Source organism: Oncorhynchus tshawytscha, linkage group LG08 (assembly GCF_018296145.1).
Source record: "Oncorhynchus tshawytscha isolate Ot180627B linkage group LG08, Otsh_v2.0, whole genome shotgun sequence".
NCBI classification, from domain to species: domain Eukaryota; kingdom Metazoa; phylum Chordata; class Actinopteri; order Salmoniformes; family Salmonidae; genus Oncorhynchus; species Oncorhynchus tshawytscha.
The window spans coordinates 41,459,157-41,747,514 of NC_056436.1; the positions used below are offsets into that span (position 1 = coordinate 41,459,157).

The 288,358-nt window shown below is 42.6% G+C and overlaps 3 protein-coding genes across 12 annotated transcripts; 2 read left to right on the plus strand and 1 right to left on the minus strand.

Annotated features, from left to right (window-relative positions):
* Positions 1-30,218: 30,218 nt before the first annotated feature.
* LOC112256467 (lysine-specific histone demethylase 1A) lies at positions 30,219-58,681 on the plus strand. Of its 9 annotated transcripts, none has more exons than XM_024429747.2 (21): positions 30,219-30,331; positions 31,203-31,239; positions 31,812-32,111; positions 32,222-32,396; positions 32,523-32,656; positions 32,756-32,927; positions 36,961-37,067; positions 37,346-37,427; positions 38,555-38,649; positions 39,766-39,783; positions 40,171-40,313; positions 40,479-40,569; positions 40,719-40,853; positions 43,423-43,496; positions 43,747-43,858; positions 48,753-48,885; positions 51,917-52,104; positions 53,214-53,328; positions 53,784-53,911; positions 54,180-54,326; positions 57,583-58,681. In XM_024429747.2, the coding sequence occupies exons 2-21, from the start codon at positions 31,210-31,212 to the stop codon at positions 57,766-57,768; spliced, it is 2,565 nt and encodes an 854-aa protein (XP_024285515.1). In that variant the 5' UTR covers positions 30,219-30,331; positions 31,203-31,209; the 3' UTR covers positions 57,769-58,681. The 9 variants fall into 9 exon arrangements, with proteins under 9 accessions (XP_024285515.1, XP_024285510.1, XP_024285513.1 ...); XM_024429742.2 differs by having other exon boundaries at positions 30,224-30,331; positions 31,203-31,254; XM_024429745.2 differs by having other exon boundaries at positions 30,224-30,331; positions 31,203-31,254; positions 32,222-32,390.
* Positions 58,682-61,245: 2,564 nt separating this feature from the next.
* On the minus strand, positions 61,246-146,241 carry LOC112256466 (leucine zipper protein 1). Of its 2 annotated transcripts, none has more exons than XM_024429740.2 (5): positions 145,964-146,241; positions 118,568-118,662; positions 84,363-87,625; positions 70,441-70,721; positions 61,246-70,038 (listed from the first exon to the last, which is right to left on the minus strand). In XM_024429740.2, exons 3-4 carry the CDS (start codon positions 87,384-87,386, stop codon positions 70,482-70,484), a joined length of 3,264 nt encoding a protein of 1,087 aa, XP_024285508.1. In that variant the 5' UTR covers positions 87,387-87,625; positions 118,568-118,662; positions 145,964-146,241; the 3' UTR covers positions 61,246-70,038; positions 70,441-70,481. The 2 variants fall into 2 exon arrangements, with proteins under 2 accessions (XP_024285508.1, XP_024285509.1); XM_024429741.2 differs by having other exon boundaries at positions 118,557-118,662.
* Positions 146,242-160,989: 14,748 nt separating this feature from the next.
* Positions 160,990-172,800, plus strand: LOC112256465 (platelet-activating factor receptor). Its single transcript, XM_024429739.2, has 3 exons — positions 160,990-161,424; positions 168,917-169,010; positions 169,437-172,800. Exon 3 carries the CDS (start codon positions 169,479-169,481, stop codon positions 170,595-170,597), a length of 1,119 nt encoding a protein of 372 aa, XP_024285507.1. The 5' UTR covers positions 160,990-161,424; positions 168,917-169,010; positions 169,437-169,478; the 3' UTR covers positions 170,598-172,800.
* The last annotated feature ends 115,558 nt before the right edge of the window (positions 172,801-288,358 follow it).

Genomic DNA, 288,358 nt, shown 5'->3' on the forward strand with positions numbered 1-288,358 from the left:
AGGCAGTGACTTTCATCCTCGACCAGGAGATGGTGGGGTTATGAAGTTGGAGGCACGGGAGGCAGAGGATGACTTTATGAGGAAGGGAAGGCTTTCCTGGTGCATGGGTCCCATGGTGAGGGTGAGTGGTGTGATGATGTGCGTTACTGTGCCAGATCCCAATGATTACATATCCAGGGCTTGGACAGGAAAAGGAGAGCAGGTATGAAGATATGTTCAGGGAGGAGGTGAGGGCCTGGTCGATTAAATTCCCAGCAACACCGGAGTCCACTAGAGCTGTCGAGACAACACCCGAGAGACAGCCAGCAGGTGAAATGGGAGCCAGAAAGGGTTTGGCGGAAAACGATGATGGAATACTCACGCCTACCCTGGGTGATGGAAGATCACGGGGCTGCCCCTCTGCTCTTGTGGTGCCCGGGTTGGGATGTACCGGACACCGCTGAAGCCCCTTCTGGCCACAATAGGGACAGAGCCCCAGATGTCTCTGGCGGAGAAGTGTGTGTGGCCCCTACCTCCATGGGTTCAGGCTCTGACTCAGGGCAGCCAAAGGAGGGAGGTGAGTGGCGAGATGGGCACCGGCGCTCCCAATGAAGGTTATCCAGATGGCTGCCCATCGCATCCAAGGATAGGTTGTCATCCCGACACAACAACTTCGTCTGGACCTCTTTGCACGGTCCTCTCTGGAATAGAGTGCAGAGGACCGGCTAATTCCACCTGCTGGAGGCTGTCACAGGCCGAAAGGTGAGGGCGTACCCCACAGCGATTTGGGAACCCTGCAGGAGTTGGAAAAGTCACTCACCACCCTTTATGCACTCTGGAGGATGGTTGAAGACAGCCCTGAACAGAGTTGCTAGAGGGCGATGGGACAAGGAAATCTCAGCCGGCCAAACCCTCACCTTAGCCAAACGACGCTGGGCCAATTGTGCACCGCCTCATGGGTCTCCCTGTCACAGCCAGCTGTGACACAGCCTGGGTCCGAACCCGGGTCTGTAGTGACACCCCACACATTGCGATGCAGTGCCTTAGACTGCTGCACCACTCAGGAGGCCTATTGGGTATTGAATACAGATGTTGAATATTATGTTTTAATCTTGGGGCATTCTCCACCGCTGTGTTCAGTCCACCATGACACCTCACATTCCTGCTCTTTCTCTGTTAACATGAGCCACAAAGTGACATTCCCCCGCCCAGGTGGGTTAAAGAGCAACTGAACATAATAAGCAACTTCTCCTTTTGAAAGCGCGCAACGTGGCATCGATATGAGTCAAACATTTCTGAGTCAAACCCTACATAGTTTTGGTCATAAAGTCAGCCTTGTGCTTCATTCTATAGCTAGAGGACTCCTGATATCTCCAGGAATGATAAGTATAATGTTGTCTTTATTTGTTGTGTCTAGTACTGTCTTTTTGCTAGCTAGGGCCATCTACCTTAAGTGTTGCCTGTTTTCCCAGTGGCCTACTTGGTGTGTGAACTACTGACTTCTCATAATTTGCAGAAAGTTGTTGAAACATCAAGCGGCAGAGCAATTTGTTTTGGTAATCAGTGGCTGTGTATTGGAGGGGGAGTGGTTTCACCTCTCCTAGGCAATCAGCAGTTAGTACAGGGAGTTGTGCTCTCCACCTATGCTAGGAAATTAGTGTTAGTACTTCACTCTCCCCTGGTTTCTCAGCGACAGCTGTAAGCGGTGATCATATCAGTGGCTGTTTTGTCGAAAAAACGAAGACTGTCGCCGAAACAAAGACTGTTCTGCCAGGTTGTTGTTAGAGGAAGGCTCCACACCACTCTCTCACTTGAGCATCTTACCTAGTTCTTTTCAGATCTCATTCTTGCTCTTTTTGTAGCTTTGGCAACTGTGTGTGCTTTCCGAGAGCGTCTGGTCATCGTGGTGGTGGCACAGGTCTAATCATTTCTCCTAAGTGGAAATTCTCACCTGACCATCTCCTCATTTGAATTCCATGCTGCCACTATCACTTGTCCACTCAAAGCTTAACATTTTTATTTTCTTTCCAACTCTCTTTCACCTCCTTGCCTCTTGACCTCACCCTTTCCCAATCCCCAAAACTCACAAGGCAGGCAATATGTTTCGCCTCATCTTTACTAATCTCACTGTAACCCCCCTCCAGGTCTCTGATCACTACTTTGTTGCCTTTTCTGTCTCCCTTTCCTCCAACTCTACGACATCCATAGAGTACAACCATACCTCACACAGTAAGCAGCGCAAGTCCTAATCCAGGCACTTGTCCTCTCCCGTCTGGACTATTGCAACTCACTCTTGGCTGTTTCCCCAATGGTGGAACCAGCTTCCCTCTGAAGTTTGGACGGCAGTCCCTGCCCATCTTCTGAAAACATCTGAAACCCTCCCTCTTCAAACAGTATCTTAAATAATCCCCCCCGCCCCCCAAATTAAAAACTTGAACTGGAACTTTTACTTGAACCCCACCCTCCCTTTCTAGCTCCAACTCTACTGTTGAGGAAAAATGTACTTTCTATGCCTGTGATATGTGGTTGTCCCACCTAGGTATCTTAAAATAAATGCACTAACTAAGTCTAAGTTGCTCTGGATAAGCGTGTCTGCTAAACCGGTGTTTCCCAACCCTGTTCCTCGAGTACCCCCAAGAGCACACATTTTTATTGTAACCCTGGATAATCAGACCTGATTCAACTAGTCAACTAATCATCAAGCCCTCAATGAGTTGAATGAGGAGTGTTTATCAAGGACTGCAAAGAAGCTGTGTAATGTTGGGGGTACTCGAGGACCAGGGTTGGGAAACACTGTGCTAAATTACTGAAATGTAAAAATTTGGGAGATAATTATGAAAAGATTGTATGTCACGGAATGAAGGGTACCATATAAGTTTATCTTGGGTTGGGTTTATTTCAACCCTGCCCACAGCTGGCAGCACCCAAGTAAACATAAATTTGGAACGCAGCTGCACGCCACTCCATCGTAATCCCCACTATACAATTTGGTTTTACAATCGATATCCCTATGGGACCATCAGTAAATTACAACATGTACATGGGACAATATTTTAAAATCTCTGTTTCTCTTTCTTAACCTCAAACCAACTATAAATTGTAGAAGTATTGAAAGCATTTAATGAGACAACTAAAATGTGTGCAACATGAACATATTGTTCCATTTACATTGTGTAATTTATTGACATTCCAGAACAAGCCCCAGACATAACTGTTTGTTCTGAATACAGTCTTAATTGCTTTGTCACATTTTTTGTTGCATTGTTTAGTCATATTTGCAAACAAGATGCATGTTTTGGACTATTTCTATTGTGTACAGGGTTCCTTCTTTTCACTCTGTCAATTAAGTTAGCATTGTGCAGTAACTACAATGTTGTTGATCCATCCGCAGTTTTCTCCTATCACAGCCACTAAACTGTTTTAAAGTCACCACTGGCCTCATGGTAAAATCCCTGAGTGGTTTCCTTCCTCTACGGCAACTGAGTTAGGAAGGGCGCCTGTATCTTTGTAGTGACAGGGTGTGTTGATACACCAACCAAAGTGTAATTAATAACTTCACCATGCTCAAAGGGATATTCAATGTCTGTTTTTTTTTATTTCCGCCCATCTACCAATAGGTGCCCTTCTTTGCAAGGCAATGGAAAACCTACCTGGTCTTTGTGGTCGAATCTGTGTTTGAAATTCACTGCTCGACTGAGGAACCTTACAATTATCTGTATTTGTGGGGTACAGATGAGGTAGTCGTTAAAAAATCTTGTTAAACACTTATTGCCACAGATTGAGTACATGCAACTTATGGCACTTGTTAAGCATATTTTTACTCCTGAACTTATTTAGGCTTGCTATAACAAAGTGGTTGAAAACGTATTAATGTGAGACATGATCACATTTCTAAATACATAATTCTGCTTTCATATTATGGTGCATTGCGTGTAGCTCATTAACAAAAACACCTATTTAATCCATTTCAAATTCTGGCTGTAACGCAACAAAATGTATAAAAAGTAAAGGGGTGTGTGTACCCTCTCAAGGTCAGATAATTACCTTGGTAATTCATATTTGAACACTAATCAATATAAAATTGGTGTATTGGCTTTGTAGTTTTGCTGTTGGCAGGTTCAAATTTGGAATTTGGCGATTAAGCAAGTTGAGGAGACTAAACTGCTTGGTGTAACCCTAGCTAACCAATCACTGCAGCGGTACATAGTACATCTGTAGATAGCCCACCCAATCTATCTACCTCATCCCCATACTGTTTTTATTTTATTTACTTTTCTGCTCTTTTGCACACCAGTATCTCTACCTGCACATGTTCATCTGATCATTTATCACTTCAGTGTTAATCTGCTAAATTGTAACTATTCGCTCCTATGGCCTATTTATTGCCTACCTCGTCATGCCTTTTGCACACACTGTATATAGACTTTCTTTTTTTCTACTGTGTCATTGATTTGTTTATTGTGTTATTGTGTTATTGGCTTGTTTATTGTTTACTCCATGTGTAACTCTGTGTTGTTGTCTGTGTCACACTGCTTTGTTTTATCTTGGCTAGGTTGCAGTTGCAAATGAGAACTTGTTCTCAACTAGCCTACCTGGTTAAATAAAGGTGAAAAAACAACAACAACAAAAAAGATGGCAAGCTTGGTTTACAGTAGGTGGAGGTGGGGGGTACAATATGAACAGAAAATCACTTCCTTCACAACAGCTCTGCTCTGCGAAGTGCAAGAAGTATAAATGCCCTGACTTCTGCAGAGGCCATATCACAGTAAATTATGTACAGCCACTGCATACATTGGATTGACCATGGAGCGCATTTAACATTAAATGTGTGTATGTTAATCCTGTGTTACCATGTAGTTAGCTAGTAAATAAATAATTAAACCGATTTCTGTAGTACTGAATCATTATTAAGGCTCAGGTTTTTGCAGATGGAAGGAGAATACGACTGTTCAGAATGATGATATGATATGAGGTTATGATTTAATAAGTTGACTGTTTTATGGATGTAATTGTAACGGCTCTCGTTGGTGGTAAGAAGAGTGGACCAAAGCGCAGTGTGGAAAGTGTTCATGATTCTTTTATTTTAAAAAACACTCAAACAAAATAACAAATGTGAAAATGAAAGCGCACAGTTCTGTCAGGCAGAAACACTAAACAGAAAACAAGACCCCCCAAAACCCAAAAGGAAAACGACAACTTATATAAGATCCCCAATCAGAGACAACGATAGACAGCTGCCTCTGATTGGGGAACACACAAAGAAATAAAAAACAGACTTTTCCACCCGAGTCACACCCTGACCTAACCAAACATAGAAAATAATAAAGAACTATAAGGTCAGGGTGTGACAGTAATAGGCAAAGACCTTTTTAAAGAGTTAAATTCGGGAGATGGTAACTCTTTAAAGAACCGTGGTGCCCCAGATCCTAATGAGTTAATTGTTACATGATTAATTTAATCGGGTAACAATTTAGTTTAGTTAGTTGATTAGATAAATAACAGTCATCAGATTAATGAAAGTAAAGTCACAACAAAAGGTTTTCCTTTGCTTCAACTTCTCTATCCAGCGAGCTGTACTCCCCAGATTTGTCACACCCTGACCGTAGAGATCTTTTTATTCTCTATGTTTGGTTGGTCAGGGTGTGACCCGGGTGGGAAACTTTATGTTCTTTGTTTTTATGTTTTGGCTGGTTATGGTTCTCAATCAGGGACAGCTGTCTATCGTTGTCTCTGATTGGGAATCATACTTAGGCAGCCTTTTTCCTTTTGTATTTGTGGGTAGTTGTCTTTGTTAGTGGCATTATAGCCTAAGTAAGCTTCACGGTCGTTTCCTTGTTCTTTGTTTTGTTGGCAACATTTATCAAATAAAAGAAATGTACGCTCACCATGCTGCACCTTGGCCTGGTCATTTCCACTACGACAGTGATCGTGAGAAGATTAGGCAAGGCCACAGGTTAATGTGTTAATCTCAATGGTTCACGGGCAGACAGGAACTGAATAAGGGATGAGAATGCTGAATAATTAAATTAACTGTGCAGTGTTTCCAGATTTCTATTAAATAAGACCTATAATTACTTACAATATGAGTGAAATAGTTTTCCTTCAAAATATGTTTTATTAAGTATTTTGAAAAGCTGATTTTCTGTGTTGAAATTGTGTGGGCATACCCCAACAACAGAATGGTGTGTGCGTATACCGGTCATTAAAAATGTTTATCCGAGTAGACCTCTGATTGGAATACTCTATGAGGAAATACAAAGTCTGTTTGAGGTGGGGTTTTTGCAGTGAGTATAGGATGAGTCAACAAAAAATTTTGGGGAATGAGTTAACAGAATATCTGACCAGTTTCAAGAAACTAGGCGTATATCACACATCACTATTTCACAGGAGTGGTATTTGAACGTTTAACTTTAAAAAAATATAATTTCTTCTTTTTTTTTGCAGAAATGCCTTCTGGAACATGTGAACTTTCATGTGCCTTAATAACAAATGTGTATGCTATCTTAAATACAAATAAAATGGTTAAATTGGTTTAGCCATGGAAAAATACAGGAACCTTCCCACTAGCCATCATTGGCTGAGATAATGAGGGGCTGGACATGCCGAGAGATGATTTTCATTGAACCAGGCATTGTAGACTCTACAGGTAACAATGGTGGGGAAGAAATGGTGTCGTTGTCATGGAAGAAGTTGACCAAGTTTTGAAATCAGTGGAATGCCCGGTGGAAGCAGATAAATGGTAGCCAAATGTGGAGAGTACAAAAAGAGAACACAGAAAGAAGGCTGTTTGTTTAAAACACCTGTTTCCGGATTACATCTTCAAATTTAGGGCATACATGACAGAGAGGGAGAAGCGTTCAACCATGTATACGGGTAAGAGTCTAGCTACATTTTCAGATATAATATACATTCCAAATGTTGTCAAGTGATTTTCATTGAAAGCTAAAGCATACTGTTAGCTAGCTAGCTGGCTGTCTCACTAGCTAATGTTACATGTATGATCTGTGTAGTAATATTATTTGTATCTCAGAATGCCATTTGTGATGCTAGTTATAGCCCAATGTTAGCTAGCTTTCTAACAGCTATCTAACATTGCACCTAGTTGGTTAGCTTCAGCTACCAGCAGATTCATTCATGGTAGTATTGCCGCATTCAAAACAACTGAGAACTCTGAAAAATATGAGGTCAAATTATGACGTTAGTGATCTTCAGGTCAGATAGTCGGAGCTCTAGAAAGAGGACAGAGATTCCGAGTTGGATGACCGTTCACATTTTTTCAAATCCAGTTGAAACTTGTTTTTTTCCCCCAGAGTTCCTAGTTCTTTTGAACGCTCGGAAGTCAGAGATTTCCGAGTTCCAAGTTCTTTTGAACGTGGCATTAGAGTTGGGATTATGGTTCATTGTTTAGCTAGATAGCTGGCTACATGTCTAAATAAAAGACTCCGCTATGCAAGTAACCATTTCACTGTACCGTTTACACCTTCTGTTTCCTGTGCATGTGACAAATACCAGTATATATTTTTTATATAGTGTGTGTTTACCAGAGATGTTAATGTGAAGAACAACATGACCTGCACCAAATTCGGATTAGGATAAAGGCCGAGGTCTAGATAAAGTGTATTTTTACTACCATTTTTTGCTACAACTTTCACCACTTTTATTCTTGAAATCTTGGGTTGTTTATTGCACTGTGAATCCATAACGAGATGGGTGGGGCTAAGGCTTAAGAGGGTGTGAACGATGCTGAATGGGTGTAGACAAAGAAGAGCTCTCCAGTAGATGTACCAAAATATTCACGGGCCATTTTCTCAAAAGTGGGGTTACAAGTTTATCAACTTTCAAAGCAGAATTTACCATTGTTCCTCAACTGCAGAGTCTCTACTTGTATCCAATGTTTAAAAAAAATGTTTTAAATGTTGCTACATAGGACTGAATCCAGGTGGTGGATCACATGAACTTTTAAAAGTGAGATTTTCACTGGACATTTACTTTAAAGAGAGAGAGGGAGAGAGAGAGCGCAAGATCAGACAATAAAATGAATGACTAGGTAAGTGTAAACCGAGATAGGAGAAGAGAGGGTATTAGAGGGATCAGAGAACTATGGGAGCCTTGAATTCACAAAGGCATCCTTCGGGCCGGTCTTTCACAGGACTTTATCGCAAATGACGGGGCTTATCAAAGCCTCGGCGAACACTCCAAGGGAAGATTTAAATATTCCTCTAAAGGCAACCGGGATAATATGCTTTTCTCATTTCGCCAATAAACTACAATAATAAAAACATGGAGAGTCTTCAAGCAAGCAAACTCTCTCACTCACGCAGTCAGACATTGATGTAAAACCCAGTCAGAACTACACAGACAGGATAGAGTTGAGTGGACGTATTTTACATCTTCAAATGGAGTGGTAGTCTTTGGAGGTGTCAGTCATGGCTCTTCCAGTTGATGGCTTGGCATAAAGAGGACTACCTCACATCCCTCTCAAGACAGCTGTGACAGACTTTTTAAGCCTTCTCTTCTCCTCTCTTTCCTCCTCAGAAATGGAAAGAGGGTAGTAGAAGGGCTTGGCCCTCTCACGTGGGGATTCAGGCGCCCAGCTAACAGCTCCAGCAGCCTTATTTGAAGGGCTATCCGTTCAGCGCTTCATAGCTGCTGATGAGTGAGTGATCCCCTCCCAGCAAGGAGGGAATAAATCCCACCAGGCACCTGACCTCCTGAACCCAGGAACTCAGTCTGCATCTTTCAAGCACTTGAAAGCACATACCCACTGGGCAAAAACTGGTTAAATCAATCTTGTTTTAACGCAATGTGTCAACGTATTGTGATGTGGAATCTATGTGGAAAATACATTGGATTTGAAAAAAGTTATTAGTGTCAACTGTTGTTTTAAGGGTACAATTTCTACCACAGGATTATGTCATGATAACCAAATGTCAACATAGACAAACCTTATATAAAATATGTTGAATTTGTACCTTTTTAAAACAATGTCAAATCTTCAACCTTAAATCCAGTATAAGAAAATGAAACAATAGGCTGGGCAGTGCCTCCTACTGGAGAATTGTTTTATATACAGCTTTCCTTTTGGGCTCACATCAAGGGTTTTATCCAAAACTAGGCCTGCTTAGCGATTACCAATGTGCTATCATGAGGATGATTGTTGAGCGATCTCCACTTGCAAACTAAATAGTTTCACTGTTGCTATCGAAGTCATTCCAAAGGGTAGATTTAACAGAGATAATGAAATGTGACCATACTTTATCACTCATATCATTTAGGCCTATATATTCACTGAACAAAAATAGAAACGCAATATGCAATAATTTCTAAGATTTTACTGAGTTACAGTTCATATGAGGAAATCTGTAAATGTAATACATTCATTAGGCTTTAATCTATGGCCTTAGTCTATGGATTTCACATGACTGGGAATACAGATATGCATTTGTTGGTCACAGATACCTTAAAATAAATAGGCCTCACACTGGGCCTCAGGATATCAAGTTGCCATCGAATTAATGCAATTGTGTTTGTTGTCCGTAGTCATGAGGCACACTGTTCACAACGTTGATATAAGCAAATCGCTCGCCCACATGACGACATACACGTGCTCTGTGTTTGTGAGGCCGGTTGGACGTACCAAATTCTCTCAAACAATGTTGGAGGCGGCTTATGGTTGAGAAATGAACAAATGTGTGCACAAAATTTGAGCGATAAGCTTTTTGTGCATATGGAACATTTCTGGGATATTTTATTTCAGCTCATGAAACATGAGACCAACACTTTACACAATGCTTTTATATTTATGTTCAGCGTAGCATTTGCAAAGTCATCAGCAGATATTGTTTCAATTCAACCCAGAATTTAACAAAAAATAGACAATACATAAAGGCCTATGGATTCAAGCTCTGGTTGATTTCAAATGTAATGATATGGAGGGATATTGAATTGTGTTTGGTTGTCGACGCAACCATTTGAAGGAGATGTATATTCTGCTTGGATAGTTCCATCTGAGCCAACGGCTTGAGGGCCATCCACACAAAGGATGATGACTACAATGATAAACTATACATAACTATAAAAATTGGCGAGCATTCACACTAGAGGACAGATTGTTGTACAGTAGGCTACACCTGTCAATCAACTGATCAACTCATTCTACTGCACACTGTATACAATGGTTACAGACTATTCAGAGCTATCAGGGTGTAATTAATGTGACCATCAATATACTCACACATGTCCAGTTATTCAAGCAAGCTAACCGGGCGCTCTGCCTACTCTCTTCTCAGAGCAGCCTCGCACACCTAGACTCTAAAACGCGTTTTTGATTGGTTGTGAAAGTTTTTTTTGTCAGAGGGACAAACAAAAAAAACATCTGACAGTGATCCAAAAGATTGCTCTCTTATTGTTCTCCACTCTTTTTGTAGTGTGAATGCTCCTGTTCACTTACATTTTTATTGTAATAGTTATCGTGCTTGATGTAGACAGTGCTTAAGTCTGGCTTTAATTTGTTTGTCAACAAATATATGCTGGATTCACATCTCCATCTCAACCACAAATCTAAGTTAAAGAATAGGACTAAATCAAATCACATTTTATTTAAATTGCATTCAAAGTCTGATTTGACTTGATTTAGCCCTATTCTTTAACTTATCAACGTATCAATTATTAATTCAAATTGGAATTAAAGCCATAATAAATCAGTGACAGATGGAACTCTCCAAGCAGAATATAAATCTCCTTAAAATGTTGGAATTTGGTTGTGTTGACAACCAAACAATTCAATATCACTTTTAAAATGCAATAAATAACCTATTAACTTCTCAACAAGTTAACAAATTATATGTGATTAGGCCAGCTGCTCAGATGGAACTATCCAAGCAGTAGATACATCTCGTCTTGTGATATTTGGTTCCATTGTCAACCAAACACAATATTACTTGTAATACAGTAAATAGCCTAAAGTTAAGGATATCTTACAAATGCATGCAACATTCAACCTTAAAATGAGTAAGACATCAATGGTCACTGTAACTATAAATGTATTTTTCTGTAATCATAGAAAGCATGCATGTTCAAGATAGCATGCATAGGTCATCGCAGGTCTGTGGAGATCCTCACAATTGCTGTTATAATCTGTCCAGAATCTCTAACGGCATTGATCACTTCAATATGTAGGCCTAATCTCAACTGCAATCGAGGTTATTTGGTTCTAGCATCAGATGAAGCACAGTGATAGCACATTTATTTTCATATTCAAGTGTTGTGACTTTACTTTCATTCATCTGATGACTGTTATTTATTGAATCAACTAACTATGTTTAATTGTTACCTGATTTAAATTAATCATGTAACAATTAACTCATTAGGAATTTGAGCAACACGAGAGCGGTTGTTTAAAGAGTTACCATTTCCCAAATTAAACTCTAAAGGTCTTTACCTAATAACATCCATAAAACAGTCAACGTATTAATCATAACCTCTTATCATATCATCATTATGAGCAGTCGTAACCTCCTTGGATCTGCAAAAACCCCAACCTTATTTATGATTCAGTACTACACAAATTGGTTTAATTATTTACTAAATTATGACATAGAATAGATATACACACTTAATACATTAGGAGAAGGTCCCTAGCAGAATGACACAATATGGTGGCTTTTTAAACAACGACACGGAGTGGGAGAGAGAGAGAAACAGAGAAAGAGACACTTATCGTTGATACATTTTAGAAACTATTCTCACAGTAATCATGTACTTTGCACACAAACCGCTGCCGTTTATCTATGTCGGAAGCAGACCTTCTTAGGAAGGTTGTTGGGCCTTTTAGCAGCACGCTTGTAAGGCTCTGATTGTCCGAAAGGGTCCGGACCTGTCTCTTCTACTGTTATTCACTCTGGACGATGCTCCTTTTGAAGATAGGCTAGCCAGCTGTGTCGATGGTTCCCATTGGATGATGAGAGTAGAGTACTACGGTGATTTGAGAAGAGTCGTACAGTGTTCCACTTGAATTCCCTTTTCTAGATACTTTTCCTAGGACAGCTAATCAGCTGTACCAGTGATTGTCTTAGAGGTGAGCTTCTCACCTCTTCTTCGTGTTGATATTCAGAGTTCAAACCACTTTAGACATGGGCTGCAGCTGGGCTGCAGCTCCCCATCTTTCCTGGTCTGGGAGGTGAGTTAATTTTCTTCACCTCGTGTTGAGGTTAAAAGTTCCAACCATTTCAAATGTGTAGCTACCGCTTCATGCTTTTCTGGTCTAATGTTAATTTCTTTACCAATCCTTTTATGCACTCTGGTTTGAGAGGGACTGTTCCGTTAGGCTGACACGCTCTCTGACCTCACTCGGGTGTGGCTACTTACTATGCAGAGTTTATAGGAGACAAATGCTCTCTTATGGCTCCTGAAATCACTCATATCTTAACAAAAATACTTTCATATTTCATTTCACTTTGTACATGTGGTGTATATACTTTTCAAGTTACAGTATTTCCTTTATAACACTTAAGGATCACAAAATAAAAACCAATATGTCATTTATTTTCTATAGATCATCTCTGACCAATCCCCACAGTCTTATGTGAGAAATATTGGTCCAGAATTCGCTTTAGAAACTGTTCGTTTCAGCGGGAAGCGGGAAGACTGTCTTTGTAAACAAAGGAACATTCCTGTGTGGATTTTGGAGAGGGATGCTCTCTGTCCTTTAATTTACGACAGGGTGTGAGCCGTCAACTCCCCAGCAGCTCCCTCCTCCCCTCTGTGGGTGAGAGAGAGTCTGGTTACTGTCATCCATTGCCAAGCTGATCTGACCCATTCGGATCCTCACAGAACAGTTGTGACACAAGGTTTGGTTTGTCATGGTGTAAAACATTGGCAGCTAAGAGCTGGATTTTAGTGTACAATCCATACCCAGATAAACAAATGACTAAATAAACAAATCAAGTGATAAATATCCTTGTGAGGAGGGAGGAGGAGGAAGGAAGCATCTCGGTCATAGTCAGGGAAAAGCCTCGGGAGCTTTGTCAGGGTCAGACAGGTCTCGGAGCAATGGTGGTCCTGTCTCGGAGCTACTCTGCAACCACCACTGATCATATAGAACCCACCTGGGTGATGCCCCAGCAGCCAGAAGGCTTACCACATGTCACCAGTAGTCCAAAGCAGCCTTGTAGTCTTCCAGAGCATTTGTGCACACCTCTGCCATCTCTGTTGTCCTCTTGCTTCTGGCTTTTCCACTCAAACTCCAACATTCAAAGCAAAACATAGCAGGCTAGCTAGCTAGCCAGTTAGCCTGCCAAACCAACCATCTATCTGATTTTGCTTTGCTTGACAGTTTAAAAAAAATGCTATGGTAGTTTTAAATTGTGAAAAATATATACACTGTTAATGAAAAAAATGCTATAAAAATAAAATATATTTACAGGAGCAATTATGCGGTGCTGCCTTTACAGTTCCATTGTACCCACAGGATTGGTGGTTCCAAACAAGAATGACATAGACTGGAAATGTAGCATATGTCAAAACATGTTTAATTGCAGATTAGCCATATGCCTACATCGAGACTACTCTTCTGCGTAAATAACGTTTTTAAAGACCAACTTTTACACTGAACAAACTTGTAAAGTGTTGGTCCCATGTTTCATGATTTGAAAGAAAAGATGCCAGAAATGTTCCATAAACACAAAAAGCTTATTTCTCCAAAAATGTGTGCACAAATTTGTTTACATCCCTGTTAGTGAGCATTTCTCCTTTACCAAGATAATCCATCCACCTGACAGATGTGGCATATCAAGAAGCTGATTAAACAGCATGATCATTACACAGATGCAACTTGTGCAGTGGACAATAAAAGGCCACTCTAAAATGTGCAGTTTTGTCACACAACACAATGCCACAGATGTCTCAAGTTTTGAGGGAGTATGCAATTGGCATGCTGACTGCAGGAATGTCCACCAGTGCTGTTGGCTGAGAATCGGCCACGTGACACACACACACCATGTACCTGTGTTGTCTTTGCCCTGAATATTGTCAGTTCGCAGTAAAGTCTGTAAATAATTAAATATATGGTTATCTGTAGATGCAAAGGTCTTTCTCATTGAGACATAGTCTTAACCATCAGACTGAGCTATGGGGTGGAGGGAAATCGACACAGTAGAGTATCGCAATAACATTTTATAAATTCTAAGACTAAGTCTTGGCCTCAAACTTCTTTTTAAATGGTGAGCCAACATGTTTTCAGGACTTTTATTTCCATGACTGATCAAAACAAATGTTTATTATGGCTCTCTCTTGTTCCTTTGGAGCAGACATAGGGTCAATTGCAACCATCAATAGCCACCAGATTATCGCCAGCTGATCTCTCCTTAAACCATCAATACACATTGAAATCAAATAAAATCAAATAAAATGTATTTATATCGCCCTTCGTACATCAGCTGATATCTCAAAGTGCTGTACAGAAACTCCTAAAACCCCAAACAGCAAGCAATGCAGGTGTAGAAGCACGGTGGCTAGGAAAAAATCCCTAGAAAGGCCAAAACCTAGGAAGAAATCTAGAGAGGAACCAGGCTATGTGGGGTGGCCAGTCCTCTTCTGGCTGTGCCGGGTGGAGATTATAACAGAACATGGCCAAGATGTTCAAATGTTCATAAATGACCAGCATGGTCAAATAATAATAATAATCACAGGCAGAACAGTTGAAACTAGAGCAGCAGCACGGCCAGGTGGACTGTGGACAGCAAGGAGTCATCATGTCAGGTAGTCCTGAGGCATGGTCCTAGGGCTCAGGTCCTCCGCGAGAGAGAAAGAAAGAGAGAAAGAGAGAATTAGAGAGAGCATACTTAAATTCACACAGGACACCGGATAGGACAGGAGAAGTACTCCAGATATAACAAACTGACCCTAGCCCCCCGACACATAAACTACTGCAGCATAAATACTGGAGGCTGAGACAGGAGGGATCAGGAGACACTGTGGCCCCATCCGATGACACCCCGGACAGGGCCAAACAGGAAGGCTATAACCCCACCCACTTTGCCAAAGCACAGCCCCCACACCACTAGAGGGATATCTTCAACCACCAACTTACCATCCTGAGACAAGGCCGAGTATAGCCCACAAAAATCTCCGCCACGGCACAATCCAAGGGGGGGCGCCAACCCAGACAGGAAGATCACATCAGTGACTCAACCCACTCAAGTGACGCACCCTTCCTAGGGACGGTATGAAAGAGCCCTAGTAAGCCAGTGACTCAGCCCCTGTAATAGGGTTAGAGGCAGAGAATCCCAGTGGAAAGAGGGGAACCGGCCAGACAGAGACAGCAAGGGTGGTTCGTTGCTCCAGAGCCTTTCTGCTCACCTTCACACTCCTGGGCCAGACTACACTCTATCATATGACCCACTGAAGAGATGAGTCTTCAGTAAAGACTTAAAGGTTGAGACCGAGTTTGCGTCTCTCACATGGATAGGCAGACCATTCCATAAAAATGGAGCTCTATAGGAGAAAGCCCTGTATAAATATAAATGACCCACACAGCTGATCTCAGCTGATCTCAATTGCAACTACTATTGGCCACCGATTTACCTCTCCCTAAAGCGGATGTCGGGATTTATTTACTCGTAGTCCTGATTGCTGCCAACATTTTACAATACGTTTTTTGCCCTCTGGTGGGTATTATCACTGGAACAATTTAATCCTGCTATTTTACCAGACTGTGGATGATGTATCTATTTTACAATCACTCTATACAACTGAAACAAAGTATTTAATTTCATTGTTTTACCCTACACATGTTATGAATCAAAAAATCATGGCGTAGGATACATTTTTCGTTTCCAGATGTAATCCATTTATGACTTTACTTCTCTAAAATAATATATGGCCATTTTTTATCGGGAGAGGAAAATACAATATTCCTGAATATGCCACACATTTGACATTTGATACTGTTGTAGGCAATTTTTTGGGAAATTATATTGTATTTGGAAATGGTCTTAAATCAAATAAATAGATACAAAGTGCTTTGTTTTGAATTGATATTTAAATTGTCTATCAAAACACTCCTGCAATCAATATCACTTTCATTTTGGTAATTAATTACACCAAACAAATATATAAACACAACATGCAACAATTTAAAAGATTTTACAGAGTGACAGTTTGTACAGTGCATTCGGAAAGTATGAAAAGACCCCTTGACTTTTTCCACATTTTGTTACATTACAGCCTTATTCCAAAATGTATTATTGATCATCAATCTCCACACAATACCCCATAATGACAAAGCAAAAACAGGCTTTTAGAAATTTTAGCAAATGCATTACAAATTTTTTAAATGATATCACATTTACACAAGTATCCAGACCATTTACTCAGTACTTTGTTGAAACACCTTTAACAGCGATTACAGCCTCAAGTCTTCTTGAGTATGATGCTACAAGCTTGGCACACCTATATTGGGAGTTCCTTTGATTCTTCTCTGCAGATCCTCTAAAGCTCGGTCAGGTTGGATGGGGAGTTTCGCTGCACAGCTATTTTCAGGTCTCTCGATATGTTTGATCGGGTTCAAGTCCGGGCTCTGGCTGGGCCACTCAAGGACATTTGGAAACTTGTCCCAAAGCCACTCCTGCGTTGTCTTGGCTGTGTGATTAGGGTCGTTGTGCTGTTTTTTGAGTGTAGTTCAAAGCGTGTGAATGCATCCAACTGATATTTATCAGTTCACAACTGGTAAATTCCCACCTCTGACTTGGTTACAAACGCAGCATTAGTGCTGTTTGTGAAGTTGAGCAATCAATGAAGGCACAACACCTGTTGTGTTCACTCAGTTGTGTGGGGGGAAGAAAACATGCTCTGGCCGCAGTGATGAATCAATCTTGCCAAGCCAGCTCCATTTCTTACTCTATCAAGCATCCACCTGACAAACAACTCAGCCTCACACCTCTTCAATTGCTCCATCCCTAAAAACACCTGTATAAACATCCCTTTCTCCCTCTATTTTTCCCTCTTTCTCCACAACTCCCAATCAATAATACTGTGGGGTACAACCGGGTTACCAGGTAGTGCTGTGTGAACGTGTCCAACAGCAACACAAAGCGCAATGAACCCAGGAAAAAACATGTTGATTGACAAGAAGTCATGTGGGTACAGGCTAACCCAAGAAGGGCCAGTGTTCATGAATATATGGTACAAAGAGGAGCTACTTTTACTCCGATAGTGATGAGCCTGTATCTGTGTGGGGTGTAGGACAAATTGACTTGACCAAATCCTTGACTCATATATTTGTCATTGTTATTCTTCACCATTCTGCTGGCAAGGTCGATCCATTTATTGCATTTATTTTGTAAAGATAGGACATATTGCGCTCTCATTCTGTGTGTGTGTCTGCATGAACTCACTTACTCACACACACACACACACACACACACACACACACACACAGTGAGAGACCAATATGTCTTACAATCCGCTGTGACAGGAGATGGCTTCTGCTCCTTCCCTGCTTACCCTTCCCTTTCAATAACGCTGCCATTCTGCCTTCACACAGCTGGAGAAACAGGAAATTAATGGAGCTGTATCGCAGAGTAATACTAATACCACACCGATGATGAGGATCAGCCCACTGACTGCACATCATGCAGGGAAAATGGACACATGCTGAGTGATATCCCCTTTCACATTGTGACGTATTTCATTACACCGTACGTCATTTTCAAGCAGCAGAACGCAAGACAAGCATTTCGTCAGAGATCGCATTTATTTTGGGAGAATGCAAAAGCGACCTTTTCATTCAAGACAGGAGAAACATATTGTTTCAGGTGATAATAAAACATGTTGCGTTTAGTTACTTTTTCCTTCATTTGTTTCTCCAGCTTTTTTGCAAGTTAAGCTAGCTTACTTCAGACCCGCTAGCTAAAAGCTAGGCGGAAGATGCTTTTGCTAGCGACCTCCACCTCATAATTATCATCAGAAACAAAGTCGCTAGCTATCCCATAAAGCCATCGCATAAAACCACATATTTTCATCTTGTTCTGTGGTTTGTTAACTTTCCGTTCTATTGACGGATTCTGGTTGCACTAAAGACGACACAAAGTTTGAAATTTTTTTAATTATTATGTGGCATCCGTTTCTCAATGGGGACCGTCCACAACAGAGTGTAAAACATCATCAATTTTACACAGGTATAGTTTACCTGTTTTTATAATTAAGTACTGTTGTCCTGCAACAAGGAAAACATATTTGTCTGCTTTTTAAATTATTTATTTAATCTTTATTTAACTAGGCAAGTCAGTTAAGAACAAATTCTTATTTACAATGACGGCCTATCCCGGCCAAACACTGGACGACGCTGGGCCAATTGTGCGCCGCCCTATGGAACTCCCAATCACGGCCAGATGTGATACAGCCTGGATTTGAACCAGGGATTGTAGTCACGCCTCTTGCAGTGCCCTAGACTGCTTATCTTAGATGGAAGGGAAGTAACTCCCCCTTTCTCTTCATTTCTGTGACCTTTACCTGCCTATCACCCACCATATTTTCTGTGCATAATGTTGCCAGTGGTGAACTCAGTTTGACAGAATGGTGTGCAACGTTGAATTCAAAGGAAACAGTACGCCTGTTGTACTGAATGACCAGTTGAAGACTGGACCGGTGTGATCATGGTGACTAAGAGAGCGATTGTGTGTGTATGGTTTGTGCATTTTGCGTTTCAAATGGTCGCAACCATATTGATCACAGCCTCAGTTTTTCACGTTCTTTATGCTGTCAAAAACCAAGGACTTTCAAGGACTTCTACCAAGGACTCCATGTTTGTGTTTCCGGTCCAAACAGTATGTGCACTCGATGAAGCAGAGTTGCCTCTTTAGGGACTTATCTGATCGTTTTCCACGCAGACTACAAACTTCCTTCTTGCAAGTCTACATAATTCTGACTTTCATTGACCTTCACATGTCTCCACTCATCACTGACTACCATACTCTGACACTCCACATGCTTCTTGATGATAGGAACCAGGGTCTCCTTGTTAAGTTGGGCTGTCAGCTGGGGACTCTCTCCATGGGGTAAGTCACAAGATGATATATTAAAAATGCATTGAAATTATATTAAACATTTCAGCAGTATTTTCCATGTCACCAGCACTCTGCTACAATTTTTCACTATGTGCTACTGCTCCTCACATTTAAAAGCGAAGCGGACAACTCATCGGCATGACTTGATGAAGATTGTTGTCTTCTTGGTATTCTATGTACTGACTAGGGCTGTCTCTGACAAAAAAAACATCTTGGTCGACCAAAAGTAGTCTTCTGACCAATAGATTGGTTGAAATCTTAAAAAGTGTATTTTTCCTATATAGGCTCACCCCATGTTTTAATAAAATCAACTATATGTAGGCTACTGAGCCTGTTTGATGCTTTAAGCACACTGTGATGAAACAATTAAGACACACAAATGACTTGAGGGAGCCACAGATCAAGAAAAAAACCTGTTCCCAACCCTCATCCAGCTGCTGCTGCCCTTTGCAGATTCTACCATTAAATATTTTGTCTTGCCCATTCACCCTCTGCATGGCACACATGCACAATCCATGTCTCGATAATGACTCAAGGCTGTCAAGCAACTGTCTCCTCCCCTTCATTTTATTGAAGTGGATTTGGGGCTCCCGAGTGGCACAGCAGTCTCAGTGATTGAAGTGTCACTACAGATACCCTGGTTCGAATCCATGCTGTATCACAACCAGCCGTGATTGGGAGTCCCATAGGACAGTGCACAATTGGCCCAGCATTGTCTGTGTTTGGCCGGTGTAGGCTTTCAATGTAAATAAGAATTTTTCTCAACTGACTTGCCTAGTTAAATGAAGGTTAAATTAAAATTAAATAAAAACATTTAACTGGTGACATCAATAAGGCATCAAGTTTTCACCTGGATTCACCTGGTCAGTCTATGTTATGGAAAGAGCAGGTGTTCCTAATGTTTAGTACACTGAGTGTATGTCACTTAATTTGGAAATCATACTCTCTCACATCTTTGGGAAACACAGCCAAACTCAAACATTTCCTGTTAAACCTCAGTGTCATTAGGCCTATGTGATGTGAGTTATAAATCTTTATTTACCTTATTTCCCATTTCTAAGGTTTTATATCAAGCGTTTCTCCTTGGTTTAGAAGCATAGTCTATGACCTCAAATAAAAGCTCAACAATTGATGCAATTTCACACATTTTATTTTGAAACGCTTTTAAAATGCCTTTTTTTTTAACCAAATGCACTAACGTGTCCATAAAATAGTGTCCATAGAACAGAAATCAAAAATCAGTAACCATTAAAGTGTCCATAAACCAGGTCTTCAGGTGTTGAGGTCAATCGGATATTAGTCGGAGCCATTGGAGAAGCCCAGGGCATCTGTGGTCTTGTCAGCAGCCTCCTGCGTGCCGTTGCCTCTGGAACTCCTCCTCCACATGGACCTGAGGAAACCTTCTAGGGCAGCAATGCGCTGTTCCATGCTGTCCATCTTGAGTAGGACCTGCTCCTGCAGCTCAAATCCGTGGCACAGCTTCTGCATGTCTTTGCACTGCAGAAATCCTTCTTTGCCCTGATAGAAATAGTGACAAACATACATGTTGAGTGTGTCCACCAAAACAATCAAACTTAAAAATACATAGAGCAGTATGATTTTAGAACTATTCACCAACCTGTCCAGAGCTCTGCCAGCAATGTAAGCAATAAAGGATATGTAAATGCAGTGCACATTTTCAATGTAGATAATATGTCAAACTAGGGCAGAGATTTTATTACCACCAAAAATAATCTGATTCACAAATTGACTAACAGTAACTAGTATTCACCAACCTGACCAGGGCTCTTCTTCCTGCTGATCCACAGGCAAATCATGGAGATGACTAGAAAGGCCATGCTGAGGGCCATGATCATGCAGATGACATTGGGCAGGGACATGTCCAAGAAGGAGGTGTCAAACTCCTTGCTCTCAACCACCTTTCTCAGTTCATCGGGTGTGATTTCCATCCCAATCCTTGACCAGGTTGGGTGTTTGCAGTGCTCCACACCAATATCAACGCAGACCATTTTCAGATAATGAAGTTCCTATGAGAAACAGCTCTGGGTCCTTCTCTTTGGCGGCCAGAGATGTGTATCCAATCGTAACTGAGTAACGAATGAGGGCCTGAGCCAGTGCAGCCTCAGACCAACTCAGAAGCCCCATTATTACATCATCTGTGCCATGATTGCATCATGACTGCCAAACAACAGCTATACCAACTCTGAAATGTATCATTTGTGAAAATAGCAACCTTGTGTGGTGCATATTAAAACAAATGTAACAAGCAAACAAGTATCTTAAATCATGTTTTATTTTATTATTATTCTATTAATGAACTCAATAATTTTCAAATTCCCTCTAACACCTTTCTTAAAACAAGCACAGTACAGAGTAGCATCAAAATACACAAGAAGGCTAAATGTAGTTTGGAACTAAGTCATATTTTACTGATTTTTGAAGCATTTATTTAAGGTTCAAGAATAGAACAGGCTCCAATTCCTGACTCAGATTTGGCTGTCAGCACTCCTGAGTGGTTGCCCTTATCTTCACTCTATGGCTGAGTAGCAACACGAGGAAGACTCCACAGCTTCACAGTGGGTTAGTTCCTGGCCCCTGTGTTTTTCGAGTTACTTTTCCCAGTCTCCTCCGCTCCTCGTCGATCGCCTGAAGCTTCTTCTCCAGGGCCAGCAGCCTAACCTCCACACTCTTCAGATGTATGAACTGCTCTGACAGCATGGCGGATGCGTTCAGCATGTCAGACTTCTTCTGCAGGAAAAACACATTTCAGAGATGGCCCCCTTACATTTTTTACCAACATTTTGACAACTGATAAATCCTCTTAGTATTATTAACAATTTTCCTCAAAGTTTTTATGAAAGCAGGTGCAGAATGTTACTTACCAGTGATGCCTTGATCAGCTTCCTCTTGAATATTTTGTGGATATTAAAGGCAAAAAATGCCAAGAAGATCACTGGCAGGTATGGGAGTACAGGTTCTATTGCACTAAAAACTAGGCTAATCCGGCTGGCAGGTTCAGGTCTGAAAAATACAACAAGTTCCTCTGGAGTTATATCTATTCCCACCGTTGCCCATGTGGGTAGGCTGGGGAAAATTAGATTTTTGGGGGGTGGGGGCCTGGAAAAGGGCCATATAGAAAAGGCCATTTTACAAGATTAAACCATACCCAGTGAAGCTGAGACAGGCAATAGAAATTGAGCACAATTTAGAATGTCAATCTGAGCATAGAATCTTTGGCAACATTCCACTCAGAGCTGTAATTGTGACAGTATCATGGAACTGTGAGATCCTTCTCTTACAATCACTTATTATGCAAACTCATAATTCCATACCAACTCAAAGAGATGGCAGAGAGCATCAGTTAAATTCCTCAAGTTGTGGATTTATTTCAGAAAGAACTACTTAAATTTTGAAAATTCACAATCAATGATCATTTTAAAATGCCATTAATAGAAACATACTGCAATAAATACAACATTATCAAAAATACATTTTTTAAGTAATGCTTCATAGTCTGTACAGCCCTGAGACATACACTGAGTGTACAAAACATTAAGGACACCTCTTTCCATGACAGATTGACCAGGTGAATCCAGGTAAAACCTATAATCCCTTACCGATGTCTCTTGTTAAATCCATTTCAAAATCAGTGTAGATGAAGGGGAGGAGACGGGTTAAAGAATATTTTTTAAGCCTTGACACAATTGAGACGTGGATTGTGTATGTGTGCCATTTAGAGGGTTAATGGACAAGATCAAATATTTAAGTTCTTTTGAACAGGGTATGGTACTAGGTGCTGGGCGCACCGGTTTGCGTTTAAAAAAAACGCTGCTGGGTTTTTCATGCTCAACAGTTTCCCGTGTGCATCAAGAATGGTCCACTACCCAAAAGACATTGAGCCATCTTGACACAACTGTGGCAAGCATTGGAGTCAACATGGGACAGCATCCCTGTGAAAGGCTTTCGATACCTTGTAGTGTCCATGCCCCGACAACTTGAGGCTGTTATATCGAATAGCAATACAATTCTATGGCTTGCATGTCGTCTCAAAAAAAGCATGATCATTCCATCCTCGAGTCTGAACAGATTACATTGTAATGGCCTATGATAAAAGTAATTGTTACCAATGTGATTTAACAAAATAACTTCCTTTGAATGGCTTTTTCACCCTATGGTCCAACTATGTAATAACTTACACCAGACATCTGCCAAATGTAGCATTTCCCAGAGTAACAGATTAGAATCAAAGCTTTTAAATGTCCAGCTTGACCTAAATCACTTCTTAAGTGTACCGTTTCTGCCCTAACATTTTAGAGATGAGTCATTAGTCGGGTGAATTCATCACTTAAACGACTTAATTATACTGCTGTGTCAGACCAATAATGCATCTCATTAAGAATTTTTTTTTGAATATGAATATGCATATAATTGGTTTTTAGGGTGGTGCTAAAGTGATCTTCAGAAGTAAACAGCGGCTTTTGAGAGTCATGATAGCTTGCAGTGATGACGCAAGAAATGAAAGCTGAAAAAAGAAAGCTGGGACCCTTTGGATGACAAATAAGAGGAAGATTTTCAAAAAGTAAATTAATATTTCATTGCTATTTGTGAATTTATGAAACCTGTGCCGGTGTAAAAATATTTTGATGTGGGGCGCCGTCCTCAAACAATCGCATGGCATGCTTTCGCTGTAATGGTTCAAAGGGCTTTATTGGGATGGGACACGTATGTTTACATTGCCAAAGTAAGTGATATAGACAAGAAACAAAAGAGAAATAAAAATGTACTGTTAACATTGCACTCACAAAAGTTTTTAAATAATATAGATATTTTAAATGTTATTATTGGCTGTGCTGGGAAATCATAGTCACAAACCACAGTTGGATCACCTGCTTTACTGTCCTCCCTTCGACTTGTGACGGACCCTCCCACTTTGTCTGACAAATTCTTTCTCTTTGCTTTTGTTTTCCTTTATAGGATGTCGGGGGGCGGAGCTGGGAAGGTCGTCAGTGAAATGGGACACACCTGGGCTCGGGTGTGTCCCGGGGATAAATACACTGAGGAGACTCTCCATGCAGACTCACTGTTGGAGTTTGGGTGTGCCATTTTGTGCCTTGTTTGTTTTTGCACCTCGCAACAACCCTGATTATTACCATCTATGCACACAACCACTCACTCACATTACTGATCACACACACACACCATTGTTAATTGTATATAGTTTACTTTAGTTAATAAATATATTTGTGTTATTCCTTGATCTCTGCATTGTCTCCCTTTTTGTTATGGGCTACTAGCTGATTTGTAACAAGTGGGGACCCCGACCGGCATAATAAAGTTGGTTCCTAGACATTTTGGTGTATAGTATTTTGTTGCATTGTGATGGGATAATGATAATTGGGATGTGCTTTGACTGGTATTCATTGCATAGTCTTATACGGGTTCGTATAGTGCCTTAGAGACGTATCAGTGATTTTGGTTGTCCGGTGATGTCATCAAACGATGCGTTGCCTGGAGAAGTATGCCAGTAGGCCTAATACTAGTGTCGTTGAACTAACTGGTAAGTGTATTTTGTTTGGTTGAAAATGTAGAGTTAATGTTTGATAAACTCTGTAGATGTTTTGTTTGCATCTTTTGTTCTCTTTTTTTAGTTGCGCTGTTTGGTAGGCCCGGTGTTGGTTGCCTTTTTTTGTTGTTGTAAACTTGCCACTGTGGCGGTTGGTTGTGTGCTGTGTAACGTTGGTTAGTTTCCAGGCCCCTGCCTAACTCTTGCTCTACTCGCTGTTGGGACATCGGTCCTAGGAGGTGAGTACAATCTGATGTGTACCTCAGTAGGAGATAGGCTTGGCGACGTGTTCCACATTGGAATACGTTGGCCATGGGTTTTTGTTATTTTTGTATTGGTGTCCGTGGACTGAGCGGTTGTCTTGGGGGCACATCTGTGGCTTGGGGGGAATCCGCCAGCATGCTGTGAGGTTTTTCCATGCTAGCGGGCTATAGTGCTTAATTACCCACTGCGAATCTGCACGGAGATTAGGGTTGAGTTATTGTAGGATTTGGGAAAGCTCTTTAATGTATCTCATCTCTCTCCTGTGGTGCCCAGTGTGATTGGTGTTTCTCTTGTTGTGTGTCTGGTGTGCTCAGCAGAGAGGAGTAGTTACTTGTGATGATGGAGTCTAACGTAGACGAGTTCATTCGCATTCCATCAGAGGAACGGTTAGAATTATGTACCAAAGCACGGCTGTTAAAGATCGCTGAACACCACAAGGTTGAAATTAGTGATAAACATCTAAAAAATGATAGGTTGAAATTGAAGGCCAATCTGACGGAGTGGTATACTAGAAGTTACCCCTGGGGCAGCCTCACCTCCCCAGCTGTCTTCCCGTTTCGCTACAATGGCCACTCAGTCTGTTAGCCCTAGTAGTCTTCCATTCGAACAGCAGAAAGAACTGTTACAGCCAGAGCATGAACAAGCAAAACTGGAGCATGATCGTGTTAAGTATGAAAGGGAATTGGAATTTAAACAGGATTTGGAGCGTGCTAACATCAAGCTGCGACAAAAGCGTCTAGAATTGGTTAGGGAAGGAAAGCTCTCGGGAGAGTTGCTTTGGGAAGGTGACCCTGATTTACCTAGAGGTCGCTACCTCACGCTCTTGACCCGGACACGTTTGATATTGTTGGAAACTTACGGCTGTTGACAAAATAGTATGAGAATGACCATGAGACGTTATTTTCGTTGTTTGAGCGTGTTGCTGATGCTAGGGCTTGACCTGATTCTGATCGCACTATAATGTTGCAGTGTGTGTTGACTGGTAAAGCGCAGGAAGCATATTCAGCTCTTGGCGTAGCTGACAGTGTCAGCTATGATAAGGTTAAAATGGCTGTTACAGATTTACGAATAGGTTCCTGAGGCTTCCTGCCAACAATTTAGAATTTAAAAAAGGCTGATAGACTCATGTTGAGTTTGTGCAAGAGTTGTTTATCTTCACAGTTTATTCGCTGATTTTCCGCCTCTGCGGTTATGACTTTCCAGGGGCTGTGTGATCTGATTATGCTAGAGCAATTTAAGGACACAATCCTTGATTGTGTGGCCACGTACATTAACGAACGGTTTTGGCGGATGGGTATGTTTTGACTTACAAAACAAGCTTTTTTCAGATCCCCGTATTCAGAGTGAGTGGGGGGTGTTCAGTGAGATTTGGGAATCGCCCGCTGAGACACTCTGGTTTAGGGGCAGAGCTTCATTGATCTAGGGTTGAGCCTGGCTCCCGTGGTAAAGCTTAGTTCAGTCAAGAGTGTCACTACTGTCATGTTTCAGGTAATTGGAAAAACAAATGTCCTGTTCTCAGGGCTAAGGGTAAATTCAGTACTCACGCTAACATTAACAGTGCCGGTTCTACATCCGTTCTCTCCTGTCACTCCGTTTCATGCCCAGGGGCATGTGAAAGTCCCAATTGACCCAGGTTTCTTACCTTTCGTCACGGAGGGTTTTGTGTCTCTTAAGAAATAACAACCCAGTGCCAGTGAAGATCCTGAGGGACACAGGTGCCTCTGAGTCATTTGTGTTAGTCTGTGTTACCCTTCTCTGCTGAGACTGAGTCTGGGAATAACTTGGTTGGTGAGCGTGTATGGCCTGTCATGTCTCCACCTCTAGTGATTTCCTCTAAGCCTTCGTTCCCAATGAGAGCGTGCAGAGTTTCCCCAGAGGTGTCCTCTGCGTGAGCAGTGATGCGTTCCATGACCCGTGGCGACCTGGTCACTGCGCCTGCTAATGATAATTTTAAAGAAATCTGTCAATACTTTCCCTGTTATCCCGTTATCTGTGCCCCGCTCTGATCTAATCAAGGAGCAGAGGACTGACAACACTTTAGAGTCACATGACTGGTCACTATATTTTGTGTTCTGTGTTGTCATGTAGCTTCTGTTTTCTGTTCCCTGCTGTTCTCATTTTTTTCTTTGCTCTTGAAGATTGCTTCTTGTGTGCAAAGGTTGCTGAGGTCTGGGGAGGACGAGGTTGGCTGGGGCAGTGGTATAGTGCTAACCAGTACAGTATGTTGTACTGAACTCTACCCTGTGTATTGTATGCAACTGTGCTCTGCTGTGATGTCCAAAAACGTGAAACATGAGAATGACATTCATATCCATAGTTTTGCATCTGTGTAGTACAGATCAGGAACCCATGATTTTAATGCGGTTGCTGGGTGTAAATCCAATATACTGTAGTTCAATAACTCACGGTGCCATGTCATAGCTGACACCCCATTCTTTCTGCAGACATCTCTGAATCTTAATTTAGAGCAGATGTTTAATTAAGAGTTTTTGGAAACGTGGCATAAAAACCTTAGGGAGATTTTACAGTAATTCCACTACGAAAGTTTGCATCTGCACATTTGTTCCACTAAATTCATTTTGGTAAATTGTTCAGTGGAAATAGGTCAAATTAGTCCTTGTGCATAGAGTTATGACTTGTTAAACTTTGAAATCAATGGGGTTTGTTTGGCATACATTTTAACATTTAAGAAATGTAGTCAAAGCGTAATTATGTTACGGGGGAATTGCTAAGCAGCTAAAGATGCATAGACTATATCAGGCATAGTTATTGCGCGTCTCTAGGCAACTTGATTGGCAGCTCAAAAATAAACAATTTGTTGCGTTTTTCTTAATTAGTTGAATGCACCGCTTGGTACATAGAACCGTCGTTATTTGTGAATAACCTTATTAGCTGTTGGGACAAATGGAGCGCGGTAAATGCGCATCTTGAAATGTTTTTCTGCATCCGAATTTGTCTCTAGACTGAACTTTGAGCTATTACCGACTATGACCCCATCCCTGAAAGCTAAGACTCTCAGGAACATGTACACGTAATCTGTGTACACCTGCAACCCTAACTATGCAGGACTCTGTAGATGGGAGAGTAATACATATGCATAGAATAACGGAGGGAATTTAGTTGATTTTCCACAAACGATCATACATCAAATACGTTGTAGTTGTCACATGCGCCGAATAAGTAGACCTTACAGTAAAATACTTACAAGCGCTTAACCAACAACGCGATCATGGCCCTGTATAGTACTGTGCATTGCCGTGAATTCGTTTGACTTGGACTGTGAAGAAACCCCTGGTGGCATGTCTTGTGGGGTATGGATGGGTGTGAGCTGTAAGTCATTTGACATACAGACAATCTAGAATTTCACAACTAGAAGAGAAGCAACCCTCAACCAGGCAAATCTGGCATGCATGTGATGTTAGCTCTGTATGTGCAGTCAAGGGTTAAGGCATTCTGCTCTGTTGAGCAAGCTGTAGCTTTGCTAGATCTTAACTCTTGATCAAGACTAAGTTCCATTACACTTAGTTCCATTACACTTAGTGCCGTCAGAAAGTATTCAGACCCCTTGACTTTCCACAATAGTCTTATTCTAAAATGTATTAAACCCCCCCCCCCCATCCCATAATGACAAAGCAAAAACAGGTTTAGAAATGTTTGCTAATTTATTGACATATACATTTACATAAGTATTCAGACCAGTCACTCAGTACTTTGTTGAAGCACCTTTGGTAGCGATTACAGCCTTGAGTATGACGCTACAAGCTTGGCACACCTGTATTTGTGGAGTTCCTCAAGTTCTGGCAGGTTGGAAGGGGAGCTTTGCTGCATAGTGATTTTCAGGTCTCTCCAGAGATGTTTGATAAGGTTCAAGTCCAGGTACTTGCTGTGTCAGTCAAGGACATTCAGAGACTTGTCGCAAAGCCACTCCTGTGTTGTCTTGGCTGTGTGCTTAGGGTCGTTGTCCTGTTTGGAAGCGTACATTTTCCCCAGTCAGGTCCTGAGCGCTCTGGAGCAGGTTTGTCAAGGAGCTCTGTACTTTGCTCCATTCATCATTCACGCAATCCTGACTTGTCTCCCAGTCCCTGCCACTGAAAAATATCCCCACATCATGATGCTGCCAGCACCATGCTTCACCGTAGGGATCTTACCAGGTTTCCTCCAGATGTGACACTTGGCATTCAGGCCAAAGAGTTTAATCTTGGTTTCATCAGACCAGAGAATCTTGTTTCTCATGGTCTGCGAGTCTTTAGCTGCCTTTTGGCAAACTCCAAGCAGGCTGTCATGTGCCTTTTGAGGACATTCAGAGGCTTGTCCCGAAGCCACTCCTGCGTTGTCTTGGCTGTGTGCATCAGGTCATTGTCCTGTTGGAAGGCGTAACCTTAAATTAAGAAAATAGTGGCTTCTGTCTGGCCACTCTACCACAAAGGCCTAATTGGTAGAGTGCTGCAGAGATAGTTGTACTTCTGGAAGGTTCTTCCATCCACACAGAAGAACCCTGAAGCTCCTGAAGAGTGACCATTGGGTTCTTGGTCCCCTCCCTGACCCTTCTCCCCTGATTGCGCAGTTTGGCTGGGCGGCCAGCTCTAGGAAGAGTCTTGCTGGTTCCAAACAGCTTCCATTTAAGAAAAATGGAGGCCACTGTGTTTTTGGGGACCTTCAATGTTGCAGAAATATTTTTGTACCCTTCCCCAAATCTGTGTCTCGGCCCTCTACGGACAACTCCTTCGACCTCATGGCTTGGTTTATGCTCTGAGATGCACTGTCAACTGTGGGACTTTTATATAGACAGGTGTTTACCTTTCCAAATCATGTCCAATCAATTTAATTTACCACAGGTGGACTCCAAGTTGAAGAAACATTTCAAGGATGATCAATGGGAACAGGATGCACCTGAGATCAATTTTGAGTCTCATAGAAAAAGGTCTGAATACTTATGCAAATAAGGTATTCCTGTTTTTTATTTCTAAAAACCAGTTTTCACTTTACCCAGAAGCGGTTATACAGAAATCTGCACAGCTCGGCATCACTGTCAACAAAGCAGCATGATGAGGTGTTCAGAAACATACAACATCCTTTTCCATAAAATATATTCGAATTTTAAAACTAGTTTTCATTGAGAAGGCAGTTAGTGATTTTTATCTAAATCAATAACTTTTGAATGTGAAAACACAGAATCCTATTCTACGTGTTTTACCCTACGTCACTTTGGTTTTAGCCGACTTTGGCTCACGCCCGGGAGGCAGCCCGTTTCGAAAACTAATGCAATCAACGCTAACCAATCAAATGTAGAGCCGGGGCATTAATCGAATCGCCTCCTTGATGATTGACAATATCCATAACCAATCCTCACAATGTCCCAATAGCTGAATATCATGACGGTGAGGGGCGGATCATATAATTCAACGAGAGGAAGGGATGGGATTTGTCTTTGTGTTGACATATTGATTGCGGCGATCTAGAGGTACAGTAGTACTTGTATGCATGTTGTTATGTTTTACTCTTCAACTCACGGCCCCAATATTGGCTGTATAGTGAAATGCGATGTTATAGCGTAGCTACTAACGTGATTGGAGTGCAATGTTTTCACTGGTAGTTGCTAGCCAACACACAGACACTGCTGAGTGAGACTCATTGTTAGCCTGCTAGCTAGCGTTAGCTACCGTAGTCAAATTGATGAGCTCGTGAACCCTGTGTATGCAGTACAACAGGAATAATATACTAGTCAGACAACACCCACGACGCTGATCGTCGTCCTTGTTAAGTTATAGAAGCAAAGTTGGCTAACTAGGTTTTAACGACGTCCAGAGGGTTTTTATAATATAGATAGGTAGTTGGCAGTATGGTTTAGCCAGTCAGATGGCTAGCTTGTTAGCTCCAAGAACTGGCTGACTGTCCGACATGTTTTCTTACGAAACCATCGAAAAGGCTGTTAATACGAACCAAGTAGTTGGCCTAAATACACTAATGGTTATTCTCCACATATTTGAAATACAATAGCAAAAAATAAAGTAACTAGTTTAGACGTCGCTAACTGATAGCTGTGTAGCTAGCTCGTTATTCATTACTCTCCTAGTCACCTACTCCTAGTTGGCCAATAAACCAGGTGCATATTCATTATGCCGATTCTTTTGCAAAACTTGTCTCGAACGAAACGGGGAGCGACCTACCTGAATTTGTCCAATATAAACTCTCGTTTTAGTAGCAAAACATTTAGGTGTTCAACTGTTTCGACTGATTAACGTTACACCCCAGGACTGATTGTCTAGCTGCCTGGCTTGGTGGACTTTGCTGTTGTTCATGACCATATTTCTGATTCTGTCTTTATTTCTTAGTGTTTGAATGGATAATACCAGGTCCACGGAGAAATGGGTAAAGCAAGACAAGGTTATTGTGGAGCCCTCTTACATTTGTCATCTGTCAACGCATCTAGTTGGTGCACTTCTAATGCATCCTCAACTTTAAGTATAGCTTGGTTCATGTATTTAGTTAGCTTTTATGGAGTTGTAAGAACTCATTTCCATATTTTGACATCATGATATATTATCCATATAGAAAGTGAGAGTGCATTAATTGTACAGAAGGTTATGAAACCTTGAATACATAAACTTTCAGTTTTTCTAAATGGTAGTTGAGCTGGTAAACTAGCTACAATATTCTCTCTGTACTATATAACTGGTGTTTCTTAGCTATGTTGATAATATTTTTTTCCTGGCTGTTGAAACTTTTTTTTCTCTTTATGAACAGCAATTCATTGTAATCTTATGTAATATTTGCCAAATACAGACGTTTTGCTAATATTCAATATCATAGCTTTTTATTGTTTTTGACCACAATGGATCAGCATTTTGAAAAAACTAACTCTGGTCATCCTAGATTATCATATCACAGATAACTCTAGAGCAGCGAATGGATTTGGCTGATGTCGGTTTTGGGTTTTCAAGGAGAGGCCTCTGTCTTCCTCCATGATGCTGTCGAGTAAGAAGTCAGACGCAGGTTCATCTTCCTCTGCCGCTTCCACCTCCTTGGCACCAGGGGGAGCTGAGCGGTCCCTTGAGGCCCAGGCTCCTGCCCAGATGGGTGCCCCTCCCTTGGCCCCAGGTGCCGTGGAGATCAAAAAGAAGGAGCGGGCCTCTCCGAGTGGGGAACCTGGTGGGCCCCCGCAGCCCCATCTCCCTGGCCCCGGGGGGGTGGACCTGGACACGGCTGAGGGTCGCAGGACAAGCCGCCGCAAGCGATCAAAAGTAACAACCTATAATGCATGTCCACCCATCTTAGCGAGACATGACCATTTGCTTCATCTTAGGTGAGCCGGAACGTGGTTTTAATGGAGCGTTTATTGTGCCTCTTGTTGCAGGTGGAGTACCGCGAGATGGACGAGAGCCTGGCCAATCTGTCTGAGGACGAATACTACTCTGAGGAGGAGCGCAATGCCAAGGCGGAGAAGGAGCGCAAGCAGGTGATCCCGCCACCGGCGCCGCCCATGGAGGAGGAGGTGGACAGCGAGCCTGAGGAGCCCTCTGGTGAGTGTGAGTTGGACTGTGCGAAAGTGCGTGCCTGCGAGCGCAAATGTAACATTGGGTAGCGAAAGGTGTGTGTGTGTGTGTGTGTGTGTCAGGACGGGTGTTGAGGGTGGCGTGTTTTTGGTTTTCCAGGTGTGGAGGGAGCTGCGTTCCAGAGCCGCCTGCCCCATGATCGCATGACCTCCCAGGAGGCCGCCTGCTTCCCGGACATCATCAGCGGGCCCCAGCAGACGCAGAAAGTGTTCTTGTACATCCGCAACCGCACAGTGAGAACACACCTACTTCATTAACAAGACTTGCTTAGTTCTGGAGACGATTGTACATTTGGATTTGGGTCTGAAATTGTGGCAAATTATTTGTTTCAGCTCCAACTTTGGCTTGATAACCCGAAAATCCAGCTAACCTTCGAAGCCACAACACAACAACTTGAAGCACCATACAACAGTGATACAGTGCTGGTGCACAGGATACACAGTTACCTGGAGAGACACGGCCTCATCAACTTTGGCATCTACAAGAGAGTCAAGCCTTTACCAAGTGAGTACATTAGCCTTTTACTATCTGCCTGATATTCTATAGTAACTGCATGTACAATGCTTATGCTCACATTTTAGATATGGGCATTTCCATGTTAAAAAAAAAAGCCCCAAGAGCTGTTCATAGGAGCACATCAAATTTGGTGTCAAATTAAAGCTGTCTGTTTTTGTTTTTTAAAATTACGGTGTATATACAGAGGAAAGGGAGTCTTACAAAACAACTAGCAGAAAAGTTCTTAAACGCTATTAGTAATACATCAAAACACTGTTGAAGTAAAGACCCCTGTGAACTAATATCAACGTTTCATTTTTGCTGAAATTATTATCCTTCTGTAAGTTTAAGAAATGTTACCTATTGCCTTGTCATTCTGTTACCAAAACCCCACATATCTTTAAACCCCCCCCCCCCTCCACGCAGTCTTTGTAATGCTATTTTAATTTTTTTTTTAAATTATCACTGTCTAATAAATCACAGTGTATTTAATGAAAATAACTTAGAAATATATTTAATCATTTATTTCCTCCAATCTGATTGTGTGGGCGTTAGGGCATACGGTTGAATATTTTAAAACACAGCCCTGATTGGATGATCTAGAGCCCACCTCCTTTCCCATATGAACAGTCATTGGTCTATTATATTCAGGTCACATTGTGATGTCATGATGTGGGACAAAAGTTCCATCCCACCTGAACAGGCTGAAATTGCAGGCATTTGTTTTCAAACAATTTTTACACAAAGTGCGACCTTGTAGTGTCGCAATATCACGAGGGACTATAATGAAAGTTCACAGAAGTAACAAGTGAAGGTAGACCTACCAATTATTTATAGTATTTTTACTGATAAAGATGTGGTTTATGATTTATTAAGTGACCACAACCAAGTTGGTAACATAATGAGTAGTAGAATGACTGCTCGGCTACAATGGGAATTCATAGTAGTCACAAACCACAGTTGGAACACCTGCTACTGTCTTGCCTCCCACTGGCATACTGTTATGTTCAGCTAATAATAGTTTTATTTTTCTTTCTGTCGCATGCTGGTCAAAGCAAGAGTGTTAAAACAGCCTGGACAACCCATCCCCCTCTCTCTCCCTGTCCCTCTCTCTCTCCAGTTAATGTCACCTGTCTCAACCCTTACTGACACTTACCCATGAGCCCCCTCTTTCCATTTACTGTAACCAACCATCTCCCCCACTGAGCACCGGATGTCCATGGACGCTGAAAAGTAGTTGGAATTTGTAGTAGTTGGAAATTGTTCAAATTTAAACCAATTGTAGATGTTTGGTCAGCACATTAAAGAAAAGTTGAGTAGAGTATAGGGCAGTAAAATACAGTACCGAACAGAGTTTAGTACAGCACAATCGAGTACAGTATACTTTACTGTACCTAACTACTGTTCTCATGTGATGTCCAAACTTGTGAAAAATATATAAATAACCTATGATTGGTACTGAGTATTTCCGGACCAACCAAATTTGGTCTTGTTTGGGGGCCATGCTCATTAGAATAATAGCCTAACATGCAAAGGAGGATATTACATTTGTCTACCTCTGTTACCCTATTCAGGATGCATCACAATGAAGGGAATGACATTAATTTATATTTATGCATTTTTGTATAGCACAGATCAGGTACCCATGATGTCATTCTGTTACCGGTTGTTAAGCCACTTCACTTATTGTAGTTCAATAACCAAAATGGATTTGTTGAACCTCGAGGTGTCTTATCATAGCTGACACCCCATTCTTTCTGCAGACATAATTGAATCTTAATTCGGAGTAGATATTTACGAGCTTTTGGAAAACGTGGTCAAACAAAAAATTGGAGGGAGATTTGGACCGTCACTCTGTTACCAAACTTTACGTCTGCACTCTTCGAGTAAAATTTTATTTGGAAATTGTTAAAACTAGTCCTTGTGCGGTTTGTTAAACTTGGAAATGAATGTTTTTGGTTTGGCATACATTTTAAAGTGACAAATCTGAGTCATTCTGTTACTGTGGAATTGCCCATCTGAGCAAGGTTAACACACCACTTGTTTGCGTATACAGGTATTTGCCAAAGCTACCAGTAATATACCAAAGATTCACAAGTCTTTGGTAATTTTGATAATTAACAGGTAATCTATGGCAATCCCTATGGTAACTTTGGTTATATTTTAATAACTAAAAATGTGTTCATTATATAGTAAGTTCAGAAATCTGCTTTTTCAAACTCATTCCTTAATCCATTCTTTTCTTCAATAGAGTGATGGGTGTGCAACAATGGTTCTTTCACATAAAATACATTGGTGTAACACATTAGGCAGAAAATAGTTACATTTTCATCCGGTGACAACAGAAGTTCAATGCTATTTTGTCTGTCAGCCACACAAGTAAATGAACTTACAATCAAAAAGCAAAGTCATTTTTGCAAAATCTATGTAAATGTCCTCTCTCTGTCAACTGCATTTATTTTCAGCAAACTTAACATGTGTAAATATTTGTATGAACATAAGATTCGACAACTTAGACAAACTGAACAAGTTCCACAGACATGTGACTAACAGAAATGGAATAATGTGTCCCTGAACAAAGGGGGGGTCAAAATCAAGTCAGTCAGTATCTGGTGTGGCCACCAGCTGCATTAAGTACTGCAGTGCATCTCCTCCTCATGGACTGCACCAGATTTGCCAGTTCTTTCTGTGAGATGTTACCCCACTATTTCACCAAGGCACCTGTAAGTTCCTTGACATTTCTGGTGGGAATGGCCCTAGCCCTCACCCTCTGATCCAACAGGTCCCAGGCGTGCTCAATGGGATTTAGATCCGGGCTCTTCACTGGCCATGGCAGAACACTGACATTCCTGTCTTGCCGGAAATCACGCACAGAACAAGCTGTATGGTTGGTGGCATTGTCATGCTGGAGGGTCATGTCAGGTCGCTCCAGAGTACAGGCCTCGGTGTAACACTCATTCCTTCGACGATAAACGCGAATCCGACCATCATCCCTGGTGAGACAAAACCGCAACGCGTAAGTGAAGAGCACTTTTTGCCAGTCCTGTCTGGTCCAGCGACGTTGGGTTTGTGCCCATAGGTGACGTTGTTGCCGGTGATGTCTGGTGAGGACCTGCCATACAACAGGCCTACAAGCCCTCAGTCCAGCCTATTGCGGACAGTCTGAGCACTGATGGAGGGATTGTGCGTTTCTGGTGTAACTCGGGCAGTTGTTGCCATCCTGTACCTGTCCCGCAGATGTGATGTTCGGTTGTATTGATCCTGTGCAGGTGTTGTTACACGTGGTCTGCCACTGCGAGGACGATCAACTGTCCGTCCTGTCTCCCTGTAGCGCTGTCTTAGGCGTCTCACAGTACGGACATTGCAATTTATTGCCCTGGCCACATCTGTAGTCCTCATGCCTCCTTGCAGCATGCCTAAGGCACTTTCACGCAGATGAGCAGCGACCCTGGGCATCTTTCTTTTAGTGTTTTTCAGAGTCAGTAAAAAGTCCTCTTTAGGGTTCTAAGTTTTCATAAGTGTCGCTGGATCGAGTCCCCGTGCTAACAAGGTAAAAATCTGTCGTTCTGCCCCTGAACAAGGCAGTTAACCCACAGTTCCCCGTTAAGCCATCATTGTAAATAAGAACAAATTCTTAACTGACTTGCCTAGTTAAAGGTTCAATAACCTACATTCTTTATATCATTTTTTTATCTTGCATTTTACCAGAGAAAAGTAGGCTAAACCGAGAATTTCCAGAGGAAAAGTACCTTCACATCAGTCGGAGCACTGTCTCCCTGATTGAATGCTCCTTCGTGAATTCTCATCTGAGTGGAGAAGTGCAACTGAAGAAAAAAAGCATCTAATCAACAGTGGCATTATTTTCAATTATAAAATGGGTTGTTTGGATCCTGGATGCTGATTGGTTAATAGCAAGGAGTTCTAATAATTTGGGGGTTCAACTCTAAACCTCATGTGACTCAACATAATTTGTTTTTATCGATGTGTCAAAATAGCTGGTTATGTGATTGTTAATCACTCTAGTTCCCCTGTGCCAATGTAGCAAAGAAGACCGGCAAGGTGATCATCATCGGAGGGGGTGTGTCTGGGCTGGCGGCCGCGCGGCAGTTGCAGAGTTTCGGCATGGATGTGACAGTACTGGAGGCCAGGGTGGGTCAATAGCGCATCACACATCGATACAAGCCCAAGTTCATTGGGGCACGCTGTAGCAAAACACTTCACTTGCAATTGAAAACCAACATTTTTCTTATTGGACAAGGTGAGAAATGACATCGGTGTTCTTCCATTTTGTGCCAATTGAACACGACCTATGTCTAACCTTCAGCTAATACAGTGATACTGACCAGTAATGCAACATTTCGGCCTGGTGGAACAGCTAATGGTTAGGGTTTTCCTCTTTTGTGGTCATTTTGTTATTGTTTCCTCAGGACCGTGTTGGGGGGAGAGTGGCCACGTTCCGGAAGGGCAACTATGTAGCTGATCTGGGGGCCATGGTGGTGACAGGACTGGGTAAAGCATTCATTCTTAGACCCACACAATTACACACACGTACAGCCAGTGCCGGTGGTAATGAACATTACACGGAAGTGAAAATAAATTCCTGTGCCATCTTGTCAACCCCCCCCCCCGCAACAGTTCTATAACCCTGATAACTTACCTATCCTGTCCCAATAAAAATCACTTCCATCCCGTGCTCATTTTAACATGCCCAAATCAAAAGTAACTTCCTCCGTTAGCTGCTCGTCTGTCTCTCCCCCGCGCCTTCCCTACGCTCCATGTGCTGTCTGTGTGTGTGTGTCCATAGCAACGGCTCCACTTGGACGAGAGAGAGCAATTTTCCATTGCCTGCTCAGCTGAAGGGCCTATTTTATTTATATATTGTGATTGAAAACAGAAGAACATGTGTTCCTGTTGGGGGGGTAAAATCATGTCCTTCTAAAACTGCTTATAACACACAACTCAGTTTAAAAGGATTCCTGTACTGCCCGTTCCTGCGGGCTGTTAATCCTCTCCCGAACTTGGCTCTAGAATTTCACTCCAGTTCCTGTAGGAATCTCGCTGGACCCACAAGACCCATGGGAGTCCTGTTCCTATGTCAACTATGTACATGATTTGAAAGCCACTTTGAACAGTAATTTCAAATGGGCCTGCTATGACAGCTTCTCACCAGCAGAGGGTGGTGTTGACCATGTAAATGTAGTCTGGGCCCATATGAGCCAAGTGTCTGAGTAGGAGTGCTACTCAGGCCAAACTGATCCTATATCAGCACTCCTGCTAAGACGCCCTGATCAATGTAGTCTGAAGAAATAGGACTGGACAGGCAAGTTACGATTTATCACTTTTCTTCTTTGTTTTATGGAAGACTGTAAAAACGACAATTGTATATGAAACCGTGAGATTCCACACATGTGTTTCATATGATACCAAGTTTGGTCATATTCATATTTTCATCACATTCAATATATGCAAGAAAAAAATCTACACTATCTATCCAGCCAGGCTGTTAAACTATGACATTAGTTGTAGTTCTAACGTTGCTACCTAATATAGCTTATGTGATATTGTGGGCATAGAACTAGTCTATAGATTCTATGGCTGTATGCCTATATCCTGATGTTCTATCTGGTGTGTTCTAGGAGGGAATCCCATGGCGGTGGTCAGCAAGCAGGTTAACATGGAGCTAGCCAAGATCAAACAGAAGTGTCCTCTGTACGAAGCCAACGGTCAAGCTGTGAGTGTTGCATCGCTAGCTATTTGGGCCATTCACTTAGTTTGAGTTATGAGGCTTAGGCCACACACTCCATGTAATGCCAATGCACTGCAGTAGAGTGAAATGCTTGTAGAGCATTATAACAAAATGAATTGTCGTATTACTTTGGTGTCTCGTGCAAGCACGCTCGACTTTGAAGTGTCTGCTAACCACAAATGTAACCTGCAACCATTGTACTGTATGTAGACATTTATTTCGTTTCCCCCAATGTTAACTCTGCGTTTTGTTATTTACCTCTTGTGCTGAAGATGTTTAGATTTCATCCAGCACACCACTATGTGCTGTGTTAGCGGGGCCCTTACTTTGTCCGCAGGGCTGCTTGTTTCCGCGGAACGCGAGCAAAGTGCAGGGTGGATTCAGTTAACCACTTAGCAGGGTGGATTCAGTTAGCCGCTTAGCCTAGCGTGTCATCAACAGCAGCTCTGCCCTCTCTTTGTTGAGGCCAGACTCTCCCAATGTAATACCGTTAGACTGGAAATAACCAGCAGTGTTCTCTTCAAACTATTATTTTCTCCCTCTGTCATGCAGCGGTAGGATGTTTGGGGTTATTTTCAGGCCAGGGTCCTGTTCATTAGGGCCAAACATCGAAAAATGTTTTTCAACGCAAAAATGGAAATGATCTCTTCTTATTGGACAAGTTGATGTAGTCCCTACCGGTCTCAGTCCATTTTGTTTGGTGCCTAATGAAAATGACCCTGTTCAGATGTGGTAGTCAGGGATAGGGCAGCTGGTCACTCTCCACACAGCGCAACTGATTTCCTTTTCTGCAGGGGAAGCTAATTAAGTGTCCTTTTTCAAAGTGTGGTTACATCTGTTTTAACATTTTAAAGGAAAGAGTCACACATTTTGTATCATATGACACAACATACCTGGCTGTATTTCTGCCTGCTAGTGCAGCGAAAAGCTCAAACATATGAAATGACCCCGGGAATCGAGAGAACAACATTGCTCATAGATTCACAAATACACCCATTTAAAAAAAGAAAAAATGTTATATTGTAAGTTTGTTCATTTAAATTGTTAATTCTCTCCCCTCTCGACCCCCTCCCGTGTTTATCATCTGGTGGACTGCTAAAGGGTGAACGATGCACAAGCGTATGTATTGCTTTACTACATGATAACATTGTTCACCTATTGTTAATAATTAATGTTCAATCCGATGTCGGTACACATTGAAGTAGACTGTAATAGAACTGGTTCTGTCCTTGAGTGTCCTGAAAGGCACCTGTCTGTGTTAATTAACTGTCTGTCGAAGCCTTGTAGTCAGCAATAACTTTTTTCCCCCACTTTTTTTTCCCCCCCAAGAGGTATATTTCTCTTGATCGCGTCTCCAATGGTCGAGGAAGCGATTCCTTTCTGAATTGGATCGCTCTTCCTTTATGACTGCATGTTCATGAATAACATGAAATGCTATAATCACATTGTTCATTATTAATATTTCAATTCTATAATCCTAATGTTCATTGTTGACCTAATCATCAGGTGCCCAAGGAGAAGGACGAGATGGTGGAGCAGGAGTTCAACCGTCTGCTGGAGGCCACCTCCTACCTCAGCCACCAGCTGGACTTCAACTTCCTCAACAACAAGCCTGTGTCCTTGGGACAGGCCCTGGAGGTGGTCATTCAGTAAGTGTTTGGCCCTTTGTCCAGGCATATGCAGGGCTTGGAAACTTGCACAAATTTTGTGGCGATGGTTGTATTTCGTTTTTAATTAAAAATATATATATATATTCCTCTCTCAATGGCACATATCAATTCTTAGGTGTTCTTTTGACTGGTAACTTCCAATAGGTTGCAGGAGAAACATGTGAAAGATGAGCAGATAGAGCATTGGAAGAAGATAGTCAAGACCCAAGAGGATCTCAAGGAGCTGTTGAACAAGGTTGACCATGAGTACCACTGTATCTGAGGTCAAAAATAACAACAAAAGTCGCTTTAATGTAGATCCCTGTAGATGTACTCTTTTCCTTCCTCTAATCTGTTTTCTCCTCTTGTCTATCTACCTTTCTCTCTTCCCCCTCATTCTCTCAGATGGTGGGTACCAAGGAGAGGGTCAAGGAGCTTCATCAGCAGCACAAGGAGGCCAGTGAGGTCAAGCCCCCCAGAGACATCACTGCAGAGTTCCTGGTCAAGAGCAAGCACCGCGACCTCGCTGCACTCTGCAAGGTGAGGCTACTCGTGCTCTGTCACACCACCCTACTGTAGAGGCAGAGGATAGGTTTCTTCCATTTTTTCCCCAGACCTCAAGTGGACTCCTGATGTGGTTTAAGCATGGTTGTGGCCTTAGAGCATCTTAAAACAGATTTGATAGGGCCCTACTTGTTCCATACGAATAGCTTCAAGCTGCAAGCAGTTAATGGCACATTACTTTCCCGTTTGCTTATTTGTTTTTCCAAAACAAACTTCATTCTTGTACCGTGTGGTACTTCCTCCAGGCTCACACACAACGTGGTTAAGCCATACATATAACAGCTGGAGTCATTAGCTGGAGCATCACCTATTTCTAGCCTCCAGACACAATTGGATTCAATTAAAGGTGTTCTCAATGTATGTGTTTTCAATTCAACCATTTTTTGGCAATTATCAGAGCGTTTTCCAGGGCCTAAAACGAACACCTGCCAAATGTGGGTAAGATGTTTATTTCAGCTTCCTGGGTGGTTCAGTGGTTTAGGGCACTGCAGCGCTAGCTGTGCCACCAGAGACTCTGGGTTCGCGCCCAGGCTTGGCCTAGCTTCGTCCGGGTTAGGGAGGGTTTGGCCGGTAGGGATATCCTTGTCTCTTCGCGCACCAGTGACTCCTGTGGCAGGCCGGGCGCAGTGCACACTGACCAGGTCTGTTTCCTCCGACACATTGGTGCTGCTGGCCTCCGGGTTGGATGCGCACTGTGTTAAGAAGCAGTGCGGCTTGGTTGGGTTGTGTTTCGGAGGACGCATGCCTTCGTCTCTCCCGAGCCCGTACGGGAGTTGTAGTGATGAGACAAGATAGTAATTACTAACAATTGGATACCACGAAATTGGGGAGAAAAGGGGGTACAAAAATTGGCAGGTTGTCAGGGCTCCACGGTGTGTGCAATTCACTCACATTTGTGAATAGAAATGGTCAAGTAGGATCTGTGTACCGCTGCTGATGGCATTTCAATCAACTAATGAAAGAAATGTTACTCAGATTTCTAAAATAATTGTGGTCGTTATTATATAGCAAGTATCTCCTCCATTCAAGTCTTAACTTCATTTGAGTAAACTTATTAGGGGAAATACAGGGCTTAATGATTATAGCTGACTTTCTGCCACAGTATGAGCTTAGCGCAAACCCTGTTAATATAGTAAATGGGTGGATTGGATTTGGGTCATTTAAAGGGATACTTCGGGATTTTGGCAATGAGACCCTTTGTCTATTTCCCCAAAGTCAGATGGATGTGTTTTAAAATTATTATAATTTTTATCTCTGCTTGCAGTTTGAAGGAAGTTGCTAACTATTGCAATTGCTAACTAGCGGTCCACTAGCATGCTAGTAGATACCCATAGACCTGATAACCGTAGTTAGCATCGGCTCCCAAACTACCTCTAACTTCTTTCCTACTGGACACGGAGACATAAAAATGGTATTCACGAGTTCATCTGACTCTGGGGGAGTAGATTGCCAACATCCCGAAGTGTCCCTTTAAGCCAAGGAGACAGAAGTGTACTTGAGACCATAGGGGCACATCCTAACTTTCACTTAAATCTCATTTTCACCAAGTTTCCCATTGACGTCAATGCACGACTAAGTGAAAATTCGACATAAGTAGAGCTAAGGATGTGCCTCAGACAAAAAAATGGTAAACACAACGGTTTCTGCAGCATGTGTTTGAGTGGTCTAATGCTTTGCCTGTGTGTATATCATTAAAGGCAGTACAGCATCACTTTCAGTGCAGATAAAGCTCCACCTCAAGTGTATTTTTGGGAAGCAAGTTTAAACACAGCTGCTGTCTGAACTCGAGTCGTCTTTTGGTCGACTGCCTCCTGAAAAGGCACTTCTAAGGCTTGACTCAGCCTGGTCTGTCTGGCTGGAAATGGTGTACACACACACACACACACACACACAGAGAGTGTGGCTAGAACAGGGTCGGGGAGGCCTTGGGAAGGTGGGTGTCAATGGCTGCAGGGGTAGGTGATGAAACCTGGACAGGGTGACTCAGTCCATTAAACTGAGTGGGCTGATGTCCTTCTTACTTTACTTTAAACCTTCTTGTGTGCACATATAGATGTACTCCAGTGTTTCCCGTTCTATTGCTCAGGTTGGCCCCCATGTCTGAAACCAGTCGACTTCAAATGGTTTCCTGAATGGTCCATTGGCGGCCTTTGTGTCTTGCCAAGAAAAATAAATGCGCTCTCTCCTCGATTTGTACCTTTACCACTTTTTTCCTCAATTGGTAGTTAGTCTTGTCCCAATTGCTGCAACTCCCGTACTGACTCGGGAGAGGCGAAGGTCGAGAGCCATGCGTCCTCCAAAACACAACCCTGCCAAGCCGCACTGCTTCTTGACACACTACTCGCTTAACACGGAAGCCAGCCGCACCAATGTGTTGGAGGAAACCCTGTACAACTGCTGACCAAAGTCGGCTTGCAGGGGCCCGGCCCGCCTACAAGGAGTCGCTAGAGCGCGATGAGACGACGACATCCCGGCCTTAGACCGCTGTGCCACTTGGGAGGCCCCATGTCTGTGTTAAACTCCTTTCTCTTCCCCTCTCCTGTAGGAGTATGATGAGCTGGTGGAGTCGCAGGTCAAACTGGAGGAGAAGCTTCAGGAACTGGAGGCCAACCCACCCAGGTAACACTTGAACACCTTCGCTCCACTGTAAAGGGCTGCTGTTGTGCTATTCTTTAAGCATGTGGGTGTGCTCTAGCCTGGGTGCCAGTCTGTCTCGGCTCTTTCTTATGGAATTGTCATGGTAATGTTTAGCTTGTCAATGACAATGGAGTAGGCAAAAGTACAAACAGATCTGGGACCAGGCTAGATGTGCTCGCATCCGTCTGTTCTTTTTTTTTTTTTTTTACACCCTCTGCCGATCTCTCCACAGTGACGTGTACTTATCGTCCCGGGACAGGCAGATCCTTGACTGGCACTTTGCCAACTTGGAATTTGCCAATGCCACTCCCCTCTCTACTCTCTCACTCAAGCACTGGGACCAGGTACACTCACTCACTCATTACTCACTTAGGTCCAGTATGTAGCTTTGTAGTTGATCTGACCAAATTCACATAGAAGGTGAGTTCTATATCTATCATCCTCAATGAAAGCCATTCTGATATGTGGTGGATCCATTCTGTGTAATACTTCTATGTTTCTCATCCTTAAGTTTCGCCTTTGCGTCTTGCTTTCGGTTTTGTACACCAGCTTCAAATAGCTGAAAAATATTATTTTTGGTTATTGATAGTACTTAGACCCATTTGACTTTTTACACATTTTATGTTACAGCCTTGTTCTAAAATGGATTAAATTGTGTGTTTTTTTTTTTCCTTTGTCAATCTACACAGAACACCCAATAATGACAAAGCAAAATCAGTTTGTAGAAATTATAGCAAATAAATAAAAAACTGATATCTCATTTGCATAAGTATTCAGACTATTTACTCAGTACTTTGTTGAAGAACGTTTGGCAGTGATTACAGCCTTGAGTCTTCTTGGGTATGACGCTACATTCTTGGCACACCTGTATCAAGGAGTCCGTGGTCCTGAGCATTCTGGAGCAGGTTTTCATCAACGACCGCTCTGTAATTTGCTCTGTTCATCTTTCCCTCGATCCTGACTAGTCTCCCAGTCCCTGCCGCTGAAAAACATCCCCACAGCATGCTGCTGCCACGCTTCACCGTAGGGATGGTGCCAGGTTTCCTCCAGACAGGAAGCTTGGCATTCAGGCCGAAGAGTTCAGTCTTTGTTTCATCAGACCAGGGAATATTGTTTCTCATGGTCTGAGAGTCCTTTACGTGCCTTTTGGCAAACCCCAAGTGGCCTGTCATATGCCTTTTACTGAGGATTGGCTTCCGTCTGGTCACTCTACCATAAAGGCCTTATTGGTGGAGTGCTGCTGAGATGGTTGTCCTTCTGGATGGTTCTCCGATCTCCACAGAGGAACTCTGGAGCTCTGTCAGAGTGACCATCGGGTTCTTGGTCACCTCCCTGACCAAGGCCCTTCTCCCCCGATTGCTCAGTTTGGCTGGGCGGCCAGCTCTCGAAAAAGTCGTTTGGTGGTTCCAAACTTCTTCCATTTAAGAATGATGGAGGCCACTGTGTTCTTGGGGACCTTCAATGGTGCAGAAATGTTTTGGTACCCTTCCCCAGATCTGCGCCTAGGTACAATCCTGTCTTGGAGCTCTACGGACAATTCCTTCAACCTCATGGCTTGGTTTTTGCTTAAACGTGCACTTTCAACTGTGGAACCGTATATAGACTGTATCACAACAGTTTTTGATTGGGATTCCCATAGGGCACAATTTGACCCAGTGTCGTCCGGGTTTGGCCGGTTTAGGCCATTCTTATTGTAAATAAGAATTTGTTCTTAACTGACTTGCTAAGAATCATATTTAACTAGGCAACCAGGTAATGGTAGATTGATTTGTATATATTGCTGTAATGGTCATGGAATTTTGGATAATGGTTGTTTTGTCAGCCAAATGACCACGGTTACCCTAAGAACCATTTGAATAGCAAATGTTGTTTTTTTTTTTTCTTCTCCGCTCCTGACTGCATGTGCAGAAACGTGATGATCTATGTTTACTGTTGTAGCCAAGCTGACAGCTAGCAGAGGGAATAGCTATATCAAGTCAATGATCCCTGTTTTTGGGAAGCGATTTGGGTGCATGCAATTCATGATACTTGTTTGCCACAATAAATTGCTGAAACGAGGGGAAATAAAGTTTCATCACGTTGTGAGGAGTCCATGTTACCGCTGAAACTGACTCGTGCACTTGACTGAAGCCATCCAGGCATTCAAAAAGACATCTGTTTGTTCTACAACACACAATTCTTCAACTGTCTAGTTTTGTCTCTCCTTATATCGGTTGTTAGATGATAGCCAAGGCTTACTTTTATTTTACTGTTTATCAAATCAAAATTGATTTATCACATGGGCTGAATACAACCGGATTTAACCTTACTATGAAATGCTTACGTAGAAGCTCTTAAACAACAGCAGAATTGAAGAAATAGAGTTCATAAAATATATTTACTAAATCAACTAAAGGAAGACACTTAAATGTTGTCAGTAACACAATATAATAACAATAACGAGGCTATATACAGGGGGTACTGAGTCAATGTGCAGGGGTAGAGGTTAGTCGAGGTAATTTGTACATGTAGGTAGGGGTAAAGTGACTATGCATTAAAAATAATATCTTTTACAATTATTTATTACAAAAACCGGAAGCTTGGCCCCAGTGATGTACTGGGCTGTACACACTACCCTCTGTAGCGCCTTACGGTCGGATGCTGAGCAGTTGTCATACCAGGTGGTGATGAAACCGGTCAGCCCTACCACTATTTTGTCATCAGCAAACTTAATGATGGTGTTGGAGTCGTGCTTGGCCATGCAGTCGTGGGTGAACAGGGAGTACAGGAAGGGACTAGGCACGCACCCTTGAAGGGCCCCAGTCTTGAGGATCAGCATGGCAGATGTGTTGTTGCCTACCTTTACCACCTGTAGGTGGTCCGTCAGGAAGTCCAGGATCCAGTTGCAGAGGGAGGTGTTTAGTGGCAGGGTCCTTAGTTTAGTGATGTGCTTTGTGGGCACTATGGTGTTGAACACTGAGCTGTAGTCAATGTATAGCATTCTCACATAGGTGTTCCTTCTGTCCAGCTGGAAAAGGGCAGTGTGGAGTGTGGTTGTGTCATTGGTGGATCTGTTGGGGCAGTATGCAAATTTGAGTCGATCTAGGTTTTCCGGGATGATGGTGTTGATGTGAGCTGTGACCAGCCTTTTCAAAGCACTTCCTGGCAATAGACGTGAGTGCAATGGGCAGTAGTCATTTAGGCAGGTTACCTTCGCTTGGGACTATGGTAGTCTGCTTGAAACATGTTATTACGGACTCTGTCAGGGAGAGGTTAAAAATGTAATTGACGACATTTGCCAGTTGGTCTGCGCATGCTCTGAGTACACGTCCTGGTAATCTGTCTTGCCCCGCGGCCTTGTTAATGTTGGTTGGGTTTCCCTTTGTAGTCTGTAATAGTTTGCAAGCCCTGCCACATCCGATGAGCGTCGCAGCCGGTGTAGTAGGATTAGAACCTAGTCCTTTATTGATACTTTGACTGTTCGTCTGAGGGCATAGCGGGATTTCTTATTAGTGTCCTGCTCCTTGAATGTGGAGCTTTAGCCTTTAGCTTGGTGCGGATGTTGCCTGTAATCCATGGCTTCTGGTTGGGATATGACGTATGGTCATTGTGGGGACGACGTTGTCGATACACTAGTCGGTGACTGAGGTGGTATACTCCTCAATGCCATTGGATGAATCCCGGGACATATTCCAGTCTGTGCGAGCAAGACAGTCCTGTAGTGTACATTCCATGTCATCTGACCACTTCTGTAATGTGCGAGTCACTGGTACTTCCTGCTTTCATAAGCAGGAATCCGGAGGATGGAATCATGGTCAGATTTTCCAAATGGAAGCTGGGGGAGAGCTTTGTATCCATCTCTGTGTGGACTAAAGGTGGTCTAGAGTTTATTTTCCTCTGGTTGCACATGTGACATGCTGGTCGAAAATGAGGTACAACGGATATAAATTGCATTAAAGTCCCCGGCCACTAGGAGTGCCGCCTCTGGATTAGTATTTTCTTGTTTGCTTATGGCCTTATACAGCTTGTTGAGTGTAGTCTTAGTGTCAGCATCGGTTTGTGGTGGTAAATAGACAGCAATGAAAAATATAGTTGACTCTCTGGGTTAATAGTGTATAGCTCGAGACTTCTTTAATATTAGACATCGCGTACCAGCTGTTATTGACAAATATACACACATCCCTCGTCTTACCAGACATAGCTGCTCTGTCCTGCCGATGCATGGAAAACCCAGCCAGCTTTATAATATCCGTGTCGTCGTTCAGCCACGACTCTGAAACATAAGATATTACATAATGTCCTGTTTGGTAAGACTGTCTCGATTGTAGATTATCCAGTGATAACCATCTATTCTGTTGGCCAACGTGCAAAGGCGGATTAATTCTCACAAGGCACTCCGGCCTCCGCCACACCTCTATTTCAGTCTTTTCTTCATGCAAAGGATGGGGATTTAGGCCTGGTCTCGGAAGCAGTATGTCTTTTACGCCAGACTCATTAAATTAAAAAAATCTTTGTCCAGTTCGAGGTGAGTAATCGCTGTTCTGATGTCTAGAAGCTCTTTTCGGTCACGTGAGACAGTAGCAGCAACATTGTGTACAAAATAAGTTAAACAAACCAATAGCACAGCTGGTTAGGAGCCCGTAAAACGGCAGCCATCCCCTCCTGCACCTTTTGTTTTGAGTAAAGTTTGTCGCCTTAATGGATTTATCTATTTTATTTTCATGAGCTTCATCCATAATCGTCGGTTACACGATTTATACAATTACCGTTCTAGCCCTATATATTGCGCCTTCATGATTTCTTCCTGCAGTACATGGACTTTCCCTTCTCTAAACCAATCCATCTTGTCCTGGCAATTCTCTCTCCTAGTATGCACATCCATACTAGATCCGATTTCAAACACTTACTATACACGGCTATTAGACACCAGATCTTGTTGAATTCATTCCTTTCAAACCACCAGGCTATAGTCCCCCGTAAACGGCAAGTACCTTTCTAAGCTCCTGTTAAACCAATCAATCAAATGTCTTTTTATGAACCCCCTTTTTTTCATCAGCAGTTGTCACAAAGAAAGTGCTTTACAGATACCTAGCCTAAAATAATTTTAAAAATGCAGAGGCAGAAACCACAAATAATAATAATAATTGACTTTCTGAGTGTTTAAAATGTATCGATTTGTTGTGCTGTTTTCTCCTTGTCCCCTGTAAACCATATATAACCCACATTTTGTGTTCTCCCTCCCTTTTTTCTCCTGTCCAGGACGACGACTTTGAGTTCACAGGCAGCCACCTGACAGTGAGGAATGGCTACTCCTGTGTCCCCGTGGCTCTGGCCGAGGGCCTGGACATCAAACTGAACACGGCGGTGCGTCAGGTCCGATACACCGCCTCTGGTAAGTTTACAGGATATTTGTGGGTAGCTGCGCTTATGCTTGTTTGTCAATCTGTGTCTTTTTCTTTTGTGTTGTCAGTCTGTGTATTCCTTTGTTCATGTGTTACCTGTTAGTGTGTGTGCGGTGGGAAACCTGTGTGTGCAGGGCCAAATGAATGCAGGGACTTACCAGGGCTGAAGCCCCTGGGCCAAGGTCTGTGGGAGGCCCAAGAGGCAAACTATTATAACATTGAGGAAATACAGTGCATTCGGAAAGTATTCAGACCCCTTCACTTTTTACACATTTTGTTACGTAACAGCCTTATTCTAAAAATGTATTAAGTAGTTTCCCTGATCAATCTACACACAATACCCCATAAATGACAAGTCAAAGTTTTTTTTTTTTTTTTCTCAAGTGGTTAAAAAAGGTTTTAAAAACTGATTTACATTTAAGTAAATATTCAGACCCTTTACTCGGTACTATGTTGAAGCACCTTTTGGCAGCGATTACAGCTTCATGTCTTCTTGGGTATGACCCTACAAGCTCGGCACACCTGTATTTTGGGAGTTTCTCCCCATTCTCCGCCGATCCGCTCAGGCATTGTCATGTTGGATGGGGAGCGTCGCTGCACAGTCAAGGATATTCAGAGACTTGTCCCAAAGCCACTCCTGCATTGTATTAGCTGTGTGCTTAGGGTCGTTGTCCTGTTGGAAGGTGAACCTTCACCCCAGTCTGAGACCCTGAGCACTCTGGAGCAGGTTTTCATCAAGGATCTCACGGTACTTTACTCAATATTTCCTTCGATCCTGACAAGTTTCCCAGTCCCTGCTGCTGTTAAACATCGCCACAGCATGACGCTGCCACCACCATGCTTCACTGTAGGTATGGTTCCTGGTTTCGTCCAGACGTGACACTTGGCAGAGTTCATGCCAGAGTTCAATCTTGGTTTCATCAAACCAAGAATCTTGTTTCTAATGGTCTGAGTCCTTTAGGTGCCTTTTGGCAAACTCCAAGCGGGCTGTCATGTCTTACTGAGTGAGCTCTGTCAGGCCACTCTACCATAAAGGCCTGTTTGGTGGAGTGCTGCAGAGATGCTTGTCCTTCTGCAAGGTTCTCCCAACTCCACAGAGGAACTCTGGAGCTCTGTCAGAGTGACCATCGGGTTCTTGGTCACATCCCTCAGTTCCTGGCGGCCAGCTTTAGGAAGAGTCTTGGTGGTTCTAAACTTCTTTAATTTAAAAATGGAGGCCACAGTGTTCTTGGACCTTTTTTTTTTTTTTTTTTTTTTTAATGCGCTGAAACTTCTTTGTACCCTCCGTCAGATCTGTTTCTTGACACTCCTGTCTCCGAGCTCTACGGACAATTCCTTCGACCTCATTGCTTGATTATTTATTTTTTGCTCTGACATGTACTGTCAACTGTGGGACTTTTTTTTTTTTTTATATAGACAGGTGTGTGCCTGTCCAATCAATTGAATTTACCACAGGCGGACTTCAAGTTGTAGAAACATCTCAAACATGGTCAATGGGATCAGGATGCACCTGAGCTCAATTTTGAGTCTCATAACAAAGGGTCTGAATACTTAAGATATTTCTGCTTTTTATATGATTTTATATTAATGCACACACTGAACAAAAATATATAAATACAACATGTTAAGTGTTGGTCCCATGTTTCATGAGCTGAAATAACAGATAGCATATAACAGATTTAACATCCCTTTTATTGAGAATTTCTCCTTTGCCAAGATAATCCACTGACCTGACAGGTGTGGCATAATCAAGAAACTCATTAAGCGGCATGATCATTACTCAGGTGCAGTTTTGACACAACACACACGAATGTCTCAGGTTGAGGGAGCATGCAACTGGAATGCCTACTCCAGGAATTTCCACCGGAGCTGTTGCCAGATAATTGAATGTTAATTTCTCTATCATAAGCCCCTAACTTCATCTCAGAGAATTTGTCAGTACGTTCAACTGGCCTCACATCCCCAGTCCATTTGTCTGGGGGCGAGCGGTTTGCCTGCCGTTAGTGATGTTGTGAACAGTGCTCCCCGTGGTGGAGTTATGGTATCGGCAGGCATAAGCTACGGACATCGAACACATTTTATTGCATTTTATCGATGACAATTTGAATGCACAGAGATACTGTGACGAGGTCCATTGTCGGCCATTTATACACTGCCATCACCTCATGTTTCATTGGGATAATGCACGGCCCCATGTCGCAAGGACCTGTACACAATTCCTGGAAGCTGAAAATGTCTGTTATTCCATGGCCTGCATACTCACCAGACATGTCACCCATTGAGCCTCTTATTGAGCCTCTTTGGGATACTTGTAGGACAGCGTTTTCCAGTTCCCGCCAATATTCAGCAACTTCGCACCGTCATTGAGTGGGACAACATTCCACAGGCCACAATCAGCGTCCTGATCAACTCTATGCGAAGGAGATGTCGCATTGCATGAGGCAAATGGTGGTCCCACCAGATACTGACTGGTTTTCGAGTCTACACCCTACCTTTTTTCTTTTTAAGGGTATCTGTGACCAACAGATGCATATGTGAAATCCGTAGGTTAGTGCCTAATGATTTTTTTCATTTAAAAAAATTTGATTTTAAAAAATAGGAAATTAGTCAATAATTATTTATCTTTGAAATTGTTGCATTTTTATATTGCCCCCTAATATTGTACAATCTGTTGCTTCTTTGCCCTGGGCTATTTGGTTTGAATTCAATTTGTGTTGTATTAAAAATTATTCAGCTTATGTCTTTTGTCATGTAAATGACATAGTATTGCATGAAATGTGTTTTTAAGTCAGCTTTTTATTTGGACCCTTCAACAACAAAAATCCCATGTGTGGTAACCCTAAAATGCCTCTGCGGAACTGTAGCCTATGCCACATGGCAAATATTATGGCTATATTATAAAGGGCCTTCTTCAACAGGAAATGTACCAAGCATCGAATTGCATCTGGTGCACAGACTTGTTTTGGGGGGGGGTGTGTTGTGTTGTTTGACTAATTGCGTGTATGTCTCTCGGATCTCCAGGCTGTGAGGTGATTGCGGTGAACACACGCTCCACCACTCAGACATTCATTTACAAGTGCGACGCGGTTCTGTGCACCCTACCCCTGGGTGTCATGAAGCAACAGCCCCCTGCCGTACAGTTTGTTCCCCCCCTGCCCGAGTGGAAGACCTCTGCTATCCAGAGGATGGGCTTTGGCAACCTCAACAAGGTACGGAACACCCCTCTTGGCTTTGCCACACTTATTTTAGGTGTTTATCCATGTGGATTGAGATGAATGGAAGACTTGAGTCTTGCTGCTGTACAAAATCGGTGTCAAAAAAAAAAAAAGCCTCTTTGCTCACTTGTTAGTAAACAACTAGGAAGCAAAGTAAAATCAGATATTTCCCGTTGTCAAGACATGTATTTCACTCATTCACTCACCCTGTCAATTCATTAGCATCCTGAGGCACCACTTTGCGTCCAGCATGAATCAGCCCAGGTGTTTTGTATATACACAGTGCAAAAAAAACAAGGTTACCTCTCTCCAAAATAGCATTTTATCCTGGTTTATATCAGCCCTGGGAGGGAGAGTTGGGGAGTGTGTACGGGTGGGTGAGTGAGGGTTTTGTCAATCTGTTAGTAATCGGATCAGAATCCAATCTCCACTTTCTCCCTCCCTCTTTTCTCACTAAGCCCCAATGTGCATCATCTACTGCAGAGTTTCTATCTCCTAATTCGGCTGCAGCAGAAAATGCTGCATCATTATGCAATGTGGGACCTGTTTGTGATGCCTCGTGGCCACCAGAGGGAGCGCTGCCTCTGGATATAATTGAATAGAGCCTAAACTCTACAGCCTTTTTATCAGCAAAACACCCTAATGACAGCATTTTGTAATATGAAAATATTTTGAGGGGAAGTGGGTCTTAAACAAATTAGACAAATATAGAACAGTCGGTTGGAACCATAGAACCGCTATCTAATTCTGTGTTTAGTGTAATGATGAAATGCAGTCGCTCAGGCTTCTCACATTTGGTCAAGTTCCATCTTTCCCTCGGGTGTCTCTTATGAAACCGTTCTCTTCTGATTCGTCCGACTCTTCAGGGTTCTTTCCATATAGTGAGCCGTGCCAGATCACTAGCATCAGAAAGGCCCAGAGCTCAGAATTCCTCCCAGTCTCCATGCTCCAACCTGTTTTTGTTACCTCGCCACAGGCCACCAAACCAGACTTATTGCCCAACTCCAAACTTTGCCTGGGAAACTGCCCTGACTAGATTAGTATATGTTTTTGGTGTGTGTTGAATCACTCATGCTGATATTGTGTGTCCCTCCCGTCACTAGGTGGTGCTGTGCTTTGACCGTGTCTTCTGGGACCCTAGTGTGAACCTGTTTGGCCATGTGGGCAGCACGACAGCCAGCAGGGGAGAACTCTTCCTCTTCTGGAACCTCTACAAAGGTGAGCACAGTGAACCAGGTGATTCTCTCAACACTGTGGCAATTGGGATCTTTCTCAATCAAATGTAGTTTAAAAAGCCCTTTTTACATCAGCAGTTGTTTTAAGTGCTTTACAGATACCTAGCCTGAAACTCCAAAGAGTAAGCAATGAAGAAGCACAGTGGCTTGGGGGAAAAACTCCTGTTTTCTTAGATTTAAATGTTCGTCCTTTCATCTCCTTCATTGCACTGATCTGAAAGAACTGACCAGGTGAAAGGCGGCCTAATGATCTTCTTCCACCATGTAGTTTTCAATTGTCCACAGTGCAGATAAAAGGGAGGACGCAAGGAGAGGCTGGATTTGTAAGCAATTGAGATCGAGACGTGGTGGCATTTTGGATGAAGTCACCCATTTTGACTTGGGCAGTATTTCATTCACCTATGCCTCTGAAGTTCATCAATGTGTCGTCGTCCCCAGCCCCCATACTGCTGGCACTGATGGCAGGAGAGGCGGCTGGCATTATGGAGAACATCAGTGACGATGTCATCGTCGGACGCTGCCTCGCCATCCTCAAAGGCATCTTTGGAAGCAGTGCAGTACCGCAGGCATGTGCGAATTGGCTTTCTTTGGACATAGAATTACACTCAATATGGCTGCTGGTCCACATATCACGGAATGTTGACTTGAATCAGAATTTTTGTTCTAGTTATGTTTCTATGAGTCCTCTCAAACCACCAGTCAAATACGTCATGTAAGCTAATCATATGTAGTTATTCATGTTGATTAGCTTTGGAACTGTTTAGTATTTACCAACCATATTTACTGGAATCTGATATCGGCATGGAAACTCACCGCTGTTTGTTGTCACGGCAGCCCAAGGAAACGGTGGTGACGCGTTGGCGTGCCGACCCCTGGGCGCGGGGCTCCTACTCGTACGTGGCGGCCGGTTCCTCTGGTAACGACTATGACCTCATGGCCCAGCCCATCACCCCTGGCCCCGCCATACCCGGAGCATCACAGGTAACACATCTGACCACTGTGATACATTGAGACAGTTTCCTGGATAGACATTAAACTCCTGGGTCAATAAGCATGCTGTGGAGAATCTCCTTTAAAAGTGCTTTCTGGTCCAGGACTAGTCTTAAGTCTGTGCCTGGGAAACGGTACTCTACACTACATATTAGGGATTAACACCGGTAACCAGGATCCTGCGACCACTTCACATTTCCACAAAAAATGTTATGACAAGACCTGGGGGGAGGGGGGGGAATTCCCCCAATGTCGCACTAATGCAATTCCACAATATACACAACATGTATACACAAAATGTAATGGCACCTTATCCCGAACAGGTTATCCCATGGAAGCCTTTAGCCTAACGTAGTTATTTCACACACAGTTGTCATAAATTCAAAGCACACGCATCATTGACTGCACACGTGACCTGAATGCAGTTTTCATTAGAACTGAAAATTCTATCCTTTTCCAACCCAATCCCAGTGAGCTGAAGTCTGAGCTATAGTCCGACATCACAAAAATTAAATGAACCTGAACATTTTGAGAGAACCTTAGGGTATATACATACGGTGCCTTCAAAGTATTCACACCCCTTTTTCAACATTTTGCTGTGTTACAGCCTGAATTTAAAATGGATTAAACTGCTATGTTTTGTCACTGGCCTACACACAATACCCCATAATGTCAGTGGAATTTGAACTTTAAATTATTATAATTTTTTAAAACCAATTTATTAATGAAATGCTGAAATGTCTGGAGCTCTGTGTGCAATAGAGCTCTGGCTCTGTGTGCAATAAATATGTTTAACATGAATTTTGAATGACCTACCTCATCTCTGTACCCCACACATAAAATGATTATGTAGGTCCCTCAGTCGAGCAGTGAATTTCAAACACAGATTCAACCACAAAGACCAGGGATGTTTTCCATTGCCTTGCAAAGGGCAGACATTGAATATCCCTTTGAGCATGGTGAAGTTATTAATTACACTTTGGATGGTGTATCAATACACCCAGTCACTACAAAGATACAGGCGTCCTTCCTAACTCAGTTGCCGGAGAGGAAAGAAACCGTTCAGGGATTTCACTCTGAAGCCAATGGTGACTTTAAAACAGTTGAATGGCTGTGATAGGAAACAACTAAGGATGGATCAACATTGTAGTTACTTCACAATACTAACCCATTTGACAGAGTGAAAAAAAAGGAACCTGTACAGAATACGAATATTCTGAAACATGCATCCTGTTTGCCACAAGGCACTGAAGTAATACTGCAAAAAATGTGGTAAAGCAATTCACTTTATTTCCTGAATGCAAAGTGTTATGTTTGGGGCAAATCCAATACAACACATTACTCAGTACCACTCTCTCCATCATTTGGGTATGCTTGTAATTGTTAACGACTGAGGAGTTATTCAGGTTTAAAAAAATTTTTTAATGGTGCTAAGCACAGGAAAAATCCAAGAGGAAAACTTGGTTCTGTCAGTTTTCCACCAGACACTGAGAGATGAATTCATGTGTCAGCAGGACAATAACCTAAAACACAAGGCCAAATCTCTACACTGGAGTTGCTTACCAAGAAGACATTGAATGATCCTGAGTGGCCTAGTTACAGTCTGCTTGAATAGCTATGGCAAGACTTGTAAATGGTTGTCTAGCAACGATCAACAACCAATTTGACAGAGCTTGAAGAATTTTTTAAAATATTATGTGCAAAGCTCTTAGACTTTACCCAGAAAGACTGTAATCGCTGCCGAAGGGGATTCTAACATGTATTGACTCAAGTGTAAATAATTTAAAGTAAGTATTCACACATTTCTGTATTTCATTTTCAATACATTTTCTAATATTTCTAAAAGCATGTTTTCACTTTGTCATTATCGGGTGTTGCGTGAGAAATTGAGTGGAGAAAGTCTAGGGCTATGAATGCTTTCTGCAGGCACTATTAATTTAAACTAGTGTGGAGGACAACGTGGCGGATGTGGGCGGCAGCAGAGTGAGGAGACGAAACAGCCTTTGGGCATAGAAAAAGTGCAGAGAGAAACTATTTAGTTATGAACTGAAGGATGAAAATATTGGAGTAAAGTAGGCTAATGCAATTGAAGGCATGTATCATTCTTCCTTATACCGAAATTCCCAAAGTCCTATCCAAATATTTAAAGCAATAGTTGTGTGTGTGTGTGTGTATGGTCTCCTAGATGATCATTTCGGCACCATTTTGATTGGGGCAGTGCCATCGCGCTGCTTTGAGACAATCGTGGGGGACTCTAGATAACTAAACTGACATGGATTGATTTTTCACTGCATCTCTGTTTGGATATTCGGTAACAATTAGGCTAGGGAGGTGAGCGCTAATGATCACATTTTCTAGTTTGATCATATGTTAACTGATCAGAACATTTTGCTATCATGTTGTACAAGTGGATTTTGTTCTTCAGCGTGTCCTACTCATGACCAAAAGCCTGTGACTTACTTCTCTGATAATCAACCAATGTTTATATATATATATATCTACAGACCGATTCAGTGAAACAAAAACAAAAAAAAAATATATATATATATATTTTTTTTGTTTCACTGAATCGGTCTGTAGATGTGGTTAATTGATCTCTGGCTGGACGGGTGGAAGTGGTAGCTTATTTGTTTGCTCATCTATCGTCCCAATCTGACTGAAACCCAAAATCTTGACTCCTGTCTCGCATGAAAAGTCCTTACTTTGTTTTGTATTATCAAAGCACGTCTCGCCTGTGTATGTCAAAAATACTGCTGTAACATTTCACCCGCTTCTCTGCTCTGTCTCATGCTGCTGCCCATAATATGAGCGCTTCGGTAGGGAAGGTTTGATCAACAAATATCAGAACAGAGTTGGTCACCGTTTTTAAGATACGTTACCTTGATATTTAAACAATTTCCTTATAAACAAAGACTATATCCCCCCCATCTGAATCATTAAACGGCCCGTTGCTCTAAGCCAATGAGAATGTTGAATATTACCACACGCTAGAAAGTCGCTCTGCACATTTCATGCATTTTTTTGGCCAATCCCATTCACTAAACCACCAGAGCATGTGTGCAAATCTCATCCTCCTTAGCCAACCCACAATTATTTGACCAAACCGAGTGGTTCCCGACAGATGTTTTAGGGTCGTTCTGATGTTGACACACTAATTGACGGGAACACTCAAATTTATGTTTGGGATGATGAGTTTGTCGTTTTGATGGTTTTGTTTTTTTTCTCTCCCCATTTTTTTTCCCCGCAGCCTGTCCCTCGTCTGTTCTTCGCTGGGGAGCACACTATCCGGAATTACCCGGCCACGGTGCATGGTGCCCTGCTCAGCGGCCTGCGAGAGGCGGGACGCATCGCAGACCAGTTCCTGGGCGCCATGTACACCCTCCCCCGACAGGCCACGCCCACCACCACCCTTCAGCCCTCCCCCAGCGTCTAGACCCCTTTCCCTTTACAATGTCCTTCCATGTTCAAGTGATGTCAGTGACTCCTGTTAACAAAGACTCTTTAGATGTAAAGAATGTGCCTGTGTTTTTGTTTTAACCCCACCAATGCTAATATATGGACAGAACAGTGAAACCCCAATGTACATTCCCAAAGGACGAGCCAGCACCAGCACATTACTTAGCCTGTTCTTGTCCCCTTAATATGACCACATCCACCACCACCTCACTAAGTCAACGCTGTGAGTCCTCATAGCTGATGCAGCTAGGTGGAACCTTCAATGGAAGTCTCAGATGCTTCAGTCTCCCTTCCGGCCCTGTTAGCTAACCTCCGTGCTGCTAGAAGGTGATTAGTCATGGATGAGGGTAGGAATTGGCCTATTTGGATGGACCAGGGTCTACTATGAGCAGGGTAGCCAGTTCCTACCCCAGTAGGATGACACTAGTGTCATAGCTGACCTCGTTCCAGCGATAAAGATGGATGGGCTGAAGAGGCGGAACAACAGAGGGCAGCCGATCAAACGCTGCTCCCTACCTACTGTACTTGTAAAGGGCAGGTGTGCGGCGCTATCTAGCAACACAATTGCACTCACTCCCATTGAAACGCTAGTTGCTGCAATGTTGTAGCCTACAAGTGCATTGTATTGATTATTTTAAGGCTACTGTCGTTAATGTTAGTTGTATGCCATGTAGGGTTGGAGGAAAGAAAAGTTTGTATTGAAATGCAAAAAGATCCATACTATGATTGTTGAGCGAGAAATTCCAGTTGTGAATGTTTCTTAATTATTTTAACAGCTAGTTTTGATATTTTGTTGTCATTACATACTTAAAAAAAACTTTTGTCGTTTGGGTATAAAAATAAATACATCTTGCCAGTCAAGAGAACTAGTTTCTTATTGAACAAGTTCAGATGGTATCTGCAGTGTTTCATTCAGGTTTCATCCCCTAGTTAACACAATCCAGGTGGTTATGAGTGGAGGAGACAATCTCTCCTTTCTCCTGAAGTGTACACTCGTTCACAACCCACAAATCTAAAAGCATTGGATTGTAGGCATGGGCTAGTGGGAGTTTCTGCCATATTTATACCAGTAATTTCCTTTTAAAATCAATATAGGGACGTGAACACGTGCAGACTTTGGGAGGAAGGAGAGATAATCGGGACTCCCCACTAGCCACACATCGCTGACCTGGGTGGCCACAGTGTTTTATGTAGTGTTGACTCCCTGTCCTCTTCCTGACCATTGGCCTGCTCCCTGGAGCGTGTGGTGGCTGTGACAGGCTTTGCCAGCTTACGCCATTGTAGGGGTCTGATGGACCAATGGAAAAATTGCACTGGGAAGTTTGGGAACATAGCTCAATGCCAATATCTCTATATTAGAGGGATTTTTCCTCTGCATAGAACTGTGGACCACAGCGGTTTGACTTAACTATAGTAACTTTGGTTGGAAATGTATTGAAATAGCTCTCAAGGTTGGCACTGGGTTATTTCCATGTGTGGTTTACCATGGGGCTCAGGGTGGCTGGTGGGATTTGTATTATCTATACACACACTGTTTCCATTGGAGTTCAGAACTTTCTTCTCCTATGGGCAGGTGTATGTCTCCCTGCTTGCGAGATATGTCACACAAAGCTTTGAAGGAGGCTGCCTTCAGCGTGTCTGAACAAATCTCCAACACCCGTGTGACTCACACAGCAGCCTGGAAATGTACCCAGACTCTTGTCACGTGACAGTTTCAAGAATCAGCTAGAGGTATCAAACTCATTCCATGGGGGCCTATTTTTTTTTTTTTTCATTTTAATTAAGACCTCAACAACCATGTGAGGGTGGTTCCTTGCTAATTCAGTGACCGTAATTCCAAGTACATAGGAGTGAAAACCCGCAGACATTCGGCCCTCCATGGAATGAGTTTGACACGTGGCCTACACTATTGATACTCAAACCCAAGTCAGGATGATAGTAGAATTGATGGAAAAGCCTTAGGAGATCACATTGTAGTAGATGCCAAAAGGCAGGTACTAACATGTTGCAAGAGTCATGTAAGCTTACGTTCATTTTAGTTCTGGAACCACTTGAAACACCTGCAGTCACATCCGCATAACATAACCTCTTAACAATTTAGCGATATTTACTAAATTAAACTGCTAAGGTTTTCATATTCAAAATTTGGTGGTTGAAATGGAGTTCTCTTTCTCCCTACCAACTTGCATAGTGATTTATTTGCATGCTTGACGTCACACATACTATTTAGGTCACCCATGCCAGTATACTCGTGAATTTCTGAGCAGGTTTTCCTAAGTCCCTCCCTAGGACATGACCTTTTGAGAAATTATGACCTTGAATGAGACCTTTTAACCCCATGGTCCATATCCATAAAGCATATAAGTAGGAGTGATGATCTAGGATCAGGTTGGCCTTTCAGATCCAAATTGATACGATTATATCGACAGGTGGGGTCCTGATCAGCAATCCTACTCAGATATTTTGCGGATACGGGCTCGATTCAATCCGTAGCACTAAAGATCCACGCGACAGCGCAATTGAAATTTAAAGGCAATGTTCCCTCGTTCGCGAAGACTGCATTTACTGTAAACACTTCATATGGGGTCTCAATGGGAATTTACCTTTAAAAATTCAATCGCACCACGGATTGAAACAAGGCCTTAACCTACTCAGTGGTCCCCCGGAACCTTTTTTTTTTTTTGTATTGTGACCCACTTTTCCAGAGTTCAATCAATGGCTTAATTCACACTCAGGTTATACAATGGTTTTGATTTTTTGTTGTTATGTGCAGACAAACTCATAAGAAATATCCATGCTATCACAACTTGTGTCAAATGCACTCATTTGGATAGCCCAGATTGCTCATACTATCAAATTGGTTGATAAGCAACTGCTGGTTAGGGTTAAGTTAATGGTTAGGACACGATTAAAGGTGAGTAGAGAGTTGAAATGTTACTGACAGTCCATCTGTAGATGCGCTGCAGACCATTCAAATAAAGTGCCACCCATTAGTCTGAGCTAGGCCAACCCATCAAGTTTGCAGCCGACGTGACTGAGCCAAGCCACCAGCCCCACTATAACCCTGTCACTAGACCTGCTTGATGCAAGACTGTCGGGGAACAATCCTAGCCTTCTCACAGCCAGGCAGTGCTGTTTAATAGCAAGGTGAGTGTGCTGACTGGGCATTCCACAAGGGTTTGTGGTTTCCACGTCGTCAAAACGTCCTCTCTTTAGCCAAGTCTCAATTGCAGGTGATATAAAAGCAATGGAATTGTTGCTCTCGCCCAAAACACACTCGCGTGCAGTGCACTCACACGTGCTAGGGAGTGGCGCTGTCAAATCCAAGCATGCAGAGGCCTCGAAACAAAAATTAAAAAACCTAAAAACACTGTCGAGTGGACTTTTACACTTTCCCGTAACACAGAGGCATACACAGTACAGGTGCAAAGTATAGTCGACACGGACACAAAAACAAGGTTACAAACAAGTTGCTTTTTTTATTTGATTGGAATACATAGTCCGCTGTACAGTTGGCAGCTTTGAGAGACCTACATGCAGGAGTGCGGGAAGGTTAAACATGCACAAATGTATTATTACTCGAGGACAGAAAAGCATCCCGCACCGTTTTGCTGTGTATTACCGGCACAGAAAAGCTTGGCGCAGCGACACCCAGAATAACCTTTTTGATCTGATTTCATAACGTACATTTCTCTCTTCGTTACAACGTTCAGTCCCCCCCATATTTCAGAAGCATTTCTATCCATCTATAAACACACTGCAATATAAAAACATGACTTCCAACCCCCCCTAGTTGATTGTACAGGCCAAATTCCCCTGTGTGTGTGGGAGTGGGTGTGTGTTGGAGAATCTCCAGTTCTTCACAAGTATGTGTGTGTGTGTGTCTTGAGGCCTAAACATCTTTTTCTTTGGCAGCATTTGCAAACAGCACACAAGATGAACAAACCCTGAATTAATGGGGGGGGGGGAACAGAGTAGCAAAAAACCTGGACCGACTGACTGATTCCTGAACCGCTAATAAAACAGGACGCCACATGGCAAATGACTTAAGACTGTTGACTCCTAGCAGACCCACTCCTGATAAAATGTACATTACTCTCATTCTTCAATGACTATGACACAAGGCTGGCTTCTGACATGTCTCTCTCCTCTTGCCATCTCATAGCTCAAGGTCATGAGACATCTCTCGCACTAAAACAAAAAGGGGAAAGTATTCTCCAGGAATGCATTAATGAGAAAGATGCATACAGTATCTAGCAAAAATGAAATCCTTACAATCAAAGAGGACAAATACTAAATATATTTCAATAAGGCCCACTTTACAAAATTACAAGATTTTCTTAAATAAAATCTATCTGATACAGCTTCCAAAATAAGACATCTTTTGTTTTACAAAACTGACACAAAAATACATGGGCTGAAAAAAAAGAAAAACCCTCAAATTGAATATTTCCCCTTATTTCAGCACAAATAGTCAAAGAGACAGGGTATCCATCTTGGAAAACACTGGCGCTGTCTCACGGACTGTAAAATGGAAACACTGTGGAATGATTTTGGCACAATGTTAGAAGGCAAAGACGGATGTGATCGAGTGCCATGCCTCACGAAATCATCACAATTGTTTAAAAAAAAAATGAAGGACTCCATAATAATTTGTACAATAACAGTCTACAACTCCTCACGCTATCAGACGAGTTGTTGCTTTCAATCAATTTCAATTTGGCCGGTGCAAAAAAAACATGCGCACGCGCACACACACACACACACACACACACACACTTTGATGACCATTACATTCAGCAAAGAAAAATAATCACAAAGAGTGGAATAAAATTGTCAGGGACACACGCAAAAGTGACTTTTGACAAAAGGGGGCTTACTTATGTAGGGTCTTAAGTTAAGTGCTGGTTAAGTGCAGATTACCGTTTCTGATGTCCATTGACACCATGAACCCTCCAGTTACAAAGGAGGCCTTTGAGGACCAATGCCAACTCATTCCAAAGAGCCATTTCCGGTCTCTTAGCCTCCCTCCGTTAAGTACATTCTCCGCTACTTTGTAAGAGAGGAAAAAACAATGACGTGTAAATAACAGATGTTTATACACCAGAAGTTACAGAATGAGGAGAGTTAACCGTTCTGTTCTCATCTCAAAATGGTGGGAGGTTCTTCCTGTCTAAACCTAGTCTTTCTCCTATCATACCTAATCGGACAATCTCCATACAGCAGTAATCTGAGCAGACAAAATATCTGTGATACTCACTATACCCAAACAAAGACATTTGGAGACTTCAGAACCATTGCCCTTTTGAAATCCTGCAATGCCTTATTTCGATTTCCAGCTGCGTGTGGAGCCTGGAAAGACTCCAAAACATCATTCGTTAATACCCAGTTTACACTTGAGGACGTTCTGTGGTAAGGGGTCCTGATGACACATCCTCTTCCCCAAATCAGAGCTCCTCAACGCACATCCACTCCTCTTGCTAACCCTTAGATGGGCATAGCGAGGCCATTCAGCAGTGGAAGTTATGGTAACGTTACAGTGAAGTGTTCATGTACACATGGGCCATGTAGGGGAGAAGTGGATGTGCATTTCTGCTGGGGGAGTTTCAGCCTTATCCTTTAAAAAACGTCTTTCTTTGAAGCCCATCTCCGGGACGACCCTTGGAGAGCACATTAAACCTATGGTTTCCGACAGCTGCTGTCATCCTGGGACCCCCCCCCCCCTCAGAGTGTAGGGGGCAGGGGAGACTGTATGGCGGGGGAAGGGGTGCTGGCCTTGCATCATAGGCTTAATGATATGATGATACCCAACCCATGGCGACGTACGTCTATGACCGTTGAAGTGCACGTGTTCTGGGCTCAACTTTGACACGGAGCTCCGAAATCCGTACCTTCTTAAAAAGGAGCTCAAGCTCAATTTACCTACTATCAAAATATCCCCAGTGAGTGATTCGCATCGAGAGTCTGCACAGACACTTGAATATGAGCATTATACATAAATCCCTTGGCTATGATGGACACAACCACTAGCATGTGGATTTTGGCACATCAGAGCGGGCCAGTTTTGACTGGACACCCATCGACTGCCTCTGTTTCAGGGCTAGTGCTGGACGCTGCCAAATCGTCTCGATTTCCCCCCCAGTATTTATAACCCTCCAAAGTCAAAGGGAAAGACGCGATTAGCTCCAGCCTTGACCTTCGACCTTTCGGTTACCCGGGAGCTGTATATCAGTGTCTGCTGGCAAGCTTTGGCAGCCTGTAAAACGGCTCTCAGAACTAGCATTGCTTATCACGGGCGTTAAAAATCAAGGCATTCTTGAGGTAGGGGAAGGAGGAGAAAAAGGGGGGAAACTGGAACCACTGTACTCTTCCCTTCTCAGAACCACTGTGCAGGACAGAAGTGACAAGGTCGGAAACACAGATTTGGAACGAGTGGCCGGCTGGCGGTCGTCATGCTGGTAACCGAGGAGGACTGGTCGCGGGGCCAAGTCGTCACGTAGCCCTTGGCACATCAGCCCAGGGCTTCTGAACAGCATCAAGCGGTGTGCGTTTGCACTAAACACATGTTCGCAGACGGGCCAGTAGCCGTGTAAGGGACCACATGGCAACACTAATGCTTTATGATGCTGAGCTGAGCCGGAGCCCTTCTAACAGGCGAATCGAAAGGGCAGAACATTTTGGGCAGCGAACATATGTTTATGGGTCCCAAAACAAAACTTTTCAATTCAAAAGATTGGAAGTTCTTGGTATTTTCTGGAAAAGGTTCTTCTATAAAATATTCTCTCCAAGTGTAAAAATCCTTGCAAATGTGTAATGAGCATTCCTTATACTTGTCCACACAATAACCAGTAGACAAACCTTGACTAAAACTTCCTCTCATAATTCTAGACCAGGATTATCACACACACAGCATTGACAGTAAGTGGAGGAATAATTATTTAAAAAGGTAAACACGTAAATTGCTAGATAGCAAGAGGAGGGTAATTGCACCTCCAATTTCCACAGGGTTAGAGGAATACAAGGTGGTGATTTCAGGGTCGGGGGTCATTATTGTTGTATTCTGTGTGATGACTTCTTCCATTTCCCATTCTCAATACGCTATGAAATCTAAAAAGGCCTGTAAATGATAGGTCCCCATCACCAAACTGCAAAGTTCACAATGAAAAATAGGTATATGCATTTTGTAGTAAATAATTAATAAATATGAAAGCTACAGTGAAAATGCTGGTTGGCTGGTACTATACAGGTAAAGCTAAACTACAACAACTGACAGGTATCATGGGGAAACTCCTACCTCTCTGGTCAATCTCGCATAGGAAACTTGATATCTGACTGGTCGAGACCTCTAAGAGAACTAGTGAACAAGCTGGCCGTAGAACGATACGGTTCGTATTAACACCTGTATTACCCCATTCTGGATCCAACGTCCTAGTCATCGCATGGCGTAATAATACACTGACTCTCCAATAGGATCTGAGGGGGGAGGTTAATTAGCTCTTTTGCTTTACAATGACAGCCAAGCCAACAAGCAAAGGTCATTCTCAGGTTCAGCTGCCATTCCTGAAGCGATATGGTACCCCTCCTACCAGAGTTTGTAGTTAGGAGTTTAGAGTTCACAGAGTATTGCCTGTATGAATATTGCAGTGTGTATATGTAAGAGTATATCAGACCTCAAAACTATGCTGGTGGTGTTTCTATGGCACCCCCATGATTTCTAGGTTTCTGGCCAGAGTGACACCAACCCTCCCTTATCCAAGAACAAAAAGTCCAGTTTTAATATTAAAACAAAATACATTTCTATAGAAAAAAAAAAAAAACGAGTTGAGTTGAGACGATTCGCACTGCGAACCCAGTCGCGTACATTTGGACTGATTGTTCCTTGTGGATATTGGACAACACGAGCCCAATGCCTTGCTTCCTGTGCTGGATTGGCTGTTCACAGCAGCGCTGCAGAGTTTACAGCTAGATCCAGGTCAGCAGTTCCAGTCGGAGCCTCCATTCTGTGTCCAGTCCAGGGAGGGAGGTGTGCTGAAGCAAAGCACCCTAGGAATAGTAGTCCTCTTCCAGATGACTAATATTCAGTATATGCCCCCTCCCCAAGCTAAAATACATGCATTCAATTATTCATTGAGTGCAGACAAAAAAGGGGTGGACCTTCTTTTCTGCCATTTGTCCAAACAGACAATCCGCTCTATTCCACAATTCCAGTTGGGGGGGGGGGTGATGGTGAGCAACAGGGAGTGAATGACTGGGAAACAAAATGAAGCACAATTTGAAGGTTTGATCAAAGTCCTTGGCTACCAACTTCCGTAATGCTTAGGTTCTGGTGTTGAAGATGATATGTTGTATGCAGCCTATAAGTAAATAAGAATGTGCATCTATGACAGGGTCCTTATCTTTGTTGTTCTTAAAGCAGAGGGCATGCAGGAGGCACACAACTTCAAAACGCTCCTCTTATACAGTACGTAGAAACATGCAAACTTCCGCAAAGCCCTACATTCAAACCTCTTTCAGGCCGACATTATGCATTCCCTGGGACGATAGTCATGTTTTGTGGGTTAAAAATGGCTTTAGGTGTGCGTGTGTGAGTGTGTGCGCAATGTGCAAAATAAAACCCTGCAAAAATGCTATGGTTGTCGGTAAAGAACGACCAATAGTTGGTCGGGACAATATTTTGTGCCGATATTAGCCTTTCCTATTCTATCGGCTCAGCCGGTTTCCCCTTTAAAGCCTCAGCGCACTTGCCTCTCGTGTGAAACTCCTGCTGGCCGGCACCGCCCATTGCTAGTTAGCCTGTCCTCAAGGAACCTCTGGGATGCTTGCTAGCTACCCACTCATGCTGCATATAAATTTAGCACACTTGAATAGTGCCACATGGAATGTAGAAATGTTTAGTGTTAATTTACTGTTTGGCAAAACAATGTCCATACAGACTGCAGCACTTTACAAAGCAACATACCAATAGCTAGTGTTCATAAAGACAACTTTGCTAACGTCAGTTCTCTACCCTAGAACTTTATTTGTGGTAGCTACCATAAAGCAAAACATGCTCATTTCAAAGCTGATTGTCACCAAAAATTGGGTTAATAATTCACTGCTAAATGACTACATGAGTGGCCAGTGGTTTCTTCTCTCGAACTGCCTGGCTACTTGAGTCCTGAGTGGTGAATTTTCTCTTAAAAAGGTGCTACACCTCGAATTTCTCCCAAGTTGGAAGCTAGGTGAATTGTAACAGCACTCGGCCGCATTCAAAACAAATCTCCCCCTCCCCAGCATCCCATTTCCCCATAACAAGGCGGAGGCTCACGCTTTACTTCTCACACCTTTAACTTTTTGTTTTTGTCCACCAGCTTTTTGTTTTTGAAAAGGTATTTCACAGCGATTTAGATGATACAATGATTCCCTACACCAGTGGTCACCAACCGGTCAATTGCGAGCGACTGGTTGATCTCCAAGCATTTCTAGTCAATCACCAAACATTTCTGTAAAAAACCAATGATAAAGCCTTGCGTTCCTATTTGTATTTTTTTATTGGTTTCTCGCTGTTGACGGTAAGTTTACCTGATTCAGCAGCCCTAGCGATGGGAAGGCAAATTAATCCCATTTTGAACCACTTCATGTGTCTGAAAGTAGAACGCCTACCTATCCGGCAGGCCCAGAAAGCAATTCAAGTGCACCTATAGGCCTACCGATGTCTAATCAGATCACTGCACTGTTTCCCCGAGCAATAGACTGTAAAAAGAAGCAAAGTTGATACTGTGAGATTTCAAAAAAACATTTAAAACCATGAACTAGAGAGACTCAACAAATACATCAAAGAGTTTCTGTTTTTATGAGTAAGTTCATGTCTAAGTTGCTATTCAGCACTGTCAACACACTGTTCAACACCTTTTATAAGCCATAAAATGCACTTTCTCCCCACTTCCACTCACGCTACAACCAGCACTGCTGCAATAAATGAGGACAGCAAAGCTTGCGTTGTTATTATTAGTGGCTTGTCTTTTTTAATATCAAGTATTTAACTTTCTCTGGCAACATGGAATATTGCATGAAGCAGAAATAATGCAGTGCGACTTGAGTTTCGCCATTAGATGGAAGACTGTGTCCCATTTTCACAGCAGAGGGAGGGAGAGCGAAGGGATGGTGAGTCGGGTGAGGGTCAACCTCACCGCTGCTCGCTCCCTCCTCAGACTGACCAATAGATCCAGGCAATCAGTCCAGTAAAAAAAAAAATATATGCTCACTCAGCCTCTCAAGTAATACGACAAATGATCTATTACCAGTGTGATCATATACCTATAATTCCAAAATGAGAAGAACAACATTGGCACGGCAATTCAAGCATAGTCCATATGCAGTGATAATGTATTGGGCCTATAGCCTACTGCACAGACCTCATTGCTACATAACCGTTTTTAATTGGTTAATGTTGCATAGCGTTTATTTTTTTTGCGTTTTTTTTAAGTCATGTTAAAAAAAAGGGCGGTAGATCTCGGCTTGCATTTTTTACTCAAGGTGATCTCGACTCAGAAAAGGTTGGTGACCACTGCCCTACACTGTTAAGTGCTTGTTTTCTCACAAACTGAAATTGAGCGAACAGTGTAGAATTTTAACAACCAGTAAAGGACGGAGCGACTTCTACATTATCCGATTGACCCCTTTTCCACTAGATAACACAGCCAAAGTCAAAACAGCTTTCCCATTTTGACAACAGATGCAGCTCTGGCGGGAGAAATCACTATGCGAATATCACAGCCAATCACAACACTGGCAGATAAGTAACACTGAAACACTATCATTCCACTCTATTATGAACATTTTCTGTAATTACAATGCAACAATTCAGAAAAATCCTATGTGTAGCACCTTTAAAGAGACAGCGCACGTCTTCATAAAAGAAGACAATAGGCTACTCCTATTAACATTTTGTTGATCACTAGGCCTAACAGGGTTTGGTAGACTACTTTCTAAATGGAATGTGTTACAGTTACCTGTCCAAAATTGTAATCAGTAACAATATGATTACTTTCAGTTACTTTTGGATTATATGCGAAGAAGACAAAAAGGATCCATCAAACACATTTGGTGTGTCATCATAGTGGTGTCTGACTTCTGGTCAGACTCCCTCAAGTGGAACAAACTTAACACTTGCGGTATCAATGTATGTTTTTCCCACAAACATAATTTCTGAATTTAAAAGTAATCAAGTTTACTCCCCAACCCTGAGGCTAACATGGTCCCAAATAGAAGGGAAACTTATTGTCATCTGTAGACCCATAGATCATTGAAATGAGCCCAAATTAGCTCAAAAGCTGAATGCATGCAGTCGTATTGGGTATGATTTGACCTGTATTGTGAGTAGGCAAGCCAATGCCATCTTGATTTACCCAGTTTATCAAGAGATTAAGCATTCAAAACAATGATTACCATTATATTATGTAGATAGATTTTTTTTTAAGTACAATTGATTTATGGCTGTCTCTGGGAATTTATCAAAATGCTCAAATTTAATTATATTCATTATCGGCATAAAATATTGTCCATCGGCCTCCTTGACCTCCAAAAATCAGTATCAGTATAGGCCCTTAAACCCATATTGGTCGTTCTCTAGTTGTCAGTATAAAGCAAATGCATGGTCTAAGCGCTCACCAAATTAAGTTTGAATAAGTCAAAGATCAGAGTAGATTTATTTTTAATCCAAGTAATTCGCTCCCCGTTTCTGGTCACATGGGTACACCCTTTGTGCAGCTCCGCTGGGAAGTTCCAAAGTGAGGTCTTGTAACGGTCCACTCCGAAAGACAACAAATCCTTCCTTCCTGTGTCTCTCTTCTTCTCCCCCCCCCCCACACACACACACATGCACACACCTCTAGGCCCAGTCACCCAAGTGATCATCTCTCCCTTGTCGAGTCTGAGGAATACATTATAATACATCTGGTAGGAGAAGATGCGGAAGAGGATACATTCACTGGTGGTGAGGTCCACACCAGAGCGATACTGTATATGGGCATATTATAATACAACTGATGTTGTGTCTGTGCAAATGGAAGGGTGTGGTTGAAGGTTTCAGAGGGCGGCCATCTTGTTTTTGCACTCCGAGAAGCATGGGTAGGTGCTGGACAGGGACTTGAGAGTTGTTATTCTTCTGTATGGCTGTGACTGCTGTTGCTCTGGGATTTAGATATGCTTGATACAGTACATTTCTCCTTGTTGAGGGGCTCCAAGCAGTTTGGGGGCATGGAGAGCTCTGGGAAAAAAAGAGTGCACAAGTCGCATACTAAGAGAGGGCTGGGCGGCGTCATTCGAGTAGGAGTAAAACTTGTACTTCCTTTGATTAAAGTACAAAGTGCAGTCAAGCAGTCACTAGTGGCTCAGTCTGGAGTCACATTTTTATCCTCTGACGGAGTTCTAAAAAGATTCCCACCATAAAAATACAGTAGTTGTAATAGTCATGGCTATTACACAGTTTCAGTGAGATGAGAAGATAATCTCTCATGTTATCGTCAGGTGATAACACTATACAGTATCAACCTGTATACACTATCAGAAACTATATCAAAAATTAAAGATACTCTTGTTAATTAGAAAGCAGGCTCCTCTGACATGTCACTCTGGATAAATTACATAAATGTCAAATGTAATATCCTACCTGGACATTATGAAGCGGAGCTACTAAGACGGTTGGCCGGTTTAGTTGTCGGTCTGACGGTTGCTCCATGGTCGATTGCCGCGCCCGGTCATCCTCTCCGCATGGCCAGCCTGACCCCTACTGGACCACAGCTCTGGTCTGGAAGCCGTGGTTCCCGTTCCTCTGCTGGCCCCTAGGTCAGGCCTGGAGCTCCTCACTCTCTCCCTCTCGTAGGTACCCAGGTCACTGGGCGCCGGCCTCGTCCTCCGTGACCATGAGCTGGAGTTAGTGTTGTCAGCAGCCTAGTCACAGTGAAACAGAAACAACAAACACTTATAGGTCATTAACTCAACGGTCTGTGAGAAGTGAAATCTTGGCAAGCCGCTGCGACTGTGGATTTTGCCACAAAACAGAGGGAGAAAAAAAACCTTAGACCGAAAACAAGACACCCCAGTGAGGAATTTATAATTTATATGGGTCTCGACTAGCAAATGAGCACCCTATAAAACTTGCTTGCATACCTTCACGCAACCTCAATGACCTTGTTCTAGGAAAGTGAGAGATGACAGTGCAGTTAGTAAACGTCTGAAAGCAAAGGCCTATGATTTCAGTTTTAAAAAGGCTGTAGTACTGTAATTAATGACAGGCCGCTGGAATCCCATCCTGCCTACCGCAGCAGAACGTTGCTAATTGCCCTTAATGGCCGCTCTGCGTCTCCTGGGGAAGACGGGCAGGCAGACAAGAAGCCTGTTACAATGCGAAGGGCTGCCAAACGGGCAGGGCAGATCCAAGATGGCAACTTCCTGTTCTATTCATCCCAAAGGGAAGAAATGACCAGAGCACATTCTGCATTGACTACAGCATTACAGCTGAAGAGTTGGGTTATACTGTGTTTTGAGTGTAACCATATGTATATTATGCTTCATGAACACCAAATGTACAATGGTCATGTTCTTTTTGGGGGAATTGTTTTCATCACCAAACCACAGGATTATTTTCTGAGCCATTGAAGCTGCAACTCTTGACATTTTTCCTGTGGATAGTGGAGATAACTCCTTATTCTAGAAAAAGTTTATTAAAAAGGTTCCGGGTTGGATGGGCCTACAAATATAGGTTATTTAAGTATTTCAGCGGAGTGGCTTAAATAAGGCAATGAGTGCAAAAACCCCAGAAGCTACTAGGGACATTTTCCCATAACTACATTTTAATTTCAGAAAATATTTCTGCTTGTGGAATGTCGGAACGTTATAAATGTTGGTTAGGCAATTTGATCTGCCACATGAGCAGAGGAAATGTACTGGGAACGCCAAGTGCTGAAGCCCTCATCACAAACCTGCTTTGTTCCCGCTTCACTCAAATACCTTATGATTGGGGGCTGATATGTTTTTTTAGTAACAAAATAAAAAAACTAGACATCAAATCTGGCCCCACTTTTTGTTTTGAGATAAAAAGGAAAACGTTTTGGGTGGGGTGCATTTCTGGAGTTAAGACAATAGACTTTTGACAAAGACTCAGAAAATCACTCAGTTCTGAAAACACCCCTTCAGGCAGAAGTCATGAAAACATTTTGGCGTATATTACAGCACAGAATCATGGCCAACTACCCAGGTTACCTCGAGGCCAACACACATGGAGTGTTACATGCATTACATGCCTTGCAAAACATGCCATTGCTTTGACATGAAAGCTGTCTAATTCTGGTTGCGTTTCAGAAGTACATCACTTACGTTCCATGTTAGAAGCGAAGTGCGCCAAAAAGCTAGTCTCCAAGCAGACAATGCTCATTACACCCAAGGTAATACATTTCAGAGAAGCCTTAATTCAATCCGCTTATTAAAATTTATGTTTTGAGGTCTTTGTCCAGGGAAGACTTTAATAGCTCTAACATACCTTTTGGAACCCATTTCTCAATCATTTTTCTTACAGGCCATTGGGATCTCCTCTGATGTTTAAACCACCAACCAGCTCTCCTCCGTGGAATCGTCCAAGTTTAACTCCAGCGCAGATTGTTTTTCCAGGCTTTTTAGGTCAAGTCGGGCAAAAACCAACCAGAATGACAGCATGGGCCATGCATTTCACCTTGTTGCAACTGAGTTTGACTGACTCACACAAAGGATGTTTTCGTATCGCAATCAGACAGATCGAGCTATGGTCCACAGCCAACCATAAGTTCACAGCCCATTCACATACCATCTGAGGTTTCTTAGTTTTACAGTGGGCTGCAAAAAACAACACTGACGTTCTGTGCTGTACTTGGAGGTGAGAATGGAGAGTTAGTGAGGCTGTATGCAGTCAGTCGCCATTTTCCCGCTGGCCATTAAAACCACACAGAGACCCTTATAATCTGATGCTATAATGCTGTCACAAATGTGACCTTTCAATGGAATAAGAGATGTCCCCTAGGATCTCTATGATGAGGGGTCAAACAAATGACAACCAAATAAATGATATGAGATAAATAGCCATCTACTGACAGATGGTCACCCTCTGTACTGAAGGACATCAAATTGCTGGGTCTTCTCTTCAGTGGCTATTGATTATGTGGGGTTAGCCTGACAGAGGTCATAACAGGCAGAGGTTAAAACGTCTGGCTCAAGATCAATTTCTATAAAAACAACTGATAGAAAAAGGGACGCTAAAACTATGGCTGATCAATGATCAGAGAAAGAGGCCTCATGATAGGCAGAGCTACTGTGCATTGTTGTTAAACACTAACCGATATAGCAAACCTTGTAAATTAAACATCACCCTGGGACAACAGAGCTGTGTGTAGACTAGGGCCGACTATTTTTGTCAATGGTTTGGTCGATAGGCTGTTGGTCGACCGAGATTTCTTTAGTCGAGCAGTCGCAAGATGCCTAATCTTAAGTCGAGCCCCTACTTTTTCGAACATTCTGTTAAAAATCGCGCAACATTTCGGCGTCCTGCTACTCATGCCAGGAATATAGTATATGCATATGATTCGTATGTGTGGATAGAAAACACTCTCACGTTTCTAAAACTGGTTAAATCACCACTGTGACTATAACAGAGTGTCTGTTTTATCGAAAAGCGCAAGAAAAACTGATCACTGAAAACTGAAAAAAATATCCATGCGCCACTTGCATGTATTGTTCAAGGGGCACGAAATTAAATGGGGCCGAGATTGCAAGTCCTACAGCTTCCACACGATGTCACCAGTCTTGTCAATTGCCTTCTCGTTGTTTCTTGGTCAAACGAGGAAGAGAGACCACTTTCCATCCGGTCTCCGACAGGAAGTTTTGGAAGAGAGATTTCGGAAGATGATTTGAAAGCGTGGAGCTATTGAATACACATCGCCTCGTGATCAATTTGATAGATTATTAACGTTTACTAATACCTAAAGTTGGATTCCAAAAGTATTTCGAAGTGTTTTGTGAAAGTTTGTCGACTTTTTTAATTTTAAAAAATGACGTAGCGTTTTGAAACAGTGTTTTTTTCTGAATCACACAGTTTCCATAGATGGATATTTTGGGTATATATGGACCGATTTAATCGAAAAAAAGACCCAATAGTGATGTTTATGGGACATATAGGAGTGCCAACAAAGAAGCTCGTCCAAGGTAATGAAAGTTTTATATTTTATTTCTGCTATTTGTGTAGCGCCGGCTACGCTAATTCTTTTGTTTACGTCGCCTTCAGGTATTTCGGGGTGTTGCATGCTATCAGATAATAGCTTCTCATGCTTCTCATGCTTTCGCCGAAAAGCATTTTAATAATCTGACTTGTTGGCTAGATTCACAACGAGTGTAGCTTTAATTCAGTGCCCTGCATGTGTGTTTTGATGAACGTTTGAGTTTTAACGAGTGCTATTAGCATTTGGCGTAGCGCATTTGCATTTGCTGATGGCTAGATGAGACGTCTGCGTCTCAGGTCGACGCAAGAGGTTCAGCCCTTTTCTAACGAATACTAACGACACAACTGGAATAAGAGAGGACGACTGCCTTTGGTGAAGTTAACAGAGAGAGAGGCATTTTGGAAACAAGCACTGTTGATTTATAACAATATTCCCTTTGGGAGGGCGCAGAGGCAACAATGAGTGATTGGAACACAACAACAAAAAAATCACAACAAATTAGGTAGTTCATCAGCAGCACACACAGCTGGTTTTGCACTTCAGGAACAAGTCGGTTGCATGGAAAGAGTTCATCCTATCAGGGAGGGCTAATGTGAGTAATGGGAAAGAGGATGGATGGAGGGGATAAGATTAATGAACTGGACCGTGTTAAGTTCACGTGCTGGAATTGACTTGAGTTAATGACCCTGATGGTTCGCTCTCTCGCTCAGTTAAACGAATGGGACTCATTCAGGTAGGGATGAGGGCAGAGAGACCATAGAGGTATGGGATGCTGAAAGGGCCTCTTGGGGGGGGGGGTGATGTTTACGTGTTAGGCTGATTTCATTCAAATGCATCCTCCAGCGATTCTTTAACCGCTCCTGATATAAAGGGGAGATCCCAATTATAAATAAAATAAAGAACACACTCTAAAAGGGTAAAAAAATATATATATGTTTTTAGCAACAGTGGCTTTTTTTTTTAGACAACCCCAAACTTCAAGGTCCCCCTTTGCTTAAGGAGCAATAGAAAACAAAAGAGGAAAGACACCCTCCCCACTGACGGCTAACGAGGGGCTATAGGGGGCATTATAAAAGCAGAGTGTGACAGCAATTATAGATCTAAGGGCCGTGTTGCCGGCATGTTATTTATTTAATGTCTTGCTCGGCGGGAGATGAAAAGGTTGGTGGAGGGCTGGTGACCTTAGCATCGGAGGCCTGTGTTTGTTTTGACTGCGAGGGGAGCTGGGTGAGTCGAGTTGCACACGATCAAACAGAGCCTCGTCGGCCAACCAGCAGATTAGACAATGACACATCCGCAGCTCTGTTAAAGAGGGAGCCCTGACCTCCTTGACCCCTGACCAGACCCCTTATAATTAGCCGGACCCAGAAATGTACAGTTCAGAGGCTACAGCCACAACAAGCATCACTGTTGTGTGACAACCCATAGATCTAGTCATGCCTGCCTAGTGCTTGTATTAAAGAAGCATAACTTGAGCTAGTGTGAGCTATGAAGCAGACACAAAACAGCCCAGACAGACCATTCCAATGACAGCTTTAACAATAAGCTTGTTGTTTCCCCTTTATAAGATATGTGCCATGGAAGATAAATATGAACATGGCTGATGGATGAGGGGGCATGGGGGGGGCAGATGTCATTTTCACCTCATCTATTTGAGGCCCTGTATAACCTTTTGCTGTACAACGTATAGATGTGCCTCCCCACTGCAAGTGGATATGGATAAGATAGGGAGAGGAATAATGAGGTCCTTTTGGCTAGAGCAGAAGTTTTCATGTGATATTTGAGTGACAAATAAAACAACATTTATGGGCTAAAAAACCCAAATAAAACACATTTCTAGAAAGCATCATAGATACGCGAATTGACATTTTATTTATATTGAACGCATGCTTATCTGCGTGCCAGTACATTTCAGATTGACTCACATTCTACCAGTAAATGTGAACAAGCTCGTCTCTCGTGTCCGTTTTAATAAAAGTGCACGTGTCAAACAGTCAGCCTTCTCTCAGACGTAACTGACCAGACTACATGCCATGCTTAATAAGCAGCTAAATATCTGACACCAGTTGTCTGCACCACATTGTGGGAAATGGAGTCAAATGGAGGCCAGCTACACGGAGGTGTGCCTTTGAACAATGCCCATCTTCAATTATGTCAGGAATAGCACACCGGCTGGCAGGTCACAGTTGGTAAGCTCTGGCACAAAAAATACAAGCAAGGGGGGGGACCCTTGAGGTTTTTGTAAAAATAAAAATCCTCCCTGTTGAGGTCTTTTCATTTTCATCCTCCCTCTCTTTTTTGTCCCACCCTTTTCTCTTTGTGCTGACTTCAGCACCAGGAATCAGGCTCAGAGAACTGCTATGCTAAGCTTGAAGTTTTAGGCCCGGCGTCAGTGAAAAAGAGTGTCTGAACACTCATGCAAAGTGGACACACCAGAAAGCTAGAGTTGGTGTTTTCTGGACTATATTTTCCAAATAGCAAAGTAGGTACACACAGTGCTCTAATTGAGGGGGTGTGTGCCATACCCCTTTGTTAGCTTAAAGATGTCCTCCAGTGATTTTGTTAACGTTTCCTGTTGAAAAGCAATATCCCAATTATAAATACAGTAAAGTACAGACACTAAAGGAAAAATATATGCTTTGAGCAAATACTGAATTTTTTTAGACAACTGCAAACTTCAAGGAGTAGGACATTCAAGGAATAATTGGCCTTCACCTTTGCTTGAGGAAAAATAGCAGAGCAATGGAGAACAAGAGAGAGAAAAAAGTCCCACCCCCCCACTTGTGCCATGTCATGAGGATACCTGGACCACCTATTGAGATGGGCCTTTTGTTAGTAAATCAGGTGTTAAATGAGGTGAAAAGGAGAATGAAGTGCCACTAAGATTTAGCACTTTTTAAAATGTATTTCTTTTTTACAGTGAAAATCTCAAAAATCCTTAGCAGAGGCAAAACGACAGCTGGGCCTGATTGAGAAGAGGGAGGAGAAAAGGGTCAATCGTAACAGCAGTAGCCTATCAACATACTGTACAATTCCTCATGTGTGTGACGCATAAAGCCTAGTTTGAGCAGAACTATCGGTCGGGCAGCAAGCATGCGCAGCTCAAACAACTGGTTGTCCCATGGAGCAGCTCACAGACGAATGACTGCGATAAGAGTAATTTAACATTTTTACATTCATTTAACCTTTATTTAACTAGGCAAGTCAGTTAAGAACAGATTCTTATTTACAATGATGGCCTACACCGGCCAAACCCTGGGAAAAATTGTGTGCCGCCCTGTGGACTCTCAATTAGAGGTCGACCAATTATGATTTTCAACGCTGATACCGATTATCGGAGGACCAAAAAAGGGACGATAGCGATTAATCAGCCGTTTATATAATATATATATATATATTATATATATTATATATATTATATATATATATATATATATATATATATATATATATATATATATATATATAATATAAAATATATATATATAAATAAATCAATAAATACATCAATAAAATCAATTTAGTCTCAAATAAATAATGAAACATGTTCAATTTGGTTTAAATAATACAAAAACAAAGTGTTGGAGAAGAAAGTAAAAGTACCATATTTGCCATGTAAAAAAAGCTAACGTTTAAGTTCCTTGCTCAGAACATGAGAACACATGAAAGCTGGTGGTTCCTATAACATGAGTCTTCAATATTCCCAGGTAAGAAGTTTTAGGTTGTAGTTATAGGAGTTATAGGACTATTTCTCTCTATACCATTTGTATTTCATATACCTTTGACTATTGGATGTTCTTATAGGCACTATAGTATTGCCAGCCTAATCTCGGGAGTTGATAGACTTGAAGTCATAAACAGCGCAATGCTTATGGTTAGGTGCAACGACAATGCTTTTTTCACGAATGCGCTTGTTAAATCATTACCCGTTTGGCGAAGTAGGCTGTGATTCGATGATAAAGTAGGCACCGCATAGATTGTATGCAATGCAGAACAAGCTAGATAAACTAGTAATATCATCAACCATTTGTAGTTAACTAGTGATTATGTGAAGATCGTTTTTATAAGATAAGTTTAATGCTAGCTAGCAACTTACCTGGGCTCCTTGTTGCAATCGCATAACAGGTAGTCAGCCTGCCACGCAGTCTCCTCGTGGAGTGCAATGTAATCGGCCATAATCAATGTCTAAAAATGCAGATTACCGACTGTTATGAAAACTTGAAATCGGCCCTAATTAATCGACCATTCCGATTAGTCAGTTGACCTCTACTCCCAATGTAGTCAATTAACCGCATTCCTACATCGGTAATCCTCTTGTCCAGATGGGATACGGTAGTGTGCAGTGCGATGGTGATTGCATCCTATTGGGGCAGTATGCAGTAGGTCTAGGGTGTCAGGTAAGGTGGAGGTGACATAGCTTCAGAACAAAGTTGACTATAATTACAAAGTTGCCAATGTTTTTGCAATTGATACAAATAGCGACATATAACAATGTGGTTCAAATGAAAACCGAGTCGACATAAACATTTAAAACAGTAGGCAATAGTCCTATTCAATCATATTGAAAACCAATTCATGTTCAATCGATTGAGTTCTATTTTGCTACTTGTAGGCTACTGTCTATAATGTCTCAATATACACTGAGTCTACAAAACATTAGGAACACCTGCTCTTTCCATGACAGACTGACTAGGTGAATCAAGGTGAAAGCTATGATCCCTTATTGATAATAAATCCACTTCAATCAGTGTAGATGAAGGGGATGAGACAGGGTTAAAGAAAGATATTTAAGCCTTGAGACTATTGAGACATGGATTGTGTGTGTGTACCATTCAGAGGCTGAATGGGAAAGACAAAAATATTTAAGTGCCTTTGAATAGGGTATGGTAGTAGGTGCAGGCGCACTGATTTGAGTGTGTCAAGAACTGCAACGCTGCTGGGTTTTTCACGCTCAACAGTTTCCTGTGTGCATCAATAATGGTCCACCACCCAAAGGACATTCAGCCAACTTGACAACTACGGAAAGCTTTGGAGTCAACATGGGCCAGCATCCCTGTGGAACTCTTCCGACAACTTGTAGAGTCCATGCCCCGACGAACTTAGGCTGTTCTGACGGCAAAAGGAGGTTCAACTCAATATTATGAAGGTGGTCCTAATGTTTTGTACACTCAGTGTATTTCATGTGCAGTCTAATGTGTGCAATTATGTGCCAAATCAGTGATTTAGTGTATTTTTATTGGGTAAGCTATCGTGAAACCGGGCCCAGACTGTTTTCACAAGAAAGAGAGAGAAAAAAAATGAGGAGCTGAACATAACAGTATGCCAGTGGAAGGTAGGACAGTAGTGGACTACTATGATTTCCCATTGTAGCCAATTAAAATTGCAGAAATTCCATTACTGATTTGGTAAGAGAATGAGTTTTAGTCACTTAATTTCAGAAACACAATTGATATCAGTAAAAACACTAACTAATTGGTAGGTCTACCTTTATTTCTGACTTTTATTATCCTCATTCCTCATGAGGGATAGAAATGAGAAAATATCTTAAAGATATGTGGGTTTTTCGTAACGGAATTACAAGATTCAAGGCAATGTTTCTTAAACTTACAGAAGGCAAAAAAAAAAGTCCAAATATAACTGTTGATATTAGTTGGCAGGGGTCTTCAGCATTGTTGTGTGTTGATGCATTTATAATACCTTTTAAGACTTTTTCTGGTAGACCCTTTTCCATCTGTTCAACCAGAAAATACAAACATTTGCTTACTCCATTTTTGGGATGGAAAAGGGCTGGGGGAAAAAATGGACTCTTTCACTTGACACCCAAAATGCACATGCTTCTATGAACTTCCCGTTGGCGCTTATGGGTCCTTTTAGATGGAAATGCCCATATTCGACCAGACGTTAAAAGGCCTATTTTAACCATGAAAAAGATTTGTTTAAATTGAATTGTCCATGGTACACAAGGATATACCATTCCATTTGAAATGCTTAATTTAATAAAAACAACACACTTTGTTGTATTTATGTATGGCGCATTGAGCTACTGCTCCTTCAGACATCACGTGGCATTGACAGTAGCCTACATTGTTTACAGCGCGGACTGTAAATGTAACCTAGAGTTCTGAGGATGCGCAAAGAGATTGTTTAATTTTGTTTAATTTTCAAGGTAATTTTCACTCATCAGTAATGCGTTTTACATGAAAAGGCATTTTACTATTATTGCACTCCACGAGGAGACTGCATGGCAGGCTGACTACCTGTTATGCGAGTGCAGCAAGGAGCCAAGGTACGGTGCTAGCTAGCATTAAACATATCTTATGAAAATCAATCAATCTTAATGTAAAAGTTTAGCTTCCGTCCCTCTCCTCACCCCTACCTGGGCTCGAACCAGGGACCCTCTGCACACATCGACAACAGCCACCCTCAAAGCATCGTTACCCATTGCGCCACGAAAGCCGCGGCTCTTGCAGAGCAAGGGGAACAACTACTTAAAGGTCTCAGAGCGAGTGACGTCACCGCTTGAAACGCTATTAGCGCAAACCCCGCTAACTAGCTAGCCATTTCACATCGGTTACATTAACATAATCACTAGTTAACTACACATGGTTGATGATATTACTAGTTTATCTAGCTTGTCCTGCGTTGCATATAATCGGTGTGGTGCCTGTTAATTTATCATTGAATCACAGCCTACTTCGCCAAACGGGTGATTTAACAAGCGCATTTGCGAAAAAAAGCACTGTCGTTGCATCAATGTGTACCTAACCATAAACATCAAAGCCTTTCTTAAAATCAATACACAAGTATATATTTTTAAACCTGCATATTTAGTTAATATTGCCTGCTAACATGAATGTCTTTTAACTAGGGAAATTGTGTCATTTCTCTTGCAATCTGTGCAACAGAGTACGGGTATATGCAGCAGTTTGGGCCACCTGGCTCGTTGCAAATTGTGTGAAGACTATTTATTCCTAACAAAGACAGGCAACTTCGCCAAACGGGGGATGATTTCACAAAAGTGCATTTGCGAAAAAAGCACAATCGTTGCACGAATGTTTCCTAACCATAAACATCAATGCTTTCTTAAAATCAATACACAGAAGTATTATTTTTTTTAAACCTGCGTATTTAGTTAAAAGAAATTCATGTTAGCAGGCCATATTAAACTAGGGAAATTGTGTCACTTCTCTTGCGTTCATTGCACGCAGAGTCAGGGTATATGCAACAGTTTGGGCCGCCTGGCTCGTTGCGAACTAATATGCCAGAATTTTACGCAATTATGACATAACATTGAAGGTTGTGCAATGTACCAGGAATATTTAGACTTATGGATGCCACCCGTTAGATAAAATACAGAACGGTTCTGTATTTCACTGATGTTTTGTCTTCAAAATGATAGTTTCCGTATCAATATTAATGACCTAAGGCTTGTATTTCTGTGTGTTATTATATTATAATTAAGTCCATGATTTGATAGCGCAGTCTGAGCGAGCGGTGGTAGGCAGCAGCAGGCTCATAAGCATTCATTCAAACAGCACTTTCCTGTATTTGCCAGCAGCTCTTCACTGTGCTTCAAGCATTGCGCTGTTTATGACTTCAAGCCTATCAACTCCCGAGATTAGGCTGGCAATACTATAGTGCCTATAAGAACATCCAATGGTCAAAGGTATATGAAATACAAATGGTATAGAGAGAAATAGTCCTATAATTCCTATAATAACTACAACCTAAAACTTCTTACCTGAGAATATTGAAGACTCATGTTAAAAGGAACCACCAGCTTTCATATGTTCTCATGTTCTGAGCAAAGAATTTAAACGTTAGCTTTTTTTACATGGCACATATTGCACTTTTACTTTCTTCTCCAACACTTTGTTTTTGCATTATTTAAACCAAATTGAACATGTTTCATTATTTATTTGAGACTAAATTGATTTTATTGATGTATTATATTAAGTTAAAATAAAAGTGTTAATTGTTCATTCAGTATTGTTGTAAATTGTCATTATTACAAATATATATATCTATATATATATAAATATATAAATAGGCAGATTAAAAGGTATCAGCTTTTTTTGGTCCTCTAATAATTGGTATCGGTGTTGAAAAATCATAAACTGTCGACCTCTACTCTGAACAGTTGATGTTGTTGATGTTGAGATGTGTCTGTTACTTGAACTCTGTGAAGCATTTATTTGGTCTGCAATTTCTGAGCCTGGGAACTCAAATGACCTTATCCTCTGCAGCAGAGGTAACTCTGGGTCTTCCATTCCTGTGGTGGTCCTCATGAGAGCCAATTTCATCATAGTGCTTGATGGTTTTTGCAACTGCACTTTAACTTTAAATTCTTTAAATTTTCCGTATTGACTGACCTTCATGTCTTAAAGATATGATGGGCTGTCATTCCTCTGCTTATTTGAGCTGTTCTTTCCATAATATGGACTTGGTCTTTTACCAAATAGAGCTATCTTCTGTATACCACCCCTACCTTGTCACAACACAACTGATTGGTTCAAACGCATTACGGAGGAAAGAAATGCCACAAATGAACTTTTAAGAAGGCATACCTCTTAATTGAAATGTATTCCAGGTGACTACCTCATGGAGCTGGTTGAGAGAATGGCAAGAGTGTGCAAAGCTGTTATCAAGGGAAATGGTGGCTATTTGAAGAATCTCAAATATAAAATATATTTGGATTTGTTTAAACACTTTTTTGGTTATTACATGATTCCATATGCGTTATTTCATAGTTTCGATGTCTTAGTTTCCTATTATTCTACAATGTAGAAAAGAGTCAAAATAAAGAAAAACCCTTGAATGAGTATGTGTTCTAAAACTTTTGACCGATAGTGTATATATATTATTCAATTAACATTTAAAATGCCCTTTCCATCCGTATTATGGGGTTATTTTCTGTTTATGGATCCATATTTAATGGAAAACCCACCACTGGTGTGCATGGCCAAAGAGCTCTATTTTCATGTCATCTAACCATAGCACCGGTTCCAACCCAAGTGCCAATGCCATTTCAAACTCCAGGCTTTTACATTTGTTGGATTATATGAAAATGGCAGGATAGTCGAAAACAGACGCCGATTTTTTCTCAGTTCATCACCATCAGGCTCAACCCTTTAGAAGTTCCCCCTACATTGTGGACTTCAAAGCGCAAGCAAAGCAGCGATAGTAATTTAAAAAAGGAAGTACGCATCTTAGAAATAGTTTTCACATATAAACTTTATATGCCTGAACTCCGAATCAATTTGGCTTCGCAAAAATAATATGGTTAGGGTGATTGGCGATATTCGCAATCTAATACAACTGTCACAGGCTCGCTCCCACATGGTTTCGACTAGCTTTCCACAGATTCCAGAGGCACAAAGTTTAAAAAATTAAGAACAAAACGCTTTTTGGTCTTAGTTTAAGGTTAGGCATAAGTTGTTAGGTTTAAAATCAGGTTTAAAATCAGATTTTAAGAAGAGATATTGTAGAAATACACACGGTTTATGACTTTGTGGCTGTGTTAACTAGTGACCACCCTCTCCCGCCTTGATTTAGAGCCACAATTTATTTGTTTGATTCACTCAGAATTTGAATTGATTAGCATGCCACTCAGTAAATCCACAACCCCTAACTTCCAAATAGTCCCAAACTGTTACTAGGCTCTATCTACCTGCAATTCAATCCCGGGGACGAGGTTAAGATCCCTCCCAACGTGTTCTCCAATCTCATAAAACATTTTAGAAAAAAGATCAATGCCTTTCCCTTGCAAGGTGAAGTATTGAAAGGTATTGAAAACAGGGGTGCCACATTTTTTGGGGGGAAAAAATGCATTACTTGTAAAACAAAATATTTCTCTGAGCAATTGAATTATTTCACTATTCGAATATCATTTAGAAAAAATGTTGAGCATATAAATATAGCTCAGTATTTGTAATATTTACTTCATACTGAGCACCACTTCAAGGACATTTTTATCATATTAATAGAGCCAAATACAGTATCCCTGTACATTTCCTTGTCAAGACTCAATGACCAGATATGCAACAGGCTTAAGAACTATTGTAAGCAGATGGTATAAGAACAGTAGCTTCTGTTGAGTATTTTTTCTATTCTTCAAAAGACTAAACATCCTGAGTATGTATTATTTGCCAAATGCTGGCAACAATCTGCTGTTCACCTTTAATCTGAAATTAAACAAATGGTGTTTTGTTTGAGTCAGATTAGTGAAGTGACAGAAATCTAAAAACACTGAGCATAATTATTTCCTCATGTTTGATAGTAAATTGTGGGGCCTCCACAAGGTCTGCTAATACTTCTCAAAGACAGTTTGTACAGAAGTTAAACTCACCATGGGTTGTGTCTGCCGGGGCGTGAGCTCCTGAGAACTGACAGGCTCGTGGGGGATACTCCTCTGCATAACTCCCTCAGTTGGTGACAGAGAGCTCTTGCTCCGGCGCACCGGCTCTGCAATGTCCCTGGTGGTCACCACACTGTTCTTAATCCTGCGCATGTACAGCTCTGCTGGCGATGGCCTGGCTGCCCGTGATGTAGAGGCCCCTGTGGCATTAACCTTCTCCTCCTTGTCCAGGACAGTGGTGGCTCGGTACGCCCTCCACGTGGTGACCGACTCTAACTCATCTTCAGAACCCACCCCTTCCAGCCTGGCTCCCTGGCCAGGCTCGTCCACAGATGCCGCCCCCCTGTTCCTCCAGGTGCTCCGCACAGTCAGGTTTCTCATCTCTGGGAGACCGTCGTCCTGGGAGGTGTGGTGGCCGTGGTGTCTCCTCCAGCTGGTGACGGTGGTAGTGCTGCTACTGCTGCTCTCGAAACCTGACTCTGTGTCGTTGTTGAAGTCTGAGATGGTCTCCGGTGACTGGAGGCTGAAGCTGCTTCGGGGGCGTAGGTGCGTCTCCGCACGGGCCATCCCTAGCACCCCTGGTTGATCTGTTTCGTCCAGGCCATCTATGGATGGCCGGAGGGTGATCTCACTCTTGGGAATGGAGATCTCATAGGGGATGGAGATGTTCCCCCTGTGCTCACTGGGCCCGATGACAATGTTGCTAGTGGACGTGTGGCGTTCCTTGACTGGTGGCTCGCTGGATACACTGCTGCTGCGGCTGCTGGTCCTGGAAGAGCTGGGATCGTTGGGGTAGATAGTGATGCTGCTGGTCATCTTGTTGGTGGTCAGGACAGGTTTCGTGGAGATTTTGGGCTTGCCATTGGAGGTCAAGAACTCTGCCCCGACTCCGGATATCATAACTTCCTTCCTATCAATCTCCACAATGGCCGGCTTGATGACTGCCTTTGACCTCAGGGCTTCCCGTGGACTGCAGACCCTGCGGACCTCCATCCCTGCTGGGGTGTGAGTGGGCTCCAGATATCCTCCTTCAGCCATCAACAGCCTGTTCTGCTCCTCATCAATCGAGCTCCTGGTGGAGGAGCCCTCTGACTGGGAGTCTTGTAGGCGAGAGTATCTAGAGTACTTCGGAGGGTTGGAGGTTCTGCTACTCAGTGCTGCCACCTCAGACACAGGCTCTGGTTCTGAGGGCCTGGACCCAGTGGATTCAGTCTCAGAGGCTGAAGAGTGACCCTCAGAGCCATGATCACTGACCAGCGGGGACACATGGGACTTGTAGGCAGTGTACGACCCATTGGCCTGTGAGAGGTTTGACACTGGAGGAGCCTCTTGAACCAGGTCCACAGACACCAGGTCAGACGCAGAAGCATCCTTTTCAGGAGGGGAGACTGTGTTGGTCTTGCTTGAGCTTTCAGGCACCACAACAGAATTGTTTGACTCACTGTCACAACAAACATTCAATCTAGAAAACTTATCCACTTGGCTCTTTTTGCTTTCACTCTCACTTGGCTTCTGAGATGTCTTCCATGGCTTCTGGTCATTAGCTGCTGGAGGGTAGCGATTAAGAACCGAGACCTTCTTGCTGTCACTCAAAGACGTGCTAACAGGAGCATGGGCTCCTCCCCTTGTTGTTTTGTCCTCCACCCTTCTACCTATTTCTTTCACTACATTGTCAGAGGCAGTTGAGGATCCAGTCTTTGGTGTCCTCCTGCTCTTGTGTGAAGGACTGAGTGCCCTCCTGACAGACTTCGGAGAAATTTCCTCAGAGTTGCTCAGCTCTTTGCTCCTCAGCTTGGTCTCCCTCTTGTGCTGCGGGGACAGCTCTCTGCTCTTGTACTTGGGGGCGGCTGGCTCTGCAGCTGCAGCACTCCTGTACTTAGGCTTGTCCTTCCTGAACCCACCCCGGACATTGATCTCTTCATTTTCTGCCTTGCCATTCTCAAGGACCTTTGCTGGACTGCTAAGCCCTCCATTGCCGTGACTGCACAGCTGCATTCTAAGCTGCTCCACCTGATCGTTGAGGGCTCGGCTGCGGGACCTCTCCTGTTGGAACTTCTCCTGCAGCTCTCCGCTCTTTGACTCTGTGTTCTTGAGATCCTCCTCCACTAGTTCAAGTTGCTTCAGCCGGTTCTTCAGCCTCTCAACTTCCTGGGTGAGTTCCTTGACTTTGTTGTCTTCCTGGCCATCAAGGCTGTTCTTCTCGTTTTCTGACTTATTCCTTAGCCCAACGTCATCGCCCAGTTTCAGGTAGTCCACGCTCTTCTTGCGCCCCAGCTTGCTAGTCAGGCCAGATGAGAGGTCATCTTCAATGCGGAGGTCCCTCAAGTCTGTGCGGCTGGGATCTGCTCGGCCGATCCTGTTCTTCTGACAATCCAGCTTTTCTGTCAGTTTTAGTATAAGCTTCTCATCCTCCCTTTGCTTCTCCAGGAGCCTCTTCCTCTCACTCACAAAAGTCTGAGTGAGGCCCTTGAGCTGCTCCAGCTCCCCTGCCAGAAACTTCTCAGCCCGGTCCAGCCTTACCTCTGATGCATCCACTTCCATCACACGGGCCTTGAGGGCCTCAAGCTCAGAGGAGAGCTTCCGGGTCAGGTTCTTCTCTTCATTGAGATTGAGGCAGAGCTGGCTGCAGTCTGACTTGCTCTTGCCGAAGGCCTCTTCCAACTTCTCCAACTCAGCCATCCTCCTCTGCAGGCGCTCAATCTCAGACTTTAGGTCCTTGGTCAAGCTCTCCTCCTCCTCCAGTTTTTCCCTCACTGTGCGGCAGAGATCCTCTGCCTTACACACCTCCTCGTCTTTTCCTTCAATCCTCAGTAGCCGCTTGCGCAGCGCCTCTACATCGCCCAGCATGGAGGAGTTGCTGCCCTCTGCCTGGATGATCTTGTCCTGCAGATCCAGCAGCTCATCTTCGGACTTCTGGAGCTTGTTGGTGGCCTCCTCAAGCTCATCCAGCCGTCGTCCCAGGCTTTGCAGCTTGTGCCGCAAGTGGCGATTCGTTATGTCTTTGTTTTCAGACATCACAGATATTATTGCTGTTGTCTTCTATATGGAAAGGCGAAATTATTTTACTACTTTTTGGGAGGTCCACATTTGTGTGGCAGTCCTTCTCTGGTTAAAATGATGAGTCACAAGTCTGTAATGTTGAGTTATGTTCAGTCCCTTTCTCCTCTCCACACAATGTCTTCTCCCTTTTTCTTTGGTTGGTTCTTATTCCTTCAACTCCCCCCAGCTTGATGGTCAACATGGGTGTCTATCACCTGAAAGAAAAAAATAACAGAGTTGCAACAAAATTAGAAATTATTACTGACTGACCTCAAAGTGATTCTGAGGATCAGCAAACATTTCAGTAACTGTTGAGAACACATAAGGACCGAGAAGATGGTGAAAGAGTGTAGTCCACAGAGAGTGAGAAATGGTTTGACTGTACTTGATTGCACCGTGTAGCAGACCTGCACACTCAGCATATGATTTCACAGTTCCGCCTGATTACTGCAACACAAACCATGAGAAGAGCTGGGCCGGCCCAAACACACCCAGTAATGCAAAGGGCTGGGGCAAATGGGTGGGGAAAAAAAGAGGACCAGCGTAATTCAGCACGTACACACATACGCAAGTGCTCATACATAGTAAATGCACACTGTAACCTAGACAGATGATTAAGATCACTACAACCAAAATGACATGCTATGACAGCAATTCTACGAAGATACCTTTTCCCTTGCCTTGTCGTATGGCCACTGGAGACTGGAGGGTAGCATTCAAAAGAACGCTACTCCCCCCTTCTTGCCTCCTGCAGCCTCTGCCAATGTCCCAGCATTGATTTCTCTGCCGTTCTGCTGACAGCAGTATATCAAAATGACAAGCTTCCACTCACATGGCTGTCACCATGGCAACAAGCATAGGGCATTGCTAAACACCACTCATGATCAGGACCATGGAGAGATACACTGAGTGTACAAAACATTAGGAACATGCCCCCTCCGTGACAGATTGACCAGGTAAAAACTGTGATCACTTATTGATGACACCTGTTAAATCCACTTCAATAAGTGTAGATAAAGGGGAGGAGACATGTTAAATAAGGATATGTAAGCCCTGAGACATGAGTTGTGTATGTGTGCCATTCAGAGGGTGAATGGGCAAGACAAAATATTTAAGTGCCTTTGAACAGGGTATGGTGTTAGGTGCCAGGCACTCTGGTTTGAGTGTGTTAAAAATTGCAGCTGCTGGGGTTTTCACGCTCAACAGTTTTGCCATATTATCCATAATATTCCATCACCCAACGAGACAACAGTGGGAAGCATTGGAGTCAACACGGGCCAGCATAATTTGAACGCTTTCGTCACCTTGAGTCCATGCCCTGACGAATTGAACTGTTCTGAAGGCAAAAGGGGGTGCAACTCAATATTAGGAAGGTGTTCCTAATGTTTTGTGCACTTAGTGTATACAGTGCCTTCAGAACGTATTCACACCTAGGGTTGTGCCGGTCATGAAATTTGGTCAGCCAGTGATAATAATAACTTCCGGTCTCACAGTAATTTACCATTAATTAACATAAACACATTTAGCATCTCCTGGCTATCACACACAGCCTGATGCAGAACTTTGGAACATTTTCATGTTAAAAAGTCTAATAAATCCATGCAATATAGCCTACACCAGTGTTGGTCGACTAGGTTTGGCCTTTGTCCCAACAATTTCATCAGCTAATAGTCGGCGGGCCAGATCATAATTATTATATAATATTACCACAATTAATTGGCCTACTAAACTACAAATTGAACAACATTTAACACATATGATTAGTACATAATACATTCAGTGACAATAACATAATAATTTCGATCTGATTAAGCTCATAAAATCACCATGTCTCTATTCAATTATTATTTTTGTCTATTTCTAAGTGCGTTGATTGGTGGGGAAAAACAGGTCTACGTAGCCTACAGTAGGCTACACTACTTTTTCTAACGTCAACATTCTTTCAAAACAATTAGCTGGATAGCAAGGGAAAATGTCGCTCTCAAAAAGTATCAAGAGAAAGGCGGAAAATGAAAATGGAAGTTTCCGGGAAGAGCGTACAGAGAGATATGCGTTTATCTTACCATATTTTCCCAATGCCAAGCAAGTGTGTCGTACTTGCAATGATTATGTTGCCGTCAGCAAATTATTAAATCTCAGACGTCATTCTGAGTCGAAGCATGGAATTTCAAAGTGGCCTTCCCGTCCCAGACAGAGGCCCAACACAGAAACATTGAAGCCTTAACTGCAAGCTACACACACACACCTTTTTGGGCTGACATATTCTGTCACTTAAACAGGTTAAATATGTAGTTACAAGGAAGAGGGAAAACTGTTGTGGACATGGTGGAAAAACTTGAGGCCTTTACTAGGAATAAAAAAAAAAAAAATTGATTTGGAAACGACAGGCGGAGGGTCCAGGCCGCAGCATTGTCACGGAGGTGGAAGATTTTCATCAAGCAGCTGACAACTTCTCCACCAGATTTGAAGACGACATCATGCCAAAAGATATTGTTTGTATGTGATCCTCTCAGTCCACCCAGGTGGAGAATTCTCCTCCCTTGCTAAGAAAACGATACCCTCGCCGAATGAGGCAGCAAATCAAACTGAAATGATTTAATTCCAGACATTGAGCCAAATCATGGAATGCACTCAGGAGTGCTTGTGTGTGTTTTGGGTGGCATGCTCAGAGGAATACAGCACAGTAAAGAAATGTGCATTTTATGTGCTAATGTTTGGATTGACTTACATCTCTGCGAGTCCACATTTTCCTCTATGAACACAATATAGACTCACAACAGGAACCGGCTTTCACAAGTCAATCGAGGTCAAAATCATATCCATCTTACCCGACATCCACAAGATCCACAAGATCGTGGAAATGCAACTTCCCATTGAGTGAGTAAGTAACTTAGCGGCCTATATGGCTGTATTTAGTCAATACTAACAACATTATTGTGAGTGCTTATCTAGGAATATTTAGATCTCAATCTGACAGTATTTTCTGTTTATTATATATGCTACAGTTTTGGCCAGTTACAAATTGTAAGTAGGCCTATTTAAAAAAAAGCCCACTTCTATTAGGCTATATCTTTTTGTGAAAGATTCTGTTAAGCCTCATATTCTAAGCCTACCTCAGCCAGTTAAGTTATTTTATATAGGCATAAGCCCTCTTGTTGTTTGTAAAGTCAAATTACAATGAAGATTGTTGAAATGAATTACTTGACTGGTGTAGTTTTTCCTCCATATGTTGCTGGGCAACACTGATATAACAAGTCAGCTATATTTTCAGCACCAGGCGCTGTTCACCTATTGATTGCGCCGCGGTTCCAGCTTTACGTTTCAGCAGCACCACAAAATGTTCCGCTGCCTGCTTTATTAGTTGACTCCTGCAATCTTTCTCCTCATGAAGCAAGTTCAAATGTAACCTTTGCATTGTTTAGGTACTTCCTTCTTGGGACAATGCATTTGGGGTCGAAAAAACAATATTCATAATTAATTTGGGGGGCTGTCAGGAGCCAAATAATATTTCTGGCCTACAGCATCACAATAAATCCATTAGTTATTTAAACAGGTCTAAGGAAACATGATATGAAGAAAATGTAACCTATTTCAGAAGAACAGAAGAGCATACTCAGTTGTCCTGATGTTAGGCCCTGATCTGGCTATGCCATACGGCTGTGGTATTCACTAGTTAATTTAGAAGGTAAGACTGGCTTAGAATTCCGTGGCATTATTTTATAGCATGAAGAATATAATTGAACATAGCTCAATAAAATATGAAAGGATATTTTCTCCAAACTATTTGAGGAAGTGCGCACATGCGGCTATTCTGTGTTGAGCGGTTAACAAAGAAACAAGTACTCCTATATGCTTCATTTAGTTACAGTGCATTCGGAAATTATTCAGACCCCTTGAGTTTTTCCACAACTTGCTACGTTACAGCCTTATTCTAAAATGGATTAAATCATTTTTTTCGTCATCAATCTACACACAATACCCCATAATGACAAAGCAAAAACAGGTTTAGAATGTTTTGCAATTTTTTTCTTTTTTAAAACAACACAGATTACATTTACATAAGCATTCAGACCCTTTACTCATTAATTTGTTGAAGCACCTTTGGCAGCGATTACAGTCTCGGGTCTTCTTGGGTATGACGCTACAAGCTTGGCATGCCTGTATTTGGGGAGTTTCTCCCATCCTTCTCTGCAGATCCTCTCAAGCTCTGTCAGGTTGGTTGGGGAGCGTCACTGCACAGCTATTTTCAATGTGTCCCCAGAGATGATCGAACGGGTTCAAGTCCAGGCTCTGGCTGGGCCACTCAAGGACATTGAGACTTATCTGGAAGCCACTACTGCGTTGTCTTGGCTGTATGCTTAGGTTTGTTGTCCTGTTGGAAGATGAACATTTGTCCTAGTCTGAGGTCCCGAGTGTTCTGGAGCAGGTTTTCATCTAGGATCTCTCTGTACTTTGCTCTGTTCATCTTTCCCTCGATACTGACTAGTTTCCCAGTCCCTGCCGCTGAAAAACATCCCCACAGCATGTTGCTGTCACCATGCTTCACCATAGGGATGGTGCCAGGTTTCCTCCAGACGTGACAGTTGGTATTCAGGCCAAAGAGTTCAATCTTGGTTTCTTCAGACCAGAGAATGTTTCTCATGGTCAGGGGCCTTTAGGTGCCTTTTAGCAAACTCCAAGCAGGCTGTCTCCAAGCAGGCTCTTTTACTGAAGAGTGGCTTCCGTCTGGCCACTCTACCATAAAGGCCTGATTGGTGGAGAGCTTCAGAGATGGTTGTCCCTCTGGAGCTCTGTCAGAGTGACCATTGGGTTCTTGGTCACCTCGCTGACCAAGGCCCTTCCCCCCCGATTGCTCAGTTTGGCCTGGCGACCAGCTCTAGGAAGAGTATTGGTGGCTCCAAACTTCTTCCATTTAAGAATGATGGAGGCCATTGTGTTGGTGGGGACCTTCAATGCTGCAGATTTTCTTTAGGTACCTTTCTCCAGATCTGTGCCTTGACAAAATCCTGTCTCGGAGCTCTACGGACAACTCCTGCGACCTCATGGCTTGGTTTTTGCTCTGATATGCACTATCAACTGTGGGACCTTATATAGACAAGTGTTTGCCTTTCCAAATCATGTTTCATCAATTGAATTTACCACAAATGGACTCCAATCAGTTGTACAAACATCAAGGATAATCAATGGAAACAGGATGCACCTGAGCGCAATTTCGAGTCTCATAGCAGGTATCCGTTTATTTAATTTTTAAAGTGGACATTTAAAAAAAAAAAAAACTGGTGATTGTGGGGTATTGTGTGTAGATTGATGAGGGAATTTTTTTTAGATTAAGGCTGTAATGTAACAAAATGTGGAAAAAGTGAAGGGGTCTGAATACTTTCCAAAAGCACTGTATGCAACTTTAGTTGTGATGCAAAGTTTGAGCTATATGTTTTGATTTTTAAAACATTCTAAGTCTGCATGATGTGACTAATGTGGATTTGAAAAAATTTTATGATAAGGCATGAGCTCTGCTTAGTTTTTGTTGCGCAAGCTGTACACAATTCATCAGTCTCTCATTCACAATTTGACATGCACTTAATGCCTCTAATTTCCTGGCTGCATTCCCTTTGGGTTCCGTAATGCACCCTAAAAAAAATCCATGCCCTTTTACAGCAGTGCTCGTTGTGCCCTTGGTCTGAATATAATAATTAGAATTCCCTTCTCCCAGTTGCGTGTCAAAGCACCTCTCACTCACGCGGCTCTCAATCACGTGATTGGGTATTTCTCACAGGCTACAAGTGAAGACAGACACATCGGGAATGCAACTGCGCACGTCCTTATCCAATTCCGAGGCATGTATTGAAGATTTTGGAAGAACTGTCCACATTTACTTTGTCAGACAAGAACATGAGTAGGGCTAACGAACAGCAAAAGCATTAGCCTATGTCCATCTACTATCCCCCATAGAACAAACATTGACCTATTATATTCTGAACAATAAATAAATATTCCAAAATAGTCTGGGACAGTTATGGGACCCCAAATGAATACAACCCCTAGCATAAAAAAAAACAGTTTTAAGCAATGAGTCTGACGCAACAGATCAGAACGTTTAGCTAAAAATGTTAACTATTAAAGCTATTTCTTCACATTATTAGCACAGCAATGCACACACGACAGTAGGCTATAAGCGTGAATGTTCAATTAGCAGGAAAACACCATTCTCAAAAGTGACCGCAAATGTAATTATGCATGTAATGCATTTATTGTAAAGTTGCATTTTTATGGTGAGAATTATCTTCCTCAAACTGGAAACTCACACAATATGCATGTATTCCAGTTAGGCTCTACACCCGTTGTAAAGCGGATTAAAATGTGCTGAGTACCAGGTAGTTAGCGAGTTTGGTAGGCTACTAATGACTATTAGCAGCATCAGAGCTTGAAGAAGCCTAATAACCGTGACAAAACGCTCAAGTGGAATTTGACTGTTGTCATGACTAGTGACTGCCGGTGTGGCGGTAATATGGTCACCTTAACAGCCCTATTCACACCCCTTGACCGTTTCCACATTTTGTTGTGTTAAGACATCATTTTCAATTGAGATTTATGGTCAGCTTAAATATGTTCCAGAGTAAAAATGTGCATATGAAGACACATAAGTTGCATGGACTCTGTGTGCAATATTAGTGTTTAACAGGGCCCAAAATGTAATTTTTGCCCCACCAGCCAATCTGTTTTTATCACCAGCCAAAATATTTGTACGCCATAATAACATTTAAAAAAAACATGACCATGCTTTGTAATGTTTCTAAAACAAGAAATGTATTCGTAAGAAGCAAATGTGGTAGATCGCTCAATTTCATTTCAGACCCGAGTCTTAACCAAAATATCAGACAGAATTTTCAGCCGCCCCTTTAAGGGTGGGAGGCTACCGTGGTAACGGAGCCACTTGAGCCATGTCACTGTCTGTGAGATTTGGGATGTGACTAGTAGTAGACCGCGTTTATTCGTTATCAGTTGAAGCAGCAGATTCAAAATAACATTGAAAAACAACAGAGCTTATGTCTGAGTGTTGGAGTGTGCCCCTGGCTATCCGTAAATTAAGAAAATGGTGCCGTCTGATTTGCTTAATAATTATTTATACTTTAGCAATTACATTTTCTTTTGATACTTAAATACATTTAAAACTAAATACTTTTACTCAAGTATTATTTTACTGGGTGACTCACTTTTACTTCAGTCATTTTCTATTAAAAAGGTATCTTTACTTTTACTCAACTATGACAATTGGATACTTTTTCCACCACTGCTTTTGACTCACAAATGCGAATGTAAATGCTTGCACTGTAGAGCCCTACAAATAGACCACCCGCCAATGTGGCTGGTGAAGTAGACATATTTACCCGCCATTAGCTAAATCTACCCGGATTTGGCAGGTGTTCATTCTATCCCCTGGTGTTGAACACAATTTTTGAATAACTACCTCATCTCTGTACCCCACACATACAATTATCTAAGTTCCCCCAGTTGAGCAGTGAATTTCAAACACAGATTCAACCACAAAGACCAGGGAGGTTTTCCAATGCCTCGCAAAGATGGGCACTTGTTGGTAGGTGGGTAAAAATAAAAAGACATTGATTATCCCTTTGAAGCATGGTGGCAAATGTTGCAAAGCAATACACGTTTTGTCCTGAATTTAAAGTGATATGTTTGGGGCAAATCCAATATATTACTGAGTACCACACCCCACATTTTCAAGCATACTGGTGGCTGCATCATGTTATGGGTATGCTTGGACTGATGAGTTTTTCCAGTACAAAAAAAGAAACGGAATAGAGCTAAGCACAGGCAAAATCCTAGAGGAAAACCTGGTTCAGTCTGCTTTCCATCAGACACTGGGAGATGAATTCATCATTCAGCAGGACAATAACATAAGACACAAGGCCAAATCTACACTGGAGTTGCTTAACAAGAAGACAGTTAATGTTCCTGACTGGCCGAGTTACAGTTCTGACTTAAATCTGCTTGAAAATCTATGGCAAGACCAGAAAATGGTTGTCCAGCAATTAACAACAACGAATTTGAACGAGCTTGCAGAATTTTGCAAAACATAAATTGGCAAATGTTGCAGGTGTTGAAAGCTCATAGAGACTTACCCAGTAAGACTCGCCCCAGTAATCACTGCCAAAGGTGATTCTAACATGTACTGACTAAATACTTATGTAATCAAGAGCCAGTTTTATTTTTCATATACAGTACCAGTCAAAAGTTTGGACACCTACTCTTTCCAGGGATTTTCTTTGTTTTCTACATTATAGAATAATAGTGACGACATCAAAACTATGAAATAACACATATGAAATCATGTAGTAAGCAAAAAATGCATGATTCTTCAAAGTAGCCACCCTTTGCCTTGATAACAGCTTTGCACACTCTTGGCATTCTGTCAACCAGCTTCATGAGGTAGTCACCTGGAATACATTTCAATTAACAGGTGTGCCTTCTTAAAAGTTAATTTGTGGAATTTCTTTCCTTCCTCATGTTTGAGCCATTTAGTGGTGTTGTCACAAGCCATAGTTGGTAAAAGACCAAGTCCAAGAAGATTTCAAATAAGCAAAGAGAAACAGTCCATCATTACTTTAAAGACATAAAAGGTCAGTCAATCTGGAAACTTTCAAGAATTTATAAAGTTTCTTCAAGTGCAGTTGCAAAAACCATCAAGGGCTACGGAGAAACTGGCTCTCATGAGGACCCCCAAAGGAAAGGAAGACCCAGAGTTAACTCTAATGAACTTGTCCTCTGCAGCAGAGGTATCAACACCAGAAAACAGGCAATAAACTGCACCTCAGATTGCAGCCCAAATACATGCTTCAGAGTTCAAGTAACAGACAACTCAACATCAACTGTTCAGAGGAGACTGAAGACCTGATTCACGCATGGTCGATTCCAACCCCCGTGTCTTTGTGAGACGCAGAGTAGGTGAACAGATTACCTCTGCATGTGTGGATCCCACTGTGAATCATGGATGTGGTGGTGTAATGGTGCTTTGCTGGTGACATTGTGATTTATTTAGAATTCAAGGCACTCTTAACCAGCTTGGCTACCACAGCATTCTGCAACGATACGTCATCCCATGTGGTTTGCGCTTAGTGGTACATAATTTGTTTTGCAACATGACAATGACCCAACACACCTCCAGGCTGTGTAAGTGCTATTTGACCAAGTAGGAGAGTGATGGAGTGCTGCATCAGATGACCTTGCCTCCACAATCACCCGACCTCAACCCAATTGAGATGGTTTGGGATGAGTTGAACCGCAGAGTGAAGGAAAAGCAGCCAATAAATGCTTAGCATATGTGGGAACTCCTTCAAGACTGTTGGAAAAGTATTCCAGGTGACTACCTCATGAAGCTGGTTGAGAGAATGCCAAGAGTGTGCAACACTTTTCTGGTTACAACATGATTCCATGTGTTATTTCATTGTTTTGATGTCTTCACTATTATTATACAATGTAGAAAATAGTAAACAAAATTAAGAGTAGTATGTCCAAACTTGACTGTTAGTGTTTTTTATTATTATTATTTTTTTTAAATGTTTTTATTTTTGTATTTTTTTTTTTTTTACAAATGTTTGAATTCTTCTACTATCACAGTGTTTTTTGTAAACCGTTGATAGAAAATAATTAAATCCATTTTAATCCCACTTAGTAACAACAAAATGTGGGAAAAGTCCAGGGGTGGGAATACTTCCTGAAGGCACCGTACAAGCTGTATAACTGCACGTCATGAATGCCTAGCGGGAAAAGGCAGTCCATATTTCGGTCAGACCAGGAATATCAGCAGGCTTTTGTATTGCATGTTAAAACTTTAAAAATGGGGAGATTAGTCCTCAACCTATTACCACAACACTGTTTTTATTAAATAATCCACGTGACACCTATACAAAGCTACTAAACAGGTATCTTGCAACCCCCTGGTGGGCTGCAGGCCTCTCTGATGATGAGAACATGGGACATTAACACAGAGAGTCAGCCTGTCAGCATGTTTCCTATGAAATTGTTGGTGCTTTCCTCTCATGCATGATTCAGGTCCTGGTCTACAACCATCTCCACCCTCACCCCACCCTCCTCCATACCTTTCCTTCTGGCCCCCCTCCTCCACATTCAATGATCGTCACTTCTAAAAGCACTGCAGTTTCTAGCAGTGAGATACCCAGAAGAAGGAAAGGGGCCGAACTTGGGAGTACAGAAAAATGACTACTAAAGGGATTGATTTTCTGAATCACCAACGTCAATGACCAACAAACTAGGCATCAAAGTATAATAATCCTAAATCTTGTGTCTGTGTGTATGAGTAACACACTTAAGCCTACTTGAATCCTTCCATCTGTCTTTTGAATGTTGGTCTATTGTATTCCAATGGGTAAAACTGTTAAACTGTTATTAGGGCCTGTTTCAACAGAGCCCATTTTTTTTTTTTAAACATTTTTAATCTCTTCTCATTTTGTGTATTGCCCCAACCACTCTGCCCACAATTCATTAAAATGCCTTGTTCAACATGAATCAAGTGAATTTCTAGGGAGCGTAAACATGGCAGTGATTATTTCATAAAACATCACATTTTAAAATCAAAGAGTTTTGCTAAAGCAGTTGAATTATTCTCCTCTTTCATGAGGTCTGGTGGTTTTGTAATCTTTTAGGGATTGTTGGGAGTCTATTATTGTCAATTGAAAATAATGCGGAATGTATTTGCCGTGGTTCCCAGAACTGCCTGTCCAGTCCTAGACCAAAACACCTTTCGATTTTTTATTTTTTTACTCTTTCGTGTAACATCATTCAGATGTTGCCTGTTTAGTCTGGTATTCACGTATGCCATTCCCTCTTGAGTGTGTCTCATAAAGTCAAGTCTCTTGGGTCAGAACAGCTGAAAGTGCTCTGATCTCGGGCCAGGCCTGGTCCAAATGGCCCCAGTGGGCTGGACTCCCGTCTTGGCAGTCGCCCCCATATTGCTGTGCCAGGTCGGTCCCAGCCTCCCCACTCTCAGACACGCACGCCAACCGCGCCAGCTAAACGCTTTTAAGAACCAGCAGTGCGTGCAAAGCGACTCTGGCAAGGCAGCATCTGCCAAGGCAATCAACATACCTGCGCTTATCGGAGCTATGGCCTCATTAGCTGCATTCATGCCAGCCTAACGGAGGGGCAAAGGAATGAGAGTCTGGCACACAATGTGAAGCGACAAGACTGCACACTTGGGTGCCCACGAGGAACGAGAGGAGCTACACCCTTTCATTTTTTTGGCTTCTCTAGACGCCCAACCTGCCACACCGTGCCGAATGCCAAACATTTTGAATGATTAGGCGATGTGGTCACAAGATTTTGTCTTCATTATTATCGAACAACGGCAAAGGTGTGGAGTTGATTGGGCAAGAACAGGTTTGGAAGCAGTCGGGGGTGGGACGAAGGGGGTGCTGCTGAGGCAATTACACCGGCGACCAAATAGAACACGCTGTTTCATTCCTGAGAGAACATTGCTTTGTTCGTCAATTATGAAAAACCTGAAGGGGGAAGCTACAAATGCCCCTGTTTTCCTGAGCACATTCCTCACAACTAGGTCTGTTCATAACCAGCCATAACACTGCAGTTAGAAAAACAAGAGACTGAGGGATGGACAGAAAGAGAATACTTACCATTGCCCTCGGAGCTATTGATCGACAGACGTTGGTTTAACCGAGATTCCACCATCTGAAGTCATTCTTACTTCTTAAAAACATGTCCTCACCCCGTGTTGCCTCTGTACTGTACTCAACAACAAGGGAAATATTTAAAACAGAACACCTGAACTTTCAGGCTCCCCCTTTTTTTTTTAAAACTCTAATGTAATTGAGATAAGGGGAAAGGGGGCACTGAGCAACGAAAGGGGTCCAGGTCAGAGGGTTATATGAGGTGGGACTCAGTAAGGATCGGTACCTACAGAGTGGCAGAGGACAAGATTCACTGCAAACTTGACAAGGAAGAGGCAGCAGAGAGGTGAAGACAAGCCGGAGAGGACAAAAGCGAGGAACAGGACAAAGGAGATAAGACAAGTGGAAAATAGAAAACACACACACACAACAACCCCCCCCAAAAACAAAATGGAGGAGCAAGACAGCGTCATAAAGACAAGGAAAAGGACAGAGAGAAAGTGAGGAGTAGAAAGAGAGAAAAGAGTGAGATAGGGGTCAGATCGTGTACTGGTGCCAACAACACCAAAGCGTTTTGGAAGTGAAAGCGCTCCCAGTCACTGGAGAAGCGAAGTGAGCTGCTGTTCTGTGCTGCACCAAGGTTACAATCATGCACCATATCATTAGGGCCTTAGCCACTCTCTTCCTGCCTGCAGCTCCCAGTACATTCTGTTCCCTCCATGAAAGAGGGAGGGAGAGAAATAAAATAAAAATTGAGAACTTTCCCTTGCACTTGACTTTACTTTGGAAGTCTAGCCTCGGGTTCATGTTCCTCAAACATTTGTTAATAACCGACGGCTCGGTGCCCGTAGCCAATGACAATGGCCTCAACCTCATCTTCACATGGTCGGTCTGTCTGTGCGTGTCTGTTTGTGGTGTGATAGTAGCTAAGACACCGAGGCCTGGAAGTATGGGACTCTTGGCTGTCCTCAGCTGCGCTGCTGGATACTGGCAGGCCAGTGAAAGCAACAAGATGGTTGAAACCTGATGCCTGTGCTGCATTTTTTTGTTTTTCCAAGAAAGAGAAAACCATCCCATAATGTTCAGTTTGTCGTTTCTTGTGCTGTCATGTCTCTTTCCTTGCAGCTTAAAAAATAAAATAAATAAATAAATAAAAGTTATGAAAATAAGTTTGATGTTTCAATAGAATCGTGGTTCAGGACTAACTGTTCATCAATTACAACTGAAATGGGACAAAAAAAAAATACATTTGATCTTTTCTCGTGAAATGACTGTATACGGTATGAGTAATGAAATGTCCTCATTCATAGACAAATAGAGTTGTTTACGCTCAAGTACATCTGTTTTGACCACAGTGACATGGCGACTAAAGATGATGCCGCTTCTCTGCGAGGACATCAATAACAACTCTTCCGTGTTGTCTGTGCCCTTTCACAAAACAACATACAAACAAAGTAACTACTTTCACATTTTCATAACAGGTCCGTCCGTGCTACAAACCAATGCTTAATAAAATATAAAATAGACAATAGCAAACACACATATTAAACTAATGCCTTCAAGGCTTATTCAATAGTAAATCATTATCCCCCCCACAATCTCTTTCCAAATCTCCCATTCAGTGTGTGCGGCATTCTTGAAACGCAACCATTCAATGTAGTCTGGTTTTGGATTTGGAGTCGTTCGAAGTTGTCTGAATACATTGGGGTTTTCTAAGAAGAACAAGCTGGCCTCTTTACTTCAGGTTTTGCTATTCAGGGAGTGTTTTGTTTTGAGTCACAAAGCCGAAACGGCTGTCCTTCCAAAGAAAAGAGGGAAAGGGAGATTATTGGATAAATATTTGCATGGTACCAGAAGGAGAGAAAGAGGCCAGTCTAATCAGAGTAGTTATGCCCAGCACGTGCACTATAATCTGCCTGGGTGTGGGTGACTGTCTCCATGGACCCAGGTGGCCTGTTTTCAACCATCTAGCTCCCTGTGTGCGCGCGCGCGTCCGAACGTCTGCATTGGTCTCAAAAGTGTTTGTGCACATGCACTAATGTGTGTGTGAGTCTGCATGTTTGACTCAGTGTGTGTGTCTGTGAAGAAGAATTTGTCAAATCAAAAGAGAGGTGAGAGTGGGTGACAGACACATACTGAGACAGGACAACAACGTTCTGCAGTGGTCTTGTGTTGTTTGACTTAGCTCCTTCAATGTTCTATTCACTAGACACAAAAACAGTCTGGATTAACGCCTTACAAGGTTATAATGATCAAACTGTTTGCCATCATTCCCTTCCCATCTCCTCTTCAATACCACCCCAGCAACCCAGACTTTTTCTGGGTCCCCAATCAACCTGGGTATGCAGCCTCCCTGCTGTGGGTGGTAAGTCCCTGGCACAGATACAACCAGGCCCTGCTTCCACCCGCCAACAGCATATCACTCACAGAGATATGGGCAGGGAGGATAGAGAGTACAGGCATTCACATGCTTCCCATCCGAAACAGTTTGTGCACATACAGTATTACGACATTTTGTGATGTTTTTGTTTGTTTCGGCTGTTCGTGCACATGTAACAGTATAACTTTTACCCGGGCGCGAACCAGGGACCCTCTGCACACATCAACAACAGTCACCCACGAAGCATCGTTACCCATCGCTCCACAAAACCGCGGCCCTTGCAGAGCAAGGGGAACCACTACTTCAAGGTCTCAAAGCGAGTGATGTCACCGATTGAAATGCTATTAGCGCGCAGCAATGCTAACTAGCTAGCCATTTCACATCTGTTACACACACAAAAAAAAATTCCTGAGGCAAGGCAAAGTTCGGTAGTCGAAGTCTACGGCCCTTCGTCTGTTTTTGGTCAACCGTAAGGATTCTTCAAATGAAATGTTTGAATGACAGAGACAAATTGTTTTCATGCAAATGTTTTCAATTGACAAATACTGCATCAAACATCTTACATACAATGTGCCTTCGGAAAGTATTCAGACCCCTTGACTTTTCCACATTTTGTTATGTTACAGCCTTAATCTAAAATGGATTAAATAAATCCTCCTCGGCAAAAATGTCAAAATGTATTAAAGATTTGAGTCATCAGATTAATTCTGACTATTGTGAGGAAGTATATACTTGCTTCGGCGCCTCAAGGGGGACAAACAGTACTATTGCCGCTTTTTTCTCGTATTTCCAAGCAAAGGTGTTTTAAGGGAGTACACGAGGGACAGATGTTCACATCACCTAACCGAGTTCTGCTAGGAGCAAAACTAAACTTGCATGCAGAAGCCATAAAAGCAGAGGTAAGAGAGAAAGTATGAAAGGCAAAAGAGTAAGATTTTGCCCAAAAACGTTTTCCTAACAAACTATTGACGATAACGAGACACCCTGAAAGAAAACAAACTATTACAATTATTTATCATTTTAGTTGACAAAAAAAGCAACCAGACGAGAATTCCATGTAAGACTAATGGACAGTCAATTTCACATGAAGTTCCTTTTCATCAATGCTGTCCAATCATAAGCATGCAGAATATTTAATGCAATCCCGTCATTGGCCGATAACATCTTACAGTCGTGTGGGCTGCTCCCACACACACACACACTTCAATCACTCGTGTCTCTTTTGAACTGATGCACAGCCAGGACACTTGTATTTGATAATCTTTGCCTTCATATTTCTAATGCTATTTGCTGAATATTAGGAGTACAGTTATACTTAAGGATTTGTTGGAATGCTCAGATGATGCCCCTTTCAAGAAAATCAATGGTTATTTACCACTTTCCAATGCTTATGATGGGGAGAAAATGGTCTAAAATGGTTAATTAGGACTTACATTGGTTAAAATCTGCCACAATATCAACGATGCCAGCTAAGGTATACACGGGGATAGTCGGTCTAGTTGGACAAGGCTATCTTTGTACACGATGGAAGTTAAAAAGGTAAATATTAATTATTTAACCCCCCCCAAAAAAATGCAATGAATATGACTAAATTAGGGATGTGACAAAGTGACATTTTTCTTAACATTCAAACTAAATTCATAAAATTCCACAACGCAGAATATGGAGGTCCTATTGTGTATGACCGCTAGGGGGCAATGAAGTTCTATCTTCTCCAGTCATAGGCTGAATCGCAAACTGAACACTTGGCTGCTTAGCCCGTTATTGTGTGGCCACTTGCTGTTGATTGACTTAGCTTGTTGTAGAGTGCCTGCTGCTAGCATAGCTTCACTGACAAACACAGAGATGGAATTTTAGCTAGCTAGCTAGCTAGCTGTTAGTGGTAGTTTAGTTTTTTTGGTTAGGGATTTAACGTCCTAATTTTGTTTAAGACAAACCCTCGACTGACAACTAAAACTATCTAATAACTAAAACTAATGGAGGAAATTAATCAAAATGTGAAAACTAAAATATATTTTAAGACAATCTAAAATAGCTGCCAAAATTAACACTGAAAGAGAGAGGGATATAAACAGATCGCAATTTACAACATGAGCCCTGTCAGCTTTCAAGTGAGAGATGGTTCTGGCTCTCCAAAATGTACAACCGGATCAAGGACATGACTTTAAAACAGTACCAATATGACTCCGAGCCCCTAGGAGCCTGGCTGGCAGCCGAACAGCAGCAATATTAGCGCATGTCTCAATCAAAAGAAAGCACCAAAACATGTACCCTTTGCTAGATAGCCCTCTTGCAATAGCAGACCATAGAGGAAGAGATATGGAGATCTGGGGAAGAGTGGGTGGACGTGAGTACCACATGAATAGCACTGACATGACTGGCCGCTCCTCCTTTTGGCACACCAGTTGCAGCAGCTTGTGTGCATCTGAGGGCGACTGCGGTTCTTAAGAGCCTTCGTGGTCGCAGTCTCCAATGGGATGTGTTTACTGCTACCTCACGGGGACAGTGATGCAACAATGGCTGCAGTTTCCCCTCATGGCCTCTCAGCTCCCAATCAAAATATTTGTCCCTCCATACTTTAACCACGTCTGGAATGTCGGCCTAAACGCTCAAAAAACGAACTGTTCGAGGGAACTGGGCAGCAAAACAAACAGAGACTGGTGTGAGTGGAGCGTCGGCCCTTAAGTGTCATAAACATTGTAAACAGTTAAATAGTGAGTGGGTTAGGACATAGGTACTTATGAAATAGTGGGTTTCATTTGGGATGCAGCAAGGGTCTGTGATGGTACCCACTTAAATCTAAATACAAGATGAGACTTATTTACAGTGCTCGGAGATGACATGGCGCCAGGGTCTCTTGAGCTATTTCCCAACTCTACAACTCCGTGATACAGTCTGGGGTCGAAAGGCCAGTGAACGACACTCTTTGACACGGAGACTCCACATGCCTCTTAGGCCCTTGTCCCCAGGTCATATTGGAGTCACAGACAGACATGTTGACTAGGCATCAAGACTGTGTGTGTGTGTGTGTGTGTCTTATAGCTTGAGGAACGGCAAGGAGTCGTATACCAGTTAATATTTTAGCTAATTGGTTTCTGGAGCTAACGTTCCCTTATCTGATGTTGAAACATTAATTCAGCAAATTTCACAATGCTAACAATTCTTCTTCCACCACACTTGCTCCCCTCACCTCAAACTTTCCAAATGCCAGTTGTTTTGCGGTTACAGCTCATGAAGTATGCTTCAATCACCTTCTCACCTACCTCTTCGTTGTCAGGGATGCGCTAGTGTTGTAACTGGCAAACTGCCTTTCCACTCTCTGCTGTCTTTCAGAGCGCGCAATGATGCCATAACTAGCAAGTAGGTTGTCTCTTCTATCTTCAGTCGCATGCTGCATTCTGTTATGTGAACGGATCTACACGAATCACGTAGTTGACCTATTTTGGATTAAAAACTGCAAATTTCCCCGAAAGGTGACTAGTTTGCATCCCTGCAGACAGACATTGATCACAAAAAGGTGTGAAGTGTGATGATTATGAATGTTATAGTTATTAAATGATTCATAGGCCCACATTCGAGATGGGCACATTTGTGTGTGTGTAGCTGTTGTAACAAAATGGGGATGATGAACGTGAGTAAGAAAGATAGCTTTTAATTAAGGAAGTGTTGGGAATGTAGGAATGTTGAGCAGAGGGAAGTCATGTTGTGAAACTAGCAGGTAGAGGAAGTGTACCAGCCATTGTGAGTTCAGCACTAAACACCCCCTCCCCTTCAGTAAGTAATGACGTCATCAGAAGCAAGCAGCCTTGGGCAGTTAAAGGAGAGGGAGAGAGAGAGAGGAGCTTACGCAACAGGCAGAATCGTTAAGTGGGAACAGGCGGGAAGAGAGGGAGAGAGAGTATGGTCGTTATTGGGAGGCCTGACCCTGCATCGCTCACATAAGGCTACTTGTCTGAGCACACCGTACAGGTGCTAGGAACATACTGTACATACTTACATGATCGCTCATGAACAGACATGCTAACTGACATGGTCTCTAGCACACACACGGGAGCGCTTAGCGCATGCACACACTCGACAGGTTCAATGAACACATATCGTACATACACAGCCTCAATAACCCTCAATACCACCAACACGTAACTAGGGATCTGCGCTGTTATTCAAATTTTTAAAACGGACATTAGTATACGAATACTTGTGAGCATACATTTTTGGACAGACAAAAATGATAGCCTAATATAGGCCTTTTTAACCAGATTTCAACACAGAAAAAGCTTTTTCAAATTAAGTCAAAATATCCATTTGACATTGTTACATACAAGGATATACCATAACATTTCAAATGATTAATTGAATAAAACAAACGTTTTTATGATGTGCACGGTGCGCCCCATAAAAAGACCGGTAGCCTTCATGTGTGCAGTTTGTTGTTTATGGTGGCCAAACAAAGCGGCAAAGAGCCTCAATGTACAGCAAGTATAGTGAGAGTTCACTAATGCAATGCAATGCAATGCAAGATGGACTTAAAATTTTGTGAAATGAAAAGAAGTAGGCTACAACAAGCTAGCTAGTTGAATGGCTGTAGCCGTGTTGCCTTTGCATCCCTCTCTCTCCCGTTGTCTGATCGCTACACACAGCCGACTACAACCTCTGCAGGCAGCTGCAGCTATAGAGCGAAAGCCTCTCACGCAGCAGTGATCAGGTTAAAACCATATTTTTAAACCGGGACGGAAAAGTTCATTTTCATTCTCCGTTTCAAAACGTTTTGCTACATTGGTGACCAAATAAACAGGGCCCTGGATGTGTTTGCTCAAACAGACTTAATTAGTGTACACTGTTCACATCACAGTTAGGTAAGAGCCTCTCTACTGGAGCTCTAATGGAGACTAATGGCAGATTGGCTGCCTATGACGTGCTCAGGCAGGAATGCAACATGTGTCACCTTGTGTGGTGCTGATAACTGATGTTTGCTGAACATGGCAACATTATGGTGCTTGAACATGCTGTAACTAGGAGGAGCACTTAAATTAGTCGACAAGAGAGGTGGTGATTGGAGACCGTACTCAAGGCCAGAGAGATGGATGAGAAAATGAGAGATAAAAGGAGAAAGTGACACACACACACACACACACACACAGACACACGAGAGAGTCAGCGAGAAAAGAGAGAAATTCCCACTGTGTGCCACTGACTGGCAACCTACTGTTTACTTTGGCCGGCAGCAAATACACGGTTTAAAGGAAGGGACATTGGGAGCTCACTCACTGAAAGAACAATAACTTAGTTTCTACCCCCCACAGACTGTCTGACAAACAACAACCATTGACACGCATAAATACACAGGCTGAATTCCAAACTGTGGTGTACATTCAAACTCGTACCAACACAACCAAGGTCTCTACTCATTTACCATTAGACTAGAGACACACACAGCTTGAAAATGATCCACTTCTCTTACAGCATAAAGCCATTTTAATAAAAATGCGCAATAAGAAATCCACACCAATTAAAAACAAACATATCTCAATATCTAATTAAGACTAAATGGTATTCAGTATCCAGCACATTTAAATTGATGTGAAATGTTGTTGATTAAATGTCCACTACCCTTGTCAAATAAATAAATTCCTAAAAAACGGTGAGCGGTTTTCACTGCTTTTCTATATCCAAGGCAGCGGAATCATCTCTGCTCTCCTCTATTGACTACCATCCACGTTCAAGGACAGAGAGAACAACCTCATTATGATTCTACCTCCGCCTACCATCCCCCAATCTCTTCCCCCTCTCCCACTAGGCCAGAGAAGAGATGAGGGCTAATCAGTTAGGTGACCCACAATGATGGATGTGAGTCTTTACGAACCACCAAGTCTCCTGACACTTGACTGACTGCTTCCATACATTGTCTACGTCGACACACACACGGACACATAAAACATTTTTTTTTTTTTTTTTTTTAAAGAGTTGTGTTGGACTTGAGTGAGCACCAACCACCACGGAAATCTCAACCTCCTCCAAACATCAACACCCCCCCCCCACCACCACCACCACCTCACTATTTCTGCTATCAGCCTCCACTGGCACTACCACCACCAGCCATAATAGATGTGCCTGTCAGCATCAATGGAAGGGGGGGGTTGTTACAGGGAGGGCACACTGGCACTGAGGCTCAAATCGTTATACCAGCTCAAGGTTACAGCACAACAAGGCAGGGACAATACAATACAGCAATATAACCATCAAGGACAGTGAGAGGACATTCTAATACGGGGGCTTTCCACCTTTTCACTCCCAGGCAAACCAGCAAACGCACATGCTGGATACTGAATACCATTTAGTCTTAATTAGATATGGAGTTTTTTGTTTTTAATTGGTGTGGATTTCTTATTGAGCATCTTTTATCATCATCAGGTGAATGATAATGGCATGGAGAAGTAATCAACATTTTAAAATGAATAGATTTGGTAGATACCACTTTTCATTATTTTGACCTCCCCACATTATAATTGGGAGAGGAAGTGTAAACTAAGGCTATTAGCTTGAAAGGAAACTCCAAAACACATTTTCGCTAAGAGCATCTGTTTAGCTGGTTAAAACAAAAGGTTAGCCAAACATGTATGTCCAAGTGAAGAAAGCTTACCAGCGGCACTTGTCGCACTGGTAGCCTATTTGCGGGTGTCAGATACTGTCAGATACATATGTCAGATACACCAGTAAGTTTAATTGGCTCCAATGAGTAGAACTTCCTCAGCATTAGGAGTTGAGAAATGAAGTTGATAACATTAGAAAGAAGATATTATTCACACTCCTTGACTTTTGCCACATTTTTTTGTGTTACAGCCTGACTAGAACATTGATTAAATTGAGATTTTGTGTCACTGTCCTACAGGCAATACCCCATAATGCCAAAGTGGAATTGTGTTTTCTGAAATTAAAAGCTTAAATGTTTTGAGTAAATAAGTATTCAACCCCTATATCTCTACCTTAATTATTTTCCCCTAACTCTACTACCCAACCCCCCTTCTCTTTGCGACTCTGCCTCTTGTCTGTTGACGTTGAGACCGGTGTTTTGCAGGTACTATTTAATGAAGCTGCCAGTTGAGGACTTGCGAGGTGTCTGTTTCTCAAACTAGACACTAATGTACTTGTGCTCTTGCTCATTTGTGCACTGGGGCCTCCCACACCTCTTTCTATTCTGGTTAGAGACAGTTTGCGCTGTTCTGTGAAGGGATTAGTTAAACAATGTTGTACGAGATCTTCAGTTTCTTGGCAATTTCTTGCATGGAATAGCCTTCATTTCTTAGAAAAATAATAGACTAACGAGTTTCAGAAGAAAGTTCTTTGTTTCTGGCCATTTTGAGCCTGTAATCGAACCCACAAATGCTGATGCTCCAGCTACGCAACTAGTCTAAAGGCTAGTTTTATTGCTTCTTTAATCAGAACAACAGTTTTCAGCTGTGCTAACATAATTGCAAAAGGGTTTTCTAATGATCAATTAGCCTTTTAAAATTATAAACTTAGATTAGCTGACCCAACGTGCCATTGGAACACAGGAGTGATGGTTGCTGATAATGGGCCTCTGTACGCCTATGCAGATATCCCATTAAAAATAAATCTGCCGTTTCCAGCTACAATAGTAATTTACAACATTACAATGTCTACACTGAATTTCTGATCAATTTGATGTTATTTTAAATGGATAAACAACGTGTTTTATTTCAAAAACAAGGACATTTCTAAATGACCCTAAACTTTTGAACGGTAGTGTATTTCTAACTGTACTGTTTCACAAAAAGTTCTGAACCTATATAGATTTTATGGACACCGTATACATTAGTTATCTTGTTTTTAGTCCCACCCTTCAGCTCCACTCAACCCCTCCCATCTATCTCTTATTTCTATATGACATGTACAGTGCATGGGGAAAGTATTCAGACCCCTTGACTTTTTCCACATTGTTACGTTACTGTCACGCCCTGGTCTTAGTATTTTGTGTTTATATATTTATTTTGGTCAGGCCAGGGTGTGACATGGGTTTATTTTGTGTTGTGTTTTAGTAGGTATTGGGATTGTGGCTGAGTAGGGGTGTCTAGCATAGTCTATGGCTGCCTGAGGCGGTTCTCAATCAGAGTCAGGTGATTCTCGTTGTCTCTGATTGGGAACCATATTTAGGTAGCCTGGGTTTCACTGTGTGTTTGTGGGTGATTGTTCCTGTCTCAGTGTGTTTGTCTTTCACCAGATAACCTATACAGCCTTTCACGTTCCGTTTCTTGTTTTTGTATTTATCGTGTTTATTTCATTTATTAAACATGTATCGAACTAACCACGCTGCATTTTGGTCCGACTCTCCTTCGACGGAAGAGAACCGTAACAGAATCACCCACCACAAGTGGACCAAGCAGCGTGGTGACAGGCAGCGACAGCAACAGCAGCGAAAAGAGGAATGGACATGGGAAGACGTTTTGGATGGCAAAGGTTGTTACACTTGGGAGGAGATACTGGCTGGAAGAGATCGCCTCCCATGGGAACAGGTGGAGGCACTTAGGAGAGAAGAGGCAGCCGGAGATAGGAGCCGACGATACGAGGGAACACGGTTGGCAAGGAAACCCGAAAGTCAGCCCCAAAAATGTCTTGGGGGGGGGGGGGCTCAGGGAGAGTGTGGCAGAGTCAGGGTTCAGACCTGAGCCAACTCCCCCTGTTTATCGTGAGGAGCAGCGATCAAAGGACTTCTGGACTTGGGAGGAAATATTGGACGGAGAAGGACCCTGGGCACAGCCTGGTGAATATCGACGCCCCAAAGAAGAACTGGAGGCGGCGAAAGCGGAGAGGCGCTGGTATGAAGAGGCAGCACGGCAACGCGGATGGAAGCCCGAGAGTCAGCCCCAAAAATGTATTGGGGGGGGGGCTCACAGGGAGTATGGCTACGCCAGGTAGGAGACCTGCGCTAACTTCCTGTGCCTACCGGGGGGCTAAAGAGAACGGGCAGGTACTGTGTTATGCTGTGGAGCGCACGGTGCCTACAGTGCGGGTGCATAGCCCGGTGCGGTACATACCAGCTCTTCGTATTGGCCGGGCTAGAGTGGGCATCGAGCCAGGTAAGGTTGGGCAGGCTCGGTGCTCAAGAGCTCCAGTGCGCCTGCACGGTCCGGTCTATCCAGTGCCACCTCCACACACCAGTCCTCCGGTGGCAGCGCCCCGCACCAGGCTTCCTGTGCACGTCCTCTACCCAGTGCCAGCACCACGCACCAGGCTTTCAGTGCGCCTCGCCTGTTTAGCGCTGCCGGAGCCTCCCGCCTGTTCAGCGCAGCCAGAGCTTTCCTCCTCTACAGCGCTGCCGGAGTCTTCCGCCTGTTCAGCGCAGCCAGAGCCTTCCTCCTCTACAGCGCTGCCGGAGTCTCCGCCTGTTCAGCGCAGCCAGAGCCTTCCTCCTCTCCTGCGCTGCCGGAGTCTCCCGCCTGTTCAGCGCAGCCAGAGCTGCCAGCCTGCATGGAGCAGCCAGAGCAGCCAGCCTGCATGGAGCAGCCAGAGCTGCCAGCCTGCATGGAGCAGCCAGAGCTGCCAGCCTGCATGGAGCAGCCAGAGCTGCCAGCCTGCATGGAGCAGCCAGAGCTGCCAGCCTGCATGGAGCAGCCAGAGCTGCCAGCCTGCATGGAGCAGCCTGAGCTGCCAGTCTACATGGAGCAGCCAGAGCTGCATGGAGCAGCCAGAGCAGCCAGTCTGCATGGAGCAGCCAGTCTGCATGGAGCAGCCAGTCTGCATGGAGCAGCCAGAGCTGCCAGTCTGCATGGAGCAGCCAGAGCTGCCAGTCTGCATGGAGCAGCCAGAGCTGCCAGTCTGCATGGAGCAGCCAGAGCTGCCAGTCTGCATGGAGCAGCCAGAGCTGCCAGTCTGCATGGAGCAGCCAGAGCTGCCAGTCTGCATGGAGCAGCCAGAGCTGCCAGTCTGCATGAAGCAGCCAGATCTGTCAGTCTGCATGGAGCAGCCAGAGCTGTCAGTCTGCATGGAGCAGCCAGAGCTGTCAGTCTGCATGGAGCAGCTAGAGACGCCAGTCAGCCATGATCTTCCAGATCCGCCAGTCAGCCATGATCTTCCAGATCCGCCAGTCAGCCAGGATCCGCCAGTCAGCCACGATCCTCCAGATCCGCCTACTACCTGCCTGAGTTTCCTCTCAATACTGGGCTTCCTCTCGGTACTAGGCAGTCCTCCCTCAGTGCCGAGCTTCCCCCTCAGTGCCGAGCTTCCACCCAGTCAGTCAGTCCCGAGCTTCTACCTCAGTCCCGAGCTTCTACCTCAGTCCCGAGCTTCTACCTCAGTCCCGAGCTTCTACCTCAGTCCCGAGCTTCTACCTCAGTCCCGAGCTTCTACCTCAGTCCAGTGGGGTCCTTGGTGAGGTTATTAGGCCTAGGTCGGCGGCGAGGGTCGCCAATCAAAGGACGCGTTACAGGGGGACTAAGACTTCGTTGGAGTGGGATCCACGTCCCGAGCCGGAGCCGCCACCGTGGACAGACGCCCACCCGGACCCTCCCCTATGGGTTTTGTGTGCGGCCGGGAGTCCGCACCTTGGGGGCGGGGGGGGTTCTGTCACGCCCTGGTCTTAGTATTTTGTGTTTATATATTTATTTTGGTCAGGCCAGGGTGTGACATGTGTTTATTTTGTGTTGTGTTTTTGTATTGGGGTTTTAGTAGGTATTGGGATTGTGGCTGAGTAGGGGTGTCTAGCATAGTCTATGGCTGCCTGAGGCGGTTCTCAATCAGAGTCAGGTGATTCTCGTTGTCTCTAATTGGGAACCATATTTAGGTAGCCTGGGTTTCACTGTGTGTTTGTGGGTGATTGTTCCTGTCTCAGTGTGTTTGTCTTTCACCAGATAGGCTGTATAGGTTTTCACGTTCTGTTTTTGTATTTATCGTGTTTATTTCATTTATTAAACATGTATCGAACTAACCACGCTGCATTTTGGTCCGACTCTCCTTCGACGGAAGAAAGCCGTAACAGTTACAGCCTTATTACAAAATTGATGAAATTATTCTACACACAATACCCCACAATGACAAAGCGAAAACCGGTTGAGATATCTTTACAAAATGTACATAATTACTCAGAACCTTTGCTATGAGACTCGAATGCTTCCATTGATCATCCTTGAGATGTTTCTACTTGGAGTCCACCTGTGGTAAATTCAATTGATTGGACATGATTTGGAATGGCACACCCCTGTCTATATAAGGTCCCCCAGTTGACAGTACATGTCAGAGCAAAAACAAAGCAAGGAGGTCAAAGAAATTGTCCGTAGAGCTCCATGACAGAATTGTGTCGAGGCATCTGGGGAAGGGTACCAAAGCATTTCTGCACCATTGCAGGTCCCCAAGAACACAGTGGCCTCCATCTTTCTTAAATGGAATAAGTTTGGAACCACCAAAACTCTTCCTAGAACTGGCCTCCTGGGCCAAACTGAGCATTCAGGTGAGAAGGGCATTGGTCAGAGAGGTGACCAAGAACCTGATGATCATTCTGACACAGCTCCAGAGTTCCTCTGTGGAGATGGGAGAACCTTCCAGAAGGACAACCATCTCTGCAGCACTCCGCCAATCAGTCTTTTATGGTAGAGTGGTCTGACGGAAGCCACTCCTCAGTAAAAGGCACGACAGCCTGCTTTGAATTTGCCAAAAGGCACCTAAAGGACTCTCAGACCATGAAAAAACAAAATCAGCTCTACGACCTCTTAACTCAGATATGAGAAGCATGCAACTACCACCCATGATCTCAATGAAGAAACAAATATATACTTAGGCATTACTATATCCCCCTCTAATCACACTACTTGCAGGAAGAACTACTTAGAAACCTTTCAAAATATCCTAAAAGACATAAAAAGATGGTCCGCTATGGCCTCTTCTTTGCATCCTAGAATCTCAATTATTCAAATGAATGTCCTCCCTCGTATCAATTTTATGAGTTCCATGTTACCAATGTCTCCTCCTATAGACAATTGGTCTAAACTTGACTCCGTCATAAAGCAGTTCATTTGGGGGAGACAGAGATCACAGATTAAATATGCAACACCACAGAGAACAAAAGCGTCACGTGGACTAATCTAAACTTTTAATCACCTATCATTCCAGATGAATTTCCTGAAGACCTGGTTAAACCCAGAGGCTTCTGTTCCTGGGCGTGCTATAGAAGAGTCAATCGTTTCATCAATTAGATTACAATATTTATTATTTTCTGGATTGACTCCTAAAAATATTTGCATTATTGTTTGGACCCATTATAGCATACTCAGTAAACGTGTGGAAAACTACTTAAATGGAACTCATACTCTCCAATATGGCCTAAAATAATTCTTAGTGTGTGAAAAACCCGTAATATCAGATTCTTGGTCTAAGAAAGGTATTTATACTTTCAAAGACATATTCAATGTGAATGTGAAATCCGCCAGTGTTTTAATGTCCCAGGTTCATCATTTAGTCTTTACCTTCAACTCTGCCTATCCATGCAAGCCTATGGGTTCCCCCGGGGAGCAGAATAAGTAGTACACCCATTGATCAAACTTATAACGAACAGACGGCCCTCAAAGGGAGTTTATTTTGATATCTACAGTCAATTCTAGCAGCACAAAAACCATTAACTTTATCCACTGTATGGGAAAAGGATTTTACACTTGCTGACAGACAAATAATGGGAGACAGTATCGAAAAAAATATATTAGGATCATCTGGAAACCCCAATAAGTAATTAATTAATTACAACATATGCCATAGAACCCACCTAACACCTCAAAAAAGGCATCACATGGGTATCAGTCCATCGCCATTATGTGAGTTCTGCACCACAGGGGACCTTGGTACTTTTCAGGATGTGCTGCGGAAATGCCAGGAGGTGGTTGGATTCTGGAGGAAAGTCAACAATGTCAACTCTGTACTTATAGATAAAATATTGCCATTAGATCCTATAGTGATGTTGCTTTGTGATGACTGACTTGGGCTTGTCAGAACACACCAACGGAGAGTGTGGTTGTCAAGAACCACAGCAGCTAAGAAAACGATTGTCGGTTCACCATTGCAACAATGGCTGCTCGCATTTAAGGAAATGGTACTTATGGAGCTCTCCACGGGCCAGGATCCCACAGGGCCAAGGTGTCCACTCTGGACACATGGAAAAAAGAAGCAGAGGACATTCCTGAACTCTTAACCAACAGGCCTTTACATCCATGAATGTGTATCAATAATTTGAGCCTATTTCTGAGACTATGATGTATTGTTCAGTAGATTTACTATGTAATAATAAAAACAAATGATCTCATGATTAATTAATTTATTTGACATTTTATGTTATCAGATTGCCGGTGGGGGGGGGATAAAAAAATGGTATCTCCATAAGTGTATTGTATGAAACATATGAATTGAAATAATACAATCTTGATGTAAAAAAAAACTCTCAGACCATGAGAAAGAAGATTCTCTGGTCTGATGAAACTAAGTTTGAACTCTTTGGCCTGAATGCCAAGCATCATGTCTGATGGAAAACTAGCACCATCCCTACGGTGAAGCATGGTGGTGGCAGCATCATCATGGGAGACTAGTTGGGGACTGGGAGACTAGTTAGGATCAAGACAAAGATGAACAGAGCAAAGTAGAGTAAGCTCCTTGATAAAAACCTGCTCCAAAGCGCTCAGACCTCAGACTGGGGCAGACCTCAGACAGCCAAGACAATACTTGAACCTGATCGAACATCTCTGGAGAGACCTGAAAATAGCTGTGCAGCAATGTTCCTCATCCAACCTGACAGAGCTCAAGAGATTCTGCAGAGAAGAAATGGGAGAAACTCCCCAAATAGAGGTGTGCCAAGCTTGAAGTGTCATACCCAAGAAAACACGAGGCAGTAATCGCTGCCAAAGGTGCTTCAACAAAGTACTGAGTAAAGGGGCTGAATACTTATGTAAATGGGTATTTAAATGTTTTACATTTTATAAATGTGCAATTTATTGTGTGTAGATTGATGAGGAAAAACAACGATTTAATCGATTTTAGAATAAGGCTGTAACGTAACAAAATGTGGAAAAAGTCAAGGGGTCTGAATACTTTCCGAATGCACTATACATGTCATATAGAAATAAGAGATAGATGGGAGGGGTTGAGTGGAGCTGAAGGGTGGGACTAAAAACAAGATAACTAATGTATACGGTGTCCATAAAATCTATAGGGGTCAGAGGAAGACCCCCCAAAATTGTCAAAGACTACAGTCCCCCAAGTCATAGACTGTTCGCTCTGCTACCGCACGGCAAGCGGTACTGGAGCCCCACGTCTAGGTCCAAAAGGCTCCTTAACTGCTTCTACCCCCAAGCCATAAGACTGCTGAACAATTAACCAAAGGACAACCAGACTATTTATATTGACACCCCCCCCTTTTTGTTTTTACACTGCTGCTACTTGTTTATTATCTATGCATAGTCACTTTACCCCTACCTACATGTACGACTAACCTGTACCCTCGCACATCGACTGGGTACCAGTACCCCCTCTATATAGCCTCGGTATTGTTATTTTACTGTGTTACTTTTATTTAAATGTTTTACTTTAGTTTATTTAGCAATTCTTTTTTTAACCCTATTTCTTGAACTGCACTGTTGGTTAAGGGCATGTAAGTAAGCATTTCACAGTAAGGTTGTATTCAGCTGTTGTATTCAGCACGTGACAAATAAAATCTTTGTTTTTTTTAAGGTTGATTAACATATACCCTCTTCCTGCCTCTCTCCGTCGCTGTCTTTTGTCAATCTGTCTGGGTGCCAGCCCTCCCCGGTTGGCACAGCCTGGCAGCCAGAGTGTTGGCATCAGATACCCGCTGCGGCTGCAAGGTGGCACTGTGGGCGCATCAGATTCACTGCATCTCTTGTGCGAGAGGCCGAGAGAGAGGGTGAGTAACTAAGTGTGGTGGTGAGGGGGGGAGACAGCATGCGAGACAGCATGTGAGAGAGCGAGTGAGCTACAACGCGGTGGGGAGTTAGCCCACAGAATGCTGAACAGGGCTTTGCCAGACCGGAACACTGCAGCAGGAATGCAGCACTCATCATCATCATCACAGGCTAGAGGAGAGTGAGAAAGAGAGGGGGAGATGGAGAGAAAGAGGAAGATAAGAGTGGGAGGGAGAGAAAGAGAGAGATGGGGAAAGGTAGGCAGAGAGGAAAATGAGAGAAAAAAAGTGCTCGATAGATGCAGTAGAAAGAGCGGGAGGAAGATAAGAAGAGGGAGAGAAACAGAGGCGGAGTAATGTAATGCTGTCGGTGGTGAATGGGGAACAGACGTCACACTGGCTGGCGTAGCTGTGCCGCTGCGACAGAGCAGAGACGGGAGCCTCACCCCCCTCCCCCTCTTGGCCTATAATGCAGCGGTATTTAATGACACATACAGTAATAAACCCATGGAAATAAACTGAGGAAAGGGGTGGAACCATACAGAGAGTGAGGAGGAGAGGACTTAAGGTTTCAGCTTACCTGCTACGAGTCCACAGAGACAGACAGCCTCATAAATGTGTCTGGGATACACACACAGAAACAGCTTGATTGACACATTACTGTCAGAGCCATCTTAAAATATAGCTGATTACAATATATGTTGGGATATAGCCACTTTAACTTCTACCACTAGGAGATATGACACAGCATATCACATTCATAGTCTCTTTACTCAAATACAGTCTATGCCCTTTACCATGGCAACTAGGCTTGGGAGATATACCATATACCGGGGTATTTCGAAATACAGACAGTATGATTTTCAATACCGCAAAAAAATATAATACAAAAATGATGTTGGGGGCACCCCCACCACGCAGGGGCACATGCTACTTCACTGCTTATAACTAAGTAGAAGAAATCTGTGTCAAATAAATTATATCCAGCTCAGAGCTCCAGCTGTGCATTTGGTTTGCTAACATGCTAGCTAAGTGGCTAGATGTCAAGATCAAGCTTCACAAAAGACATTCAATCCCTTCCTGGATCAAGATCTCCGTTGCCTAAATCGTTTTGTGCGGTAAAAAAAGAAATAGTGCCCCTTGTGTGCACATTTGGTAATACTTACACCCCGGTATGGTCCAGCAACGGTATAAAAATCTGGATACCACCCAACCATAACGACAACAACCTCAATCGGAAGACCAATTAATAAAGGCCTCTATGGGATTAAACTGTCTCCTTTGTATACTTCATAATTTCACAACAGGTAGAAAATAGTCAGACACTCCGCACAGTTACTAGCATGCTGAAGACAGTGGCTGTAGCCTGACTAGACTTGACCAGTCAGGCTGCGTTTAGAGAGGCAGCCCCAATTATTTTATTTTTTCCCCCACTAATTGGTATTTTGACCAATCAGATCAGCTAAAAAAAATGTGATTGGTCAAAAGACAAATTAGTGGAAAAAATATCAGAGTTGGGCTGCCTCAGTGATTTTATTTGGCTTCTCCCAGTGCTGAGTAAGTTTGACAGAGAGAGCACATTACTGGGAGGGTGTTACCAAGGGTCTCCAGGTGAGCCGGCACTCTGTGCGTGCACTCTGTATATGTGCGAGTTTGCCATTCCTTGCTGACCTATGGGTACAGGGAAGGAAACGCGGCGCCAGCTTTAGTGCAACACTGACCTGGCCCACCAGGAAACCAGCTCACAAAGGGTTCAGAGGTAAGGAACGGCCTTGGAATCCGGAACCTTCCCCACCACATTTTCTCTGCGTTTCCTCTTTCAACTGAGCAGCTGGACGCAGACTCATTGCCATACACACAGTATGGGAGCGTACGTACGGGCACACACCACACACAAGAGTGTCACTTTTTTTTTTTTTTTTTTTTTTTAGAAAGAAACAGTCAGTCAAAGGCAGACTTTCTCTCAAACTGCGACTGTCAAATAGAGACATTCAGTCACAGTTTGAATGAAACAGTATGTCAAAAAAGACCAGTCAAGGTTAGATAGAGACGGTCCTGAGAGGGTGTTTACAGACGGACAGACAGGCACGCACACACACACACACACACTAATACATGATAATATAAAGACCGAACTGTAGATACTGTAAGCTTATGTGTAAACATGGCCTTGACAAAGATATTCAAAACACACATACCGTAAACTTACTTTCTATGGATCCTCTTGTGTTGGGTGCTAAGCAGCTGGTAAATGCAGCCCGTCGGTCACCAGATGGTTTCACTATGGAGCTCCATCCACAAGCCCTACAACCAGAGGAAGAACACAGAGGGCAAACATTACTATGAGTTTCTCATGATTCTACCATAGTAATGATTCATAGCTTCATTTCACCATTGTTGTGCTTGATATTGACACTTAAGGCATTGTCAGTTGACTGACCTTCAGTGTAAAATTAGCCATTGATATTGATGTATATTGGCTACGAGGTGGTCTGAGAAGTCGGTCAGATGTGTGTCACATTTCGTTGCGCCTTAATTGTCTCATGCATGACCAGACAACTTGTTTTTGGCTGGCCCAACAGTGCTCCATTCATTCCATTCTGGCCCTATGTCTAGAGCTGGGAATCGCCAGGGACCTCACAATACAATATTATCATGATACTTAGGTGCCAATACGATATATATTGCGATTCTCACGATTCTATATGTATTGTGATTCAATACTGTCATGTTATTGCAATTTGATGTTCCAAACATATTGCTCACCATATGGTCTGCTGCAGAGGGACAAGAGAGAGCCATGAGAAAATTTGTTTTGATCAGACAATGAAAGAAAGAAAGAAAAGTGCTGAAAACAAAATTGGCTCCCTATTTAAAAAGGAGAACAAGCTATGAAGGAAAAATACTGGTTTTGGTGCAGGTACAGTCAACTAGCGCAAAAAAATAATGTTGTGATATTGTCTAAACGATATCAAAATCGATACTGGAGTCAAATATTGCTATAATATTGTCAAAAAATTATATATTGCGATACGGAACTCTATACATTTTTTTCCCCCATCACTACACACAACGTTGCCTCAATGTTCGACTCAACATGGAATTTCTACTCAAAAGTGTGGGTTATGCCAAGACAGTGATAACGAGGACCTCAGAGAAGTATACTGTAGTGTTGATACTGTCATGGCTGAAGTACATCATCTTTTTACCTAAATGTAACCACCAATTGACTCTCCTGTTACTACAACGTCAATGTTTCGGATCCCAGTCCGTTGGCAGGTCCTTACAGATATTTCAGACATCCCAAAAGACCTCAAACATTGACCAGGGACAAACCATCCATTTCACAACCAAATAAAGAAGTAAACAGGCTCGCACGACATGACGACTCACCATTATTGTCAAGCCCCAAACACTCTGAAGTGGCCCTTTCCTCGCTCTGTGTGGTTTCCCTTAAATCATTGAAAACCAAATGGTAAACTGAACATCAGCCACATCCTTCTCGAAGGCGGCCTTGGCCCTCATCCTTTACATGCAAAAACATGCATCCCCCCCATCTACGTCAGCTGAATAGTAGGGAGTATTATTACGCCATCTGCCTAACAATTTAAACTACAACCACTAGCAGAAAGACAGCTTGAGAAAGTACATCAAGTTACTTCTGAAATTGTACCTTTCCATGATTACGCCAATGACATGCCTTAAAGCACAAGTAAAATACAGAGAAAGGCTGTACTAAGGGGACGAGAGCAGGGGAGAAAGAAAGTGTGTTGGGGGAGAGATCATGTAGCATTTCCTTAACTCAACATTTCATGGCCTTAAAATACACGCAGGGTTATTTTGTGCTGGGGCTAGTTTGCACGGGAGCCCATTTCCTGCGAGTGATTAGGGGGGGGGGCTGTGGCACACTCAAAGTTCTCGGGTTGTTTTGTCTGCGAGCGAAGTAAAGGAATGCCCAAATTAAACATGCTGAACAGGACGCCCTAAGGGAGGTACGAAGGCGGGAGGGTGGAGTACAACATGAAAAAAAAAATAGAACACCAAATAGATGTCATTTGCAGGCGATTTACAAACCGCAAGTGCATGCCTCCTGCTCGTATATTTGCATTCCATCAGATAGGGAAGTTGGACAGCAATGTTGTACCATATTGATAAAGCTGTCATGTGCCCCGAAGGCAAGCAGCCTGCGAGCTCCTTCATTTCACTCAAAACCTGAAGGGCTTGTTGTAATGTGCTATTATAATATCCCAAGATGAAAAGTAACCCTCAAGTCTTCTTCTCTTTCAAAAGGCTCGGCTTTTGTTTCCGCACTGTACGCCCAAACATAGGGAAGAGAGCGAATCTCAACAAATGAAAGTACAGCACTTTTTTTTTTCTATCGTGATCACCAACAGCAGTAATACTAGCCTACTGCTATTGCTGCTCCAATTCATTTCAAAATGCGTACAGTACATTCCCCAGGCCAATGCACTCAACAGGGTGACTAACTTGGGTAAAAAAAAGGTATTTCTTGGACTTTACCAACAATTCAGAATTGATTGGTATTGCTTTCTTATAAAGGAATGCTGCCCATTCAGGGATTTTGTATTTGGCATGTCTGGGGGACCAGATGTCTCTTAGACCTCCAGCTCGGAGGGAGAGCAGATAAAACAGTACTTTAACTGCATTCTTTCATGGCCGAGAGCTGGGGCCCACCTATCCACACCCATCCTCAGATCAGCATGAGGGGAGGAGAGGGAAATGAAGGGAGAGGAAAAGTGGAGGAGGGAGCGAGAGACGGAGAAAGGGAAAAAAAAATCAAGAAAAAAGGGGAGGATGTGAAAAGGGGATAGTTACAAAAAAGTTGGTCGGTCCAAGTGGGTGGGTGAACAGTCACTGTGCCCTTGTTTGACCAGGGAGGGGAAAAACATGCCTCTGCGTGCCAGATGTGAGTTATCAAAGTAATCAATGGCACCAACACAGTCAAATTAAAATATGTCTGTCACTGAGGGAAAGAACGAGGATGCTGAGTATAGCAGCATGCCACAGTGGGAAAATGAGAATGAGCAAACTGTGGCTCAATTAAGTAACTGAATACAATGTGTAGAACCATGACAGGGCATTGTTCAGTTCACAGCAAAGGGGAGGAGGGCCAGCTTGACAAATAAATCCAGAACCACACACACAAAAAAAGACCAGAATGTTGGATCATAAAAAAGCCTGGTATTCCAGAACACAAATGAGCTAGTCAGGTCTGGGAGTGTTAAGGATTCCTGTGGGGCAGGAGCTAGCTACCGTGGTAGCCAGGCCTTCCTGTAGCCTTATTACTCAGGACAAAGGCAGGCCCATGTCACAGAGGCGGGGAGGGAGAGGCAGGAATGCCAGACGACGAAGTGCCTGACATATCCTAATATGGGTGTATGCAGGTGCAATTAAACAATCATAACGACACACTGTGTAAATCACCTTGTGACATGAAAGTTGGCTACTGTACAGGGAAAGTGGAGATGGTGAGCATTTCATGAAACCTATTAGAAAGATGGTGGAGAAAACACTCAAATGCTCTCACAACACTTTCGGATTCTCTATTTCTTTTCTTTGTAGTGCAGGACAAGGCTTCAATCTGTGTATGGGAAAACAACCCTACAACAGAGATTTCACACTTAACTCTGTCAAGTAGGACGTTTAAGCGTAATATGGAACTTAAACAGCAAATGTGACGTGATGCGAGTGAGCTACCAATGGGCATGGGGGAAAAAAGAAGGGGATGAAGGAGTGGTATAAGAGAGGAAGCATGAGGGCCCTCCAGATGGCGGGAGAGTGATGCCTCACACATGGACCATGTGTTGCCTCAGCAGACCCCTTCGCCAGAACGGGCCAAAGTCAACACAGCACTCCAACCAGAGAAGTTGGAGAGAACGGATCAAACAGTGATGACGGCCCTATTTCTGTCCCCCAACGCCTGGATACAGCAAGACCCTGCGACTTGAAAACAAGCCAGCAGCTTCGAAATATTCATTTAAAACAGAGCTAAAAAAAGTGTGGTTCACCAACCATTCTATTTTTATGGCTATTTAGCTTGCGCTGCGAGACTGCTCGCATGAGGAGTTTCAAAAGCAATGGGCTGGCTGGAAAGAAAGAAACCCAACCCACTTGTTACACGCTGGCCCTTTTCAACGCGCTGATGGAGTTCGAGATGAGTCCTCTTGAAAATAACACTGGGGGGAAGCGACGTATGGGCACGCCATTGACGAAAGCTTCCACCCATACACGTTAGCGCTTATGCTTATGCGTCAGGAGAAAATAGGAGTACCCTCGTTGTTGAGGGGGGAGTTAAAGGTGGTTGGGTAGCCCTAGCGTCTGAAAATTCCTTACCCTGAGAACACGAATATTTTCTGATCACAAGAAATTATCTGGAGAATGAATTTTATTTTGAAAGACGCCTGTTCGATCCCAGGTGGAAGAGAGACGGGTGCAGGGATTGTACATGTAGGCTCTACGTTACAGTGCTGGAGGGAGAACCTCAGAAATACAGGTCCACATCCATTATCCCACAGGATTGCCGTACCACATCAACAAGAGTCATCCCTGTCCAGCCAGCAGCAAACATAATTGACAAGGCTAGTTTTACACAGTTCACATTCAGACTAGAAGAAAGATGTGTCAGTCCGTTCAAACCAACCTGAAACGTCCCAACCCTTTAGAGCTAGTACAAGACCCTTAAAGAGCAAACTTGCCACTTTCCAACCTCATATTCATCATCTCCAGCACCAAACCAGTGGCTACATATGTTTTACCCAATGACATCAACAAAAGTTAAAATGTTTAACAGCGATTTTCAAACCCTACGAGATCTCAGTGAAGTGGGGAGCAAGAAAATACCCTCGCCAAAAAAAAGTGTTAAACAAATCAAAATATATTTCAGATTCTTCAAAGTAAAGTAGCCACTCTTGGCATTCTCTCAACCAGCTTCACTTGGAATGCTTTTCCAACAGCATATGTGGAGTTCACACATGTGCTGAGCACTTGTTGGCTGCTTTTCCGTCACTCTGCGGTCCAACTCATCCCAAACCCTCTCAATTGGGTTGAGGTCGGGTGATTGTGGAGGCCAGGTCATCTGATGCAGCACTCCATCTCTCCTTCTTTGTCAAATAGCCCTTACACAGCCTGGAGGTGTGTTGGGTCATTGTCCTGTTGAAAAACAAATGATAGTGGGACTATGCGCAAACCAGATGGGATGGTGTATCGCTGCAAAATGCTGTGGTAGCCATGCTGGTTACGTGTGCCTTACAATCTAAATAAATCACTGACAGTGTCACCAGCAAAGCACCCCCACATCATCACACCACCTACTCCATGTTTCAGTGTGAGCCACACATCTGGAGATCATCTGTCACCTACTCTGCGTCTTACAAAGACACGGGTTGGAACCAAAAATCACACATTTGGACTCCAGACCAAAAGGACAAATTTCCACCAGTCTAATGGCCATTGCTTGTGTTTCTTGTCCCAAGCAAGTCTCTTCTTCTTCCACCTTTAGTGGTGGTTACTTTGCAGAAATTTAACCATGAAGGCCTGATTCACGCAGTCTCCTCTGAACAGTTGATGTTGAGATGTGTTTGTTACTTGAACCCTGAAGCATTTATTTGTGCTGCAATTTCTGATGCTGGTAAAGCTAATGAACGTATCCTCTGCAGCAGAGGTAACTCTGGGTCTTCCTTTCCTGCGGCGATCCTCATGAGGGCCAGGTTCATCATAGAGCTTGATGGTTTTTGCGACTGCACTATTCCTCATTGATGACCTTCATGTCTTAAAGTAATGGACTGTCATTGATCTTTGCTTATTTGAGCTGCTTTTGCCATAATATGGACTTGGTCTTTTACCAAATAGGGCTATCTTCTGTATACCACCCCTACCTTGTCACAACACAACTGATTGGCTTAAACGCAAGGAAAGAAACTGCACAAATTAACTTGTTAAGGCACACCCGTTAATTGAAATGCATTCCAGGTGACTTCCTCATGAAGCTGGATGAGAGAATCCCAAGAGTGCGCAAAGCTGTCATTAAGACAAAGGGTGGCTACTTTGAATAATCTCAAATATAAAATATATTTTGATTTGTTTAACACTTTTTGGATACTGCACGATTCCATGTGTTATTTCATAGTTTTGATGTCTTCACTTATTCTACAATGTAGAAAATAGTAAAAAGAAAAGAAAAACCCTAGAATGAGTAGGTGTGTCCAAACTTTTGACTGTTACTGTAGGTAGATATTGGTTTGGCGCTGGAGATAATGGATGAGGTAGAAAAGTGGCAGAGTTGCTCTTTCACCTTGCTAGCCTCTGAAGACTTGGATACATGATCTGGAGTAGGAGTATTACAAATGACAAGAATAGGGAAAGCACCATATTTTCTTTGAAGGTACTTTCTCAGTGTTCTGTTACTTCTGCCCCCCCCCCAGGCAACCAGCACAAACCATGGCACTGCCTGCCTGCGAACCAACAGAGGCAGTGGATTTATGAAACCAGTTATGGGGGTGGATGTTGATACAGGTGTCTGTGTCATCCCTCTCCCACCCTCCCTCCCCCCTTTCGTTCCCTCTATCTGCAGGGTCAGGCCAGAAGAGGGATTTCTGTCATTCAGCCAGACTAAGCCGGCTTCCAGAAGCGCTCCCTCGCTTTCTCCCTCTTTCACACGCATGTGTTACAGTGCGACTGACACACACACGGCCTGATAGGGATGTGTAAAACACGCAGGGTGGTTGCCACGGCAATGTGAGCCAACGGGTCATAAACACCCCCTCTTCCTGGATCCCAAGGCTGGACGGAGGCCACGGCTGTTATCTCAGGGGCCGAGTGACATCACTCAATGAGGACTCATTCACATGCAGTCCAGCAGCTCTCCCTCCTTCCTGCTCCCCGTTCGGCTGATAACAGAGAGGACCTGAGGAAGAGTGGGTGTAAGACCAAGACGGTATGTTTACCTGGGGCTTTTGTTGGCTTACAGTGTCTTCAGAAAGTATTCACACCCCTTTACTTTTTACACATTTTGTTGTGTTACAGCCTGAATTTAAAATCAATTAAATTGAGATGTTGCGTTACGGACCCACACACAAAACCCCATGTCAAATTGGAATTCATTTTGACAAATTAATTAACCATGAAAAGCTGAAATGTCTTTCGTCAATAAGTATTCAACACATTTGTTATGGCAATCCTATAAAAGATCAGGAGTAAAAATGTTCTTTACAAGACACATATGTTGCATGGACTCCCTCTATGTGCAACAATAGTGGTTAACATGATCTTTGAATGACTACCTTATCTCTGTACCCCACACATACAGATAATTGTAAGGTCCATCAGTCGAACAATTAATTTCAAACACAGATTCAACCACAAAACCAGGGAGGTTTTTCCAATGCCTTGCAAAGGGCACCTACTGGTAGATGGATAAAAATATATATAACAGACATTGAATATCCTTTTGAGCATGGTGATGTTATGAATTACACTTTGGATGGTGTATCAATACACTCAGTCACTATAAAGATACAGTTGTCCTTCCTAACTCAGTTGCCGGAGAGGAAGGAAACAGTTCAGGGATTTCACCATGAGGCCAATGGTGACTTTAAAACAGTTACAGAGTTTAATGGCTGTGATAGGAGAAAACTGCGGATGGATCAACAAATCAAATTTTATTAGTGACATGCGCCGAATACAACAGGTGTAGGTAGACCTTACAGTGAAAAGCTTACTTTACAAGCCCCAAACCAACATTGCAGATTTAAAAAATCAGAATAAGAACAGTGTAGTTACTCCACAATACTAACCTAAATGACAGAGTGAAAAGAAGGAAGCCTGTTCAGAATAAAAATATTCCAGAACATGCATCCTGTTTGCAATAAGGCACTAAAGTAAAACTGCACAAAATTTGGCTAAGAAATTAACATTTTATCCTCAATACTAAGCGTTATGTTTGGCGCAAATCCAACACATCACTGAATACTACTTCATATTTTCAAGTATGGTGGTGCATGCATCATATGATTGTCATCGGCAAGGACTAGGAAGTTTTTTTCAGAATAAAAATAAATGGATTATCAGTCGAAATCCTGGTTGTCTGCTTTCCAACAGACACTGGGAGACAAATTCACCTTTCAGCAGGACAATAACCTAAAACACAAGGCCAAATATACACCGGAGTTGCTTACCAAGACAACATTGAATGTTCCTGAGTGGACTAGTTACAGTTGACTTAAATCTACTTGAAAATCTATGGCAAGACTTAAATGGCAATGATCGACAACAAACTTGACTGCGCTTGAACATTTTTTTAAATAATAATTTAGTACAATCCAGGTGTGCAAAGCGCTTAGAAACTTACCCAGAATGACTCACAGCTGTAATCACTGCCAAAGGAGATAACGTGTATTAACTCAGGGGGCTAATTTTCATACATTTTTTACAAATGTAAAAATGTTTCCTCCACTTTGACAGAATATTTTGTGTAGATCATTGACAAAAAAATACAATTTTAATCAAATCAAGGGGTGTGAATACTTTCTGAAGGCACTGTACGCCATATAAATAAATGACCAGATTCTATTTATATGGGCTTACTTGGCTATAGCAGGCAGGGCTCTCTCTGTGGCTAAATTATAATGAGGTGGGTTGGTTGATAGTTGCTCCAGGTTGTTAACCAGATGCCCTCTCACTCTCTCAAACACCAAATACACTAATCACAGCCCACTCTCTTCTTCTCTCCAATCCTCCCTCTTTCCCACTGGTGAAGACTAGAATGCAGCTGCCCAAAAAGTAAAAAACTAAACATAGCAGCAAGGCATGGAACGAGTTAAGGAGGAACCACCAAGAATGGAAAATTACACATTTTACCCACGTCTCTCCCTATCCATCACCATCCATCCTCACCTCACATTTTGAAGCGCGAGTACAATCTCGAGGCACCTCTGGCAAAGTCAGTCAACCACACATTTGCTGTCAATGTCTTCTCAGAGTTCCTAAGAAAGCACAGCAGCAGCTAGCTAGCGCTGTAAGAGACCGAACTCCAACACGAGCCCCCAGATGAACTCCTGGCGAGGTTGGACCGACCTGCCCTCTGCCAACAGCAGGCACGGAGAACTAAAAACAGAGGACCATCTCGCCCGAAAAGGCAGCAGAAAGTAAGAGACCAAATATCGTTTTGGAACATTTGCCTAGCTCAAATACCATGGTGCGGGAGTTGAAAGAGACCAATTACAATACTCAAAATGGTATCGTGCTCCGTGTAGAGCTGAGTGATATGGACAAGAATCCATATCGCGATAAATTGCCTGAATTGATGCGATAACAAATAGAACGATAACTTTATAACATTGTGCACCAGTTTTTAAAATGATTATCCTTTAAACTACTAATGGTTGAAGTCATCTATTGTCCTATTAACAGCCACCCATATCAGCAAACGTATATCATTTCAATCTTCACATTTCTCTAGTACAGGCTACTTATCGTAATGAACGTTATCAGCGAAAATGCCTTTGATAAGTGATCAGTATGGTCGGTGTCGATCATTTTCGGTTTATCGTCCCAGCTCTAGGTCAGAGTATAAACTGTAAAATTCTAGTGAGAGGCCCCAAATAATACAAATCTCTTTTCTAATTTTCCTTTCTGGTGGAGTAGCTTCAGCATGGAGCAGGTTTGTGTGTGTGTGTGTCTGTGGCACACAGTCATGGAGCAGTGACTGTTTGATGAGGAACATTATCATAGTGACATCATGGGCTGGATAGAAGTAGTCTACCATCTTCAGAACTAAATAATGGCATTGTCTCATAAAATAGAAAAATAAATAATATTGTTCGTTCTAGGTATTATAAAGCTGTGATTGATAATAGCCTATTCAAATAATATTTTGAATGGAACTTGGCATTTGATCGGGAGAAAGCCATGCATAAAACGATGACGCATAACCTTCATATAGCCTCTCGAATGGAGAGAGAAGGGAATATAGGCTAAGTTATGACATTTTTACAGCCAAACACAAGGTAGTTAAGGAGTGTCCGTTATAATAGGTTTAGACTACTGCCCAAAGCCCATGCATCCGACAGATAGAAACGATATCTGACTGGACATTGGTGGAATTCTCCATTCTTTCTGGCCTACATTCCTCTATTGTGTTCTGTATCACATATTTATTGAAATAGAATATAGCAAATAGGAATAGGCAAATTACTTCGGAGTGTCACTTGTGTGCTGGGAGACGCCGTTCTTTATTGTGGGGCGCCAGCCAAGTTCAAATAGGCTGAACCGTCACATCACGATGTCATCCCCATCGATAGACGATGCCTGTCAATCGTAGTCGATAAATGTCGCCCAACCTTACACACAATGTTAAGGACATTAATAACAAGTTTCTATCCATACATTCCTTTTAAGGATAAACGGTTCAGATTTCTCTTTTCAATAACTTGCAAAAATACTACTGGAACAAGCTGAAAAGGAGGGTGGACTCCACGTGTGAAAAACAGCCGAAAGGGACACGTCGGGAGCCGCAGATAATGGGTGGGAAATGTTTTGGTTTTTATTGCACTTATAAAATGCACCAACACAGAAAAATCTCAAACATAAACAGGTCATCATGTAACTAAGAAGGAAACGTATTCTATTCTGGTGTCGCAGCAAGATCAACAAAATGTGTCTGTTTCAATGATAAAGAAATGGAGGATTGCTAAACAGGCCAAATTAAAGTTTACCCCCTTCTGAACATTCCTTACTTTCTAAATGTCTTCACATGGTTTACAGGTCGGTTCATTTAGGCTATGATGGAGGATAGCAGGCTTTGGAGGTCCATAAATATGAACTACTGGGGCAACGAAACGTGTTGTAAATCTGATGCGTGAGCTTCAATTTTTGGATAATCCATAATGATTTCAGATATAGGTGCCCAAAAAGATGCCTGAGGAACTTCAGTAAAAAAAAATCTGATCCAATATGTTTTAATCACCTCTGTAGCCTCCTTGTACTGACCAAAAAGTAGGCCTTAAAAACTTACACTAAAAACAGTAACAAACAAGTGAGGTGGAGGTAGAGACCAACAGAAAGATCAAGCAGCAGTAGGCCTACAGCTTGTGGATCATATGGGTAAATAATCCAGAAAGGTATGTTTTACAATCTCTGTTCTGACCAATTCCCCACATTCAAACACATCACACCTGTTATGCTAGCCGTTAACGCTCTGTCCGTCAAAAGCTTGTATCGATTCACAATACAAACTTGGAAGCCATGGAGAGAATTTCCCAAGGGCACCTTCTTACGGGAAACGGAAAGGCTACAAAGTGCAGGGTGTGAAAATGAAGTATTTATTGGCTCAAGTGGTTTCTTACCTTCCCCCTCAGAGAGGTAGGTAGGTTTAGGTCAATTTAGCAAAAGCCAGCTAATGCTAACAGTTTAGTCAGACAGACAGCCTGGCATCTACAAAAGCAAGAAATTATTTACTATTACAATTGGGCACACTCAAATAGAGCCTTTTATTTGGGCCATGAGATTGCTCATAATTATAAGGAAGGACAACAGTTATCTGCCAAAGCTTAGTATTAACATACTGGGTTGCTAGCTTGTCACAAGAGTAAGAAAGAGCCACATGTATACTAAGGTTGGGAATTGCTAGGGACCTCACAATACAATATCACTATACTTTAGGTGCTGATATGATATACATTGTGATTCTCACGATTCTATATGTATTGTGATTTGATACTGTGATTTTATTACGATCCAATGTTCCAAATGTATTGCTCACAGTAGGACAAGAGAGCCATGAGAAAACGAGTTTTGATCAGTCATGGAAATAAAAGAGCAGAAAACAAATCATCTCCCTATTTAAAAAAGGAGAAGCAGCTATGAACAGAACAGAGTTTTGGTGCAGGTACAGCTAATTAGCTCAAAAACAATTTTGTGATAGTAAAAACAATGATATATAGTTAAAAAATAATATCCAGAAATGTAACTATCGACCCCCCCATCATCACTAATGTGTACGAGGAACTTGACATGTAGTAGTTCTGATCCAGTTGAATTCCAGGAACAGGCACTTTAAAAAAATATATATATATTTTTTAATTAAACCTTAATTTAACTATGCAAGTCAGTTAAGAACAAATTCTTATTTACAATGATGGCCTAGGAACAGTGGGTTAGCTGCCCTGTTCAGGGGCAGAACAACATATTTGTACCTTGACAGCTCTGGGATTCAATCTAGCAACCTTTCGGTTACTGGCCCAACGCTCTAACTACCAGGCTACCTGCCGCCCCACTTACATTGAGAAAAGAGTTCATTGATCAACTGGTCAGATCAACTTGTTGATTCATCATGATCCTTGTGGTCCCAGTGCTCTGACTATATTGACAGTAACTGAGAAAACGCTGCTCGTCGCTCCTCAAAGAGTCCTTTCCCTCCCTACCCACAATCACCTGCTGCTTGGGTGAGCATCAATCCCCCATCAGTGGGTTGAATGAGATTTGCCAGATCCAATCGGAACGTCCAATAATGAGCAGCCCATGCATGCTTTAACACCAACGAGGCCAAAGTCACCGCAAAAAGGACATGCCAACACAAAGCCACTCACGACTCAATCACGTTGGCCCCTTAGCCGTATTGTACCTTTTATCTTGCCACACACACACCTAGCCGCTTGTGGCATACTCAAACCAAAATGTTTCAGTTCCAAAGGGTTGGATGGTTAAATTAACTTACACCAAATGAAACTCAAGTCCCCACTGGGCCTTACGTCACAGCCCTGTTAAACTTTAAACATGCTACAGCATGACAACAGTGACAGGCGACCTAGATTAAGCCACAACGCAAAGCTACACCACGAGAGGCAATCTATTGTGTCCCTCACAGGAATATTGGGTCGCTCCATTTGATTTCAATGACTTTTTGACCGCAACCGTTTTGATTTGAACAACAAAAAACATTCTATACATATTTGTCCATGGTAGAAGTGGTCAGAAAGTAACTTTTTCTGAATGCCAAAATATTTAGGAGATAGAAGTGCTCAAAGTTGACCCATTTTCATACCCCACCCTACCATGAGGCATCCATGTCTTCATCACTGGAAAAGATACACTTGAGTTTGATGTCATTTAAAAGCTTACAAACAGGGTTGTCAACCTATTTTAATGAAAAAAAAAATGTTTTTAAGCTTTATGAAATAGTCATTTTTAAACATTAAATGTCAATTATCCCCGCATATGTTGTAGCTTAGATCCTATATTAAATCATGAGGTGTGTGTTGTACCCGCCACCAGTTGAGACACAGCATGCTCTTAAATACAGGGTGGGTGTCATGTTTTGGCTGATAAATGTACTAAAATGGGAATACAATTTAAAATGTCAACTTTCAAAAAGGTAGCACAAAGAAGGTTGGAGATCCACACATCAGAGAATGTTGACTTGGATGGGAAGATCAGATCTATACTGTCAACCTTCCATAGGAAACCTACTGAAATATAGAAAATAGAAATTCCCCTTTTAAGTTGACATTTGACAGTGGGTGGACCGGCGGCCATCATTGTGGTAGTAATTAGAAGTAAACATTACTATTCAATTTCCATGTACCAGTTATGTACCAGTAAAATTGCTGTGGTTCTAAGGGATATGTCCATTCTATCAATTATACACTATACAGTTGAAGTCGGAAGTTTTACATACACCTTAGCCAAATATATTTAAACTCAGTTTTTCACAATTTCTGACATTTAATCCTAATAAAGATTCCCTGTTTTAGGTCAGTTAGGATCACCACTTTATTTTAAGAATGTGAAATGTCAGAATAATAGTAGAGAGAATTATTTATTCCAGCTTTTATTTCTTTCATCACATTCTCAGTGGGTCAGAAGTTTGCATACACTCAATTAGTATTTGGTAGCATCAAACGTTTCGGGTAGCCTTCCACAAGCTTCCCACAATAATTTGGGTGAATTTTGTCCCATTCCTCCTGACAGAGCTGGTGTAACTGAGTCAGGTTTGTAGGCCTCCTTGCTCACACACACTTTTTCAGTTCAGCCCACAAATGTTCTATAGGATTGAGGTCAGGGTTTGTGATGGCCACTCCAATACCTTGACTTTGTTGTCCTTAAGCCATTTTGCCACAACTTTGGAAGTATGCTTGGGGTCATTGTCCATTTGGAAGACCCATTTGCGACCAAGCTTTAACTTCCTTACTGATGTCTTGAGATGTTGCTTCAATATATATTGTTCTGGGATTGATTTGCACTTTTCGCACCAAAGTACGTTCATCTCTAGGAGACAGAATGTGTCTCCTTCCTGAGCGGTATGACGGCTGCGTGGTCCCATGGTGTTTATACTTGCATACTATTGTTTGTATAGATGAAAGTCCTACCTTCAGGCGTTTGGAAACTGCTCCCAAGGATGAACCAGACTTGTGGAGGTCTAAAATGTTTTTCCTTGGTCTTGGCTGATTTCTTTTGATTTTCCCATGATGCCAAGCAAAGAGGCACTGAGTTTGAAGGTAGGCATTGAAATACAGCCACATCTCCAGTAGACTCAAATGATGTCAATTAGCCTATCAGAAGCTTCTAGAACCATCATTTTCGGGAATTTCCAAACTGTTTAAAGGCACAGTCAACTTAGTCAATGTGAACTTCTGACCCACTGGATTTGTGATACTGTGAATTATAAGTGAAATAATCTGTCTGGAAACAATTGTTGGAAAAATGATTTAGGACATCTACTTTGTGCATGACACAACAAACTTGCCAAAACTATAGTTTGTTCACAAGAAATTTGTGGAGTGGTTGAAAAACAAGTTAATGACTACAACCTAAGTGTATGTAAACTTTTGACTTCAACTGTATATACAAAAGTATGTGGACACCCCTTCAAATGAGTGGATTCAGTTATTTCAGCCACACCTGTTGCTGACAGGTGTATAACATCGAGCACAGAGCCATGCAATCTCCAAAGAAAAACAATATGATGATTTTCATCAAACATCACAACAACATTTTCAGTCACATCCTTGTATGAAGGACAAGTCGATTGACAGGTAAATGTCAAGCCCTGCATGTTTTTGTTCGAAAGTCTCAAAGAACGTTACCTGCCCCGATACATAGTGCCAACTGTAAAGTTTCAACTATGACAGACAAAATGAGAGGAAAAAAATCACATTGTAGGAGCTTTAATGAATTTATTTGCAAATTATGGTGGAAAATAAGTATTTGGTCACCTAGAAACAAGCAAGATTTCTGGCTCTCACGGACCTGTAACTTATTCTTTAAGAGGCTCCTCTGTCCTCCACTCGTTACCTGTATTAATAGCACCTGTTTGAACTTGTTATCAGTATAAAAGACACCTGTCCACAACCTCAAACAGTCACACTCCAAACTCCACTATGGCCAAGACCAAATAGCTGTCAAAGGACACCAGAAACAAAATTGTAGACCTGCACCAGGCTGGGAAGACTGAATCTGCAATAGGTAAGCAGCTTGATTTGAAGAAATCGACTGTGGGAGCAATTATTAGGAAATGGAAAACATACAAGACCACTGATAATCTCCCTCGATCTGGGGCTCCACGCAAGATCTCACCACGTGGGGTCAAAATGATCACAAGAACGGTGAGCAAAAATCCCAGAACCACACGGGGGGACCTAGTGAATGACCTGCAGAGAGCAGGGACAAAATTAACAAAGCCTACCATCAGTAACACACTACGTGTCCCCCTGCTTAAGCCAGTACATGTCCAGGCCTGTCTGAAGTTTGGTAGAGAGCATTTGGATGATCCAGATGAAGATTGTGAGAATGCCATATGGTCAGATGAAACCAAAATATAACTTTTTGGTAAAAACTCAACTCGTCTTGTTTGGAGGACAAAGAATGCTAAGTTGCATCCAAAGAACACCATACCTACTGTGAAGCATGGGGGTGGAAACATCATGCTTTGGGGCTGTTTTCCTGCAAATGGACCAGGACGACTGATCCGTGTAAAGGAAAGAATGAATGGGGCCATGTATCGTGAGATTTTGAATGAAAACCTCCTTCCATCAGCAAGGGCATTGAAGATGAAACGTGGCTGGGTCTTTCAGCATGACAATGACACACTGCCCGGGCAACGAAGGAGTGGCTTCGTAAGAAGCATTTCAAGGTCCTGGAGTGGCCTAGCCAGTCTCCAGATCTCAACCCCATAGAAAATCTTTGGAGGGAGTTGAAAGTCCGTGTTGCCCAGCAACAGCCCCAAAACATCACTGCTCTAGAGGAGATCTGCATGGAGGAATGGGCCAAAATACCAGCAACAGTGTGTGAAAACCTTGTGAAGACTTACAGAAAACGTTTGACCTCTGTCATTGCCAACAAAGGGTATATAACAAAGTATTGAGATAAACTTTTGTTATTGACCAAATACTTATTTTCCACCATAATTTGCAAATAGATTCATTAAAAATCATACAATGTGATTTTTCTGGAATAGTTTTTCTCATTTTGTCTGTCATAGTTGAAGTGTACCTATGATGAACATTACAGGCCTCTCTCATCTTTTTAAGTGGGAGAACTTGCACAATTGACTAAATACTTTTTTGCCCCACTGTATGTGCTTCCAACTTTCTGGCAACAGTTTGGGGAAGGTCCTTTCCTGTTTCAGCATGACAATGCCCCCACAAAGAGTGGTCTATACCGAAATGGTGTCATGATCATTGTGGAAGAACTTGACTGCCCTGCACAGAACACTGACCTCAACCCCATTGAACACCTTTGGGATGAATTGGAACGCTGACTGCGAGCTAAACCTAATCGCCCAACATCACTGCCCGATCCAACATCTAGTGGATACCCTTCACAGAAGAGTGGGGGCTATTATAGTAGCAAAGGGGGGACCAACTCCATATTAATGCCCATGGTTTTGGAATAAGATGATCGACGAGCAGGTGTCCACATACTTTAGGTAATGTATTGTATTTCTATGACTCCTGTTTGTAAGCTTTTAAATTATATCAAACTCAACCGTTTATAATTTCCAGCGATTAAGACATGGATGTCTGATGATTGGGTGGGGAATGCAAATTGGGACAACTTTGAGCACCTCTATCTCTTAAATGGTTTTGCATTCAAGTCCACAAAGTTACTTTTTGACCAATTCTACCATGGGCAAATATGTATGGTTACGTTTTGTTGAAATCTAAAGGGGTTCGATCCAAAAGTGATTGAAATTAAACGTAACGGCCCTATTCTCATATCATCATGAATAAAGGGGTCTGGGAGGAAAGGAGATAAATACCTGATTAGTCTTTTGCATGACTCTATGGACACAGGCTTGGGTTTCAGTGTCCAGAGGCTAGTTCACTGTGTTGTAGTGGAAATGGAAAGTAACATTAAAATGATATCTGGTTTGTTTGGTAACAACGACGTATAGCAACTTTTAAAAAACTATTCTGAATAAGTCTTGCCAGTGCCAAAGTCACCCTGGCCTATACAGGAATATACTGTAGATTAGTACAGGGTAAATATAACGTAGTTCTGCCCGGGGTGACATCTTTGGAGTGACAACGGATCTGCCCCAGTAGGTCAAAGGGCGTTCTTTAATGAGTGAGTGAACAGCGGTGTGAACTGGGAATGCTTTACTGACACTCTCAATCTCTAGGATCTGAAGACCGATCAGCGGCGCTGCAAGAAAGTACAGACAAGTGGTTTGAACTCCAGCTGAAATCACAGAGACAAGCCCTGTCACCCACCCGCCACTGATAAAAGTGCGGCTGGCAGGAAAAGGGTTAAGGGCCACTAACACTTCCCAGGGTCCTGAACATAGAGGCACCATTGGGGGAAAAACACCAATAAACAGACCCAAAAGGCAAAGCCCAACAGGCGAAGCCAGTGTTAGCAGACTCCATAGAGGCATTTATAACCCTGCTTAACACACACACACACACACACACACGGAATGTCAAAAGCATAAATCCATTCCCCTTGCAGGCGCTAAGTCAGCAGTGTCCAGCTGGCCTGTGTAGCGTCAACACGAGCCCGTCCCGGATACTCAGGCCTTTATTACATTATCACAATACATGTGGGCTGTGTGCTTCATTAAACTCAATATGACTAATCTGTGCTATTTCAGGGAGAACCATAAAAAAAAACATCCTCTGTATCGTTGACTATGCCGTCCCAGGGAGGGGTAGCATTCTAGGAGTGAAAGCACTTCACTAAAATACAATTTTAGACTTATACAATTAAGGGCAGTTCAATAATACCCCAACTCCAGAGCACTTTCTCCTTAATGTGCCAAGTGGTCTGAAAAGCCCAAAAGGCAGAAAACCACCATTTTCAATTTAATCCCCACACTAGTCATTGAGCCACTCCGTAATCCTCAGGCCCGCCTAGTAAGTCTGATAATTACACTTATTGGACACCCATAATGATTAGCCTTTGGTTTCAGTCAAAGGCAGCAGATGCCATTTCATTGCATGCTTCCCTCAAGTGGAAAACGAATCATGTGTAAGCCCAGCTCGTAAAAAGAGAGGGAAATTATTACTTTGCATGGGCGACACACTTGGCCACTGAACAAACTCTGCCCCGTCGCTTGCTTTCACTCCATAGCATAAAAAGTCAATTTTACATAGTAAACTCTAAGGATTCAAATTCTCAGCAATAGTCTTTACACTACGTTATGTACACTAAGGAAAAGTCAACTGAAAGAGTGACAACGCCAAAGGAAAAACACCAGAGACCAAGTGACCAGTCAAAAGGTGAAAGTAAAGTTTGCTAGAGTAGACTGGCACAAAGAGTCCAAATGGGAGGTGGAACAGGACAACACTAGTTTTAGTACTCTACTTGGCCAACATGTTCACTTGGCCAATGTTCACACAGGCAGGATATGAAGGGATTGCAATTCAAGTGTAGAGGTTGCTTTGTTTTGGCATTGTAACCTCAATGGTTTAGCATGAAGACACAAAATGTCCTTTTCCTTGGCTGTAAGGTCTACCAGGTAGGAAGTGGTTTGTATCTACAACATTAATGCCTGTGTACTTCTGAATTCATACTTACGCCAAAAGGGATAGGTCATTGCCCCATATGCACATACAGGGAACCTCCAATGCATGCAGCTGTGCCTATCTCCCAGTCCAAGTTGATTGTACTTGTGTTCCCAACATCAGAAGGGGTGAAAGCAGTAGCAGAGTTGGTAACTGGTTCTGGGACTTACTGGAAAGCGATCAGTGAATTGCCTTCATGTCTGAAACAGGTCAAGGCAGGTCCCCTCTATTTTTCTCCCTCGCTCTCTTTTTACAGGCCCCACCTTCCAGATTACCATTCCACTGCTGCTACTTGTACTGCAGCTGGGGGAGCATTGCTGTTCAGACTCAGCGTTGCACCTCATTCCTTTGACACTCATTATATGTAGCCTACAGTGCATTCGGAAAGTATTCAGACCCCTTACCTTTTCCCACATTTTGTAACGTCACAGCCCTATTCTAAAATTAATTAAATATTTAGTATTTTCCTCAATCTACACACTATGCCCCATTGTGACAAAACGAAAAACAGGTTGACATTTTTGCAAATGTATAAAAAAAATAAAACAAAAGGGAAAACGAGGGAAAGATGAACGGAGCAAAGTATAGAGATCCTTGATAAAAACCTGCTCCAGAGCCCTCAGGACCTCAGATTGGGGAAAGGTGCACCTTCCAATACGACAACAACCCTAAGCACACAGCAAAGACAACGCTGGAGTGGCTTTGGGACAAGTCTCTGAATGTCCTTGAGTGTCCCAGCCAGAGCCAGACTTGAACCCGATCGAACATCTCTGGAGAGACCTGAAAATAGCTGTGAAGCAACACTCCCCATCCAACCTGACAGAGCTTGAGAGGATCTGCAGATAAGAATGGTAGAAACACATATACAGGTGTGACAAGCTTGTAGCATCATACCAAAGAAGACTCGAAGCTGTAATTCCTGCTAAAATGTGCTTCAAAGTACAAAAATGTCAGTATTTCGGGTTGTTGTTGTTAACATTTCTAAAAACCTGTTTTTGCTTTGTTATTATGGGGTATTGAGTGTAGATTGATGAGGGGAAATAACCATTTTAAATACATTTTTGAACAAGGCTGAAACTTAAAATGTGGAAAAAATAAAGGGGTCTGAATACTTTTAACCATCTCTGCAGCATGATTGGTGGAGTGCTGTAGAGATGGTTGTCCTTTTGGAAGGTTCTCCCATCTCCACAGAGGAACTCTGGAGCTGATTCAGAGCGACCACTGGGTTCTTGGTTACCTCCCTGAACAATGCCCTTCTCCCCAGATTGCTTGGTTTGGCCAGGCAGCCAGCTCTTGGAAGAGTCTTGGTGGTTTCAAACTTCTTCCATTTAAAAATGATGGAGGCCACTGTGTTCTAGGGAACCGTTAATGCTACAGATTATTTTGGTGGACTCCAATCCAGTTGTAGAAACATCAAGGATGATCAATGGAAACAGGATGCGCCCGAGCTCAATTACGAGTCTCATTGCAAAGGGTCTGAACACTTAGGTAAATAAGGGATCTGTTTAATACATTTGCAAGATTTTTTAAAACCGGTTTTTGCTTTGTCATTATGGGGTAGTGTGTGTAGATTGAGGAAAAAATGTATTTAATTAATTGTATAATAAGGCTTTAACATAACAAAAATGTGGAAAAAGTCAAGGGGTCTGAATACTTTCCAATTGCACTGTATATACAGTTGAAGTCAGACGTTTACATACACCTTAGCCAAATACATTTAAACTCAGTTTTTCACAATTCCTGACATCAAAGTAAAAATTCCCCATCAGGTCAGTTAGGATCACCACTTTATTTTAAGAATGTGAAATGTCAGAAAAATAGTAGAGAGAATTGTTTCTTTCAGCTTTTATTTCTTTCATCACATTTCCAGTGGGTCAGAAGTTTACATACTCTCAATAAGTATTTGGTAGCATTGCCTTTAAATTGTTTAACTTGGGTCAAACATTTCGGGTAGCCTTCCACAAGCTTCCCACAATAAGTTGGGTGAATTTTGTCCCATTCCTCCTGACAGAGCTGGTGTAACTGAGTCAGGTTTGTAGGCCTCCTTGCTCGCACAGGCTTTTTCAGTTCAGCCCACAAATGTTCTATAGGATTGAGGTCATCACTTTGTGATGGCCACTCCAATACCTTGACTTTGTTGTCCTTAAGCCATTTTGCCACAACTTTGGAAGTATGCTTGGGGTCATTGTCCATTTGGAAGACCCATTTGCGACCAAGCTTTAGCTTCTTGAGATGTTGCTTCAATATAGCCACAATTTTCCTGCCTCATGATGCCATCTATTTTGTGAAGTGCACCAGTCCTTCCTGCAGCAAAGCACCCCCACAACATGATGCTGCCACCCCCATGCTTCATGATTGGGATCGTGTTCTTCGGCTTACAAGCCTCCCCCTTTTTCCTCCAAACATAACGATGATAATTATGGCCAAACAGTTATATTTTTGTTTCATCAGACCAGAGGACATTTCTCCAAAAAGTATCATCTTTGTCCTAATGCGCAGTTGCAAACCATAGTCTGGCCTTTCAGGTTATGTTGATATAGGACTTGTTTTACTGTGGATATATATACTTTTGTACCGGTTTCCTCCAGCATCTTCACAAGGTCCTTTGCTGTTGTTTTGGGATTGATTTACACTTTTCGCACCAAAGTACATTCATCTCTAGGAGACAGAACGCATCTCCTTCCTGAGTGGTATGCCAGCTGTGTGGTCCCATGGTGTTTATACTTGCATACTATTGTTTGTACAGATGAACGTGGTACCTTCAGAAGCGTTTGGAAATTGCTCCCAAGGATGAACCAGACTTGTGGAGGTCTACAATTTTCTTCTGAGGTCTTAGCTGATTTCTTTTGATTTTCCCATGATGTCAAGCAAAGAGGCACTGAGTTTGAAGGTAGGCCTTGAAATACAACCCCAGGTACACCTCCAATTGACTGAAATGATGTCAATTAGCATTTCAGAAGATTCTAAAGCCATCATTTTCTGGAATTTTCCAAGCTGTTTAAAGGCACAGTCAACTCAGTGTATGTAAACTTCTGACCCACTGGATTGTGATACAGTGAATTAAGTGAAATGATCTGTCTGTAAACAATTGTTCGAAAAATGACTTGTGTCATGCACAAAGTATATGTCCTAAACGACTTGCCAAAACTATAGTGTGAACAAGAAATTTAAGTTGAGTTGTGGAGTTGTGGAAAAACAAGTTTTAATGACCCTAAGTATGTAAACTTCCGACTTCAACTGTATGAGTAAAGTAGTATGTAAACATTAATAAAGTGGCCAGTGACTCCATGTCTATGTATATAGGACAGCAGCCTCTAAGGTGCAGGGCTGAGTAACCGGGTGGTAGCCGGTTAGTGATGGCTATTTAACAGTCTAATGGCCTTGAGATAGAAGCTCTTTTTCAGTCTCTCGGTCCCAGCTTTGATTGCCCTGTACTGACCTCGCCTTCTGGATGATAGCGAGGTGAACAGGCCGTGGCTCGGGTGGTTGATGTCCTTAATGATCTTTTTGGCCTTGTGGGTGGACCATTTCAGATTGTCAGTAATGAGTATGCAGAGGAATTGGAAGCTTTCCACATTCTCCACAACAGTCCCGTCGATGTGGATAGGGGCGTGCTCCCTCTGCTGTTTCCTGAAGTCCATGATCAGCGCCTTCATTTTGTTGATGTTCAGGGAGAGGTTATTTCCCTGGCACCACTCTGATAGCCTACAGGGAGGAGGTGAGGGCCCTGTCTTGTCATTGTTGGTAATCAGACTACTGTTGTGTAGTCTGCAAACTTGATGATTGAGTTGAAGGTGTGCGTGGCCACAGAGTCATGGGTGAACAGGGCGTACAGGAGGAGGCTGAGCACGCACTCGTGGGACCACTGTGTTGAGGATCAGCGTAATTGAGGTGTTGTTTCCCTCCTTCCCCACCTGGGGGAGGCCAGTCAGGAAGTCCAGGACCCAGTTGCACAGGGTGGGGTTCAGACCCAGGGCCCCGAGCTTCATGATGAGTTTGGAGGGTTGGGGTTAAGCAAATTGCAGTGGGTCTAGGGTGTCAGGTAAGGTAGAGGTGATATGATCCTTAACTAGCCTCTCAAAGCACTTCATGATGACAGAAGTGCTACGTAGCGATAGTGATTTAGTTCAGTTACCTTTGCTTTCTTGGGTACAGGAACCATTGGGGAGATATCGAAGCAAGTGGGGACAGCAGACTGGGAAAGGGAAAGATTACAGACATTCAAACACTCCAGCCAACTGGTATGCGCATGCTTTGAGACCGTGGCTAGGGATGCCGTCTGGGCCAGTAGCCTTGTGAGGGTTAACACAATTAAATGTCTTACTCATGTCAGCCACAGAGAACGATGGCCCACAGACCTTGGGAGTGGGCCGCGTCAGTGGCACTGTGTTATCATCAAAGCGGGCAAAGGTGTTTAGGTTGTCCTGGAGCAAGAAGTCAGTGTCCGCGACGTGTCTGGTTTTCCCTTTGTAATCCCTGATTGTCTGTAGACCCTGCCACACAACATCCCCTATACACTTCCTGATGAACTCAGTCACCGTGTCCATGTACACGTCAATGTTATTCTCAGAGGCTACACGGAACATATCCCAGTGCGCATAATCAAAACAATCTTGAAGCATAGATTCCAAATTGGTCAGACCAGCGTTGAATAGACCTTAGCACATGTACTTTCCTGTTCTGCCTATTGGAAGGGTGGAGCAAAATGGAGTCGTGATCTGATTTGCTGAAGGGCAGGCGGGGGAGGGCCTTGTAGGCATTTCGAAAGGGGGAGTATCAGTGATCTAGTACTTTACCAGCACGAGTACTACAGTCAATGTGTTGATAGAACTTCGGTAGCGTTTCACTCAACTTTGCTTTGCTTAAATCCTCAGTTACAATAAATGTTGTATCAGGATATGTGGTTTCCAGTTCGCATAAAGTCCAGTGTAGTTCCTTGAGTGCCGTCGTGGTATCGGCTTGAAGGGGAATATACACGGCTGTGACTATAACCAAAGATAATTATCTTGGGAGGTAATATGGTCAGCATTTGATTGGGAGGTACTCTAAACTCAGCACAAAAAGAAACTTCCCTTTTTCAGGACCCTATCTTTCAAAGATAATTCGTAAAAAATCCAAGTAACTTCCCAGATCTTCATTGTAAAGGGTTTAAACACTGTTTCCCACGCTTGTTTAATGAACCATAAACAATAAACGAACATGCACCTGTGGAACGGTCCTTAAAACACTAACAGCTTACAGATGGTAGGCTTTTAAGGTCACAGTTATGAAAACTTAGGACACTAAAGAGGCCTTTCTACTGACTGAAAAACACCAAAAGAAAGATGCCCAGGGTCCCTGTTCATCTGTGTGAACGTGCCTTAGCCATGCTGAAAGGAGGCATGAGGACTGCAGCTGTGGCCAGGGCAATAAATTGCAATGTCCATACTGTGAGAGAGCGCTACAGGGAGACAGGACGGACAGCTGATCGTTCTCGCAGTGGCAGATCACGTGTAAAAACACCTGCACAGGATCGGTACATCACACCTGCGGGACAGGTACAGGATGGCAACAACAACTGCCCAAGTTACATCAGGAACGCACAATCCCTCCATCAGTGCTCAGACTGTCTGCAATAGGCTGGACTGAGGGCTTGTAGGCCTGTTGTAAGGTAGGTCCTCACCAGACATCACCGGCAAACAACGTTGCCTATGGGCACAAACCCACCGTCGCTGGACCAGACAGGACTGGCAAAAAGTGCTCTTCACTGACGAGTCGTGGCTTTGTCTCACCAGGTGTGATGGTCGGATTCGCATTTATCGTCGAAGGAATGAGCGTTACACCGAGGCATGTACTCTGGAGTTGGATCGATTTTGAGGTGGAGGGTCCATCATGGTCTGGGGCGGTGTGTCACAGCATCATCGGACTGAGCTTGGTGTCATTGCATGCAATCTCAACTCTGTGCATTACAGGGAAGACATCCTCCTCCCTCATGTGGTACCCTTCCTGCAGGCTCATCCTGGCATGACCCTCCAGCATGACAATGCCACCAGCCATACTGCTCATTCTGTGCGTGATTTCCTGCAAGACAGGAATGTCAGTATTCTGTCATGGCCAGCGAAGAGCCCGGATCTCATTCCTATTGAGCACGTCTGGGACCTGTTGGATCGGAGGGTGAGTGCTAGGGCCATTCCCCCGCAGAAATGTCCTGGGACTTGCAGGTGCCTTTGTGGAAGAGTGGGGTAACATCTCACAGCAAAAACTGGCAAATCGGGTGCAGTCCATGAGGAGGAGATGCACTGCAGTACTTAATGCAGCTGTGGGCCACACCAGATACTGACTGTTACTTTTGTTTTTGACCCCCCCTTTGTTCAGGGACAATTTTCTATTTCTGTTAGGCACATGTCTGTGGAACTTGTTCAGTTTGTCGAATCTCATGTTCATACAAATATTTACAAATGTTTAAGTTTGTTGAAAATAAACACAGTTGACAGTGAAAGGACATTTCTTTTTTTTGCCGAGTTTAGGTCGGTGAACAAAAGGACTTGAGTTTCTGTATGTTATCACAATCACACCATGAGTAGTTAATCCTGAAACATACACCACCACCCTTCTACTTCCCGGAGAGTTGTTTATTCCTGTCTGCGCGATGTATTGACAGGGACAGTAAATCCCGAGAGAGCCATGATTCCATGAAACAGAGTATGTGACAGTTCCTGAAGTCTCTCGAAGGAGATCCTCGCCCTGAGCTTGGCTACTTTATTGTCTAGAGACTGAACATTAGTGAGTAATATACTCTGAAGTAGTGGATGGTGTGCATGCCTCCTGATTCGGACAAGAAGTTCAATCCGAATACCTCTTCTCCGCCGGTGGCGTCTTGGAGCAGTCTCTGGGATAAGTTCATTTGCCTTGGGGGTACGAACAAAGGATCCAATTTGGGAAAGTCGTAATCCTGGTCATAATGCTGGTGAGTTACTACCGCTCTAATATCCAAAAGTTCTTCCCGGCTGTATGTAATAACACAAAAAAACATTCTGGGCTAATAATGTAAGAAATAACACCCCAAAAAAATACTGCAAAGTTGCTTACGAGCTAGAAGCAGAGCTGCTATGTCTGTCGGCGCCACCTTACTCTCTTAGTGCATCTTACTCTATTGGTAAAGTTAAATCGTAACTGTAGCCAGTTTGTGGAATCTTTGGAACGCTCCCTTTCCATGTGAAGTAGATCTATACAAATAATAATGGACAACGCCTGCCATCAATCAAGGCAATTCGAAGTTGTCTATCATGTTTCAGGCTGATCATTCCCTGCTGTATTCACAATTTGAGCAATGACCTAAATACACTTGATGATTTATCCATAGAGGTCAGGTTTTGAAGATCATTCCAATTATGGCTGTCAACATAGTCTACTTGGGAACTAGCCCTTGATCATGACTCAGTTCCATTACATTACACATAAGTCAATGGACAAAGGCTCTTCTGTAGGGGGGTGACAAGACGCCACAAAAGTGTTTTCACTGAAAAATACTGTTGGCTGCGGTGTGAAAACAGTTTACAGTAAGTGTGTATTTTGCGTTTGTGAAATTTTGATGTGATATGAAAGTAGAGGGATTTCTGTTTCTAGAACCATGCCGCAATTGAGAATTGATTCACGTTTAGATGGAGTATTTCGCTGTTATGGCTTCCAGAGCCAATTCACCCCTTATAAGAGAACATGTAAGGTCCTTGGACTGAGAAGTAATGTTAGGCTCCTTTAGTCCAATACTGGGCTACTTGGGAACCAGCTAAAATATTATCAGTCAAGTGTCAATATAGATAATGGGCTTTTACTGCCATCTTGTTCAGACCAGTTGACCTATAATTTTTTTATTTTACTGTCTACTTTAGGCTATACTGGGAACTAAATCTTCAAAGTGACAGTGGACTGTAGCTGCCTTAAGTGGACTGTTGGATTTTTTGAATTGTGGAAAGGTGACTGGCTACTAGTGTTGCAAATTAATTTCAAGAAATCGCCTGAGCCGGATGATACATTGTTCCGAGGAAAATATTTATGTTCCTGTTCAGAAACCCCAACATTCCACACAGAGAGTGGCACATCCCCACTGAACGTAAGTGTGCTAGCCACTCGTAACAACAATGATAAAAGGCTACATTTAGTTAAGTGATCTACAAACGCTTAAAACGAGAACTTCAAACTCCTACACATTTTTAACCAGCTTGGCTGCTCAGCAGGGCACAACGTTGTAGAAAGTTCAGATAGAAATATTGAAATACATGGATCTGTAAATATGTAACACTGTATAAACATGTTCTCGGACTTGAATAATATGGAATCACATCACTTCTATTCGTGACATTTCATTCTGCAACATTCCACACGTTTGACTACTGAACGTGGCCCACGTTTTTAGCTGCAGTCCGGTGTTTCATGGAGGCTTCGTTTTAGCTGCGGCAGAAGATCAGGGGGAGGAGGGGTAAAAACTTGCCGCAGTTCGGAGTATGCCTGCCCATGTCGAACTCAGGAAGTTGGAGTGCCATCGTTACATTTGTTCATTGATTTAGTAATACAAGTAGTTTTATTTATCAAAACACTAGTTCACCTACCTTGCCATGAAAAAAAAAATCTGCGATAGTCCCCAAATTGATTCGCTTTGTGTCGAAGAGTTCCGACAAGAAGAGTGTAGGTTTGAACCAGACTGAACACAAGTTCTTTCACAGATTTTACTGGTACACCAGCGGGAGAGGGTTTGTTTTCCTCCTTAACTGCCTTCGTTGTTTCTTCCCTCCACTCCCTGCGCTGTAGGATCAAACCATCACATTCCACCGTGTCCCTAACAATGAAAAATGTGGGTTTTCCTTTGCGCCGGTGGACCCACACCCCCTGCATGACTAGTAGGGTCTGACGGTGACAAGAACGCCCTTCCCTGCTGTAGAGTCCCGCCTCTCCTCAAGTCTAACTGAATAAAGCGAAACATGCCGAATTCAAAGGGAAAAGAACATGAGACAGGAGACTCTTTGAATATTAGTGCATAGGTTTCAACACATTGCGTTGCTTTCAAAATGATGACAGAGCAACAGACCTAAGTGGAAGGAATGTAAGGAAGGCATCAGTTTCAGAGAACTTTGCAGAAAAAACGTGTGTATGAATTTGGTCTGTCAATGAACAATATGGGATATCATATCATTTACAAATGAATGAGTCACCTTTCATGAAAGACTCATACATTTCATGCTTTTGGGAATAGGAATAGCCTTTTTTCCATGGGTCTTGCAACTTTTTTTAGCAACCACCTACCTGGTAATTTGGGGGAAATCAAAATGCTGATACCTGGTTGCCCAGCTTGGCAACCACATTTCAAAATAATTGGCTGGCCCTGTATTGGTTGATATCTGTCCTGTCAGCAGCAGTACAGTGCTAATCAATGTGGACCCAGAAAGAGGACCATAACTGTCATCACCACAGACTTATATAATCAACTATCCAGAGAGGCCAAAGTGCATCTGTATCTCACTGTAATGCATGTGACAATAGGGGCCAATCAACACAATGCGCCTACACAGAAAGTGTTATTTGACTCCTCCCGCTGCCCATAGTCTTGGCTCAATCATGGCCCACACACATTTGATTGGCTATTTATTAACCAAAAGCCCCAGATGTTGGATGATTTATCCTACTGTCATAGGCTACACCTTCTCCTATTACGTTTCAGTTGCTGTGACTGAAACTTAACCACTTAATGAAGTATTAGATAAAGTATTTTATCTGTGGAGTGTCTCGCCTCCCGTCTACATTTAGTATCTACGTATTTCAGCAGTACATACTATGTTTTTAGCCAGCAGGAATGAACACATTGATATGTAGACTAGACATGGTGTATAGAATTTGATTTGATTTTGATCATGTCTAGTCTAAAACTAGCCATGAGTTAGTTGGGTGATTCTCACAAAACTGGCACTTGGCAAAAAAGCCTTGAAAAATAAATAAACACATTTCCAACATAATTCCTCTTGGATCAATATGATTAGGATCTGTAGTTAACCATTTTGTAATTATTGTTATGTTTATTGATTAGATATTGTGCATTTAACCACAATTTCCACAACTACCAATGCAAAAATTCTCATTACTGCAATAGTTTTCCAAAAAAGTCATAAACAAATACATTTCTAATATTTTGTTTATATTCCTCACCTAAGGAAAACCATAGCACTGAAAACAAATACATTTAAAATGTAAATATACAAATGTATTCTGAATCTTGTTTTTTTAATCATAATTACTTGTGTGTACATGTTATTTTTTGCCATGGGTCGTGCAACCTTTATGGTAGAGTGGCCAGAGTGTAATATTGGGATGCAAACTCAAAATTGAACACATTTCAACTCTATATCTGACATGGTACAGGTGTCTTCTTTTTTTAAGCCCATAACCATGTGTGTGAGGTGTATACTTTAGTTTCAAAGTAGATTTGTTTAAGACTACCAAGAAACCCTCTGTGTGAACCTGATGTCACAGGGTGGCCCATGTTGGGGGTTGACTGGATGTCCTTTGGGTGGTGGACAATTCTTGATACAAATGGGAAACTGTTCAGTGTGAAAAACCCAGCAGTGTTGCAGTTCTTGACACAAACCGGTGTGCCTGGCACCTTCTGCCATACACCCCACGTAAATCTGGTTTCTTGCCCATTCACAATCCATGTCTCAATTGTCTCAAGGGTCCTTTTGTGTTTTATTCAAATAAGTTCGTTTTTTCTGAAGTAACATTTTATTAAATAACCCGAAAATTTAATAGGGATGCATTTCAGTAATGATAATTTGCAGTGAGAATGTGCAAAATTCAGGCAGAAATGTTAAATGTATTTAAAATAAGACACTATGCCATACACTAGGTATCTTAGTCTTCAGAACAATAGTTGATTGTTGCAGATGCATTATGTTTTTCAAACTCAATTTGTTACTGCCAAAGTTAAAACTGGTTTCATGAGAATCACCCAGCTAGCTTTTGTTTCTTGAGTCGTTGTCATTTACGGGCTTCTAAAAGGGGTTTGTTTATGAGGTTAAAAGCAGAGGAGGAAGAGCACGGAAACAGTTTTCCCTCTAATCGTTGTTCAACTGAACATGAAAAATGAAGTCCTTCATTGCTTAGTGTAATTAAAAATCTGTGGTTGAGCATCATCATGATCGCTGAAACAGTAGGATGAACATATTTCATCTCCAAAGTACCCACGTATCCATGACCTTTTTATGAGGCTGCGGTGACTAAACTGTTCTGTAATAAAAACACACCTTGATGGAATCTCACAGAGAATCCATTGTGTATCCCTCGTTAAAACGAGCTGCATTCAACCCCATTAAATAAAATACTCTTGGCAGATTGTCTAAATGCTGTGATCATATTGTTTTACACAAGGGGAGGCGAATGCAACATTTATACTGCAGCTGTCTGTCATTGCTGAAGACACCAAATAGGTCAAAATAATCAAAGAAATGAAATTAGCTGTATTAGCTGTCACATGCAGGCATGCCCAGACACCAACAAAAACGTGCCAGGAAAGTGAATGACAACCATCCTTAATTAATTTGCATGTCATGTGTGAGTGTGAGTGTGTGTGTGTGTGTACATGTATGGGATATGATTATGAGTCTGTGTATACATATATGTGTGTTTACTTCAAAAAAATCATCAGATTCTACAGGGACTGGTGTGCTCTGTAGTCAGAGAGGGCTATAAATATCCTGGTATACCCTTGAAGGAGAGGCAAAAGGAAGGAGGACAACACACCACTGGAAACGAGACGAGAAATGGAGAGAAGGAAAAGCAGAAAAAGTAATAGAGAGGAAGAGAATGATCGAGAGGAAAAAGGGAGAGAAAGGGAGACAGGGTGAGAGAAAGTAAGACTGGGGAGAGGTAGAAGACACAAGAAAGATAATAAGGTTTTGGAAGAGCTGTGTAAATATCCTTCATCACAAACAGCTATTGGTAACAATACTTAACATCTGCAGGTGTAAAGCTTTCTAACTTGGTAAACGCATTTATAATGTCATGTAATGAGGCTATAATATGTTACATCTCTTTGTATGAAAATTGAAACTGATTGAAAATGACTGCGTGGTAATAATACATGGGTCACACATGTTCAAGTCTTACCATGTAATATACTGTAACTGCATGAGGATGCATTAATACTGCAGGCTAGGTTAAGTGCTATCCAAACATCTAGACTCAACCATGTCATATAGATAGTGATGCGTTGCATAAACCTAAGGCAGTTTGAAGGAGCATGCTTATAGTAATAATTCCCAGAAAATGAGTCAGTGCCTTCTCTCACAACCAGTTTCATAGAAGATGATTCTGTTACTCTGCTCTCTCTCTCTCTCTGTCTGTGTGTCATCGTAGGGGATTCAAATGTACTTTGCAAACAAACCCAGTTTAATATTCAGGATTTAAATATTCTCCTGTATTTAGAATAAATATGTCGAAACGTGCATTTGCGTTATGAATAAAGCAATGGAGTCAAATCACATCTGTGCTTCAAAGCTTTGACCATTCCACATAGTCTAGTCTATGAATTGAAGGCAGGTTGATTAATCATATTTATTTGACATTAAGACGGGTGGAATTCTGCTCTGTTACACAAATTCTCTACAAAATGTAAGCATGTAGCCTCACTACTCCAGAGGTACAGTATGTACAGTAAAGCTCAGTGTCAGCTCCTATCTGGAGGTGAACACGGATCAGTCTTTAACAGTTCACCCTTGCATGCCCCATCACTGTAGGAGCACATTCCATTGCGGTAAATCTGTCTCGGCAACTACAGTATATAGCCTGCCAAAAACGTTTCATCCCAGCCCAGCAGCCCTACCGCAAGGTAAAGCCCTACCCATTTATCTTTTCTTTCCTGCTTCGTCTTAAGTGGGCCTGTGCTTACGGCGAGGCCCGTGGAGATAAAATATCCTTGCAACACTTTCATGTCTGCCAGAAAGGAGAGGCTGGGGATGAAACGGGAGCGACCGTGAAAGGTGTTCACCAGGAGGCGTTCCAGCAGCCTCTCTCTGGAATGCAACCCCAAGCATCTCCCGACCGTCTCCAAGCTATCCCATAAAACCTCTGGGCTCCTGCCAACAGTTTCCTGGTGCTATGCACACCTGGACCCAGTCAGGGAGCCCGACTCATCCAAAGGGTTTGGGAAGTTGGGAGATGGTGAATTCCGTCGGTTGACCTATGCAACAACACATATCATCATCAGACAGAGCTGGCCTCCATGCATCAGTGTTGATAGATATGAAATCAAATCAAATCAAATTTTATTTGTCACATACACATGGTTAGCAGATGTTAATGCGAGTGTAGCGAAATGCTTGTGCTTCTAGTTCCGACAATGCAGTAATAACCAACAAGTAATCTAACTAACAATTCCAAAACTACTGTATCATACACAGTGTAAGGGGATAAAGAATATGTACATAAAGATATATGAATGAGTGATGGTACAGAGCAGCATAGGCAAGATACAGTAGATGAGATGAGTATGTAAACAAAGTGGCATAGTTAAAGTGGCTAGTGATACATGTATTACATAAGGATGCAGTAGATGATATAGAGTACAGTATATACGTATGCATATGAGATTAATAATGTAGGGTATGTAACATTATATTAGGTAGCACTGTTTAAAGTGGCTAGTGATATATTTGACATCATGTCCCATCAATTCCCATTATTAAAGTGGCTGGAGTTGAGTCAGTGTCAGTGTCAGTGTGTTGGCAGCAGCCACTCAATGTAAGTGGTGGCTGTTTAACAGTCTGATGGCCTTGAGATAGAAGCTGTTTTTCAGTCTCTCGGTCCCAGCTTTGATGCACCTGTACTGACCTCGCCTTCTGGATGATAGCGGGGTGGTTGTTGTCCTTGATGATCTTTATGGCCTTCCTGTAACATCGGGTGGTGTAGGTGTCCTGGAGGGCAGGTAGTTTGCCCCCGGTGATGCGTTGTGCAGACCTCACTACCCTCTGGAGAGCCTTACGGTTGTGGGCGGAGCAGTTGCCGTACCAGGCGGTGATGCAGCCCGCCAGGATGCTCTCGATTGTGCATCTGTAGAAGTTTGTGAGTGCTTTTGGTGACAAGCCAAATTTCTTCAGCCTCCTGAGGTTGAAGAGGCGCTGCTGCGCCTTCTTCACGATGCTGTCTGTGTGGGTGGACCAATTCAGTTTGTCTGTGATGTGTATGCCGAGGAACTTAAAACTTGCTACCCTCTCCACTACTGTTCCATCGATGTGGATAGGGGGGTGTTCCCTCTGCTGTTTCCTGAAGTCCACAAAGGTAGCGTAGAGATGGAGAATATAATAAGTGATGGTTGGTGGAGGCTAAAATGTGTACACTTCTATGCTTTTTTGTCTACCATAGCCAATCATGTAGTTCATCTCCCTTCTTAGAAGCCTGCTGTCCTGATGATTTTTCGTTCTTGACTGTAAACTGTAGACTGTAAGAGACTGGCAGACAACCTGGCCAGGCAGGTATGTACACACTCCAACCAACCAGTGTTAATTGATCAATTAAGTACCAGGGAGAAAAGAAAACCAGCAGAACTGGAGAACTCGAAGGACTGAGCTGTACCTCTGCTGTATTATCCTAACTTACACACACACATACACACACACACACACACACACACGGTTAATAGTATCAACTGCTGTACTCCTCCTGTTTGTATGACACTGTAAAGTCTCTTTCAGATGTGTCTTTAATCCAATAAGGTCTTGCCATAACAGCTGTAAGAAACTCTACCCAGGGGTGTGACAGTCTACACTACATTTAATGTACTGAGACTACAGAACCCACTACTCTACCACAGCCTAGACCAGGGTTTCCCAAACTGGAGGTGAACTGTCCTCTGGCCCCAAGGGGTGCACATTTAGTTTTTTTGCCCTAGCACTACACAGCTGATTCAAACAAATCAACTAATCATCAAGTTTATCTCCCTTAAAAAAATGTTGCTCCACACCCAATGTTCACTCTCAAGGCGTAGTAAAAATGGTTATTTTATACCCTCTAGTGGCCGAGTATGTCGGTCTTGATAACCAAAAAGTCTCTATATCGTGTTCTCTGTCAACCTTGATAACAGCAATATGGTTCGAGCTTATGCTTAACCTTAAACCAGGAATTACACTGGTGGCAGTGGCACCAAGATGGTTGCTACATTGGTATATATGGGCATGTGCCTGTATGGACCCATGTATTTAAGCATAGGGGAAAGAAGTGCAAGGAGAATGTCATTAACCACCGAGAGAAATCCAGAAGAAGGCTGCAAAGCCGAAACATCTGTGTACGCTATCCCTGATGCAGTGAAAATAATAAAAACAATGAACAATTAAGTAAATTAAGTATGCAGCATCTTTTTGAGGACAGACCCTGCACCGTTTATCTTTTCAATGTTTGCTGCTATTCACAGGTTTCACGCACCAGCCAAGCTTCTGTGAGAGCATGATGGTCCCCTTTTGATTCGTTTTCAGGGTCGTAAAATAGGACTTCACACAGTGGGACACAGCATGCCTTCATGTCTGTTGTGACTCGGCACTATACATTGTGGGAAGCAGCAGGCACTAGGGCAGGCAATGAACCTACATTCTTACCACTTAGTCTTAGAGTATCTGGTCTGCTCTTATTGTGACCTGGATAGGGAAACAATAACCCCAGTCATAAGCCTGATTCACACTATCGTGCGGAACCGAGCCAATCCAAGCCAAGCTGTACTTGGGCTGGCATGGCATCCGACACAGTTGCTGGAACCGTGCTAAAAAGGACAATGTGAAAAGAAAATATCTGAGCCAGCACAGTATGGTTCCCATCGACCCTATAGTGTGAATCAGGCAATAGTGTAGCAGCAGAAAGTGAGAGCTGTAACAGGGACTCAAAGCGTAGCTCCTAACGTACTATACCAAAAAAGCCCAAGCCTCTGGGTAGAGACAGTACAACGCTCATGTACACGTAGTTACAAGTGTACTCACTGTTAGTACACTTGGTTACAAGTGTATTCACACTCTACCATACACTCAAAAACGTGATTTTTCCTTTGTTTTATATGCAGTATATATCCACACTATGAGGTTGGAATAATACTGTGAAATTGTGAAAATTATGACAATGCCCTTTTAGCGTAATAGCTGTTTGAAAAGACTGCCTGAAATATCAGCCTATTTTGGTGGGATGAAGTTTTGGCCAGCCTGGTGAGATCACCAGGTGGTAAATGAGTTTATAGACCAATAAGAAAGAAACGTTGCAGGCGTAGAAAGCTGCCTTAGCAGAGTTCTTCCGGGGGAATGGAAGTTAGATTGAAAATACTGTGTCCCTGAAAACGTATTTTCAGTCGTAGCAACATTTCTGCTTGAGAAATGGCTCTTTCTGACGACTTTAATTGAAAACAATCACAGTGAAGTACTTAATTGTTATCCAGAATGATTTGATATCCCATAGGGCGACGCACAACAGGCCCAGCGTCGTCCGGGTTTGGCCGTCATTGTAAATAAGATTGTGTTCTTAACTGACTTGCCTAGTTATATTTTTATTTATTCATTTTTAATTCAGAGGAAAACTGCAGCATTGGACCTTTAACAATATCCCCAGTTGGGGAGAGTGACAAAAAGACCAAAGCACAGAGTATGTTTCAGTCTCTTGCACCACCCTGTGGTTATAATATGGGATGGCAGTAGTTCCTGTAAAAGACTAAGTAATTAATTATCATGTGGGTCCAGACAAAGGCAGCTGCAAAGTGCATCTGTAGAGCCCTGAGGGAGTCTTCAAATCCTAGTAATCTTACTCAGGTTGCAAAACAAATATTAAAGGAGCAATCTGGGATATAAAAAAAAACGCATTTACCCAACCTCTTTTTGGTAAACAGCTGAGGGATGGGGCTAGAGAAAAGTAACCACTCTTAAATTCATAGACGGAAAAATAGATACACAGACTGACCGTCTGTGAGATCAAAATGACAGTTTAGACCATGTTTTGAAGCTATACAATGTTTGTTTACAAACAGAGTAATGCAAACTTATTTTGGGGTTCTGATGGGCTAAGACGGTTGAACTATGCTCATGAGGCATTTCTAAGTTATATTCTTCAAGAGTCAAGGGCTATCTATCATTCATTTAAACAATGGATGTACCAATCCCGGATTGCCCCTTTAATGGAACTGAAAGTGGCACTGAGACATTTTTCTCAGGTCTCTTGCTGGATTTTTCCCATCACCATTATTGTAAATGCAATTAAATAATCAGAGATTTCCATACACAGCCTGGGCCTGGTTTCCCAAAAGCATCTTAAGGCTTATTAGAGCATTCATAGGAGCAGAATTAAATCCTTTCCGAGCTGTCTCCCAAAACCATCGCTATTAACGTTACAGTTGAAAACGCTCCCTCAGACCACTCAAGGAACAGCTAAGTGCGTCATTATATGTTTTCTTGCCCACTAAACATAGAACCACATGGTTTATCCGTCTCTCTGTGACCGGAGATATCTTCAGACAGCAAACTCAAAGTTTCCAATGTCTCTGCAATTTATACAAACAAGCAACGTAAATGTTCATGTTCTAAGTGGTTGAGTATAGAAGCCTCGCCCCTACTATAATATATATGGTCTGTTGTAACCAACTGTCACTGTCATCATACCATGCATACAATGAACAAACGCAGAGAGGTGTTGTCTGAAGCTCAAACCGACTTGGTAAAGGGTACACTTCTAGGCCCAGTTCAAAAGCAGGCTAGAGATGGCATATTCCACTGTCATCCACAGTTGCAGGTCACAAAAGATGACACAACTATTGTACCACCATCAGAACCCAAAATACAAGCTTGTTTTGAGGATGTCATGGACTTTCAGTCCTTGTATCTAGAGCTCTGCATATGAATTTGAGAGGAGTTTCTTTTACCTAGCCCCATTCCCCCTCAGCTGTTTACCAAAATAAGTGGCAAATCGCATACTTTAACTTTAAGCCAATGATATTGGTTTTTAGTTTTTTTGAGGCCGATGGTCAGAGGGGGAGAAGAATGACAGGCGTTAATGACTAACAGAACAAGATAGCTATCAGCAATTTGTCATGAATGTTGTCTTAGGGTTAAGATTACACCACAGGGGGTGTGAGAGGAAGCTGCGATCCTGGCATGTCCTGATTAGGCTAAGTAAGAACGTCACTCCTTAAAGCTACAGTCTGTGATTAAAAAACAACAACAACGTGGCCGCCGCCACTTATTTTGGTATGCAGCTAAAGGGATAGGGCGACGGAAAGGTAACCCCACTTAAATCTATAGATAGTGTTCCAAGACTGGATGTACCAATCTCAGACTGTAGCTTTTATCAAGAAAGTCTAATAATACATGTAAGAGTTTTGCTTCAACCAGGGACCCTCTGAACACATCAACAACTGCCTCCCATCGTTACCTATCGCTTCACAAAAGCCATGGCCCTTGCAGAGCATGCCTCAAAATTACTAATGCAAATAGTCTGGGTAGCCATTTGATTAGCTGTTCAGGAGTCTTATGGCTTGGGTGTAGAAGCTGTTTAGAAGCCTCTTGGACCGAGACTTGGCGCTCCGGTACTGCTTGCCGTGCGGTAGCAGAGAGAACAGTCTATGACTAGCGTGGCTGAAGTCTTTGACAATTTTTAGGGCCTTCTTCTGACACCGCCTGGTATAGAGGTCCTGGATAGCTTCACTATCTTGCGTGCGGACTAGCCTATAGCCTATGTTCTGTTCAGTTTGAGAAGGAGAGCACGAATATCCACACTATGAGATCTCATTTAAAGTCCCTCTATTTGACATACCTGCACATTCATTTGTTTCTCCTTTTCCATACAATCCATGATATACAATTGCACTGAATATTATTTGAATAATGCAAGATTTTAAATCCCAGCAGTCTTTAAAATGACATTCAGGAGCAAAAGATTTTCAATAGTTGTTTTTAATTCATTTAAAAAATAATATTGGAATGGAATATAGCTAATAACATTAAATAACATTGGAATATAACATTTAATAACAATAACTTAACTAATTAATTCATTGTAACATTGATGTGGCAACTCTTATGCTCTGCTATTGAACGATTATAATTTGTACATAGGTCACTAATAAAGGTATCCCCAGTAAAATTGGAACATAACTCATGAGTCCACCTCCTGCACTGCTCACACCTAATCCAGTCCCAACCTGTGACTGAAAACAGGGGGAGAGATGCCAACTGAAAAGCTCTCTCTTAAAAATGTAGCCAGCTATCTAGCTATATGAAATAAAATGCTGTGTAAAATAGCTAAAAGGTTATAAAGTAACATTAACTGTGAAGCTATCAGTCACTAGTGGAAACATTTACAACTGAAATTAAGTTACGTTATCTTTTTAATACATTTTACATCAGACGATCTGGTAGTAAGGTTGCTACAGTAGCTAGCACTCCTAACAGTTTATTCTAACTAGCTAGCTGGCTAGAATTTACTGAGAGTGAAGTTGCTAACTAGCAGGTTAGCATAATCTAGCGCTAACTGGGTTAGACATTGTCTAAATGACAGGTAGAAACACATTCATAACCATGAAGGGGTAACCTGCCCCCAGCGGCCAATTACCACCTAGTAAGGGGGGGCAGGGGCGAGTTTCCCCCAACACACTCATCCAAAATATTACTACTTTACTCAAAATGTATCTACATTTTTCTCTCAAAACAAGGGGATTGTTCATTTTAAGGCTTTCCTACTTGGATATTTACAAGACAATTGTAAATCCAACTTAATTGGAATATATCTACAACTTACCACAAAATCATTTTGTTGAAATATCTCCAAAAGTTGTGAGCAAGTAGCAGCCAGGACAAGTGTTGGGCGAAATAATTTGGTGACATCCCCTGGTCTTAATGTGAATTACAATGGAGGTCAGTTACCCTCAAGTACCCTACAGGTGTGTTCTTTTTTTTAAAAAACATAATAATTTCAAAGTGGATTTGCTTAAGACTACTGATAAATACTCTGTGTGACCCTAATGTAGCCCACTGCAGTAAAAGGTAAGATTGAGGAAAATAATTTATATAATTTTTATATAAAGTGATCTATAATAGCGCTTTGGTCCACAATGCTTTATGCTAGAAACAAGCTGTAAAATACCCGGGAAAGACGCGACTCTGATGCATATGGGGATATCTGTGAAGACAGACGCTGGGAGACAAGAAGCAAGTACAGGGAGTGAATGTTTAATAAATAAACGACATGAAACAAAACACGGACAGTGTCTGGACAGGGGGAACAAAATGACATTAATGCTGACACAGGGATGAAACTGAGGAATAGACAGATACAGGGGAGGCAATCAATAAGTGTTGGAGTCCAGGTGAGTCCAATGAAGCGCTGATGCGCGTAACGATGGTGACAGGTGTGCGTAATGATGAGCCTCCTGGCGCCCTCGAGCACCAGAGGGGGGAGCGGGAGCAGGCGTGACAATATCATTGTTTAATTTCCTTGACATTCAGAGACTGAGCTACAACCTTCTATAGTAGAGGAAACAAAATATGGTCTTTGCTTGGGAAGTAATCTAATTCTATCACTGTCAATTGATTAAGCTATTCACTTTCTGTAAAATAGAATATGTTTAAATCCAGACAGCTTTTAAGGAAACTCTTGTGACATTCTCTAAGTTGGGTAAAGCCATGGAAGAAGAGTAGCCAGCAGTTAAAAGCTTACAATTTTCTGTGTTGGTAGGTCTACTCTTTCTGGGTTGGAAAGGTAGGCCTAGCATTTGAAAGTAACATCTCAGATTTAATGACAGTGAGATCCAAAAGTATTGGGACAGTGACACATAGTAAAAAGTTTGGACACACCTACTCATTCAAGGGTTTTTCTTTATTTTTACTATTACATTGTATAATAATAGTGAAGACTTCAAAAGCTATGAAATAACAAATATGGAATCAGGAAATTTCCCCCCCAAATATTTTATATTTAAAAGTCTTTAAAGTAGCCACCCTTTGCCTTGAATAAAGCTTTGCACACTCTTGGCAGCTTCATGAGATGGAAAAGCATGCCAGGTGACTAACAGTCCAGAAGGAGTTCCTACATATGCTGAGCACTTGTTGGCTGCTCCACCTTCACTCTGCAGTCCAACTCATCCCAAACCATCTCAATTGAGTTGAGGTCGGATGATTGTGGACGCCAGGTCATCTGATGCAGCACTCCATCACTCTCCTTCTTGGTCAAATAGCTCTTACACAGACTGGAGGTGTGTTAGGTCATTGAAAATAATATTATAGTCCCATTAAGCACAAACCTGATGTGATGGCGTATTGCTGCAGAATGCTGTGGTAGCCATGCTGGTTAAGTGTCCCTTGAATTTTATAAATCACAGACATCAGCAAAGCACCTTCACACCATCCCACCTCGTCCTCCATGCTTCACGGAGGGAACCACACAAGCAGAGATCTACTCTGCGTCTCACAAAGACACGGCGGTTGGAAACAAAAATCTCAAATTTGGACTCATCAGACCAAAGGACAGATTTCCACTGGTCTAATTTCCATTGCTCATGTTTCTTGGCCCAAGCAAGTCTCTTCTTATTATTGGTGTCCTTTAGTAGTGGTTTCTTTGCAGTGATTCGACCATGAAGGCCTGATTCACACAGTCTCCTCTGAACAGTTGATGTTGAGATGAGTCTGTTACTTGAACTCTCTGAAGCGTTTATTTGAGCTGCAATCTGAGGTGCAGTTAATTGCTGATTTCTGAGGCTGGTAACTCTAATGAACTTATCCTCTGCAGTAGAGATAACTCTGGGTGGCGGTCCTCATGAGAGCCAGTTTCATCATACCGCTTGGTAGTTTTTGTGACTGCACTTGAAGAAACTTTAAAAGTTCTTGAAATGTTCCCTATTGACTGACCTTCATGTCTTAAAGTAATGATGTTGTTTCTCTTTGCTTATTTGAGCTGTTCTTGCCATAATATGGACTTGGTCTTTTACCAAGTAGGGCTATCTTCTGTATACCAACCATACCTTGTCACAACACAACTAATTGGCTCAAATGCATTAAGAAGGAAAGAAATTCCACAAATTTACTTTTTTTTCACCCCCTTTTTCGTGGTATCCAATTGTTGTCTCATCGCTACAACTCCTGTATGGGCTCGGGAGAGACAAAGGTTGAAAGTCATGCGTCCTCTGATACACAACCCAACCAAGCTGCACTGCTTCTTAACGCAGCGCGCATCCAACCCGGAAGCCAGCCGCACCAATGTGTCGGAGGAAACACCGTGCACCTGGCAACCTTGGTTGGCGTGCACTTCGCCCGGCCCGCCACAGGAGTCGCTGGTGCGCGATGGGACACCCAGGAGGCCCCACAAATGAACTTAACAAGGCACACCTGTTAATTGAAATGCATTCCAGCTACCTTACCTTATGAAGCTGGTTGAGAAAATGCCAAGAGTGTGCAAAGCTGTCATCAAGGCAAAGGGTGGCTACTTTGAAGAATTTCAAATATATTTGGATTTGTTTACTACATGATTCCATGTGTTATTTCATAGTTTTGATATCTTCACTATTATTCTACAATGTAGAAAAGAGTAAAAATAAAGAAAAACCCTTGAAAGAGTAGGTGTATCAACTTTTGACTGGTACTATATATATATATGTTGTCTCTCTACTCCAGCGCTTTGGATGTAAATTGATACAATGGCTACGGAGTTAAAGCTTTAATTTTAGGGCATTTTCATCCATATTGGGTGAATTGTTTCGAAATTACAGCACTTTTTGTACATAGTCATTTTAGGGAACCAAAATTAATGGGACAAATTCACTTATGTGTATTAAAGTAGTAAAATTTAACTATTTGGTCCCATATTCCTAGCGTGCAGGTACAAACATGTTGGATGCATTTGCTGTTTGTTTTGGTTGTGTTTGAGATTATTTTGTGCCAATAGGAAATAATGCTAAATAATGGATTGTGTCATTTAGGAGTTACTTTTATTGTAAATAAGAATAGAATATGTTTTTAAAGACTTCTACAGTAATGTGGATGCTAATTATGGATAATCCTGAATTAGTAGTGAATAATGATGAGTGAGAAAGTTACAGACAAATATCATGCCCCCAATACATGCTAAACTCTCACCATTACAATAAAAGGGGAGGTTCGCATTTTGAGAGGTATGACTTTCTCACTCATCATTATTCACGATTAATTCAGGATTACCTGTAGCATCCAAATGATTCATTCTGCTAATATGTAAAATGACTTAGAATTGCATGACATTTTTATAAAAGGCTATTGTTTCTCAGACCTGTAAATACAATGACAGATTCATGCAATGCTTTTACTATAAATAAAAGGAGATCTTTCCACCCCTACTCTTGTCCACGGTGGTCTGCGAAACCACAACCAGACCTTCTGGCCGGCAGCCCTGTGCGCTATCAACATGTCTGTCTTGCCATACAATGCTTACCCAATTTCTAAAACTGCATATCTAAGGCTCTGGTCTGTCCAATAAGTTGGGGTAAATGGTAAACATGCTCTATGCTATCCACGTTATATTTTAATTATTATTTTGGGTATAGGGGTCGCTTTTTTTAAGCGTTAGGGAGGGTTTAGGTAAAATATGTTTTGCTGAAAGGGGAGGACCATCCATTTTCATTTCAGAGAGGTCCAATTTTCAGAGAGGTGTCTTCTTATAAATAACGTCCACAACCCTTCTATGCTCGTTGGCAGGGGTAGGACATGCAGTGCGTCAAACCTCTCAAATAAAACAAAGAAACTGGCTACACAGACGCGCAGACTACGGAGACGCCGGTTGATTGATAACAATTGTGTGTACATTTATTTCGCAGCGCTCGCGCACGCAACCTGGGCGGTCTAGTCACGGAATCAAGCGCTTCCTGGTGGATTCATTCGAGGAGTTTCTCTAGTTTGAAGAAAGTTTATTATAATATGTACATGTTCTAGGCTATAGATACAGTATGTTTACTATTGTAGCCTAAAAAACGCTAGTTTCAATATAATAGTGTGGAACACACACCCTTGGAAAGACTACCACATTGAGAGAGGAGCCACGCACTCAGGTAAGCGCATCTTTCTTACTATTTTCAAATAAAATGTAATTGTTTTGTTACATATGGGAACATCACTTCTTTTTTTTCTTTTTTTTTACAAAGTTGCCAAGTAAATGCTATTATACAAAGATAGGATAGGTGCTAATATTGTACTATTCTGCTTGGGATTTCAAATGTTTTGCACTGATCTTTATTACCTGTGAAAATGTTTGATCATTTATAATTATTTATTGTATAAGGGTTCAAACAAATGTGCACGCACTGCGAACATCTTTCATTGCATTTATAATAAATGTCTAGAGCCATGCAGAGAAACCTAAATGATTTCATACAGTATTAGAAAACATTGTACAAGCAGTTCTTAAAAGGGCAATCTGGGGTATATAGCCATTTCTTTTTGAAGAATTTATAAATACCTCATGAGCTTAGTTGAACTTTCTTAGTTAATCTTGTTATAATCTTGTTTTATCCCATTGTATCCATAGCTCCTTCAATGAATTTGAGTGGTTAAAATGTTTCCAGCAATACTGCTCAGCTGTTTACCAAAAAAGTAATTGTTTGAATCACAGATTGTCCCTTTCAGCAAGACAGGCCTTTCTCTGTGCTGGTTGCTGATAATAAGCAGAATCTACTGAACACCCAAAACCAATTAGGTAAGGTGTTGTATGCAAAATGCAAAACTGGAAAAACAGGTAAATAGGGTCCTGTAGGCTCAGCCCTAATTTGTGTGCTCTCTGACACCCGGAGTTGCATGGTAAATGGCCTATAGATTTTGGTGGCTGTTTTGTTAGACCTCAGCGTGGCTTCAGTGTGGCTTTTGAGATTACTTGTATCTGTACAGGGTGGACTCTGAATTACTCTATGCAAAGTTTTATTGTCTTCTCAGGAATTGTGTCTTATTACTTTGGTCTCATCCCTCACACAATCCTTTAAATGCTGTGACACCCTGTGGAGATTGGGCCTGGGAATGTTTAGGTTACTGTAAGCTTGGTTATTGTTTGATTGGTCAATGGTGGTTGGTTTTGGGTTGAAAGGTTACACCTTCAGATGTTGTAAATTGATTTAAATGTTGTATCCTGGAACTAGTCCATGGAGGAAGGTTGTTTGATCAATTCTTATTTCCTAGGCTTCTGGCCTAATAAGCATCTCTTCTATTCATGCTTTGTCTTCTAATTCTTTGGAACGTAAGCTTTATGCCTTGTATGTGAATCCATTCATTGTTCAATATTAATTAAATATCTGCCTTTAATATAGACAATTCTCAGACCAATTCTTGCTAGTCAACATCAACTCATTGCATCATGCTTGCTTGTATATTTTAATGACCTTTTATGAAGTCAGATAAACATTATAATAGGCTAACTGCTTAGTCCTATTATAAGTCGCATGTGATGTATATACGATAATATACTGTATATGCACATATATAAAGTATTAATGCCCACTAGTCTCACTATTGTTTGTGTAGAAATGCTCTAATGAAGGTTGGCTGACCGAAAGCATAGCTACTATTAAAATACATTTTTATCTCACCGGAAGTGACTGGAAGTGTACAGACTGAAGTGGCAGCAAGTCTTAACCCTTAAGTGGTTGAACATTTTGCCATGTCTTTTTGGTCTGTAGTCACTGCTAGTTTTGAAGCCTTTGTTAAGGCCTCTAGAAGTGCAAGTAATTTAAAACACCAAATATCCACTGATATGCTGTAATGTGTAAACACATTACCTAGCAGCCAACCTGATTGCACTAATTGTAATTACAGTAAAATGCTAGGAAATACAATCTCCTCCCCTTAATGAATTTCATTCATCCATTATTTTTTTCCTATATAAACAGTCAATTTAATGGTATTGTATTGTGTGTTATTAAACAGTACTTGCTACTGTAATATTTATATTACAGTCGGTGTACTATAGAATGAAATGCAGAATTTTGCTTACCACGAGCTGCTTGTAAGCTACTGTCAATTTAACAGTAACCCCTATACAGTGCATGATATTCAGCCCATTGAGAGTCATCCCTACCAAAATACATCTTATCTAACACAACTCAGGATAAGACCCAGATGCAGATATACGAGGCAGACAGTTTGAAAAACGGCAGGTCAAGCCAGGCAGTGGTGGAAACAAGAGACAAAGAGCTGTGAGACAGAGGTTTGATCCTAGATACATGAACAGTGGGATGTATACGGAGGGTGCGGGGCCGATAAAGGGCCGATACAACTGCTAGGGGAACGTTTACGGAACTCCACCCGGAGGGGCAAATCCCGAGTGGACAGCCATACCCTCTGCCCGAGACGATAGCGGGGAGCAGGGTGGCGGTCTTCCAGGTACGGCGACAGCCACGGATGAACATCTGGGTCGATGGTATGCTGACTTCTTGCTCAGGGAAGAGCGGGGGCTGATATCGCATGGAACACTCGAAAGGCGAGAGACTAGTGGCCAAGCAGGGAAGGGTGTTGCAGGTGTATTCCACCCACGTGAGTTGTTGGCTCCAGGTGGTGGGGTTGGTTGAGACGAGGCACCTAAGCATAGTCTCCAGGTCTTGATTGGCACTCTCCGACCAGCCGTTGGACCGGGTATGAAACCTGGAGGACAAGCTGGCTCGATGACCCAATAAGGGTAAAGCCTTCCAGAATCAGGATGAGAATTGACAACCACGATCAGAGACAATGTCGACAGGGAGTCCATGGATTTGGAAGACGTGCTGCACCATGAGCTGCGTCGTCTCTTTCGCTGAATGTATCTTGGGGAGAGGGACGAAATGGGCAGCTTTAGAGAACCTATCCACCACTGTCAGTATAGTGGTGTTGCCATCAGACGGAGGAAGCACAGTGACAAAATCCAGGGATATATGAGACCAGGGGCGATGAAGAACAGGGAGTGGCTGAAGGAGGCCTACCGCAGAGTCTTATTCTGAGCACACACGTGTATGTGGAGACAAAGGCTGAAACATCAGGAACCATAGGGGGGCCACTAGAAGTGTTGTTGGAGGAAGGCCAGGGTTCAACGGGAGCTAGGATGGCAGGTGAGCTTGGAGGAATGAGCACATTCCAGGACCTGAGATAGGGCCGAATCAGGGACAAAAATCCGGCTGGGAACGTTGTGCCTTGCGGACCAGGCTCTTGATACCTCAGACAATTGTAGCTGCAAGACATGAGGTAAGGAGGATGGTCTCAGAGTCAGAAGGTGTGGCAGCGGAACTATACATGCGGGAGAGAGCATCCGGCTTCACATTGAACATGCCACAGAGCACATAGTTGACCAGGGTATGGAACACTATGGGAGTGTTGGTGAGTCCAAACGTCATGACCAGGTACTCAGTATCCACTAGCTGTGTTGAAGGACGTGTTCTACTCGTCTCCTTCGCGTATCCGACCTAGGTGGTAGGCATTCCGAAGGTCCAACTTGGAAAAGATGGCTGCCCCCTGGAGAGGTTCGAAAGCCGAGGAGAGGAGTGGTAGAGGGTAACAATTCTTAACCGTGATGTCATTGAGGCCCCTGTAGTCGATACATGGACGCAGGTTCTTGTCCTTTTTCTCCACAAAGAAGAACCCTGCGCCGGCAGGGGAGGCAGAAGGATGAATGCTCCCAGCAGCCAGAGAGTCCTCAATGTAGTCCTCTATGGCCTTGGTCTCAGGGCCAGTTCATGCTATAGCTATACTATGATCGATAATGTCAAAAGGCCCACTGAAGTCTGACAAAACAGCAGCCACAATATGTTTATCATCAATTTCTCTCAGCCAATCAGTCATTTGTGTAAGTGCTGTAAAAATGGCAATGTATCTGGTCAAACACAATTTTTTCCAAAAGTTACTAAGGGTTGGTAACAGGTTGATTGGCTGACTATTTGAGACAGTAAAGGGGGCTTTACTATTCTTAGGTAGCGGAATGACTTTTGCCTCTCTCCAGGCCTGAGGGCACATACTTTCTAGTAGGCTTAACTTGAAGATATGGCAAATAGGAGTGACAATATCATCTGCTATTATCCTCAGTAATTTTCCATCCAAGTTGTCAAACCCCGGTGGCTTGACTTTGTTGATAGACAACAAAACATTTTTCACCTCTTCCACACTCACTTTATGGAATAAAAAATGACAATACTTCATAATTTGGTCAGATATAGTTGGATGTGTAGTGTCAGCGTTTGTTGCTGGCATGTCATGCCTAAGTTTGCTAATCTTGACAATTTAAAAAATCATTAAAGTAGTTGGACATATCAGTGGGTTTAATGAGTCATCTGATTCAATGAATGATGAAGCTGAGTTTGCCCTTTTTGCCCAAAATTTAATTTAAGGTGCTCCAAAGCTTTTTACTATCATTCTTTATATAATTTATCTTAGTTTTATAGTATAGTTTCAACACCTCCACCACTGGCATTTGTCTTTTCTGTAAATGTTATAACCTTGTATTGCTACCACTGAATCATCAAAGGTATTATCTAAGTGAGTTTCAGAGATGGTCAATACATGAATGTCATCTGTTACTAGCAAGTTATTTACTTCATTAACCTTGTTTCTTAGGCTACATATGATAACGTGGGCTATCTTTGAAAACTTTTCTGGGATGCTTGATTGTTTTCATTGTTTTATTGGGAAGCTTAGCAGAATTAGACATGTTCATGCTGTTTATGTTAGTGCAGGGTGAGCTGCACACATGGGACTTCCAACTATGGCACACCGCCTCAGTGCTAACACTATAACTCATTAGACATTACACACCATTGAACCGCCCAATACAACGGCCGGGGAAGGGAATGGAGAAATCTGACCATTCCTACCTCTCACACAATTCTTTGAACCTTTCACGGATCCACGAGAAGCAGGATAGCGTATGCCCGCTGCTTCCCCCGATAGGTCCAGACCTCCCACAGAAGGCAGTGCCCGTCAGATCCAGAGAGAGGGAAAGGAGCCGAACTCGACAACGAAGCCACTGCTGGAGTCAGCGTATTTGGAGTCAGCACCGCCATCGCAGACACCGGCAGTCCCAGCGACGAAGGCGCAGTTAGATCAGGCACCAGTGCAGCAAAGCTATTCCTTATGTCAATCTGCTCCGAACCTCTCGCAATCACTGCCGTCCGCTTAGCAGCATGCTGCTTCCTTTGGTTTCCACGACTTGTGACATGGGGACCAGAAGCTGATTGGAACAATCTTCTTTGCTGTTCTCTGTCTACTTCATTACAAGATGGAGTAGGAGAAGCAGATGGAGACAACGTTCTTGGCAGGCAAGTTCTAGGTAGCACAGGCCATTCGGATAGGGACAGATGACAGGGCTGGAAAACATCCACCAGGCCCGAGCGGCGTCCAGCCATAGGAGTTGAGAACGAGAAAGTTCCAATTTGCATTTTCCCCGTAAATTAGCGCAGAATTGAGATTTGCTGGCCAATCGTAGTCACCTCATTCCTGTAATCCTCTGCAAGCAAACAATTGCTTCATTTGAACTCTGGATTGTCAATACAGTGGAGTCAACCATGTGTGAATGTTGCAGTTGTATGTTTACAAGGCCAATGCCAAACATTAGGAATGTCTTCCTAATATTGAACCCCCCTCCACACACACACACACAGATTGAAGTGGATTTAACAAGTGACATCATTAAGGGATCATAGCATTCACCTGGTCAATCTATTTCATGGAAAGAGCAAGTGTTCTTAATGTTTTGTACACTGTATATACAGTGCCTTGCGAAAGTATTCGGCCCCCTTGAACTTTGCGACCTTTTGCCACATTTCAGGCTTCAAACATAAAGATATAAAACTGTATTTTTTTGTGAAGAATCAACAACAAGTGGGACACAATCATGAAGTGGAACGACATTTATTGGATATTTCCAAAAAATTTAACAAATCAAAAACTGAAAAATTGGGCGTGCAAAATTATTCAGCCCCTTTACTTTCAGTGCAGCAAACTCTCTCCAGAAGTTCAGTGAGGATCTCTGAATGATCCAATGTTGACCTAAATGACTAATGATGATAAATACAATCCACCTGTGTGTAATCAAGTCTCCGTATAAATGCACCTGCACTGTGATAGTCTCAGAGGTCCATTAAAAGCGCAGAGAGCATCATGAAGAACAAGGAACACACCAGGCAGGTCCGAGATACTGTTGTGAAGAAGTTTAAAGCCGGATTTGGATACAAAAAGATTTCCCAAGCTTTAAACATCCCAAGGAGCACTGTGCAAGCGATAATATTGAAATGGAAGGAGTATCAGACCACTGCAAATCTACCAAGACCTGGCCGTCCCTCTAAACTTTCAGCTCATACAAGGAGAAGACTGATCAGAGATGCAGCCAAGAGGCCCATGATCACTCTGGATGAACTGCAGAGATCTACAGCTGAGGTGGGAGACTGTCCATAGGACAACAATCAGTCGTATATTGCACAAATCTGGCCTTTATGGAAGAGTGGCAAGAAGAAAGCCATTTCTTAAAGATATCCATAAAAAGTGTCGTTTAAAGTTTGCCACAAGCCACCTGGGAGACACACCAAACATGTGGAAGAAGGTGCTCTGGTCAGATGAAACCAAAATTGAACTTTTTGGCAACAATGCAAAACGTTATGTTTGGCGTAAAAGCAACACAGCTCATCACCCTGAACACACCATCCCCACTGTCAAACATGGTGGTGGCAGCATCATGGTTTGGGCCTGCTTTTCTTCAGCAGGGACAGGGAAGATGGTTAAAATTGATGGGAAGATGGATGGAGCCAAATACAGGACCATTCTGGAAGAAAACCTCATGGAGTCTGCAAAAGACCTGAGACTGGGACGGAGATTTGTCTTCCAACAAGACAATGATCCAAAACATAAAGCAAAATCTACAATGGAATGGTTCAAAAATTAACATATCCAGGTGTTAGAATGGCCAAGTCAAAGTCCAGACCTGAATCCAATCGAGAATCTGTGGAAAGAACTGAAAACTCCTGTTCACAAATGCTCTCCATCCAACCTCACTGAGCTCGAGCTGTTTTGCAAGGAGGAATGGGAAAAAATGTCAGTCTCTCGATGTGCAAAACTGATAGAGACATACCCCAAGCGACTTACAGCTGTAATCGCAGCAAAAGGTGGCGCTACAAAGTATTAACTTAAGGGGGCTGAATAATTTTGCACGCCCAATTTTTCAGTTTTTGATTTGTTAAAAAAGTTTGAAATATCCAATAAATGTCGTTCCACTTCATGATTGTGTCCCACTTGTTGTTGATTCTTCACAAAAAAATACAGTTTATATATCTTTATGTTTGAAGCCTGAAATGTGGCAAAAGGTCGCAAAGTTCAAGGGGGCCGAATACTTTCGCAAGGCACTGTATTTAGTGTATAATGTATACTTAGTGTATAATGTATTACTTATCAGATCGGACTTGCCGTAACATAAGTTCCCTAGATTTATTTTCCTACAGGGCTGTTATCTCTTTAATTTCAAGTTTAAGAAAGAAGACAGACAAGTCTTAACGTGAAATATTAACACATTTACACTCAATTTCTTTGTACTTCCTTTCCTTGGAAAAGAGTTTGGGTTTACTGGAACCAGGACATATCCATCCTTAAGGATTTAAGTGACGTAGTTCCTCCGGATTGTGGGAATCCCATTGAACTGACCAGGGTAAGTACAGTCCAACCTTTCCTCTTGCGCTCACTTCCCATCCCTAAGTGAATGTCACTAGGGTGGCCAAACAGTTATGCCACATTAGGCAAAGCATCAGTCCAGATATCATGTCATTACATACAATATCATAACACTTTTTATATACACTTTATTATTTTTCTAATACGTGAGTTGTTAAGCCACTAAGTAGGGCTTATGAAGCCTTTATAGCCACAATTTTTGTAAATATAAAGTAGGACCCCTCTTGTTATTGCCTGTTATACTGATGACAGAGCAGGAAGACATTAGTCTAGATTTGACTGGAAATATGCTCATCATTCACTCATCATCACAAACAGAGAGCACAGTGTTGAAAGTCCACTAAAGTGAATATTGCAGTGAGTCTTGAAATATGACTTCTAATAGGAAGTATTTTTCTCACAGAGGGAGTTACTTGCTTTAGCAAAACCAACAGTGGAGTCGACCATGGGGGATAAAGAGGACTTAGTAGTGACCACAGCTGTGAACTTTGTCGGGAACGGAAACTTCCTGGACTCGGCGTTCCGCTACACTCTCTTCCCAGTGTTCTACGGTGTTGTGTTCATCCTTGGGCTGATATCCAATAGTTACGTGCTGTTCGTGCTGTGGCGCCTGCGCGATGCCAAGGCCTTGAACGAGATCTGCATCTACATGGCCAACCTGACTGTGGCCGACCTCCTCTTCGTGTCCGCCCTCCCCTTCTGGATTGGCTACTACCATCATGGTGGCGTCTGGCTCTACGGCGAATTCCTGTGCCGTGTAACCGGCGTGTTCTTCTTCATCAACACCTACTGCTCCATCCTCTTCCTTGCTGCCATCAGTATCAACCGCTACTGGGCCATCACGCGTCCGCTGGATGCCGCCTCGTCCGACCATTGGTGCCGTGGGGTGGCCGTCACAGCGGTCATCTGGGGGGTCACTCTGTCCATGTCTGTGCCATACCTCGTGAAGACGGGCATTCAGAAGGACAAGAGCAACGTGTCGCGATGCTTCGAGGGCTACCACCATGAGACGGATGGCGAGAAGCGGCTGGTGGCCGCAACCCACCTTATCATTGTGGGGTGCTTCGTCTTGGTCTTCTTCCTCGTCGTAGTGTGTAATCTGCTCATCGCCCGGGCGTTACTAGCCCAGTCCCTTACCCAGGGTCGGGGCTCCAGTTCCTCCAAACCCCGGGGGGTGAAGGGCCGGGCCCTGCAGATGCTGTGTGCTGTGGTGGGGGTGTTCGTGGTGTGCTTCCTCCCCCACCACATGGTCCAGGGCCCCTGGACCCTGGCTGTGCTGGAGATCAGGGAGGGCTGGGGCAGCACGGAATGGAGCCAGAAGACCAAGCAGTGGTTGAACGACGCCCACCAGGTCACCCTGATGCTGATGGGGCTCAACTGCCTCTTCGATCCCGTGGTGTACTGCTTCGCCACCAGGAGGTTCCACATGTATATCAAGGACCATCTGAAAAAGGTGGGGAGGGTCAGAGCCTGCTCAGAAACAGCCACCACACACATCTCTATAGTGGAATGCAAGAATGTGAGCCAGCGGCTCCATAGCGAACAGCAGCAGCTCAATAATTAAAGTCCTTCACTGTAACGGAAAACTGTAATTTATATGGTAAATTTGGGTATTATCAATAGTAAAGTACTCCAAACATTTTACTTCAGCATAGTGTAAATTGTTGTGGGCAGGGAAACAATTGCTTTATTTTGAATGGTACTGTAATTCCACCCCACAGATTACAGTACTGTACCTTGTCTTTGGGGGGCCAAAAACATTTTGACCACTTGTGAGTGCATGTTATTGTTGTTTCTGGCTTATTAACATATTTTGAGCCGTGCCTTGTAAGAGGCTATATTTGTTGCACCCATGAGTGAAAATGCTGTACCAATTTAACTCCTATGTTAAAGGAGACTTTGATTGTACAGGGGACAGATTTTAGTGGCAGCAATTCTTAAACCTTAAATGGTTGAGCATTTTGCCATGTCCTTTTGGTCTGTACCCCTGTAGTCGCTGCCAGTTTGGAAGATTTTGTTAAGGCCTCTACAGGTGCAAATAATATAAAACACCAATTATGCATTAATATGCTGTGGGATGTTTACAACCACATGCATCTGGTTTTCAAGGGAAAAGGAAAGAGAGCCTGTGACGCCTACACGACTTCCGCTTTTGAACATTAACAAGGCGACACTCCATCTTAACTCCTCCTCCACATTTATTGGATTGGTTGAACAGTGCAGAAGAGAACCTCCCCAACCATTTTTTTCTTCTCGTCAGCTACGTTAGGTTACCTAGCAGCCAACCTGCTTGCACCAATCCCTTGTAATTACAGTAAAATACTGTGAAATACAAACCCGTCCGTCCCCTCAAAGAATTTAATTCATCCAGTCATCCATGTGCCGACCTTACAGTGAAGTGCTTACTTTCAAGCCCTTACCTAACAATGCAGTTAAGAAAAATAATTGTTTAGAAAGTATTTACAAAAATAAACTGAAGTAAAAAATAAAAGAAAATAGAAAAATATTTAAAGAACAAAAATAAAATAACAGTAGCGCGGCTATATACAGGGGGTACCAGTATAGAATCGATGTGCGGGGGCACCGGTTAGTTGAGGTAATATGTACATGAAGATAGAGGTAAAGTGACTATGCATAAATAATAAACAGAGAGTAGCAGCGGCGTAAAAATATGGGGGGGGTTCCATTTAAATTTCACCACCTCTTTCTTCCTGTTCTTTTTCTCTTTGAGTGTAAACAGAGTATAAAAGCAGAAGTTTCATAGGGAACTGGAGCTTCTATAAATGATAAATTCACCCCGTATACAATTCCCTCTGCAAGGAGATTAAGGGCTCTATTCAGAAATCCTCATTATTTCGTTGAATGATTTAACATTTGAGCGTCATTATTTCCATATAGCCTATACTTTCTCGTTCTGAACTTCTAACGTGAGTAGGACGGGTCTGGCTTTGTGACAATGATCAAGACCATCTGCTCACCGATATGACAGCCCCAATGCAGTTACACCTCCGACACCGCCAAAACATCAGCTATGTGGGTGTCGGCTATTGCCGGTTAATGCTGATCTGATTGAATCTAGGCCTAAGGGTCCCACTGTTCAGCAAGAGTAGGAGCAGGGCAAGTTTCATTCAGCCATCAGGCTGCTGAACAGTGGGACGGATGGACAGTAGGCCCCAGAGACTTTGAATATGTGAAAATCTAAATGTGTGACTTGTGTACTAGCTTTCCAGTTTTTCCTACGGCATGTAATATATTGTGTTTGTGTATTTGTATGCTGATATCACAAAAGGAATTTACATGTAAATGGACAAAGTATATCGTATCATATCGTATTTGTTTTGCAATTTTGTACGACAAATTTTGCAAAACAAATACTGGGAGCCAAGAAGTACTTTTAAAAATGTGATGCATTGCTATTATTGTTATTGCTATTATTATTATAAAGAATGATGAAGTAACAAGCTTTAAGGTCATTTTATGAGGCTGGTAACCATCCTAGATGTCAATTCAACATCTCTTCCATGTTGGGTCAGCGTAATTTCAATGAAATGACGTGGAAACAATGTTGATTCAACCTGTGTATGCCCAGTGGGATGTGATGAACTTGATGACTTCTCAGCTGCTGAAGTATAAACAGAGACGGTTTATGAAGTAAGTTGACCACTGGTATAAATGTTGCACTTACTGTAACTCTTTGTATGTGATGCAATTGGAACATATTGTGTAACGCTGTACTGCATTATCAAATAAAACAAATATCTAACAGATATATTGTTATTGAAATACCAGTTTTTTTTCACAAATTAAAAGCTACCATTAAAAGATTATGGGAAACAAACAGAAATGTACAATTTCCATTTTCCCATTCATAAACATGGCTCACTTATCAAAATAATACTGACAACACAGAATGCTATAGGAAACTTGAACATTTTATTTACATTTTCCAGGTGTAGCACAGAAAACAAATGAGGGCTTGGCCAATTTGACTTTTCTTGAATAGATTTAACAAAGACTTATATCCAAAACTTTCAAATTCACTTCCCTAGGAGAGGGACGGAAGCAATACTGCAATGCATTCCAGCAAGAGTTGTTCACAATCTAGTCTGGTTGCAGCAAGAACTAGACCTTGTTTCAAATATATCAAGAAATTATGTTATTATGCCTAGCAATCAACAAATGTACATTGTTTAGAACACGTTTACAAGTCTTGTCACAAATGACAGCTCCAATAAGCCCCTATAGTGAACGACGTGAATGAGAAGCTTGTAGAATCATGAATCTTTAAATGTTTCAGTTCATCATTCTCCGGTCCTACCTGCCCTCTATGGTGAATGAGAGGCTTGGAGAATCATGACTCTCTTGAGTTTTCAGTTCACTGTTCTCTGGTAGGGGGTCCTGCGTGCTCTGGGCATTACTGACTCAAGCGAATGAAATTAGTCTAAAGGTTTGTTCTTTTGACTGAACGAGTCAAAGATCAGTCAGTAAAAAGAGCTGAACTTCCCATCATTACCTTAAACAGGACAAATTAAGAGACAGAAACCAGTTGCTTTGTTTTGACTGCAGAAGAGAGGCGAGAGGTCAGTGTTACATCACTTCCAGGTGACAATCCAGCTAAAGCGTTCTTCTGGCTTCTTAGCTATTTTTCTGTTATTAAATGTGCAAAGGTTTGGGTGTTACTAGCACGGCCCCCTAGCCAGGCTCGGCGCTCCAGTTCCTCCAAACCCAGGGGGGTGAAGGGCCGGGCCCTGCAGATGCTGTGTGCTGTTGTGGGGGTTTTCGTGGGGTGCTTCCTCCCCCACCACGTAGTCCAGAGCCCCTGGACCCTGGTTGTGCTGGAGATCAAGGAGGGCTAGGGCAGCACGGACTGAGATCAGAGGACCAGGCAGTGGTTGAACGACGCCCACCAGGTCACCCTGATGCTGATGGAGCTCAACTGCCTCTTGGACCCCGTATTGTACTTCTTCACCAACAGGAGGTTCTACCTGTACGTCAAGGACCATCTGAAAAAGGTGGGGAGGGACGAAGGGTTCTCTGAAACAGCCATCACACACGTCTCTATGGTGGAGAGTAAGAATGTGAGCCAGCGGCTCTATAGTGCACGGCAGCAGGTCAAGGATCAAAGTCCTAGACCATAACGGAAAACTGTAATTGATACAGTAAGTTTGGATATGATCAATAGTAAAATATTCTAAACATTTTATTGCAGCATAGTATAAATTGTTGTGAGCAGAGAAATAATATCTTTATTTTGAATGGTACTGTAATTCCACCCCACAGAATAGAGGACTGTACCATGTCTTTGGAACACCAAAAAATGTTAGCACCCATGAGTGAAAATGCTGTACCAATTGAACTCTTATGTTATATTGTATCTCAGACTGTATCTTACACTTTATTCTTGTGACAGACTTGTGACTTCAATTTCCTCTTTCTACCTCTTTCTCTCTGTTCTTTTTCTCTGAGTGTGATCAGAGTAGAAAAGTAGAAGTTACATAGGGAACTGGAGCTTCTAAAAATGATAGATTCACCCCTTACGCAATTCCAAGAGGTTTGTGTGGTGCGATGTGAAATTGTATATCGTTGTTGTGAGCTGCGGCCATCTGGAATGAGATTAAGAGGTATAGGGGGCAGCATTTTCACTTTTGGATAAATAGCGTGCCCAATTTCAACTTCCTGCTACTCATGCCAAGAATATAAGATATGCAAATTATTAGTAGATTTGGATAGAAAACACTGAAGTTTCTAAAACTGTTTGAATCATGTCTGTGAGTGTAACAGAACTTATGTGGCAGGCAAAACCCCGAGGACAAACCGTTCAGATTGTTTTTTTTAGGTCTCTGTCTGTTCAGTGAGTTCTCATTGGGAAACTACCGTTTCCACTGGATGTCACCAGTCTTTGGAATTTGGTTGAGGTTATTCATTTGTGCAATGAAGAAGTACGGCCATCTAGGAACGGCGTAAGACTGTTGAGAGTTGCGCAAACTTGAAAAGTAGCTTGGTTTGTTGTCTTCCTGTATTGAACACAGATAGACCCGTCTTCAATTTGATCGATTATTAACGTTTAAAAATAACTAAAGTTGTATTTACGGGCAACTTTTGAAATATTTTGTAGTGACATTGCGCAATTTGGAAGCTGTTTTTTTCTGGATCAAACGCGCCAAATAAATGGACATTTTGGATACATATGGACGGAATTAATCGAACAAAGGGACCAATTGTGATGTTTATGGGACATATTGGAGTGCCAACAAAAGAAGGTAAGGGTCAAAGGTAAGGCATGTTTTATATTTTTTCTGTGTTTTGTGTAGCGCCTGCAGGATTGAAATATGCTACCCTCTTTGTTTACTGTTGTGCTATCATCAGATAATAGCTTCTTATGCTTTCGCCGAAAAGCCTTTTTAAAATCTGACATGTTGGCTGGATTCACAACGAGTGTAGCTTTAATTTAGTATCTTACATATGTGATTTAATGAAAGTTTGATTTTTATATCATTTTATTTGAATTTGCCATGCTGCATTTTCCCTGGCTTTTGGCCAAGTGGGACGCAAGCGTCCCCTATACCATAAGAATTAAGGGCTCTACACAATAAGATCCGCAATAGAAGACATCTGCATAGCGGTGGTTTTGGCGGTGTAGGAGGTAGAACTCCATATAAATGTCAAATTCACAAGCAGCTCCTAAAGCGGACATTGCTATTGGCTGCATGTAGTCGCATTAAGATAAATCCCATGTAGCCTTGTTCAACCACCCTACCAAGGTACAGAATGGTCAGGTGGTCAAACAAGGCTTGAATACAGGCCAGATGCTACTCCCAAGTATCTGCATAAACCACTACACCGTCCAGATAAACAGCGCACGCGACCAAACTGGAAACAACCCTATTCAAAAGCTGCTGAAAAGTTGCAGATGCATTATGCAGGCCAAAACTATTACCAAATACGAGTACAGATCTGAGGGTGTAATAAGGGCAGAGATTTTAAGAGCCCTACTCATCAGTGGCACCTGCCAATAGCACTTTAAAACCTGTTGAGTGTAGGGGGCAGTATTTTGATGTTTGGATGAAAAACGTACCCAAATTAAACTGCCTATTTCTCAGGCCCAGAAGCTAGAATATGCATATAATTGTCAGTTTAGGATAGAAAATACTCTAAAGTTTCCAAAACTGTCAAAATATTGTCTGTGACTATAACAGAACTGATATTGCAGGCGAAATCCTGAGGGACATCCAACTAGGAAGTGCCTCTTATTTTGAAACCTCCCTGTTCCATTGCATGTTCCACTCCATTTAAAAGGGATATCAAATCAGATTCCTTTCCCTATGGCTTCCACATGGTGTGAACAGTCTTTAGACATAGTTTCAGCCTTTTATTCTGAAAAATGAGAGAGAATGATCACATCGTGTCAGTGGAAGGCTGGGTGCCAGCAGAGTTTTGCATGCGCCAACAGCTTGGAGCAGGCATTTTCTCTCTCTCTCCTATTGAAAAAGCTACGGTCCGGTTGAAAATGATCGGTTATTTATTGTAAAAACAACCTGAGTATTGATTATAAAAAATGTTTGACATGTTTCTACAAACTTTACAGATACTATTTGAAATGTGTGTCTGCCCCGTCGTGACCGCTTGTGACCACTCGAGCCTGTGGATTTACTGAACATAATGTGCCAAACAAATGGAGGTATTTTGGATATAAAAATCATCTTTATGGAACAAAAGGAACATTTATTGTGTAACTGGGAGTCTCGTGAGTGCAAACATCCGAAGATCAAAGGCAAGCGATTCATTTTATTGCTTTTCTGACTTTTGTGACCAATCTACTTTGCTGCTAGCTGTTTGTTTTGTTTTGTCTGCTGAGAGAGATGTCCTTACATAAACGGTTGGTTTGCTTTCGCTGTAAAGCTTTTTTGAAATCTGACACGCCAGGTGGATTAACAACAAGCTAAGCTGTGTTTTGCTAAATTGCACTTGTGATTTCATAAAAATTTAATATTTTTTGTAATTTAATTTGAATTTGGCGCTCTGCAATTCAGTGGATGTTGACGAAAATGATCCCGCTAACGGGATGGGTGCGCCAAGAAGTTAACAGGTCAAACTTGCTCACAAACTTCGTTACTCTGACCTGATCAACGCAGTCCTCCATCCGAGGAAGAGGAAATTAATCTGGCTTAGTGACACTGTTTACCTTACTGTAGTCCATACAAAATCTGTTTGTCCCATCTAGTTTATGACCAAGACACAGGGAGAAGCCCAGCTGGAGAAAGAAGGCTCTGCATATCACTCTCCACCATGTAGCTGATCTCAGCATCCAGACAACGCCGTTTCTCGGAAGAAACTCTATAGAACCGCTGACGGATGGGGTCAGCATCCCCAACGTCAATACCGTGTTCTATTAAGTTTGTATGTGTAGGCGTATCAGAAAACAAAACTGGAAAACGCTGAATCAGACCGACCAACTCGCCTCTCCTATTAGCAGGTAGATGAGCGAGAATGCTATCCAAAACATCCAGTGATTAAATTTTTCAATCTACCCTGCATTACGCAATCATTGGGACTAGGGACATCCTCCTCACGGACATACCATGACAAAAAGAAGAACCCAGCGATGTAACAGTACCGGCCAAAATAACAGGTTTACCGTCCTCTGAGGACTCCCACTGTTCAGCCCCAGAGGAATGTGTGTAATAGGGTTTAGCAGATTTACATTGCACAGTTGGTATGCTTTCCTCCGTTTCGGAGTGGCAACTAGATAGTTTTGCATAAACGGAGCAGAACCGTTTATGGACCTTGAAACTTGGCTTGAAAAGGAGAACCTACAATTGGCAGCAGAGCAAGAGCAAGAACCTGGTCACCTAGACTAAAGGGATACCAAGGACTGAGGTGGCTTGGGAGACTTCCATTCACCCTGGAGTACTACTACAAGCCCACGCAAACTATGTCCGAACACTAGGTCATTTGGACTGAAACCTGTGCTCTTCTGTGAAACCTCCCAAGTGGCTAACAGTAACTATGGCAACACCTACTCGCAATCCCTCTCCATCTCCGTACAATAAGCTCTCAACAAAGACTTACGTGTTTGATGGAAACGTTCCAGCGCTGCTGGACTCTGTGCGTAATAGGCGCTAGCCAAATCGTGTTTAATATAGAGCTGTTGAAGAACCTGACCAAACAGATTAAAGGTGAAATTAGAACCTTGGTCATTCTGAATAACAGTAGGGATTCCAAACAGCGAGAAACTGAGTCAAAGCTTTTAGCACGGACATAGTCGTGATAAAGCAGATAGGATAGGCAGCAGGAAACCTAGTGGTCTGACACATCACAGTGAACAGGTAACTACTTAGAGTGAGGCTGAGGGCCAAAAGTCAACATACAGGTACTCAAAAGGTTGGTTGACTACGGGAATAGGAAACAGCTGTACCGGCTTAACTTCTCTAGGGTCCAAATTAAACAACCTGTTCCTTGGGCCCAGAAGATATGATATGGATATGGATAGATTTGGATAGAAAACACTAAAGTTTCCAAAACTGTTAAAATAGTGTCTGTGAGTCTAACTGATTTGGCAGGCAAAAACATGAGAAAAAAAAATACTTCCTGAATGGATTTGTTTTGTTTTGTAGTTTTCTATTCAATGCCATTACAGTATCCATTGACTTAGGACTCAAATTGCAGTACCTATGCCTTCCACTAGTCGTCAACAGTCTTTAGAAATTGTTTCAGGCTTGTATTCTTATAAATGAGGGAGTAAGACCAGTCTGAATGAGTGGACCATGACTCGTCACAGAGCTTTTTCATGCGCAATCCCGAGAGAGTGCCTTTCTTGTTTACCTTTTAGCCTTGACAACGTTATTGTCCGGTTGAAATATTATAGATAATTTGGGCTAAAAACAACCTGATGATTGAATATAAACATCGTTTGACATGTTTCTATGAACTTTACGGATACAATTTGGATTTTTTTGTCTGCCTGTTTTGACTGTGTTTGAGCCTGTGGATTACTGAAGAAAACACGTCGAACAAAACAGAGGTTTTTGGATATAAAGAGACTTTATCGAACAAAAGGAAAATGTATTGGAGTAAATGAATGTCTTCTGAGTGCAACCATATGAAGATCATCAAAGGTAAGGGATTAATTTAATCTCTATTTCTGAGTTGTGTAACTCTTCTGCCTGTTTGTAATGATTTGTCTGCTGGGCTATGTTCTCAAATAATCTTAAGGTATGCTTTCGCCGTAAAGCATTTTAAAAATCTGACACCGTGGTCAGATTTACCTATGTAAAATATATGTTTTGTTTTCAGAATTTTTATAATGAGTATTTCTGTATTTTAATTTGGCGCTCTGCAATCTCACTGAATGTTGGCCAGGTGGGACGGCGTCCCACATACCCTAGAGAGGTTTTAGTAGCTTGATTAGGTTTACCCATTAAATGACAGGTGTGACAGGTTTTGATGAATGCAGAAACATCCCTCTCTATCCTACAATAGCTCAACCCTAGTCTTCGTGTGGATTCGTGTGGGTAATTACGCACTGTAGCCCCCTGGCATGAAAAAAATACAGCACGCACTGGCATTCCTTCCAAAATCACTGATAAGTCTCTGAGGCACTATAGCGAACACTTGACAGTGTTGACAGACTTGACAGTGAACATCAACCAAAGCGCATCCCAATTATCATTAACCCATCATAATGCAACAAAAAAAATACTCTACGCAAAAATGTCTAGGAACCAACCTTACATCCCGGACAAGCCCTCACTTGTTACTAACCGTTTCATAGCCCATAACAAAGAGGGAGACAACAACAGAGATAAAGAAATAACAAACATATATTTACTACATAAAGTAATCTATATGCAAGTAACAATGGTGTGTGTTGCCAGTAGTGTAAGTGAGTGGATGCGTGCATAGATGGTGATAATGAGGGGTGTTGAGAGGTGCCAAACCAAACACAAAGAAGCCCAAAAATGCCATAACAAAAACCAACGGTGGGTCTGCTTGGAGAGAGTCTCCTCGATGTATGGGGGAAAGGTCTGTTCCATTTTACTGACGACCCTCCCAGCTCTGCCCACCGACATCCTATTAAGGAAAACAAGAGCAGAGAGAAAGAATAAGGCAGGTGGGAGGGTCATCACGGTACCAGCCCAATTTTCCGGCAACGGTCAGTATAGTTGAATGTCATATTACTCTTTCATAACTCGTTAAAGTTGGTCTATAAACGCACACATGAAGGGTCAATGTATACATTCTATACAGTCAATGTAAAGTCAAATCTATGTATTTCCCATTCATAAAGCACTTCATGGTAAATAGCTGTGCAGTTTGCCACTCTGCTCTACAACACTATTAAAAAGGTCTATATGAATTCTATGCAGTTAATGTAACGTCATTTATATTTTCCCATTCATAAAGCATTTATAAACTTGCCTCACTTATCAAAAGAATACCGACTCAACACAGAATGTTACAGGAAACATTAACATTTTGTTTACATTTTACAGGTATAGCACAGAAAACAATTGAGGACTTAGCCGAAGAATCCTAGCTGCTATAGACATTTTTCAGTTTTACTTTTCTTGAATAGATTTAACAAAGATTTATATTTTAACTATTTAAATTAAATTCCCTAGGAGAGGGACGGAAGCAATACTGCAATGCATTCCGGCAAGAGTTGTTCACAATCTAGTCTGGTTGCAGCAAGAACTAGATCTTGTTTCAAATGTATCAAGAAATTATCTTATTATGCCTAGCAAACAACAAATGTGCATTGTTTAGAACACACTTTTACAAGTCACAGTCACAAATGACAGCTCCAATAAGCCCCTATGGTGAACGACATGCAAATTGAATTGTTCAGTTCATCGTTCTCCGATAGGGGGGTCCTGCCTGCCCTCTATGGTGAATGAGATGTGACTGAGAGACTTGTATAATCATGACTCTTTCGAGTTTTCAGTTCATTCTTCTCCGGTAGAGGGTCCTGCGGGCTCGTCATTACTGACTCAAGTAAATGAAATTCGTCGAAAGCTTTGTTCTTTTGACTGAAAGAGCCAAGATCAGGTGGGACCATTCTAGCCAATGAGAGGGCAGATACGAGTGTAAACAACAGGCACAACAGTTTCCACAAGAAAAAGACACCTGCTGGAGAAGACTGATTTTGGGCCTAGTTATCCCTCTCACTTCACCTGTTCCTTTCCGGTCTAATGAGGGAGAGGTGCATCAGTGACAACCGAAAGTCAGACACTGTAGTGGTTTTCCAACAGCAAGGCTCAGATCAACATGGCAATGAGGGGATTCTATTCAACTGGACCAAAAATAATGCAATGACTTATTTATTTTTATTTAACCTTTATTTAACTAGGCAAGCCAGTTAAGAACAAATTCTTATTTATGGCCTACCCCATACAAACCTGGACGACGCTGGGCAAATTGGACACCCAATAGGCCGGTTAGGACTCCCAATCACGGCCGGTGGTGGTACTATCAGAACTCAAGATAAGACCCAGATGCAGACAGCTAGAATCACAGATGTTCATTGACCCAAACAGGGGGCAGGCAAAAGACAGGTCAAGGGCAGGCAGAGGTCTGTTATCCAGCACAGAGTCAATAAGGTACAGAACAGCAGGCAGGCTCGGGGTCAGGGCAGGCAGAGGTTATAATCAGGTCAGAGTCAGGCAGGTACAGAATGGCGGGCAGGCTTGGGGTCTTACCTAGCAAAGACTTATAGATGACCTGGAGTCAGTGGGTTTGATGACGAATATGTAGCGAGGACCAGCCAACAAGAGCATACAGGTCGCAGTGGTGGGTAGTATATGGGGCATTGGTGACAAAACGGATGGCACTGTGATAGACTGCATCCAATTTGGTGAGTAGAGTGTTGGAGGCTATTTTGTAAATGACATCTCCGAAGTCAAAGATCGGTAGGATAGTCAGTTTTACGAGGGTATGTTTGGCAGCATGAGTGAAGGAGGTTTGTTGAGAAATAGGAAGCCGATTCTAGATGTAACTTTGGATTGTAGATGCTTAATGTGAGTCTGGAAGGAGAGTTTACAGTCTAGCCGGACACCAAGGCATTTATAGTTGTCCACATATTCTAAGTCAGAACCGAGTAGTGATGCTAGTCGGGCGGGCGGGTGCGGGCAGTGATCGGTTGCATGCGTTTTGTTTTACTAGCATTTAAGAGCAGTTGGAGGCCACAGAAGGAGTGTTGCATGGCATTGAAGCTCATTTGGAGGTTAGTTAACACAGTGTCCAAAGAAGGGCCAGATGTATACGGAATGGTGTTGTCTGAGTAGAGGTGGATCAGATAATCACCAGCAGCAAGAGCGACATCAGTGATATATACAGATTGAGTCGTCCCTAGAATTAAACCCTGTGGCACCTCCATAGAGACTGCCAGAGGTCTGGACAACAGGCCCTCCGATTTGACACACTGAACTCTATCGGAGAAGTAGTTAGTGAACCAGGCGAGGCAGTCATTAGAAAAACCAAGGCTGTTGATTCTGCCGATAAGAATACGGTGATTGACAGAGTCGAAAGCCTTGGCCAGGTCGATGAAGACGGCTGCACAGTACTGTCTTTTATCGATGGCGGTTTTGATATTGTTTAGGAACTGGAGCATGGCTGAGGTGCACCCGTGACCAGCTTGGAAACCAGATTGCATAGCTGAGAAGGTACGGTGGGATCCAAAATGGTTGGTGATCTGTTTGTTCACTTGGTTTTCGAAGACATTAGAAAGGCAGGGCAGGATGGATATAGGTCTGTAACAGTTTAGGTCTAGAGTGTCTCCCCCTTTTAAAGAGGGGGGATGACCGTGGCCGCTTTATTGAACACACTGTGTTAACATTCACAGTGCAGTGTGGGAAAAGTATGTGAACCCTTGGAGTTAACTTAATAACTGGTTGACCCTCCTTTGGCAACAATAACCTCAACCAAATGTTTTCTGCAGTTGCGGATCAGACCTGCACAAACGTCAAAAGTAATTTTGGACAATTCCGCTTTACAAAACTGTTTCAGTTCAGCAATATTCTTGGGATGTCTGATGTGAACTGCTCTCTTGAGGTCTTGCCACAGCATCTCAATCGGGTTGAGGTCAGGACTGTGACGGGGCCATTCCAGAAGGCATATTGTCTTCTGTTGAAGCCATTCTGTAGTTGATTTACTTCTGTGTTTTGGGACGTTGTCCTGTTGCATCACCCAACTTCTGTTGAGCTTCATTTGGCAGACAGACAGCCTAACATTCTCCTGCAACATGTCTTGATAAACTTGGGAATTAATTTTTCCATCAGTGATTGCAAGCTGTCCAGGCCCTGAGGCAGCAAAGCAGCCCCAAACCATGATGCTCCCTCCACCATACTTTACAGTTGGGATGAGGATTTGATGTTTGTGTGCTGTTTTTTTCTCCACACATAGTGTTGTGTGTTCCTTCCAAAAAACTCAACTGTAGTTTAATCTTTCCACAGAATATTTTGCCAACCTCTCCAACCTCGTCTCATTGGTTTGACTCCAGGTTAGCTTACTTCTGACTTACTTCTGACAATTAGCATTTGGAGAAGTAATTAGCCTATGCGTTCACATACTTTTTCCAGCCTACACTGTGAATGTTTATATTATGTGTTCAATATAGACAAGAAAAATACAATATTTTGTGTGTTATTAGTTTATTAGTTGTTATTGTCTATTGTTGTGACTTAGATAAAGATCAGATCAAATTTGATGACCAATTTATGCAGAAATCCAGGTAATTCCAAAGGGTTCACATACTTTTTCTTGCCACTGTTTAAGATAGGCTACTCCCAAGGCTAATTTTACTTTGATAGTTTGTCGCTGGCCATTGACTGGCAACAGTAGAGCAGCAACATGGTTGATCCTTGCAATCAATGACATCCCCGCAGCAGCCAAACATTGCAACATGAGCATATTGAACGGCGTGGGCAAGGTTCAAACACAGCTAGCACGCATTTGCAAAGAAAATATTACATCAGAACACAACAGCATAGTGAGAAACAGCTAGTTACAGCAGCAGCGACAATGCACAGAAAGAAGCCAATACATGGTAGCAGCAAGCGGCAGCAGGATGAGTTGTCACGGATCCCCGGTACTGCTGCTCATTCTGTTCACCAGTTCCGGAGGTCTACGTCACCGGCTTTCTAGGCTTCACTGAACGGGATTTATTATCATCAACCCTGGACTGTCTTGTCTGATTACACACACACCTGGTTCCCATTTACCCTAATTAGTATGTTATACGTATATGTGCCCTCTGTTCCCTCTGTCTTTGTCGGTTATTGTTCCCATGTCCGTTGGTGGTGTGAGTACCTACGCGGCGGTGCAGCTGTTATGCTGCGTGCTACATATATTTTGTATTACGGGTATCGTCCCGTGTCGTTCAACAAGGTTTACCCTCGCCCTTTTTTTGGGGTATAGCCCAGTGTAAATTTTTTAACTACCACCCCTCCCCTATTATTGTTATTAATAATATTTAGTTGTCACAGTATTTTAGTTGTCAATGTTTATTTTGATTTTAGTGGCAAAGCAGAATAGAAAAATCAAAATATGAGGTAAACTCCCAGCAGAGCCCCAAGTCCAATGAATATGTCTTCTGGCATGTTGATGTTAATGTGTTAATGTTCTCCATATCCACAGCCAGAATGATTTTGCAGTGCACGGTGATCGAACAGGCTTCCTGTTATATTCAGAGGTGTAGGAGGGTGAAATCTGTGAATCCCCAAAATGTAAGCAAAACATGCACATGACAGTATTTGTACCTTGGTTTTTGTGGTAAATGTGAATGAAAAAAACTTTTGATAATGGTTTTCAAACATATACCTTGTCCATAATGTAAAGGCCTATGGGATTTTCATTGAGAGGTAAGGGCGGAGGATTGTACATGTGATGTGCATAACATACCAATACCAATTAACATAGCGTTGTATGCCTCCTCATCTGTATACCTGTAGACACAGACACCTAAGTTCAGTCATCTGCACCCAATACAGCTAGCCTTCAACATATTCTTATAGCCTACATATTCTTACCTCTTTATTGATTGATACCCATTGAATTGTGTCCATTTTCTGTTTTAGAAAGAGTTGCACAAATTTGAAAAGATAGATGGTATCATCATATAACAATATCAATTTAGATCATACAAGGGACAAACCTTACCTTAACTGAAACATTTTAAGATCTCCTCAATTTAAGTGTCTGCAGCTGCTGTCCTTTCAAATCCAAAATGTTTCAGTTGGGCAGTTAGGTTCCTGCAAGAACCCTCACCAACTAAAGAGGTTTCTCGATTAACCCCACCTCCTATGGCGTTCTTGGAAGAACCTTTTGGGGGCAATTTTCAGTGCCAAAAACTTTGAGGATCTTTAGAAGAGTGTGCACCAAATAATGTCGGTGTGAATGATACTAGCCTCTAATTGGTGCAATCTCAGCTGATGTGTCAACTAAGGCGGGCACTCTGTTATCCTTTCTGAACTGACTGCGCTTAAATGAGGTTGGACTGTCGGACTGAACACTTCATCCATTTTCCATATTTTGTGACAGTATTATTTTTCCCATTTTATCACTGCATTTCTGTAGAATCTGTTTTTTTTATTTCTCTTTCTCTCTCTAAATATGTAGGTAATAGACATGTTTTGTATTTCATTATGTTTGTTTACTGTCGGACTCGGACAGTCAGTCTTTTGTCAGCAACATTGTTGTAAGCGGTTGTGTAGTTGCGCACTTCCGGGTTTGTTTGTCAAGGGAAATTTGGTGTGTTTTTTGGTCGCATTTAACCTGTGTTATGTGTTAACCTCTCTGCGCACAGAACCCGGTAGCGGGCTGAAATTCCACAACATATGGTGATCGCTACATAAATAGTCATATTAAACATTCATGGAAATAGAAGTGTCTCACATGTATCGAAAAAGCCTAGAATCTTGCTAATCCAACTGCGTTGTCAGATTTAAAAAAGGATTTACTGCGAAAGAATACGATGCGATTATCTGAGGATAGAGCCCCATAAAAAAAACTATTTCAACCAGCACAGGCGTAACATAATCGCAAACTGCATTAAAATAAATCGTTTACCTTTGACGATCTTCGTCTGTTTGCAATCCCAATGCTCATTGTTACACAATGAATGATATTTTGTTTGATAAAATCTGTTTTTATAGCCTAACACGAAACATTTTGGGAACCGCTTGTGTCGTGAATTCCGTCACATTCCATTTTCGACGACACATTCGAGGGTAAAAACCCACACAAAACGTGACTTTTCCAGTCATGTTTGGTTTCATTGCAATCAACTGACGTATTGACTGAAAGAAACCGATTTGAAGACGACAAGTAATGACATCACTGTGCACCAATGATATGACCACTATTTCGTTGATTGACTGTATTTTAACCCAATGACCACTGATTGTCTTGAAATCTAGCTGGGTAAATAGCCATGAGCTGAGGTAAACGGCAATATGCAATGGTTATGTGTTGGAAGACCAACCCATGTAGTAAACTCCGGTGTAAAGAGAGTCATTTGCTATTGAAGTTTTATACCGGAAGGAGCTACGCATATTACACACAGCATTGTTTGGTAAACGCGCAGATTCAGCTGTTTATATATCAATCAGTATGGCGACTAAGTCAGGGAAAGCTACATCGAAGTCTAGATATACAGGTGTACACACAATTTTAGAAGAAATTGATCGGAAAAGTGAGACAGATTGTTGTAGGACGATTCATTTAGCGATTCCCAAGTGGAGGAATATTTTTTGAACGGAGAGGACATGTTTTGGACTGGTAAATTCTTCTCGTGCTAATGCCCTTGTTTGAAATTAATCATCTAAATATTATTTGTGATTTTTATTTTAGAAGCAATATATAAAAATGTAATGTAAATTAAATGTGAGATGTGTGTGTCTACCGCCCCACCCCAACCCACATGAAATAGCCTACTTGAGGCTGTTGAGGGGAGGGCAGGCCCACAACAATGGCCAAAGTGAAATGGAGACAGTACTGTAGATACAGCTGATCTGTTGTAATATAATAAAGACGGTAGATCTAACTGGTCTGTCATAATATAATAGAGACAGTAGATCTAGCTGATATGTCATAATATAAAAGAGACAATAGATCTAGCAGGTCTGTAATAATATATTCAACCTTCTGTAATATATAGGCCATCTTCACAGTGGGTGGGGTTATATCCTTCCTGTTTGGCCCTGTCCGGTGGTCTCATCGGATGGGGCCACAGTGTCTCCTTACCCCTCCTGTCTCAGCCTCCAGTATTTATCCTGCAGTAGTTTGTGTCGGGGGGCTAGGGTCAGTTTGTTATATCTGGAGTACTTCTCCTGTCCTATCCGGTGTCCTGTGTAAATTTAAGTATGCTCTCTCTAATTCTCTCTTTCTCTCGCTCTCGGAGGACCTGAGGCCGAGGACCATGCGTCAGGACTACCTGGCATGATGACTCCTTGCTGTCCCCAGTCCACCTGGCCTTGCTGCTGTTCCAGTTTCAACTGTTCTGCCTGCGGCTATGGAACCATAATCTGTTCATATTTACTCTAGAGGTGCTGTCCTGTTGCATCCTCTACAACTACTGTGATTATTATTATTTGACACTGCTGGTCATCTATGAACGTTTGAAAATCTCTGCCATGTTCTGTTATAATCTCCACCCGGCACAGCCAGAAGAGGACTGGCCACCCCTCATAGCTTGGTTCCTCTCCCGAGCCCGTACGGGAGTTGTAGCGATGAGACAAGATAGTAATTACTAACAACAATTGGATACCATGAAATTGGGGAGAAAAAGGGGGTAAAATTAATAAATAAATATATACAAAAATAACTTGGTCACTCTAATAGAGCTCCAGAGTTTCTGTAGAGGTGGGAGAACCTTCCAGAAGGACAACCATCTCTGCAGCACTCCACAAAACAGGCCTTTATGGAGAGTCACGCTTCAGTAAAAGGCACATGACAGCCCACTTGGAGTTTGCCAAAAGGCACCTAAAGGACTCTCAGAGCATGAGAAACAAAATTCTCTTGTCTGAAGAAATCAACTCTTTGGCCTGAATGCCAAGTGTTACATTATCTTTTTGTTTTAGTACTGTCACTCACACCATCATTAGCACCCATCCTGTCCCCATCAGCACAGCTCTCTCCTAATGGAACAAAGGAGGGTGGTGGCAGCATCATGATGTGGGAATGTTTTTCAGTACCAGGGACTGGGAGACTAGTCAGGATCGAGGGAATAGATGAAAGGCGCAAAGTACAGAGAGATCCTTGATGAAAACCTGCTCCAGAGTGCCCAGGACCTCAGACTGGGGCGAAGGTTCACCTTCCAACAGTACAATGACCCTAAGCACACAGCCAAGACAATGTAGGAGTGGCTTCGGGACAAGTCTCCGAATGTCCTAGAGTGGCCCTGAAAAGACCTGAAAATAGCAGTGCAGCAACACACCCGATCCAACCTGATTAGAGCTTGAGAGGATCTGCAGAGAAGAATGGGAGAAACTCCCTAAATACAGGTGTGCCAGCTTGTAGTGTCATACCCAAGAAGAATTGAAGCTGTAATCACTGCCAAAAGGTGCATCAACAAAGTACTGAGTAAAGGGTCTGTATACTTATGTAAATGTTATGTTTTCGTTGAAAACATTTTAGACATTTGCAAACTTTTCTTAAAACCTGTTTTTGCTTTGTCTCTAATGTAAATTGATGAGGGGAAAAAATTCTTAATACATTTTAGAATAAGGCTGTAACGTAACAAAATGTGGAAAAAAAGTCAAATACTTTCAGAATGTACTGTACGTAATTGAGAGTAATTCATGGATACTCTGTGCACCAAATGACTGAGTGAAAAAACGTTTGATCTTTTAGATTTGAATCATTTTCATTTAGATTTTTAGGGTTAACCACATCACCATGATTTTGAAATTCAAAGACAATATTATGAGGTATGTATTTTTTTGTATATGTAGATATTATTTTTCTTCAGGATTTTCAAAATCCTCCCACAACCCCATTCTCCCGAAACCCCATTTTCATATAAGATTAACCCCACATTGGGTTGCGACCCTTAGTTAAACAGCTGGCCTAAGGAAAGAGGAGGAACACTCAGCTGAACTGTATTGACATTGATGTGCCACAGGCTTACACTAAAATCACGAACAATACAAAAAGTATGGTAAAAAGTACTACTTTGAAAATGTGAGGCACCACCACATGACATTATCTTTTTGTTTTTGTACTTTGTCACACCCACACCATCATTAGCACCCATCCTGTCCTCATCAGCACAGCTCTCTCCTAATGGAACAAATCTCATTATCCTCCATCATTTCCTCAAACCGAGCTGCTTTCCAAGTTTAGCTGAGACAAAGCAAAATACATTGGATTCATATGAAACATAAAGTGAATGTTTTGATAAATTAGTAGATTACCAATTATAGGAAAGGAAATGATCTAGACCGTTAGGATGGGGCTTTGTCACTGCATGCCCAAGATGTTGCTGTAAGTGCCCACTCTCACCCGGTGATCACATTTTACAATACACCCTGCTCGACCAACCTGTGGTCAGCTCCAGACGACAGATGGGGTGTTGGAGTATCACGACTCCTACCGAAGGTGGCTCCCCTTCCCGTTCGGGTGGCGCTCGTCGTCACCAGCCGACTAGCTGCCACTGATCCTTTTCCCCCCTCCCTTGTCTGTTTATTAGTTACACCTGTGTTTAGTTAGGTTAATTGGTTGGGCTTTATTATCCAGCCGGCCCGCTTGCTGGGTGTGCGGGATTGTTTTATGTGTACTCTTGTGCACGCCTGTAAGTCACGGTTTTGCGTGTACGTGTGTTGTTCGGGACTGTTTAGTTCCTCTGTGTTTTGGGGCATTTGTTTGAGTGGAGTCGTTTTCACCTGTGTGGTGAATAAAGAAGTATCGCTACTCTGAACTCTGTTTCCTGCGTCTGACTTCTTCCTCCACTACACCCCGGGCATTACATGGAGGTGGCCACACCCCATCTGGTCAACTCCATGGTGACCAGGTCCTTGGGTGTGGCTGACACCCACATATATTAGAGTCTCTCTTTATATTATTTTTTAAAATAGTATATTTTTTATTACGTTTGGCAGGGACAATGCACAACAAAAACATAAGTCTCAACATGGAAACATTATATACAAAACAGACAACATAAAAACAGACATTTCAAAAAATCTGATGTCAGGACATAGAGACATTTTTCAACATAGAAGTCAACACAATGTCTGTTGGATAGAATTGTAATGTATCTATTTTTAAAAAACTAAATATTGAACATAACCCAGTTATTGCACCGATTGAAAATTGCACATGTATGTCCAAATGTGTTTTCCGTTGCATTAAAAGTTGTGTGAATAATCTTAGAAGCTGTTATGTGTTTTCTGAGCAGAGTGTAAGTCATTCCATTTCTTAGCTGCTTTGAAGAAGGCAGATTGTGCAAAGGTGGTGGACCGTCTGGGGATGATACAGTCCCCCTTGGTGGAGGTTTTGTTACCCTGCTATTTTGCTCGGAGCAGAGGTTTAAAAAAACCTTGGCGGTGGAAGTGCTATTTTGTGAGTTTCTAAAACTGTTTGAATGATGTCTGTGAGTATAACAGAACTCATATGGCAGGCTAAAACCTGAGAAAAATCCAACCAGGAAGTGGGACATCTGAGGTTTGTAGTTTTTCAAAGCTTGGCCTACCGAGTACACATTGAGATATGGATGAGGTTGCACTTCCTAGGGCTTCCACTGGATGTCAACCGTCTTTTGAAAGTTGAATGAGGATTCTACAATAAAGAAGGGGCTCATGAGACCTGTTTGAGTCAGTGGTCTGGCACAGTGCCCCGGTCTCATGACGCGCACTCCCGACAGAGTTACCTCTCGTTCCAGTGCTTTTTCTGAAGACAAAGGAATTCTCCGGTTGGAACATTATTGATGTTTTATGTTAAAAACATAACGATTGATTCCATACATCGTTTGACATGTTTCTAAAGGACTGTAACGGAACCTTTTGAGTTTTTGTCTGGATGAAATGCTCGCGCCTCATGAAGACGGATTACTGGGCTGAAAACGCTAACAACAAGTGGCTATTTGGACATAAATGATGGAACTTTATGGAACAAATCAGTCATTTATTGTCGAACTGGGATTCCTGGGAGTGCCTTCTGATGAAGATCAAAGGTAAGTGAATATTTATGGTGTTGTTTCTAACTTTGTTGATTCCAAAATGGCAGCTATTCCTCTGGCTGTTTTGGGTTCTGAGCACCGTTCTCAGATTATGCTTTTTACGTAAAGTTTTTTAGAAATCTGACAGTGGTTGCATTAAGGAGAAGTCCCTTTAATTCTGTGAATAACACTAGTATATTTTATCAATGTTTATTATTAGTATTTCTGCAAAATCACTGGATGTTTTGGAATCAAAACATTACTGCCAGTAAGGCGCCAATGTGTCACGCCCTGGTCAAAGTATTTTGTGTTTATCTTTATGTATTTGGTCAGGCCAGGGTGTGGCATGGGGTTTTTGTATTGTGGTGTGTTTGTCTTGGGGTTTTGGTGGTGGTATTGGGATTGTAGCTTAGTGGGTTGTCTAGCAAGGTCTATGGCTGTCTGGAGTGGTTCTCAATCAGAGGCAGGTGCTTATCGTTGTCTCTGATTGGGAACCATATTTAGGCAGCCATATTCTTTGAGTTTGTCGTGGGTGATTGTCCTTAGTGTCTTACTTGTACTCTCTGTTAGTTTGCACTAGATAGGCTGTTTTCGGTTTTCATTACGTTTATTGTTTTGTAGTGTTTAGTGTTTAGTCGTGTTTAGTGTTTAGTCGTGTTTACGTTTTGTTTAATAAATATGGATCGCAATCGACACGCTGCAGTTTGGTCCGACTCTCCTTCATCACCACTAGAAAACCGTTACAGAATCACCCACCACCAACGGACCAAGCAGCGTGTTAACAGGCAGGAACCACAGGAGAGGCAACAGAGGCAGCAGCAGCAGGAGCAGCAGCAGCTGCAGTGGGAGAGGCTGCACCACCTGGAGAAATGGACATGGGAGGAAGAACTGGACGGTAAAGGACCCTGGGCTCAGCCTGGAGAATATCGCCGCCCCAAGGAAGAACTGGAGGCGGCGAAAGCTGAGAGGCGCAGATATGAGGAGGCAGCACGGCGTAGCGGATGGAAGCCTGAGAATCAGCCCCAAAATTTCTTGGGGGCTCAGGGAGAGTGTGGCAGAGTCAGGAGTCAGACCTGAGCCAACTCTCCCTGTTTATCGTGAGGAGCCAAGGAGGAGACCAGAACCAGAGACTGTGAAGGAGTTAATGGGGAAATTGGAGGAGAGAGAAATGAGGGAGTTGCTGTGTTGGTGCTTTTTGCATGGAATTCGCCCGACGGAACGTGTTGGGGATTTGATGGCACCTGGGTTAGCGCTCCATACTCGTCCTGAGGTGCGTGTTAGTCGGCTGGTGAAGTTGGTGCCAGCCTCACGCACCAGGCCTCCTGTGCACATCCCTAGCCTTGCACATCCTGTGCCAACACTGCTCTCAAGATCTCCAGTACGCCTTCACGGTCTAGCCCATCCTGTGCCACCTCCACACTCCAGTCCTCCGGTAGCAGCTCCCCGCTCCAGGCTTCCTGTGCGTGTCCTCGATCCAGTACCACCAGTTCCAGCACCATGCACCAGGCCTTCAGTGTGCCTCGCCTGTTCAGCGCAGCCAGCGCTTTTCTCCTCTCCTGCGCTGCTGGAGTCTCCCGCCTGTTTAGCGCAGCCAGAGCCTTTCACCTCTACAGCGCTGCCGGATCCTCCCGCCTGTTCAGCGCAGCCAGAGCTGCCAGCCTGCATGGAGCAGCCAGAGCTGTCAGTCCGCATGGAGCAGCCAGAGATGTCAGTCTGCATGGAGCAGCCAGAGCTGTCAGTCTGCATGGAGCAGCCAGAGATGTCAGTCTGCATGGAGCAGCCAGAGATGTCAGTCTGCATGGAGCAGCCAGAGATGTCAGTCTGCATGGAGCAGCCAGAGCTGTCAGTCTGCATGGAGCAGCCAGAGCTGTCAGTCTGCATGGAGCAGCCAGAGCTGCCAGTCTGCATGAAGCAGCCAGTCTGCATGGAGCAGCCAGAGCTGTCAGTCTGCATGGAGCAGCCAGAGCTGCCAGTCTGCATGGAACAGCCAGAGCTGCCAGTCTGCATGAAGCAGCCAGAGCTGTCAGTCTGCATGGAGCAGCCAGAGCTGCCAGTCTGCATGGAGCTGCCAGTCTGCAAGGAGCAGCCAGAGCTGTCAGTCTACATGAAGCAGCCCGAGCTGCCAGTCTGCATGAAGCAGCCAGTCTACATGGAGCAGCCAGAGCTGCCAGTCTGCATGAAGCAGCCAGAGCTGTCAGTCTGCATGGAACAGTCAGAGCTGTCAGTCTGCATGGAGCAGCATGAGCTGTCAGTCTACATGAAGCAGCCCGAGCTGCCAGTCTGCATGAAGCAGTCAGTCTACATGGAGCAGCCAGAGCTGTCAGTCCGCATGGAGCAGCCAGAGCTGTCAGTCTACATGAAGCAGCCCGAGCTGCCAGTCTGCATGAAGCAGCCAGTCTACATGGAGCAGCCAGAGATGTCAGTCTGCATGAAGCAGCCAGAGCTGTCAGTCTGCATAGAGCAGCCAGTCTGCATGGAGCTGCCAGTCTGCATGGAGCTGCCAGTCTGCATGGAGCTGCCAGTCTGCAAGGAGCTGCCAGTCTGCAAGGAGCTGCCAGTCTGCAAGGAGCTGTCAGTCTGCACGGAGCTGTCAGTCTGTAAGGAGCTGTCAGTCTGTAAGGAGCTGCCAGTCTGCAAGGAGCTGCCAGTCAGCACGGAGCCGCCAGAGCGGTCAGTCTGTAAGAAGCCGCCAGAGCTGTCAGCCTATATGGAGCAGCTAGTGCCGCCAGTCTGCCCAGCGCCGCCAGTGCCCCCAGTCTGCCCAGCGTCGCCAGTCTGCCCAGCGCCGTCATTCTGCCCAGCATCGCCAGTCTGCCCAGCATCGCCAGTCTGCCCAGCGTCGTCAGTCTGCCCAGCGTCGTCAGTCTGCCCAGCACCGCCAGTCTGCCCAGCGCCGCCAGTCTGCCCAGCGTCGCCAGTCTGCCCAGCGCCGCCAGTCTGCCCAGCGCCGCCAGATCTGCCAGTCAGCCAGACTCTTCCAGATCTGCCAGTCAGCCAGACTCTTCCAGATCTGCCAGTCAGCCAGACTCTTCCAGATCTGCCAGTCAGCCAGACTCTTCCAGATCTGCCAGTCAGCCAGACTCTTCCAGATCTGCCAGTCAACCAGACTCTTCCAGATCTGCCAGTCAACCAGACTCTTCCAGATCTGCCAGTCAACCAGACTCTTCCAGATCTGCCAGTCAACCAGACTCTTCCAGATCTGCCAGTCAACCAGACTCTTCCAGATCTGCCAGTCAGCCAGGATCTGCCAGTCAGCCAGGATCTGCCAGTCAGCCAGGATCTGCTGAAACCACCAGCCAGCCAGGAGCTGGTAGATCTATCTACCTGCCTGAGCTTCCTCTCACTCCTGAGCTTCCTCTCACTCCTGAGCTTCCTCTCACTCCTGAGCTTCCTCTCACTCCTGAGCTTCCTCTCACTCCTGAGCTTCCTCTCACTCCTGAGCTTTCTCTCACTCCCGAGCTTCCCCTCAGTCCCGAGCTGCCTCGGTCCCGAGCTGTCCTTCAGTCCCGATCTGCTCCTCAGTCCAGTGGGGTTCTGGGTGGGGACTACTAGGCCATGGTCGGCGGCGAGGGTGGACTATCCAGGGACGAAGGGAGAGGGGACTAAGACATTAAAGGAGTGGGGTCCACGCCCCGCGCCGGAGCCGCCACCATGGACAGACGCCCACCCGGACCCTCCCTATTGTTTTGAGGTGCGTTCGGGAGTCCGCACCTTAGGGGGGTTCTGTCACGCCCTGGTCAAAGTATTTTGTGTTTATCTTTATGTATTTGGTCAGGCCAGGGTGTGGCATGGGGTTTTTGTATTGTGGTGTGTTTGTCTTGGGGTTTTGGTGGTGGTATTGGGATTGTAGCTTAGTGGGTTGTCTAGCAAGGTCTATGGCTGTCTGGAGTGGTTCTCAATCAGAGGCAGGTGCTTATCGTTGTCTCTGATTGGGAACCATATTTAGGCAGCCATATTCTTTGAGTTTGTCGTGGGTGATTGTCCTTAGTGTCTTACTTGTACTCTCTGTTAGTTTGCACTAGATAGGCTGTTTTCGGTTTTCATTACGTTTATTGTTTTGTAGTGTTTAGTGTTTAGTCGTGTTTAGTGTTTAGTCGTGTTTACGTTTTGTTTAATAAATATGGATCGCAATCGACACGCTGCAGTTTGGTCCGACTCTCCTTCATCACCACTAGAAAACCGTTACACAATGTAAACAGATTTTTTTTATATAAATATGCACATTATCTAACAAAACATATTCTGCTTTTTGTGACTCCTATCTTTGGCTGGAAAAATGGCTGTGTTTTTTCGACTTGTCGGTGAAAACGAGTCGCTCGTTCCTGTAGATTGTTGATGGGACTCGGGTGCCTTCGGATCCTCTCGGAAATGCAGGCGTCGGGACTTCCGGCATTCTTCGGGGGCTGGCAATCAGCCATTGATGAATGAGTGGAGCTGAAAACAGACCTCTCCCTCCTGTGCTCCTGGCGATGTCCATCGATCCTTATTGTTAAGGCTATGAGTGAGTCGAGGTCCAGGGATACCTCCGGAGCTGCGAGCTCAGCTTTAATCTCCTCAGATAGTCCATGAAGAAAAGTAAAGATAGGTCCTCTCGGCGACCAACATGGCTATTGGATTAACTCTCTTCCTGGAAACTGGAGAATCGAATACCTTCCTCACCTCTGCCATGAAATCCTCCAAACAAAGACAAATGGCAGATTGTTGCTCCCAAACTGCCGTAGCCCAGGAGAGCACCCTACTAGACATTAGCGTTATAAGATACACTATTCTCGAGCGGTCCGAAGGGAATGAAGAGGGCTGCAGCTAAAAGATGAGGGAGCACTGGGAAAGAAACACCTGGCAGGTTCCAGGGTCCCTAACATAGCGTTCAGGGGGAGGTAAGCGGTGTTCTCGGGAAGCCGGGGTGAGCTGTACAAAATCATCGCTGTCAGAGGAATTACTGATCGTCCAGGAGGTCTCCGTTGTGGCATGTTGCCTGATAGTAACGTCTCGAAACCTTGTCATTGCATCCCGACAGCGTTTGAAGACATTCCATAAGGCTCTGAAATAGCTCCTCATGTTTTTCAATGGTTGCTCCCTGCATGGAGACAGCGTGACAGAGCCGGTCCGAGTCTGCTTGGTCTGTCATCGCCAGTTTGTACTATAACGACAAAGGGCGAGACCCAGATGCAGACACAGGAGGCAGATGGTTTGAGTCTCTGATATTTGTTAAAAAGCAAGGGGCAGGCAAGAGGCAGGTCGAGGACTGTCTAAATTAAGGTTGAAATGTAGTTATTAATTTCCCCCATTATTAACTAAATTATTATGGAATTATTATGGTGGATCGAACTGTGAAAATGGCCTACTTTTTGAAGTGATTTGTTTGACAATGAGATTAAAACATTATCACACAGCACCCATGGTATGTGAAACTGAGCCTGCGCATGCCGCAAAAACAACAGTAAACAAGATAAGATGTTTACTTGCCACAGTATCCCGTCTTAGATCACCATATCCCAGGCATCTTATCTGTGTTTCTCATAACCGGGATACAAGCTTTTTTGGGTTATTGTCAACGGTATATGATGTTTATATTTATATTTCTCTTTGCAGATACATTTGTTGTAATGACTGCAGTCATTAACCCTCTTGGGCATGGAGTTCACCAGAGCTTCACAGGTTGCCACTGGAGTCCTCTTCCACTCCTCCATGACGACATCACGGAGCTGGTGGATGTTAGAGACCTTGCACTCCTCCACCTTCCATTTGAGGATGCCCCACAGATGCTCAATAGGGTTTAGGTCTGGAGACATGCTTGGCCAGTCCATCACCTTTACCCTCAGCTTCTTTAGCAAGGCAGTAATCATCTTGGAGGTGTGTTTAGGGTCGTTATCATGTTGGAATACTGCCCTGCGGCCCAGTCTCCAAGGGAGGGGGATCATGCTCTGCTTCAGTATGTCACAGTACATGTTGGCATTCATGGTTCCCTCAATTAACTGTAGCTCCCCAGTGCCGGAAGATCTCATGCAGCCCCAGACCATGACACTCCCACCACCATGCTTGACTGTAGGCAAGACACACTTATCTTTGTACTCCTCACATGGTTGCCGCCACACACGCTTGACACCATCTGAACCAAATAAGTTTCTTGGTCTCATCAGACCACAGGACACGGTTCCAGTCATCCATGTCCTTAGTCTGCTTGTCTTCAGCAAACTGTTTGCAGGCTTTCTTGTGCATCATCTTTAGAAGAGGCTTCCTTCTGGGACGACAGCCATGCAGACCAATTTGATGCAGTGTACGGCGTATGGTCTGAGCACTGACAGGCTGACCCCCCCACCCCTTCAACCTCTGCAGCAATGCTGGCAGCACTCATACGTCTATTTCCCAAAGACAACCTCTGGATATGACGCTGAGCACGTGCACGCAACTTCTTTGGCCGACCATGGCGAGGCCTGTTCTGAGTGGAACCTGTCCAGTTAAACCGCTGTATGGTCTTGGCCACCTTGCTGCAGCTCAGTTCCAGGGTCTTGGCAATCTTCTTATAGCCTAGGCCTTCTTTATGTAGAGCAACAATTCTTTTTTTCAGATCCTCAGAGTACTTTGCCATGACGTGCCATGTTGAACTTCCAGTGACCAGTCAGTATGAGGGAGTGTGAGAGCGATGACACCAAATTTAACACACCTGCTCCCCATTCACACCTGAGACCTTGTAACACTAACGAGTCACATGACACCGTGGAGGAAAAATTGGGCCCAATTTGGACATTTTCACTTAGGGGTGTAGTCACTTTTGTTGCCAGTGGTTTAGACATTAACGGCTGTGTGTTGAGTTATTTTGAGGGGACAGCAAATGTACACTGTTATATAAGCTGTACACTCACTACTTTACATTGTAGCAAAGTGTAATTTCTTCAGTGTTGTCACATGAAAAGATATACTCAAATATTTACAAAAATGTGAGGGGTGTACTCACTTTTGTGATATACTGTATGTGAGAATGCTGTTCACCGACTACAGCTCAGCATTTAACACCATAGTACCCTCTAAACTCATCATCAAGCTCGAGACCCTTGGTCTCGACCCCGCCCTGTACAATTGGGTCCTGGACTTCCTGACGGGCCGCCCCCAGGTGGTGAGGGTAGGTAACATCTCCACCCCGCTGATCCTCAAATCTCGGGGCCCACAAGGGTGCGTTCTCAGCCCTCTCCTGTACTCCCTGTTCACCCACGACTGCGTGGCCATGCACGCCTCCAACTCAATCATCAAGTTTGCGGACGACACTACAGTGGTAGGCTTGATTACCAACAACGATGAGACGGCCTACAGGGAGGAGGTGAGGGCCCTCGGAGTGTGGTGTCAGGATAATAACCTCACACTCAACGTCAACAAAAGGAGATGATCGTGGACTTCAGGAAACAGCAGAGGGAGCACCCCCCTATCCACATCGACGGGACAGTAGTGGAGAGGGTGGAAAGTTTTAAGTTTCTCGGTGTACACATCACGGACAAACTGAAATGGTCCAACCACACAGACAGCGTGGTGAAGAAGGCGCAGCAGCCCCACTTCAACCTCAGGAGGATGAAGAAATTTGGCTTGTCACCAAAAACACTCAAACTTTTACAGATGCACAATCGAGAGCATCCTGTCGGGCTGTATCACCGCCTGGTACAGCAACTGCTCCGCCCATAACCGTAAGGCTCTCCAGAGGGTAGTGAGGTCTGCACAACGCATCTCCGGGGGCAAACTACCTGCCCTCCAGGACACCTACCCCACCCCATGTCACAGGAAGGCCAAAAAGATCATCAAGGACAACAACCACCCGAGCCACTGCCTGCTATCATCCAGATGGCGAGGTCAGTACAGGCGCACCAATGCAGGGACAGAGAGACTGAAAAACAACTTCTATATCAAGGCCATCAGACTGTTAAACAGCCATCACTAACATTGAGTGGCTGCTGCCAACATACTAACTCAACTCCAGCCACTTTAATAATGGAAAAATGTATGTAATAAATGTATCACTAGCCACTTTATTAAACAATGCCACTTCATATAATGTTTACATACCCTACATTACTCATCTCATATGTATATACTGTACTCTATACCATCCACTGCATCTTGCCTATGCCGTTCTGTACCATCACTCATTCATATATGTTTTAATGTACATATTATTATTCATTCCTTTACACTTGTGTGTATAAGGTCATTGTTGTGAAATTGTTAGGTTAGATTACTCGTTGGATATTACTGCATTGTCGGAACTAGAAGCACAAGCATTTCGCTAAACTTGCATTAACATCTGCTAACCATGTGTATGTGACAAATCAAATTTGATTTGATAAAAGCCCCTTAGATATTCTCACAGACCAGATTTGCCCTAATGAAAAATGCCCTTTAGATATTAATTTAGTATCCTCCAATCCTCTAAATTGAATTATAACTACAGTACAGGGACATTTAATTTTATTTCACCTTTATTTCACCTTTATTAAGTTGAGAACAAGTTCTCATTTACAACTGCGACCTTGCTAAGATAAAGCAAAGCAGTGCATCACAAATAAAAACAGAGTTGCACAATAGATAAAGTCTATGTACAGTGTGTGCAAATGAGGTAGGATAAGGGAGGTAAGGCAATAAATAGGCCATAGTGGAGAAATAATTACAATATACCAACTAAACACTGGAGTGATAGTGTTTGTTAAATCTGTCTTGTTTTGCAAGTTTATCGAGAAGCATCCTTTGAACAAACAAAGTACACACGCTTGGCTGCTTGGTATCAATGTATTTTTATCCTCAATTGAGCATTATTTATTTACATGAGATCTCATTATTTACATGGGATGAATGTGCAAGTAGAGATACTGGGGTGCAAAGGAGCAAAATAAATCAAATAAATAACAGTATGGGGATGAGGTACTTGGATGGGCTTTTTACAGATGGGCTATGTACAGGTGCAGTGATCTGTGAGCTACTCTGACAGCTGGTGCTTAAAGTTAGTGAGGGAGATATGAGTCTCCAGCTTCAGTGATTTTTGCAGTTTGTTCCAGTCATTGGCAGCAGAGAACTGTAAGGAAAGGCCGGCCAAAGGAGGAATTGGCTCTGGGGGTGACCAGTGAAATATATACCTGCTGGAGCACGTGCTACGGGTGGGTGCTGCTATGGTGACCAGTGAGCTGAGATAAGGCGGGGCTTTACCTAGCAAAGACTTATAGATGACCTGGAGTCAGTGGGTTTTGCGACGAATATAAATCGAGGGCCAGCCATCGAGAGCATACAGGTCGCAGTGGTAGGTAGTATATGGGGCATTGGTGACAAAACGGATGGCACTGTGATAGACTGCATCCAATTTGCTGAGTAAAGTTTTGAAGGCTATTTTGATAATGACATCGCCAAAGTCAAAGATCTGTAGGATAGTCAGTTTTACCAGGGTATGTTTGGCAGCATGAGTGAAGGATGCTTTGTTGCGAAATAGTTTTGGATTGGAGATGCTTAATGTGAATCTGGAAGGAGAGTTTACAGTCTAACCCGACACCTAGGTATCTGTAGTTGTCCACATATTCAAAGTCAGAACCGTCCAGAGTAATGATGCTGGACGGGCAGGCAGGTGTGGGCAGCGATCTGTTGAAGAGCATGCATTTAGTTTTACTTGCGTTTAAGAGCAGTTGGAGGCCACGGAAGGAGAGTTGTGTGGCATTGAAGCTCATCTGGAGGTTAGTTAAGTGTCCAAAGAAGGGCCAGAAGTATACAGAATGGTGTTGTCTGCGTAGAGGTGGATCAGAGAATCACCAGCAGCAAGAGCAACATCATTGATGTATACAGAGAGGAGTCGGCCCGACAATTGAAACCTGTGGCACCCCCATAGAGACTGCCAGAGGTCCGAACAACAGGTCCTCCGTTTTGACACACTGAACTCTGTTTGAGAAGTAGTTGAGGAACCAGGCGAGGCAGTCATTTGAGACACCAAGGCGGTTGAGTCTTCCGATAAGAATGTGGTGATTGACAGAGTCGAAAACCTTGGCCAGATCGATGAATACGGCTGCACATTGTCTTATCGATGGCGGTTATGATATCATTTAGGACCTTGAGCATGGCTGAGGTGCACCCATGACCAGCTCAGAAACCAGATTGTATAGCGGAGAAGGTACGATGGGAATCGAAATGGTCTGTGTTCTCTTTGTCAACTTGGCTTTCAAAGACCTTTGAAAGGCAGTGTAGGATAGATGTAGGAGTTGGGTCTAGAGTGTCTCCCCCTTTGAAGAGGGGGATGACCGTGGCAGCTTTCCAATCTTTTGGGATCTCAGAACATACAAGAGGTTGGCTAGTAATAGGGGTTGCAACAATTTTGGCGGATAATTTTAGAAAGAGTGGGTCCAGATTGTCTAGCCCTGCTGATTTGTAGGGGTCCAGATTTTGCAGCTCTTTCAGAACATCAGATATCTGGATTTGGGTGAAGGAGAAATGGGGGAGGCTTGGGCAAGTTGCTGTGGGGGGTACAGGGCTGTTGATCAGGGTAAGTGTAGCCAGGTGGAAAGCATGGCTAGCCGTAGAAAAATGTTTATTGATCTTCTGTAACGCTCGTCGTGGAAAGTGTTCAAGATATTTATTTACAAGAAACACTCAAACAAAAATAACAAATCCAAAAACGACCGCGACCAGTTCCGTCAGGCACAGACACTAAACAGAAAATAACACCACACAAAATCCAAATGGAAAATCACAACTTATATATGATCCCCAATCAGAGAGAACGATAGACAGCTGCCTCTGATTGGGAACCACACTCGGGAAAACAACAAAGAAATAGAAAATATAGATTTTCCCACCCGAGTCACACCCTGACCTAACCAAACATAGGGAATAAATAAGGATCTCTAAGGTCAGGGCGTGACATCTGCAAGCATTTTCATTTAGAAGCCAACTCTTAATGAGTTCCAAGAACTGTGTCATATCAATTATTAATGGATTATTCACTCATTAATGGCTTTGGATCTAAATAAATAAGTACCAACATTCTTTCTGATAGTCTTTAATAAGTAAATGTTTTGACTGTTTGACCAAGTTAATCTGCTCATGTTGTGTGTATTCAATTATTTGTGACATTGTGGTTACAATGAAGAATGTAAACCAAATAAATCCTATTCATATTGAATAATCAGATGCATGTTGCAAGCTTTATGTTAACTCATTTATTTTATCTTCAGCTCAATATCACAGACCAGATTTGCACTAACGAAAAATGCATCAAGCATTATGTGAATTTGTTTTATTTTTATCGAATTCAATAGTACCACTTTAGATGCTGTGTTTTTATTTACACTAGTGATGGACAACTGGAGGTGTTCTGAAAACATGTTTTTAAACACTCGTTTTTCACAAGTGTACTGTAGCAGGTGTAGCCCATCATGCAAATAATGTTTACATGATGGGCTATTAGCAGGACAATAGACTCTTCATACATCATTTTTTTTTACAAAATGTTAATTTAATAGCCTGGCTACTGTAGGTGTGAAAATCCTCCCAACTTGCAATGTATTCAATGCTTAATTTTAAGTACTCTAAAGTTTTACATTTCTAACTCAATACCTCATGTAACTGTCAGATAAAGCATACAGTATACTTTACAGTATCCATTCATCAACATCTTTATGCTTTTGTAAATAAAATAATAATAAAATACTTTCAAAATGCACATGTTTATTTCAACTAATGTACTTCTCAGCTACATTTGAGTTGCACTTCCCCCCAGCTCCACAACCATGGGTAAAACCTTGCTGAGATGTATTTGTTGCATTGTTGTATCGTCAGTTTCTCAAGACAAAATGTCTTGATAGCCTTCACTAGTTCATCTTTGCTTGCAGGCTTGGCAGAGTTACGGGTGAATGTTTTCAGTTGATGCCGAACAAGTTTGATCGGGTTTAAATCAGGAGACCTACATGTAGAGACAAGAACATTTTTTAAAGATATACTGTAGACCTACCGTAGGTGACATGAGTGTGTTGACCAAGTTTATGCCCTCATTTGCAATGCAAACCCAGACGGCAGTGGGTTTTGGGTCATTGTCTGCATTTGGAGAAGAAAAAATAAATTTAGCCTAACAGCCAACATTACGTACAATATTAGAAATGTTCATGTAAATAGGCCTAAACATAACAAAATATTGCTATAATCCTACCTTGAAAAAAACGATGTGGTCCCAGAAAAACCTCTCTGACATAGGGTCCAACATAAATCTTGATGATTTCTTCCTAAAAAAAAACTTTGAGCCTGAGAAAGGAGGCCACAGTGAATTATTGTGGAACACATAGCAGTCCGTGAGGTGTAGGCTACAATATTTTATGTACCTTTTGTTTTGTAAATAGCTAAATTTACCATCAAAAATTAAATAGGGGCCTGGTCCCTGGTGAGAAATTGCACTCCACACATGGAGGTTGAGGTGATGCTTGGGGCTCGGTTTGATTGATCTTCTTCCTTTTTCTGTAGCAATTTTGACAAAATTGATCAAGGGCCACAGTTGATTCGTCTGTGAAGATGACGCCATTGAATGTCTCGCCAGCTTTGATCAATGCCTGGGCCTGTAGTACAAAAAGTTGTTTGTTTGTCAGATGAATCATTGGTTCACAACTACAGAACAGCACAAAACAAGAGAACACACATGGTTAATTAACGTTCTGGAAAAAAAAGATATGTACACTACCGTTCAAAAGTTTTGGGTCACTTAGAAATGTCCTTGTTTTTGAAAGAAAAAATGTTGTCCATTTAAATAACATCAAATGAATCGGAAATACAGTGGAGACATTGTTAATGTTGTAAATGAATGTGGTAGCTGGAAACGAGAGATATTTTATGAAATATCTATATAGGCGTGCAGATGCCTTTAATCAGCAATAAAGCTGGCCTTCTTTGGACCAGTTGAGTATCTGGACCATCAGAATTTGTGGGTTCGATTGCAGGCTCAAAGTGGCCAGAAACAAAGACATTTCTTCTGAAACTCGTCAGTCTATTCATGTTCTGAGAAATGAAGGCTATTCCATGCGAGAAATTGCCAAGAAATGGAAGATCTCGTACAACGCTGTGTACTACTCCCTTCACAGAACAGTGCAAACTGGCCCTAACCAGAATAGAAAGAGGAGTGGGAGGCCCCTGTGCACAACTGAGCAATAGGACAAGTACATTAGAGTGTCTAGTTTGAGGAATAGACACCTCACAAGTCCTCAACTGGCAGTTTCATTAAATAGTACCCGTAAAACACCAGTCTCAACTTAAACAGTGAAGAGGCGACTCCGGGATGCTGGACTTCTAGGCAGAGTTGCAAAGAAAAGGCCATATCTCAGACTGGACAGAGCATATCAGACACTGGACAGAGCAACTCCGCCTAGAAGGCCAGCATCCCGGAGTCGCCTCTTCACTGTTGACGTTGAGACTGGTGTTTGCGGGTACAACCATCTGTAGAGATCAATGGACAAAGGGCTGGACAACAGGCCTCACCAAAAAAACGCATGGTTAACAAGAAAGCGGTTTGGCTAGATTCTTAAAATGTGTTTCTGTTCGCAGCATTTGTTTGTTGGAGTCACTTTTAATTCTTAATTTATCGACCATTTCTATCATAGACCACTGTTTTCGATGGGGGCTCGGAGTGGTACCCTTCTGCTCATCTGATGAAGGTGCACATGGATCAGATTCAAACTAAGAAGAATGAGATCGAGCATTGAAGGCAGACCAGCAGAAAATAAATATTTTCTGAGGGCAGAGATACGGGAGACAGCTGATGCATTGGTCCAGAGCCAGACGGTATTGGCGGAGAGTCACTCGTCATTGGCGGAGTGTCAGGCGGAGAATGGCGCGTTGAAGAGGGCGAGGAACGAGGTGGAGTCACAATCCATGCCAGGCACACTTGTGAGCTCTGGAACTCCACCTCCGACAGGCAGAGTCAACATACAGTGTGGGTTCATCAGGTCGTCGGTTCACCCTGACATTTATATTCCTCTTCAGACAACAGAACTTGACGAACTGCTCACCAGGCACAGCAAGGGCCGTTCAAACCGTTATGCTGTTCTGCTATTCCAAGGATGTGTAACCGAATGGAAATACCACGAGTGGACCAGTGAATCTCTGGGTGTTCATCATTAATACTGTGTCTCAGAATTTTCTGTCCATGACTGATGCAACCCGAAAAGCGTTAAAGACAGAGTTAATGAGTATTGGACATGACCTGCTCTCCCTTATGTAAGGAATTGGGCACTTTACCATGTTTACTCTGTACTGTAGGCTATGTCTACTTGTCAGACTGCACAGTAGCTTAATAAACATATACATGTGAAAAAAGTTTAAAGAAAATCAAATCCAATTATATATTTGTACCATTGTAGATGCTGTGTTTTTATTCACAGTAGTTGCTGTGGTCAGACATAGTCCTAAAGGCCAAAATGTGCAAACTTGCAATGTATGCTTAAGTACTCTAAAACCAGATTTGTCCCCACAAAAAAATGCATCAACCCCTACAAACATATGCATTTATTATTAACTCTGCTTTGTAATTGCATAAAAGCCCCTTAGATAGGAATTTAGAATCCTCTAAATTTAATTAGATCCTCTACTGTACAAGGACATTTTATTGATCTGCCACTATTTTCATTTAGAGATTCCGGTAAACTCTTTGATGTTTCCTTTTATGTGTCTTACCAATTATTATTGGATTATTCACCATGGCAACCTACAGGATATATTTCTTAGTTAGTTTGGCTTTTGTGGAGATCAGACCGTTTTCATTTGCAGGGATATTTGTGAGTTTTTGACCAAATGTAAGTCAGAACAAGTACTTATTTCACTTAAATAATATTCCTGTTGCTATTGTTATATGTAAATACAAGAACTGTGTATTGTCGTGGAAAATGACATAATTAGTCATGCTATCCCATGTTTTACTGCTTAAAGAATATTCTATTATATGCTAGTGTTTTCTCTAACCTGATACAAACTTGTCTTGGTGGGACATAGTCATAAGACTGGGCTTACAGCTAAGAGACGTTTGGGTGCAACCGCAGCTTGTGAAATCCTGTGGGTTTTCTATCTACAGAAAGTCATATGTATGGAACCTTGCAGAAAGGTCTTTTCTCTGTAAAAGCATTGAACTGGCACTGTTCGTTGAGCTTTTTAACTATGCACTGTTGAGTGGGTAGTTGATTCTCTATTTTTGAAAATCTTATGATAAAGTGTCGTTTGAAAGAATCTGCAGTGTCTCTTCCCTTTGATTAGATATTCCACGACAAATTGGGGCTCCGTTAGACGTGGCTCAGGGTACCACACACCGACTAAAACGGAGCAGAGGGGGACCCTCCTCGGACCTGCTGGGAGTGTCGGTGAGTGGTTACGTCATTCCGGACAGATAAATTCAGGGTGAGACATCATCGAAAATCCTGTTCATCGAAAATCCTGTTCTAAGAACAGATTGTGTACATTATTTCTTTGTTGTAGCAAAGACACCCTTAGTTACAAATGTTGTTGTAGCAGAGTTATTTCTGAATAGGGAAAGTCCGAGAAGTAATTCTAGGACAAACATCCTGTTGAAGCAGGGGGACCCTGTAGGACTAGGGGACATCTCCGAATGTGATCTTTTTGTTGAATCAGAAGAATCCTGGTTAGAGACAGGCGTTGTGTTTCTCTGTTAAAGCAGAGAAGCAGCCATGGGATGATATGACATGGTTACGAGTTATGTGATTCTAGGGCACAATCCTGAGATAGAAAAAATATTCCTCCAGGGAAAAAAATACAAAACAAATGTAAAGGAAAAAAAAAAAATATATATATATATATATATATATTAACATTGTGAAACAAAAGTAATTAATTGGTGTACTGGTAAACAGTTGGTTATGAATGTGCATAGGAGGAACTACCATGTGGGTACAACATTTAAAACCTGTTTGGGATAGAGGGCAGCATTTTCACGTTCGGATGAAAAGCGTTCCCAGAGTAAACTGCCTGCTACTCAGGCCCAGAAGCTAATATATGCATATTATTAGTAGATTAGTATAGGAAACACTCTGAAGTTTCTAAAACTGTTTGAATGATGTCTGTGAGTATAACAGAACTCTTATGGCAAGCGAAAACCTGATACAAATCTAACCAGGAAGTGGGAAATCTGGGGTTTGTAGTTTTTCAACTCATTGCCTATCAAATGTACAGTGTCTATGGGGTAATATTGCACTTCCTAAGGCTTCCACTAGATGTCAACAGTCGTTAGAACCTTGTTTGAGGCTTCTACTGTGAAGGGGGAGAGAAAGAGAGCTGTTTGAGCCAGTGGTCTGGCAGAATGCCATGAGCTGATCATGCTTTCGCCCGTGAGAGGTAGCTGCATTCCATTGTATTTCTAAAGACAAAGGAATTCTCTGGTTGGAATATTATTGAAGATTTATGTTAAAAACATCCTAAAGATTGATGCTATACATCATTTGACATGTTTCTATGAACTTTAGTATAACTTTTTGAACTTTCGTCTGAACTTTCGTCTGAACTTACCCGCGCCTCATGAGTTTGGATTTGTGAACTAAACGCGCTAATGAAAGGAGGTATTTGGACATAAATGATGGACTTTATCGAACAAAACAACATTTATTGTGGAACTGGGATTCCTGGGAGTGCATTCTAATGAAGATCATCAAAGGTAAGTGAATATATATATAATGCTATTTTTGACTTTTACTCACTCCACGACATGGCGGGTATCTGTATGGCTTGTTTTTGTGTCTGAGCACTGTACTCAGATTATTGCATGGTTTGCTTTTTCCATAAAGCTTTTTTGAAATCTGACACAGCGGTTGCATTAAGGAGAAGTATATCTATAAATCTTTGCATGACACTTCTATCTTTTATCAAAGTTTATGATGAGTATTTCTATAAATTGATGTGGCTCTGAAAATTCGCCGGATGTTTTTGAGGCACAACATTACTGAACATAACGCTCCAATGTAAACTGAGATTTTTGGGTATAAATATGAACTATCGAACAAAACATACATGTATTGTGTAACATGAAGTCCTAAGAGTGCCATCTAATGAAGATCATCAAAGGTTAGTGATTAATTCTATCTCTATTTCTGCTTTTTGTGACTCCTCTCTTTGGCTGGAAAATGGCTGTATGTGTTTTTGTTACTAGGCTCTGACCTAACATAATCATATGGTGTGCTTTCGCTGTAAATCCTTTTTGAAATCGGACACGATGGGTAGATTAACAAGAAGTTAAGCTTTAATTTGGTGTATTGCACTTGTGAATGTATGAGTGTATGAGTTAAATATTTCAAAAGAATATTTTTGTATTTCGCTCTCTGCCTTTTGAGCGGATGTTGTCGAGGGGTACCGCTAGTGGAACCCTAGCCCTAACAAGTTTTAAAATTACATAGAGTAAAAAAATATTTTGATGGAAGAGAAATTGCTCTTTTCAAATTACAAGAAAGGAAGATGTTCCTAACAAAATACTGTTTGTTTTGTGTGCTTTTTTGTGTTTTTTTCCTGAGTGTGTGTATTGACGAGAGATTTATATTATGGACGGACGAGGGACCCTATCAGCCCGACTGGATGCACTGTGTGATCAAATAAAGGAATACATATTCTCCAGTCGTAAATTGGCAGATGTTCCAGTATTGGTTCTAATACAAGGTATCGAAACCGTTACCAATTAAAAGGCGCATACCATAACTAGTATCTAGGGAAGTGGGTATCACTACCTTAGAAAATAGCTAAATTGACATATATTAGAGTGGTGAGTGAGTAAATCTAAACACTTTGGCCACGGTCAGGAAGAGGTCAACTATAGCAAAGCCATAGCGGTACTGAATGAAGAGCAAGAGCATTCTACCAATTCGGCTAAAACATGGGGAGAAGAAATCTAAGTATGGATAAAATTCGGCAGCATTTCCTTGCTGATGGGAAATTCAAATCTAATAAAGAATTCAGATGCTATTGTGAGTTGGCACAATGACAAAAAATGAACTTCAGCATTTTGCATCAGCATTTAGATGTCACCGTTCTATCGGCAGAGGAGAAATACTAGAGAACCAAGATTAGTAAATATACTCAGCATAGCTGCACAGCATAGCAGCATAACCGTACTATTTGTGAAGTGAATTGAGTATGTAGTATGCTTATTGGTCATAAATACCAATTCATTGTTTTAACTAATTATGACAAATGGTAAGAAAATGTTGAGCAATGTTTTAAGGAATGACTTTTCAAATCAAGTTGTGTTGATTTGACAATGTTGGCTGACAAATTTGTTGGTTACGCTAACCTTATGAACCACTTAGCATATCATTGCATCGAACTTGCTAGTATATTCACAACATTTGAAATATATATTTTGAAGCCATCACATCATGTACAGGAACAAACTCCTATTTTTTTCCTTCATAGAATGCATCTAACTGGATTTCAATCAATTTTATTTGATCGTTTGAGATTATATATTTTTTTTTACAGTGACAGTGCACATTAGTCAACGTTTCAGTAAAAGAGTCGGTTTTAGCCAGCCGGCTAATTTTCAATAGCAGTCCTTGGACAGGTTATTAAAAACAATTACAATAACAATACAGGCAATCAATGAGCAGTGAGCACATGCAGAGCAACATAGGACAAGCGACACGTAGCATGCAGACCCGAGCAATAGCACAAAAAGCAACAAAATGAAATAGGTAAAAGCAACAGTGTTTCCACCCCTCACAAGCTACAGACAACAAGGAAAGCGGCAATACATCTAACATATTATTCAAAGGATACTAAAAATAGACATATTTTTGTCTCTAAAAATGTTAATTATTTTTGTAAAATATGGACAAATATTAATTTGAAAATCCCCAATACAAACAACCATTATGTCAGATCTTTCTTCACTCAATGTCACGCCCTGGTCTTAGTATTTTGTGTTTTCTTTATATATTTGGTCAGGCCAGGGTGTGTGACATGGGTTTATTTTGTGGTGTGTTTTTGTATTTGGGGTTTTAGTAGGTATTGGGATTGTGGCTTAGTAGGGTTGTCTAGTAAAGTCTATGGTTGCCTGAGGCGGTTCTCAATCAGAGGCAGGTGATTATCGTTGTCTCTGATTGGGAACCATATTTAAGGCAGCCATATTCTTTGAGTGTTTCGTGGGTGATTGTTCCTGTCTCTGTGTTTGCTGTCACCAGATAGGCTGTATAGGTTTTCACGGTCCGTTTGTTGTTTTTGTATTGTTTGTTTTTTTCATCAGTATTAAACATGTATGAAAATTACCACGCTGCATTTTGGTCCGACTCTCCTTCGACGGAAGAAAACCGTAACACTCAAACATTTGACTAGGTTGATGTTTTACGGAGTTTACAAAAATTGCAATTTTCTTCATTCAAGTGGTATAGAACGTAGCAATTGAGTTTTTCCTCAGTTGCTTTATGACTCTAAAACCGAATTAAAATAAACATATTCAAACCAAAATGAATATCCTCTCAAGAAGATGGAGTTCACCGCTTATGGTTGTGACCATGGTGACTTCAATATTGTCTGTTTAAATCCATCAAAAGTAGAGAACTTTACAGATCATGAGCGGTCTTGTTGCACTACATGTAATTAAGACATGAAGAAGGGGTCCTTATGGAATAGCTGATCCTGCTCATTCTTGTTTAAGTCAGGATTTTAGACAAATCTAACAGAGTTAATCAAATCTCCTGACACATTTTTTAGGAATCACAATTTTGAGACAAATCACAGAGGGCTATTTCAAGAAACTACATAAGATTCCCTTTCAGTTAATATTCATTATTTCCATTATTATTTTTAACACTTTTTTGGAGAGTTTGAAATTGGGACCCTTTGCTCTGGACAAAGGCATTTCAGGGCACAGTGCTGACATGGAAATTAATAATATTGAAAATCCCACAACCAATATTTTCCCTTATATAGTTCATGATGCAATTCTTAAAAGCAACAAATTCATTTTTTTTTACTATAAAAATAACGTTTCCCTGCCGTACAAGGATTGCCCCAACTTATGTTTCATGGTGGGGTACACTAATGTTAAGGGTAAGGTTTGTTATCACACACACAGACTCCTGTAGGGCTACTTTTAGGCCTTGAGTCTCAATCTGCTTAGAAAAGATTTCATGCTGAGCTATCCTGTCCCCCCTCAGATTTTCTAAGAACAAAAGCAGATGTTTCCGCTGTGAGATAGTTGAGAGATGATAATTCTCAGTCCTCTGTATCTACGGTGTTTGGTACATTCATTTTTGGACAATTCAATGAATAATTTATATCTATTGATTCTTCAAGAATGACATATAAATGTCTCATAATAGTTCAGAATTTGAAAGTGTTTCCATTTCTCCAGTCTGATTGCTCAGCTGTTTACCAAAACAAGTGGTGGGATGACCGCTTGGTTGTTTTTCAAATCCCGGATTGCCCATTTAAGGCTAGGCACCACACCATAATAGGTTAATTCATTCCTCTTATTCATATCACAATGAACATTTACCAGTTGAATATACACTCACTGGACAGTTTATGGTACACCCATCTAGTACCACCTCAGAATACCCTTTGCCTCCAAAACAGCCTGAATTCTTTGGGGCATGGATTCTTCATGGTGTCGGAAACACTCGTTGCTCAATTGTTACCTAACGTGTGCCAGGAAAACATTCCCCACACCAGTACCCCACCGCTACCAGCCTGTACCAGGCAGTATGGGTCCATGGACTCATGCTTCTTACGCCAAATCCTGACTCTGCCATCAGCATGACGCAACAGGAACAGGGATTTGTCAGACCAGACAATGTTTTTCCAGTCCACAATTATCCAGTGTTGGTGTTCGCGTGCCTACTGGAGCTGATTCTTCTTGTTTTTAGCTGACAGGAGTGGAACCAGGTGTGGTCGTCTGCTGCAATAGCTCATCGATGACAAAGATCGATAAGTTGTGCATTCCAAGATGCCGTTCTGCACACCAGTGTTGTACTGTGCCATTATTTGTCTGTTTGTGGCCTGCCTGTTAGCTTGCACGATTCTAGCCATTCTCCTTCGACCTCTCTCATCAACGAGCTGTTTTCGCCCACAGGACTGCCACTGACTGGATGTTTTTTGTTTGTCACACCATTCTCGGGAGAATCCGAAAACACTGTCATGTGTGCAAAGCCCAGGAGTTTGACCGATTCTGCGATACTGGATCTGGTGTGCCTGGCACTGACGATCAACGTTGCTTAGGTCACTCGTTTTGCCCATTCTATCATTCAATCGAACGGCAAATGAATACCTCAATGCCACGGCCATGTGCGTGGCTCACTGTCTGTAGGAGTGATCAATACCTAATACCATTTTCCTGCAACTAATAATCTGGCCGTTGAGTGCAGACACCAATATAAAAATATGCAAATGAGGCAGTATCTAATTAAATATGTGCATATACTGCAAAAACGGGATGAAGTCAGCCTTAATATTTTGGTTTCATTTTGTTAAGACACTCCAGGACCGGACTGTGAATATATACTTTTAAAAAACTGTTAGGGAGCATGAATCGCTATCTGGACACCTACGTGAATTTGCAGAGCGCGAAATTCAAAATACAAAAATCGTAATATTAAACATTCAGAAAAATACAAGTGTCATACATCATTTAAAAGCTTAACGTCTTGTTAATCCAACCTCGTTCTCAGATTTCAAAAAGGCTTTATGGCGAAAGCATACCATGTGATTATCTGAGGACAGCGTCCCAAAGCAAAAACTTTTTCAACCAGCACAGGCGTCACAAAATCACAAATAGCGATTTAAATAAATCACTTACCTTTTGAAGATCTTCCTCTGTTTGCAATCCCAAGGGTCCCAGCTACACAATGAATGGACGTTTTGTTCGATAAAGTCCTTCTTTATATCCCAAAAAGTCTGTTTAGTTGCCGCCAATGATCTCAGTGATGCACTCGTTCAACATGGATACAAACGAATCCAAAAAGTTACCGGTAAAGTTCGACCAAACAAGTCAAACGATGTTTCTAATTAATCCTCAGGTACTCTAATATTTAACCTTTTGTAACTAGGGGGCAGTATTTTCATTTTTGGATAAAAAATGTTCCCGTTTTAAACGGGATATTTTGTCACGACAAGATGCTCGACTATGCATATAAAAAACACTAACGTTTCCAAAACTGCAAAAATATTGTCTGTCAGTGCAACAGAACTGATGTTACAGGCGAAACCCAGATATAAATCCAATCAGGAAGTGCCCCATATTTTGAAAGCGCTGCATGCCAATGACTCCTTATATGGTTGTGAATGGGCTACGAATGAGCTTACGTTTTCTACGTATTCCCCAAGGTGTCTACAGCATTGTGACGTCTTTTTACGCATTTATGTTGAAGAATAGCCGTAAGGGTCCACATTGAGGAAGTGGTCACATGATGGCTCCCGCAGAAAATCTTGCGTAAAGTACTGAGGTAGCCATTATTCCAATTGCTTCTAATGAGAAACCAATTGTCCCGACGGATATATTGTCGAATAGATATGTGAAAAACACCTTGAGGATTTATTCTAAACAATGTTTGCCATGTTTCTGTCGATATTATGGAGCTAATTTGGAAAAAAGTTTGGCGTTGTAGTAACCGCATTTTCCGGTCAATTTCTCAGCCAAATGTGAAGAACAAACGGAGCTATTTCGCCTAACTTGCTATCTAACTGGGAGTCTCCTGAGTGAAAACATCCGAAGTTCTTCAAAGGTCAAAAATCAAAATCAAAGGTAAATGATATAATTTGATTGCTTTTCTTATTTTCGTGAAAATGTTGCCTGCTGCTAGCAGAGCCTAGCATAGCATTATGCCATGATAAACTTACACAAATGCTTGTCTAGCGTTGGCTGTAAATCATATTTTGAAAATCTGAGATGACAGTGTGATTAACAAAAGGCTAAACTGTGTCTCAATATATTTTATTTGTGATTTTCATGAATAGGAAAATTTTCAAGGGATATTTATGTCTGCTGCGTTATGCTAATTAGTTTGAGGCGATGATTACACTGCCGCATGCGGGATGGATAGTATCAAGAAGTTTTAAGATGGAGAATAGTATGTTCAATAGAGAAGATAAATAACGAAGAGCATGCACCTCATTCATGCGCCAACAAGACTACTTTTCTAAAGAGAGATACCTTGAAAAAACTACAACTACTTGCTCATTTTTCAAAGAACAGGCCTGAAACCCTTTCTAAACACTGACATCTAGTGGAAGCCATAGGAACTGCAATCTGGGAGGAATTATTTTGTATATCCCATAGGCTAGTATTTGAATGGCCTGTGACCGCAAAAGAAATTCCGGATGGATTTTCCTTGGGTTTTCGCCTGTCATATCAGTTCTGTTATACCCACAGACATTATTGTAACAGTTCTAGAAACGTCAGTGTCTCTATCCAATGCTACCAATTATATGCATATCCTAGCTTCTGGGCCTGAGTAACAGGCAGTTTACTTTGGGCACGTCAGTCATCCAAAATTCAGAACAATAACCAGTATCCTAAAGAAATTAAATATTTCTATCCATAAAATACCAAAGACATTTTTGGGGCATATTTCTAAGGAAAATGTTACAGATCTGATCAGATCCAAAATCTGATAACATATCAACAATTCCCTCTATAGAAGTCTGGGGAATATATCTAAGGATAACCACACTAAATTAGTGAATGAAGATTCATCTGAAGCTGAGAAAAATGTGTTGCCGCGTGGGAAGAGTCTGACTTTCAGGAAATGGCAGTTAAAGACAAGTACACTGAATTTAGCACACTGATCTCCTATTTAGTCCCAATCACAATCTCTTCAAAGTAAGTTTCTACATATAGTCCAGTTTGTAACATTCTCTATGAAATGGGCTTTTAATTGATGTATGATTACAAGTAATAAGCTTTGAAATGACTGATTTATGTCTATTTGAATATGGTTCAAATTCATAATTGTTATGCTGGTAGTGTGATAAACTAAAGAAAATATACATTTGCATAAATTTTTCCAATTTGTATGTTTACTTTTTGAAAGTACTAATATTAAAAGACAAATACCCCGTTGTGAAGTTGCTCTGGGGGTAGGTTTATGACAGTCATAAAAATAGCTCTCCCCCTTTTTTCCTCTCTCTACCCTACTGATGTGACTATTGAAAATCCCTTGGTTAACATAGAGATTCTGGGAACATCAGAAGGTGGAGGGAAATTAACCATATTTTGGTAATCCAACCAGTTGAACATATGCTTTGGTACTTAATGAATATGATGTCAGTTCGGTTGTCATCTGAGATATTCTCATCAATGATAGGATGACATAACTATAATGTGTAGACTTTCCACTGTACAGTTTATCAGATTCACATGGAATTGTTGTGCAATTTAAATGTTTGAATATTAAATTATTTGTGAGGGGATGAAATGTGATTTTAGCTTCTGAAATGTGATTTTAGCTTCTAAAATGTGAGAATTGGGTTTTCATGAGTGAATTAGGCCCGACTCAGTGGCCCGCCCACGTGAAGAGACATTGGTTATAAACTATGAAACACGCCCTCCTCTCCCTTCCTATATAAAGCCTTGACGACAATATAACTTCCTGTTCCGGGTACATTAGGATGACGATCCGATATCAGAAGGATTCAGATAATAACTACAGAACAAAGCCAACCTCAGCGTGAGCTTTGGTTGCGAATGTTATGAACTTTGAACTCTTATTCACTAAAGAAGTGATACCCCCTAGCCATTGAGTTAGCAACAGCAGCTGCAAACGTGGGCTAGGAAAGAACAAACAGAGTATCCCGTCTACCACACAACAACGTTACTACAACGTATCCAATTTACCACCAGATACATTCTACCGAGGACAGGAAGATCTCTGTTGGCCAACACGACCAGCATCTACGACCAATCTACCGAAGCGCAGTTCAGAGTAAATATTTATTGCATTTTCCTTTTCCAAATGGGCGGTAATTTAGAATGCATAAGATTCTGTATTTACGATAGAGTAGCTGCCTACGGCTCGATAGAGACATCGCTTCTCCCTTTGTTCTTCAGTCTTCCCGCTCTTTCACTCAAACCCAGCCCCATTTTCTTTGTGCAACCAGCTGTCATATCTGTTCTGTACGCAAGGGACGTTTTCCTTTATGACATAATTTGTAATCAAGGTATGATTCATTCTGTGTATGTGTAATTCTGTGTGATTAATTAGGTATTTAGTAAATAAATAATTAAACCCAATTTTGTATTGCTGATTCAACTTGTTAGCCAGGGTTTGTGAAGATAACCAAGAATTTACAACTTTCAGATGAGACTGAAATAAGGTGACGATTAATATTGATGTAATATACTGCTATTGATGAGAGTTTATTTGGAAGATAACTGCTCTATAAATATTATTTTGTGGTGCCCCGACTTTCTAGTTAATTACATTTACGTGATTACCTCAATCAGGTAATATTAATTACACAGAAAGGATTTTATAGAATAGCGTGTCATATCACTTAATCTGGCATCGCCAAAGACACGACACCCCAAAGTACATGCAAAAATGTAATTTCAGCTTGTGGTGCCTTGCTTAATGAATACATGCTGTCTGTCTATCTGTGTGTGTGCATGTGCATGCTTGTGTGTGTGACTGTCTTCCCCCAAGGCTTTAATTATACTGTCTGTGACACTTGTTATGCTGGCTGCTTCCTCCCTAACAGCTACCACAGTCCTGGATGTCGCTATGGGGACCATGCTGTCATCCAATACCACAGTTCACCCTGAGGTGTCTGACTGTCATGGTCCTATTGGCCGGTTTTAACTAGTTTTGTTTTCATGTGGATGGTTATCTGTTAATATTTCATTCCTATTGCAGCATGGAATGGTGAAAATGAATCTATTCTCATAAACGTATGGAAACTCACCTAGCTTATTTGTACTGTTTGCACGGCAGCCCAGAAAGTAGAAACAACTCACACGAAAATAGATCCTCTGTAAATGAAAAAGTGATGTCTCTAAACGAATATAACAATAATGAAGATACAGTGCAATTGGAAAGTATTCAGACTCCTTGACATTTTCAAATGTCCCCTACCATCACGTTACTAGGTCAGATCACATAGTTTGGTGGAACCTCTTGACCTGTCTAGTTTAGAAATATATCAAATCAGACTGTGGGTCTCTGTAGTTATGGTGGTGGGAACTATTGAACCCAACTGGGAAGTAGAAATCAACTCAGTGACACTAGTCTCTTACCTGAGACGGGAAGATTGGGGGCTCGATTCCTCGTCGAGTCATAGGCTACCAAAGACTAAAAAATTTGGTCATGATACCACTCTGTTTGTCACTCAGGATTAAGGAGAGTGATTGGAGGTAAGGCCCTGCAATAGACAAGTGCCCACTTAACCCAGCTGCACCGATGTGTCAGAGGACACACTGTACACCTGGCTACTGTGTCAGTGTGCACTGTACCACCACAGGAGTCTCTAGTGCACAAGGATATCACTGCTGGCCAAGCCCTCCCCTAACCCTGATAATGCTGGGCCAATTGTGCACCACCCCACTAGTGCACAATGGGACAAGGATATCCCTGCTGGCCAAGCCCTCCCCTAACCCAGATGACACTGGGCCAATTGTGCACCACCCCATTTGTCTCCCAGTCATGGCTGGCTGCAACAGAGCCTGGACTTGAATCCAGAATCTCTAGTGGCACAGCTAGCACTGTGATGCAGTGCCTTAGACCAGTGTACCACACAGGAGGCCCAGTCTTTCATTACTTAAAGAATCTCAAAGCGTTTTAAAGTGGGAAAAATTCCATGCAATTTTTTTAAAGGAAACAGGAACATGCCATATGGGCCATTCTGGCTCAGACAAAGCGTAGTTGTCTGAGACTAGAATAACTTCTCAATGGCTTAATCTTTCTGTATCGGTTTTAGGTTTCTGACTACCCAGTTTTGGATTTTCTTTCAGGTACATCAATGACTCTAGAGTTTTTCCAAGCTCAGTGAGAGATCCATATCCCCACAGTGGTGTGTTCTACAACGTAAGACAACACAAATGCCCACCCTTACCCTAGTCTAGATGAACCTGCAAGTTTTTTCCCCCCACAATGTAGGGACTTGGCCACTGGGTGCCGCCATATCCCTATGCATTTACTCAGGTTTCCTATCAGAGCTCAGTGGACTGAGAAAGAGCACATAGGGATACACACATCTCCTATAGGCTGAGATTCCTACCTGTCCAATATGGGGACTGGATGTACTCCTGAATGTATTAAAGTTCACCAGGGAGAGGCTGCAAAGGTTAAGAAAGGTCAATTCTCAATTGGGGAAAAGTCAGCCCTCTCCTTCGTTCTCCTCTACTCTGTGACCCAGAACCCAATAAGTGTTTGAGTGATTGAGGACTGTCAACTCGTAAGTAGACGAATGAAGGAGTCTACTCCCACTTGAATCAGCTGTTGTTTTGTCAAAGGATAAAAGCATTGACACATTTAAAAAAAATAAGCTACTTATCCTTATTCTTTTATGTATAAAATATCTTGCATGACTAGTTTAATTCTGGGTTTTTGTCACCTTTAGACATTTATTTTGGGATTCCACCTCATTTGCCTGATGATGCGCGAGTGGAGAAGGAGCGTCTCATTTGATAAAGCGGATTTGTTTCCATGCTACCTCTCTTCTGCTCCTCGATCACCTTTGACCTTTTTAAAAAAGAGGTGAGGAGAGGAAGGCAGGAGGAGTAGAGGAGGCAAGCGAAACCAATTGAGATTCTCCCAAAGGCTCTGTTATGTGTCCCTATAGTATCGTGTCTCTCTGGTGACATGTAGTACTAGAAATATATATCATATCTTTGAGTGAACACATGCATGACTGAACCTTTACAATGTATGAATAAATAATTTGATTTAGATACACTACATACACTACATATACAAAAGTATGTGGACACCCCTTCAAATTAGTGGATTCGGCTATTTCAGCCAAACCTGTTGCTGACATGTGTATAACATTGAGCACAGAGCCATGCAATCTCCATAGACAAACATTGGCAGTAGAATGGCCCACACTGAAGAGCTCAGTGACTTTCAACGTGGCAGCATCATAGGATGCCACCTTTCCAACAAGTCAGTTTGTCAAATTTCTGCCCTGCTAGAGCGGCCCTGGTCAACTGTAAGTGCTGTTCATTGAAGTAGAAACGTCTAGGAGCAACACCGGCTCAGCCACAAAGTGGTAGGCCACACAAGCTCACAGAATGTGACCGCCGAGTGCTGCAGTACGTATCGCGTAAAAATCGCCTGTTCTTGGTTGCAACACTCACTACCGAGTTCCAAACTGCCTCTGGAAGTAATGTCAGTACATGAACTGTTCGACGTTGGCTACATGAAATGGGTTTCCATGGCCAAGCAGCCTAAGACTATGCCAAGTGTCGGCTGGAGTGATGTAAAGCTCGCTCCCATTGGACTCTGGAGCAGTGGAAACCCTTTCTCTAGAGTGGTGAATCACGCTTTACCATTTGGCAGCCAGACGGACGAATCTGTGTTTGGCAGATGCAAGGAGAACGATATCTGCCCGAATGCATAGTGCCAACTGTAACATTTGTTGGAGGAGGAATAATGGTCGGGGGCTGTTTTTCATGGTTAGTCCCAGTGAAGGATAATCATTTTTTGTTGTTGTAGCAAATATATATGCACATACATACATGCACATATAAATACATACATGTACACATACATACATATATACATTTTTTAAATATATTTCCTTTATTACCCTCCAACCTTACCAACCCTCCCCCAATCGGTTACCTTACCAACCCTCCCCCAATCGGTCCATCCGGTTTGATTTCTATTTGTCATATCTTTCAAACTGTGCTCTTTCAAAAAGGTTCTTAACCTATATACATTTTACGGTCACAGTATGTTTTACATTAGTTATCTTGTTGTTATTAGTCCCAACCTTCAGCTCCATTCAACCCCTCCCATCTATCTCTTAACACCATCCATATTGGATTTCTATTTGCCATATATTTTTCAACTGTGCTGTGATGTTTCATAAAGTTCTGAACATTTCCATTCTCATTGTTTATTTTCAATTTACAATCTGTAGAAACATTTTCGCTAAAAGTATTATTATGTTATTGATCGATTGACTGTCTGATTGCCCAGTAGTGCTATCTGCAGGGTTAGTTCCAGGTTAAGTGATATCTTAGTTTTTATTTATCCTTTATTTAACTAGGCAAGTCAGTTAAAAACTTCTTATTGAGTAGCTTGGATGAATAAGGTGCCCAGAGGTGCACAGAGTAAACGGCCTGCTACTCAGTCCCAGTTGCTAATATATGCATATTATTAGTATATTTGGATAGAAAACACTCTGACGTTTCTTAAACTGTTTGAATGATGTCTGTGAGTATAACAGAACTCATAATGGCAGGCAAAAACCTGAGAAAAAAATCTAACCAGGAAGTGTGACAACTGAGGTTGCTCATTTTTCAACTCATTCCCCATTGAAGATACAGTGGGATATTGGTCATGTTGCACTTCCTAAGGCTTCCACTAGATGTCAACCGTCTTTAGAAACTTGTTTGAGGCTTCTACTGAAAAGGAGGGGCTCATAAGGGCTCTTTGAGTCAGTGGTCTGGCAGAGTGCCACAGGCTCGTGACACTCGTTCACGTGAGAGGTAGCTCGCATTCCATTGCTTTTCTACAGACAAAGGAATTCTCTGGTTGGAACATTATTAAATATTTATGGTAAAAACATCCTAAAGATTGATTCTATACATTGTTTGACATGTTTCTACGGACTGTAACGGAACTTTTTACATTTCGTCTGCTCCTAGTGAACACGCTTTGTGACTTTGGATTTGTTTACAAAACTCGCTCACAAAAGTAGCTATTTGGACATAAATGATAGACATTATCGAATAAAACAAACATTTATTGTGGAGCTGGGATTCCTGGGAGTGCATTCTCATGAAGACCATCAAAGGTAAGTGAATATTTATAATGTTATTTCTGACTTCTGTTGACTGCACAATATGGCATATCTTTTTGGCTCGTTTGGGCTCTGAGCGCCATACTCAGATTATTGCATGGTTTGCTTTTTCCGTAAAGCTTTTTGAAATCTGACACAGCGGTTGCATTAAGGAGAAGTGTATCTCATGTTCCATGTATAACACTTGTATTTTCATCAACATTTATGATGAGTATTTCTGTAAATTGTTGTGGCTCTCTGCAAAATCACCGGATGTTTTTGGAACTACTGAACATAACGTGTCAATGTATACTGAGATTTTTACTGACATTCTAGACGATTCTGTGCTTCCAACTTTCTGGCAACAGTTTGGGGAAGTCCCTTTCCTTTTTCAGCATGACAATGCCCCCGAGCACAAAGCGAGGACCGTACAGAAATTGTTTGTCAAGATCGGTGTGGCCTGGCCTGCACAGGGCCTTGAACACCTTTGGGATAAGTTGGATGCCAACTGCGAGCCAGGCCTAATCACCCAACATCAGTGCCTGAACTCACAAATGCTCTTGTGGCTGAATGGAAGCAAGTCCCCGCAGCAATATTCAAACATCTAGTGGAAAGCCTTCCCAGAAGCCTATGATAGCAGCAAAGGGGGGACCAACTCCATATTAATGCCCATGATTTTGGAATGAGATGTTCAATGATCACCCGTGTTAAATACTTTTTTAACCTCAAAAGGTATTTCCTGGTTAAAATGACGGTTGAATAAATAGAAAAGTCTGTAGAGTATGCAACTAGAGGTGGGTATGAGTTTATTTCCATATAATTCATTAATAATTAGTGCACTGTGTTTGCAGCGCATCCAAACACCACCCTCTGGTGCCACTATGACTGTATACACCTTGAGGTTGTCATTATTCTTTTACAGTTGAATAGATAATCTCTTGCGCATTTGCTTTTTAAAATGACGAACATTACACCCATGGGTGTAATAGCTATTAGGTTATTACAAAAATAAAATACATTATGGAGAATTTCTGGGTAAGAGGCACAATGACTACCATACGCAATCCAGAATTAGTACATACATTTTTTTACTTCGAATTGTTTAATAGTTTAATGTATGAATGCCTCCTGGGCTTAGTTTAACTGTTTTACTTTGAATCCCAGATTGCCCTTTTAAAAACTAAGAGTGGGAGGCTGGGAACAGGAACTAAAATCATCTCTGCGTCGCTTTTTGATGGATTCCATTTCCTCTCTCCGGTGTCACGAGTCAGGCATCTCGAGAGATGACGAGAGGCTTCCTTCTGTTTTTCTGTCGGGCCGTGGGAGGCGAGAGGAGTGGGGATGGGCTGCCAGAATCCATCTTCCTCCCTCTTTACACCACCCTCCCTCTGTCCCGCTCCATTCCCCAACCCTCCACTTCAAACTTCTCATACACTTCAGTGTCGACAACAACAGTGACAAGTGGGAAATGGAGATGGAACCATTTTATGAGTGGGAGTAGAAATGATCATAACTCCTTCCCTTTGGAGAATAGAGCCACGCATGCACACTCTTTGTCTGTCATATTACATGACTGTGTGGATGAACATCTATGTGTACATGCTTGTGTGATTGGGTTGAGCATCTGTGAATGCGTTTTTAGTGTGTTCCTGTGTGAACATGTGTGTGCGTACTTTCCTGTGTACGTGTGTGCGTGCGTAAATATGTGTTCGTGTCTGTGCACATGCATTTGTGTGTGTGTATGTGCATGCATAAGTGTGTGTGTGTGTGTGTGTGTGTGTGTGTGTGTGTGTGTGTGTGCTCATCCAACTCACCCATCCAGCTCAGGATCCATCATCCCTGGCTGCCTTGCAGTGCGTGGTGCTGATCTGCGTTGCAGCCGCCCTGGCGAACAGATGTCAGGGACTACTGATAATGTCCCTCCGCAGAGCAGCAACAAATTACGGACCAGCACTACGGAATATAACCTTCAGATTACAGATGGCCTGTATCACGGGCCCTGGTCGGATTTACAAGATGTAAATACTATAGGAAGAGGTAATCCAGTGGGGGGGAGTAAGGGGGAGAGAGAGGAGCGAGGAGTAACAGCTGGCAGGGGACACAGGGCGGAGGGAGGGTGGGGGTGTGGGGTGAGAGTACACTGATACACTGATGTTGGGATGATGGTGATGTTGTGTGTTTGATATGCTCCAGAGGAAATCTGAAATGAAACAGATCATCGTTACATGATGTGGGTGCACTGGATACGTATCCCCTGGGGCTAAACTATAGTGATACAGAGGCATGGGGATAGAACAAGGACACATTATTGTCTCAATGTACAATGGTGATGTTTTTGGGGTCAGGGATAGGGTGTGAAGGAGGTCCTATACTTACATAATCCCCTTCCTCTTCTCTCTCCGTGTGAAGCTACACATGGCCCACATACAGTACAGCTCAACCTCTAGTGTGGTAAGAGCAGGGATGATTTAATATTTTACAGTAAGGATGATTACAGTATTATACATTTAAAGTATTTAAATTGGGAACTCTGGTGCCAGGATACCGCTTTAAATTTACAGTGAAATTCTCCCAGAAATCTAAATGTCAGATAAACAATACATTTGTACATGAAATACATTCATTCAAATTGATAACATTAACAACAGAGTTTACAATAGAAATAACAACAGTTAACACATATGTAACCAAATAAGAGCATCATTACAACACTAATTATATTGTGTGCCTGTGTGTGGGGGGTGTGGCGGAGCGAGAGACAAAGTGAGAGGAGATGGAGTTCAAAATCAGGGGCAAATCAAGGGTATTCAGAGGTGGTGAAACACAACGGGACAGTTTGGGCAGGAGTGCACCCAGGAGAGAGAAGTCAGCGCAGCATCATGTGTTCCTCGTGGGGCTCTGTAACAATCCTCCTCAGTTCTGATTTGTCAGCTCTTCTCACCCCTATGACAAGCATAGAAAAATAAATAATAGCAAGAGAGACCGATGACCCCCAGGGCTGTGGGTAAGAAGATAGGTGACAAGGGACATATCAAGCTGGTGTCGTGTGTGTGTTTACTTACCTCACTAGAGGGTTTTAATTCAAAACTCAGTGAGCTCTTGGAAGAGTGGGGAAATGTACAGCAAGGGTTGAGAACAGCTGGCATCCTCTGGGCCACTTTGTCATGCACTCTGTACCGTCTTCATGGTTCATCATCTTGGGTTGATTCGAACCAGGAATCTGTACAGCCATAGATCCAATATATTATATGCATATTCATCTACATTTCAGCACCAACTGGTATATTTATTGTAGATTATTTTGTCAAATTTTAGGGTTAGGAAAGTGTTTGAATCATAAACCGTTTTGGAGAGCCTTTATGCACATAATATATTGGCGAATCAAAAATAAAGTGGTTTAATTCCTCCTGAAAGTTCTCATTCAAGTTCAGTCTATGAAATATTGGAAGGTGGAAAAAAGTGTGCAATAGTTTTTGAACAATAGTCCTATAAGTGTACCCTAATCCTCACTTATCATGGAACTGTATTACAACAGTCCAGTCGTTCTGAACTGTGCTCCAGGCGCCAGGTGTTATGTTCGTTGGGTGAATTAGACCAAGGTGCAGCGTGGTAGGCAAACATCATACTTTATTTAAAATTAACATTGAAAAACAACAATATACAAAATGAAAGTAAAGTTCTGCAGGCTACACAGCACCTATACAAAATCAAGATCCCACAAACTAACAACGATAGACAGCTGCCTCTGATTGGGAACCATACCAGGCCAAACAAAAAAATAGGAAAACTAGAATGCCCACCCAAATCACACCCCGACCTAATCAAATAGAGAAATAAAAAGGCTCTCTAAGGTCACGGCGTGACACCAGGTTTAATCTGCTAATTGTGTTCTGAGTTCCATAATAACTCAAATAGGCTATATGTCCCAAGTTATTGCACAACGTTAACCTAATATGATCCACTATTGCTAGCGAACTTCAGGAACAACTACACAGACATGACAGAGGAAAGAAAGGTAAACAGAATGGAATGATGCAAAATGTAGGCTACAAATTAAAGGCAAAAAAATATGTTACAAATTGGGATTAAAATACAATTGTGAATTTGTTTCTGTTGGAAAGCAGACTGAACCAGGTTTCTCTAGGATTTTGCCTGTGCTTAGCTCTATTCCGTTTTATTTTTATCCTAAAAAACTCCCTAGTTGCTGCCGATGATGAGCATATCAATAACATGATGCACCCAGCTGCAGACTGTTTCGAAGAAAACAAACGTTTATTACAAAAACAGGGGGGCAGGCAAACAACAGGTCAAGGGCAGGCAGAGGTCACTAGTCCAGAGCAGAGTCTGAAAGGTACAGAACGGCAGGCAGGCTCAGGGTCAGGGCAGGCAGAGGTCAGAAACAAAGGGTGGTGTGACAAGGTACAGGGCAGGCAGAATGGTCAAAAGCTAGAAAACAGGAACAAAAACACGGGGAAAGCTGCTGGTAGGCTTGATGAAACAAAACGAACTGGCAACAGACAAACAGAGAACACAGGTATAAATACACTGGGGATAATGAGGAGGATGGGTGACACCTGGAGGGGGGTGGAGACAAGCACAAAGACAGGTTAAACAGATCAGGGTGTGACAACCATGCTTGAAAATATGAAGGGTGATACTCATTGTGATACCGAGGTGAGGATTTACAGATTTACTCCTATGTACACCTGTGTCAAGGCTGGGGTCCGCCCCTATTTATAGACCCCATGGCCACGACACACGTTCTCTACATCATTTTTGAGGTGCCTCTAGCACCATAGAGGATTGCAGTGATGCATATAGCTCACATAACCGTGGTTACATAAGTAACCTTTTATGTTTCACTATATTGGATAACTTCAATATATTGGTATACTCTTACCAGATTTAGTTCCAGCGTGAGACCGAAATGCAGGGGCCATCTATGTGGAAGTGGGGTCCCTGCACAGTCCCCGGGAAGGGGAGGCGACGCCCTGGACCGCTGAACCAACCGCAGAGGGAGGTGCCACATTTACCGGATAGTACCTAGCAAAGATGCAAGAGGAAACCCAGCTGGCCACAGCACCGATATCAGCACACCTCAGTAGAGCCCAGCCACACCTCGTGTTGAATGTGCCACCACAAATCCCAGCACTGGCCTGCCAGCCAGGCGGTATGCTGTCATAATCGTGTCCATGATCCAGTGAGAGAGCCTCTGCTTTGATAACCCAGCCCCCAGGACTCTCTCACCATAGCAGACAAAGAGCTGGTCTGTTGTTCTCACTGACCGTGACTGCTCCACATAAGCAGCCAGTGTCCGCACAGGGCACAGCATGCCGGAGAGAGGCCCAGACTCCCCGTCACTACCAGGGGGTTGTAAGCAGACAGGATAAAAGGGATGTGCTCATGCCTGTCTGACAGAACCTTCGGGAGGAATAAAGGGTTGGGGTGGAGATATATACTTCTCCCACTCCAACGGTTCAAAAGGCGGCTTTGCCAAAGCTGCCAAGACCACATCCAGATCCCAGCTCGCCGTTGAGCGGGTCCTAGCTGGACGCAGGCGACGAACCCCTTCATAGACCTGGAGACCAAGGGATGGCGCCCCACTGGCCTGTCCATCCACCTAGATATAGCGGCCAAATACCCTCTCAGTGTAGAGGCTTCCAGGCCCTCATCCAAGCGAGACTGCAGGTATTGGAGGACATACTGCATCTCGCATGACTTGGGCACAACCTCAATACCAGTGCACCAAGAACAGATCAACCGCCAGTGCAACTGGTATGCCGCGGTTGTAGCCGGTGGGTTTGCGCTCTGCATAGTGTTCATTACGCCCTCCTGTTGTCCTAACAAGGACCATTGGTGCCATTCAGCGGCCAAGCCCACAGACTGAGGTGATGTGGTCGTGGATACCACAGAGCCTGAGACAGCAGGCTTTCAAGTCACACTCAAAGACTGGTGGGTCCAGGCTTCAGTCGCTGGTTCCGCCCTATAATCTCCCGGTCTGGGAGGACTATGGCAGCTATCATGGTGTCCATGGTCGGGTACTCCCGGAGGCCGAGGGACTCTGCACCCTCAACATTACTCCATGGTCCAGTCTCTGCTGTGAGTCGGAAACTGAGAACACCACATAAAACAGGTATCCAGTAGGGTGCTCCACCGCCCTTTCCGCATGGCTCAAACCGAGGCAGTGCATACACAAGGTATGTGGATCCCAAGGAGGGATGCTACCATCACACCTGTCACAAATGGAAGCCATAAGCTCAGCCAGGCCAACAAGGCCATGGAGCAGGGGTCCGACACCCTGGGAGAGCTTATGTCGTGACCCGCTTGGAGGAATAGGAACCGGTGAGGGGTAAATTACCCAGTACCTCTGCAAAAAATGGGGAAGACCCGTGTGGGAAAAGCAGGCAGACAAAAAAACAGCAACCAGGTAATGGATTTGATTTATTTGTTTTTTTGTTTTTGTTTTACGCCAACAGCAATAATACCTAGCCGTTTTAATATCCAAGTAACTCCATTTAAGGAACTCCAAAGTTAATGTCTCAATGTAGTGGAAAGCCCACCATGATACTCTTACACTCTGCAGGGGAAAGAACAATAAAAAAACCTGCAGGGTAATTAACAGAGAACCCGCACCGTAAAGCAATTCCCAACACACACATAGAACAAGCCAGTCGGCAAGTTGTGTAAGGTTAATTACAGTTTGTGACAGCACCACAATACTAATGGATGCACACGGAGTCGAAGTGTAACTCTAACGAAACGCAAGTACGACAAACCACTGGCAGAAGATACAGATCAACCGCGACAGCGAGTGGAGCACTCAAGAGGAGGGGCTGGCCATGTGGCCAGTGAGTACACTTCTACGCAAGATATTACACTTACCAGTGACTTACCAAGAAACACAGAGCAGCTCCAGAAAGTTTGTACCTCAAACCGCCGAGAAAATGAAAGAAAACGTGTCGCGGCCACGGGGTCTATATATAGGGGCGAACCCCAGCTGTGACACAGGGGTACACGAGAATGCATTGTAAATCCTCACCTCGTATGTATCCCTCCACCATGGAGTGATACCAATATATTGGAGCAATCCAATATAGTAAAACATAACCTGCCTGGTTTTTGTGGTTGAATCTGTGCTTGAAGTTCACTGCTCGACTGAGGAACCTTAGAGATAATTGTATGTGTGGGGTACAGAGATCATGTTAAACAACTTATTATGGGACTTGTTAAGCACATTTGTACTCCTGAACATACTTAGGCTTGCCATAACAAAGGGGTTGAATACTTATTAATTATTAAAGCTGCAATATGTAACTTTTTGGATGACCTGACCAAATCACTTAGAAACATGAGTTATAGATCTGTCATTCTAAATGAAAGCAAGTCTAAGAAGTGGTTCATCTGTTCTATGTACGTTATTTCTATACTTTCCATTCTTAAGTTTCATTTTTGCATCTTTTATTTTCAGTTTTGTACACCAGCTTCAAACAGCTGAAATTACAATATTTTGAGTTATTGAAAATATATTTCACAGCGGTTTGATGGTACAATGACTCTCTACTACACATTACTTGTTTTGTCACATGAACTGAAATTAGGTGAACTATTAGAAATTTTGCAACCTAGAAATGGCGGAATGATTTATGCATATTGCACCTTGAATTAGAAATATTTATTAAAACAAAATACATTTTTTGACACTTGTGTGTAGATCAGTGGCACAAAATATCAATTTCATCCATTTGAACTGCACGCTGTAACATAACAAAATGTGGAAAAAGTCAAGTGGTAAGAATACTTTATGAAGGCACTGTAGCTCCAAGTTTCATCCACGCAAATTATGAGGTCATACAATTTGAATTCTAAATAACGGCACAGTTACAGTGGGGTAAAAAAGTATTTAGTCAGCCACCAATTGTGCAAGTTCTCCCACTTAAAAAGATGAGAGGCCTGTAATTGTCATCATAGGTACACTTCATCTATGGCAGACATAATTTGAAAAAAAATCTAGAAAATCACATTGTATGATTTTTAATGAATTTATTTGCAAATTATGGTGGTAAATAAGTATTTGGTCACCTACAAACAAGCAAGATTTCTGGCTCTCACAGACCTCAATTTATAAATTACAGTGCATGGAGAATGCTGTTATTTCTATCGGAAAAAAGTAGATACTTTTTCCGCATGAAACCGGCAGGTTCTCTCTACCTTATTTGTGGTTTCCTCACGTGTAAAGGTGGTGGAATTATAAGGGAATTAAGTCAATGTCAGAATACAGCGTATATGTAGACACACCTCCGCCACACCTTAATTTCTTTGATCTCCACCCACGAACAAATAGCGGGTGAATTTTATGCTATACTCATGCTTAAGTTCAAGGTCAGTATACGCATAGAGAGAAAAGTAAATCAAAATGTCATTACTTTCCATTTACGCAAGCTTAACTCGGGCTTGCGTAAATGGGCTTGCGTTATTCCCCCCTATGCCACTCAGAGGCTGCGGTACAGCGAAGCCTATCATCACAACATTTATTATCTAGGAGATTTTTTTTCTAGGTTGCACAACAAGATATTAACAAGCAATTTAAAGCAGACCAAAATGGCTTGTATAAAGCTGAGCTAGCTAACTATAGCTAGCTAGCAAACGTTAAGCAGCTAGATAGAGCTTCTTAAGGCTAGGGGGCAGTATTCGGAAGTTCAGATGACTGATGTACCCAAAGTAAACTGCCTGTTACTCAGGCCCAGAAGGTAGGATATGCATATAATTGGTAGCATTGGATAGACTCTGAAGTTTCTAAAACTGTTAAAATAATGTCTGTGAGTATAACAGAACTGATATGGCAGGTGAAAACCCGAGGAGAATCCATCCAGAATCTTTTTTTGAGGTCACAGTCCATTCAAATGCTTGTCTATGGGATATTCAAAGGAAATCCTCCCAGATTAAAGTTCCTATGGATTCCAATAGATGTAAACCGTCTTTAGAAAGGGTTTCAGGCTTGTTTTTTGAAAAATGAGTTAGTAGTTGTAGTTTTTCAAGGTGGCTCTCATTGTGACTGTAGTGTTGTGGCGCGTGTGGATGAGGGCGCGCACTTCGTTATTTATCTCTGGTATTGAACATACTGCATTCCATCTTACATTTTATAGTTTATTTACATATTAGGGTACCTGAGGATTGATTAGAAACAATTGATTGACTTGTTTGGACGAAGTTTATTGGTAACTTTTCGGATTCCTTTGCACGTTGAACGAGTGGAACGGGTGGATTACTGAATCAAACTCGCCAACTAAACTTGCTTTTTTGGGATATAAAGAAGGACTTTATCGAACACATTTACCATTTGTTGTGTAGCTGGGACCTTGGGATTGAAGTTCGCGCTCTGCAATTTCACAGGATGTTGTCGAGGTTGGTCGCTAGCGGCACGCCTAGCCCAAAGAGGCTCTATCTAGGTCAACTAAGGAAACGTACAGTAATTCAAAGTTGGTTAGCAATAAAGATACTTAGAAATAAGTCAAGGAACAGCAGCTGCTGAAAATACTATTCCACTTCACAACAGGTTCAAGAAGATATTTACAAAAATAGTTTGAGTTTCATGTGTCTCACCCGACAGCACGAGGTTGGCACCTGAAACAGATCATTTGAATCTACAGTAGGCGTAAGATATTACTGTAATGAAATAGTGTGTTAGTGATATTTACAGGAGGCTTCCATTTACAGTTACAAACTGTGTTTTTCAGTATTTTACCTATAATACAGTGCAACCTACAGCATTAATGCTGTAAAACAGATTCACAGTATTTTACTGTGCATTCTACTGTTGAAACTACAGAAAGGTCTTACCCAAACTGCCTCATGTTTTTTTAGTATGTTAGGGAGAGAGAGTTACAGAAACCCGTCTCATTTGATCGTTTGACTCACACAGGTCACATGGACAACAACCGGGCGAACATGCCACACTCATCCTTTGGAAAGATTCCCCTTGGAAAGATTCCCCTCCTCTCTCTCCCCCCTCCCCCTCCCCACCCCTCCCTCCATCCTTTGTCATTTATTATAATTCCGATCTCCTCGCTTGTCATTAGCAAGCTGCCTCCTAATGAATTTTCTTATCTCCCAACTTCAATGGCCGCCATGATAAGGTTTCTATTCATTTTAGTATTAGTGAGCCAGATGAGAGAAAAGCGAGAAGAGCGGAACATCGCCTGGGGATGAAGGAGAGAATAGGCCGACTCGAGTGGTGGAAGCTTGTCCAAACTGGATTTATCTTTCTCTTATGGTATGTATGGGGGAGGATGAGAGTATTCACAGAGTGCTAAATGCAGAGACATGGAGACAAACAGGGGGTATTGTAGGAATGAGAGAACGAGGGAAATAAATTGTATGTGTCTGAGGGCAAAAAGAAAGTAAAGAACGGGATGGAACGGTAGAGAGAAGACTAAGGGATTGAGAGGAAGAGGAAAAGAGAAAAGAGGGAAGAGAGAGCAGATGGGAGTGTTCTGGTCTGTTGCGACTGTTCCTTAGTGGAATTAATGTCCAAGAGAGGGTGGTCTCGACCCACTAACTCCCTCCTAACTCCATCTGCACCCGCTTCCTGCCCCCTATAGGTGCCCGTGAAGGGTGTGCCCCTAGCAGCAGTTAGTTACCAAGTGGCTCATGTCACCCACACAGGGGCATCCTCCTCCAAAACAGCGCATGTTGGATTAAAAGTCTCACACACACACACACACAGTGATGTAAGTACTTCGGTAAAAAATACTTTAAAGTACTACTTAAGTACTTTACTATTTATATTTTTGACAACGTTTACTTTTACTCCACTACATTTCTAAAGAAAATAATGTACTTTTTACTCCCCACACATTTTCCCTGACACCCAAAAGTAATCGTTACATTTCAAATGCTCAGGCAGGCCAACAATATGTTCCAATTCAAGCACCTATCAGTATAACGTATTGTCATCTCTACTGCCTCTGATCTGGCGGACTCACTAAACACAAATACTGTGTTTGTAAATGATGTTTTAGTGTTGGAGTATGCCTGTCTGTCCGTAAATTTAAAAAACGTAAAATAAGGAATTTGATGTAGAATGTACTTTTACTCAAGTATGACAATTGAGTACTTTTTCCACCACAGTACATTTAAAACCAGATACTGGAGCTATGGAAATAAAAGAACACTTCATGTGACATAATGTATTCACACGTTCAGCACTGATATAAGAGAAGAAGAGGGCGCATTCTGTGTGTGTGTGTGTGTGTGTGTGTGTGTGTGTCTGTGTATGCGTGCACAGACACACATGCATATAACATCATAACATCATAACACCCCCCACACATAAACAAACACACATCCCGCTCACCCCCACCATCATGAGCCATCATCAGGGGTGACAAATGAAGTGAATCCAAAGCTGAAGGTCACAGTAAGGTAAACTACCTATTTGACCTGAAGACAACCCCAGTAGGAAAACCATGAGTGACACCTCAAGCAAACCATCGCACCACTACTCCATCAATAGGCCTTTAGTGTCTCTGAACCCGGACCAACAGTACTGTAGAGGACAGAGAGATGTTACTGCACAACATACATCTCTGGTGTAACTGGTGCGCTTCTGGTGTAGTTCCGGTTCTGTTTAGCACGAGCAGGTCCAGCAGGTAAGACAGCTATTTGGCATGGCTGATGGAACCAGCTACCACGGGACCCAACAGCTTCATTACACCTGGCCATTTGAAGCCAGCAGCCATGGTCATGTGAGAGCTGCGGCCAGTGCTAACTGTCCACATGTCCTGCTCTGTGCTTCGGGGGAGACAGTTATTGCTTCAGGACGAAAATTGGAGTGTGAATCGCACGTCCCGGCCTACACATATGGCTCTGTTTTTCTGTCTTGGATGAGTAGAGGAGAGAGAGGAAGAGAGAGAGTGTGTGAGAGAGAGAAAGAGAGAGAGGAGAGGAGGGAGGGAGAAAAAGGAGGGAAACTTTAATTTGTTTTCTGAAGCCTAGCGCCCATTACAGAAATGTGTTTACCAGTCTCAACTCTGCCACATTAACGACACTTGGTTGCCTCTCCCAAACAAACTGCCTGAAATAGGTTCATAATTGACTCATGTATCCTCCAAATGTCCTCATAGCTTTGGCTGTTTGGGCTTCGTCTCTCTCTCCTTCTCTGTCTTTCTCTCTGTGTGATTCCCTCTCTCTCCTTCTCTGTGTGATTCCCTCTCTCGCTCTCTGTCTGTGTGATTCCCTCTCTCGCTCTCTTTCTGTGTGATTCCCTCTCACTCTCTTTCTGTGTGATTCCATCTCACACTCTCTGTCTGTGTGATTCCCTCTCTCTCGCTGTCTGTGATTCCCTCTGCCTGCCTGCCTATCTGCCTGTCTGTCTGTCCCCTCTCTCTTCAGTCTGAAGATTTCAGTTTGTCACACTGATGAAGGGCTGACCCAAAAGTGTCATGGTCCAGTGGAAGGGTGGCTTCACACTAAAGAGGAACCAATTCGTCAAAGGTGAAACGAGCTGGAACTGGCCTCACTGTAATGGCATTTTCCTTAGAAAGACCCCTATAACACAGAGGTCTGTGTACTATTGATGATGCTGCACATAGTGGAGCCTTTTTGACATCCACTAGTCAAAGTGAGCTTTGCAGGTTCCAGCTCATAGGTTTGATGGGAAGTAAGGACAAATTTAGAGGGCATGTTTATCGTTCAAAGTTTGAAATTGGAGGGTTTGAGGGGGTAGGAAAATATGATATGATGTTATATGCATGTGTGTCTGTGCACGCATGCACACACACACAGAATGTGCCCTCAATTTTTTCTCTCAGCAATAATTTTTTGTTCACTAATCTAGTGACTCATCCCTTTGTTTCAGATGACAAACCCAGCTGCCAAAAACATGAACACAAAAAAGAAAATCCTTCTCAAACAAAGAAGGAAGCATTGTTAACCTAATTCTTTGATTTCAATTTCAATCGTCTCTGTGTAACGTGGGGGATTTAACATCAAGGAGTAACGCGTGGTAATAATAGGCGGAGGTAGCAAATACTCCTTATGAGTTACACAATATCTTTCGCTTCAGCTCCAGGTACCTGTTCCCGGGAAGCTCTCGTACAATGTCCCTACCACAGGACAAAAAAGAAACATTATACGTACAAATCCACAATTCAATTCTATAGAGGCCTGAGCCATGGCATACACACAGATGAGATCAATATGAATCACAGGCAAAGAACATGTGTTGCATAACACCACAGGAGGGCGTACCCAGGGAGAAGGAGAGCAGGTTCAACTGGCCAGGTTAATAAATACTGAAGTCCTCACCAACTGCGTTGCGATCTTTGCGTCCAAAATCCCGAAAGCATACAGATTACGATTTTGACGTACGAAACCATTCACACCAAGTCAGATGCATTTTTTCCTCCCCAATGCTCATTCTCAGTGTAATATGTCATTCAAAGTGGCTAGATATCCTATAGGATGAATCATGAAAGGAGCTTGGCTACATTTCATTCAGTTGCATCCCATTTAAGAAGAGACAACACAAAACTGGCACCTGTCGTCATTCCTCGCACACATGCTGACGATTATGTCGCTTGCTGCCTACAGTTTCCTTTCTATCTGATGAAAGAGATGAAGTCCAGACAAGCTAGGCCAATTTCAGGAAACTTTCTGAATGGACATATAGAATTTGTGAACTCATACACGCACACCCGCCCACCTAAAAAGGACCCATCAATCAGACACATAAGCAAATCACACATCTAATTTCCCCAAAACGTATTAAAAACCTTGCCTTAGCTTCAAATCCTTTCTGTATGAAATCAAAAAAATTATCTACATCAGAGGATAATGCTAAATCGATGCAGCCTATCATATGACTTGACTAAGGGGAGATGGAGACACAGCTGTGATACTGGCAAGACCTACAGTACCAGTCAAAAGTTTGGACACACCTACTCATTCAAGGGTTTTTATTCATTTTTACAATTTTCTACATTGTAGATTAACAGTAAAGACATCAAAACTATGCAATAACACTTATGGAATCATGTAGTAACTAAAGAAGTGTTAAACAAATCTAAATATATTTTAGATTCTTCAAAGTAGCCACCGTTTGCCTTGATGACAGCTTTGCATACTCTTGGCATTCTCTCAACCAGCTTCTCCTGCAAATGCTTTTCAAACAGTCTTGAAGGAGTTCCAACATATGCTGAGCACTTGTTGGCAGCTTTTCCTTCGCTCTGCAGTCCAACTCATCCAAAACCATCTCAATTGGGTTGAGGCTGGGTGATTGCGGAGGTCAGGTCATCTGATGCAGCACTCCATCACTCTCATTCTTGGTCAAATAGCCCTTATACAGCATGGCGGTGTGTTGGGTAAAATGATAGTCCCACTATGCGCAAACCAGATGGGATGGAGTATCGCTGCAGAATACGGTGGTAGCCATGCTGGTTAAGTGTGCCTTGAATTCTAAATAAATCGCGGACAGTGTCACCAGCAAAGCACCCCCACACCATCACACTTCCTCCTCCGTGCTTCACGGTGGGAACCACACATGCGGAGATCATCCGTTCACCTACTCTGCATCTCACAAAGACATGGTTGTTAGAACCAAAAATCTCAAATTTGGAATCATCAGACCTGATATTTCCACCGGTCTAATGTCCTTTGCTCGTGTTTCTTGGCCCAAGCAAGTCCCTTTTTCTAATTGGTGTCCTTTAGTAGTGGTTTCTTTGCAGCAATTCGACCACGAAGGCCTGATTCACGCAGGCTCCTCTGAACAGTCTGTCTGTTATTTGAACTCTGTTAACTTGTATCCCTCTCCAACTTACTTAAATGTAACAGAACTTGGCTTATAGTAAACACAATAGAGAATAACGCTTAGTTGACTGCTAATTTGATCTGAAACTTGGAAAAATTGAAGAAAAAATGTGCGAAAGAGCAAAAGGAGAAGAAGGCAGTTGTTAGCTGAGCACTCATACATCGGAGAAAAAACGCCACCTGACTCCCCAGGAGAAGAAATGGAGGAATCTGGACTTTCGATTGATTCTGAAAATCGTGTCAATAGTCCCGCACCCAAAAAAACACAGTAAGAATTGTCTTTGCGTGAACTCCAGCACAACATAATCAATGCTGTCTCTGCTAAGATAAACAAAAGAGCCGATGGTCTGGAGAAAATGATACGCGAAAACACATCAAAAATCGTAGACCTCGAGACCTCTCTGAATCATGCCTACAAGAGTATCGAAGAGCTTAACTTCTTTGGGACTGGGGGACAGTATTGAGTAGCTTGGATGAATAAGGTGCCCAGAGTAAACTGCCTGCTACTCAGGCCCAGTTGCTAATATATGCATATTATTAGTCGATTTGCATGGAAAACACTCTGAAGTTTCTAAAACTGTTTGAATGATGTCTGTGAGTATAACAGAACTCATATGGCAGGCAAAAATCTGAGAAAAAAATCAAACCAGGAAGTGGGAAATCTGAGGTTTGTAGTTATTCAAGTCATTGCCTATCGAATATACAGTGTCTATGGGGTCATATTGCACTTCCTAAGGCCTCCACTAGATGTCAACAGTCTTTAGAACGTTGTTTGAGGCTTCTACTGTGAAGGAGGGGGGAATGAGAGCTGATTGACAGGGGTCTGGCAGAGCTCCATGAGCTGATCATGCGCGCTCACGTGAGAGTTAGCTTGCGTTCCATTGCATTTCTACAGACAAAGGAATTCTCCAGTTGAAACATGATTGAAGATCTATGATAAAAACATCCTAAAGATTGATTCTATACTTCGTTTGACATCTTTCTACGAACTGTAATATGACTTTTCCTCTGATCCTTTGCCTGGACTTGCCCGCACCTCGTGAGTTTGGATTGTGTACTAAACACGTTAACAAAAAGGAGATATTTGGACATAAATGATGGACTTTATCGAACAAAACAAACATTTGTGGAACTGGGATTCCTGGGAGTGCATTCTGATGAAGATCAAAGGTAAGTTAATATTTATAATGCTATTTCTGTCTTCTGTTGACTCTACAACATGGCGGATATCGGTGTGGCTTGTTTTGTTGTCTGAGCGCTGTACTCAGATTATTGCATTGCTTTTTCTCTAAAGCTTTTTGAAATCTGACACAGCGCTTGCATTAAGGAGAAGTTTATCTAAAGTTCCATGCATAACACTTGTATTTTCATCAATATTTATGATGAGTATTTCTGTAAATTGATGAGGCTCTCTGCAAAATCACCGGATGTTTTGGAAGCACATTACTGAACATAACGCGCCAATGTAAACAGATTTTTGGATATAAATATGAACTTTATCGATCAAAACATACATGTATTGTGTGACATGAAGTCCTATGAGTATCATCAAAGGTTAGTGATTCATTTTATCTCTATTTCTGCTTTTTGTGACTCCTCTCTTTGGCTGGAAAAATGGCTGTGTTTTTCTGTGACTAGGTACTGACCTAACATAATCGTTTGGTGTGCTTTCGTCGTAAAGCCTTTTTGAAATCGGACACTGTGGCTGGATTTACAACAAGTTTGTCTTTAAAATGGTGTAAAATACGTGTATGTTTGAGGAATTTTAATTATGGTATTTCTGTTGTTTTTAATTTGGCGCCCAGCAATTTCACTGGACGCTACCATCCCACATAGCCCAGCGAGGTTAAACTTGCAAACACACTGCACAGGAAGACCATCACCAACATGCAAGCGTGCTTATCGGAAGCAGAGCGATAACGGAGAAGGTGGGGGCTAGGCTTTACGGTGTCCCCGAGGACCAGGGTGAGAATGTGAAGTTCATAGTAAGAGACATCTGTAACCGTGTGTCACTGGACATCCCCGATGGATATATGGCTGTGGCTCATCGTATTGGGAAGAAGCAAGATGCCATTGTCAGCCGCTCGATCATCATCCAGTTTGCTTTTCACACAGCGAGAGATGCAGTTTGGAAGAAAGCAAAGAAAAGCCCCTTTCTGAAAGAGATAAAATTGTAGATTTGGTGAGGATCTGACTGCAGCAAAGGCAAAATTGTGGCCTCTTGTACAACAGGCCCGAAATCAAGGAAAGGGTGGATACTACAGGGGAATCTGAGCCTATTTCACAGATGGAAAATAAATACGACCGTTGTGATTTGTTCTGTCGGTAGGTTTACAAGGGAGCTCCTTCCCCAATGCAAACTGAGTCTTCTAGTTTTGAATTGTGGTGTTATTTACAAGTTAAGACTTATGTTAAAATACATATATGAAGCAACTTTTTATAGAGGGTAAAGTTGAGATATTTGCCTAGGATTCTTCTTTCTATTCTGTATTTATGGACTTGAAGTTTATGTCAATCAATGCCAGGGTGATACGAAACCTTTTTGAAGAGAAAAGCTTTTTTTTGTTTTGTAAGGACTGCAACGCAGATCTTGTATTCGTTCAAGAAACAAATTCATGCAAAGAGGACTAAAATTATTGGAAAAATCAGTGGGGCAGTGCCATTTTTTTGGCCCACGAGACTAATCATTCAGCTGGGTTTGCAATTTTAGCACACTATTTCTAAGGGAATGTTTTGTTTACTCAAATGGACACCAATGGACATTTGCTGGTAGTGGTCATCAACCACATGGACAGATTATTTGTGTTGTGTAATGTATATGGATACTGTTCTAGTCCTCCAAATAACTTACTTCTAGAGGAAATTGTGGACATTCTTAAAAGTCTTCTGAGAAAATATCCATCCAGTCAGATTATAGTTGGTGGAGATTTTAATATGGTTTATTCTAATGAGACTGACAGATTGCCTCATAAGCCTAACATTGGTGTGAACAAGTTGGTGAATTTCTGCCAAAGCCTGGACTTAATTGACATATGGAGAGTTAAAAACCTTGGAGAGAAACAATACACATGGAGTAATAGAGATCATTCTCTACAATCAAGAATTGACTTGTGGGTGATAACCTCTAGTCTTGAGCCCAACACTGTAGAGGTAAAAATACTGCCTGCAGTTCTGATGGATCATAAAGTCATATGGCTGACTGTAAGAATGTGCAGTAATAATGTTATGAAATACTCTGTTTTTTAAAATATGTGATTAAGAATCAAATTTCTGTTGACTGGATTTTAGCTACATCTAATGCAGAATTTGGGAAACATTGGGAAGTGCTGAAATGTAAAATCCACTCAGCCTGTATTACTTGGGGATAACGGCTTGCTTTAAGAAGGAGATGTGAGGTTGCTGAACTCTCTAAGACAATTGCGGATATCACAGGGATTGAGCATCTTGATCTTAATGAGAAAGCTAAATTGAATGATTTACAGAATCAACTAGATACATTGTATGAGGAAAAGGCTAGAGGAGCATTCATAAGATCCAGAAAACAATGGCTTGAAAAAGGTGAAAAGAACAGCAGATACCTTTTTTAATTTGGAAAAGAGGAGAGGGGAACTCAACACACTTCGGAAATGTAAGATGAATGGGGTTACCACTGAGGACAGAGTTGTTATCAGACTTTACCACTAAGTTTTATGAGAATCTTTACTCCTTAGAAAATTTGAGTGACTCTAAGGATCTCCTTGATTCTATAGAGAATGTTAATTCGGTTAGTGAAGAATTCAATTGGTCTTGTTGCCAAGATTTATCCATTATGGACATCAGTTAAAAAATAACAAATCTCCAGGTTGTAATGGGATTAACCTCTGAATTTGACAAAACCTTCTCTGAAGAAATAGCACAATTTTTACTTGAAACCTTTAACTTCATATGGCTGCAGGGGCAGTATTGAGAAGCTTGGATGAAAAGGTGCCCATTGTAAATGGCCAGCTCCCCAGTCTCAGTTGCTAATATATGCATATTAGTATTAGTATTGGATAGAAAACACTCTAAAGTTTCCAAAACTGTCAAAATATTGTCTGTGAGTATAACAGAACTGATATTGCAGGCGAAACCCTGAGGAAAATCAAAACAGGAAGTGGCTCTATTTTTGAAAACTCCATGTTCCATAGCCTCCCTTTGCTGGATTTAAAGGGATATGAACCAGATTCCTTTTCCTATCGCTTCCTCAAGGTGTCAGTCTTCAGACATAGTTTCAGGCTTTTATTTTGAAAAATGAGCCAGAACGATAACATTGCGTCAAGTGGATAGGTATTGCTTTTCCCTCACCTACTGTGAAAGACATTTGCAGTTGATATATTATCGATTATATATTTTAAAAACAACCTGAGGATTGATTATAAAAAATGTTTGACATGTTTCTGTGGACATTATGGAAACTATTTGGAATTTTCATCTGCGCTGTCGTGACCGCTCTTTCCTGTGGATTTCTGAACATAACGTGGCAAACAAACGGAGGTATTTTGGATATAAACAATTCGAGCTTCTACTTCTAAAAATTCACCTTTCCAGTGTTGCCGCTTGATATAGACCTCCCTCTGCCCCCAGCTGTGCCCTTGATACCAGATGTGAATTGATTGCTCCCCATTTATCTTCTGAGCTCGTGCTACTAGGTGACCTAAACTGGGACATGCTTAACACCCCGGCCATCCTACAATCCAAGCTTGATGCCCTCAATCTCACACAAATTATCAATGAAGGTAGCCAGGTACCTACCAGGTACAACTCCAAATCCGTAAACACGGGCACCCTCATAGATGTCATCCTAACTAACTCGCCCTCCAAATACACCTCTGCTGTTTTCAATCAAGATCTCAGCGATCACTGCCTCATTGCCTGCATCCGTAATGGGTCTGCGACCAAACGACCACCCCTCATCACTGTCAAACGCTCCCTAAAACACTTCTGCGAGCAGGCCTTTCTAATTGACCTGGCCGGGGTATCCTGGAATGACATTGACCTCATCCCGTCAGTAGATGATGCCTGGCTATTCTTTAAAAGTGCCTTCCTCACCATCTTAAATAAACATGCCCCATTCAAAAAATGTTGAACTAGGACTAGATATTGTCCTTGGTTCACTCCAGACCTGTCTGCCCTTGACCAGCACAAAAACATCCTGTGGCGTTCTGCATTAGCATCGAATAGCCCCCAACTTTTCAGGGAAGTTAGGAACAAATATACACAGGCAGTTAGGAAAGCTAAGGCTAGCTTTTTCAAATAGAAATGTGCATCCTGTAGTACTAACTCAAAAAAGTTCTGGGACACTGTAAAGTCCATGGAGAATAAGAGCACCTCCTCCCAGCTGCCCACTGCTCTGAGGCTAGGAAACACTGTCACCACCGATAAATCCACTATAATTGAGAATTTCAAAAGGCATTTCTCTACGGCTGGCCATGCTTTCCACCTAGCTACCCCTACCTCGGTCAACTGCTCGGCACCCTCCACAGCAACCTGCCAAAGCCCCCACCATTTCTCCTTTACCCAAATCCAGATAGCTGATGTTCTGAAAGAGCTGAAAATCTGGAACCCTCTCTTTCTAAAATGATCTGCCGAAATTGTTGCAACCCCTATTACTAGCCTGTTCAACCTCTCTTTCGTATTGTCTGAGATTCCCAAAGATTGGAAAGCTGCCGCAGTCATCCCCCTGTTCAAAGGGGGTGACACTCTAGATCCAAATTGCTACAGACCTATATCTATCCTACCCTGTCTTTCTAAGGTCTTCGAAAGCCAAGTTAACAAACAGACCATTTCGAATCCCACCGTACCTTCTCCACTATGCAATCTTGTTTCAGAGCTGGTCATGGGTGCACCTCAGCCACACTCAAGGCCCTAAATGACATCATAACTGCCATCGATAAGAGACATTCCTGCGCAGCAGTATTCATCGACCTGGCCAAGGCTTTCGACTCTGTCAATCACTACATTCTCATTGGCAGACTCGACAGCCTTGGTTTCTCAAATGATTGCCTCGCCTGGTGTACCAACTACTTCTCTGATAGAGTTCAGTGTGTCAAATCGGAGGGCCTGTTGTCCGGACCTCTGGCAGTCTTTATGGGGGTGCCACGGGGTTCAAGCCTCGGGCCGACTGTCTTCTCTGTATACATCAATGATGTTGCTCTTGCTGCTGGTGATTCTCTGGTACACCTCTACGCAGACGACACCATTCTGTATACTTCTGGCCCCTCTTTGGACACTGTCTTAACTAACCTCCAGACGAGCTTCAATGCCATACAACTCTCCTTCCGTGGCCTCCAACTGCTCTTAAACGCAGGGGAAACTAAATGCATGCTATTCAACCAATCCCTGCCCGCACCTGCTCGCCCATCCAGCATCACTACTCTGGACGGCTCTGACTTAGAATACGTGGACAACTACAAATACCTAGGTGTCTGGTTAGACTGTAAACTCTCCTTCCAGACTCACATTAAGCATCTCCAATCCAAAATGAAATCTAGAATTGGCTTCCTATATCGCAACAAAGCATCCTTCACTCATGCTGCCAAACAGACCCTCGTAAAACTGATCCTCGACTTCGGTGATGTCGTCTATAAAATATCCTCCAACACTCTACTCAACAAACTGGATGCAGTCTATCACAGTGCCATCTGTTTTGTCACCAAAGCCCCATACACTACCCACCATTGTGACCTGTACGCTCTCGTTGGTTGGCCCTCACTTCATACTCGTCGCCAAACCCAATGGCTACAGGTTATCTACAAGTCTCTGCTCGGTAAAGCCCCGCCTTATCTCAGCTCACTGGTCACCATAGCAGCACCCACTCGTAGCACGCGCTCCAGCAGGTATATCTCACTGGTCACCCCCAAAGCCAATTCCTCCTTTGGTCGTCTTTCCTTCCAGTTCTCTGCTGCCAATGACTGGAACGAACTGCAAAAATCTCTGAAGCTGGAGACTCATATCTCCCTCACTAGCTTTAAGCAGCTCACAGATCACTGCACCTGTACATAGCCCATCTGTAAACAGCCCATCTACCTACCACATCCCCATACAGTATTTATTTATTTATCTTGCTCCTTTGCACCCCAGTATATCTACTTGCACATTCATCTTCTGCACATCTACCATTCCAGTGTTTTAAATTGCTATATTGTAATTACTTCGCCACAATTGGCCTATTTATTGCCTCACCTCCCTTATCTTACCTCATATGCTCTCACTGTACCTATACTTTTTGTTTTCTTTTGTTCTGCTGTGTTATTCACTATGTTTTGTTTATTCCATGTGTAACTCTGTGTTGTTGTATGTGTTGAATTGCTATGATTTATCTTGGCCAGGTCGCAGTTGCAAATGAGAACTTGTTCTCAACTAGCCTACCCGGTTAAATAAAGGGGAAATAATAAAATGTTTAAAAAAATGTATATATTACCTCAACTAATCTGTGCCCCAGCACATTGACTCTGTACCGGTACCCCCTGTATATAGCCTCGCTACAGTTTTGTTGTTCTTTAATTTTTTGTTATTTTTCAGTTTTCTTATTTTGTGTGCTTTCTTAACACTTTTTCTTAAAACTGCATTGTTGGTTAAGGGCTTGTAAGTAAGCATTTCACCTGTTGTATTCAGCACATGTGACAAAAATGATTTGATTAGAATGACTAGTGCCCTGTAGCACTCACATCAGTAGCCATCAAATGCTTTGTAAGGCTGGTCATGGCTCACATCAACACCATTATCCTAGACACCCTGGACCCACTCCATTTCACATACCGCCCCAACAGATCCACAGATGACGCAATCGCTTTTGCGTCATCTACACTGCCCTTTACCACTTGGACAAAAGGAACACCTAAGTGAAAAAGCTATTCATTGACTACAGCTCAGCGTTCAACAACATAGAGCCTTCCAAGCTCATCACTATGCAAAGGACCCTGAGACTGAACTCCTCCCTCTGCAACTGGATCCTGGACTTCCTGACGGGTCGCCCCAAGGTGGTGAGGGTAGGCAAAAACATATCCGCCACGCTGACCCTCTCAGGGGTGTGTGCTCAGGGCCCTCCTGTACTCCCTGTTTACCCACGACTATGTGGTTGTGCACAACTCCAACACCATTAAGTTTGAACGTGGATTTCAGGAAACTGAGAACTGAGCACGCCCCAAATCACAGCGACAGGGCTGTAGTGGAGCGGGTCGAGACCTTCAAGTTTCTCGGTGTCCACATTTCTAAGGGTCATGGTTTAAACACACCAAGACAGCTGTGAAGTGGGCACGACAATGCCTCTTCCCACTCAGGATGCTGATTTTTTTTTTTTTAGCTTGGGCCCTCAGATCCTCAAGAAGTTAGATAGCTGCACTATTGAGACCATCTTGACTGGCTGCATCACCCCGGCATCACCCCCCTTCCTTCTCTTTGCATTGTTGGGAAGGCACGTAAGTAAGCATTTCACCGTTAGCCCACGACTGTTATTTTACGAAGCATGAATAACATTTCATTTTACCCTGTTACCTTTGCCTTGGTCATTTCCTTCTCATTTTGGAGATGACAGCCCCTATTTATTTTTCTTTCTGTGGACCAGCTGTCGTGTAGTATTTAGTCACCAGCCCACTCATATCCCCCTCTCCGAGGCTGCCACTGTGACATGACTGCCTGCCAGTCACCAAGGCCTATTTTTACCCCACACCACCACAGCTAGAGCCACCCCAGGGGGAGAGGCAGGAACTCTCCTCTGACATGAACACACCTTCTGGGGTTCTATCGCTCGCTATCTTGCCCTCTCCCTCTCACTTCAAAACTGAACCGACTGTTGGCCCACACACTCACATGCTCCGACACATACCTTTATTGGTTGACAACACTTCGATTCAAGCGGATCTTCTTCAGGACTGTGCAGCCCAACATTCAACCTATTTGACTGCAATGAGCCTCAACGTGACGGCGTTACACTGTTAACTCTGTCACAGAGCGACTCCTTGTGAATCACCTCCGGCAAACTGACTACCTGTGGTGTAATGGGGAGAGAAAAAGAGAAAGAGAGAGGAGAGAAAGAGAGTATGCTCCCAGTGTGTTTTTGTGTGTAAGGATTGGGCCTTGAAAGAGAGGATTTAAGGCAATCTGGTTTGAGCGGAAGGCCTGGGAGCTAATCTGCTGCTCCGAAGCTGATAAGACCAGTCCGCCTTTCAATACACCTCGAATAAGATCGATCACCCCCCACACACACCCTGCCTAAAGATTGTGTGTGTGTGTGTGTGTGTGTGTGTGTGAGAGAGAGAGACAGACAGAGCAGGCTATATCTGATAAGGGGAAGAAATGCAACTTAGGAAGGCGAGGGTGTGGATGGGGGTGTAGAGTCCACACTCGGCTTGGTCTGAACAGACAGAACAGATGTCACCATGGCTGTGTTTGCTGTATTGACGGCTGGGTGACCATGGAGAGGAAGGCAATGAGAGACACAGAGGAGGAGAGAGAGAGGGAAAGTCGGAGAGAGAGGTTGTGGTGACAGTGCCACACATATTAAATGAAACTTCGGGATAGACAACATTATCTGTGCTCTGCAGCAGCGATGTTTCAAGTTTAAGTTTCATTAGTCGTATGTATGCGATATGCATGGTGTACTTCATCCAATGAAATGCTTTCTTGCAGGTTCCTTCTCGACAATGCAACAACAATAAGAAATAATAAAATATAAGAATATGGCTTGTAGATAGAAACGGTCTCTGAGTCTGTTGGTATCAGACCTCATACTCCATTTCTGTCTGTCATACTGAATTTCTTCAGCAGCCTCAGGAAGTAGAGACACTGCTTCGCCCTATTGACAACAGAGGTGGTGGTGTTGGTCCATGACATAATGTATTCTAACCTTTGAGGAATTCAAGAAGCAACTTCCTGAGATCTTCAACTTTCTCCATCATTCTAAAGTCTCAAGCTGCTCCTGGATCCTCCCCACTCTGGCCCGGCCCTCTCTTCGTGGCATCGGAAGCTGTTATGGGTGCGTGTGGCGAGCGCTGTGGTGAGCGCTGTGGCGAGCGCTGTGGCGGCGTTGCATCATGGCGTCCGTCCGGCTCCTGCTCTAATAGGCCCTAAACTCTCGTCACCCTGACAGCTAATCAATGGCTGACTTTGCAGGGTGCCTAAGGAGTGGCAGTGCAGACAGGGAGATTGCTGCCTAAGGAGTGCCAGGGCAGACAGGGAGACGGGTGGCTGTGGGTAGTGAGGAGAGGAGGGAAAACGGGGTGAGGGGCATTGGAAGATATGGGGGATGGGAGCGAATAGCAAGTTGGCAGTGGCATCTCCAAACTGGTATATCTCTCCCAGATACCGATGTGATGTGTGCATATGCTCTATTCTGACTTCTGTGGTCTTTGTTTAACTTTTGTGCCAGTCTCCAATTGACAACAATGGCCACGTTTACACAGGCAGCCCAATTGTGATATTTTTTTCGGCTAATTGGTCTTTTGACCAATCACATCATATTTTTCAGTGCTGATCTGATTGGTCAAATGAGAAATTAGTTTTTTTTTTAAGTCTGGATGGGGCTGCCTGTGTAAACGCAGCCAATGTATGATTTATATAAAAGTCTGAATTGGACACAGCTTTCTCAAGTCTGAATCATATGCAGACAATATTTGGCAGCGTTTACACAGGCAACCCAATTCAGATTTTTTCCCCCCTCACTAATAGATTTTTTCTCAAGCCAGATCAGCTCTTCTACCAACAATTAGGCAAAATATTAGAATTGGGTTGCATGTATAAACGGAGCCTTATGGTGTATCCAAGACAACTCAGTACTTCCATAATCAAATCAAAATCATATCAAATTGTATTCATTACATGCTTCGTAAACAACTGGTGTAGACTAACCGTGAAAGGCTTACTTTCTCCCTTCCCAACAATGCAGAGAGAAAGAAAATAAAGAAATAATAGAAAAGTAAAAAATAAAAGCCATAAGAGTTAAACAATGAGTAATGATAACTTGGCTATATACACGGGTTAACAGTACCGAGTCCATGGTCACCCAAGTCAGTCTATGACTAGGGTGGCGGGAGTCTTTGACAATTTCTATGGCCTTCCTCTGACACCGCCTGGTATAGAGGTCCTGGATGGCAGGAAGCTTGGCCCCAGTGATGTACTGGGCCGTTCGCACTACCCTCTGTAGTGCCTTGCGGTCGGAGGCCGAGCAGTTGCCATACCAGGCAGTGATGCAACCAGTCAGGATGCTCTCGATGGTGCAGCTGTAGAACCTTTTGAGGATCTGAGGACCCACGCCAAATCTATCTAAATCTCCTGAGGGGGAATATAGGTTTTGTCATGCTCGCTTCACGACTGTCATGGTGAAGCTCTCAACCTGCTCCACTGCAGCTCCGTCGATGAGAATGGGGGCGTGCTCTGTCCTCTTTTTCCTGTTGTCCACAATCATCTCCTTTGTCTTGATCACGTTGGAGAGGTTGTTGTCCTGGCACCACACGGCCAGGTCTCTGACCTCCTCCCTATAGGCTGTCTTGTTGTTGTCGGTGATCAGGCCTACCACTGTTGTGTCATCAGCTAATTTAATGATGGTGTTGGAGTCGTGCCTGGCCGTGCAGTCATGAGTGAACAGGGAGTACAGGAGGGGGCTGAACACGCACCACTGAAGGGCCCCTGTGTTGAGGATCAGCGTGGCAGATGTGTTGTTACCTACCCTTACCACTTGGGGCCAAGTCCAGGATCCAGTTGCAGAGGAAGGTGTTTAGTCCTAGGGTCCTTAGCTTATTGATGAGCTTTGAGGGCACAATGGTGTGGAACGCTGTGCTGTAGTCAATGAATAGCATTCTCACATAGGTGTTTATTTTGTCCAGGTGGAATAGTGCAGTGTGGAGTGAAATAGAGAATGCATCATCTGTGGATCTGTTGGGGGGTATGCTAATTGGAGTGGGTCTAGGGTTTCTGGGATGATGGTGTTGATGTGAGCCATGAACAACCTTTCAAAGCTCTTCATGGCTACAGACGTGAGTGCATCAGGTCGGTAGTCATTTAGGAAGGTTACCTTAATGTTCTTGGGCACAGGCACTATGATGGTCTGCTTAAAACATGTTGGTATTACAGACTCGGATAGGGAAAGGTTGAAAATGTCAATTAAGACACTTGCTAGTTGGTCAGTGCATGCTCACAGTACACATCCTGGTAATTTGTCTGGCCCTGCGGCTTTGTGAATGTTGACCTGTCTAAAGATCTTACTCACATCGGCTCCGGAGAGCGTGATCACACAGTCTTCCGGTACAGTTGGTGCTCTCATGCATGTTTCAGTGTTATTTGCCTCGAAGCGAGCATAGTAATTTAGCTCATTTGGTAGGCTCGTATCACTAGGCAGCTCTCGGCTGTGCTTCCCTTTGTAGTCTGTAATGGTTTGCAGGCCCTGCCACATCCGACGAGCGTCAGAGCCGGTGTAGTACGACTCGATCTTAGTCCTGTATTGACGCTTTGCCTGTTTGATGGTTCGATGGAGGGCATAGCGGGATTTCTTATAAGCTTACGGGTTAGAGTCCCACTCCTTGAAAGTGGCAGCTAGCCTTTAGCTCAGTGCGGATGCTACCTGTAATCCATGGCTTCCGGTTGGGGTGTGTACGTACGGTAACTGTGGGGATGACGTCATCGATGCACCCATTGATGAAGCCAATGACCGATGTGGTGTACTCCTCAATGCCGTTGGTGGAATCCCGGAACATATTCCAGTCTGTGCTAGCAAAACAGTCCTGTAACTTAGCATCTGCTTCATCTGACCACTTTTTATTGATCTAGTCACTGCTTTAATCTTTGCTTGTAAGCAGGAATCAGGAGGATGGAATTATGGTCAGATTTGCCAAATGGAGGGCGAGGGAGAGCTTTGTATGCATCTCGGTGTGTAGAGTAAAGGTGGTCCAGAGTTCTTTTCCCTCTGGTTGAAAATGTAACATACTGAGCTGTGGAACCTTTTGAGGATCTAATGGCCCATGCCAAATCTTTTCAGCCTCCTGAGGGGGAAGAGGCATTGCCATGCCCTCTTCACAACTGTGTAGGTGTGTCTGGACCATGATAGATCCTTAGTGATGTGGACACTGAGGAATTTGAAGCCCTCGACCCACTCCACTACATCCCCATTTACGTGAATGGGCCCTCCGTTCCCTGTAGTCCGTGATCAGCTTGTTTGTCTTGCTGACGTTGAGGGAGAGGTTGTTTTGGCACCACATTTCCAGTTCTCTGACCTCCTCCCTATAGGTTGTCTCATCATAGGTGATTAGGCCTATCACCGTTGTCGGCAAACTTAATGACGGTGTTGGAGTCGGTCTTATTTATACACCAGCAGAAACCAGAAACAGACTTGATGGAATAAAGTCTGACATGTTTTAATGCTGTGAGATGAAGGCCTAACAGATTATACTGGTGGGGCTTTAATGGGGCCGGTGGAGAGGAATAGAGCGCCAACGCTATAGAGCTAATACCAGTAGATGGATGGAACTAACGCTACGCGGTCAGTGCAGTGACAGGACTCGCTTTCCTCCTCCCTCCTATGTATTCGCCTCTGAAACGCAGGATCGCATTTGTAATCTCATTTTAAATACACAAATCCTGAGCCGCAATCCAATCAAACTTATAATACCCCCGCTAGGGCCGCGGACCGCCCAGCAACACAGATGCCGAGAGAGCTGCCCCGCCTCTCGCCTGTCACACACACACTAATACACACTCTAAAGTAAACACAAATAAACACACTTATACAAGCAAATACGTAGCAATACCTAAATCAGTGGATGCTGCTGAGGGGAGGATGGTTCATAATCATGGCTGGAATAGAGCGAATGGAATTGATATTTGATACCATTCCACTGATTCCGGTCCAGCCATTACCACGAGCCCATCCTCCCCAATTACGGTGCCACCAACCCCCTGTGACGTAAGTGCTCTCACAAATACACACACACACACACATGTACATGTATACATGCGCACACACACACACACACACACAAATGTGCACACACGCACACTCTGCCCTCTCTGATACCCAGCTGTGGTGTTTAATGCTGTCTCTGAGGGATTTAATCTAGATTACAAGGTGTAAAATCAAAGTTTTTCTCAGAGCGCTGCCTGCCGCTCGCACCACAGGAGGTTGGTGGCACCTTAATTGGGGAGAACGGGATCGTGTTAATGACTGGACTGGAAAAGGTGGAATGGTATCAAATACATCAAACACATGGTTTCCAAGTGTTTGATGCCATTCCACTTGTTCCGTTCCAGCCATTACTATGAGCCGTTCTCCCCTCAGCAGCCTCCTGTGATACACACACAAACACACACAAACACACACACACACACACACACACACGATTATCCTCGAGGGCAGGGCAAAGGCCGGCCAGGGGGCCGTATGTGTCCCGCGACCTGATTCAATACGGCCCGCGGAATCATGCTCAGATACCATAATTTGCGATGGTAAAGTTCTGAAAAAGGTATTTGTTCAAATTAAAAGCCCAATGTAGGGTGTTCCAGCAAGACTGGACATCAAAATATTTCTTTATTGAGGTTATCAGGGAAAGCTGTGTGCTTAGTGTGCAAAGAGAACATCGCTGTCTTGAAAGACTACATCTTGTCCCGACACTTCCAGACAAAGCATGCAGAGAAATATAGCAATATGTCTTCTGAGTAGAGGGCAAGTGCATCAAAATAGTTGCTTTCTCAGTTGCAAGAGCAGCAAGGCTTTTCACAAAACTGCATTCAGCAAACGATGGAATTGCAAGAGCTAGCTATGTACTGTCCCACAAAATTGCTTAACATAGCAAGCCATTCGCTGAGGGCAAATTCATTAAAGAATGTTTAATTGACTCTGCAGTAATACACTTCCCCGACAAGAAAGAGCTGTTTGAAAATGTTTTCTTGTCAAGACGAACAGTGACACGGCGTGTTGATGACAACGCAGAGAATATGGAACAACAGTTGAAAGGTAAAGGATTTCACATATTTCTCCTTGGCACTGGATGAGAGCTGTGATGCACGTGACATGACACAGTTGTTGATATTCTTACGAGGCGTAACCCCAGACTTTGAAATTACAGAGGAGCTTGCTTCAGTGCAGTCAATGAAGAGCACAACCACAGGGAAATTGCATTGTTCATCAGGAGGTGCTCTGTAAATGTGTTCTGAAAATGAGCCATGTTGTGGATACAGTCACTAAAGTGGTAAACTTTGAGCAAAACCACCTTTAAACCACAGGCAGTTGTCTCACTGTTGGAAGAGACAGAGTCGGGTTATGCAGATGTCCCCTACCACACAAACTATTTATTAAATCGGCCGATTTTTATATATATGTGTAATACTGACCATTACAACAATACTGAATTAACACTTTTATTTTAACTTAATATAATACATAAATAAAAACCAATTAAATAAAAACCAATTATGGTTGAAAATGAACACTTTTCAATTTGGATTAAATAATGCTAAAACACAGTGTTGGAGAAGAAAGTAAAAGTGCAATATGTGCCATGTAAAAAAGCTAAGTTCAGAACATGAGAACACATGAAAGCTGGTGGTTACTTTCAACATGAGTCTTCAATATTACCAGTTAAGAAGTTTTATGTTCTAGTTATTATAGGACTATTTCTCTCTATACCACTTGTATTTCATATACCTTTGACTATTGGATGTTCTTATAGGTGTAACCGATGTGTAATGGCTAGTTAGTTAGCGGTGGTGAGCGCTAATAGCATTTCAATCGGTGACATCACTCGCTTTGAGACCTTGAAGTAGTGGTTCCCCTTGCTCTGCAAGGGCTGCGGCTTTTGTGGAGCGATGGGTAACGATGCTTCGTGGGTGACTGTTGTCTGTGTGCAGAGGGTCCCTGGTTCGAGCTCGGGTATGGGCGAGGGGACGAACTAAAGTTATACTGTTACATTGGCACTATAGTATTGCCAGCCTAAACTCGGGAGTTGATAGGCTTCAAGTCATAAACAGAGCTGTGCTTCAAGCATTGCGAAGACTGCTGGCAAACGCAGGAAAGTGCTGTTTGAATGAATGCTTACGAGCCTGCTGCTGCCTACAACCGGTCAGGGGTGCTGCCTACCACCGCTCAGACTGCTCTATCAAATATCAAATCATAGACTTAATTATAATATAATAAACACACAAAAATACGAGCCTTAAGTCATTAACATGGTCAAATCCGGAATATATCATTTTGAAAACAAATCGTTTACTCTTTCATCAAACAGGGGGCATCCATAAGTCTAAATATTGCTGTTACATTGCACAACCTTCAATTATGTAAAATTATGGCAAATTAATTACGGTCTTTGTTAGGAAGAAATGGTCTTCACACAGTTCGCAAGGAGCCAGGCGGCCCAAACTCCTGCATATACCCTGACTCTGCTTGCACAGAACGCACGAGAAGTGACACAATTTCACTAGTTAATATTGCCTGCTAACATGAATTTCTTTTAACTTCTAGGCTAGGCCCCCTTTTTCTCAATTTCTGCCTGAATTACGTGCCCAAAGTAAACTGCCTGTTGCTCAGGCCCTGAAGCCATGATATGCATGTAATTGGTACCATTGGAAAGATAACACTTTGAATTTTGTAGAAATGTTGACACAATATGACACAATAGATATGGTAGGAGAAAATCCAAAGAAAAACCAACCTGAATTTCTTTTGAGACAATGGCAAGTATAACAGCATACTCATTAGCTCCCTTGATGCTATTCCTATGGCTTCCACGGGGTGTCAGCAGTCTATGTTCAAGGTTTCAGACTTGTAACTATACAACGAATAAGAAATAACAGTTTTAGTAGAAGGACACAGTCTTGGAAATCCATGTTTGTACATGCCATGAAGACAGGGCGCACCTGCTAAAATCAGTTTCCTATTGAACATACTTATTTCCGTAAGAAATATTATAGGTTGATTACATTTTAGGGTATCTGAGGAGTAAATAGAAATGTATTTTGACTTGTTGAAACAAAGATTCCTTTCTCTGCATATTGAACGAGTGGATTACTCAAATCGATGGCGCCAACTAAACAGACTTTTTGGGATATAAAGAATAATTTTATCTAACAAAATGGCACTACATGTTATAGCTGGGACCCTTTCTATGACAAATAAGAGGAAGATTTTCAAAAAGTGAGTGAATATTTAATCGCTATTTGTGAATTTATGAAACCTGTACCGTTGGAAAAATATTTTGATGTGGGGCGCCGTCCTCAAACAATTACATGGCATGTTTTCGCTGTAATAGCTACTGCAAATCGGACAATACAGTTAGATATGTTAGGATTGATTGTTTTTATAAGATAAGTTTAATGCTAGCTAGCAACTTACCTTGTCTCCTTGATGCACTCTTGTAACGTGGTCAGCCTGCCACGCAGTCTCCTCGTGGAGTGCAATGTAATCGGCCATAATCGGTGTCCAAAAATGCTGATTACCGACTGTTATGAAAACTTGAAATTGGCCCTAATTAATCGGCCATGCCACACAAACGTGAGATGGCTAAGTTTGGGGAAGATGCTTAAAAGTCTGTGGGACCTGAAGTCTGAGATTTCTTTAATTTGCAAAAATTCAGCAAAATATGTGGATTTCCCTCAGCTGCAAGATAAAAAATGGTTGGCTGATTTTGCCTTCACCGTGGACATCATGGCCCTCATGGCCCTCATGAATGAACAGAATTCCAAACTACAAGGGAAGGGCCTTTTTGCACATCAGATGTACAGCCTTGTCAAAGCCTTCAAGGGAAAATGACTCCTCCTGACCCGCCATGTAGAAGCCAACAATCTCACCCACCTTCCAACACTACTGTTCCCTATCAGATGACCAGCGGGAGAAGTATACATCGCTGCTGCACGCTTTCTCGTCGTTTTGAGGATTTCAAAGTGTTGGAAAATACATGCTGTTGGTTTCCTCTCCTTTCACCGACCTGCAACTTGAGCTTATCGATCTTCAGTCTGATGCAGTGATTGTAGAACTATTCAAACCAATGTCACTGTCGAGGTTTATGCATCTCTCGATGAACAAACATTTCCAAAGATTAGGAGTCACGCTCCGAAGATGTTTGTACTGTTTGGGTCAACCCTTGTATGTGAACAGACATTTTCAGTGATGAAATATAACAGGTTAAGGCACAGATCATCTCTTACTGATTCTCAGCTCTCAGCAATCCTGCATATAGCAATGTCAGAAAGATTTTCTGATTTCACTGCTCTAGTCAATGCCCATCAGACTTCACTCCTCACACTGAGTAGTTTAAATGTAATGTTGAGCTCTCTCTCTCGTGGTTTTGTGCATACCCGTTAACAAGAGTTCTGTCCGTGGTGCTGAATGCACAGTGTACTGTACTTTTCCCTCTGTGTCATCATTGCATGTTTAATAATGAAAAACCTACCAAAAGTAGAAAATGGATGTGGTTTATTTCTGTGCATGTTACAAAAAAAGTTAAATAAGTAGCATATCTGGATGTGATTTACAGTAAATATATCTGTCAAGACAGTCATACACATAATCCTGTAATATGATTCTGGCCCGCGATGGCAAAAATATATTCTAATGTGGCCCTCCATGGAAAGTAATTGCCCAGGTGTAACGGAATTCCTCCTGGGAAGGAGAGGCGGACCAAAATGCAGCGTGGTTATAATTCATGGTTCTTTAATAATGAAACTATACATGAATAAACTACAAAACAAGCAACGTGAAAACCCGAAACAGTCCCGTGTGGTACCAACACTGACACAGGAGACAACCACCCACAAAACCCAACACAAAACAGGCTACCTAAATATGGTTCCCAATCAGAGACAATGACTAACACCTGCCTCTGATTGAGAACCATATCAGGCCCAAACACAGAAACAGACAAACTAGACATCCAACATAGAATGCCCACTCAGATCACACCCTGACCAAACAAAACATAGAAACATACAAAGCAAACTATGGTCAGGGTGTGACACCAGGCCTGGTCTAGGGGAAGCAATGTGTCAATGACAGTCCAGCTGGAGGTCTAAACACACAACAAGGTATCACCGTTTTACTCCCAAATTTGACGTTTGTACATGTCTATGGGTGAAGTCAAGGTAAATGTTTTTTTTCCCATCTTTGCATTGAGACACTGTTACCTAACTCAGCAAAAGTGAAACAAAAAACACGAGTCGGGCAGGGGGTTTCACATCTCATTAAATTAAGGAGGGTTACGATTAGGAATTCATTCTGAGTGGTTAAGTTAAGGGTTAAAGTTTGGGAAAGGCTTAAAACAGAAAAACTCAATCTGATTACCTACGCAACCCTCTGTGCCAGAGTGCGGCTTTTAAGCCCATCCACCATCCCCGTTCACAATGCCTTAGCAAGTCAGCAGCCTACTTGAAGGTAATAGCGCTTACCGTTGCCCCTAGTGGCTGGTTTTGACTACATTTCTAGACGTTCTTGGGAACTAGAGCGATATCCCTGTAACACATGCTAGATTGACCCAGCTCTCACTATCAGACCGTTTCTCGCTCTCTCTCTCAAGCACTTTTAGATAGTTCCCTGGTTCTGTCATTTTTGCAGAAGCTTCAATTGTGGCCAATGCAATTAAAAATACAAGGGGTGTGGGGGGGAAGGTGTCATGAAATGTGTCAAAGAAAAACTATGTTCCCAATATGTCATAGAAAAAAGAAAAGAAGAGACATGTAGAGTAATGTAGAGTCTTAACTGAAATATGAACAAACACAAAGAGAGCCCAGTATTCACAAGGAGTCTCTGAGTAGGAGTGCTGATCTAGGTGCTGGCCCCAATATCTGTATTGTACTTTTTTTTAATTAACTAGGCAAGTCAGTTAAGAACAAATTCTTATTTACAATGACGGCCTACCGGGGAACAGTGGGTTAACTGCCTTTGTTCAGGGGCAAAATGACAGATTTCTTACTTGTCGGTTCAGGTATTCGATCCAGCAACCTTTCGGTTACTGGCCCAACGCTCTAATGTTCACAATCCCATTCATTCACTGTCACGCTGGTATGAGGATCGGGAAACAGGTGCAGGAATGCGTAATAGTTTTTTTTATTGTACCCATATTACGGCGTTCCGTGTATAGGCACGGGAACGAAGACCAAACAAACACTATACAAAAACACAGGGTTTAAACACAAACAAAAGAGCTACCTCGAATAATTAACACAATGATGAACACACAGGACGAGACCCGTAATCATCTGCGCAATCCACAATGGCACGAAAGCCAAACACGCGCACCAACGGACATTGTAACAATAATCGACACCCCAATGGAAACCAAAGGGCACATATATACAAATACAATCAGTGGGAATAGGGGCCAGGTGTGCTTAATGAAAGTTAGAGGGATCAGTGACATTCACCCTCTTACAGAAAGACTCAATGAGATGCCACGTGATTTGAGTGCACACACTGGCCGTGTCCGAAATCTGGCTACTTAAACTGCGTACTGTGTACGCAGGAGGAAGGCATGAGGAATCCCACCATACTACAGACCTGACTGCCCTTGCCCAGCACAAAAACATCCTGTGGTGGACTGCCATAGCATCGAATAGTCCCCACGATATGCAACTGTTCAGGGAAGTCAGGAACCAATACACAGAGTCGGTAAGCGAATGCTACCTTTTTCAAGCAGAAATTCGCATCCTGTAGCTCTAACTCCAAAACGTTTTGGGACACTGTAAAGTCCATGGAGAACAAGAGCACCTCCTTCCAGCTGCCCACTTCACTGAGGCAAGGTAACAGGGTCACCACTGATAAATCCATGATTATCGAAAATTTCAATAAGCATTTCTCAACGGCTGGCCATGCCTTCCTCCTGGAGCCATGCCTTCCTCCTTCCAGCTTCTCCTTCACCCATATCCAGACAGCAGAAGAGCTGCAAAACCTGGACCAGTACAAATCAGCTGGGCTAGACAATCTGGACCCTCTCTTTCCAAAACTATCCACCGCCATTGTTGCAACCCCTATAACCAAACTCTCTTTCGTATCGTCCGAGATCCCTAAAGATTGGAAAGCTCTTCAAAGGAGGTGACACCCTAGACCCAAACTGTTACAGACCTATATTCATCAAGCCCTGCCTATCTAAAGTCTTCTAAAGCTAAGTTAATAAACAGATCACTGAACAATTCGAATCCCACAGTACCTTCTCCGCTGTGCAATCCGGCTTCCGAGCCGGTCACGGGTGCACCTCAGCCACGCTCAAGTTACTAAACGATATCATAACCACCATCGATAAAAGATAGTACTGTGCAGCCGTATTCATCGACCTGGCCAAGGCTTTCAACTCTGTCAATCACAGTATTCTTATCAGCAGCCTTGGTTTTTCTGAAGACTGCCTCGCCTGATTCACCAACTACTTTGCAGACAGAGTTCAGTGTGTCAAATCGGAGGGCATGTTGTCCTGACCTCTGGCAGTCTCTATGGGGGTACCACAGGGTTCAATTCTCGGGCCGACTCTTTTCTCTGTATATATCAATGATGTCACTCTTGCTGCGGGCAATTCCCTGATCCACCTCTACGCAGACGACACCATTCTGTATACTTCTGGCGCTTCCTTGGACACTGTGCTAACTAACCTCCAAACGAGCTTCAATGCCATACAACACTCCTTCCGTGGCCTCCAACTGCTCTTAAACGCTAGTAAAACCAAATGCATGCTTTTCAATCGTTCGGTGCCCGCACCCGCCTGCCCAACTAGCATCACCACCCTGGACGGTTCCGACCTAGAATATGTGGACAACTATAAATACCTAGGTGTCTGGTAAACTCTCCTTCCAGACTCATATTAAACATCTACAATCCAAAAACAAATCTAGAATTGGCTTTCTATTTCGCAGCAAAGCCTCCTTCACTCACGCCGCCAGCCTTACCCTAGTAAAACTGACTATTCGACCGAACCTCGACTTCGGCGATGTCATCTAAAAAATAGCTTCCAACACTCTACTCAGCAAACTTGATGCAGTCTATCACAGTGCCATCCATTTTGTTACCAAATCACCTTATACCTCCCACCACTGCGACCTGTATGCTCTAGTCGGCTGGCCCTCGCTACATATTCGTCGCCAGACCCACTGGCTCCAGGTCATCTATAAGTCTATGCTAGGTAAAGCTCCACCTTATCTCAGTTCACTGGTCACGATAACAACACCCACCTGTAGCACATGTTACAGCAGGTATATCTCACTGATCATCCCCAAAGCCAACACCTCATTTGGCTGCCTTTCCTTCCAGTTCTCTGCTGCCAGTGACTGGAACGAATTGCAAAAATCGCTGAAGTTGGAGACTTTTATTTCCCTTACCAACTTTAAACATCAACTATCTGAGCAGCTCACTGCAGCTGTACATAGTCCATCTGTAAATAGCCCACCCAATCTACCTACCTCATCCCCATACTGTTTTTATTTAATTTACTTTTCTGCTCTTTTGCACACCAGTATCTCTACCTGCACATCATCTGCTCATTTATCACTTCAGTGTTAATCTGCTCAATTGTAATTATTCGCTCCTATGGCCTATTTATTGCCTACCTCCTCTGTGCAAAAGGTAAATCTGTATATCAACTTTATTTTATCTACTGTGTCATTGACTTGTTTGCGTTATTGGCTTGTTTATTGTTTACTCCATGTGTAACTCTGTGTTGTTGTCTGTGTCACACTGCTTTGCTTTATCTTGGCCAGGTCGCAGTTGCCTTGTTCTCAACTAGCCTACCTGGTTAAATAAAGGTGAAATAAAATTTAAAAATAATCTTAATCATGGCCTCTAAAATGGCCCCCCTGGCAGTCTCCTTCCTTCTCCCACTTCCACATCTGGACCCTTCTGGGAGGGAGAGGAGGAGATGGGGTGATGGCGTGGCTGTGGCCTCCGTCCGTTCTGACTACGGTGGGTGGGGAGGGCTTTCAACTCCTGAAAATATGGATAAGGATAGCTTTCAGCATCAAACATACTAGCTACATGAAACAAGGCCTGTAAAAGGTATTATGCCAATTGCAGTAAATTTCTCTGGAATACTTGTACCTTTCTGACATGTATATCTTCACACTTACGTGCATGTTCCAGTGAAGCATAGGAGAAGGGTAACTTTATTAGTCAAGTACATCACAGCAATACATGTCAAGATAACATACAGTAGCGCTCCGTATATTCTTTCTTATGGTTCTCCGACTTATTTTTTACCCATGCAGGGGACAGCTGCCCTTCCAGCTCACACTCCTTCACGTAGATCTTGATAAGACGTAAGATGAAATACAACATTGACCACAACATGAGCAAAGTAGAGTTGTGTGAACATTCTGCATATAGCTAGACTGCCACGTACTTTATCAAATTAGAGTGCCAAGGTGAAACAGTAATGAGTGCAGCTTACATTGTTTTCACCGTAACAGGTTATGAGAACTAGAAGAAAAGAGAAGTGTTGGGACCAGCGCCGCTGTGGAAAATAGGAATGTAACTGTATACTACCGCATTACTAACTTTAGCTATAGCTAGTGGCAGTGCATAGTGCAGCGGCAAGAGAGCTAACCATGGTCAAACGACTTAATCAAAACCTGTTTGCGGCATTTCTCCTGCTGCATTTGCCACTGAATTAAATTAACACAAGCCCTGATATTTACAACAAGTAGCTAGTTAACTAGGCTAATGTTAAATATGAAGTTGTCGCTCAACAGCAAGCAAGTAGCCAACCCTGTAGCTGTCACGAATACCACCGAACGTGGCTCCCCTTCCTGTTCGGGTGGCGCTCGGTGGTCATCGTCGCCGGTCTACTAGCTGCCACCGATCCCTTTTTCCCTTTTCGTTTGTTTTTGTCTAATTGTTTTCACCTGTTCCTTGTTGGGGTTTTGGGATGGGTGTTATTTAAGTTAGTTTAACCCGCTGGTGTTTGTGCGGGCTTGTGGTTATTTTACGTTAGTGGTGTTTGTGTACTTTTTCGCTGTCCGGTATTTTGGTAACAGTGGTTTTGGGTTTGTTGCGCCTGTGTTTTGGGCTTCACCCATGTTTGTACTGTGCTTGAGGACATTAAAGCATTTTTTTCCCGTCTACCTTCTGCTCTCCACGTCTGACTCCACACCCATCACTCTCCCGACGTTACAGTAGCTAAGGTTACTGTTCAAACCGCTATAACTTCTAGTCCTACTAAAGCACATAGCTAGCTAAAGGCACGGCAGGCAGCAGGCTGCAGATCTGTTTTCAAAAATGTAACGTTACTATGAAATAGTCGTAATCATTTTAAGGAGAACAAAAGCTACATACATTTGAACACCACTGCAGAAGCTTCGCTATTCGCCATCTTCCAAGTTGTTTGTTGTTTACTTGAAGAGATCTAGCTATCAAAACTCGCAACTACCTTCTTCCAATGCATTGTGGCTCTGAAATTCCCCAAAAAGTGTGCAGAGAATTCTACGAGATGAAAAACCAAAATTAGTATAACATCCTGCCATTTAAAGCATAGTACATTTTCTAAAATTAAAATATGATAAAACATTCTATTTTCGCTTAATGAGAATACATCATGCGTGATTGTGTTGTTTTCCGCTATTCGTTGATTTTGGTAATGCATCCGCATATCTAATAGATCAGCTGTTGTCAAAGCCAAAATGAGTATGACATCCTAGCATTCAATTTATGCTAGATTTTGAAATGTCGCAAACTATATAAAAAAAATGCACATGCTCAAGCAGCCTACTATTTAATACACAAGTATGAATATTCAGACACGGCCACTAATTTTCCACCCAAATAGACATCAAATTCACTTTTGCTTAACCCGGAAGCCAGACCAATGTGTGGGAGGAAATACAGTGCAACTGTGCCTGCCACAGGAGCCACTAGAGCATGATGGGACAAGAACATCCCGGTCGGCCAAAACCTCCCCTAACCCAGACGATGCTGTGCCAATTGTGCACCGCCTCACAGGTCTCCCAGTTGTGGCCAACTGTGACACAGCTTGGGATCAAACCCAGGTCTGTGGAGAAACCTTAACCACTCGGGAGGCCCAGAGCTCAGTGACTTTCAATTTGGCACTGTCATAGGATGCCACCTTTCCAACCCGTCAGTTCGTCTAGAGCTGCCCCGGTTAACTGTAAGTGCTTTTATTGTGAATTGGAAATGTCTAGGAGCAACAATGGCTCAGCCGCGAAGTGGTACTGTAGGCCACACAAGCTCACAGAACAGGACTGCTAAAGTGCTTAGCACATAAACATTGTCCTCGGTTGCAACACTCACTACACAGTTCCAAACTGCCTGAAATGGGTTTCATTGGCCCGAGCAGCCGCACACAAGCTAAAGATCACCATGCGCAATGTCGGCTGGACGGTGTAAAGCTTGCCGCCATTGGACTCTGGAGTAGTGGAAACGCGTTCTCTGGAGTGTTGAATCATGCTTCACCATCTGGCATGATGGACGAATCTGGGTTTGGGGGATGCCAGGAAAACACTACCTGCCAAATGCATAGTGTCAACTTTAAAGTTTGGTGGATGAGGAATAATTGTCTGGGGCTGTTTTTCATGGTTCGGGCTAGGCTTAATTCCAGTGAAGGGAAATCTTAATGATACAGCCGTACAATGATATTTTGTGCTTCCAACTGTTCTGGCAACAGTTTGGGGGAGGCCATTTCCTGTTTCAGCATGACAATGCACCCGTGCACAAAGCGAGGGCCATACAGAAATTGTTTGTAGAGATCGGTGTGGAAGAACTTGACTGGCCTGCACAGAGCCTTGACCTAAACCCCATTGAACACCTTTGGGATTAATAAAATGCTGACTTCGAGCCAGGCCTAATCGCCCAACATCGATGTACTACCTCACTAATGCTCTTGTGGCTGAATGGAAGGAAGTCCGCGCAACAATGTTCCAACGCAGAGGGTTTCCTTAATGAGCTTTGATTTTCTCTCTTCATCATACCAATGCATCATACAATTACAGTAGGGAGAACAAGTATTTGATACACTGTCGATTTTGCAGGTTTTCCTACTTACAAAGCATGTAGAGGTCTGTAATTATTATCATAGGTACACTTCAACTGTGAGAGACGATATCTAAAATCCAGAAAATCACATTGTATGATTTATAAGTAATTCATTTGCATTTTATTGCTAATGACATAAGTATTTGATCACCTACCAACCAGTAAGAATTCTGTCTCTCACAGTCCTGTTAGTTTTTCTTCAAGAATCCCTCCTGTTCTCCACACATTATCTGTATTATCTGCACCTGTTTGAACTCGTTACCTGTATAAAAGACACCTGTCCACACACTCAATCAAACAGACTTCAACCTCTTCACAATGGCCAAGACCAGAGAGCTGTGTAAGGAAATCAGGGATAAAATTGTAGACCTGCACAAGGATGGGATGGGCTACAGGACAATAGGCAAGCAGCTTGGTGAGAAGGCAACAACTGTTGGCGCAATTATTAGAAAATGGAAGATGTGACCGTCATCTTGAAATCACCCTCGGTCTGGGGCTCCATGCAAGATCTCACCTCGTGGGGCATCAATCACCAAACATTTCTGTAGAAAAGCCAACAATAAAGGCTTGCGCTCCCTTTAATTTTTTATTCATGTTGTGTTGTAGGTGGACTTGATTCAGGAGCCCTGTGCACCAGGTAGGCTGGGAGATCTGTGGCTAAATCGAGGCCACAGCAAAGTTTGATACTAGCGTACATGAGACTTCAGAACTTTTAAAACCATGACCAGAGAGAGACTGTTAAAGAATACAGCAAAGAGCTGCTGTTTTTAAGAGTGATTTCATCTTTAAGTTTTCATTCAGCACTGTCAACACTGTTTTTATTCAACACTATCACAAAACATAAAACGCTTCTCCCTACTTCCACTCACGCTGCAGCTGCAATGTATATTGATAGCCCTTTCTCTGGTCATAGGAACAATTTGAATTTGTGCACGAGGCAGATGCTGATGCGGTGCGACTTGAGTTTCGCCATCAGGTGGAAGATGATGTCCTCTCTCTGGTCAGTCTCACTGGAGGAAGGGAAGGAGAGAGCACAGACCGTGAGAGGCAGACCCTCTGCTGCTCTCCCTCTGCTGAGACTAATGCCTTGCTCAAAACAACTGGGATCTCGGAATTTGGAAATCTCAGACTTACTACTTCAGTGCGTTCAAGACAACTGGGAATTCCGAGTTGGAATCTCTGGCATCTTTTAGAACTCCGACTTTCCAACCTGAAGATCACTGACGTCATCATTTCAACTTGTTTTTTCCCGAGTTCCCAGGTGTCTTGATAGCACCATGACCATCAGATGCAAATACCATCAGGCCAGTAAAATAAAAAGTTATTTGGTAAGTATTTAAATTTATGCTCAGCTGTGCCACGCAAGTGCTACACCAACTGATGTATTTCGTTATCAAAGCTCGAGTTTTGAAATATAATATGGTCTGAGAATAACTGCCTTTACAGAACTGTTTTTATTAGGTTTTTACATGTTTGAAGTCATGTAAAAAAAGAAATCTGAGCGGTAGATAATGCTGTGATAATGTATTAGTCCTACCCCACAAACCTCAATGATACAGAACAGTTTTTATTAGGTTAATGTATAAAAAAAAAATCAAGTTAAAAAATAATTCTCAGCGGTAGATCTCGAATTGCTTTTTGACTGCGAAAGTGACCACTTACGTAGAGGAATGTATATTTGTTTGTGTGTAAGTGTACACAGGTATTGGGGTTTGTCTGTACGCAGTGTATGTGTGTGTGTGTGTGTGTGTCGGGTCCCCATTCTGAAGGGGGGTGGAGGTGTAACATCATGTCACAGTGGGAAGGCAGCCTTCAGGTGTGACAGAGCACTTCTCAGGTTATTATCCGCTGTCATTGTTTAATTCCTGCTCATTAAACGCACCAGACAATGATGAAGCACCTCAATCCCCAGCAAGCTTCTTTGTCTTTTTCCCTCTTCTCACTATCTCTTTTCCGTTCTTTTTGTGTCTTTGTATCCCGCTCAAGGTCGATTTGACAAAGTCCTCAGTCCCACTTACAGCTATTTTCAGTCACATTGGCACATTTTGTTACGTTACAGCCTTATTCTAAAATTGATAAAAAATATACAAATGTGGCAGTTTTATTTGAGGATAAAAATGTTGACAGCTGCGCCATACCGCTTGCAAAATAAACAGGATTTTTGATGTACCTATTCCATGGCACATGGTTTATGGTACAAAACTGGTACAAAAAAAACTACATTTGCTTCAAATTAAATTATTATATAACATTCTTGCCACCAACAGAATGCTATATATATATGGGGAAAGGGGGGATACTTAGTCAGTTGTACAACTGAACACATTCAACTGAAATGTGTATTTCATATTTAACCCAACCCCTCTGAATCAGAGCGGTGTGAGGGGCTGCCATAATTGACATCCGCTTCTTCAACACCCGTGGAACAGTGGGTTAAGTGCCTTGCTCAGGGGCAGAATGGCAGATTTTTACCTTGTCAGCTCAGGGATTTGATTTGGCCCAACGCTCTAACCACTAGGCTACCTGCCAGCATACAACAATCTCAGCTCTGTAGATTTTTCTGTGAAGAGACAGAATCAGTAGATTATTTATTCTGGTATTGCCCAGGATGTAGCTTTTATCTGGTCACAGGTTCAGGAATGGTAAAAAATCACAACATACACTTAAAACTAACCAAAAATTTGGTAAAACATCACAGCATAATTGAAAAATATATGGTACATGGAAACCAAACGAGGGTTGTCTACGGTGATAGATGGGATGGGTTGAAATTAAAGAGCTTATGTTTGGTAATGTATTATTGTTATGTGACTGCTTTATATCCAGTTGATGTCGGAAGTTGACATACCTTAGCCAAATAGATTTAAACTCAGTTTTTCACAATTCCTGACATTTAATCCTAGTAAAAACTCCCTGTCTAAGGTTAGTTAGGATCACCACTTTATTTTAAGAATGAGAAATGTCAGAATAATAATAGAGTGATTTATTTCAGCTTTTATTTCTTACATCACATTCCCAGTGGGTCAGAAGTTTATATACACTCAATTCGTATTTGGTAGAATTGCCTTTAAACTGTTTAACTTGGGTCAAATATTTTGGGTAGCCTTCCACAAGCTTCCCACAATAAGTTGGGTGAATTTTGGCCCATTCATCCTGATAGAGCTGGTATAACTGAATCAGGGTTGTAGGCCTCCTTGCTCGCACGCGCTTTTTCAGTTCTAGAAGATCCATTTGCGACCAAGCTTTAACTTCCTGACTGATGTCTCAAGATGTTGCTTCAATATATCCACATAATTGTCCTCCTCATGATGCCATCTATTTTGTGAAGTGCACCAGTCCCTCCTGCAGCAAAGCACCCCCACAACATGATGCTGCCACCCCCGTGCTTCACGGTTGAGATGGTGTTCTTCGGATTGCAAGCCTCACCCTTTTTCCTCCAAACATAACAATGGTTATTATGGCCAAACAGTTATATTTTTGTTTCATCAGACCAAAGGACATTTCTCCAAAAAGTACCATCTTTGTCCCCATGTGCAGTTGCAAACCGTAGTCTGGCTTTATGGCGGTTTTAGAGCAGTGGCTTCTTCCTTGCTGAGTGGCCTTTCAGGTTATGTCGATATAGGACTCGTTTTACTGGGGATATAGATACTTTTGTACCTGCTTCCTCCAGCATCTTCACAAGGTCCTTTGCTGTTGTTCTGGGATTGATTTGCACTTGTCACACCAAAGTACGTTCATCTCTAGGAGACAGAACACGTCTCCTTCCTGATGACGGCTGCGTGGTCCCATGGTGTTTATACTTGCATACTATTGTTTGTACAGATGAACGTGGTACCTTCAGGCATTTGGAAATTGCTCCCAAGTATGAACCAGACTTGTGGAGGTCTACAATTATTTTTCTAAGGTCTTGGCTGATTTCCTTTGATTTTCCCATGATGTCAAAAAAAAAGATGCTGAGTTTGAAGGTAGGCCTTGAAATACATCCACAGGTACACCTCCAATTGACTCAAATGATGTCCATTAGCCTAACCTTCTAAAGCCATGACATCATTTTCTAGAATTTTCCAAGCTGTTTAAAGGCACAGTCAACTTAGTGTATGTAATCTTCTGATCCACTAGAATTGTGATATAGTGAATTATAAGTGAAATAATCTGTCTGTAAACAATTGTTAGAAAGATTAATTGTGTCATGCACAAAGTAGATGTCCTAACCGACTCGCCAAAACTATAGTTTGTAAACAAGAAATGTGTGGAGTGGTTGAAAAACGAGGTTTAATGATTCCAACCTAAGTGTAATTAAACGTCCGACTTCAACTGTAAAAGTACCATGTATGTAAAACGTTTATGCAAAATGTATGTTTATGTGGCAGAAAAGGTTCACCTTCCAACAGGTCAACGACCCTAAGCACATAGCCAAGACAACGCAGGAGTGGCTACGGGACGAGTATCTGAATGTCCTTGAGTGCCTCAGCCAGAAGCCGATCGAACATCTTTGGAGAGACTGGAAAATATCTTTGCAGCTATGCTCCCCCTCCAACCTGACAGAGCTTGAGAGGATCTGCAGAGAAGAATGGGAGAAACTCCCCAAACGCAGGTGTGCCAAGCTTGTAGCATCGTACCCAAGAAGACTCAAGGCTGTAATCGCTGCCAAAGGTGCTTCAACAAAGTACTGAGTAAAGGGTCTAAATACTTATGTAAATGTGATATTTCAGTTTGTTAATTTTGATAAATTAGCAAATATTTGTACAAACCTGGTTTTGCTGTGTCATTATGGGGTATTGTGTGTAGATTGATGACGGGGGGGGGGACACTATTTAATCCATTTTAGAATAAGGCAGTAACCTAAGAAAATGTAGAAAAATTCGAGGGGTCTGAATACTTTCTGAAGGCACTGTAAGTGGCATTTTTTCAAAACTCTAAGTATAGAGTACAACTGATACAGTATCGCCCGTCTCTCTGTTTGAAATTCAGTAGCTTTCGATGTATCAATGAAATTCAGAGAGAGTGGAATATATTGTTATGTACAAGTAAAGTGAATATTGCATTTTGAGGAGCAGATACTTAGATTGAATCCAAATTGAAAGAGGGATTTGGTGCAGTGAACAAGTGACTTTGCATTTATTTGTTGTCCTCAGTCAATTGAAAATGTGCTTGGAGTTTAGAAACATGAGCCGTTTTGATGATCTTCTGACATTTCTGTGCTTAGAGACTTGAAAATGTGCCCCGATATTTTTTTATTTTTAAATGGCACCAAAGTGATTGAAATAAACGGTAACCACTTCCTCACGCCATTGTATTCAACCCTCTTTGAATCCAGTTTCAATATGTCTTCATGTATTTGTGTTCTCTGTTTCTCATTGCCACGTTGTACTGATCTGATGGTCCTCGGAAACAGCTGTATTTTGCTAGAGATATTTTGGGAAGACTTTGGCCATTTTACAGGCGAAATGACGACAGAGCGGGTGTGTGTTATTACACATGTGCATGCATGTGTATGTGTGCTCGTGCAAGCCTTGTTGTGTTTTTGCTCGTGCAAGCCTTGTCGTGCGTGCGTCTCTGTGTGTGTGTATGCCCCCCCCTAATACTGATACATCACACTCTTTCCTTTCTTGGGGTCCACCACTATTTTGTTTAGTCTGATGTTTTGTTTTGGCTCCTGTTTTCTTGTTTTTCATTTTCATTTCTATAATTGTAAAGTGACTGAGTCTTTGAAAAGCACTTTATAATTCCCATTTATTATTATTATTATGTGTGTGTGCGTGTGCTTGTGCTTGTCTGTGCCTGTGTGTGTGATTCGTCTTCATCTGTCTGTATGTAGCTAGGCGGTGCCACCTGACAGCGATGGAGCATAGCGTGGTGGAGACGAGAGGAAATTAAGAGACAAAAAGAGGCTCTCTGGTGTAATTATGCTCTCATTTCATGGCCAAGTGTACAGTGGATGTGACGAGCCTGCACAACGCCTCATTACAATCATTACTCTTAAGAAATACTAACACACTTTCTCTCTCTTACCCTGCGGTGTTCTCACCATGTTCTTTAAAAAAATAAAATAATACTTTATTTAGCTATTATGCACAGTCGATGATAACGGAGACTTGGCTTTTGCTGACACAGTATCCACCCCACTGTTCTAGTCTAGTCCTGCTGTATTATGCATGACTACCCTCTAGCAATATACATAACCATACCACAGTACTGTAGTTGGACACAGAACTGTCTTCATAATGCTTTTCCCTTATACATTGATATTGTCTGAGATTCTAGTGCCACCTACTTCTTTGCAACTTTAAATATCTTGCATTACAGTATAATTTTTTTTTTAAACTGTATTTAACTAGGCAAGTCAGTTAAGAACAAATTCTTATTTTCAATGACAGCCTAGGAACAGTGGGTTAACTGCAGAACGACACATTTTTACCTTGTCAGCTCGTGGAATCAATCTGGCAATCTTTCGTTTACTAGTCCAATGCTCTAACCACTAGGCTACGTGCTGGCACAGCACTCCTAATTACAATAGCAGCAGCTGTAAATGGCTATGGTGAGGAATGACACCTGTGCTAGGTGTGTGGCAATTATAGGTTCACATAGGTGTCTGGAGGTCCCTGTCTACCGCATGTGGTGGAGTGTGTGCGCATTTGCGTGTGGGCATCAGTGTGTGCGTGTGGTGTGTGTTAGTGTGAACATCAGTGTGTGTCTGCAAGTATGTGTATGTACGCCTGCGTGTGTGTGTACGCCTGTGTGTGTGTATGTATGTGGGCTCCTGTGTGTGTGGCTCCTTCCTGTAATGTGTACAGAGGGCAGATATATCTTAATTAGGCCGCTCCTGGTATGGAGATGGCACCCCACAGAGCCCTACAACAGGCTGGTAGAGTAGGATCATCACCCCCTCACTGGGAGGGAGGGAGGGAGAAAGAGGACGGAATTGTGTTTGTACCCATGCATAGTCTTAATTTTCCCTTGCTTTCATGTTTTTGTCTTTTTTTCCCCCTTTTTTTTGTGGGTGTTTAGAACCGTCAGTCTCATCGTAGTCATGATGGGACTGATAATATCCTAGCAGTCACGATGGGACTGATAATATCCTAGCAGTCACGATGGGACTGATAATATCCTAGCAGTCACGATGGGACTGATAATATCCTAGCAGTCACGATGGGACTGATGATATCCTAGCAGTCACGATGGGACTGATGATATCCTAGCAGTCACGATGGGACTGATGATATCCTAGCAGTCACGATGGGACTGATAATATCCTAGCAGTCACGATGGGACTGATGATATCCTAGCAGTCACGATGGGACTGATGATATCCTAGCCGTCACGATGGGACTGATGATATCCTAGCCGTCACGATGGGACTGATGATATCCTAGCAGTCACGATGGGACTGATGATATCCTAGCAGTCACGATGGGACTGATGATATCCTAGCAGTCACGATGGGACTGATAATATCCTAGCAGTCACGATGGGACTGATGGATCTAAACGCCCACATCAAAAGGCAAAACATTGATTATGGTTGATTATTGCGGGATGTTTGTCTTTATCGATAAGGAATCAGACAAACATCCCACAGTAATCAACCAGGATTATGACACGTGGGAAGTTGGGGTGCTGCAACACCCCTGAAAAAACAGAAAAAATAAAAAATATATTAATAACAATATTCTTTCACAAAAGTACTGCACTAGACCTTTACTAGTATTATCAGACAGATCTTTTTTTTTTTTTAAATCTCCACTTTGTCAAAAAAGGTAGTTGTATAATTAAGAACACTATCCTCCAGGATTCAATAGTTTGAATTGGAAGAGTTGTTGCCGTGTCCCTTTCTCTGAGATAGTCAGTCTAAAGGAATCAAGAAAGAACAAAACCCTGCACTCAAACTTTTACATCAAAAGGTGCAAAGTTATGTGCAAAGACATTTTTCTTGATCAAATAACATGGAAAACAACAATTTTTTGTGCAGTTTTAATTTACCATCCTTACAAACCACTTAATGTAAATGTACATTACTGTATTGTACATAGGCTGGTCATCTAGGTTTGTACCTGTAGACTTTCCATCACCATGAAGAAAAACAATGAACAATACAGTAATTGAGCACATTGAGACATAAAGTGGATTTTGATGATGTGAGGATGTGATGATGTGGCTCAGTTGGTAGAGCATGGTGCTTACAATGCCAGGGTTGTGGGTTTGAATCCCACAGGGGACAAGTACCAAAATGAATTCCTTCACTATTGTAAGTTGCTCTGGATAAGGGCATGTACTAAAATGAGTGAATAGATCATATCAGTTTTCACATAGAAATGAGTTGCATTTGCAAAGTATTTCAAGAAACTTGAAAACATTGTATCATATCAAAACATACTGTATCAAGCAATTATTTTCACATTCCCCACATATTATCAGATTGTTGTTTTGTACAGATAATTATCAGACTCAAGTTAGAAATGCTGGTAAACACTCAAATACATTTACATTTAGGGCCTTTACTAGTCCTGTATTAGAGGACCAGACGTCTTCAGACGTCTACAGACGTCTTCAGACGGGCAATTCTCTCCCCGTCAGCAAAAACATTGCACCCCCCACAAAACTACTTCCAGCAGCTATGCAGGGTACTCCACAAAAAGGACACTCATCTGACTTATATCCAGTTAAAATAAAATAAGCAGAGAATACAACCTTTCGAATCAAGCCTTCCACATAATCAATGAAGTAATTATCCCAGGTTGCATTTTGCCAGACAGGCCCCCTCCTGTTGCTCAGTGCACTGTCGAGAAAAATAGGTCTAATGTGGCGATTAAACTGTGAGTGTTGTCACATACTACCTCATGTGCTAGTCTAGATGAATGGAAGGCAAATGCAGATGCATCTACAGACTCATTACAGTAGCATCTATTCGCTTCATTAGCGGCCCTCCTGCTAATGTGTCGGCACTGTGTGCGTGTGTGTGTGTGAGGAGAGAGAGAGACAGCGTGTGAGTGTGTGTTTGCTAGTCGTGTGTGTGTGCTTGTTAGTCACTGTGTGTGGGGGTGGGGGGAGGGCTGTCGATTTCAGTTTAGATGTACACTAAAAACAGGTGCACACTTGTTGAGAGGAGCACATGTGTGGCAATATTTATGATTCTTAAGGCTGAGCACTCACAGTAGCACTCAGCATGAATCTATCTGAAGAGAGTCAAGAGACCTCCACTTACAGAGAGCAGTGGTCATTATTAAAAACACAAGAGTTCCACCATGCACAGTGCTGCACAGTAACACGTGTTCCATGGTAATGTTGGGGGCAAACATGGTTTTAGTATTAGATATCATATACAGTAGTCATAACGCAGCCTACTGCATTTAAGATTTAGCCATAACCTACTACTTTAATTACAACCTGTTATTGTAACTTTTAATATGACTCTTACCATCCGCGATGGTATATTTAAGCAATAAGGCCCGAGGAGGTGTGGTATATGGCCACGCAGAGTACCTAGATACAGCCCTTAGTCGTGGTATATTAGCCATTTTGCACAACCCCCCGAGGTGCCGTATTGCTATTATACTGTAAACTGGTTACCAACGTAATTAGAACAATAAAAATATTGTTTGCGACATATGGTATACGGTCTGATCTGTGTTCTTTATATCTGTGGGCTATCTCATCTGTTTGCAGCATAGCGGTTGGGATCTCTTTTTCTTTCTGGGCAAGAACCCATACAGTGCCAACCTCTGAGCTTGTGTCTTCATACAGAGAGCCAGAGGTCCAGGCGCCCTCGCTCACACACACTGTCTGATACCATGGCAATTAATGGGGCGGTAAATGAGATCGTTACTGATGTGTTGTAGCAAGGTGAGCAGAGGTGCGAGCGGGGAATGGGGTGGAGGTGTGTGTGTGTGTGTGGGGGGGGGTGGAGTGGAGTGGAGAGGTTGTGATCGTACATTAGAGAGAATGCCAGACACAGAAAAACACAGACAGACATTTGTGAAACAGGCACAGAGGCCATGAACTTGCTGAGGCAGAGCCCCTGGCTTGCATCCCCAATGGCACCCCTTTCCTCTATGGACCCTGGTCAAAAGTAGTGCACTACGTGGAGAATAGGGTGCCTTTGGGCCAGAACCATAGATGGAGACCCATTGTAAAAGTTACCTGAACTTTATATATGGCTCTGGTCGGAGGTATATACTATCATCCCTGTGGACACATAACAGTAACATACAGGAAGTGGATGATAAATGGTTAAAACAGCCTCATTACTAAAGGTAGGCTACTGTATGTAAGTTGATGAATGTTCACCAAATGTTTGGGTAGTTTATCATTCCTACGTTTGTTTATTAGGGTAAGGCCAAACCATCTGGCCTCGGGGGGAGGCTCACCCCCCACCCACTCCGACGGGTCTTGGCACATACCATTCTACTATATGTTCGGTTTCTCTGCTGACAGCAAGACAGATCTGAAGTGCTGAGTATCTCCAGTAGCTCCCGTTTCCCATTTGCCTGTTTGTTTAGTTGATCCGGGTGATTGCAGTGGTGGTGGAATTGAGCTGGCAAGTGCAAGTTGGGCTAGCCTCCCTCGGGGCCTATTTTCTCTGAGTTTCAGGTGGCTGCAGCATTGGGGAAGCGACAGCATCCATTTATATCACTTAATCCTGGAGACACACCATTAGGGTGAGAGGCGGGGAGAAGACACACATGGGTTAGACTAAGTAAATGACCATGTTAGACGACATGCTATTATCTCCCTCTCGACTAGGGACTTTGGGGAACAATTAAATGTGACTTGTATTCCCAGAAGTGGACATTATTGTATTTGTATTTATGTGTGGGCAGGCTATACGTGAGGGGGACATAGGAAGTGCAGCCAGATGCACTTGTATATCTTTCTGTGTGGGTGTGTGTGTGGGTGTGTGTGTGGGTGTACTGTGTGGAGCCTGGTAAAAGTTTAGCTCTGTCATTCCCCCTGCTATCATAAGATTACCTGCTTCAAAACCAGCTACATTTTATTTTCATTGGCCCTTGCCATGCGTTCCAATAAGCAAAAGGGTGTTGTGGGTAGTGAATTTCTGCACATGAACATTAGAGCGTGTATATTCTGAAACAGAAAGTGTGAAAAGGTGAGTTTTTTTTGTGTTAGGACATTTTCGTGCGTGTGTGTATGTGTTGTGTTGTCTTTGGATTGATTTCAGAGCAGGCTCGAGTGCTTGGATGGCAGAGTCTCGCATCATGTCGCCGTAATCCGTGGAACCACATGCGACACATGGCTTCAATCTGCATTCTAATCTCCACTCTAACCAGGGGAACAAAGAATGGCAGCTCCACCAAATCTCATGACTCCACCAGGCTTTTGCAATCTGTTCCACAGTCGCAGACAATTTTAACCCCCCCCCCCATGATAAACTGTTATACAGGTTACAGTCTTGTTCCACGGTTTGATCTGGTATTGTTGCACTACCATCATCAGCAGAGTCACAATATTACATTTTCTTCAACAGATTGAGTTTTGACTTCAGAACCAGTGAGAATATATCTATTTTTTTAATGTGTTGGTGTTAATTTCTTGGGCCAAGTTATTAAAAACAAAAATGCAAAATAAATGAGCCCTGCATGCATCATTCGTTTAATATTTAAATTATTGGAACCATAGAGTGACTTCAGAAAGTATTCACACCCCTTGACTTTTTCCACATTTTGTGGTGTTACAGCATGAATTTAAAATGGATTACATTGAGATTGTGTGTCATTTGCCTACACACAATACCCCATAATGTCAAAGTGGAATTATGTTTTTAGAAATATTTACAAATTAATTAAAAATGAAAATGTGAAATGTCTTGTGTCACTGTGAGCAATAAGTGTTTAACATGATTTTTGAAGGACTACCTCATCTCTGTACCCCACACATACAGTTAATTGTAACTGCTCAGTCAAGCAGGGAATTTCAAACATAAATTTAACCACAAAGACCAGGGAGGTTTTCTATTGGTAGAAAAAAAGATACTGACCATCCCTTTGAGCATGGTGAATTTATTAATTGCACTTTGGATGGTGTATCAATACACCCAGTCACCACAAAGATACAGGCGTTCTTCCTAACTCAGTAGCCGGAGAGGAAGGAAACCGTTCAGGAATTTCACTATGAGGCCAATGGTGACTTTAAAACAGTTACAGAGTTTAATGGCTGTGGATGGATCAACAACACTGTAGTTACTCCACAATACTCACCTAAATGACAGATTGAAAAGAAGGAAGCCTTTACGTGCATCCTGTTTGCAATAAGTCACTAAAGTAAACATGTGGCAAAGAAATGAACTTAATATCCTAAATACAAAGTGTTATGTTTGTGTCAAATCCAACACAACGTACCACTCTTCATATTATCAAGCATGGTGGTTGCTGCATCATGTTATGGGTATGCTTGTCATCAGCATAGACTAGAGAGTTTTTTAGGATGAAAAAAAACAGAAGCACAGGCAAAATCCTAAAGGAAAACCTGCTTCAGTCTGCTTTCCAACAGACACTGGGAGACAAATTCACCTTTCTGCAGGACAATAACCTAAAACAAGTTCCTTATCAAGGGAACATTGAATGTTCCTGAATGGCCTGGTTACAGATTTGACTTAAATCGGCTTGAAAATCTATGGCAAGACTTGAAAATGTCTGTCTAGCAATGATCAACAACCAACTTGACAGAGCTTGAAGAATTTTTTTAATAATCATGTTGTGCAAAGCGCTTAGAAACCTAGCCAGAGAGACTCACAGCTGTAATCGCTGCCAACGGTGACTCAAGGGTGTAAATACTTATGTAAATTAGACATTTCTGTATTCGTTATCAATAAATTAGCAGGAATTTCTAAAAACATATTTTAACTTAGAAATTATGGGGTATTTTGTGAATTCAGGCTGTAACGCAACAAAATTTGGAATAAGTCAAGGGGAATGAATCTTTATTATTAGATTGCCTTTAGCAATCTCTCTGTTTCCAACCGCAGAGAATTTACCTATCACCTACGTGCTTTTATTTTGAACCCCCCCCCCCCAACCCCCGCCATTTTTCTAAGAATGTCATATGCTTATGTTGTATTGAATATTACTATGCATTATGTCATATTAAAGGTGATTAAATAGGCCAGATATAGACTGAATTCATTATTTACTCAGTAGTCGTGAAGGCTTTATGAGTTGTCCAAATGTTCAGTGGGTTACTTATAACCAAATAGCTGAACACAGCTCTGCAAAGAGATTTGATGCCTCTGTATTTGATGAGTGACTGCATGAACATGGTGGCCATTTTTAAACGTCAGGTGCTAACAGCGTAGCCATAAAGAGGTTGATGGTATATGTAATTGAAAAGATACAACCAGACCCTTCCTCTATCACTGCCACATAATAATCGCTCCTTCTCTTCCTCCCATACCAACTAGAGATTGCCCTGAGAGCAGACAATAAAATCCAATTTTCTTAAAGTCTTGGTGAAAACGCGGGCTAAGTTTCCATAAATTGTCACATGAAAAGGGTAATAAAGTAGGAGATCAAATAGTGGCGAGACATGTGGAGGGTATTACCTTTGGGTATTGATTTAGAATCCCAGATTCAAGGGACCTTCAGCTACTGTGGTACAGGTGACTGGCCTCAGCCACAGGCAGATAAGCAGTCTCGCCTCAGAAATATTTTGCAATGCAACAATGCATAGTCAAAGGGAGTTTAATTGCACACAGAATTGAATCGTTCGTATTAGCTAGCACTGCAGCCTTTCTAGCCTAAATGGGGCTATACTCTAACACATAATACTGGTGGTGTGTTGGGAGACACTATAACATTAGCAGCTAATGCTTGATGTTGGTTTCCATTATGGGTGTATGAATGTGGGATAAATGGAGACGTCATCGCATAACAGCGTGGCTACAAGGCAGATGATATTACACCACCACAAAAGTGTAAGGTGAGACCGCTCCCCCCCTCTCTCTTTCCCAGCTCCTGCTCCAGGGGGAGCTAAATTAGCACGTCAGTGTGGGTAAATGTTGACACACTGCACAGCTCTAGAAACTGTCCTGACGGGTACACCAGGGTTTGAGCCAGCCTGACGCACAAGTCTAGCACAGGGATATCACACATACACACAGAACGTTTCTATACATGCAAGCACACATGACAACCGGCTGTCATGTATGCATTCATTTACATATCAAAGGATCCCCCCCACCTCCATATGCCCAAATGCACACATATAGAGGCAAACATTTTCTACTAGACGGTGCACATGCTGATAGTTTGTTTCATCTCAATGTCATTCTTTCTCTCTTCAGCTCTTTCTTTGTCTCCTACCCGTTTCTCTTCTCCCCCTCTCACGATCACATACATACACGGTCACAAATACAAACATGCACATACAGTACACACATACTTATCCAAATAGTGTGCACACACCCGCAGCTTGACTAGTGCCTGCGGTGCGGGGACAAGCAGTCAGCTGTCACCATGGCAACCAGACGCAGTCACCCTCTTGCAGTCTCAGTCATACACACACAATCACACACACACACATATGCGCCTCAGGTGGCGTCCTCAAGACAGGCGTCAGGATGGGTGTGGGGGCAAGCAATGCCATTCTGCAGCACTCGTCTGCCAGTCAGTCAGCCAATCTCTCCATCCATCCGTCCGTCACTCAAGCCGGTCCTGCCCATGAAATCGTGAGGATTCCCTGTCACTGATTCTCCACTTGGAGATTTCAGAGAATCAAATGTGACAGCAAACAAACATTCGCGGTACTGAGCAAACAACCAGTGGAGATGACGAGATGAAAATCAATGAGGAGATTAAAATGAATTTAGCCTGTGCCCAACCTCGGGCAGCCAGACTTTGCTTAACCCCAGAGCCAGGGGTTGGGTCTTTGCTATCCCTGCTAATGTGTCAGGCAGCTACCCCCACAACCCCATTTCTCCAACCCTCTCCCTCCTTCAATTTCCCCCATCCATCTCCCCTCTCACCATCTCCTCGCCTGTCTCATTTATCCTCTGCCAGAGGCTGCGTTTGCACATGCGGTTGCCGTGTTTATTGGACAGTTAATTACATTTAATCAGCGGATCCCCGTGTGTGAGGCGTTGCCCCGGGCGGCTGAGGGATGGATGCTGACAGCGATGGCATGCTCGGGTCATCTGCATTTTCAGATCTGTCTGAAGGGATGGGCCGAGTCAGACCCCCCCAACCCCCCTCCCCTCTTACCACATCGCACCCCTTCCCTTAACTGCCTCCGCCGAGTGTTTGTCACCACAGTGTCACTTTGGGTGGCATGTTTTTTCTGCGTCAACTCACGCCGGGCCGACAGGCCTCTTTTCTCCATGCTGGTGGTCGGAGAAGCACATTGATTGTACGCTTTGGCTTCCAGGCATCATGGGAGAGAACGGAAGACAGTGAGGAATGTCAAGGATAAAGGAAGGGAAGATGGGGATTCGAGTTAACACATGGAGTACATGTAGATAGATGGATTGGAAAGTCAGAGAAACTGACAGACAGAACGTTTTATTTCAGCAAGCAGACAACGCGGTGAAGCCAATAGGCCAGAAAAAGAGAAGAAAATAGCAGATTTAACCATGGGGTTAACACAGAGCACAATCACGCCATTGCTTTTTGCAATCACATCATTGAAAAGCCATCTCTCAAGGTGTTTGTACAGGCTCATGCATGTAAGTGGCAACGACACAGTCAACAATGAAGTCCCTGGGTACTCAATGGAAGCTATGTGCAACGTAGAGGAGAAAAAAAAGCATCAGCGTCCCAGGCATCTTATTTCAGCAATGCTCATTGTCCCGGAAATAAAGCCAATAGCTCTCACTGGGTATTTTCCATCAGGCCGCTATGCTTTGCGAGCTCGTCACCTTAACACTGAAATCATTAGTGGTGAAACTGCCAAGTTCGTTTGCGATATTATAACAGCAAACAACCAACACGTTTTTTTCCCCTCTGGCATCATTGCACGCGTGATAGAAGAGCAGAATATGTACTGCAATTTTTTTTACAGGATTGCACGAAGGTCCACACCTCCGCTTTTTCCCCCTTCTGCGGATTCCATCTTTAAGGGAATATCCATTTATTCCACTGGATATTTACACAGGCAATTCAGGCTAAGTGACGTGACAAAGGGGTTACATCAGTACTCTTTATACTCTTTAAACAAAATTGTAAGGCTCAACTTACTGGTTGAATTGGTGTTTTTGACAACACTCTTGGCTCTAGGTGCCAGCATTAACTACCTTAGCATGTGAAAAGTCCTTCCCAATAAAACTCATCAGCTTTTAATAAAAATGATATTGGCTTTACCTATTAGCGTTAAAAGAACCATAAACCCAGTTTACAGCCCGTGTCTTGTAAAAGCTACTGTAGGGTGACCGCAAACAAAGCATTAAACAACGCTTGTAGGCTAGAGCTGTGATGGAGATGGAGATTGTGCATGCATCCATTCATTCTCTTGATGTGCATTTTGTATATAGCTACCTCAATTACCTTGTACCCCTGAACATCGACTCGGTACTGGTACTCCCTGCATTTTTACTCGTTATTGTTATTGGTCATTCACTGTGTGTTTATAGGTAAGCATTTCCTTTTCAGTTTACACCTGCTGTTATCGAAGAAGGTGGCAAAAGGCTTTTATTTGATTTGAGTTTTAAAGCCGCAGAAGCAATGGTAGATATCCTGAGGCCTCTCACCTCAAATGTACAGCTCATTGTCGCTTAAGACAGCGGATATATTTCCTATATATCGGAGGACGCATATTCCCCTTATTAGAGGAATAGGCATCAATAACAGCTGTCTGTTAACTATGTGATATTTCACTTTTAATTTCAACTCTCTTCACAATTATCTCTGTCTTTCCATGCCCCTCTTTCCGCCTTCTCGTCTTTTCCTTTCATCAACTTCCTATCCCTCTTGTCATTTCCGGTCCTCTTCTCCTTCCCGCTTTGGCTCAGTCATACCCATCCAACAGGCCTAGCGTAGGGGAAATGTTTGACTTGCCCAGTTCACACTCCAGTTTCAATTATAAGCCGTTCTTCTTCTGAACGAGCCCTCTCTTTTTTGAATTCGTTTCTGGGGGGAAAACAGTCTGAACGTGAGCTTTGTTCCCGATTTATAAAGCATTTAAGGGTGGGAGGAAAAAAACAGAAAAGTTGGGTTAAAGAAAACAGGCTTCATCCACAAAGGCGGTGTCAGGGAGAGAGCGGCCCGTGATTAACTTTCATTTCCTCTGCCTTATTATTCCTGCCCCAAATGAAATTTCAGTCGCACAGATAAATCTTTCCCCTGCACCCCCACCGCTACCACCGTCCTGTAATAGCTCACGCGCTGTTATCGGTCTGTGTGTGTGTGTGTGTGTGTGTGTGTGTGTGTATGTCAGGAAATAAGGTTGTCAAGCCGCCAGAGGTTTAATATACTGTATATATAGGACGTGGGATGGCTAAACAGTTGATATAAGGAGATCAATAGAATCGCATGAATCAGAGAGAATTTAATCACATTCTCCAGCTGATTTATAGATGGACACATAGATAAGTAGATATTGATGACCAAGAGCGATTTTGCTGCCCCCATAATTCCATTGAAGTACAGAGAGAGAATGTCCATTGACTCTCAAGCACCAAGACTCAAGCCTAGAGGCCTACACGACAGCTTGCCCTTGCATTCATAGTGGGAGGCCAAGTAATATTGAGTAAAGTGTCAATCAATTAGATGGTAATACCTTAATCCATGCCTTTTAATTACAAACCTCTTAAAGATCGGACCCTTTTTTTTCAATTTTCGCCTAAAATGACAATCCAAATCTAACTGCCTGTAGCTCAGGACCTGAAGTAAGGATATGCATATTCTTGATACCATTTGAAAGGAAACACGTTGACGTTTGTGGAAATGTGAAATGAATGTAGGAGAAAATAACACATTAGATCTGGTGAAAGATAATACAAAAACATGTTTTTCTTTCTTTTTTCAGCTTTGAAATGCAAGAGAAAGGCCACAATGTATTATTCCAGTTTAGATGCAATTCGGATTTTGGCCACTAGATGACAGCAGTGTATGTGTGAAGTGGGGCGACAGGTAGCTTAGTGGTTAGATCGTTGGGCCTGTAACCGAAAGGTTGCTAGATTGAATCCCCGACCTGTCAAGGTAAAAATCTGTCATTCTGCCCCTGAACAAGGCAGTTAACCCACTGTTCCTAGCCCGTCATTGTAAATAAGAATTTGTTCTTAACTGACTTGCCTAGTTAAATAAAGCTTTTCTGTTGAAAATGTTGTATCAAGTCTGCCCAAATGTGCCTAATTAGTTTTTTAATACATTTTCAAGTTCATAACTGTGCACTCTCCTCAAACAATAGCATGGTATTATTTCACTGTACTAGCTACTGTAAATTGGACAGTGCAATTTGATTAACAAGTATTTAAGCATTCTGCCCATATCAGATTATCAGATAAGACCCAAGTGCAGGCTGTGTTGAAGTAACAATGTTTATTGCAACAACAGGGGCAGGCAAACGACAGGTCAAGGCAGGCAGGGGTAAATAATCCAGAGTAGTGGTGCCAAGGTACAGGACGGCAGGCAGGCCCAGGGTCAGGTAATCCATAGTAGGGGCAAAGGCACCAGATGGCAGGCAGGTTCAGAGTCAGGACAGGCAAGGGGCAAAACCAGGACGAGAAAAAGAGAGTAAAAGCAGTAGCTGAGAAAAAACGCTGGTTGACTTGAACAAACAAGACAAACTGGCACAGACAGACAGAAAACACAGGTATAAATACCCAGGGAATAAGGGGGGAAGATGGGCGACACCTGGAAGGGGGTGGAGACAAGCACAAGTGAAACAGATCAGGGAGTGACACAGATATGTCTATGTCCTGGGAAATGTTATTGTTTCTTACAACCTCATGCTAATCACATTAACGCACATTAGCAGAACCGATCCTGTAGAGCAGCACCGATCCTGTAGAGGTTAAATAGATATAATTTTGAGAAAGTGATGATGTGTTACTTTCCTTTTCCCTTCTCCTGTCTAGGCCTTGTCTACTGTATATATTCCTGTTTTTTTAAACATGGCTTTAGATTTGGAATGGAGCCTATTGGGAAGATAAAAACAGACAGTCAAGTCACCTTACCTGTCAATCAAGGGCACTCCTGTGGGCTGGAAGACTAAATTAAAAAGCCCTTGAGTCCACCATTCAATTCTCTTTTATGCGTCTGTCATTCTCATCAACAGACATGAAACATGGACCCCCAGAGAGACAGCTCGAGGATCACACCGCTGCCGCCAAAGTGTGTGCATTGACCTCGATTACGACGTAAATAAATGACTCTCGCTCCGAGGGAGCCACTTCTGTTCTGTTCCCCTCACCCTCCCATCCCTCCATCCGTGGGCCATCCCTCTGTTCCTCATTAGAAAGTGCATTGGGAATGTCACACCAATTTAGAGAGTTCTCGTCTGACATACGCCATGTTGTTTTTTTAATGGCGCAACTGTATAAGTTGTACGTGCCAACCCATCAGGCTCTTCTCAGGCCCCTTGAAGGGGAAGAGGAGCCAGAATCTCTGACCTGCTGTCGTCCCCCATTGTTAATTAGACCTATTCACCAGCCAGCTGTTTATAATAAAAATTTATATGGAGTGGTGAATGGCTCAGATAAAAATAACAGATACATCAGCAGGCGCGTAGGAGCGTTACAACGAGCATGTGGTGTAAAATACACAAAAACATAAAAAGCTCATTAAGGAAGACAATAAAGAAAGAAGTCGAAAGCCCTGAGGGCTTGCCACCATCTTGAACTGAGCCCTGGAAGGACCTCACCCGCCTTTCTCCCCCTTCTCACTCTCCCCTCTCTATCTCTCTCACTCCCTCATGTTTGCTTTAGAAAGACTATCAATTTGTACCCTCCTCTGTGCTCTTCCAATGGCGGGTCTCCTGCTGCCTTGCAGTATCCGGCTGCTGGCAGCTAAATCTCGGGAGAGGAAAGGGGGGTAGATGGAACAAGCTTGTCTCCGGTAGTGTTCTGGCACACTGCCTTGACCAATGGAACCAGCTGTGGTGAGGAGACAACAGCCTAACAAACAACACACACACAAACACACAGCCCTGCAATGTAAAAGATGTTTAATACGGCTCAGAGCTATTTAAAATACACGTAATTAAGTCAAATGCAAAGCAGATCATTAGTTGAAAGCTGTTTGCTCCCTGATGGGCCAGTGCTGGCTGTGAAGTCACAGGAACAAAAAGCACCCTGGACCAAGAGGAGACCGGCAAGATGGTCGCCGAACATGGCCTCCGTGTCAAAGGACAAATGGTCAGACTCCTGCCATGCACTTTCATCTCACTATATATTTTTTTACATCACCATATTTTACAACTTTGAAGGCCAAACAATTAAATTGTAGTGAGTGAATTTGAGCAGCATGTAAGCTGACTTCATAGCACTCCAACAGAACAGGGGCACAGCACAGCTTCAAAAGTAAATATCAAAGGACTGCCAGGAGTCTAATTGCCATCTTTACCCATGAGGTCTATTCCCATTCGGGTCCACTTTTATTTGAAGCTCAAAGTACTACAAGAGAGATGATGTATTTGGTACTGCAAAGTGGACTCACTGAAGTTAAATTAGTTATATGTATTTATGCGGAATATGATGCACTTTGGCTCATTGACACAGCGTGCTTGACAATTTAGTCAACTTTGAACATATTCAGCATTTGAATGAATTCACGCCAATGGGAGACACACTGAAAACCAGGGATTTGTTTATTAGGACACACAATGGAAATGGGTATGCAACTAAAACAAAAATTAATATAGTTCCTCCATTTTTTGGTCTTTTTTTTTTGTTTGGTGCCAAATGAACATAACCCTCGACTGCCAACATAACCATGGTTTCTCAAGGACAGAGAGGTGACGTGGCTGCAGAGGATTGAGGATGCGGCTCAGAAGGGGCGATAGTTCCAGCTCAGTTCCAGCTGAGGTAATGCTCACTGAGGTAAATCAGACCGCCCCTTTAACTGCTTGAAGGCCTCTCCCATGTCAGCCCTTAATTAACTATTGACCGGGCCACTAACGGAAACCAAGCAGCAGGAGATTAAAAACAAAAAAGCCAAACTTAAAGGCTAATGGCCCGAGAATCTGATACATCCCTTTAAGGCCCTTTTCACGGCTCTGATCGGGGCTCCGTTTCAAATCCGCCCTTGGATGGGCCGGCCGGAAGCCGCTGCTAGGACTTCAATGCTCTCAATATCTATCGACCTGTTTGATCCGGCCCTGACAACAATGGCCGCCACACACTATCCCTCCTGCGCAAAGCCTGTCAGATACAAGGTGAAAGCCTGTCTGGTGTCTTGTGCTTTATGTGTGTGTGATGCCGGCTAGGGGAAACAAAGCCACAGTCAGAGGAAGCAATGGCGGTAGCCTCATCAGTAGGCCAGTCGATGCAGGGGCCTGTAGTGTTGGCATCATTAGCACCAGGGCACAGGGAGCCAGCTCAACTCCCATAACACACACTTACTTCTACTGGGACACGGACGCTGCCCACTGACTGACAAGGGCTAGTATTTAAAGTGCACCCTCCCACACATGCTTAAAAGCAGATACAAAAAAGGTAGGTGAACTGGAAAGACACAGACACACACATACGGTGAATGTAAAATGAGGAGAAAGATATCGATACATTTCCAAGTGTAACATTGCAACTGTATACTATGGAACTGATGAGCCGCCTCAATCTTTCTAATCTCTCTCGCTCTCTTTTCCATGCTCCCTCTCTTCACCCCTCTAGCAGCTCTCCCCTCTGCCTGTCTATGTCTTTTCCTTTGTGCGATGGTAATTGCAGTTGTCTGACTGAGCCAAACGCCCACCCTAGGAATACCAAGTCGCCCACCGTGTGGTCGACATGTCACGTGACCATCGCGCTCCTCCCTCCTTTATGACCACAATTAGCAGCTAGGTAGGCTGTCAAACTGCAAATTAGCATTTTAACGTTAGCATTTAAATTAAGATTTGAATGTTATCGCCCACTCCCTTACTCTCATCCACGCACGGTGTGGAGTGACTGCTTAGACAGCATGTCAATCTCGGCCCGGGCAAACTTTGTAATTTACATCTGTTATTCAATAAAAGTGCTTTTATCTCGAAGACAATTGTCAAGTGGCTTAATTCTGACGCTGAGAGAAATTTGGTACATCGATTTACTTTGGTTTTGTATGCACCTCTGTAGACTACGAGGTGGACAAAGGGAGAGGACCAAACATTTTGTAATAGAAAAAGGAAAAGAATAACATTGTCTATCTCTATCGTGGTGTAAAATAGTCATTGTGGCCTCGATATATTGTGGGTTTTATACACAAGAGGAAAAACTGTGAAAGATCGAATCGTTTTCCATCCTGGGGAAAAGACGCCAGAAAAGCCCAAAACTAGACAGAGGGACAGACAGAGAGAGAGGAGAGAGAGAGGGGGGAAATAGACCGGGCAGATCTGGCTGAGCGAGCAAGCTAATTAACAAACAAACAAAAAACTATAAAAATGTAAATTGCAATTTGTGAACATAGGCACCTAGTTAACCCTTTACATGTGCAGGAATTGGCCTATATGGATAGGGCTAGATTGAAATGTTTCTTACAGAAGAAACATGAAATGCATATGCAATTTAAAGGGAATTGTTTGGAGATTAAGGGAAAATGATTAGACAACATGATGTCAACATTTCACCTGACACAAGACTGATTCCAAATATAACATGGTTGATTTTATGTGCATTTTGCATTTACTGTACTTATCGCTGCATTTGTTCATAACTAAATCTGAAAATACATTCAGGAACATTCTTATCATGTTTCGGACAAGGGTTGACTGAGAGCACTAACTGGTGTCTCCAAGTGGCCAGACACCTCTCCGAAGTGGGCACAGTTCCTAAGTAATTTCAATGCACTTTTATGACAAAGCAGAGTCTTCAACGATAAAGGTGCTTTTGGAGCTCTCCTAGCTGTGCCATTGAGGAACTAGAGCAAGCACACTTGTAGTTGATTTGAACACAACCTTGCATCCCCGCAGTCACACAATTACTATTGTTGTTTACGCAATCCAAAAACGGCCCATTATAAATCACATTCTGGGTCAGGTGGGCATCATTTGAAAGCTTGTTCTATTGCTAACATGACTAGCTAAGTTATAAAATGTTTGAGTCAACTACTCACCACATTTTATGCACTGCAGTGCTAGCTAGCTAGCTGTAGCGTATGCTTTCAGAACTAGATTCATTCTCTGATACTTTGATTGGATGGACAACATGCCAATTCATGCTGCAAGAGCTCTGATAGTTTAGAGGATGTCCTCCGGAATTTGTCATAATTACTATGTAAGGCTATGGAAGAGGGCGAGAACCACGAGCCTCCAAGGTTTTGTATTGAAGTCAATGTATCAAGAAGAGAGCGGAAACTAGCTGTCCTCTGGCTACACCACGGTGCTACCCTACAGAGTGCTATTGAGGCCACCGTAGACCTTCATTGCAAAACAGTGTGTTTTAATAAATTATTTGGTGACGTGAATATACACTATATATACACAAAGTATGTGGACAACCCTTCAAATTAGTGGATTTGGTTATTTCAGCCACACTCGTTGCTGACAGGTGTATAAAATTGTGCACACAGTCCTGCAATATCCAAAGACAAACATTGGCAGTAGAATAGCCTTACTGAAGAGCTCAGTGAGAATGCCAAGAATGTGCAAAGCTGTCATCAAAGTAAACAGTGGCTACTTTGAAGAATCTAAAATATATTTCAATTTTTTTAAACACTTTTTCGGTTACTATATGATTCCATTTGTATTATTGCATAGTTTTGATGTCTTCACTATTATTCTAAATTCTAGAAAATAAAAATTATAGAAAATAAAAGATAAACCTTTGAATGAGTAGGTGTTCTAAAACTTTTGACCGGTAGTGTATACTAAATATATGTGTGAAATTTGTTTTGATTTAGAACGGACCATTATCATGCACCTGTCTCAAAATAGGGGCAGCTGGAAAGAAATACACGTAATCTATGCACTTAAATAGCGAATGGTTCATTTTCATGCCAGCCAGGTAGGCTATACTACTGTTATAATATTAGGAACGTTTAGAATAAAATATAGTAGGCCTAGCCTATAGAAAGCTGATGTGATTCAAATGTTATTTGTCACAGGCGCTGAAAACAACAGGTTCACCTTACTGTGAAATGCTTACTTACAAGCCCTAACCAACAATGTAGTTAAAAATAAAAATAAACTACAAAAAAATAAGAATAAGAAAGAAAAGTAACAAATAATTAAAGAGCAGCAGTAAAATAACGTATACATGGGGTACCGGTACAATGTGCGGGGGCACCGGTTAGTCGAGGTAATGGTAATTGAGGCAATATGTACATATAGGAAGAGTTATTAAAGTGACTATGCATAGATAATAAGAGTGTAGCAGCAGTGTAAAAGAGTGGGGGCAATGCAAATAGTCTGGGTAGCCATTTGATTAGATGTTCAGGAGTCTTATGGTTTGGGGGTAGAAGCTGTTTAGAAGCCTCTTGGACTTAGACTTGGCGCTCCGATACCGCTTGCCATGCGATGGCAGAGAGAACAGTCTATGACTAGGGTGGCTGGAGTCTTTGACCATTTTTAGGGCCTTCCTCTGACACTGCCTGGTATAGAGGTCCTGGATGGCAGGAAGCTTGGCCCCAGTGATGTACTGAGCCGTACGCACTAACCTCTGCAGTGCCTTGCAGTCGGAGGCCGAGCAGTTGCCATACCAGACAGTGATGCAACCAATGCTCTCAATGGTGCAGCTATTGAACCTTTTGAGGATCTGAGGACCAAAGCCAAATCTTTTCAGTCTCTAATGACCAACAGCAGCATCAGAGCTTGTGGTGTGGCAGTAATACGGTCACCGTAACAGCCCTAGTCGGGCACTTGTTCTACAATGCCTTGCTACGAAGGTAGCTTGCAACTTAGTTTTAACGTTTCATCACGTCATGTAAATACACGTTGCTGTGGAAACTATATAATCTACTGTGAGGTGAATGCCCGCCGTCTCCAGTCAGCTCAGCTGTCCTACAACACAATGTTCTATAACTGGCTGGCCTTGTCTCGTTTCTGCTTTTGCCCGCTTGTTAGATCTTTCCCAGGAGACAAATTCCAGAACTAATATCCCTACAAGTGTAGGCTACATGTGGACAAACATCACCCAGCTTGAGTTTAGATACAGTACATCAAGGAAAATGTTTTTGTGTTACAAAGACAAAACATTTTCAGCTGTAAATATCAATTGTGCTTTACCTAACAGTTCAAAATCAGTTATGTGTAGACACAACTTCAGCTGTCTAACCAGAACTAGGATGGCATTTCTATGGTCTATTTGCCCAAATCTAAAGATCTGGCTGTCTAACACACTGACATTCAGATGTGAGATAAAGGAGGATGGCACTCTTCTCATACTGAGTTGCCTACAGAGTCAAATGAGAAGAATGCAATTGCTGAATTTACGTTGATATTCTAAAGTGTTTTGATAACTTTCGAGTGTAACAATTCCATGTAGAATCAACCATCCTTCACATAATACTGTAGAATCAGTGCTCTGCAAATATTACACTTGTCTTTCATCTTTTATTGTCATTCACAGGCGATACAGATACTGTACCTATCAACATTTTGTCTGGTGGTGCCGGGGCTACCTTGCCAAACATGTCAGTTGTACCTTACTGTATGGTGTCACATAGCCGCATTTGATTCAATAATAATAAAAGACGATAAAAAAAGTAATATGTATGTCTTGTATCATTTTAACGCTTCAAGGTCTTTCCCAATTCAGAAATCAGTATCAACCTGTCTGACAGTCAGAGAACTCCATGACCAAAGCCTCTACTGTTCTCCATCTGTAGAAAAACAAGGTATAGATGAATGACAGCACCATTTCCAGTCCCGATTCACAATTCAGGGTAATGTTAAGTAGTTAATTTCTATTACTTTTACTGTTAGATAACTGGAGGGATTTTTGTACAAGCATTTAGGTCATCTACAGTACATGTCGCTAGCTATACATTTAGTTACAGTGCCTTGCGAAAGTATTCGGCCCCCTTGAACTTTGCAACCTATTGCCACATTTCAGGTATTAAAACGAAGCCCCCTTGAACTTTGCAACCTATTGCCACATTTCAGGCTTCAAACATGATCCAAGATATAAAACTGTATCCACCTGTGTTTTTGTATAAATGAAGAATCAGAGGTCCGTTAAAACAAGCATCATGAAGGGACACAATCGAGATACTGTTGTGAGAGATACAAAAAGGCTTTAAACATCCCAAGGAGCATTTATGAAATGGATATTTCAAACTCTAAACTTTTTAACAAATCAAAAACTGCAGAGAAAAACTCTGTTGGGTCTCAAATCTGGCCTTTATGTGGCAAGAAGAAAGCCATTTCTTAAAAACTGTTTAAAGTTTGCCACAAGCCAGAGACATAAACATGTGGAAGAAGGT

Bases quoted from the DNA above. Each gene is read 5' to 3' on its own strand.
- LOC112256466 (XM_024429740.2), bottom strand. From the start codon at position 87,386: ATGTCTGAAAACAAAGACATAACGAATCGCCACTTGCGGCACAAGCTG. The intron at 70,722-84,362 runs GTGAGTTTAACT...CACTGTGACTAG, and splicing joins CCCGGCAGACACAACCCATG to GCTGCTGACAACACTAACTC.
- LOC112256467 (XM_024429742.2), top strand. From the start codon at position 31,210: ATGGATAATACCAGGTCCACGGAGAAATGGGTAAAGCAAGACAAG. The intron at 32,112-32,221 runs GTAACAACCTAT...TGCCTCTTGTTG, and splicing joins GCCGCCGCAAGCGATCAAAA to CAGGTGGAGTACCGCGAGAT. The intron at 53,912-54,179 runs GCATGTGCGAAT...TTGTCACGGCAG, and splicing joins GAAGCAGTGCAGTACCGCAG to CCCAAGGAAACGGTGGTGAC.
- LOC112256465 (XM_024429739.2), top strand. From the start codon at position 169,479: ATGGGGGATAAAGAGGACTTAGTAGTGACCACAGCTGTGAACTTTGTC.